Below are 223,500 nucleotides of genomic sequence, written 5' to 3'. Positions count from 1 at the left end.
GACTTATTGCTTTTTCCCAACAACTCTTTAAAAACACCAAATGTCATCTGCGTCTGAGGAGCCATCACTTTCATAAGCCAGGCAAGCAGGCAACTGTAGAATTTAAACCTCGGACCCAAGATCAATTACAAGAAGTAATTAAAGAGTTCCCTAAGCCCCAGCAGAGGATCAAATATGCACAGAAGAACTTGAAATTCTTTGACCAAGGAGCACCTCTCTGTGATAGTTTTTGCTGTCAACTCGATAGACTCTAGGCTCACCGAGGAGACTGGCTGTGGGGAATTTTCTTGATTACATTAACTGATTGTGAGATCTTTAGGGTGGGCAAGACCCTTCTCCCAATGTGGGCTCTGAAATGTTTCAAGGGAAGAGTGCGCTCAGCACTAGCATGCATTCATCTTTGCCTGCTTACTAATTGTGAATGTGGTGGGAACAACTGCTTCAAGCACCTGCTGCCTTGACTTCCGGCCATGATGGGCTGTGCCCTTGAACTGTGAGACAGAATGAGCCTTTGCTCTCTTAAACTGTTTTTGTCAGAGTATTTTTATCATGGCAACAGGGAAAGAAACTAGGCCGTCGACATTTATCGACTTGCACATATATTGCTTAGAGCCTCAGATGCCAATCCTGGGTGGCAAAGGTTTATTGGACAAATCCAGAGTGGAAGCTACAGGAATTTTCTTTCCACAGTTCAACCAAACTTCGCTCAAATAAAACATACAAAAACAAAAGTAGGTTAAAGTCCCAGAAAAGATATGCTGTGCACATTTCACTAAGAATTATTTGCATTTGGGATTGAAGAGATAGCTCAGACAGAGAGGGCGCCAACAGACCAAGAAAGGACTCAGTCTGTGCCTAGGTTGCTGAGCCAAAGAGTTTGGTTGGGTTACTTAGTGAAGCAGGGGTGACTCTATCCCTGGGAAGTCTCTCAGGTAACAGACAGGAAGCCACACCACTAAAGAATCCCTGTAATGTGGATAAAGCATGAGTAAAAGACCCCTGGGTGAGGATTGGCGACCACACTACATTCCAGTAAATTGTTTACCTCCTATAGAGCCTTGAAGAAGTAGGAACCTTGTGAGTATCCCTTGAAAGCTTCCACTAGAAGGGGAAGCTTGTAAATGTCTTTGCTTCATAGAGCACCCTTATTCAGGTTTCTTAGTAATTCCCATTGAGAATCTTTTTATCACTTGCCGATGAATCATACCTCACAGTTGAAATTGGAGATTGATGAGCTATCAAAAATGCTGTCACTACATGAGCTTTTGTTAAAATCTATTCCTGTAAATGAGGCAAACCCAGCCCAGATTGCAGAATTTATTACATTTTTAGAGTCTCCACCCCTGAAGACCATGGAGTAAATATGTAGCAGATAGTAGGTTTACTTCTGGAGTACTAGAGAAAAGTTTTTCTCACCTCTGCTAGGACTCCTATCAGAAATAAGCAAGAAGGTGGGTGTGCTGGCTCATAACTGTAATCCAAGCCCTTCTGAGGCTGAGTCATGAGAACCAAAAATTTGAGGGCAGCCTGGGCTAGATCACAAGACCAGCCAGCCAAAAATACATGCAGAGAAATGAACAAGTTAAGAACTTTTTAATTAAAAATTTTATTTTATTTTTCTTTATGTGTATGCTTGAGTGTGTGGAAGGGTATGATCTCATGAGTGTGGATACCCATGGAGGCCAGAAGAAGGCATCAGATCCCCTGGTGCTGGAGTTACAGGGAGTAAAGATGAGGCATGGTCAAGAGCTAGATTCTTGGGGAATCCTTTACCTCCTTTGGATTGGACTTAGCTATTTTTCAGAAGGGTATATTGAATGACTCCAGCCTGAAACTCTCTAGCTGCTTGAATTTGTGCCTCTAATTTGGGGTGTCCCAATTGTTATATGAGTGATTTATGGGTGTAATTTACCAGAAGTGCTATGAAAGAACTCTGTAAGGTGTTAATTCTTCCTGATAGTATGTAGCCATGACTCCAAAGGCTGGTTCTTATGTCCTTATGGTCCATCTCCTTGAGGACTCTGTATATCCTTGTATGAACATTTCTCCCTAATATTAGACTATGCTGCACGCAGATTAGGTTGTTCATAATTAACAGATATCAGATAAAACTGCTCTTGTCAGGAGAGCTAACCCTGCTCCCACTCATATGGTATTCCCTCTACAGCAATCAGGAGAAAGTGCCCTACACCTTGCCTAGGCAAAATAATCGAGCTGACCTGGTGATGTGAGTGAGAGGAACCAGGGTCTGAGGGCTGAGAGCAGGAGAGCTGGCCCTGCTCCTTGTTGTCGGCTGCACTGGGTGAGCTAGCCGAGGCAGTGCTGGAGATCTGGCCTGGTAGTGACAATGAGGGAAAGCTAGTGACTTGACCAACCCAGCTACCACCCAGGCCCAGAACCAAGGCTATGAATTTGTCCACTGCAAGATCCACAGAATCTGTGAACTGTTGGTGCATGTTACGGGGACGAACCTACAGATGAGCACAATCTCCACAACACAAGACAACAGCAGAATATCCAAGAGGAGCTCCAATGAGAGCTCATTATAGGTGGTGTAGCAGAAGCCAGATGCCTCGAGTCAGACCAATGACTCAAGGCAGTGAACACTTGTAAGTAAAAATGAATGGATTAAAGGGGCTTCCACAAGAATCTCTCTCTCTCTCTCTCTCTCTCTCTCTCTCTCTCTCTCTCTCTCTCTCTCTCTCTCTCTCTCTCCTTTTGTTGGTTTTGGTTTTTCTCTTTGATTTTGATTGGGGGGGTTTTCCAGAGCAGAGGGAAAATGTGAGGAGGCAGGGAGATAAGTGGGATCAGAATGCATGATGAGAAATCCACAAAGAATCAATAAAAGTCAAAACAAAAAAAAAAAGAAGAAAGAAAATCGGTAAGCTATGCCCAGTTTAAAATAAAACAAATGAACAAACAATACAAAACAAACACCCAAACTGTTCTTGTGCCTTGTTGGAAGAACTCTTACAAGGTACAGTCATCAATAAATGTAGCAATGAACCCAGAAAGCCATTATTGACTTGACTTCATGTTTCACAACTGCAGTTAGTTTTTTCCTTAATGAAATGCCTGAGATAACATACACATATTGGTTTTGTTCACAGTTTCAGAGGCTCCAGTTCAAGATCTGGCAGATCTTGAACCTTGGGCCTTTGGTAGCCGTAGCAGATGGTAATAGTGAAGATCACACAGCAAAGCAAATTGCATACCTTGTGACCAGGAAGAAAAAAGATGTTAAACTTCCACAATAAACGTCAAGGATGTGTTCTCGGTGACTCAAGAATTTTTTGCTCTTTATTTGAGAAAGCATTTCACTATGTAGCTCTGGCTGTCCTGGAATTCATTATGTAGACCAGGCTGGTCTCTAACTCAGAGATTTGACTGCTTCTGTCTCCCAAATGCTGGGATTAAAATTGTGTGCAACCACAACCGCACCAGGGCAGGGGCAGGGCAGATAACCAGCATCACAGACTACTCTAGCCAGGACTTTGAGACAAACCCTGCTCTTTCCCATTATGCTGCTTGCTAGCTGGCTTGAAGACTGGCTTATACTCATCTGTCTTTTTCATACAGTTCAGGGCCACCTGCCTAGGGATGGTGCTACCTACCCAGAGTGGGCTCGACCCTTCCACACCAATTAATAATCAAGGCAATACCCCACAGACTGCCAACAGGCTAATCTGATCTGGTGATTCCTAAACTGAGGTTCTGTTCTCAGGTGATGTTAGGTTGTGACAAGGTGACATTTAAAATTAACCAGCACAGATTACCAGTGCTCACCACCATGCCTGGCTTGGAGATGGAACTCAGGACTTCACTTTTAGGCAGTAGGTACTTTTCCAGCCGAACCATATCTTCAATCCTGTGATTATTTTTAAACTAATTTCTTGAATGTGGTAGATATAATGTTTAGTTCCATTTTTTTCATATGGGGATATAAAAATACCAGAAAGAATCATTTAAAAAAGCTACCCTTTCTCCACTGTGTTACCTTTGTGAAACTCTAATTTTCTACCTAGAGTTTGTTTTACTTCACTGAATGACTGTCTACCAATATCATAACATTAAGACTCTATAATAAATCTTAAAATCAGGAATCTTTAGAATCTAATTTTGTTCTTTTTATTTTGTTTTCATTTTGGCTCTTCTAGGTCTTTCTGTATTTTCCAAGAGTTTCAGGATCACTTTGTTACTTTTTTCAAGAAAATGTATTTTTCTTTAATATGTATAAAATATATAAAATCAAACAAGATAAAATTTACTATATACATGTACACACACACATATAACAGTAAAACTAAGGAGGAAGTAAATTGACCAACACATGTTTTTGTCCTACTGTCTAGTTTTGTTTCTAAAGAGAAATTGTATTATCTTTATTTTTGTTCTTGGGTGCATCTAGTTTTTAGATTTTTTCTCTATCACTGCTTTTGATCAATTTGATTATTATGTACTTTGTAGCTTTCTTTTTTTGTGTGTGTACACTCATGTTTCATTGGGCTTCTGAAACTGAAGGAAAAGATGAAGTCCGTGGTTCATTGATTGGAGGACTGAAGCAGGGATGGAAGCTGACAGAAGTTTTCTTAAAATTAATTCAGTGTTACCAATGAAACTGTTGTGCCCACATTCTGAATCCCCAAATCACCAAGAGGCCCATTTCGATGCAAAAGCAATGAGTCTTTTAGTGCATTTGTTTAGTTAGCTCGGGATTCTCATCCATCCACCATGGAGTATGGCTGGGAAAAGACCCTGAGAAGCCGCAGGACAGAGATCTTATAGGGCAGTGTAAGGGGAGTGTCTAAGGGTACTCACAGGCTCAGGATTGGTCTGCCTCCAGGCTTGGAGGACTTGCCCTATGTTGATTGGTCAACTAGTTGTTATGGACTATAGGCCCTCCCAGGAAGTATAACACTGTCACCTAAGGGAATGAGAGAATTAGTGAGTTAGGACCTGTAACAAAATGTTCAGTCAAATGGTGGGCGCTAACGTGACTGGTAACTTGTCAGGTGACTACAGTAAGTCGGAGACAAAGGGATGATTACATTGACTAACATGTCCACATCAAATCAGAGTGGAGACTCAGAAGGCCGTTCCTTGCACCTAGATGACTCTGAGCATACACCTGTTGATCATGTGTATGTAGTTCTTTCGTAACAACAGAAGGTCAGGGGCTACCGAGGAAGTTGCCAATAATAAGAAGCTCATTGTAAAGCCCTTATCATGACCAAGAAGTTATGCACATCCTGGCTCCAGTCAACCAAGCACAACCACCAAGTTCTCTCAACCTCTACTCATCCATTGCAATTTGACATACATCCTTGGGGAGACAATTCCCTCGGTAGAAATGCTAAAGAAAGCTTCTTTGATGGTCTTTGAATTTCTCCTTTGAATTTCTGCTTTCCCTGAGAAATTAAAATATTCCTGTAAGGGCACTAGCTAGTTTGTACTGTTCTTTCTTATTTTTTGCCACTATTTTCACCGTACCCACTTCTGTCATTAATGGCTTTCTGCTACGGTGCTGTACACTTCCTGCGGGCAGGTCTGTCTTTAGTTCCTAGCGAACCTAGCGTGTTTGGTACACAGGTAGGTGGTAAGAAGTATTTCTAAGTAAAGGAACAGAAGTGAAGACAAGTAAGCGCCGTATGCGGAGGCTGGTATGCAGAGCCACGTTTCTTTTGGAGACTTCTCGAGGCACGCGCGCGCGCGCGCGCCCTTCAGCCCTTTCAAGGGGTGAGACCCGCAGATCGCGCTCTGGACGGAAAAAGACAAGAGAACACACGATCCTAGCGGTCCACGGGGACGGGTTCCGGAACGCGTCCGAAGGGCTCGCAGGATATACGCAAAGGCGTGGGGGCGGGGCTCTGGTAACCCTGGCAACAGCCCGGAAGCCACTTTCCGCGGTCCCCCGTGGCGGGCTCTGGGACTCTGGAGGCTGAAGTTTTTTAGTCGGGGTGGAGGCGGCAGTCGGCCAGCGGCAAGGCAGGTTGGGTGAAGGGGGGCAGGCCTGAGGTCCGCGCAGCAGGCGGGAGAGGCGGCCGGGCCCGAGCGGGCGGCCCCTCCACTCAGGGCCGCACAGCCGCTCTCCTCGCAGCGCCAGAGCGCGTTTCCGGGTAGTGCCTAGGGCGCCCTCTGCGGGGCGGTCGTGCGCATGCGCGACCCGTTCAGGCGCCCTGCTGGCGGTAGAAACCCCGAGGCTGTCCGGTGTTCCAGGTGTTTATTATCTGTCCGGGGAGTGGCGGAGTATTCGGGGTGTTGGGACTGGGCGTGTCCTTGAAGTTGAGCGGTTAGGACAGGGTTTCTGAGGAAGGGCCGCTTGAGAGTTGGGCAGGTTTGGGATTGGGAGTCAAAAGGATGAAGTTTTTGCAAACGGTGCCCCGATTGGCATTGCATGTGAAAGTCGGAGCTTCGTCTTCGTGCGGGAGGGAAAGCTGGAAGGAAAATTCAGTCGGGCCACACGCAGAGATGCCTTTGAGGTTGGATTCTTCTCTACAGTGGGCTCCATTAGAAATCTTAGGAGGAAGGCAAATGAGATCTGTATCTGTAGCTGAGTAAGATTGACGGCAGGGACAGTGTTCTTGTTGCCCTCCAGTTTGTTTTCATACTAGGTAAGGTAAATCTGGTAGCATTCCACCCCCTTATAAGCCTGCAAGGGCTTCCCGTGGTCTTCAGGGCTCAAATTGCTGTGGCCCTCAGCTTTCTTCCAACACTTTCCTCCAGCCTGTCACCCTTTCAAGTCGGTGCTATTGATACTGAACACAAGTTCTGTAAACGCTCTCTCCCCCTTGCACAAGACATTTTCTTAGCGCTTCTCTGATATTCACGCTTAACCTTCAGCCCCAACTTTGTGGAGGGAATTGGGAGGAGGTAGCTTTTCTTCATGTGTATTGTAGATTATCCTTGACATAAAGAATCGACTTTCCAGGCTTGCCTTTTCTCTTTTTAACAAGTCGTTTGCTTGTGGGCCTTTGGGAAAGCCACCTCTGCGAGGGCATAGGCTGTTTCGCTCTTTTGTTTTATTTGGTGCCTGGTGGCTCCTAGCAAGTACTTTCAGAGTTATTTGATGAGTGGAGTGGATGAATGAGTGAAAAAGAAACCTTACAGGAAAATTAATAAAGTTGTTCCTAGTAGAGATGGAGAAGAGTAGACAGGTTTAGCTTATGAATAAATGTAATATTCTCAATATAATTTGAAGTAGCAATGCCTCCCCCCCTTTAAAGAGTTGCATGTGTCGAACCAAGTCGAGTCAATCTCTTTTTAGTGATTTCCAAGCATGTGCTTTATATATAGTGAGTCACACTTTGTCAGTTTTCTACTCTCCATTATTATTTATGTTACTTAGAGCAATGTGATTACATTCTCTAAGCCCTACTTAGCTCATTTGAGAAAATTAATAATTGTCACTGATGTCATCATCACTTTAAATGAGACTTAGTATGTGTGTGTGTGGGCGTTTCCAAGCAGCTTACATATTGAATCAGTCTCATTTTAGAGTCAGTGAGAAAGCTTAAGGGTGAGTCCTTACAGTCTGATTCCCGGCTGTATTCTTAGCCACCACACCATGTTGTCTTTAAGACAGTGGATGGGTCATGGAGTTGTGGGGTTGTGGTGAGGCTCTTCGTTAATGATGCATATGTGTTACCATCAGTGAGGCTCTTTGTGCAGTTATATAATCATTTCTTTACATTGCACTTTTTTTTTTTTGCAAATGTGTATACTATACATGCTTGTGGAGGTCAGAGATTAATATCGGGTATCTTTGTCAGTTTTTCTCTACCTTATATACTGAAGTAGGGTCTTTCCCTTGAATCCAGAATTGGCTGGATTTTGTCATGTAGCTAGCCAGTGTGGGGATTGCCTATCTCTTCCTCCAGAACCCCGAAATTACAGGGCTTCCATGCCTTCCTGGTGTTTACATGGGTACTGTGGATTGGAACTCAGGTCCTGTGCTTTAAGGAAAGAACTTCACCTGAGCCATCTTCTCAGCCCTACATTTAACCTTTTTTCTGTTGTTAAGTTTTCTTAATATAATTTTTTGGGGATTTGTCTACAGATTTACTACCACTTTGCATTTCTGCATAGTATATTGAAGATCTGAGTGGTTAAAATATACCAACTTCCTTTCTTTGAACAATGTTGTATTTTAGAAAAATACAACAGCTTTGAGATGTAATTAATGTGTCATAAAAATCCATCCTTTAAATCAGTACATTTACAATTTTACAGCCATCATCAGCTAATTCCAGAACATTTTCATCTCTCCTCCCTACCCCAGGAGAAAACAAACTATTCTCTCTTTTCTCAGGCAACCACTAGCATACTTCATATTACTGTGTATATGGCTATTATGGACTTAGATTAAATGGTATCATGTGATATGTGGCTTTTTGTGCTCATAGTTAATATACTCAGACTTCACCCACACTGTAGCATACATCAGGACTTCATTCCTTATTGCCAAATAATATATATTTTATACACTCATCAGTTATGGGCATTTTGAGATATTTCCGCCTTTGTCTATTAAATAGAACATTCTTATGGGCATTCACTTACAAATTTTTCTGTGGACTAATGTATTTAATTCTCTTGAGTCTTTATGTAGGGGAATTGCTAGGTCATGTGGTAATGGTGTTTACACTTTTGAGTAACTTCCTACTGGATTTCCAAAGTGCCTCTGCAAATTTACATCCCAATTGACAAATATATTAAGATTCCAGTTTTTCCATAGTCATATCAATACTGGTCCTTTATTTTTTTTTTTTTAATTAAAATCACCCTAGTGTGATTTTTGACTTGTATGTCATTCTGTTGGTCATGTTTTTAAAAAAGGTTTCTCTTACATGTCTGGATGTTTTGCCTGCATGTCTGTATGTGCACCATGTGCTGCCTGCTGCCTTTGGAGGTTAGGAGATGGTGTTTGATCCCTTGGAACTGGAATTGCAAGTGGTTGTGAGCCATCATGTAGGTGGTGGGAACTGAACTGGGATTCTCAGGAAGAGCAACAAGGATTCTTAACCATCTCACCACCCCCTATCTTGATGATCTTGTTATGTGCCTGGTGACCATCTGCAGTGTTTTATTTGGAGATGTCTATTCAAGACCTATGCTCATTTTAAAATTGGATTGTTTGAATAGTCTAGTTATGAAGTTTCTCTATATAGTCTAGATACAAGGTAAATGATTTGCAAATACCTTTTGCCACTGCACTAGTTACCTTTTCATTTTCTTGATTGTACCTTTGAGTACAATGTTTAAAAAGCATTGATGAACCACACCATCCTCCCCGCATCTTGGTTTCTTGTGCTTTTGTTGCTGTACTTCAGAAACTGTTGCTTTACCTGAGGGTCACAGTTATTTATACTCATATAGTTTCCTTCTAAGACTTCTATAGTTCTAGCTCTAAACATTTTAATATGTGACTAATTTTAAGCTAATTTTTACCCTACATGAGGTAGGAGCCTGACTTTTTCACAGGAGTATTGAAAACAATAATCTTTGAATTGAATTGTTTTGGCTCCCTTGTTGGAAAATAACTGTCTGTAAATGCAGTGGTTTATTTAGACTTTTGCCTGCTCCACGTCTTGTTAAGTACTGGTTATGTCTAATACAATTGACCGTCACAGTTGGATAAGTCTTTGCCCCTTAGTTTTCTCATCTGTAAAATGAGTCAAAGTATTAATCACTTCATGAAGTTCTTTGTTTTGTTTTCGTTTTGTTGTTGTTGTTGTTTTGAGACAGGGTTTGTTTGTGTAGGTAGCCCTGGCTGTCCTGGAACTAGTTCTGTAAACCAGATTGGGCTCGAACTCACAGAAATTCACCTGCCTCTGCTTCCTTAGTGCTGGGATTGAAGGTGTGAGCCACCACTGCCCTGGCTGGGCCTCTTTTATTAAAGAAACTAAGATGTGAGAAGAGCTTAGAACAGTAGCTAGCATATAGCAAGTACTTAGCCTGTCTTAGCTGATGCTTTCATTGCCTCCACTACAGCTGTTATTGCCATCACCATCATAAAATTTAATTGTTGATGACAGATGGTGCTGAGAAGATTGTGTTCATAAGTAGAAGACTGAAACCATATCCCCTTTTCAGTTTGTAAAACTTCAATTCAAAATGATCAGAGACCTTAATGAAAGACATGACCCTCCTAGAGGAAACCAGGGAAACAGGCAAAGGCTTTCTGTATAAGACTGTTGATAAATGGGGGCTGGTAAGATGGCTCAGCAGGTTAGAGACAAACCTAACACCCAACTTTATCCTTGAGACCCATATGGTAGAAGGAGTAAACCAACTCCTGCAAGTTGTTCTCTGGCCCTCATACATGTACTGTGGCATGCGCTCCTTTCTCTCCTTCAGAAGTCAGTAAATAATGCAATAAAAGAATTGACAAATGATGTTATGCCCTATTAAAAAGCTGCACAGTTGGAACACAGAGAGTGAAGAAACAACCTATAATATGGGTAGAAGTCTGTTTCCTTAGTGTATTTCAGTTATTTGACAGGGGAGTGAGACCCAGAATATAGAACTTAAACTGAGCAGACAGTTTTCAAAACAAGTACAAATGGCCAATAAATACATGAGAAAAATGTTGAGGAATTGGAGAGATGGCTAAGCCACTAGGAGTGTGTACTGTTCTTGTAGAGGATTGAGTTTGGTTCCCAGCACCCGTGTAGGGTGGTTCATGACCACCCATAACTCCAGTTTTGGGGATTCTGATAATTCTGGCCTCTGTGGGCATCCACATAGATACACACACACAACTTTTATGAAAATGTTCAACATCTTCAGCCATCAGCGAAATGCAAATCAAAGCTACATCGAGATTCTGTCTCACCAGAATGGCTCTTGTCATCAAGCAAAAGCAGCAAATATTAGTGTTGATATTGGGAGCTGGAGAGGAGCTCCTATGTGTTGTTGGGAATGTAATTAGTACAACCAGTATGGAAGTTCTTCAGAGTTAAAACATAGGAAGAATCACCTTGCGATCCAGTTGTACCATCACCCCTGGGTATATACCAAAGGAACCGAAGGATGCCACTGCTGTTCTCAGTAGTCAGGTTATAGATTCAGCCTAGATGCCCATCGACAGATAACTGGGTAATGATATACACAAGGGAGTATTATTCAGCCATCAAAAGATTGGGATCAAATCATATGTGCAGGAAAATAGAACTAGAAATTATGTTAAATGGAGATAAACCAGACCCGGAAAGGTAAATATTGCATGTTTTCTCTCTAGATTTAAAGAAAAAGACGCGAAAGTAGGAGGGGAGGTCATTTTTGTAAAGAGGAATGGAACCAGATGGAGGGGGAGAAGAGAGGGCAATCGGGGAGTGATAGAGTCAAGTACATTATGTATGTGAGTGAGAATGTTACAATATGCTAATAAAGTAAAAATAGGTAAATAAAAAGGGCCCAGTCATGGGAAAACAAGTCTTAGTTGTTGGACTGAGGATAGAACTCAGAGTGAGGGAACTTGCCTGGCATCTGTTACACCTGGGCGACAATCTTAGCTCAGCACCACCGGAAAAGACAAAATAACTTGTCCTTTTCTAAACATTTGTGACTTACCTCCTTTGCTGGATTGTAAGCTCTGAAATTAGACAACATGTTTAAAGAGTAAAATGGAATCAGAGAAAGACTAATATAGAGAGCAAGGGAGATTTAAAGAAACACCTAAAGAAGTCTAGGCATCTTTATTACAGTAGATTATTTTATTAAAAGTACTTAGTGAAAGGGCAAGGTGGTGTATCTTAAGGGTGAACACTTGCCTAGCATGTGAAAGTCCCTGTGTTTAATCTCTCTTGTGGTGGGGGAGATGTAGGGGAGGAATAAACACTGAAGGCTGGTTGGAAGTAAGAATATAAGCCCAAAAGTTCTGTAATTATTTTGGTAGGGTGTGTGGATTATATGTATTGGTGATTGACTTCAAGTCACCAATAATGCATGATCACATTAAGGAAAAAAAAATTTCTATTGGGATCATTAACCAAGTGTAAGTCCAAATTTGAATTCTCTACTTCATGCTCCCTGTGTCTTCTATCCAGTCTGTTGTATGAGTCTGAATTTGTGCCTGCCTGCTGTCTGGTAAGTCTGTGCCTGTGTCTGCATGATGTGTGTGTGTGTGTGTGTGTGTGTGTGTGTGTGTGTGTGTGTGTGTGCGCGCACATGCGCGCGCGTGTTGTGTAATCATTTGTGTCTGTCTGTATGTCTGTCTTTGCTCTGTATTTACTGAACAGCACAGAAAACATAACATGGGGGAAAGAGTGGGATACTTTATAGAAATCTTTAACAGATTTTTTTTTAACAAGGGATTAAGTCACTGACTCCAAATGATCCTAACTGATCCAGGCAACAAACTACTACAAACGCCATTGTCTATGAACCAGTATCCATAAGTAGATACTCATTTTAGATGGTTGCTTTCAACTTCTGTATTTGTTCCTTTCAGCAAAGGGTACACATGCATTGTTCTGGATCAGGGGCATGGAAAGAGTACATTATTTAAGATCATGGCTATGCCATTAGCTTTGGTTGCAAAAGTTGATTATATGGGAAATCCAAGGCAAGTAAGGTTGATTGTTCCATTGTTCTTTCTCTTAAAGACAGATTAAACAAACAGGGCAAGTATATCCTAAGATAGAAATCTTTTAAATGACTTTCACTTTGGCTGTGAGTTCAGCAAAAGTTCCAGTCTCTTAGAATGTGAGAGACATTTTCATATTGCATTGCCACAGTGGGTAAAGAAGTTGTGAAATAGAAGTCATGCATATTTTTGTTTTTGCACTCATATGTATGGATTGTAAAAACCTTGGTTTTCAAGGACTGTGGACTATGAATCTTTCCTGAACTTTTCATAATGTTTAGTCCTACATGGCAATTTTAATTGCTAGGCTAATGCTGGTAATTTACAAAATGTCCTCCATTCAGTGCTGTGTGAAGATTTATTAGAGGTGAAATCAGACCATAAGGTTCTCTGAGGTGAGCACATGTGTGCCTGGTAGGGATGAGTGTCAGCAAGCTTAGAAGTGCCCTTTCCTTCCTCATGATACCCAGTTACTGGCATTTTCTCTCTTAATTGTGAATTTTGTATCTGATGACAGATATAACCATTTTAGTTTTTTATTTTAGGTCATAATTTCTACATTTCAAAAGTTCTTTATTAAGCAAAAAGTTTTGTTATTTGAAACCTTTTTATTTTGCTGTTATTGGTTTCATTTTACTATTTGCAAAATGAGAAAACCAACTATAGCCTATTCCTTTCATCAGGGTTAAATTTCTGCTGATATTTTGAGAGTGATTTTGTTTGTGCTAGATGTCCTCTACCCTATGATGTATTATTATTTCTTGGCCTGTATTTAAAAAAAAAATGTTACTATTCTAGATGTCATTGATCAGAGTGAATCGCTTTGGTTCCCGGGGAGGTGGAAGAAAAACTCTGAAAGTAAAGAAGAAAGCTTCAGTGAGGCAAGAATGGGATGTAAGTTTGGGATAATAAATAACATGTTCTGGGGAATGGACATATGACTCTTGTCATGTGTTATGACGGAGCTCGGCTGTAATAGGGTTGGGTGGGTTTCTAGGCGTGTTTCTGGTCTTGGAAGGAAGAACAGGATATTGCCCGCCCCCCAGGTACATATACTAAGGGTAATAACTTGTAGTTCCTTCCAAGAATTAGAGTTTTAGTGAGATAGAAACTGTTCTCAAAAAAAGGTTTCTTCTGCAGCTTTCTGTAGTGACCACACTTTCTTTGCTAAAAAACTTTACGATTGCCTCATGAAATCCTAGTATGTGGGAATTATGGCTTCAGTTAAGTTTACTCATTTTGAATATTTATTGCCTGTTTTAAAATAATGGAGTGCTTTATTTCCTGTATAACACTTAAAATAGGCTATTGGCTAGAAGACATTTAGAAGTAATCTGTTTTAACATTATATTAACAATATTGGTTCCTAAAAAAAGGATTTTTTGGTCTTAGGACTTTCAATCAATTTTCAGCTACTAAAACTCAGTAACTGTTAATACATATTTTAAAAGCTCATTCTTTTTTCCTTTTAAAAGAATACTGTGAATGATCTAACAGTGCATCGGGCAACTCCTGAAGATCTGGTAAGTTTAACCCTGAAAGTTGAGTCCTGGACTATGTTTTAGTTAGTTCGGGTTTCTACCTTCAGAACAGAGACCGTTGTCCCGTCTGGGAATTGTTTGGCTTTATTTTATCTGTTTACATCTGTATATCTTAAGAAATTTCTGATTTTACGGAGGCTTATTAGCGACTGTTAGATTTTTACAGTCTTATTACTTATCTAGAATTGACCTATAATATAGGTCTCTGTTTGTCTTTCCTGTCTAGAAATATCTTCGGCATTTTGTTATTATTATTATTGTTATTTTAAAGACAGGCCTGTGCTGTGTAGCCCTAGCTAGCCTGTCCATGGTGGTGACTAATCATCTTTCTGTCTTTGTAGATGTGCCTAGCCTTGACTTCTCTTACAGATGGAATGCAGTATGTGGTTTCTTTTATGTAGCCTCTTTTTCTGGCATATTTTAAAGATTCATCCATATTATAGTATTTATCTCTACTTCATTCCTATCTGTATGAGTTTCAATGTTCCATTGAATGGTGATTCCAGATTTGATTTATCTGTTAGTCAGTTGTACATCTGGTTTATGCTTCTTTTCTATTATGAGTAATACCATTGTTGATATTCATGTACAAGTCTCTATGTGAACATATGTATATTCAGGCATTTGTGTATATCTGGAATAGAATAGCTAGGTCTTGTGTTCATATTGGACTTTATGAATAACTGCCAAACTGTTTCCAAAGTGCTTTCATGGTTTAAATTCCGCCAGAATGTGTGGAGCTTCCAGTTTATACACATCATTATTGTCACCTTTAAAAATGTTAATTCTCCTGGTTGGTATAAAGTACTGTCTCATTGTGATTCTGATTTGCATGTTCACAATTCTTGATTACCAGACTTTTTGGTAGTTTGCATGTTGCATGGGTAAAACTTCATTAGATGATCCAGTTTTGTTTGTATTTACAAGTCTGAGCACTAGAGTACTTGTAAAGGCAAATGTCTACTTTTATTCCTCAGTCACCCCAGTGAGCTCTTCCCTTCCCACTCTTTAGGAGCTCTGGCTTCTATCTCCTCTGCCTCAGGAGCTCTCCTTCCCTGGATATCTACATCATCTGTGACCTCACTTCCACGTGAATCTACTGCAGAGCTATACACACAGTGCACCATTGACTTGGAAGTAATGCAGTTATCATGAAAGGGCTGTGCTTTACCAAAGACGACTTTGGTGGATTTTGTACCCTTTATATCATGTGTAAAGTGTTAGTGTTGACCACTAACTGATATTTTAGTACTCGCTGTATGAGTTTCAATCTGTGAATTGAAGTACAGTAGGGTTTTGATAGTCTGTACAACTGTAGTAGAAGTTAATATTTTTATGTTTTTAGGCGAGACCTCCAGGTTCTTGATACTTCTCTTTTAGATCATTTTTGAAAACTTAGAAGACTATGAAAGTTTTTAGCTATGAATGTACACACATGCATGCATGCATGCATGCATGCACACACACATGCTGAACCAGAAAGAAATAAGACGTGGTGAACTAGTGTAAGTGGTCTTACATAGGAGCATACAACTTTGCTACTGAAAACATTCCTTTACAGTTTTTTCTTCTGTATAGGTCCGCCGTCATGAGATACACAAGTCAAAGAATAGAGCATTGGTGCACTGGGAGCTTCAAGAAAAAGCTTTGAAGAGAAAATGGAAGAAGCAGAAACCAGAAGCTGCAAGTCTTGAAAAAAGAAGATTGTCTATCATGAAGGAGGTACTGTGAATATTTATTGTCTTTCGAGTTCTCTTTTCCTCGGGTTGACTTCATTGGAGAGATTCTAGTGCTTATTACGTCTGTAACAGTGAGCTATGTGGTGGCTTTACAGAGAGCAACAAGATGCTGAGTGGAGTCTAGTGTGGACAGCACTAGGGTGGGCAGAGTCTAGTGCAGAGAGCAGCAGCACGATGGGCGGAGTCTTCTGTGGACAGCAGCAGGGTGGACAGAGTCTAGTGCAGAGTACAGCAGGATGGCTGGTGTCTAGTTTGCTGCATTAAGTGTTGTTTCCACAACTCTTTAGCTCTGTAGCCTAGATTATATAGCTCCTTGAATTTTCTTTTTTCCTTTTTCTCTTTCTCCCTTTCAAAAAGTAGCTTACAAAGTGGCATGTTCCTTCTGCCATTGTCATAATACTTAATTGTGGATGGTTGACTCCCACTCCATCTCCGCCATCTCCCCACCCTTCCTCCTGCCTGCCCCACTGATTCTTCTACCTCCAGCATTCCCCATTTCATTTCATATCACATGTATTCTCATCATCTTTTTTCCAGTTTCATGGTCCTGTAAGAAAGTTTTCTGACCTCTATACACAATTACTCCCACGTAAATATACATACTTTACAGCTATGTCCACATACTTTACTAGCGTCCACACATAAGAGAGGACATGCTGATCTCATCTATTTGGGTGTGGGTTGTCTAACTTAATATTTTTAGTTCTATTCATTTGCTTTTACAAACTTTGTAGCTTCATTTTCCCTACATTAGCTTGATATTTTTTTTTTAAATCTTTAAAATTCTTAGCTGTGTTTCCAGGCAGTGGTGGCATATACCTTTAATTTCAGCACTTGGTCAGGCAGATCTCTGTGAGTTCAAGGGCAGCCAGGTCTAAAGAATGAGTTCTAGGACAGCCAGGGCTGTTATACAGAGAAACCCTATCTCAAAACAACAACAACAATAAAAAAACAAACAAAAAATACCCCCCCCCCCAATTCTTGGCTGTGTTACAAGATTTTAATGGCATAATACTTAAATTTTTTTTTTGAAAAAAAATGTATGTGTATGATGTTTTCTCTTCATGTATGTCTGTGTACCATGTGCATGTCTGATGCCTATGGAGGCCAGAAGAAGGTATCAGATCCCTTAGAGGTGGAGTCACAGACAATTGTGAATTACCATATAGGAGCTAGAAATTGAATCCAGGTCCTCTGGAAGAACCACCAGTGTTCTTAGCCATTGAGCCATCTCTCTAGTCCTGGCATAATGATTTTAAAGAGATTACCACAGTCTTTGGCAAATAGTGCTCTATATCTGTAAACTTCTGTAATTATGTCTCAGTTCAACAGAATGAAATAAAATCAAATATTTTGTGTGCCTGTTGATCTAGGTCATCAGCCATTTACCTCTGACTTAACCTTTTTGCCTGCTCCAGTGTTTGAAGATGTAATCAGATTTGTAGGGTGGATAGTCTGGGAAGTCAGAAGGAACGATAGCAGAGCAACCTTTTTATCTGAGCTGAAGTCACAGTGAAAGAATGTGCTGTGTGTGTGCCTTCTTGACCAGGCTTAGCTTACAATGTGTGCTCTCTGTGTGACCTTTCATGGTGACTTTAAGTCACATGCTGCCTTTTGAAAAATTCCTTGGGTTCTTAAGAACAGTGGTTCTCAATCTCTTGGTCGTGACCCCTTTGGATCAAACAACTTTCACAGGGGTCACCTAAGACTATCAGGAAACACAGATATTTACAGTACAATTCATAACAGTAGCAAAATTACAGTTATGAAGTGGAAACAAAAATAATTTTATGGTTTAGGGGGGGGTCACTGTAGCATGATGACACAGCTGTATCAGCTGTATTAAAAGATTGCAGTGTTAGGAGGGTTAAGAACCACTGTCTCATAGAAATTTTATGCATTAGGAAGAATGGTTTCTCCCAAATAAATGTTTCCATGACTTGAAAAAAGAACAGTGGGTTCTGAGAATGCGACTTTACATCTTGTGATCTTGGGCCTGTCATTCACATTTGGTATATGCCAGTTCTCACTGAAAGGCCCCAAACCACAGATCTGACCTAGAAAACCAGATGATCTCTTTGGGAGGGATTGAACTCAGGACTGGTTTCTTTCTCTAGCTTTAATTTCCTTTTCTTTTTTATTTTGAGGTTTTATTTTAATTTTTTGTCTATGAGTATTTGCCTGCATGTATGCTTGTGTGTCTGGTGCCATTGGAGAGAAGAAGAGGGTGTCGATCCCCCCCCCTCCCCACGCCCCAGAACCAGGCCACAGAGTTGTGAGTTCAATGTGAAGGCTGGGACTTCAGCCTGCTTCCCCAGCAAGAGCCACGAGCTGTCTCTCCAGTCCTGCTAGCTTTTCATAGTAGATGTAGTGGGAGAAGAACAGTGAGAGAAGAGGGGTCTAAGGAATGCTGCTTCCTCCCTCTGTAGTGCAGTGACTCTCAGTCCTGACTGCACATGAGGGTTCATCATGGCTGACATGCTCCTCAGGAGGCTGGGGAGGCACTGTACCTGGACTAGTGAAGCTAGGTGTGGACAGTTTCCCAGGGTGTTTTCCTGTACTGCACGGCTTCAAAGCCACAGCTTTGGTGAGATTTAGATGTTTCCTTTTAGTAATGGCTCTGACTTAGTAAGGCTAGTGCAGTGATCTTTGGCCACAGGAACAACCTGCTCCAAGAAATGTTACAGAGACTTAGCAGAAGAGGGCAAATCAGTGGCCTTACTTGAGACCTGATTGTAACTAATACCCTGTATCAACATGATTAGTAAGATTATCCCTTTGTCAATTTCTTCTGAGCCATAGCTATGCCGATCCCATTATATATTACATATAATGTAAGTTATAATCCCCAAGATCTTCATTTCATGGACTTGGTCCACCAAAGATAGAAACTTGGTTCATAAGATAATGCAATTTGTATTGTAATAACATTCCAAGTACTGCTAGCATATACAGATTTTCAGTGGATACCATCCTTCTGCCACCCCTGTAGGGTCCAGGAGGTGCTTAGATCTCGGTTGACATGCCAGTATATCTTAGAAATCAATATGTAGAAATAAATTTACCTTTTAAAAAATGCCTAGGCTAAGTATAGATTTGCCATAATTTATTTATTGATTGTTTTATTTGTGGACACTGATATTGTGTATTAGAGTGCAGATTAAGCTTCTGGGAAGAAAAGGACTCAATATACAGAAATTTAAACAAAACACAAATTTGGCTCTCTTGTGGAAGGACTCAGAGGTAGCTGGTAGAGGGCCCTACAGTTCTTCAGCACATGACTTAATACAGGATGGCTGTTACAGTGTCCTTCAGTTGTTTGCAAGCAAACAGCAAGGGGAAATAGACAGTGTCTGCTATTGCTTTTATGCTAGCCAGAGTTTGAGTCAGTGTTAGAAATGGAGTTACTTTGATTTTTAACATTGCTTACGGCTTAAGAATGCCATCTGGTGGTGGTAGATAGAATTGACTCATCTTTGGCCTGTGTCTTTGCTTGTATGTATGTTAAAGGCCTTCAGTAGAAAGTACACGATTAGAGGCACGATTGTCGTGGTGCTTTTGTGTAACCATCTCTCCAGGGTAAAAACCTAACTTGTTTATAAATACCAAAGCATAACATTTTTTGTTTAATCCTAAAACCCACACCTTGTTTTTTAAGTCACAGACCGGGTATGACCAGTTAGTGGATTATCAGAAGACTTCAGTGGTAGGAACACCTTTGCGTTTATGGCTCAGATATTTTTTTTTTTAAATAGATTTCTTTTGAGAGATCCTCAAGCTTTTTCTTTTTAAAGTATTTTATTTATTTATTTATTTATTTATTTATTATACAGTGTTCTGTATTATGTATACATGTATGCCTGCAGGCCAGAAGAGGGCACCAGATCTCATTACAGATGTTTGTGAGCCACCATGTGGTTGCTGGGAATTGAACTCAGGACCTCTGGGAAGAGCAGCCAGTGCTCTTAACCACTGAGCCATCTCTCCAGCACCCTGGCTCAGATATTTTTATTCTGTGTTTTTAAACTATATTATTATTTACTAATGGGTTATGAAATCAAATAAATGGGCTATAGCCATCACTTAAAACTAGAATGGAATAAAACTTAAAAAGTCTTTCTCATGTGGAAATCCTATGTAAAAGTCTTATTTTAAAAAGTTTGTGCGTTTTGGGAGAGCAGGCCTTATTCCTCACGTGGACTGCACAGTAGAGCTGGCCCAGTTGGCAGAGGTGTGGGTGAGCTAGCCCCAAGTTGTGAGTGTGGAAGAGCTGTCTCTACTAATCATCTGTGAGGTAGTGGTGGGGCATGGGAGAGATGTCCCCCCTTACCCCTTGTCCTTGCTGCCTGTGACAGACGAGGGTGCTGACCCTCTCCCTTACCAGCCCTGCACCTCACCTGGACAGCAGAGCAGAGCTGACCCTACTGACAGGAGTGTGGGAGATCTGGCCTGCCTCTCATCTCATAGGGAGGTGTGGAGGTGGGGGAGACCTCCTCCATTCACTGCCTGTGGCAGGTGGGAGAGCTGACCCTGAGGTCATAAGAGTGGGAGAGCTGTCCCTGCCCCTCACCAATTATAGTACTTGAGAGGGTGGCCCCCATACCTCACCTGGTTAGCATAATAGAGCTGGCCCTGATGTCCAGGTATGGGAGAGCCGACCCTGAGAACTGCTGCAAGGGGTGAACTAGCCAGGGCAATGTTGGGGAGCTCATCCTGGTGATAAGGACAGGGGAGAGCTGGCAGGCTGACCAACCCTGCAACTACCTAGGGCCAGAACCAGCGTTATGAGTTGGCCCACCCCAAAATCTACACCATCTATGATCTGCTGGAGCACATGAAGGGGCTGGTCCTGTAGACCCAAAGCTGCAGGATCTCCATGACATGGGACAACAACAGGATATCCTAGAGGAGTCCCAGTGAGGGTCCAGCATCGATAGTGTAATAGAAACCAGAGGCCTAGAACCAGACCATTGACTCTCTGCAATCAATGAACACTTGCAAGTAAAGATATATGGACAAAGGGGTTTATTGTGTGACTCACTGTGTCCCACTACAGCTTCCATGGGGAGATCCCCGCCCCGTTTTTGTCTCTTAAATTTTGTTTTATGGGGGGGGGGTTGCAAGGGCAGAGGTCAGATAGAAAGGGATGGGGAAATGAGTAGGGTTGAGATGTATGATGTGCAAGATGCAAAGAGTAAAAAGAAAGTTAAAAAAGTATATGAGAGAGTGAGTGTATATGTGCATGTGAGTGTGTGTGTGTGCATATATACGTGTCTGTGTGCATGTGAGTGTGTGCATATATATGTGTCTATGTGCATGTGAGTGTGTGTGTGAATATATGTGTCTATGTGCATGTGAGTGTGTATTCATATATATGTGTCTATGTGCATGTGAGTGTGTGTGCATATATGTGTGTCTATGTGCATGTGTGTGTGTGTGTGCATATATGTGTCTATGTGCATGTGAGTGTGTGTGTGTGCATATATATGTGTCTATGTGCATGTGTGTGTGTGTGTGTGCATATATATGTGTCTATGTGCATGTGTGTGTGTGCATATATGTGTCTATGTGCATGTGTGTGTGTGTGCATATATGTGTCTATGTGCATGTGTGTGTGTGTGTGCATATATATGTGTCTATGTGCATGTGTGTGTGCATATATGTGTCTATGTGCATGTGAGTGTGTGTGCATATATATGTGTCTATGTGCATGTGAGTGTGTGTGTGTGCATATATGTGTGTCTATGTGCACGTGAGTGTGTGTGTGCATATATGTGTCTATGTGCATGTGAGTGTGTGTGTGTGTGCATATATATGTGTCATGTGCATGTGAGTGTGTGTGCATATATATGTGTCTATGTGCATGTGTGTGTGCATATATATGTGTCTATGTGCATGTAAGTGTGTGTGCATATATGTATGTCTATGTGCATGTGAGTGTGTGTGTGTGCATATATATGTGTCTATGTGCATGTGAGTGTGTGTGTGTGTGCATATATATGTGTCTATGTGCATGTGAGTGTGTGTGTGTGCATATATATGTGTCTATGTGCATGTGAGTGTGTGTGTGAATATATGTGTGTATATGTGCATGTGAGTGTGTGTATTCATATATATGTGTCTATGTGCATGTGAGTGTGTGTGTGTGCATATATGTGTGTCTCTGTGCGTGTGTGTGTGTGTGTGTGCATATATATGTGTCTATGTGCATGTGATGTGTGTCTATGTGCATGTGAGTGTGTGTGTGCATTTATGTGTGTCTATGTGCATGTGAGTGTGTGTGTGTGCATATATATGTGTCTATGTGCATGTGAGTGTGTGTGTGTGCATATATATGTGTCTATGTGCATGTGAGTGTGTGTGTGCATATATATGTGTCTATGTGCATGTGAATGTGTGTGTGCATATATGTGTCTATGTGCATGTGAGTGTGTGTGTGTGCATATATATGTGTCTATGTGCATGTGAGTGTGTGTGTGCATATATATGTGTCTATGTGCATGTGAATGTGTGTGTGCATTTATGTGTGTCTATGTGCATGTGAGTGTGTGTGTGTGCATATATATGTGTCTATGTGCATGTGAGTGTGTGTATTCATATATGTGTGTCTATGTGCATGTGAGTGTGTGTGCATATATATGTGTCTATGTGCATGTGTGTGTGTGAGTGTATGTGTGTGTGCATACATATGTGTCTATGTGCATGTGAGTGTGTGCATATATATGTGTATATGTGCATGTGACTGTGTGTGTGTACACATATCTGTATATGTGTCGTGTATGTTCCAGATCACAATGTAATATATTTTCTTCAAAGCTACAGATAACTGTAATTGCCCCACCTACTGTTATTTAATATTGCCGTTGGCGGGTTTTAGGATGGTCATGGCCCATGGTTAAAAGCAAATTCAGCAACCATAATCAATAAAGGTTGATATTTAAGCTTTTAAAGTGTTGTGTTTGGTGCCTTCCTTAGTCCTTTTCCTTAGTGATTTTAAGAACTGAATATATTCTCCTCTGAACAGTATTTGTTTTTTTCTTAATATGTGTGTAGATTCTTTCTGATCAGTACCAGACTCAGGATGTGCTAGAGAAGTCTGATCAGCTGATGGCTGCAGCCAAATGTCTGTTTGTTGATGTTCCTCGTAAGCGCACAGGTATGTGTTCAATCCACACAAAACCCACTCTTCTTGATTTTTTTTTTTTTTTTTTTTTTTTTTTTTTTTTTTTTTGAGACAGGGTTTCTCTGTAAACAGTCCTGGCTGTCCTAGAATTTGCTCTGTAGACCAGGCTGGCCTTGAACTCATAGAGATCCATCTGCCTCTGTCTCCTGAGTGCTGGGATTAAAGGTGTGTACCACCACTGCCCGGCTTTGTGCTTCTTTCTTAAACCCAGCTTGTAAGTAATTAGAATTCTAATTGGCTAGTATATGAAGATTACTGGGGCTAAGAGTCATAATTAGTTTGTTCTTTACTATGAATATGAAGTGTTATTATTCATCTAATGGAATTATTCATTTAAGGGAATTCATCTAAGGGAATTATTCATCTAAGGGAATTACCTACAAATGTATGATGTGAAGTGCAGTGTTTTGTACCTATAAAACGTGGCTTAATTTTTCTTTTTATTAAATTGCCACATAATTAAAATATGTATATTTATATATAGTTTGAATAAGCTTAACTTAAAATCTAAAGCAGCTTCAGTTTCCTGCCAAAAGAAACTTTGCTTATCTTTAGTTACATATGATTATTCTCACCCCCACCCACACCCCCAGGGTCCGAGTAGCCAAGACTGGCCTTGAACCCCTGAACTTCCTGCCTCTTAATTTGTGAGTGCTGACATTATAGACATGTATCACCATTCTTGGCTCCAACATTATTAATCCTAATCAGTATATAACTTGTTTAATCTTATAGAAACATGTGATTTATTTTTAGTAGAAACTTTGAATTCCAGGTCAGCCATTTATTAGAATAACTCTGGGCTAGTTACTTAATTTCTCCAAGTTTCAGCTTACTGATTTGTCAAATCATAGACTATATCTCATGGAATTGTGAAGGTAAGAATGAGTTTAGATATGTTTGATACATAGACATATGGGTAAGAGGAACTGTTTGAGATTTCCCTGAAGTAAAGGGAGCCTGTGACAGTGTAGAACTTTTGAAGCTGTTTAAGCAGATGAAAGAAATCATAATGACTTGGGTTCCTTCTGCAGGGTTTCCAAATGTAACAATGGCTCCAGATTCCTCTCAGAGTCCCATTGGAATAAATCAAGATCCTGGCACCCAGTCCACCCTTAATGAATCTCTCATAGAGCCTCAGGTAATGCATTGCGCTCACAACCAAATGCCTGTGTTAAAATGAAGTTCAACTTGACAGGGGCACTGTGGTAAACATTTAAAACGCTTAACTGTCAACCATTGTCCTGTCAGCTTTAAAGAGATGGTAGAAAAAGAAAACTGACTAAGGAGATTGGGAAAAGTCCACTAGAAAAAGAAGAGAACATCCAAGAGGATAGGAAGTTGCAGGATGGGTGTGTAATTGAGTGTGTGATGTGATGTGTGTGTGTGTGTGGAAGCCAGGACAACCTTGGTGTCATCCTGAGGAATACTGACCACCTCCTTTGAGACAGGATTTCTCATTGGTCTGGAATTCACCCACTAAGCCTAGACTGGCTGGCAAGGAGCCCTGTGGGATCTATCTCCCTGTCTCTGCCTCACAGTACTGAGATTAAAAGCATGCACTGCCATGCCTGGCCCTTTAGTGTGTTAGGTGTTGGACTAAATTCTTCATGCACATAAAACCCTTATTGATTGTAGGGGAAGAGAACTTGTAATGAGTAAGGTGTAATGAGTCAGAGAAGGAAAGGGAAAGATGGAATTGTCTGGTTAGGAATAAGTGTTCTAACACTGACCTTGTAGAAGCATTTTGAGTGGAGTGACCGGACAGAAGCAAAGTTGCAGAGCACAGATGGTTGCTGCAGAATGGGAAATGATTGTTTAAAGAGATTGTTGTGCCAGTAGTGATTGCTCAACCATGCAATACTAGCACTAGAAAGCTGAGAAAGACAAATTATGAATTTGGGGCCAGCCTCAGGAACATAACAAATTGAGTTAGCCTGGTCTAATCAAAAGCAAAAAATGAACAGAAGATAGTATCTCAGGGTGCACACAAGCTTAGTGTAAGAAGGGAAAGTTTTCTTATATTTAAATACCGAGAGCTGAAGAGAGCTCTAAAGATGCTAGAAGGATACTAGAGGAAGAGTTGAGAAGTTTCGGTGTTTGGCACACATGTGAAGGCAGGAGGAGAAATATCTGTTATGATAAAAAGAAACAATGAGTGAGCATGTAATCAGGTTGTGCTGTGGTTTTATTGTTGAGATAGACTCTTAATGAAGTAGACGATGAAGGAGAAGAGAGCACTGTGCACAGCCAGTCAGATGACAGCGAGAATGAACTGCCTAACTCCGTCAGCTCGCAGTCTAACAGGAACACAGAGAGGTATGTGTGTGTGTGTGTGTGTGTGTGTGTGTGTGTGTGTGTGTGTGTGTGTGTGCACATTTGACCATCACAGAAGAAACTGCGCATGCCATGAAAAGTCACTCCAAGTGTGCTGTGCCAGGATGTATTTTTGTTGTTGTTCATTTTTTTGTGACAAGGTCTCTCTATGTAGTCCTGACTGTCCTGGAACTCGCTTTGTAGACCAGGCTGACCTCCAGCTCTCAGAGATCCCAGGTACTGGGATTAAAGGCATGCACCACTGTTCTATATTCTAAAAGTTGTAGGAGTGCAGAAAGCTCTTTATTCCTCTTATACTCCTTTAGGTAAATATAAGTAAATGTATAGACATATATCTCCTGCCCTCTTCTTTCATATATAAAAGATAGCATTCTGTACTTGAATTTATCACCTGGCATGACCTGAAGTCACCCCCCAGCCTTCTGTAAGTTCTTAGGGATCACTTGCTTCAATTTTACATAACAGTGGAGCAGCTGCTGGACCGTAAATTGAGTGAATGTCAGATGGCCATTTGTAATATTTCCAGTACTTTGTTGTAACAAAAACACTATAATAAATATCTTATGATACGTATTTTTATATTATTTGAGATTCATATTTAGGAAAAATTGTTACAAGTGGAACTTGAAGTACTCAGGACTCATTTGAGGCCAGCCTGGTCTACAGAGTGAGTTCCAGGATAGGCTCCAAAGCAATACAGAGAAACCCTGTCTCAAACAACTACAACAAAAAAAAGAAAGAAAGAAGTAGAACTTGAAGTTTAAAATTTAAATGCTACAGTTTAGCTTTAAAATTGTCAAATTCTACTTTGTGAAGAACTGCACTCTGAAATTCCTTCCCAATCCCAGAGTACAGAGCGCTTCTCTTATTTTTTCTCGTGTGTGTGTGTGTGTGTGTGTGTGTGTGTGTGTGTGTGTGTGTGTGTGTGTGTGTGTGTGTTTATGTTTGAGATTCAGTCTCCTCAGGTTACAGTTTATTTTTGTATATGGGATGAGGTGCACAACTATTTCTCTTTTTAATGGCTTTCTGATAATCTTTAAACTACTAACGACCTCCTTCTCGTCCCACTGGTTTGAAAAGCTCCCGTCGTCACGAACTCAGTGTCTGTCTGAGTGTGGGCCCATTTCTGCACTTGCTGCTCTAGTGCTGTTGGCCTCTCTAGTCATTCTCTAGCACTGGAGAGTTGCTTAAGGAGGACTTGTAGTATTTATAGGCACCATAGCTTTTTTTTTCTATTTATTTTTTTATTTATTTTGAGACAAAGTCTCTTTATGTAGCCCTGGCTGTTCTAGAACTTGATATATAGACCAGGCTGGCCTTGTACTCACAGAGATCTGCCTGTCTCTGCCTCTTAAGTGCTGGGATTAAAGGTGTGCGCCGCCATGCCTGACTTTCCTACAGCTTTTCTTATATTTAGGGTGTTCTTGCTGGGCAGTGGTGTTGCACGCATTCAATCCCAGCACTCAGGAGGCAGAGGCAGCTGGATCTCTGTTGAGTTTGAGGCCAGCCTGGTTTACAGAGCTAGTTCTAGGACAGCCAAGGCTACACAAGCAAGCCCTGTCTTGAAAAACAAAAAACAAAAAACAAAAAACAAAAAACAAAATTAGGGTGTGTTCTTAGTAACATTAATCTATTTTTATATGAAAATTAATATCAACTTATTGAGCATCATAAAACAAAGCTTATTGATGTTTTGTGTTAGGACATTATTTTTCCCTTTTGTTAATAAGTGCTTTTTTTTGAGAAATGTTTTAACATTTTTCTTATGTTGGGTTTACTTATTTCTTGCTCAGTTTATCCCTTTGTTTAAGTGGAATTTTTTTTTCTTCCACTACATGTTGTTTTCCCTATGCAGTTGGGGAATTGAGGGCCTTGTGGGAGGCAGGTAACCACTCTTCATGAGCTTTGTCCTATGCACCCTTCCGTATATCTTCCAGCCTGTCATCATTTGTGTTTCAGTAGGCTCCTAATTTCTGCTTCTTACCTCAGTGTCCAGCTACATCACTGAGTCTTGTTAAGTGAGTTCTAGAAACAGTACTCCAGCTTCTGGGTTTAGCATCATGTCCCCTGCAAAGGACAGTTCTTGTTTCCTGTGTCTTACACCTCCTCTCTTCAGTGCATTACTTACAGAGCTATGTAAAACAATAGTGAAGTAGTAGGCATCTCTGCTGTGTTCTTTATCTTATAATAGTATGCTTGTTTTCTATTGGGGGAGTGTGTGGCCTTGTGCACCAGACCCTACCCATCATGATGTTTGGTTGTCCTCTCTTAAGATTGCATTGGTTAATAGTCCAGTTTCTTAATTTTTCAAAGAATTGGGCTCCTGGCTTATTAACTTGAGCTAATAGTTTTATTTCTCCCACCCCAGGTTTTTCCTCTTTACCTTGTTTCCTCTGTGCTTTCTTTTGTTGCTTCTTGACTTAGGAGTGTAGTATTTTTTTCAGTTGACAGAAATAAATGGATTATTTAAGAAAAAAGGTCATTTCAGTTGACTTTTCTGCTTTTCACTGAGAGTTGCCTATACATATATAACTAAAGGCAAAACAAAGCAAAACTGCTGAACCTCTCTGTCATTTCTAGTTTAATCACACTGTGTTCAGGCTGTGGTCTGTCATCTTTCTCCTTGTGGAACTTGGTGATGCTTTCTTTATGAGCTGTTTATGATCACATTTCTGTGAGTATTCCATGCACACGCTTGAGATGTGGCTGTGATTCTATTGGAAGGTATAACGTTCTGTGTGTACATCATAACACCTACCTTGCAGACTATGTTGTATTTCTTCTGTCTCTTTAGTTAATTTTGCCATATTATAGACCAAGAATGATGTATTAAAGACTCCTAGTTTTAACGTGCTTCTGTTTTTCTTTATCTTTCTTGTTTTAATATACTCAATTGAAGCTTAATACATCCTTTTTTTGTGAAGGTGAATGCTATACTTATAGGACATGTATATCTATAAATGCTATATCTTTACTTTGATCAATGGCTTTTAGCATCATAATCTCCATTGTCATAGTAAATATCTTTTGGTCCAATCTGTTTTGTCTGAGATTGGGAATAAAACCTCTACTTCTTGTTTCTGATTGACTGCATTATCTTTGCTTTTTACATATAGTCTTCTACATTTAGTCTTTTGCAGTTGTTTTATATTACTTGTGCTACATTTATTCAGTGGAGAGTGAGTATGGCCTTCTTAGTCAATTTGGAAATTCTGATTGGTGGAGTAAGATTGTAGTACTGGTTGATACAGTAGGTGTGTTAAATGTCAAATTTGCCATATTCACTAATAGTACCTCAAATTGTAGTTATTGTTTTTCCTTTCTGTTTTTGATTTGATCTCACTGAACCTCAGGCTGGCCTCAAACTGTCAGCTTCTGCCTTAGCCTCCTGAGTGCTAGGATTGCAGGCTCCCCCACTGTCTTTTTCTACATATGCATTGTTGCTCTTTAAAACATTTTGGTATTTGGCAAGATTGTAGTTCTGTTGTGATGGCTGCCTTTGTGTAGGAGCCTCTTGATAGGACTGTTAGTCCTGTTCTTAATCTTTGCTGTTAGCTGTGTGCTTTCTTGCTTTTCCTTTGCACATTGACTATTCAACTGAGCTCTTCTGCATTTCTCCCCTATTGTAGTTGCACCCTTAGTTTTGAATTGACAGAACATAAAGCATTTATACACTGTGCTTTCCTGTATGTCATGATTTTTTTAATCTGACAGCCGTGAAATTATTAAATGTTCATCCAGTCCTTTCATGTTCCTTGATTGTTTTGTAATTGAATCTTCATTAGCTAAAGCCCATGCTGTGGGGCCTGTGAATAGAATGTGCCTTGAATTCTTTAGACATTTTTCTTTTTTCCCTTTTATTGAAAATAGATTTTTTTTTTTCCTCATAGCCACTCTCTCTCTGTCTCTCATTAGAAAGCAAACAGGCTTCTAAGAGATAATAATAAAATTATCATAAATTATAATATACTATATTTTATTATAAATTATATATAACATATAATTTAAACATAAAATATATACTGAATAAAATATAATAAGATTTTAAAAAGCTGACACATCAGAATTTGACAAAGGAAGCAGAAAGAAGAGCCTAAGAGAATATACAAGAATCACTTGTTCCCACTTGTTCCCACACTCAAAAACTCCCATAAAAGCACTGAACTGGAAGCCATACTATATATACAGACTCATGCAGGCCCTGTGCATGCTGCCTCAGTCTTGTGACTTCATAGGAGCTTTACTCATGTGGATTTAGAGGGCCTTGTTTTCTTGGTGTCTTCCATCTCCTGACTCCTGCACTTTTCCCACCTGCTCTCTTACAGGTTCCCTGATCCCTGAAGGGAGGGATTTGATGGATGAATCCTGTTAGGTCTGAGTGTTCTAAGGTCTCTCATTCTTTAGCTTCTGTATTTGAAGTACTGCTGGCTTTTTTTTTTTTTTTTTTTTGGCAATGCTCTTCACTCTTGGTTAGCCTTATATGTTGCTTTTCTGAAGTCTAATACTATAGTAATTTTCTTGCTATAATAAATTTCTTCCTATAAAAGGAAATTTAGTGCATTTGTCCATTTAAAAATTTAAAAATTCCTCCTTTTGCCTGAAGAATAGACAGCTCATGTTTATAGCTGGGTAGGTTTATTAGCTTTGTCCTCTCTGTAGGGTTTTGGGTACAAATTCTTTACTCCGTCCTGTCAGTCCAAGCTGGCAATACTTCTGCTGTTAAAACTTTCTCAGGAGCTCTTGTTTTACCTGATAGGCTGTGTTTTACCTGATAGACAAGTGGTCCTCATGATCTTTCTTGGATAATCTCTCTTTTTGCCCTGGCTTCTGCTGAGATCACTGAGATGATCTGGACATTATATCTTGCCCTTCAAAACTAGCCAACACTTGGCAGCACACGTACCTTCCTCTCCAGAGCTTGCTTTCTTTCTTTCTTTCTTTCTTTTTTTTTTTTTTTTTGTTTCGTTTTTTTCGAGACAGGGTTTCTCTGTGTAGCTTTGGAGCCTATCCTGGCACTCGCTCTGGAGACCAGGCTGGCCTCAAACTCACAGAGATCTGCCTGCCTCTGCCTCCCAAGTGCTGAGATTAAAGGGGTGCGCCACCGATGCCTGGTTTACATTGTATTCTTTGTAGCACTTAGCTTTGCAATCTCCTCAGCGAAACTTCTTGATTTACCACTAATAAAATTCTGCTTTGTATACAGTTACACTAAAATTTCTATCACCCCAAACACTGGCTGGTCTCCAATTTCTAACAGCATGTTTTTTATGTTCTTTGGAACTTTAGAAGCTCCACTGGCAGTTGTATTCCTGTCAACTTTCTATTTATAGTATGTGAATTCTCTAAGGCAGTTTGGGATTTCTCTGCAGTGCCCCTCACCTCTTCCTGTGTCTTCAATGGAGGAATTACTAATATCCATTTCTACTGATAGTTCATTTAACACAATGTAGGCTACTTCTGTCATGGCTCTTTTTGCTTGGATACACTTTTAGCAAATGGAGTTCTAATGTGCTACATATAGTTTGTTTGAAATTGAGATTTATGGAGTGGCTTAATTAGATTATTTCTCCCTCTTTAATTTTGGAACAGTTTGATTTATAGTTCACAGATAAACAGCCTGTTCATTTACAACATAATTATTCAGTATTTTTTAAAGAATACATTAACAGTCATTTGGTCATCACTGCAATCAATTTTAGGTTATTTTTATCACTTCAGCAATAAAACACATTTCCTCCCAGCCAGCCCTTTCCACACTGGATAGCCACTAATATATTTTCTTTTTTTTTTCTGCATATTTTTTTATTTGAATTAGAAACATGATTGTTTTACATGACAATCCCAGTTGCCACTAATATATTTTCTGCTCTATAGATTTGCCTATTTAGAAATGTCATATACAGATCATGCAATGCACTGTTTTTGGTATTTGATGTCTTTCATGTTGTAATAGGTAACAATGTTTTATTCCTTTTTCTGGATGAGTAGTACTCCATTGAATAGCTAAACCACATTTTGTACATTCATTCATTATCCAGTAGATATTTAATTGTTTCTGGTTTCTATCTTCCCACTTCTTTTTTTTTTTTTTTTTTTTTTTTTTGAGACAGGGTTTCTCTGTGACTTTGGAGGCTGTCTTGGAACTAGTTCTTGTAGACCAGCTAGTGTGGAACTCACAGAGATCCGCCTGCCTCTGCCTCCCAAGTGCTGGGGCTAAAGGCATGTGCCACCACTGCCCGGCTTCTTCCCACTTCTTAAGTCTCAGTTCAAGTGAGAAATAAACTGTCAGCATTGTCAGTGCTGAGAATGTTTGTGGAAAAGGCTGAGGTCTGTTAGGCTTTCAGGCACTAAGGCCCTAAGCTCCTCTTCTGACTTCTGCCCCATCTCTGGTGCAAAGCATTCACTTCAATATGAGCAGACTGCTCTGCAGATGGGCTCTTTTAAAAGGGGAGACTATATGACAAAACTAGAAAGGCTAGCATTCCTGTGTAAGGGACCAGGGGACACAGAAACTGGAAGGCAGGTGGATTGATTTCTTCCCTAAGATGAGGGGCCTTTTGGCCTCCTACCTGTCTGTATCAGCTTTGTTCTGTTGCTATGATAAAATAACACGGAAAAAGGCAGCCTGAGGAAGAAAGAATTTTGGTTTAAAGTTGCAGAGGAGATCCAGTCCATTATGGCAGGAAGGTATGGCGACAGGAGCACCAGGCCAGTCTGTACCATTGTATTGGCAGTCTGGAAGCAGACAGTGGGAGGAGGGAGTGGGGCGCAGCTATAAATGCTTTACTCTCAAGCCTCACCGGAAGTGACAGACTTCCTCCAGCAAGGATACCTCTCCTAAGGTTCCATAACTTTCCCAAACAGTACCACTGACTGGGATCAAAGTGTTTGAACACAATATTGTCTTGTCAGCTAATGTCAATAGAATTGTTTCTTTAGTTGTGAATTGATGAAAACTCTTTCAAGCCAAGCATGTAAACAGTTGGACAGTTTAAATGATAACACCTATTAATTGCAGTTGTCCCACAATTTACAGGCTTCTTCACCAACTAAAGGAAGAGAATTCTGAGTTAATCAATCAATTGTGGACTGATATTCAGCAGAAAATAGCTACCCAGTCACAGAGAACCCCTCCAGGAACTCCATCCTCACTGCTCTCAGCAGAGGAACAGAAAGGCAAATTGCTCTTTTGTCATTATTTCCAGTAGTAAACTTTCTCAGGTTTTGTTTGTTCATTTTGAACACAATATTTTCAAATGCTACTTAACTTTTGGAGTCTTTATGCATTGACTAAAATCCTGATGAGTCTGTTCATGGGAGTGTTTTAGGGAAAAACATATTCCCTTAAAATGCTTTCTGCTGTGTTCTTCTTTCTCAGCGGCTTTGAATGCGACCGACGCTGTCAAGAGAATCCAGGCTGGGCTTCAGCCTGAGGAGTCTGCTGAGACTGCGGACTCCAGCTATGTGGTGGAGCAAGTGCTGAACTCAAGGAAGCAAAAGCAGCTGTTAAATAAAGGTCTGCACTTTCTCCCTTTACAAAGACAATTGTTAAACACATATCCTATTACAGCTTTATCAGTCATCCAGTAAATGTTTTTCCCTGACACTCATCCGATTGGTTGTATTTAAGTATGAGTTTGCTGAGGGAAAGATAAATCCTTTCTGTACACATAATATGAGAGAGTTATAATACGTTAGTTACAGATAATGTAAACTTGGTTTCAACACTGTAGGTTTTTAATTATAAAGACTGTGGTAACTTCTAACTTTTTGAAAGGTGGACAATTAAATGTTTTCTTGGTAATTTTGTATTTGTGGTTTTCCTGGTTTTCAAATAGAATTACTTTTGTCATTCTCAGTGAAAAAAAAAACAGATATGCGTGCTCCTTCCAAGCAGAAGAAAAACATGTTATCTGCCAGCACAACCTCCAAAGACTTACCAAGTAGCAACACCTGCAGCCTGGATATCCTCAAACACATGATAAATGCAGTGGAACATGAAATGGAGGAGTATGAGCGCTGGACGGGGCGTGAGGTCAAGGGGCTGCAGGGTGGCCAGGGCCTCACAGGCTTCACCCTGTCGCTGGTGAGCTCTCTCTGCCGCCTGGTTCGGTACCTTAAGGAGGTAAGAATGCAAGGTTATGTGACTCTTCAAGGTGTGAATATATGTGGATTGTTTTCTCCTTGCTTAATTTATTGCAACCTCCAAATAAGTAAAGTTAAATTTGAATAGTTTTATTTTACTCAGTTTTAGTTTGTCTGCAGTAAAAATCATGCTTGTAGTCCCCCTCTGTCATTTGACATCTACTTAGGTAAATAATTCTGATATTACTGTAAGCTTTAGAAAAATGCCATCAGTAAGAAAAAATGTGTAAGTAAATAAAGTAATATCTTATGCTAGTTGAAGTATTACTATTAGGGTATTTTGGTTTAGATAGCACTGTTAACTGGAGCTTCATTGTGTTGCTTTCCTCTGCTGGCTGCTCCCATAGCTCATTTTGGAGAGTTGCTTTGCCTGTAATCTGTAAGTTTCATAGGTGAGAAAACTGCTCATGATTTCTGTAGATTGGGAGTTGTCTAAGTGGAAGATGTCTTACTGTTGGGAAAGTAATTTGTACAATAAAGAATTGTTTGCTTATAAATTATAATTGGTCCTCAGGTGGTATAGAATTAGTAGGACATTTAATTTTCTATAAAATCTACTTAAGGAGCTGGGGTGATAACTCATTTGCTAAAGTGTTTGCTTTGATAGCACAAAGACTTGAGTTTAATTCCCAAAGCCTTTGTAAAGAAAACCCTGGCTGTGGTGTCCCAGCACAGGGGAAGTGAAGATTGCCATCCTTCACTTCATTAGCCAGCCAGTCTAGCCAGCCTAATTGGTGAACTCTAGGTCAGTGAGAGACACTGTATTTCTGAGAATGGCACTCGAGGTTTGCATGCTTGCACACCCTCATACACATGTACATGTGCACATTTAAAATCTACATATAGTTTATTTACTATGTATTTAAATCTGTTGAAAGATATGACAAAAACATTGAAGAAAATTTTACTTTAAGCAGTAGATACATCGCTGTAATTTACGTGTCATCTTCATGTGTTTTCCTAAAATTGCCTTGTAATAAAAGCTTTGTTATACTTCAGGCATGTGAAGGTCTTTTCAGTAGATCCTTATTCTGGGATTATTTCATTCTTTCCTTCAGAGTACTATTCATGTACCTTTCATGATGTGAACGGTATTGTAGTTAGTGGATTTCTTTCCCCCTTTTATCTTTATTCGATTTGTTTTTTGACAGTTCCATACACATACGTGGTATATTCTGATGGCTGTCACCCATCCTCTCTGTCTCCCTCCCACTCCTGTTATCCTCCTCCCACCTCTCAGCATCCTTTTCCCTTGAGCCCATAGTCCTGAAAAGTATGCGAGTGCTTAAAAAGCATTGCAGGCTTAGTAATGTGCCTTTCAGCTATTCACTTACTTCCAAAGCTGTGACATTTAATAGGAGAAATAGGTAATATAGTCGAATGTACTTGTTTTAAGTTATATTTAACAATCAGCTTTTGATTGGAGTATATCTCACAGCATGAAATTCAAAGATACAGAAGCACTAATTTTCATTCCTACTTGTAGCTAACCTGTTTGTTTCCTTGTAGCCCATGATTATGACCAGAGACAATAATAGGTCTTTTTAGAGATGGTCTGTGTATTCAAACAGTGTTTATGCACAGCCCTTCACTTTTTAAATGAAAAAAAAATGTAGCTCTTTAATTCTATATACCACTTATAAAAAGTGTTATATCTTTTTAAAGAAGGGACAAGGACAAAAAGGTGCATTTTTATTAATTAGATGTGCCTTCTAATGAAAATTTTAAATCTCATCATTGTCACGGTTCATGCTTTTCTGTAATTATCTTTGCTATCTTTGTAGAAATGAAGTTTTTAGTATGTGATCCTACTTTTGGGAATTTATTTTTGTTTTTGTGTTTGTAGAGTGAGATTCAACTGCGGAAAGAAGTAGAGACAAGGCAGCAGCTGGAACAGATGTTAGGTGATCACCGAGAGCTCATCGATGCTCTGACAGCTGAAATTCTTCTCCTCAGAGAAGAACATAGTACCACGCAGGTATTCACATGTTCTCCCAAAGGCTGCATGCTTAGTAGTGGAGCATGCCTATATGTATGTAGGGTTTTTAGGGAACATAATACCACACAAGTATTTACACGCTCTCCCAAAGGCTGCATGTTTAGTTCTGGAGTATTTCTGTATGCTTGCAGGTTTCTCCTGGAGCTGCCTCCGGCTTAGCTGCACTGTTGCCATTTCCCATCAGGCTTAGCAGCATCAGTGGGTTTGTTATGCCAGGGTCCTCTATTTGAAACTCAACTGCATATAATATATAGATAAGTTTCTAAGAAATATGCCATGGAGTGGAGATAGCAGGATCTACATTTAAATAGCTACCAATACTCTGTCCATTCATACAAAGTGTGAAGGAGTGTTCTGGTAGCCAGTTGTTATTTTAGAGCAGAGGAGAGCCTAGCCTTTAAGCCCTCCTGCAATGACGTCAGATGTTACTCATGGTTGTTTTCAGCGACTTCGTACTTGACTTGCTGCTTGACTAATTACTCTACAAAAAGACATACAATATCTTTTCTAGAAAACTGACTGCTTGCATGCTTCTTTAAGTGTGTGTGTGTGTGTGTGTGTGTGTGTGTGTGTTATGTGACAATATGTGTTCATGTGTGTGGAAGTATGTTGGAGGACAGAGGTTGATGTTGGGGTCAGCCTCAGTGACACTTTATCTTAGTTTTTGAGGTTGGTTTCTCATTGAAGGAAGAGATCACCAGTTTGGCTAGACTCTGGCCAGTGAGCGCCAAGAGTATTCCTGCCTCTGTGCTCCCAGCACTGGAGTTACAAACATGTGCTGGCATTATACATTGGTGCTGGGGATTTGAACTCAGGTTCTTATGTTTGTGTGGCAAGCACTTTACTGACTGAGCCATCTCCCTAGCCCCCTAAGCAGTCTTCCTCTGCATACTTTTGATGCATTTGGATATTGCATCATTGAATTTACTTGCTTGTGTTATTTGTATGTCAGTCGTCATCACTGACTATATGCTGCTTGAGAACATGTTTTATTCTATCTTTTTGTTGTGGGTAAATAATACTTGCAGATTGCTAGAAGAACAGGGCAGGCAGAGAAAAAGTAAGAGCAGATATCTTGAGGTATAAGTATAATTGGGGCTTCAGAGTCCTCACAAATGCAGTGTGGAAGAATTGCAAAGAGAGAGCAATCAGGATAGGGTTGGCTAAGATGCCTCACATAGGCAAATGAAATGGGGAACCACTGAAGAGAAGAGTCATGATGTGTCTTAAGTCTACTGTGTGTGCACTGTGCTCTGCTGTGCTAATTACCACACTAAGACTAAGACTTCCTCTTAGCACTGCTTTCAAAGTGTCCCATAAGCATATGGACCCCAGACTGATGTCTGGGAGGCCAGCACGGCCAGACCATGAACATGGACGTCAATGAGGAGGCCTTGGCACTCTGTGGGGCCCCTGGTAGTGGATCAGTATTTATCCCTGTTGTAAGAAGGGACTTTGAAAGCCCATCCCACATGGAGGGATCTCTCAGCCTGGACACATGGGGAAGGGTCTAGGCCCTGTCCAGGATGATATGACTGACTTTGGGGAACCCCCATGGAGGGCCTTACTCTCCCTGGGGAGCAGAGGGAGATGATGTGGGGGGCTGGTTGGGGCTTAGGGGAAGGGGAGGGAGAGGGAGAGGGAGAAGGGATTGACATGTGAAGCAAGCTTGTTTCTAATTTGAACTAATAAAAAATTTAAAAAAAAGATATGATGAGGCTATAATCGGCAGGGAAGGTTTGGAAATACAACAAGCTCAAGGTGATAAGCTTTATGATGATATTTTTATAATTTTGTTATTTCAAGAAACGGATTTTTTGTGTAGTCCTGGCTATCCTTGAAATAGCTATGTAGATAAGGCTGGCCTCTAACTCACAGAGATCTGCCTGCCTCTGCCTCCTGAGTGCTGGGATTAAAGGCATTCACCACCACTGCCCAGTCCTTATTGTGACTTTTTTTTGGGTGGGGGAGACAAGATTTCTCTGTGGCTTTGGAGGCTGTCCTGGAACTAGCTCTTGTAGACCAGGCTGGTCTCGAACTCACAGAGATCCTCTACCTCTGCCTCATGAGTGCTGGGATTAAAGGCGTGAGCCACCACCACCTGGCCATGAATTTTTAATGATCAAAATGGTACATAATTTACAAATTTCCAAATTGGTTAGAATATTTTAGTATCACATCTAAAATGTAGTTAAATTTGGACATGATCGTACATGCCTCTTATCTCAACATTATGGAGACAAGAGTAGATTGACCACTGTGAATTTATGGTCATTATTTATACAGTATCATTAAAAATAGAAAAAAAAAGAAAGAATGAAAGAAATGAAATAAAGAAGGAAGGAAGAAAGGAAGAAACAAAGAAAGCCAAGGAAGAATCATTGTAGTAGAGCGTTTGCTTCATTTAGGGCTCTTTGGCCAGTATATGCAATACTGAAAATAAAATAGCACCGATTATTGGAAAAAATAAAGCTCTTAACAATTTTGTTGCTTATAACTCTAATTCTCCTTTGTAATAACAAAAAGAGTAAAGACTGAGGATATACAGTTATTGTTTATTCAGGTAGCTTTTTCATTTAATATCATTTAATTCATTTCCTATTATACTAAATTCCGTGAGTAAGAGGAAACCATGATTTCATACTGTTAGAAATAACATGGGAAAGGAATTTGTATTTTGGTTTCCTACTCAAATGGACTGTGTTCTGATAATAAAGTATAAATTTGAATGTAGTGAGCCCATATTATAAAAAAGAGTATTCATAAGTTTACAAAGCAAAAATTTATTACTTTCTATCTTCTATCATTCAATAAAGGTTAAGAATTATATTTTGCCCATATTCAAAAAAAAAAAAAAAAGACTAAGACTTCACTGTGCTGTGTGACTACAGCAGAGAGTGCTGCTGCCTTATTGGGTAATTTAGTGTCTCTTAACTCAGGTTCTAACAACTGTTTGGATTGTTTGAACAATAATATGCTTAATGCTTATAAATAATGTATATATGTAGAAATAAAGAGTCATAAATATATTTTGTTCATAAATGGGTGCAATTTTTTTTGTTGCTTTTTGAGACAGGGTTTCTCTGTATTGTTTTGGAGCCTATGGCTCAGCTGTTAGGCTCACAGCCAAAAAATGGCTGCAATTATTTATCAGCAAGATATGTGTGCCTTTACAATACCATACAACTATCCTAAGCTCAGAGTTATATTGGACATCATTATTCTATAGTGTGTTTCTACCAAGAACTTACATTTTTAACATAGCTGCTTCCAGAAACCCAGCCATGAGCAGATTTGATTATTTTTTGGTTGGCTTTCTTATTATGTTTGAGAGTGAGCCTCACTATGTAGTGTAATGCGGCCTTGACCTTGTGATCCTTCTGTCTGAGCTTCTTGTGTGCTAGAATTGCAGATGTTTGCTGCCATGCTTGGCTAAGCAGATTTGATATTACCAAAAAGAGTATAACAAAATCCCGTTTTCAAACTCTGAACTGTTGCCACTTAATAGTTGCATAGACTAATTCTGCATAGAAGATGTCTTTACTGGTGTCTCCTTAGAGTTGAAGCTGTCCTCTTGTGCCCCTATAAAATCACTGTTGTCTCAGACTGCAGTTTGAGAGCAGAAGTAGAAAAGGTAGCAGGCCATTAAAGCAGAACATTGCATCTAGGAGCTGTCAGATTGATCCAGATGGGGCATAGCAGCCTGGTCTAGAGTGGAAATGGGAAACTGAAGATTGAGCAAATTCAAAGTGTATTTTGAAGGTCAACCAGTCCCTTTGGAAATGGGGTGAAGGAAAGGATGTGAGAGAAAAAGAGCCAAAGGTAATTGGGCAGTTTGGGTTTAGGCATTTAAAAGATGCAGCTGCTGTTTATGTTGTAGATGGCTTTAAGAGGAGCCTGGCTTTATATCCACAGAGTCCTCCATGGGGATACTTCAAAGACCACTGAATATATGAGTGTGAAATTTGGGGAGAACATGGCTGGTGATATAAAGTTGTCTCATACGCTTTATTCATCTACACTATTGGTAATAAGCATTTCTGACTTGTGTCATTCTTGGTTTCTCTTACTTTGTCTTTGTTACAAGGTCTTGGCAGTTCATATAACTCCCTTTTCTTCCCTTTTACCTCCCATTTTCTATACTTCTAAGAACCATATGCTAATATTTACAAAATACCTACAGCCAATATTTACAAAATACCTGCATTTTGTGGTTTTAAACAGATTTATAGATTTCACATGACCTATTTATGTCTACAGTATGGAAAAGACAAAGAAAAAAAAACCAAATCCATCTAAACTTCTGGGCATTAAGTTGACTTTTAATGTAAGAATGGAATTCTAAACATGTCCAACTATATGACTAGTGTGATGGTTTATTTTAAGTTTTAAAATTACATAATATTAATAGGTATATGTAACGATACCTTTGCTTTAGGACCCCCAAATAAAACACAGAAACATATTAATTACAGTGCTGCTGGCCAATGACTAGGATTTCTTATTTGCTAGCTCAGTCTTAATTATCAACCATAACTACTAATCTATATATTTTTATAAGGACTTATCTTACTGAGAACGCCAGCCTTATGCGTCCTCTCTTCCCGGGATAACGTGGCGACTCTCTCCCTTTACTACATTTCCCAGAATCCTCCTCAACTCCTAGTCCCACCTATCTTGCTTCCTATTGGCCAACAGTGCTTCATTTGTAAACCAAAAGACAAACATACACACAGAAGGACTTCCCCCATCAGGTATATGCATGTTCATAGACAAATCTGAGTATACATAAAATAGTCATTGCTCATATGAAGATAAAATATAAAATTGTAATAGTACTACATATAAAATGCTGTGCTTTTCTTTTGCCCATAATATTATTTCATCTAAATAATGTTATGTCTTTTAATTTATCCACTTAAATGCCCATGGAATATTTTATTGAGTTTCCCCTACCTAATGTCTGACTCTATATTGTAGTCAGTCAATAGAGATAATCTATATGAAAAGATTTTGTAAATTAAAAGCTCTATAAAAAGGCTAGTTTTAATTTTATAGCAGAGTATTTAGTAACTAGTAGTTTGTGATTTAATCATTTCACTAGCATGATACCTTTAGAATATTTGTAATTATGAATAACATTGCTTTAGAGTGGGTATTTAAAATGATGATCTCTCTCTCTCTCTCTCTCTCTCTCTCTCTCTCTTTCTCACACACACACACACACACACACACACACACACACTCACATCTCTGTAGGACTTACTCTTTAGATAATGGCTTGATGTCTGTTATGCCAGTGATGTGTGCTTTTCTTTAGGCGAGACTTCAGCAGTACATGGTCACTACAGATGAGCAGCTTATATCGCTCACACATGCCATTAAGAACTGTCCTGTGATAAATAACTCCAGACAAGAGAGTCAAGCATCAGAACGGGCAGCTATGGGTAGAAGACTTATCGATAATGTAGGTAGGTGGAGTCTTATTATTCACAGACTGTCATTAATATCCTAATGGCCTTAGAGTAGTAATAAGCAAAGAAGCTAGAGCTGATGGATTTGAAGAAGCAGCAGACTAAAATATATCTTATACTTGGTTGCTGCCTTTTGGTGGTCTTTGCTATTAATATCTCATTAATATAATGTTGATGAGTTAAGCTTTGCTACTGAGAAACATTTAGTTACCCAAGGGTGAGAAACTCAGGGGTTATGGTACCTTAAAAGTTCTTGTGAATTCTCATCATTGCCTGTGGGAAAGTCAGAAATGGCCATGTGGATGAAAACTGGTTTGCATTTTCTTATGTCTTAGCCTTACAACCCTGTTAGAAAGTATGGAATACACCACACTGTTAATGATGATTTACCAAGTTACCTAGTTTTGCAACAACTCTTGTATATAGAAATCAGTATATTAAAAAGTTTTGTTCTTGCCTTATTTGTCATGATTATTAGGAAGGCTGAGGATGGGTGGTGGGGTCTGTAAGAGGCTTTCTTTATATAGATTTGTGGCTTTCAGAGCTCTTCCTACACAAAACAAGAGCCTGCCTGTGACTTACTGGTAAACGAGGATATAGCTGAGCAATTGAGGACTCTGGGACCTTTCATACTACTTAAATGCATTTAAGAATAAATACCTGGGGGCTGGAGAGTTGGCTTAGTGGTTAAGAGCACTTACTACTCTTGCAGAAGACCAGGTTCAGTTCTCAGCATCCCTGAGTGTCTCATAACCGCCTGTAACTTCAGTTTCAGGGGATCTAAAGCCCTCTCCTAGCCTCTGAGCCCCTGAAAGTGTATGGTGTACATTCAAACTTGCATGCACACACACACACACACACACACACACACACACAAATAAAAAACAAATTGATAAAAGGAATTTAAAATAGACTAAATACTTAAAAGGTGTCCGTGATTCCTTTTTGTTCCTTTCAAATTAATGTCCTCTTACCTTTCTCAGAGGTTCCTGTTGTAAGCAGTAATGTCTCCATGCCATTGATGTTCCGAGGGGAAGAAGCCGTTGAATTTCCACAGGAAGAGTTGCCTGTTAAACTATCTCAGGGGCCGGCCCCCACAGAGAACTTGAATCTGGCCAATAATTTCCCAGCACATATTTTTGAGCCAGCTGTGATGTTAACACCACCCAGGCAGAAGAGCAACTCGGAATTCTCTCCTCTACAGGATGGTAAGCATGGCTCTTCTGCATTTCCATAGAAGCAGTGATTTTTGCCCTTCACTCACACACACACAAACACACACATATGTGTATTTTAGGGTAGTATCGTCCATGTCATGTGTATCCGTATCCCTCTCCTTTCCCCTCCCCCACCATCACTGTGAAATCACTAGATAACTTACATTTATGCATGGGTTCAGTGATCCATGGTCAGCTGGCTCTTTTTTCTGAGCAGTGGTAGAACAAGACACAGAAGAGGAAGGCTGCTCACTTCATGATATCTTGGAGACAGAGAGAATGAGGAGGATCTTGAAAAACATAACACTCTTTAAAAGCATGAAGCTGGTGACCAACTCTGTGTGTGTGTGTGTGTGTGTGTGTGTGTGTGTGTGTGTGTGTGTGTGTGTATGCACGTGTACCGTGGCACACAGAGGAAACTTGTGGTAGTGGATTCTTACCTTCCACCATGTGGGTCTTAGGCATGAAATTCAGGTCATCAGGCTTGGTGGCAAATGCTTGTACCCACTGAGCTGTGTGTTAGTGGTTCTTGAAAAAATATTTTTAATTATTTTTTCTTTATTTGTTTATTTTGTGTATGTGTGTTGGGAGCTTCACTCACCCATGTGTGCCTGTGAGTAGGCCAACACTTGACAGTATTAAGTATGTTCCTTTGTCGTTCTCCACCTCTTTTGTTAATTTTATTGATTGATAGAAAGAGGAGTGGGGGAGAGCGTGTGTTGGTGTATGGATGCAGTGGCTTGTATGTGGAGGTCAGAGGACAACACTTTGGGGAGTTAGTTATCTTCTGTGGCATCTCAGAATGGAACTCCAGTCTGTGTACAAGTGACTCTAACAGCTGAGACAACTTCCCAGTTCCTTCTTTGAAGATATTTTTCCATCCCTATTTTGCATGGATTTTTATTTCTTTAAAAGTTACTAATATTTTCTTGGAGAGCAGTAGAACCTAGCTTTTATTATTGGAACTCAAAGTTTCACAGATTTTCTGTACTTTGGCATGTTTTTGGTAAAGGAACGGAAGAGGGTCCAGTGGTTGGAGAAAATGGCAAATCCTTGCTACTAGAATTGTACTTTGCTGTTTGTAAGGCAAATAGGGTGTTGTTAGATCAGTGCTGTGAAAATGGAGACAGTGCTGGGCTGAGAATAAAGTGCTTGCCCATTCCTCGTGGACTGGGTGGGGGCGTGGTTTGGGCTAAGATTCCTTTTCTGGACCCCAGCTTTCTTATTCTAGCATGTGAGAACATTTTACTTTGATGCTTTCTAATTATGTAGTTTAATATCTCTTTCTCAGGGGCCTGAGGAGTTACTAATTATGTCTACAATAAGGAAGTATGCTTTGAGTTATGATTACTGTTCAGATTGGATTTTTATTTCTTATAGTAATTATTCAGTTTTTTTTTTCTTTTTTTTCCCCAAGTGTCTCACTGTTTAGCCCCGGGTGTCCTCAAACTCAAGATCATTCCTCCTCATTTGTGACTACAGTCATGCATCACTATTCCTGGATAGGAGTTAGATGTGTTAAAATGTATTGTGACACACAATTTTTCCCATGAATGCTAATTAATAGTCTCAGGAAGATGAAAGATTTTGTACTTGATTGTACACATTCCTTTTTGAAAATAATTTAGGCACTCAGAAGCCAAGCCTGTCTATTGAAGTACTTCTCTGACTACCGTGACAGAGTCATGTGCTGACTATAGTACCACTCTAATGGATGCTTATGATTGTCTTACAATTCTGTCTGCAGTATTGAGGAGAACTGTTCAGACTCGTCCTGCTCCACGAATCCCTCCCACTGTGGAAGTCATAGAGAAAGAACAGAACTGGGAAAAGAAGACCTTGCCTGTTGAACCGGACACTCAGAACCCAAGTGAGGAAAATCGCCTCTTCACTCAGAGATGGAGAGTTTCTCACATGGGAGAAGATCTAGAGAACAAAACCCAGACACAGTTTGTTAACTTATCACAGCCCCCTTGCAGTTCCCTTCCTACCCCTCAGCAATCAAGAACACCTGTGTTCTCAGAAGAGCCCCCAGTGCTTGGAGATGGGCAGCAGCTTAGAACAAATGAGGCAATAGTACAAAGGAAGGACATAATGACACGGATTGCTGAGTTGACATTGCAGAATTCAGCCATCAAGGCACACCTGAATAATATTGTCGGGTCAGTGGGAGAACAAGGGGATGGACTTCGGGAGCCAAGCAAACAGGGAAGTGCCCGTGACCTGGCTGCTGTAAGTACCAGCTAACACTAAAGACACAGCAGGAGTTAAGGTTGGACACTGTTAGACCTTCCACTGTTGTGACAAATTAAACTAAGGGACTAAAGATTTGTTTTCACTCATGATTTCAGAGGGTTTACTCCAGAATCTATTGCTCCGGACTTGAGGTTAGACAGAGTGTCATGGTAGTAGGAACCCATGGCAGAGGCTACTATCTCTTGGTGGCTCAGAGGGTCAGAGGACGAGGTACATCCCTTTAAGATGTGTCTCAGGTTAAGATGTGTTCCAGCTAAGCCCTACCTGCTCTTCATCCCCTTAATACTATTATGTTATGATTCCTTAAGTGGCTCAGTCCATTAATTAAAGCCCTCAGGAGCCAGTCACTTCCCAAAGCCCACCAGCTAGCAAACAAACCCCAAGTGTGTGAGTTGGTGGTGCATTTCATATTTAAGCCATAACAGGCATCCAAAGAGATTTCCTTTCAGAAGTGACTCTATAGCTTTGACATGCCTTTCTCACAAGATAGGTAAAACTTATCTGTTAATTTGTATTGCACTACAGTAATAAGACAACATGAAAAAACAAAATGAAACATGTGAATGCAGAAAATAGAATTAAGGTAAAATGTGTAGGAGGACTAAGGATAAACTAGAAATGAATGATATGGAATTAGGAGGACATAGAATGCTTGCTGTACAACCAGATTTTAATTAAAAGTAATTTTACCCTTCACGTGGCCTATTAAAAAGTAATTGGCCTTAAGTCATGAATAACTTTTTCTAGGACACAGAATGGATTTTCCTATAGAAACTATATTTAAAGAATCAGTTAAACCTTAATGTGCATATGAACCATCTGAGGAGCTTGCTTAAATGTGGTGCCTGAATAGGTCTGGGGTGGGACCTGTGCCTTTCTAATATGTCTCTTGATGATGCCAGGACTGCTGGTCTGGTCACATTCTGAGGAGCATCATTCTTACCTATTGTAGAGTAGGATTGTTTTTTTCTTCCCTGTGTAATTGTAGTGCCAAGCATGGTAGCACAACGCCTGTGATCCTCAAGAGACTGAGGCAGGGTTGCCATGGGTTTGAAGACAGTCAGGGCTACTTTAGTGAGTTTTGGGATATAGTTTTAGATGTCTTAAAAACAACAACAAATCCCAGCCAACGCCATCTAACTGTTCTTAGTCCCCACTAGCAAGCTTCCCTGCCCTAACTTACTGTCTTCCTCCAGCTCTGGTAACTACTAATCCAATCTCAGCTTCTGTGAGCTCAGCTTTTGCAAATTTTCTACATGAGTAATATCATGTGGATTTGTCTTCTTGTCAACAAAGAAATTTTATAAGCATAATAAACTCTATGGACTAATCTGGTAACTTAAACCTTTATTTCAGTGTTGTGGAGAAAAAAGTGAATCCAACTCCCAGATAGGAGTGTCCATGGCACATTCTGGTCATGGGGGATATTTTATTTGACCCCATTTGAGCAAAGGTGACTCCTGTGGGCTCTGACAGTGGGTAGGAGTGAGCAGCCTCAGGAACTAGGGGGTTTCTGAGCTCCTAAGAGCTTTGAAATTCTGATTGAAGGCTTCAGTGAGGAAGTGGGAGGTGGGAGTTGGAGCGGCCTCTGTTACTATTCATTCAAGAGGGCAAGCCAGGAAGGGGCGTGGCCATTGGGCAGCAGCATCAGTGCAGGTCTATGTGTGTTTGCACATTATGTTGTGTGTTTGCAGAGTTTTGAAGATCATTTGAAACAGATCACTGTTGCTTTTAAAAAGGTAATGGTTAAATGCTGAGCCTATGTCCTTTCTAAATAGTACACGTGCCAGCCTGGAAAAGGAAGTCTAATACTGCTGCCCTTACTAGCCCCCTTCCTTTTAATTGGAAATAAAAAATATACTGTGATCTTTACTGGTTTACTTACCTTTTTCTAGAAAACAAACAAACAAAAAGCCCGCAGGACTAATAGGTATTAGTTTCAAATTAGTCATTTCTCTCAGGGGTTGGTTTTCTCCCACAAATGAATATATTTAGCTAAATGAAATTCTTATGAATGATGAAAGTACATTTCTCTTGGAGGCTTTCACACTAAACTTTATATCCCTGGAGTAGCTTTTTGTTTTGTATTGTTTGACCTTTACTCTCTGTATCTTAGCTCCTTTCTAATCATGGATATTCTTAAATCAGATCTCTGAAGTGGCCTGGAGGGGCTGACACATGGGCAGAGTACTGGTAGGATTTTTATAGTCTCTGCCAGATAATTCATGAAGTTTGTTTGAAGACTGAACTTATGAAACATCCTTTTCAGATTCAGTAGGGGTTTGGCATTAGGCTCACGGGTGGGCGTCTTTCCTCACGTGAGGCAGGTAGTAAGATGCAGCAGACACTGTCCCATTAGACTGTGTGCATGTGGCAGTAGCAACAGAAGAATTTGTGTATGCCTTTATTTTAGTCCTAATTCTTCAATTAAATGATTTATAAGCTGTTTTACCCCATCATTCATATGCGGATATAGCAAGGCTTGTAAATACCAAATTTCTGTACTTAGAATCAAACTCAGGATTGGGTGTTTTTTAAAATAATGAATTTATGCCTTTTTCCCCCTGAAGGCTTTTCCAGTAGTTCAATCTCCAGCACCAAGTAGCATGGAGGAACGGATTGCAGAGTTGAACCGACAGAGCATGGAGGCTCGCAGCAAACTGCTCCAGCTGATAGAGCAGCAGAAACTTGTTGGTTTGAACCTTTCCTCTTCACCAGTGTCACCTGTTCAGTCCCCTCTCAGAGCATGGGCCGGTGGGTCACAGATTCACAACTTACAAATAGAAATACTTTTCACTCCCTCAGCTTTGAAAGTTCATACTTTCAAAGTATGAGTAAAAAGAACCTCAGTGCACACTGTGTTCCAGTACTCCCAGTTGTGGACCAGAGGAAACTGGCGTGGGTCAGAGAATAAGTGTGGGAATAGTGGTGGAAAGCTGTCTCTTGTTCTATAGCCAGTCTTTGGCATCCAGGGTGATACCATCCAAGCGAAATATTATTACAGTATATGTCTCACTTGGGATATGTGCTGCCAAAAGTATAAGGGGCAAAATTAGACTATACATTTTATCTCCATCAGATTACAAATTATTGTTCTCTTAAAACCAGGAAAACATTTCTTCTCAATTTTTTTTCCGGTTATTTTGTTACGTTTAGGAGTATAAAAAACTAGAGGGACCTTGTAAATAATTGAATTGTGTCTGAAGAATTTGTTTTATAGTAGTCCCATTCAAGGGGTGCTGATTAAATGAAGTAGCTCAGGTCAGCTGTTCAGAAATGAACTTATGCCTACAATGATGGCGCTACTGTGAGGGTATTGATTGGAGCCCCATCTGAGGCCTGGATTGTGAGGAACTGAAAGGCTCTATTAGTGATGTCCCTGAGATGTTCAAGCCTTGTTGCTTACAGGGATTCATGTGTCCTGTGTGGTTAGGTGAAGTTGGGTACACCAGGAAGAGTTTTCATCACTGTTGGGAATTACTTAGTTTTTGAAATTGCAAACAAGAAAGCAGATGCTTGGAAATTACCTTTATTTCTGTTATCCCATCTAATAATCAACATACCCAAAATAGAACTCTTGGTTTTATAGGAACCTCTGTGGGGTATAGTAAAAATAAGAATAAACAATATGTCATGAAAACAAACCTTTTGTCTTAAAGGATAACTGAGCAATTTAAAAAATCAATTGCCTTTGTTCTTTTACAATTTCATAGATATATATAATAGTGGGGGTTCATCTCACTCTCCGCTTTTCTCTGTCACACCTATAAGCCTGCTGCCTACCGGTCCCTTTCCCATACGCATAACTTTTGTTATGTGACCCACCAATTTTAAGGGTGGTCTGAATAGCCATGGATATGACACTGTCCCACAGGGCCTGAGATAGTGTTCATAACTAAAGATAGTGACACTCCCTCCTAGCGCCTCCCTCCTCCCCCTCCCGCCCCCCAGTCCAGCATTAGTCAGTAGTTCAACAGACAGGAGTACGGCTCCACAAGTCCCTTCCCACTCCATGTCAGACTGTTGACAAGCCCACCTTTGTGCAGGCCCAGGATAGGCAACCACAGCTGCTGTGAGTTCATGATGTCAGTGACTGGGTCACGCCCAGAAGATAGCCCTGCTTCCCATCTTCCTGCTATACATTCATTCTGCCTCTTTTCCATGATGTTCCCCAGCCTTTGAGGAGGGTGTAACTGTCCTGTTGAGAGTTGAGTGCTCTTCCATCTCTTATTCTCAGCACTGTGACCAGCCAAGAGTCTGCGTTCACCACCGCCCACTGCGGAGCCAAGCTGTTTTGAATAAGGCGAGAGTGGCATCACTCTGAGGCTGTAAATAGAGATATTTAGAAGGCAGCTTGACATAACAGTTCAGCCAGACAACAGTAGTAGGCCTTTCTGCCGATTGCCTGTGACCTTCCCAGCCATGATGCTTTGATCAGAGGTATAGTACCAGGCATGGATTCTCATATGGCCGAAGCAAAGTCTAATCTCAGTGAAATCTCAGGGTTTCATAAGTAGGCAAACATTTACTACTTTATATCCATCTTATTCATAGAGGATCCTGTAAATCCTTCTTAAAATGTAGAGATTTCATGGCTATCAGGGGAAATGAAATCCTAGTTAATCAAATTGAAAAATCAAACTTTTGGGCTAGCTCTTTTTAGTTTTTTAATTTCTTTTATTCTTTGACAATTCACAAAAACATGTATCTTAATCATGTTTACCCCCACTCATTCCTTCCCTCCACCCACCTTCCTGCTCCCCGATATATCTTAGGGCTCACTGTTTCTCACTTCTTGCTCTGTGTGACAGTACTTGTCAGAAGATTCTGACATGCTGCCAAGTTGACAGAAATAGCTGAAGTTTCTTGTCCTAATAGTTTATTTTTAATAATCATCTCTCAAGTGTTTCTATGAACCATCGTGGTAAAAATATAAAACACCTAAATTTGTAGTGTATAATTTCCAATGATATTGAAATTGAGCAAAATTGTTACTTTTATTGGTGAAAAGTAATAAAACTAACATTTTTATATTTTAGAAGAAGGAAAGCGAACCATCGAGGTATCTGTTCCAGCAATGGAGGCTTCAGAGAATTCGAAATGCAATACCATCTCTCCTGTCAGCGGGATCAGTTCAAGAAGGTAGGGCAACTGTTATTAAAGCATCAAGAGTGTCTGTGTGCTGTTCTCTCTGTATCCAGCATCTGTTAAGTTCAGACAGATTCACTCACGAAGAAAGTAACTGGGGGAGAATAATGTGAATAAGCTTAGCCAAGTAAGGTTGCCTGCTTAAAACAAAAGTGAGCTAATCTTTATGTATTTATGGCTACAAAATTAGGAGATGCTGTATCCTAGGGTAGGTACATTGACTGACTAGTAGCATTTCACCCATGGCAATAAGTGAACACAGCTGATTGGCCTAGATGAGCCACCTGAGTGGTGAGTGGGTCAGGAAGGGGTTCGTACCCCAGCTTTTCTGTCTCACCCAGCATCCTTGTATTATACCACATTGTTCCAGTTCTCATTGTACCAAGGCTACCCTGACCACCTTCCCCACTATTGCCCAGCCTTTAAATCTTACCCGAATGATATTATATGGAAGTCATGTGCAGTTATCTGTCAAAATCCATAGAATGTGTCTGTCACACAAAGAGAACCCTGAAGGAAATTGGACTTCTGTCAATAGCAAGTCAGCATTGTGTGGTCAATTGTAATGTGTCCCATCAAGATGTTAGTAATAGGAGAAACTGTGTTAGAGATGGAGATGAGGGTACCCAAGAACACTGTACTGTCCACTGTGTACAGTAGTTTAAAGCTAAACTACTCTAATTAGAAAACTACTAGTTTTAAGTTTTATGTTGGTGAAGTGTTATGAGTGATTTACCTCATTTGGACCTCTCACCAAACCTTTTGAAGCTCTTGCCAGTATTGAGAGCTGTTCCCATAGTTGTTGATGGCTACTGGTAATAACCTCACTCTCTGACTGTTCATTTCTCATGGATAGGTCTTCAGGGGCTACTAGCAATTCTTGTTCTCCACTAAATGCCACCTCGGGAAGTGGACGATTCACGCCTGTTAATCCAAGAACAAAGGTACGTTATAAAATATAGTTGCTGAGAGGCCAGCATGGGACTGATCCAGACCCCCTGAACATGGGTGTCAGTGAGGAGGCCTCAGCAATCTATGGGGCCTTGGGTAGTAGATCAGTATTTATCTACTACCTGGTGCATGAATGGACTTTGGGAGCCCATTCCACATGGAGGGATGCACTCTCAGCCTGGACACATGGGGGAAGGTCTAGGCCCTGCTTGGGATGATATGACAGACTTTGGAGATCCCCTATGGAGGGCTTCAGTGTCTCTGGGGCGTGGAGGGGAAATGGGGTAGGGGTTGGGGGGCGGGATTGACATGTGAAGCAAGCTTGTTACTAATTTAAATATATAAAAATGGAAAAAATATATAGTCACTATGTAGGGTCAAGAGTGTTAGGGTAGAGGGTGACTAACTTCCATTCTTAGTTACTATTCTTGTTGTCTTTAACATGACATAAAATTCCACAAAGAAAAGAAATACTATAATTTATCTCAATTTGAAAAGCAATACATTTATTTTGTCTTCTAGGGTAACTAAGTAATAAGTTAAAATTTGATAGGATCCCAAGTGTCTTTTGAGACTAGGAAATACAGTTTCAGGCTTGCCATGGTCTTGAGTGGCTTATAGATATGAGTTGTTGGTCCTGCTGGTGGTGGTGTGACTGGGCAGAGTATGGGATTGCCAGAGACCTGGTCTGGTACTTTTATCCCAGTGTGCCATGTCTGAGGGTGCCTCTGTTAAATAGGTGATAACACAGAGGGTAAATGAATGCCTTGTACATTTTCATATATTCTGGTTTGCTCCAGAACTGTCTGGAAGTTAAACATATTCACAATTTGTTCAGATTTTTCACAGAAAGCATTTTTATGTGTGTTGATATTACAGAAAAATAGTTTCTCTCTATGTTTATCATAGAAAATTGTAGGAATATCTTTAGAATTATAAAAGTTGTTTGCCAGAGGTAAGCCAGTAACAGAGATGGGGAAATCATCAGATCATGGAGTGGAGACACACAGCCCAAATGAAACTAACTGCCTTAGTTAGCTACCCCAGTTGCCTAGAATTAAAAGTTTGTCTTTTCTGATTCTTAAATTCTGAAAAGCTTAAAGTTATCTTTTGATATAGTTACAGCTCCAGTAACCTTCCCTTCATCATGTTTAAAACCATACCTACGGCTTGCATGATGTTGGATTTCTCCCTTTGAAGGGTAGGGCTCTTTCTAGAATGCCTGCTGAGTATCTCCGTGGGGTCCTGCCAGGAGAGGTGACACTCCAGTGCCACTTAACACACATGGTGAATTTGTTAATGTACTTGGTCTGAATGTCTGAGAATCTCTCTCTAGTGGCTCATGTCTCACTCCTGTCTGTGTCTCTGCTCGACAGACTGAAAAGCAAAATGAAGAAGGCTGGTTTGCGCTTTCTACCCACATGTCATAGGAGAAGTTAAATCGGAGTGTGTCCTCGGTGACTTATTCCCACATTCCTTCCCTCTTTGTGGATCCTCTTTTCAAATTGTGACATTTTTCTTCTGATAAAACCTACAAAGGTATCCTGTATTAATGGAAACAAGGAAAAGAACAATTATTTTAATATTTTACCTTTTCAAATACGTTTTTCAGCAAAGCACCTAACATATGAATTCCCTGTGAATAAAACTTTGACTGTAGGAAAATTTAAGTTTTATATTTGATTAACCTTGTTAAACTTTTTAGTAATACATTGTTACCCTTGTCATTGCTGTTGAGGGTTTTATTTTTGTTATTGTCTACTGCATCTTAAATGTGGATCGACTTCGCAGAAGAACTAAATTGCTTTATGTATGACTTAGAATAAAATTTTTCTGGCTTTTAGAAACATGTGGTGCTTCATTTTCTGCTATTCATCACTCCAAATTGAATGTATTGAAAAACAAAGGCTGAGGCTATGGTGTGTCTACCTATAATCCCAATACTCAGAAACTTGAGACAAGAGGCTCTTTAGTAAATAATGAGTTCCACACCAGGCTGAGCTGTGTAGAGAACCCTGTCTCAACAAAAGAACAGGAGATGGGCATAAGAATGTTTCTTATTTTTCTTAAGCAAGTAAAAGTGGCTATATGTTTAATAAAAATTTTAATGTAGTTTCTAAGTGTGAAAATATCAAAATGATCATGTACATCTAATAAATAATATCAACCACAATGTTCAAATGTCTAAATGCAGTATGTTGATTTAATGATAATGTTAGAAAAAGAAACATAAAAGTTGTTCACAATTTCCCCTGCCCTAAATCACCCCAAATGGATTTTCTTTCATGAACTGACTGGTTTTCAGTGTTGGCTTCTGTTTCCAGCATATTTCGGGCAGTGATGTCTGCCATGCTGTGATGGGAATTTCTAACTTCAGTGAGTTGGAGTTGGGGGAGAGTTCACCCATGAGTACATTCTTTGTTACATATTTCCCTTTATGTTTTCTAGTTTTAATCCCCCCATATGCACATACATTTAAACCTTAAAAGCCATTATTCTCAATTTGAATACTTCAGATTTTTATTCCTCTTAATGTTGCGTGCTCATACACACATGTGTACACCCATGCATGAGTGGAAGAAAGTTATTTAACAAGTTAAATCATGAAAAAAATAATTCTGTCACTAGTTTAGTCCTTTTTGTTTTCATCTAATCCTTTGAGTTGGAATTATACATAGGACCCTCCTTAGAACAGAGTTGATCTTTGGACAGTTTATTTCCAAAATCTTTGTCCTAACAAATAGGGGTGCTAGTTAGGCACATTTCCAGGGAGGACCTAGATACATAGAAAAGGCTGTCCTCAAAGCATATAGGCAAGTACAGAAAGCAAACAACTCTGCCTTCTAGGCCCTCCACAGTTTTAGCTTGCTTGGCTCATTGTCTCCCAGCTGTAGTCCCGCTCATATAGCCCCAAAGGTCTCATCCACATTGGAAATAGTAGTGTGGCCAGTGTCTATTTCCTTTTCATTAGTGAAGAAAAACCTTCCCTAAGAAGTCTCTAAACTGTAAGGAAGTCGGGGATGGGGTGTGGGTGGTAAGTAAATCTAGAATCCTAGAGACAAAAGAGAGAATGGATTGATGCCTCATTTAGCTAGATGACTGGCAACGACAATGAATCACGGGTAGGAAGCATGTTCCTGCATGGAGGCAAGTGAGGGTTCCTGCACAGCCACGCTTGGTGGGATACGAACTTGAAGGCATGCTGCTGAGGGATATTCATCCTCCAAGGTCAGAGCTTGTGAATGGTGTCATGTAGGATTGCAGCCAGCTCCATGTTCTGTGAACTTGGGACATAAATTGGAGACTCTTCTGGGTCATTGGGGGCAATCGTCACTGAGTAAGGACAGGGGAGATATGTCTGAGCCCAGAGCATTGTCTCCGCACCAAAGGGGAAGATAATAGAGAATAATATTTGCTCTTAAGTAGAGGTCAAGCAATTAATATTTTATCAAAAGATGTCAAAAGAGTATATGTTAGAATGTAAATTAAAATATTGCCCTGTTAGAATCCTGGTGCTTTTTTCTTGTGAGTTAATGGCTCCTCTTCAATCTTAATGTTAAAATTAGCATTATCTATTTGAAAACTGTGTCTGGATTTTAAAATTACATGGGTTACTTTTTCCCTTTAAATGCTGTAATTAACATACTGCTTATGTACAGCAGAATAGGTAGACGTTAATCAATCTTAGGATGTGTATGAAGGCACAGGAAGTTGTACCAATCCTTTGTATCCAGCTGACCTTTGTATCCATCTCTGTTAGTCGTCCCCCTGTACGCCAACAGAAAACACTACAGGCTTGGCTCCTATCACCAAAGGTTATTTTAGAATTTCATTAAATGGAGTCATTCAGAACATACCTTTATTTGGCTTCTCACATTCAGCATGATTTTGAGTTTGATCCATGCTATGTGTGTCAATAGCTAACCCTTTTATTGCTTATTAGTATTTGATTGTATGACTGTGTCATAGTTTCTGCACTTGGTGTCCAGACACCAAATGCCTGCTTTTGTTTCCAGCTTTAAGCTGTTACAGAGAAGCCAACCATGAAGGAGGAGCAGCTATTTTATTTTTCTTGGATACAAATACTAGGAATGAAATTGTTTCTTTACACGATAATGTGTTTGAATTCTAAGAAATTGTTGTGATTTTCTGACATTCCATTTTACACTCTCACTAGCAACATGCACATTCTCTTGTTACTCATAATCTTACCCAATATCCAATCATCCCTTTTACTTTTTCTGTGGCTGAGTTATGATATCTTAATTTGTGTTTTCACCCATGATGGTGATGCGTCATTTCCTGGGGTCTATTCATTGGTATTTGTATGCATCCTTTCATAGAGACTTCAAAAGTTTTTATTACATTTTTGTTAGATTATTTACCTTTTTATTAAAGGCAGGAGCTCTTTATATATTTTGTATATAACTTCTTTGTCGGATATATGCAATGCAGATTTTAAAAAACAAACAAACCCTGAGGGTTGAACCTTACAGCATAAAACCTTATTTACTCTTTGAAAGCCGACAGCTGTGTAGCTTTAGAAAATGCTCCTCGCCCCCTGGTTTATCTGGCTTCGACATCTATGCAGCTGGCAAGCTGCCTTCCCTCATTTAAACCACCCGCACTTAAGTTTTATTTTTGCCAGGCATTGGTGGTGCACGCCTTTAATCCCAGAACTCGGGAGGCAGAGGCAGGTGGATCTCTGTGAGTTCGAGGCTAGCCTGGTCTACAGAGCGAATCCCAGGATTGGCTCCAAAGCTACACAGAGAAACCCTGTCTCGAAAAACAAACAAACAAACAAAAAAAAGTTTTATTTTTAAATGGCAAGTAGTTGGCTCAGGACCCTGTGGTCAGTTTGGAAAGTTGGCCAGGTACCTTTGAAAGTGTTCAGTCATTTGGGTCACAAACTATTAGAATGCTGGGCTTCTGTTTCCTAGAGAAGTGGGCTGCAGTAGCCTCCCCAGGCTAAACAGGACTCTGCGAGCAACACCCCTGTTTAGGAAAAGCCCGGGGCATGTCGCGCATGCGCTTAATAGCCTGTTGGTCCCCTCCCCCCACAGCACCAGTCTGGTTGAGTGACGTTGCTGTGGCAACCGCAGTAAACGGAGTCCTTGGGCAGGTGTGACTAGAAACCAGCTGCGTGTGGTGAGCACCTCTGGTAAGTGGGCTCCAGCAGCTGGGCTGTCCCCGCGAGGCCCCCTTAAATCTGGTAGCGTCCCAGAGAGCAGTGAGCCCTTCCTGAACTTCTCTTGGGTGGAACTAGTGTGCTCCAGTTTCCCTGGAGCACTTTCCTGGTCCTCCTATGGCAGTTCAACGCAAACCTTTGAAGCAACCAGTGCAGGTTAGACAAGTGCACAGCTCCTGCCTGCAAGGGACTGGCAATGCGGGGCCAGAGGCAGCCAGGCAGCGGAGAGGTTAGATCACCACAGCGGGGGAGCCTGCTGGAATGTGCCTGGGGTCAAGAAAGCCACCCCTACCCACCCTTACCTGTGATCTTGTTAAGGGTGCACTAGTTTCCTTATTTCTGAAAAAAAAAAAAAAAGAAAGAAAGAAAGAAAGAAAAAGATAAAGAAAGAAAAGAAAAGAAAAAAAAATAGCCGTGTTTACCTCCTGGAGTTCTTGTTAGGACTAGAGGCCAATGCAGGCCAAGTGATCAGTCTCTAGGGAGTGCAGCTAAATGCTGGTAATAGACAAAGGCGGTAGGAAGCGAGTGTGCTCTGTTAGCTTAGCCATGAGTTGTCTTACTTGCCTACGTAGTAAGATACTCGAGAAAAGGGGGTAAAGAGGGAGTAGGAACAGAGTGGGGTAGGAGGTGATGCAATGATCTAGAACCCCACAGCGAAGGGCCTTTATGTCATGCTGAGTGTTTGTACAAGAACTCAGACTTCTTGCATTCTCCTGTGATGGCAACAGAATCACTCAATGCTTTAAACCAGAGTGGCGGCACACTGAGAGCTCTTTCAGGGATAGAAGGGATTAGAAGGCTGGCAACATGGCTCAGTGGGTTAAGGCACTTGCCACCAAGCCTGACCTGAGTCCCTTGTGCCCTTGAAGGAGAGAACCAACTTCCACAAAGTTGTCTTGTGACCTCCACAATACACCCACCCACGCACAAATAAAATACAAATGTAACAAAAGGTTAAATTTTAAAGTTTTATCTATTTTATTTGTATGAGTCTTTGTCTGAATGTGTGTGTACCACGTGTACACAGTGCTCATGGAAGGCATAAGAAGGCATTGGATTCCTGGGGCTGGCGTACAGATGGTTGTGAGCAGCCACGTGGGTGCTGGGAATTGAACCCTGGTACTTTGGAGTAACAGTCAGGGCTCTTTTAACTGCTGGGCCATCTCTCCTCTCCAACCCCCACGAGAAAAAGTTACAGATAAAATGGAATAGAAAATAAAGAAGCTGTATGAGGCTGTCCGTGGTAATGGAGCGGCGAGGCAGCTACAGCAGCAATGGGGCTAGGGGAGGGCAAAGTCAAAAGTCGTCATAGCTGCACATCTGGTAACAGGTCTTGGAAATGGATTGCGTGAGAACATATTTTGATCATCTTCCCCCTGCCCAACTCTTCCCAGGTCCATCTCTATCTCCCTATTCACCCATCTCTTTGTTGTCTTCTTATTTTACTTTCAAACCCCCTGAGTCCAATCGATGCTGTTCACATACTCTCAGATGTGTGGCCTTCTGCTGGAGCCACATACTGTCCTCAAAGCTTTGCTGCTTGTCTCACTAGATGTATTGTACTGATTCCTGTCTACGATGTAGGGACCACATTTCCCAGATGGGAACATGGAGTACAGAGATATTAAATACTTTACATTTCCCAACTTAAACCCAGTTAGACTGAATCAGAAGCCAATATTCCTAGCCCGGCCAACACCTTAGACTACTTTTCTAATACTGCTGGACCAGATGTGAATGTGTTCCCTTTACTGGATAGGATGCCACACTAGGTAAAACTTCCTTCTGGACCAGTGAGATGGCTCAGCAGGTAAAAGCACTTGCCACCAGATGGACAATGCAAGCCAGATGACCTGGGCTCCATCCCTGTAACCCAGTAGGTGTGAGAACTGTCTATATTATAAGTTATCCTTTGATCCTATTGTTTAGAGTTGACGCTCATTGTGTGGCAGAGGCTGGCGTTGAAATTTGGGACTCAGGAAATATTCCTCCCTCAGCCTAGGGGGTGGGGCTGGTGCATGGAAGCATGCCTACCTTCTGATCATACTTACTGAGTTTCACTGGTGTTAAAGAAGAGCTGTAGTATAGCTAGTGAAACCAACTACCACATGTGAGAAACCTATGCATTTCATACAAACCCCTCACTGTTAGCCTTAGTTACCTGCCTGCACAAAATCTTGCCAGAAGTGAGACTGTTATTTTTATGTTTTTTCCAGGTAACTTATGAAGTTCAGTCAGAGTTGGACTATAGACATTATACAACATATACATCCACATACATAGACATATACAGCAACAAATAGTAACTATAGACATTATATATCTGCATGTACATATCAAGGACAAAAAGATTCAGGGCCCTACCTATTGCCCAAGCTGGAATGTGAACCCAGTTCTCTTTGACTTCAAAACCTCATGAGGTTAAAAATGTAATTTCCCAATCAGTTTGTTCTAAAAAAGCAAAGTAAAACAAATAAAAACCCTAAATACCACTTTGCTCCCTGTCAGCAATCCTCCTAATGTTAATATACATCTTATAAATCCTCTATCACCCTGTGTTACCCAGGAAAGATAGAATGATCCTAGGTTGGGTCCCCCCTCCCCCCCCCTGCCCCACTCTTGGTAGTTCAGATTACCAGGTGAAGTCCTTGGGTTCTAGAATTTTCTTTCATGCTCTACAAAACCTGACATTGACTGGATTTGTGATGCTAATCTTTATTTCATGGTAGTATTGGCTATGTGAGAAATACATTATTCATGACAGCACAGAAAGCAGTGTTACTCTTTTGTCCTTGTATCTGTTTACCTTTTTCATAGTGGGTTCAATTTGTTTACAGTGTCCCACTTGCCATCACTGGTTTTGTTTTTTAACTTAATAATTATGAGTAAAGTCACTAGGGCTATGGGCTATTCTTTTCTTTTCTTTCCTTCCTCCCTTCCTTTTTTTTTTTTTTTTTTTTTTTTTTCTGGGACAGGGTTTCTCTGTACTGCTTTGGAGGCTGTCCTGGAACTTGCTCTGTAGCCCAGGCTGGCCTCAAACTCACAGAGATCTGCCTGCCTCGGCCTCCCGAGTGCTGGGATTAAAAGCGTGTGCCACCAACATCCTGCCTATGGTTTATTATTTTCAAGAATTATCTAGTTTATATTCAATTACAGTAGTGTTTCTCAACCTGTGGGTCTCAATCCCATTTTGTGTTGAACAGCCCTTTCACAGGGGTCATCTGAGACCATCAGAAAAAACTATAAATATTTACATTAGAATTCATAGCAGTCACAAAATTACAGTTATGAAGTAGCAACGAAATAATTTTACAATTAGAGGCGGAGGTGTCACCACAACACAAGGAACTGTATTAAAGGATCGAAGCATTAGGAAGGTTGAGAACCACTGAGTTACAGCATATTAAAAATATATGTAGGAAAAGAAAGGCAGCAGGTAAAAAGTGACCTCATGAACCTTTCGGTTAGCAGGGAGCAGAAAAGAAAGCTGTGCTTCAAATCCCTGGGAGGTACACACACCACCCAACTCCTGGAGTCCCAGAAAGCCATGTGCCCTGGAATGCAAATGGCCCTTGGAAGCAAACTATCTTGTTTCACCAGCTTAGACACTGCATCATGACAGCCTGGAGAACAGGTTGACTTTCCTTCCAACACCTTGAATGTTGATTTTTTTTTTTTTACAAAGAAATTATTTATTACCATCTTTCCCCAGTTAGAAAGACTGTTAGAAAAAAAATCAAAACAAAACTGCTAGCAAGGGTATAGAGGAAGGGGGACTGTTTTATGCAGGTGATTGGAATTATATTCCTACAGCCACTGTCGAGAAAAGTATGGATATCCTCAGAGAACAGTATGAAACGCCCATGTGATTCAGCAATCTGCCTCCTCCTCACATACGTCACCCTCTTTCGATGGTTATTTTTGATGGTCAACTTGACAGCCTTTAGAGTCTCCAGGAAACAAACTTTTGGACATGACTGCAAGGGATTTTTCTGTATCAGCTTTGCTGAGGTGGGAAGACCCACCCTCAGTGTGGATGGCACCATTCCATGGAATGGGGTCATAGACTAAACAAAAAGAACTCAAGCCCTCTGCTTCTGGGCAATGGCTGCAATGTGATCAGCTGTTCCAAGTTCCTGCCGCAGTGACTTGCTGCCATGATAGACTGTACCCTTGAGCTGTGAGCCAGAATCAAGCCATCATTCCTGAAGTTGGTTGTGTTAGGTATTTTGTCCCAGCAATTTGTAAACTAATACATGGCTCCTGCTCTGAATAATGGGCTAGCTTCAGTTCTTCAGAGGTATTCTCTGCCTCACATGTTTTTGTTTTTGTTTTTGTTTTTGTCTTTGTTTTTGTTTTGTTTTGTCAGCCTGTGCCAAGCCATCAACATCATTTCTGTCTCAAATGCCCCTTCCCTAAGCCTCAAACACAGTTGAACTTTCTTGTTACACATTCCCAGAGTACCTTGATCTTTCATTTTCATTTCTGGTAACACTCATTGTATTTCCACTGCTGCTTAATGCCTGTGTTTCTAAACAGTAAGCTTCCTGAAGTCCAAGACTACTCATATTTCCCCCCTGTACCTTGGTAATTTTGTGCCTTGTATAAGACTTGAGACATAGCAGGTGTGCTCAAAAAGTCGATTTGAAATGCAACTGAGTAGTAATCTGAGGGAGATAGATAACAGGAAGGGGGAAAGGAGACAAAAAAATGGGCCAAAAGAAGGGTGGTGGCAGAGTGTTAGTTTTAATGTGGGGATGGGGGTTGGGGGATGGGGAGGAGAGGTGGGGGTGGGAGGGTGGAGGTTGTGGGGGAGTGCATTTGGACGAAAGGTAGGCTTGGGCATTGTGTTTCATCATGGAAAACCAGGGCACCAAGTATGCCTGGAGAATGAAAACCTGCGAGCAGTCTCCACTCGCATCAAGGTATCTGATGTCTGTCACAGACTCCCACTCTATGTCATCTTGGATGCAATGGACACCGGAGTGCCAGCACACACGGGCTTTGGTACTTGGGGAATTCATTGTTGGGAACGATCTGTTAATTTCTGTGTTCTGGCATGATGCCTTTCTCTCTGATTTTGTACCTACAGAAGACATGAAGGAGCCAGATGACCAGGACACTGACGAGGGAAGATCAGGGTCAAGGAGTGATGGCAGGCAGTCTTCTAGATCCGATTCAAAACGTACGTAGGGACGCTAATGTACTCTTTTTCTGTTATTAAATTTAGGTATAGACAGAAATGGTTTGCCTGTTTAATTTCTTACAAACTCTCCTGTTCCTTAGCAGTAACATCTATGCTTTAATTAATTAATTAATTAATTATCTCCAGCTCCTAGATTGTCTCTCTGGATTTAGCTCAGTGGATAGAGGGCTGGCCTAGCATACCTGAGACCTTGAGTTTGACTCCCTATCATTGCCTAAAATGGAAGTGTAATCCCAACCAGTCCAGAGGTGGGAGCAAGAGGATCGGGACTTCAGGCTCATTCTCAGCCTCAGTAGCTGCCACCTTGAGACCCGCTGGGCTACCTTAGAGTCTGTCTTAGAATAGGGAAAGAAATGGCAGCTGTCTATGTTAATAGCAATCTGCCTGAATATCCACTCTAGATTTCCTCCATGAGATCTGTGTCTTTAGTGGGCTTGTGGGTACAGCATAGTGGAAAGAGAACGGGAGTTTGGTTTTAAGCCCTGAGTCGACCACTTGGAGATGCTTGACATTGGAGAAAAAAAAAAATTACACCTTTCAGAGCCTCCACTGTCTAGCCCACTTATTTATTTTTATTTTATGTCTGTGGCTCTTTGCCTACATGCATGTCTGCACCACATATGTACTGTGCCTGTATAGGCCAGAAGACGGTATTGAATCCCTTGGAACTGTAGTTGCAGTTACAATTTTTAGCCACTGTGTGGGTGCTGGGAATCAAACCCTGGTCCTCTAGAAGAGCAGCTAGTGTTCTCAACTATCAAGCCATCTCTTCAGCTTCTTCTAAGCCATTTGAATGAGGTATTTGGAAATTAAATTGGGTGAGATATGGAGGATTTCATAGGCTGCAAATGGGAGATGTGAGGAAGTGAGCTCGGGTGTTTGTAGGGAGTAGTTCTCCAGAGCCTCCAGGAGTGTAGCTGAGTCTTTGACCTGTCAGCTACCTTCTTTCCATCCCAATGCATGCATCCTATGGATTCTGCCTTGTGGCCCAGCTAATTGATTTGGCCCAGACTTTTGCTCTCGTTTATATTAGTTTTGAGCTTTGTCTCTAGTCTCAAGTCATGCTTGTCTCTGTTCTTTTGCTTCTAAAATCCCTTTTTAAGCTTTTGTGAAGATTTTATGTGGAAGTTCATAAAACCACGTGGGCACCATTTTGTAAGGATAAATCTTGCTGCCAGCCGCCTGAGTTCCGTTAAGGTCCCAAGTAACTTATATTAGGTACAATTCTGCTGGCCAATGACTAGGATTTCCTATCTGCTATCTCTATCTTAAGTATCAACCATAATCATTAATATATATATATATATTTAATAAACGTATTTTATTGAGGATGCTGGTGGCAATTGTCCTGTCTTCCCTGGCTCACATGGCGACTTTCCCTCTACTACATTTCCCAGAATTCTCCTCGACCCCTAGTCCCACCTATCTTGCTTTCCTATTGGCCAACAGTGCTTTATTCATCAACCAATAAAACAAACATATATACAGAAGGACGTGCCCCATCATCCAGCTTCATCTCAGATCTACTAGGTATTTAGGGGTACACTTGCTGTTTCTTCCTTGTTCTTCTGAAAGTCCCCCAATCCAGTCTTTCATGTGATTGACACTGTGTATTTTAAGCATGTCTGTGTTTGGACTTGAACTGAATGTCACTTCTGTTCTTGATTCTCCTTCTTCATTAGTTTATTCAGAAGCCAATATTGTAGCGACTTCAGAAAGAAATGATCATACTTAGCGGTTACTCTTAAATAGCATTATGGCTCTCCACCATAGCAGACAGAAGTTAGTTGGAATTATGATAGCAACATTCATCTGGCTTGATGTTTCTCTTTTCTTGTTAGTGTGTCAGAAGAGACAGCAACTGGAAATGGAGTGAAAATGGAGATGAACTAACAGAAAAGGCTTTTGAGTTTTGTACAAGTTTAAGACTGATCAAATAAAGGAATTCTAGGAAATTTAGAATATAAAATTGCATTACATTTAAGGCATCAATAAATAAGAGGTTTTAGTTCCTTTGGATATAAGAATGTTTAACTAAAATTGTGTGAAATTGCTAAAACAAATTTCTTTAATATCTACAAAAGAAGCCGCAGAAGACACCACAGATGATCTGATTACCGATGAAGAAGAATCGTATTTAGATGATGACTTGGACTTTGGAGACTTGGGACCAAGTTCAACTTCATTTCCAGACTTTCCTTACACAACTAGTTGTAAGTGTGATTAGCTTTCTCTCAGTAATTGTCACTGTTTTAAAGGCAAGTTGCTCGGACAAACTAAACGGCTATTTATATATCTACGAAACAGAAAATATGCAGGATGTGGACATGTGTTATGAACAGAAAGAAAAGAAATACTCAAACCATGGTAGGGTAATTTAGCTACATTCTATTTCTGAGGACCAAGCCTTGTGCTTGTGATGGGGATAAAGTGACCAAGAGAGTGCTGTGCCCCAGGTTATTTAAGAGCTCCCCAAGTCTCTCTGTGGAAAGCATGGGAAGAGCTCAGCATCTTCTAGATGTGCACAGCCTTTTGCGTCTTCCTCCTAAGTTTGGCAGCGTGAAGCACTCTTCAGGACAGGGCTTGTTCTTATTTCTAGGACAGCCAGCACAGTCCCCCTGACTTTGTGAAATACAATTTTAAGGTTCAATCCATACTCTCCTTAGCTAAAGTATCTTCATGTTTTAGTAACCCAGGAACCTCCTGTTGAAATTGTGGAAGAGCCAGAAGAGATTGTAAAGAAGATATCGGAGAACTTCTTCTACAATTACGAGGAGCTTGTTGCCAAACCCTATGTGTCTCAAGATGCAAACATCCCACTGGATTTTCTTACCCTTGAGTATCCACATTTATAATGAGGGAGGGTTTCATTTCAATCTAACAATGATGGCCATTTATAATTTGGGAGGGTTTCATTTCAATCTAGCAATGATGGCCTCTGGAGCAAATATGGCCTCCAGCCTGTTTGTGTAAATAAAGTTTTATTGCAGCACAGACACACTCAGTTACACTCTGTCTATGGCTGCTTAAGTACTTGTGATCAAGACCATTTGGTCTAGAAGGCCTTACAAAGAAAAAATTTATTAGCCTTTGTCTTAGGAAACTGTAAAAAAAATGCAGGGGTGGTGGTGGGAGGGTGGGAGGTAGGGAGGTTGGAAGGGGGGATGGGGGTGTGGAGTGGGTGGGTGGTAGGTGTGGGGTGGGAGAGCAGGGAATTTTAATTTAAACTGAACTTTTTGTTTCATGCCGGCCATAGGGAGCAAGGATATTTTGAGGATGCTTTTTGCACAGGTGGACCAGGCAGCTCATTAGATGTGGTTTGAAGGAGTCTGTGAAGCTTCTCACTGCCATGCTCTTCTTGTCCCAGCCTGACCTTTCTGGCCAATGCTTGTCTAGTGACATCATTGCTTTCTTATCTCAAAGCATTGATGGGGCCATTGTCCAGGCTGATACTTTCCCATCATGCTTCAGAAGACTTACTGGAGTCAATTCTGAGCAGACAGGCCATGACACAACAAGTTTGGGTGGGTTTGTGAAGGCAGGTAAACATGGAGGGGACTGACAAGAGTTTGTTGTGTTTGTTGTCAGTATGCTAGGTCTGTGAGAAGGTCATTAGAGGACGATTGCCATGGTGACTTCAGTTTGCCTTCACATGAACAAAGGCTGCCACCACATGGTCCATACTGTGACTGTCCCTTTTGGAAAGCTGTAGCTTGGAGATGGGGTGCATGCTTTCTGGATACAGCTCTGAACTCAGGGTTCAATTCTAGGTGTGACTTATTGGGGTTCAATCCTAGGTGTGACTAACTAACTCAGGTTCAATCCTAGGTGTGACTAACTAACTCAGGTTCAATCCTAGGTGTGACTAACTAACTCAGGTTCAATCCTAGGTGTGACTAACTGGGGTTCAATTCTAGGGGTGACTAGCTGGGTTTCAATCCTAGGTGTGACTAACTCTGGTTCAATTCTAGGTGTGACTAAGGTAATTTGCTCCAAATTACCTTCCAATCTGGACTTTCCTCTTTAGTTTTTCTTTTCTGTCTTTTGGACATGATATATTTTCTTACAAATAAGTGAATCCTCTAAAATCAACCTTTTCCCAAGCAAGTTCTCAAGAAATAGATGTTCTTCCCTTGGTCCTTAAACCTTGGTGTTGAACAAGGTCTTATAAAGAATCTGTCTGCTTAAGCAATACTTCGATACTAAAGGTTTTCATAGATTGCTCTTATTTAGTTTCTTTGTTATTTTCTGTCTTGTGGTCTTTTAATTCGAGGTTAAATATACTAAAAATGTAAATTACAAGGTCTTAATGTAGCCTAGATTTTTTTAAACTTCTATTTTGAATAAACAATTTTTTCCTTTTTTAAATTTGAATTAGAAACAAGATTTTTTACATGTCAATCCCAGTTCCCTCTCCCTCCTCTCCTCCCCTATCACCTCCCCCCCACTAACACCCTACCTATCCCATATCCTTTCTGCTCCCCAGGGAGGGTGAGGCCTTCCATAGGGGGCCATCAGAGTTTGTCATATCCTTTGGGATAGGGCCTAGGCCCACCCCCGTGTGCCTTGGTTCAGGGAGTATCCCTCTATGTGGATTGGACTCCCAAGCTCCACACCTATGCTAGGGATAAGTACTGATTTAATACAGAAGGTCCCGTAGATTTCCGAGGTTTCCTCACTGAAACCCATGTTCCTGGGGTCTGGATCAGTCCTATGCTGGTATCTCAGCTATCAATCTGGGAACCAAGAGCTCCCTGATGTTCAGGTCAGCTGTTTCTGTGGGTTTCACCAGCTTGGTCTGGACCCCTTTGCCTATTACTCATTCTTCTCTGCAACTGGATTCCAGTTCAGTTCAGTGATTAGTTGTGGGTGTCTGCTTCTACTTCTACCAGCTGCTGGATGAGGGCTGTTGGGTGGAATATAAGTCAGTCATCATTCTTATTTTCTGGGGAGGGCATTTAAGGTGGCCTCTCCTCTGTTGCTTAGATTGTTAGCTGGTGTCATCTTTGTAGATGTCCAGACATTTCCCTAGTGCCTGATTTCTCTGTAAACCAAAAATGTCTCCCTCTATTATGGTATCTCCATTCTTGTTATCTTTTATTCTTCCCCTGACTCAATCTTTCTGCTCCCTCATGTCCTCTGCATCCCTCCTCTTCTTCCCTTCTCATTCTCTTAGCTCCCTCCCGCCTCTTCCCATGCTCTCAATTTGCTCAGGGGATGGGGACCCTTTCCTCTTCTCCAGGGGACAATGTTTGTCTCTTTTAGGGTCGTCCTTTTTTTCTAGTTTCTCTGGCAGTGTGTATTGTAGGCTGGTAATCCTTTTCTCTATGTCTAAAATCCACATATGAGTGAGTACATATCATATTTGTCTTTTTGTGATTGAGTTACCTTGCTCAGAATGGTTTCTTCTAGTTCCATCCATTTTCCTGCAAATTTCAAGATTCCATTGTTTTTTTCCGCTGAGTAGTACTCCATTGTGTAAATGTACCACATTTTCGCTATCCATTCTTCGGTTGAGGGGCATCTAGGCTGCTTCCAGTTTCCGGCTAATACAAATAATGCTGCTATGAACCTCATCGAACAGATGTCTTTGTTGTATGAATGTGCTTCTTTTGGATATATGCCTAGGAGTGGAATTGCTGGATCTTGTTGTAGACTGATTCCCATTTTCTTGAGGAGTCGCCATACTAATTTCCAAAGTGGCTGTACAAATTGGCACTCCCACCAGCAGTGGAGGAGTGTTCCCCTTTCTCCACATCCTCTCCAGCTTAAACTCTTATTGGTGTTTTTTATTTTAGCCATTCTAACAGGAGTAAGATGGTATCTCAGAGTTGTTTTGATTTGCATTTCCCTGATGGCTAAGGATGTTGAACACTTTCTTACATTTCAGCCATTTTAGATTCCTCTATTGAGGATTGTCTATTTAGTTCTATACCCCACTTTTTAATTGGATTGTTTGGTATAAACAAAATTTTTCTCTATGACATAAACACTAACATATATACATACATTCACTTATACAGAAATGTTATCAAAAACCTTGGAAAATTCTGTATATTTTTGTGTGTCATGTATTAGTGGATTGAAATAACTTGTTTATATTGTTTTAATTATAACAGTCAGTATCAAAATTTGTATTAGATTTCCCCAGATGTCATAATTTTAAAAAATTTGCTTTTTACATTTTGTGTGTGTGTGTGTGTGTGTGTGTGTGTGTGTGTGTTCCCATGTGTGTCAGGGCATGTACACAGATGTCAAAGGACATCTTTCAGGAGCCTGCCCTTTCCTCCCACTACCTTAGTTCAAGGGATGAGAATCAGGTCATCAGTCTTGGCAGCCAGTGCCTCTACCCAATAAACTATCCAGCAGCTCCAACAGGCCAGAATTTTAAGTTCCTTTCAACATCAATGAAGAGGCCCATAAAATATTTTCAGTGGATGGATCAGTGAGTAGAGACAGTTGCCACACAAGCCTGATGACCTGAATTCAGTCCCTGGAACCCTAGGTAGAAGAAGAGAAAAACACATATATGTACACACACCACATAAATAATAATAAAAAATAAGTTTTTACTATGAATTCAACAAACTTGACTGGCTGGTAATAAGGTGAAGATGTGGACTTGGTTCCACGTTAATGGTGTGGTTCTGTTTCTGTGGTACTCCGAGAGGAAAAAGATACCTATGTATAAAGGCTATCTGCTTATTCCTAAATCTCAGGATTTCTTCTAAAAAATAAAGTAGAAACTAAATCACTGTATGGGTATTTTTACTTACCTGAAAAATAAAATTGTGCTTGTGACCCATAGAAAAATTCCAAGTATCAGAGTACATTTCAGCTACATTGATTTCAAACCTTTATTTAAATACAATATTGATTTTAAAAATAGACTCCATTGTTTTAATCACTCCTCTTATTCCTAGATGGATATTTTGCTTCACTTATTTTCCTTAGCAGCCTAACCTCAGGCATTCTTTTGGCTATGACTGCAAAAGACGTGCCAATCTACATCTTGTGGACTACTATACTGTGTTGTACATTGCAGGGAACCAACTGGTCCTGCTGGATTTAAAAACCAAGGAGCAAATATACCTGCAAAGTTTCAGTGGCCAAGGAATTGGTGCCATTGGGGTATGCTAACGTTTAGTGAGCTTGGGGGTCCCTATTTTAGTTTTTCTGTGGCTGCCACAGTGGCAGTTAGGCACCAGTGGCATGCAGGGTGTAATGGGGGGCATCACATGAGATGTACAGCCATCTTCATTCTAATCCCTTTTCTTTTCTTCTTTCTCTTTCTTTCTTTTTATGATAGGGTTTTGATGTGTAACCTGAGCTGGCCTTGGAGTCAATATATATAGCTCAGGCTGGCCTTGAAATAAGTATATGGCCCAGGCTGACCCTGAAGTCAGAATATAGCCCAGACTGGCTTTAAACTTTTCATCCTCCTGCCTTAGCTTCTTGAAGAGAAAGTAATATTATGAGTATATACATATACACATATATGTACATATTATGTATATATAATGTGTGTATATATTATGTATGTATATGTACATGTTAGTTTTTCAGTAGCTGAAAGTAAATAATCGTGGAGGAGTTTGACCAAGAATTATCCCAAATTTGGATTCTCTTCTTCTCTCCCAGTGTCTTCCCTATCTCTGTAGCTATGGTCACTGGTCTATCTGTAACTTCCTGTATGAGTCTCAGTCTTTGTTTCTGTCCCTGCCTGATGTCTGCTTTATCTGTCCCTAACAAAGGGCTTTGCTCTCTCTTTCATTGAATGGAACAGAAAGTATCACATAAGGACGGAATGAGGGCTTCTTTACAGAAATCTTTAGTAGAGTTTTACAAGGGGTGAACTTTATCAACTCCCAAATAATCCAGATTCGGAGCAAACACCACTCACTGCCCAGAGACCATGTCCATATATCCATGCTGCTTTCAAGGGTTATGGTGAGAATTTATTGTAACACAGCCACTTTAGACTTGTTTGCTATTTTTAGTAAATTACCACCATAACACACACACACACACACACACACACACACACACACACACACACATACACACACACACACACACACACCACATGCACCCCTTAGCTCTCCCCTCTCTTGCCCTCCCAGCTTCTACCATGGGATGATGCATACAAAGGCCCTGGGTAGATAGTGTCCCTCAGTTCTGGATTTGCAACTTTTCAGAACAGCTGGGCAAATAAATTCTGTCTGTCGTAAGCCCCCTCTCAGGTAGTAAATGGACTGAAACACACACTCTGTGACTGTTTCTGGGTACAATTCAGAGTGACTTGTACAGGGGTTTGGCACCCGACCCTGCTTAGCTCGTCTCACGCAGCCATCAGGCCAGCAGCAGTAGTGAAGCACTTGCTGAAAATATGTGGGGGACTGGAGATCTGTGCTTTTGATGAACCTTTCAAGAGATTCTGGCCCACACTAAAGATTTAAGCCTTCCATCTCACTATGAATTTAGTACTTGTAGCATTAAAATTGATTGCCTTAATAAAGGTCAGTCTTCATTTTTTCTTACTTTCTTTTAGTTTTCAGTTCAAATCATATCCACCAAGTGTTTATAAGATGTGCATTTTTTAAAATTTTAGATTGAAGTAGAGTCTAATTAGCCAATTACTTGATAACAGCCACTAATTACTGCATGGATAGGATTATCAATGTGAAAATTTCCTTTTAATATTTCAGTGGGATTCTGTTTTTCTAGGTTCATCCAGATAAAACTTACTTCACAGTCGCTGAAAAAGGAAGTTTTCCAAATATTATCATCTATGAATATCCTTCTCTGAAGCCCTACAGAATCCTGAGAGGTGAGTCTAGGGGGATCTGTGGAACGGTCCACATGAAGGTTAACACCAGGAACATGGCTGAGTTAGCCAAGGTTCAGCAGAGAAACAAAGACAAAAGGTAGGAAGGAAATCTATTGGATGAAATTGGCTTATAGTTGTTGAGGCTAGTAAGTCTGAAAATTGTGGGTCAGCCCCACAGGCTGGAGATCCATGGGAAGGACTTCATAGGCAGTCTCCAGGCACAATGTCTCCTTCTTCAAGACCTTTCAACACATTGAATAAAGTTCACCTAGATCTACAAGGATATACAATTCATAAACTTACCTGATCAGAAATACCAGTTATGTTGGTGTTGCCTGCACAACAACATCTACACTGCTGTTTAATTGAATAACTGGCTATTACAAGCTAGTGAAGCTGGCATGTAACATTAGCCATCTGTTATCTTAGTATTGGTTCTGTTTTCTCTGTAATTAATTTCAGGAGTCAGTTTTCTTTTTTTATTCTTTTTTCTTTTTATAATTTTTTAAATTAGAAACAATCTTATTTTACATGTCAATCCCCCTGTTCCCTCTCCCTCTCATCTTCCCTGACCTTCCCCCAACCCCCCCCCCCACGCCAAGGATAGTGAGGCCTTCCACGGGGGATAATCAAAGTCTGTCACATCATTTGGAGGAGGGCCTAGGCCCTCCTCAGTGTATCTGGGCTAAAATAGTATCCCTCCATAGGGAATGGGTTCCTAAAGTCCATTTGTGCTTTAGAGTTAAAGACTGGCTCCACTGTTAGAGATCCCATAGACTGCCCAGACCTCCTAACTGGCACCCACTTTCAGAGGGCTTGTTTCAGTCCAACGCTGATTCCCCAGCTCTACAGCTGGGGTCCTTGTGCTCTCACTAGGTCAGGTCAGCTGTTTCTGTAGGTTTCTCCTGCGTGGTCTTGACTTATAACTCCTAATGAAATAGAAACAGTCATCAAATGTCTCTCAACCAAATAAAGCCCAGGACCAGATGGTTTCACTGCAGAGTTCTACCAGAAATTCAAAGAATAGTTAATACCAATACTCCTCAAAGTGTTCCACACAATAGAAGCAGAAGGATCATTGCCAAACTATTTTTATGAGGCTACAATTACCTTGGTACCCAAGCCACACTAAAGACACAACTAAGAAAGATAACTACAGACCAATATCCCTCATGAACATTGATGAAAAAATACTCAATAAAATACTGGAAAACTGAATCCAAGAACACATCAGAAAAATCATCCACCATGATCAAGCAGGCACCATCCCAGGGATGCAGGGATGGTTCAACACTTGGAAATCTGACAATGTAATCCATCATATAAACAAACTGGAAAAGAAAAACCACGTGATCATCTCACTAGATGCAGAAAAAGCCTTTGATAAAATCCAGCACCTCTTCATGATAAAGGTCATGGAGAGATCAGGGATAACAGGAACATACCTAAATATAGTGAAAGCAATATACAGCAGACCAACAGCCAACATCAAACTAAATGGAGAGAAACTCCACGTGATTGCTCTAAAATCAGGAACAAGACAAGGCTGTACACTATCTCCGTATTTCTTCAATATTGTGCTTGAAGTTCTAGCTAGAGCAATAAGATAAGAAAAGGATATCAAGGGGATACAAATTGGAAAGGAAGAAGTTAAACTTTCACTATTTGCAGATGATATGATAGTTACATAAGTTACCTGAAAAACTCTACCAGGGAACTCCTACAGCTGATAAACACCTTCAGCAAAGTGGCAGGATATAAGATTAACTAAAACAAAAATCAGTAGCCTTACTATATACAGATGATAAATGGGCTGCGAAAGAAATCAGAGAAACATCAAACAACATAAAATATCTTGGGGTAACACTAACCAAACAAGTGAAAGACATGTATAGCAAGAACTTTGAATCTTTAAAGAAAGAAATTAATGAAGATACCAGAAAATGGAAAGACCACCCATGCTCTTGGGTAGGTAGGATCAACATAGTAAAAATGTCAATCTTTTCAAAAGCAATCTACAGATTCAACGCAATCCCCATCAAAATACCGGCACAATTCTTCACAGACCTTGAAAGAATAATATTGAATAATATTCAACTTTATATGGAAAAACAAAAAATCCAGGATAGCCAAAACAACTCTGTACAATAAAGGAACTTCAGGAGGCATCACCATCCCTGACTTCAAGCTCTATTATAGAGCTGTAGTCCTGTAAACAGCTTGGTATTGGCACAAAAATAGACAGGTAGACCAATGGAATTGAATTGAAGATCCAGATATTAACCCATACACCTACGAACACCTGATTTTTGACAAAGAAGCTAAAATTATACAATGGAAAAAAGAAAGGATCTTCAACAAATGGTGCTGGCATAACTGGATGCTGATAGATCCTTATCAATCCCCATGCACAAAACTTAAGTCCAAAACTTGAGTCAAAGACATCAACATAAATCCAGCCACACTGAACCTCTTAGAAGAGAAAGTTCCACTTTCCAAGTACCCTTGAACGAATTGGTACAGGAGATGGCTTCCTGAATATAGTACCAGTATCACAGACACTGAGATCAAAAATTAATAAATGGGACCTCCTGAAACTGAGAAGTTTCTGTCAGGCAAAGACAAAAGTCACAAGTCAGCAAGACAAAACGGCAGCCCACAGACTGGAAAAGATATTCACCAACCCCACATCTGACAGAGGGTTGATTTCTAAAATATACAAAAAACTCAAGAAGCTAGTCACCAAAACACCAAACAATCCAATTAAAAGTGGGATACAGAACTAAATAGAGAATTCTCAATAGAGGAATCTAAAATGGCTGAAAGACACTTAAGAAAGTGCTCAGCATCCTTAGCCATCAGGGAAATGCAAATCAAAACAACTCTGAGATAACCATCTTACTCCTGTCAGAATGGCTAAAATAAAAACCACCAAGGACAGTTTATGCTGGAGAGGATGTGGAGAAAGGGGAACACTCCTCCACTCCTGGTGGGAGTGCAAACTCATACAGTCACTTTGGAAATAAGTATGGTGGTTTCTCAGGAAAATGGGAATGAGTCTACCACAAGATCCAGCAATTCCACTCCTAGGCACATACTCAAAAGATGCACATTCATATAACAAGGACATCTGTTCAACCATGTTCATAGCAGCATTATTTGTAATAGCCAGAATCTGAAAGCAACCTAGATGCCCTTCAACAGAAGAATAGATAAAGAAAATGTGGTACATTTACACAATGGAGTACTACTCAGTGGAAAAGAAAATGGAATCTTGAAATTTGCAGGCAAATGGATGGAACTAGAAGAAACCATCCTGAGTGAGGTAACCCAGTCACAAAAAGACAAACATGGTATGCACTCACTCATATATGGATTTTAGACATAGAGAAAAGGATTACCAGCCTACAGTCCACTCTGCCAGAGAAATTAGGAAACAAAGAGGACCTTAAGAGAGACATACATAGTCCCCTGGAAAGGGACAAGATCTCCTGAGCAAATTGGGAGCATGGGAGGAGGGGAGAGGGAGTTAGGAGAAAGAGAAGGGGAGAAGAGAAGGGAGGAGGATGACATGAACGAGCAGGAAGATTGATTTGGGGGAAGAATAGAGGGAGCCATTATGGGTTTAAAGAGAAATATGGCTTTAGGGAAATGTCCAGAGATCTACAAGGATGACCCCCACTAACAATCTAAGCAATAGTGGAGAGGCTACCTTCAGTGCTCTTCTCCGATAGTGAGGCTGATGACTACCTTAATTGCCATCCTAGAGCCTTCATCCAGTAGCTGATGGAAGCAGAAGCAGACACTCACAGCTGAACTGAACTCTGGAATCCAGTTGCAGAGAGGGAAAAGTGATGAGCAAAGGGGTCAAGAACAGACTGGTGAAACCCATAGAAACAGTTGACCTGAACAAGGGGAGCTCATGGACCACAGACTGATAGCAGGGAAACCAGCACAGGACTGACTCAGACCCCCGAATGTGGGTGTCAGTTAGGAGGCCTGGGCAATCTATGAGGCCTCCGGCAGTGGATCAGTATTTATTCCTAGTATATGAATGAACTAGGGATACTCTCTCAGCCTAGACACTTGGGGGAGGACGTAGGCCCAGTTCCAAATGCTATGACAGACTTTAAGGATCCCCCATGGAAGGCCTCACACCCCCTGGGGAGCAGAAAGGGGATGGGATAGGGGGCTTGTGGGGGCAGGGGAGGAGGGGAGGGAGAGGGAACTGGGATTGGCATGCAAAACCAGTTTGTTTCTAATTTAAATAATAAAAAGAGAAAGAAAAGAATTACATTTATAATGTCCTGCCCATTTGTATTTGGCAATTTTGGAGAAATTACCTTATTATCTATCCTATCTTGATGAGTCAAAAAGTTTTGTACCTAAATACTATTGTAGATTGAGTTCCGTCTGCTTTCTGTGCTTGGTTTTCTTTGTTCCACAGGATGAAATACACAATAGGTTTTTCTTTGGGAAAATATGATTATAATTTCTTCACCTTCCTTTTATAATCTTACAATGCATTCTACAACCAAGTGTCTTAGTTAGGTTTTTATTGCTGTTAAGAGACACCATGACCACAGACACTCCTATAAAGAAAACACTAAGTTGAATGTGGCTCACTTACAGTTTCAGAGGTTCAGTGCACTATGGTCTTGAAGGGGAGCAGGGCAGCACGCAGGCAGACGTGGAGCTGCTGGAGCTGAGTGTGCTACAGCTTGCAGGCAACAGGAAGTCAACTGACTGTCACAGTGAGAGAAGCTTGAGAAAAGAGAGCTCAAAGCCTGGCCCCACAGTGACACACTTCCTCCAACAAGGCCACACCTCCTAATATTGTTATTCCATCTGAGGGCCGTTTTCTTTCAAACCACCACACCAAGTGTGATGAAATATTTTAGAACTACTCCTTTAGGAGATTTATGTGTGTGTGCACACCCCCATACATGCAGCATGTGTGAGGGGTGCTCTTGTCTGCTCATGCATTTGTGGAGGCCAGGGGTTGATGTCAACCATTTTCCTCTATTGCTCTCTATCTTATTTTTGAAGTTGAAGCTTTCACGGCACCTGGAACTTGCCATTTCTGCTAGGCTGGCTGGCTGGGAAGCCCTTGGCATACCCCTGTCTCTGCCCACTTCGCTTCACCTTCTACCATTGGAGTGACACCTCAACCTGGGAACTGGGATCTGAACTCGGGAAGCCATGCTTGCATGCTGGGCACTTCACCTATTAGACCATCTCCCCAGAACACTTAGATTCTTGACATTTTTACATTAACACAGATCACAAGGGCACTCTCCTCCTCCTCCTCCTCCTCCTCCTCCTCCTCCTCCTCCTCCTCCTCCTCCTTCTCCTTCTCCTCTCTCCTCCTCCTCCCTCTCTGTTTTTGTTTTGAGACAGAAGATTTGAAGCATAGGGTGGGCTTGATCTTGTTATTTTCCAGCCAGGACCTTCAGTGCTAGGATGACAAGTGTGTCCCCTGTGGACTCAGCTTTCTTTCTTATTTATCATACTTCCATTCATCCTTGCAGACGGGACAGAGAAGGCCTATGCTTATGTAGACTTTAATAATGAAGGGAACTTGTTGGCCTCTGTTGGGAGTCACCCTGATTACACAATAACCATCTGGAACTGGATAGACGAGCAACCTACACTGAGGACAAAAGCATTTTCTCAGGACGTGTTTAAGGTCACTTTCAATCCTGAAGATGATGAGCAGCTAACCACATCAGGATCAGGCCATATCAAGTAAGTCTTGTGCCCAACAAAGAAGCCAATGGATAGTGTAAAGGTAGCCTCTAAGAGGAACAAAGGCTTGGGGATATTTTTTGCCATAGCCAAGGCTACACAGAAGAAACCCTGTCTTGAAAAACAAACACGCAAAAACCCCAAAGAATTGTTTTTAAAATTAGGAGATTTCACATATATTTTTTAAAATATTTATTTTTATTTTATGTTGTCTTAAGGTTTTTATTGCTGCAACAAAATATCATGACCAAAAAAAACAAGTTCGGAAGAAAAGGGTTTATTTAGCTTACATTTCTACATTGTAGGTTATTACTGGAGAAAGTCAGGACAGAAACTCAAGCAGGGCTGGAATATGGATGCAGGAGCTGATGCAGAATCCATGGAGGGGTGCCACTTACTGGCTTGCTTCCCACGGCTTGCTCAACCTGCTTTCTTATAGAACCCAATACCACCCACCATGGACTGGGCCCTTTGTCATTGATCACTAAATGAGAAAATGCCTTTCAGCTGGATCTCATGGAGGCATTTCCTCAATGGAGGCTCCTTCCTCTCTAATGACTCTAGCTTGGGTCAAGTTGCCATGCAAAACCAGTCAGTACATATGTTTATGAATGTTTTGCCTGTGTTTATGTATGTGTATCACATGTGTATAGTATATGTGGATTCCTGAAGAGGGGAACCTTATATCCCCTGGAACTGGGGAATAGGTGCTTGTGAGCTGCCATGTGTGTGCTGGGAACCAAACCCAGCTCTTTCTGTGGAAGAGCCGAGAATGCTTTTGGACTGCTAAGTCATCTCTCTAGCTTCATATATGTTCCTCTCTCTCTCTCTCTCTCTCTCTCTCTCTCTCTCTCTCTCTGTGTGTGTGTGTGTGTCTGTCTCTCTCTCTCTTTCTTCTCTTCTTCCTTCCTTCCTTCCTTCCTTCCTTCCTTCCTTTATTTTTTTAAGACAGGGTTTCTCTGTGTCTCTTTGGCTATCCTGGAACAATGTAGACCAGGCTGGCCTCGAACTCACAGAGATCCACCTGTCTCTGCCTCCTGAGTGCTGGGATTAAAGGTGCACACCTGCCACCATGCCCAGCATGTGTTCTTTTTCAAATTCGCCAATAGTTCACCTTTTCTCCCTCCCTCCCCCTCCTCTTTTCTTTTAGTGTACTTTTAAAATTTTGATACAGGGGATTGGTCTCCAAAAACAGCCTAGATAAAAGTACCACATCCCTATGAGGCTCTTACTTGTAGCAGAACCCCTGTCTTCATGGTGGAATAAGAATTCTCACAGCCATTCCCCACAAGCAGTGTCTACTCCTGATCTCAACTCTGTGGCTCCAAATTCCACGTCACCTTTGTTCTGCTTCCTGGATGGAATAATATAGACCATCCCTATCCATGTTCCTCTCATTCAGCATCAATTACTTCCGATCCGGTGGAAATTTTCACTCATGACTGGTGACTGCTGCAGCAAAGAGCACAACTCAAACAGGTCTTGCAAAGACAAAGGACTTCCCCTCCAGCGATGAATCTATGGTGCCTGACAGGGAGTAGATACTACATATTAGTCAGATAAATCAATGAAGTTATGGGTACTTATGAAATATGATTTGGGGTCAGATGGAAGTAAAAAGGAGCCACACTGACTGGTCCATCTGACCTTTTCCTCTCTTGTTGTCAGGTTCTGGGAGATGGCCTTTACATTCACTGGTCTCAAGCTGCAAGGATCACTGGGGCGATTTGGCAAAACATCCACTAGTGACATAGAGGGTTACACTGAGTTTCCGGACGGGAAGGTGAGTGTGGCTGTAGCTCCTCAGTAATTAGACTGTGTACAAATGAAAGCTTGCTTACCAGATCAACCGCATGTTCTAAGATTGCCAATGATAACAGATACTGTACCTTTCAAAGTAGTGGAAACCTCATTTTACTCCCCCACCGACTATGAATTGAAATGAAAACATTTTCCCTAAAATTTTGGCAATCCATATGTAATCACCATTTCCTGGTTTTGCTAAATCTTCTGTGCATATGAAGTATGAAGCATTTTCCTGTATTAACCTAGTGACATGCTTGCTACTTTTAAATGATGTCATGAAATTATAATGATTTATACTCTTTCCTTTTTTTGGCATGATGTTCCAAAGGACTTACAGGGTCAAGGTTTTATCAATCTTGTGTCTTTTGCTTTGCTGTCAGATTGTCATTCAGGAAGATGGAATCATTTTATAGAGATATGTACAGTACTGTAGAATTGTAAAACAATTTGTCAGTTGATTTTTATGACATTATGAGTTCACTTTTCTCATGATCTTACAGGTCTTATGGCCTTTTTGTCTAAAAATGATAGGCACCCAGGAACTATTCTCCTTTAATATCGTACTGGATCTCCTGTTAGAATGAGTTACACTGTGTTACCTGCAATCACTTCTCTTATAAGAACATGCCAGCACACAAATATTAAGTGATCACTTAAGTGATGGAGTAGTGTCAATTAAAAGTACCATGTATAGGAGGAAATAAAAGTCCCTGGGCCAGCCAGTCTAGCAGGCTTGGAGTGTGACTATGGTAGAATCACAATAATAAGAAGGTGGGAAGGAAGACGCTGGTGTTGAACAGTTATGTTCATACAGGTTGAGGTACAAGTTGTGGTCCCTGGAGGTTAACAAAGGGAAGGGGGACAGAGGGAGATTGGACAATGGATGTCAAAGTACAAATACACAGAACTCCATTCTAATATTTACAGTTGGTGTCTGATTCACAACCATCTCTTGAATATTTAGTGAAGAACTAGAGACAGGCAATCAAAGCTTCCCAGCACAAACATATGCTGAATGTTGGAGGAGAGGGAAATTCTAATGACCCTGATTTGGCCATCAGACATTGTATATACAGATCAAGTTCTCACACGGCACCATATAAATGTGCACAATTGGTATTTGTCAAAGAAAACACTTCTATTAAAAAAAAAAAAACAAGTTAAAGGCTCTACTAATGTGAGCTAAGGCCTAATAATGGGTCACACAGGCAAGCGAGGTGAAATCAGTGAGAAAGACTGAGGTAAAGTCATCAGTTCCCACAGATGAGAAGGAAAGAGTTTCCCACTGTGCATTGGTCCACACTAAAGGTCTGTGGAAATAAGGCTCTCCTAGTCAAAGATTCAAAGGGATCCCAGAGAAAAGATATGTGTTTGCCAGTTTCCTTAGCCTCCCGATTGAGATAGTGTGGTCAGAGTAGGGACTTATGAGTCATAGCTCTTGAACCAGAATTTGGGCTCCTCTGGGAACTAAGGTGGCAAGCGGACTAAGTGTTTGTATGTTGTCTCCAATTTGCTTTCTTGTGTAAAACAGTGAGATAATAGTCAGAGTCATCACTGGCTCACGTTATTCCTTTATGAAAGTGAGAACAAAACTATAGCTAGGAAAATAAAGCGCCCACATGCCCAACTGCATATGGTATTTCTGGTAAGTGTACCTAGCACATGGGGCTTTGAGCATTAAATACCAGTATAAATGCAGTATTCATGCAATGCTGACCAAAGGCCATACACTATTAAATATTACTTACTATTGTATTCATTAAAGGTTCTGAGAACCAGTGTTTGATGGCATGCTCTTATCTGTTGAATTAGACCGATTAATTTGGGTGCAGTCCCAAATGTTATCCTTGTTTGAAACTGAACTATAATCTGCTCAGCTCAGTAGTGGCCTACAACTTAGCTCTGCACTTGGAGATAGAGTCTCATCTGGGAAAGACTTTAAATACCGGCCTTTGAACCACTCCAGAATCTCACCCTTAAGAGGTCTATAAAGAAATCTTCTATGAGCAATTGTGAACAAATTGCCACTCACATGCATCCTAGTCACAGGGTTCTAGAAGGAAAGAAACACATCAAAATATAATTGGAGGTGGAATCTGTAGTGCTTGGTTTTTATTTCTGTGTTTTCTTTACTTCCGTACTCAAGCTTTATAGAAAAAAAAAATCTAAAAGCAACTCTTACCCGTTTGAGGTCCACATACACGTCTTTAACTTTTATGCACATTTCTGTCTTCACACCCACCAGGTACTCTCAGGGTCGGAGTGGGGCAACATGTTGCTTTGGGAAGCCAGCCTCATCAAGGTGGAGCTCTGTCGAAGTGGCATGAAGCCTTGTCACCAGGGTCCCATTAACCAGATAATGCTGGATGAGGGGGAAATTATTACTGCCGGTGCCGATGGCTGTGTAAGGGTAAGGCAACAGCGCTCCACTGAAGACTTGCTGATCACCTAGGCTGCCTCACGAAGAGGGGGGGGTGCTCAATGGTTACTTATTTCCAAGACCAACTCATTTTAAATAATGTTTCTCAAATGATAAATATTCATATTCTTGTCAAAATGAATGGAAACATTATGAAGGGATATCTTGTTCTTGCGTTTCAGGTGTTGACATAGGAGCTTCAGAAAATGAAAGCTCACATTAGCACCAGATAAACAGTGGGCTTACATCCTTTCAAAATGCCCACTATGGGCGGGCATTTTCTAAGGAATGAAAATGCTGAACTTTTTTTTTTTCTTTTGGAAACAGGGTCTCACTATGTAGCCCTTACTAGCCTGGAACTCACTATATAAACCAGGCTGTCCTTGAAACTCTCAGAGATCTGCCTGCCTCTGCTTCCTGAGAGCTGGGATCAAAGATGTTCATCACCAAGCTGATGGGGAGAATGCCGACTGGAAATAGTCTCAGAGATGTGTGGGTGGAGGTTGCAGCCCTTCTCCATGTCCTTGTGCTAGGGCACTCAATGGTTTCTCTGTGAACACTGCGCTATCTAAAGCCTGGTGGAAGCTGGAAGATTGCTTCAGAAACTAAGTCTCCAGAATTGCTGTCTGTCCTATGTTCGCCATTTACCCTGCATGGCACTTTCTGTGAATACCACTGTTCCTAACAAACCTGTACTAGTGTGATTTGCCTTGTCCTCTTGGTACATGATTTTGTGGCTCTGTCTAACCCTTCAATTCCTTGAGACCAATTTGCACTGTCCATATATTCTTGGACATATGGGCTTCCACTGGAGGGTGGTCAACTTACCGGGGGCTATACTCTCAGAGAAAACTGTCTCTCCCTCTCCCAAAAGCTAACAACTGCTAATAGCTCTTGGGGTGGAATTGTGTGCCTAACTCCCCTCCCCATGTTGGGATTGGGTCTGGCTAGGGCTCGCATGGGTTCTGTACATGTTGCCACCACTGCTGTGAATTCCCATGTGCAGCTGCACTTCTGCCCAGAAGATAATGTTTCCTTATAGTCACCCATCACTCCAGGCTCTTACTCTCTTCCTGCCTCATCTTCTGAAATGATCCCTGAACCTTTTGTGGCAGGGGAATACAGGTATAATATGTTCCATTTAGGGATAAGCTTTGTACAGTCTCTAACTCTCTATGCCTTGGCCAGTTGTAGGTCATTGTGTTAGCCACCAGGTTAATCAAAATAAATAGGAAAGAAAAGCATTTCAGACAAGGGTTGAGAGACACATTGTTCCATGAGTATAAGAATAAGTCATTGGGAGTCGGTTTAATACTATGTCTATTTAATTTCATAATAGTAGTTGGTCCTCTTGTAGAGCCTATAACCTGTCTAGCCATAGATTCTTTGTCAGATAATGGTGTCAGGTATGGGTTTCATCTTGTGGAGTGGGGCTTAACTCTAGTCTGAAAGTTGGTTAGCCCAACAATGTATATGCCACTTCTGCACCAATGGACATGTCTATAGCATGAGTTCTTAATAATAAAAGCCTGGACTCAGGTATAGGGAAAAAAGAGATCAGGGAGATGAAGGAGCAAACCACAGACACCTTACCTACTCAACTTCCCAGCTAAAAAGAGAGTGAGTTCCTGTTTCCTCCAGCCTTGTCATTTTCTCTCTCCACGCAGTCATATTACTTCCTGTCTGTCTGTACAGGCCTCTATGGTTAACTAGTGGCTAGCTTTGCCCTCTGATCTTCAAGCAAGCTTTATTTGTTGGAGTATAAACAAGATATGTCTTCCTGGGCCAGTCATTGGCTGTAGCTCTCAGGGCCTATAGCTGGGTGTGACTGAGGATTGCTTTTCTCCTCCAAGAGCATGTATAGCACTTTCCAGCACTATGGAAGCTAATCAGTAGGGCTGAAACTCCCAGGCCTGTACCAACTCTGTTATGTGACTCAAGCATAAGGTATCTTCAGCAACAGGGACTCACCATCCAATTTTGGAAGCATCATCAATGGCAATAGCCTGTAATGTTTGGTGGCCTATGGGACCTCACTGGCCAACAATTTCAAAAGAAGTCACTCATACCTGATCTCTTTTGTTTTTAGCCTTTGGTGTCTAGTTGGGGTATTGTTGCTGTGTGGTAAAATACTTTCTTAATTGCTTTTGTAAGATTTGGGACTTTGAGACAATAGATACTGCTGACGTTATAGATGAAACCGGATTGTTGGAGATTGAGCCTATTAATGAACTTCAAGTGGACAAGAATGTCAACCTCTTCTCAATGATAAAGATGGATGAAATTGGGAATAACTTTTGGCTGGCTCAGGTATGTTACATTCTTCTGTTTTGGCTTTTTGACTGTACCAGGACATAAACTTAAAATAGAAATAAAATTGATTGTTTAGACTAGAACTACTCCATGTTATAGCGTTATGTGATTGCTTTGCTTATTATATGTTTATAATTGTATACAAAAGATATTTTTAATATATTTCAATGACACTTTATAATATACATAAGCACTAGATGTTATTGTTGGTCCTCATTTTAATGAATCACAGGAATAAAATTTTAATTTGGTGAACATTAAAACTGATAAAATATTATTAGCTATTTAATTTTTTAGGATGCCAGTGGAGCCATATGGAAGGTCGACCTTAGCTTTTCAAATATTGTAAGTGCCTATTTTCTTTATTTTCTCCTAAATGTTATAGTAGAAATTCTTTGACATCTTTAAAACATCTGCAATTAGATCATTGTTCCTATCAAATAAAAAAGGGACTATGTCATTATTCCTTGCACGTTTCCTAAACACACAGAGTCTTCATTTATATTACCTCATGTGATCCTTACAGCTGCTCAGCTGGGTGGTCAGGAAGACCTGGGAGGTGGAATGTGATGGAATCAGTGTAAAATTAGTCACTAACTTCAGAGCCAAAACTCCATCTGGTTTTCCTAATGTCCAAGTCCAGTGCTCTTTCTAATCTATCATACTTTTGAAAGTTCTCTTAGAGTAACATGGCACATTATGTTATGTTCTATTTACACTTCTTTAAAGTTGACTTTACTTTTCTATTTCTCTGTTTTTCATATCTGGTATGCTTTTTGTTTGTTCTCAGACCCAGGACCCAGAATGCCTCTTCTCTTTCCACTCTGGAGCCATTGAAGCCTTGGCTGTTTCTCCTCTCACTTATCTCATGGCCACAACTTCCTTGGACTGTAAGTATGAATTATCCTCCAAGCGTGTGTGTGTGTGTGTGTGTGTGTGTGTGTGTGTGTGCGTGTTATGTGCATGTTCATGTATATGTACGTGTTCTGGTGTGTGTGTATGTGGTAGCCAGAGGGTGACATCAGGTGTCTTCCTCTGTTGCTCTCCAACCTATGTTTTGAGACAGGGTCTCTCACTGAACCTCGAGTTCAGCAAATGGCTAGACTAGCCAACCAATAACCTCCAGGGATTCTCCTGTCTCTGCCTCCCCAGCTCTAGGGTTAAAAGCATGTTCCATCATGCCTGGCTTTTTTTATGGATGCTGGGGATCCCAGTTAAAGTCCTCATGTTTGTATGTAAATTTAAAATATGTGGTAGTAAGAGTATTTGAATATTCTTACAAAAAAGAAACCCGTTGAATACAAACAAGATGAATTTTGGAGTGGGAAGAGCACAGACAGCAGCAGACACAATTATAGATTAGAACAAAGACATAATTATAAATTATGAAAATGCTACTCATTTTTTTTAGTAACCATGGATATGTCCTTTTTATTCTCATCACCTTTCTTTTCTCTTGACTTTGGGTATTTATAATCTTGTAGACTGTGCAAAGGACCACTTTTTGTCGGTCAACCACAACTCGTGCCTCTTATCAAACTGTCAGAGGGCCCATGGGTAGGAGAAAAAGAGGCTCCAAGGGAAGGGATGGAGAGGGTAACAGAGCACATGTGATGTGGAAGTGAAGGGGCCAATGCTGGGGACAGGTGGAGACAGTGGGGATGGCCTAAGAGATGGAGGAGAGCAGATGATGTCTGTGATGTGGCCAAAAGCAACTAAAACTAAGTATGCATAAGCATGCCACAAGGAAATCTGTTACTGTTAGTGTTCATTTCAAATTAATTAAAAAGAAAAAAGTAAACACGGATTTAAAAGGCTGTTAGGCTATCAGTTGATCTGAGTTATGGCATTTAATCCTGTAATATTTACTATGTAAAAAGTGAGCCAAGATTGTTTAAAGAAATAGTATTTTGTAATTTGTTTCTTTTGAAACTGTTTCTTTTTTCTCCCGTAGGTTCTGTTCGTGTCTATGATTTTGCTAGCAAAACTCCTTTGGTTCACACGAAATTCAAACAAGGAGGTACTTCCCTTATTTGGGTACCCCGAACAGTAAGTCTGATGTTTTAATCAACTGCTACCAGAAACACTGTAAAATGTACTGTATCAGAGATACTTTGTAGAGATGTAGTTATTTCCTAGCTCAGAATTTTAGAAGTATAAATATTTCAAGTTAATTTCTTTTACCTAGAACATTGCAGACATCCTCTCATGATTTCACTGTTAAAGGTTCATTTTTTAATGAAAATCTACTTTTATGCCACCTGTGGCATAGTAATAGCTCTGTTTTGCAGAGTAACCATACAAATGAACTTAAGATATCTTCTGTCCATGCAACCATGCTTCTTTTTTCTTTTCCATTTTTTTTTAAAAATTTGGATTAGAAACAAGATTGTTTTACATGACAATTCCAGTTCCCTCTCCCCTCCTCCCCTGCTACCCCCCCAACTAAAACCCTACCTATCACATACCCTTTCTGCTCCCCAGGGAGGGTGAGGCCTTCCATAGGGGGTCTTCAGAGTCTGTCATATCCTTTGGGATAGGGCCTAGGCCCACCCCCGTATGTCTAGGCTGAGGGAGTATCCCTCTATGTGAAATGGGCTCCCAGAGTCCATATCTATGCTAGGGATAAGTACTGATCTACTATAAGAGGCCCCATACATTTCCAAGGTCTCCTCACTGACACCCACGTTCAGGATGTCTAGATCAGTCCCATGCTGGTTTCCCAGCTATCAGTCTGGAGACGAAGAGCTCTCCCTTGTTCAGATCAGCTGTTTCTGTGGGTTTCACCAACCTGGTCTGGACCCCTTTGCTCATCACTTCTCCTTCTCTGCAGCTGGATTCCAGTTCAGTTCAATGTTTAGCTGTGGGTGTCTGCTTCTACTCCCACCAGCTGCTGGATGAAGGCTATAGGATGGCATATAAGTCAGTCATCAATCTCATTTTCAAGGGAGGGCATTTAAGGTATCCTCTCCTCTGTTGCTTAGATTGTTAGTTGGTGTCATCTTTCTAGATCTCCAGACATTTCCCCAGTGCCTGATTTCTCTTTAAATCTATAACGTCTCCCTCTATTATGATATCTAAGTTGCCCTCCTCTATTCTTCCCCCAACTCAAGCTTCCTGCTCCCTCATGTCCTCCTCACCCCTCCTCTTCTCCCCTTCTCATTCTCCTATCACCCTCTCCCCTCCCAATATGCTCCCAATTTGCTCAGGAGATCTTGTCCCTTTCCAGGGGACTATGTGTGTCTTTCTTAAGGTCCTCCTTGTGTTCTAGCTTCTATAGAGGTGTGGATTGTAGACTGGTAATCCTTTGCTCTATGTGAAAAATCCATATATGAGTGAGTTCATACCATGTTTGTCTTTTTGTGACTGGGTTACCTCGCTCAGAATGGTTTCTTCTAGTTCCATCCATTTGCCTGTGAATTTCAAGATTCCATTGCAACCATGATTTTTAAACATTGTGGGACTATTTGCCAAGTGACTCATTGTTTGGGGATGAAATCACAGAGAAAGTGGTTCAGGCGTGCCGCAGGCCTGACTTTTCGTTATCATGTGGGATAAAGACTACTACTTTTGGTGTATCCTGTAAGATATTCTGTGTCAACTGTTTCTGTGGGTCTCTCCAGCCTAGTCTTGACCCTTCTACTCATCACTCCTCCCTTTCAGCAACTGCATTCCAGGAGTTCAGCTCAGTGTTTAGCTGTGGGTGTCTGCTTCTGCTTCCAACAGCTACTGGATGAAGGCTATAGGATGGCATATAAGGTAGTCATCAATCTCATTATCAGAGAAGGGCATTTAAGGTAGCCTCTCAGCTATTGCTTAGATTGTTAGTTGGGGCCAGATTTCTCTTCAAACCGATAATGGTTCCCTCTATTACGGTATCTCTTTTCTTGCTCTCCTCTATTCTTTCCCTGATTGAATCTTCCTGCTCCTTCATGTCCTCCTCCTCCCTCCTCTTCTCCCCTTCTCTTTCTCCAAACTCCCTCTCCCCTCCTTGCACGCTCCCAATTAGTTCAGGAGATCTTGGTCCCTTTCTCCTTCTCCAGGGGACCATTCAAGACCAGGCTGGAGAGACCCACAGAAACAGCTGACCTGAACAAGGGGTCACTCATGGACTCCAGACTAATAGCTGAGAAACCAGCATAGGACTGAGCCAGACCCCCTGAACATGGATGTCAGTTAGGAGGTCTGGGCAATCTCTGGGGCCTCTGGTAGTGGATCAGTATTTACCCCTAGTACACGAATGGACTTTGGGGGCCCACTCCACATAGAGGGATACTCTCTTAGCCTACACACAATAAGTCCATATCTTGTTTCCAAGGGGAGGGTCTAGGCCCTGCTCCAAATGATATGACAGACCTTGAAGATCCCCATGGAAGGCCTCACCCTCCCTGTAGAGCAGAAAGGGGATGAGATAGGGCCTTGGTGGGAGGCAGGGGAGGAGGGGAGGGAGAGGGAACTTGGATTGACATGTAAAACAAGCTTGTTTCTAATTTAAATAAAAAATATATTCTGTGTCCTGGTGTCATCTACCTCTAGTTCTTATGGTAACATGACTTCTTCACTCTAGTTTGCTCTCATCAGGCTGAATTTTCCTTGAATTCCACTTTATCCTGACACTGGGCCTTTGCACAGGCTCTGTCCAGTCTAAAGGGTTCTTGTTCTGTCTTCTTGTATCTAGTTCTTGACCAAGCACCTGTCGGATCTTGGCTCCACCACTTTTGCCTTAGGGGAGTCCTCAATCTAGGTTGGCTTTATGTGATAAATGCCCTAAGTGGCTATGTTTCTGTGCTTTGGCACCTATGTTAGCTTGTATTTTATATTTTATATTCATCTACATGCTACTGGGGGATGTTCAGTCTATTTGTGTTCACCCCGAACCTGGTGGTGACCAGGTGCATCTTACACAGGAGGCAGGCACACTGTTGTGTTGCTCATTGGAATCTTGAGTTGCCATAGATTACCCTGCTTGTGGTCATAATACATAAATGCACTGGAATTGATGGAGGTTGCTATAACATGGAACCAAGGGTTGAAAAGGGAAGCCAGTGCTAAGTTACCCAAATGGAAACAAGATATGGAATTATTGTGTGTGTGCGAACTGAGAATTCCTTAACTAAATCCAGGCCCCCCCCACATTTGATTGTTTCCCAAGGTGAGTGTCACTGCAGCACAGATTATAGTAGGATTCCAAGATGGTGTCGTCCGGATTCTCGAACTTTTTGATCCCAAAGGACTTACACTTTTTGCAGGACGGAAGAAAAACTTAGAGGCTGAGTTACATTTGAAATATGTCTTCAAACCCCATACTGCTGAAGTCACAGCTTTAGCTTATGAACGTGGTGGGGAGATCCTAGTCACTGGGGTAAGTTCGAGCTCCTCTCTCATTTCCTTCCACGACTGGAGTTCCACGCCTAGCTTCCCTTGTAAGTCCACCTATTCCATTGTGTCTTATTGACCAAAATTAATCCACATTTTGCTTTCTTATGTTTCCAGTGCAGTCTGTATTATAATACATGAAAATAGTCTTATAAGTTAAAGTTTTAATGCTTATTTTTAAATGAGTAGAAAAATTCAATTGAGAGTTGCATTGGCTGAATTAGTTATAATCACTAGTTTATAACATAGGTGTGTTCTGAAGGAGGCCTGCCTTAGGTGAGGTTTATAAAGTTCAGTGAGAGAGCTCTTACGTAGCACCTAGAGGGCTCTGCTTTCATCCTCCATACCCCCCCCTCAAGTGCAAACCACAGCAAAAGGCTGCTTCAGATAAAGGAAATAGCTCGATAATGTATAGGAACTAAAAGGTGAGTAGATGCACTGTGGAATAATTTTAGGAATTAAATATGTATATGAAATATATAGATACACACATATGTATTAGTAAACATATATATATACATATATATACATATGTATATGATAATTCCATTTCTAGAAGTGAATCAAAATTTGAAATCATATATATATATGTATATATATATATCATAATAATCTGGAATGTACAACCATTGGGTCTATAAGTGTACATTAGACAGACTATATGATAATGAATCTTTGTGCTCTATGAGCCTGATGTCATAGTAATATATGTTGGGTGTGTGTGTCTTTTTTTTTTCTAGAGTAAAGATAATACTGTCTTCCTTTTTGAGGTGGAAAAGGATTACAGGCCGATTGGTTATTTTAATACTCCTGGGCCCGTTTGCCAGCTGACGTGGTCCCCAGCCAGTCATGTAAGTCATTAGTACTTGTCCTCAAGATTCGATTTCAGTGTCTTGCAGCCAGACACTGCTGCCCCCACCCCTGCCCCTTTGGGCTGCATTTTCTTCATTCCTATATGGCAAAAGCCTATCCCCGAGTTGCCTCAACTAATTTGCCTAATTTGCCACCAGTGTCATCTGAAGGCTGCAGGAGATAATCATACGTCAAGGAGGATCACTATCTTCCCCAGAATATAGGGATTTAAATAAGTTCTCCACAGCCCTTTAGATGACTCTTACCAGTGCCTTCTCCCACACCTTGAAACCCCAAAGCTTCATTTCTCCCACTCTTGCACTCAGCACCACTTTCCAGAGAGGCCAGGGCCTTCTCACCTCCAAATGGAGTCTGTCTTGCTTCTGTCTCCCTCTTCTTCCTCTTACAATAGAGGAGCTGCCCCACTTCCTACTTAGTGGCCGTTCTGCCTCTTGTCCTTTGGAGTAAATTCCCCCATGCTTTTCTTGGATCTTTTACACTATTTTTTCCTCTCACTTTTTGCCCTGGACAGCTGGGCACACCCGGATGTGCTGCCCTCACTAAAGAACCTGGAATGAGAGGGGGTCGGGCGGTCACAAATAACCAGTCAGCAAGACAGGTTTCTGCTCAAGCTGCAAATTTTTATTTTTCATCGAGGCCTTATATAGGGTTGCCAAGTGGGAAGTTTGGCAGGCACGGAGAGGCCATTTGAGGCCATTTGCCTGATAACCAAACCTTCGAATGTCCCTGAGTGTGAGTCCTTGAAGGCAAGCGGAGAGTGCAGGATGCTGGCAAGTTGGGAGAGTGCAGGTGTTAGATAAATTAGAAGGCTAGTTAGGTTAAAGAATGCATGGGGAGGGGGGAGCATTGCCAGGTAACCTGACCCTGAAATGTTTCTTTCTTTCTATTAGCTACTTCTGTGAGCCTAAATGCTATTTGGGGAGGGAAGAACTGAAGGCAGCTATTCTTCTAACATAATGGGTTATTCTTAAAATGCTGGCAACTTTCTCTAAAGCAGCCCAAATATCTTATAGGTCTAAGGTTATTTTTGCCATGGTCCCCGATAACTTTTCTGGCATATAAGTTTACCCTTAGCTGCTGCTCACTAGGCAATTTTCAATGGTAGTCTCTACCACTTAACAGAAAGTATATAGGGCTGGAGAGATGGCTCAGAGGTTAAGAGCACTGACTGCTCTTCCAGAGGTCCTGAGTTCTATTCCCAGCAACCACATAGTGGCTCACAACCATCTACAATTCAATGTGGTGCCCTCTTCTGGCATGTAGGTAGAACAGTGTATATGTAATAAATAAATAAATCTTAAAAAAAAAAAAACCAGAAAGTAAATACACTGATCTGTCCTACACCTATTGCCCCTCCCATCTCCCTTCTCAGCACCTCTTAGGAGGACTGACTGTCCCCAGGACACATTGCCTTCCACACCAACTCTATCTTTTTGTGGATCCTGCCTGCCTTCCAGTTCCCGGATCCCACCAGGCAGCTCTGCTGAAGGCACTACTAATACCTACCTGATACCTGATTCTTATCTAACTTGATACTCCAGCATCCTTTGACATCATTGACCTTTCTTTCCCTTTTGAAACATCCTCTTCCTCCAATGTTAGTACTTTTCTGCTCCCAGCTCTTGCATCTGGCCAGTCCTTCCAGCCAGACAGCTAGTGTTAAATCCCTAAATGCTTTTCCCTGTCTCTCTTTCCTCTTGCGATTTTGCTCTAGGTGATACTTTCAGAGCTTGCTGTTGTCCTAAAGCTGAAATGTGCCACAGGACACTTGCCATAGTGCTCACATGCACTATGTGTGTATGCACATACACACAGTGCTCACATGCACCTCAACTCATCTTTTATTTTATTCATCTACTCCTTCAAGCCAGATGCCACTTTCTCAGGAAATCATGCACAATCGGGCAGTTCTTGTGGTCTCTTGGCAGGACTTTTGCAATTGCAATTTATATTAATCTATGAGAATTGATCTCTGACAGGCTCTCCCTTTGGAATCAAATGCCATAATGGGAGTGAGAATAGCAGCTTTTTTTTAAAAAAAAACAATTCCATGTTTAGCATGTCACAGAATGCTGAGTATGTGGTAGATAAATAGCAAACTATACCAAGATAGGGATTTCCCAGATGTGGTTTGGGGCAAAAGAAAGTTCTATGCTAGACAGATAAATCTGGGATCCATTTTATGTGAGCGGAAGTCACTGTTTAAGACTTCTGGAAGCACACTTATGGAGAAAGAAGAGAATTGGAAAGAAGACAAAGACTTTGAGAGCATCCACATTTAAATCAACTTAGGAAGACAGAGGATGGGTTGTCAAGGGCCAAGAAGTCATTCACACCACAGACTTCCTCAGAATTTCTAATTAGAACTTTCTGCCTTTAAGCTAACAGATTTCACAACCATGTGTTGGGCTAAGGAAATAAGTTATGGTACCTTTTTGTTGTTGTTGTTGTTTGAGACAGAGTTTCTCTGTAGGTTTGGAGACTGTCCTGGAACTATCTTTGAAGACCAGGCTGGTCTCGAACTCACAGAAATCCTCCTGCCTCTGCCTCCAGAGTGCTGTGACTAAAGGCATGCGCCACCACCGTCCGGCAAGTTATGGTCCTTTAAAGGAAACAAATATAAAACTAACTTTAGTAATTAGGTTAGTGATTCAAAATTAAATAATAATTAATACTAATGATATGGTAGTCATTTGTAACCAGGATCATTACTAATAATTACAATGGTGTATTGCCTTTTAAAAAGATCACTATATTTTCCCCTGGCCTGTTATTTCTTTGAACTTGTAAAAATATGCCTCCATGTAAATGATATGCATAATATTTCTTTTCTAGCCTGAGAGCACCTTAATGACTGTCTGTGAGAATGGTTATATTCTTGAATCTCCGATTCCAGTCACTAAGAAAGTTGATGATCATGACATTGTCTCCTATGAAATCCAAGACATGCTCCTCAGATGTTTCCACTTCTCAAGTGTCAAGTCTAAGATTCTGGTATGAGACAGTCTTGAAACATTATCTCTTTTCTTTTCTTTCATTTGAATATGTGATACTCCATATGGGATTCTGGGAGAATACAAACGAAACAAAGTAAAACAGATCCTGGCCTGAAGGAGTTTATACACTAGGAGGAAGGTGGCCAACTGTAGTAGAAGACAGTTGTGGATAGATAACTAGAACCCAAGTACAAAAAAAGGAACCTCTGGTTGTGGAAGGAGTGATGTTGCTGATGAAGGGATGAGGGGGTTAAAAAAATGGCTAACTGGAAGTGATAATCAGTGCTCAACCTGGAAGTGATAGTTCTCAGAGGATGGGAAGAAGTTTGAGAGAATGAGAGGGAGAGGAAACAATGCTGGGAGAACCCTAGTGGACAGTTCTCAGCATTTTCAGGAGGAGAAGAATGGCATCTTTAGATGCCAACCAAGCTACACCAGTTTTGAGCCACTGTGATGCTTTGTGAAGAGAGGATTAGTGTGAAGAAAGCATATGAATTAGGAAGCTAGTTCTGAGGGGTAAATATGAGGTGGGGCTACTGGTGTTGGGGGACTTTACATTGGACAGTTGTTGAGATTGAGTGCCTACATCACAAGTTTCCTCATTGCCTATTTTAGTCCACATAGTTCCTGTGTTGACAGTGACAGGCTTTGAGAAAACACAGCACTTTCCTTCTCTTATCGGAAGAATGGTCAAAGTGATTTCAATAAAATGGGTATTGAGAGATTAAGAGGAAATGATGTGGGGCTGGAGAGATGGCTCAGAGTTAGTTAAGAGCACTGACTGCTCTTCCAGACGTCCTGAGTTCAATTCCCAGCAACCACATGGTGGCTCACAACCATCCGTTATGAGATCTGGTGCCCTCTTCTGGTGAGCAGATATACATGGAAGCAGAATGTTGTGTACATAATAAATAAATAAAATCTTTAAAAAAAAAAGAAGTGATGCTCATCACAAAGATTTGAATTTTAATGATGAAAATATATCCCCAAAGGGTAGTTATGTGTAAATAGTGTTGTATCCAAGCTGTGGATGTTTCTAGAAACAACAGCTTCCTTCTTCCTTCTATAATTTTCACCATGCTCAGTCATAGAATAACACATTTCTAAAATGCCTATTATCTTTTTAAAAAGAGATTACTAGAAATTAAAAGGAGAGAAAGACTGAAGGAGTTGAAGGAGAGAGAGAAGGAAGCAAGGAGGAGGAAGCTAGCAGAACAGAGGGAAGCATTTGGAGAATTACTGGAGGAGGAGGAGGAGGAGGAGAGCAGTGAAGAGGAAGAAGAGGAAGAAGAACCACTGCCTGAGATCTTCATCCCACCAACCCCCTCTCCCATCCTTTGTGCCTTTTACTCTGGGCCAGGGAAGTTCTGGGTGTCATTGGTGAGTAAAAATTCAAGACTTTACCTCAGCACTTGTCCAGTCCAGTTTATGGTCACTATCTTTCACCACATTTGTTCTTATGCATGTTTAGAATTTAATTTTCAACTATTGATGTAGCTGTGAGTTTTAATATGAGTTACAGTTTTTGTTGTATCATCTTGGCATTTCTTTTTAATATGTCTACCTTTTGTATCTGAACTCCAAACTTACCTGCTCAGGAATAACAAAGTGGCGGAAAATTCAAGAATAGATAGTCAAAGGGCAAAGAAGTCCTCCACCTGAATCTGTTTTTTGTTGTTATTTTTTGTTTGTTTGTTTGTTTGAAAAAAAAAACAGCTTCTGTGGCATGTCTGTACAGTGTCACTCTGCTAACGTGTATGCTGTGTGTGGCCTATGAAAGACTAGGAATCTGTGTTTTCAAGTGGCCTCATTCCACTCCAATCAAAATAAGGGAGAATAATGGTTGTTACAAAGACTGATACAAGAATGTGTCACAATGTGTATGGAAGGTTATATGTCATCTACTTACATACCATATAGACTTACCATGGAACATTTTCTCAATATACTTCAAAGCAAGATTTTCTCCATTATAGATGTTACAGTTTTCACTTCTGAATGTGTGTGTGTGTGTGTGTGTGTGTGTGTGTGTGCGTGCGCGCGTGCGTGCGTGCGTGCGCGTGCACACACACACATACACGCACACACACACACACACACACACACACACACACACACACACACACACACATTCATGCTTTTCCCCTCCCAAAGTAACTGGCTTAAAATTATATAGAAAGAATATTAGTAATTCATACTTGGTCCTAGTTTCTTGAAACCTAAGCGTGGAGCTCTTAACTGATACCCCAACATCAGTTAAGCAATACAAAGTGGAACTAGCACTTCTGATATAGTCCATGCTCTGAGGCTCCAAGCCCCATCATGAGGTAAAGCACAGATCACAAAGGTAGTGTTCACCTTGTTTGATCCAGCCACTTCCTGACTCCACCTGTAACCAAGCAGATGCCTTAGAAAAGCTGGCTTCACTGGGAAGTCATGACTCCAGTCCTTAAATCAGGCCTCACATTGTTGGCCAATTCTGCTGCCCAGTTGTGTTTACTTTACAAATTATTATTTCAATTTCCTCTCCCCACATACATTTTGCAACTTGCCTGTCTCTCCAGACACTCATATTTTACAGTGAAAATAAAGGGAGTCAGATGAAATTTCTCCATCTTTTCCCATCTCTAGCACCCTGCAGAGATCTGTGTTCTGCTCTGCCTATTATAATTGGTGGGTGTTGCTTGGCAGCTTGCCCAGGGCAGCAGTGTTCCACACAGCCTCTTGGGTCTATTCCTTCTCCCTCGTGCTCTATGTGACTTCATTTTTTTGGCTTTCATTCTTTTAAATTTTTTTAATTAAATTCATTTTTCAATTTCATTTTACATTCCAATCAAAGTTCTCCTTTCCACCCCTCCTCCCACCACCACCCCATACATGATTTTGCTTCTGAAGCAAACTACTTAATATGTATCATCACCTCCTGTCTTTTAAAGTTCAATTCTTACCACCAGCACACGAAGTTCCTGTGATTTCTGAGCCCTCCTCCACTGTTCCTTTAGAAGAAAACCTGAAAACATTGTCTGGAGCCATCGAGTCCTCTTCACCTCTTAGTTGATCTTCAGCCAATTCCACATGGGGGTTTTATTACCATTTCTTCATTTCTCCAATGACTTCTCCATTGTCAGGCTTAGTGGCCACTTCTCTGTGCATTTGACCTGTTCACCTGTTGACTCTTCCTCCTCTTTAAAATGTGTTGCTTTCTTCTCTTGGCTTCCAACACATCATCATGGCCACCATTGTTACTTTGTGGTGCTGGGGTTGAACCCAAAACACACTAGGTATGCACTCTACCACCAAGCTGCATTCCCACCTCCTTTTGGCTTCCAGAATCACACACACACACACACACACACACACACACACACACACACACACACACTTAAAATGGAGGAGTTCTGGGGGAATGGATATGAACAGAATACACTACATAAGTGTGTATCAATATGTCTTTCTGCCAAGCCACCCGAGCCCTGCTGCCATGTGGGCGCTTTCCGCCAGGCCACCCATGTTCCACCCACCACCACGTTAATGTCCCCAAGTAACACACAGAGACTTATATTAGGTACAAATGCTACTTGATCAATGACTAGGATTTCTCATCTGCTAGATGAATCTTAAGTATCATAAATCTATATATTTTATAAGACTTATCGAGGATGCCTTTGTGGATCGCATGGCAACTCCAGAGCAGAGACCAGGAGGAAGAGCAAGAGAAAAGGAATGATTTCCTTCTTGTCCTTGCTTATATATGAGTCTGCCTGCTATGTCACTTCCTGCCTGGATCGCAAGACTTCTTTACTACATTTCCCAGAATCCTCCTTGACTCCTAGTCCCACCTATTTTGCTTTCCTATTGGCCAACAGTACTTTATTTATCAACCAATAAGACAAACATATACACAGAAGGAATTCCCCCTTCATAAGTGCATGAAGTTTTCAGAGAATATACTTAAATTTTTAAAAAGAAAACCTGGGATGAGCAAACTGGCTTCCTTGGGTATCTACCCACATGGAGAATACATTCCTGCAGATACCCAAACATGAACATATAAATTATAGAAATACAAATTAAAAACTTTTGAAAATAAAAGGAATCAAAATTTGATAGAGTGACTTAACAGAAACTAAACACAATGAGAATTAAAAGCTAGTGCAAAACCATTTCAAACACAGAGGAAAGACTTTAATAGATTATTCTCCAAAGGAAAAAAATACAAATGTCCAAGGACCATTTGAAAAGACATTCCACACCACCAGTCAAAGGCCATAAACCCCCAAATCCCTCTAGTGCTGCCCATTTCCACATGGATGTGGGGCCATGGGCAACCGACCATCAACAAAGTCCACAAAGGAGAGTCACTCTCCATCCCTCAGCAGCTACCCATTGCCCATAGCTTCTCTGCCAAGGGTGAGTCCTTGGTGACCCTTCATCCATCCATGATGGAATCTTAACTGGCTTGGTCTTGTGCGGGTTTTGTGTAGGTTACTTAGGCACAATTGCTGTGAGCTGATGTCACATCCAGAAGTCAACATTTCACAACTCTTCTTATCTGCAGCTCTTACATCGTCTCTGCCACCTCTTCCACAATGTCCCCTGAGGCTTGACTCTAGAGGAGGTTGCTACAGATGAGTTGTCCACAGCTGAGCACACATAGTTGCTTGAGCGCATCTACTACCCATTGCAAAAACAGCTTCTCTGAGCAAAGTAGAAAGTAGTTCAAATCTTAAGGGTATAAACAAATATCTAGAAAGCAGTTTGACAACTTGACCATGTAACAAATTAACAGCAGTCCCCTACTGCCCCCACACCATCCCTGCCATCCCTATATCCGTGGCACTCTAGAATTTTAATGGAGTCCAGTGGAAAGTGTACTTATAATATCCCCTTTTCTTTGGAATGGAAAGAGCTGGCCTTGCAACACACTCAAGGAACCATAGTTACATCTGTCCAGCTTGGTTACCTCTGATCTTCCACTTGATCCCACTGTGTGCCTGGCTTACTCTTGAGTGTCTCTCCACTTTAGGTCTTACAGCTTGAGTGGTTCCAAATGCTTTCAAACATGGTTGTGTTATTTTTTTTTTCTGGTTATCCCCAGTGGGCAAGAATAACTGAAACAATCCAGTCTGCTATTGGCCAGAGTGAAAACGTAGTTTCCTGATTTTTCAGGCTGATCATTTTGTTACTTTTTCTTTGTTTTTTACTCATTTATCTCAGACGTTGATGTCTAAAACATTTAATTCACTTCCTGTACTAAGAGTCCCATCCACATAGAGAAAGAAAACAGGTTAGAACTATGTCACTGCTACAAATACTTAGTACTCTTCTCCTTGAGTAGTGACATGTATTTTTCCCTAAATTGCCTTTCCTGGAAAATTAATAGTGTTTAAAGTTACCCCAAACTGAAAAGTAATTGTAAGAACAAGGATCTACAAAGCCTATTGTTTTTAAATACTGTTCATGCAGAATACCACTTCAAGTCATAAAATACAGTTCATTAGATACTCAGAGGTGAAATCTCTCCTGTGCTGACTTCTGAGTAGAAACTAATCATCATCATGATCATCATCATGATCATCATAATTGCATATTAGTGGGCAATGGGGACACTTATAGAAATAAGTGTAAGAATATAAGAATAACCTGCCTTTAACCATCCAAATCATGTAGCATCATTTTGTGTTTTAAATTTGAAATGATCTGAAACTCCTCAGGGAATTGGCTGTGTACCATGTTCACAAACAACCTTTGCGCTTTCTGTCTTCCAGGGCAAGTATGATTCTGGTTTTCTCTATCACTGTCAGTTTCCCCCGTTTGTCAGTAACAGTGATTTCCAAGCACAGGAAGATGAACCGTTTGATTTCCGCTCTCTTGAGGACACAGAAGACAACCCTATCCAAACAATCGCTTTCAGGTGAAGAGAACTTTTGGTTTTTTTTTTATCATTTTTTTTAATTTGAATTAGAAACAAGATTGAATTACATGACAATCCCAGTTTCCTTCCTCCCTTCCTCCCCTACCACCCCCAACAACTAAAACCCTACCTATCACATATCCTTTCTTTAATCTACACCTGACTCAAACTTTCTGCTCCCTCATGACCTCTGAATCTTTCCTCTTCTTCCCTTCTCATTCTCATAGCTCCCTCCCCCCTCTTCAGGTGAAGAGAACTTAAAAAAAAAAAAAAAAAGGATTTTAGTGTCTGTATCTTTGTGGATCCTGAATGTCTTGGTTTCTTTTCCAACTGCTGTAATAAAACACCCAGACAAAACACCCCAGGAGAAAGGGTCTATTTTAGGTCACATCATCCCAGGTACAGTCCATCATGGCTGGGATGTCAGACAGCAGGGTCACATTATGCATCAGGTCAGAAGGAGAGAGCCATGTATACATGGCTTTATTAAGCCTACTTTATTCATACACTCCAGAATTCCCTTAGCCATTAAAATAATTGAGGCAATCCCTCTCAGGTTTTCCTTGAAGACCATCTCACCGAAGATCCTAGATCCTTTCAAACAGACAACAGGAACCATCGTAAATGGAATTGTCACTTTTTAAAGATCTATTCACATGAAGGGAGACACACATGGTACCTGGTGAAATTAATCAAATGAGCAAATAGAGTTAAAGCTAGGCCTCGTCTTGAAATTGTATTTAAACCCTGCAGGCTTTGTGCCTGGTGTTGTATCACAGTTTCTGTTTATCACATGGATCTGTCTTCATTTATGTAGGAAGACATGATTGCGTGGTAAGCTAACAAAGGACCAGGTTTGCAGTGATTCTGAAGCAACGATAAATTGGATTGATCTCCATTTAATAAGCACAACTGCCCTTCATTGTTCCCAGGCCTGGAGACTTGCTCCAATTTTCAGATTGGCTCTCCCTCCCTATCTTTTTATTTTTTATTTTTGTCAGCTCACTACAGCTAATGTGATGAAACCACCTCATATTATGTGGTTTAAACAGTAGAAATTTATATTCTCACCACAGTCTGGGGCCTAGAGTTCTAAGTTCAAGGTGTTGACAAATGCAATTTCTCATGAAGTCCGTCTGTGGCTTTCTCATATCTTCCTTGTTGTTGTGCCCTCACCCTGCCTTTCCTATGTGCAAGGCATCCCTAGTGTCACTCTGTGACATTGTTTACAAGGACACCAGCCAGACTGCATTAGAATTTATCCTTATGCTCTCATTTTAGCTTAATTATCTCTTTAGAAGTCCTTAACTTGTAATATAGTTACACTCTGGAGTATTGGATCTAAGCATATGCATTTCGATGGTACACAAATTAATTTTTAACATCATTGTTATTTAAAATTAAACATTATTTGGCTGGTGGTATGGCTCAGTAGGTAAAGGTACCAGAGGCCAAGCTTGATGACCAGAGTCCAATCCCTAGAACCCACATTTGTAAAGAGAAAACCAACTCCCATTAGTTGTCCTCTGACCTTCACAAACTAACTAATTATCTAAATATGCGGTGTCCTGTTTGGCTTGAGTCTTAGAACCCTGGCAGGGGATCGTAAGGGAATGAAGAAAGGACAAACACATAGATACACACACAATGAAGATGGGGTCAGGTGAGGTTCTCTAATGTTCTCACTACTCAGCAAACTTGGGACGTCAGCATGTTTACTAGGTATAACACAGGAATAGGGCTCAGCTCACCTTGGTAGGAGGTCTCTATTGGCCAGCAGTCTCTAGCTGTAAACACCTGGGGAAAGGAGCCACGGTACTAGTTTTTTGAACACACCAATCATCTCTTCATACACGCTCACGTTCAAACCCCAAGGAAAGTTTTGGCATTCATCTTGAGCCTAGCCAATGTGGATAAGGGCTTTGCCAATTTCCCATGGGTCAGTTGGCCTTGTAGTCCTCAATAGGTCATGCCCATGCCAAAATACACATCCTCTCAGAACCAAACTCATTCAGGACTTACTCTGCTCCCTACATAAACAGGAAACAATTACAAGTTATTTTTCAGCTTATGAGAATAATCCTTTACATATTTTTTGTCTCATAGTTCTAAACAGACTATGATGTTCTGTGGAATGAGAAATGGAGCAATTCGAGTGTATGTCCTCCAGCAGAATGATCTCTCCCTGACCAGTTTGAAGGACTACTGGCATTTCAACGTGCACGACAATGATTACGGATGTGTTAAAAACATCTGTCTTAGTTTTGATGACCAGTACTTTGTGACTTCTGGGGCAGATGGCAATATTTTTGTTTTTAATATTTTTTCTGAATTTATAGTCGAGAGAGAAATCAAAGCCCAAGTACCACCTCCCAGGGTATGTAAATAGTTAGCCAAGTAATTAACTAATAATAATAGCTGACTTTAAAATCAAGTGGCGATGTGGTGTTAAAGTCTTTAAGTATTTAGAATAATTTAGACATATTAATTTTATAATATAATCTTATTGGAAATAATCCATAATATTTGTAACCTATACCTTATAATGTAGTATTTCTACAGTGTTGTAATTCTGACTTTCTGTTGCTTCTGTAGCAAATACTAATGGTATTGAATTATTGTTATTATTAAAGTTATAAACTCACTACTGTATCAGGTTTTCTTTATCAAACACTTTCTTAGCCAACACTTCTTCTTTTTTTTCTTCAAAATAGGCAATATTTCTTAGGTTTATATTTCTTACTTCTTAATATACTCTGATAGACTTCTAAAATTTTCCATAGTGTCTTCATCTTTCTTTAACATATTAGAGTTGTTCTGAAGTACATTTTGAAGACTTTCCTATTGATACCTCTTGTCATTCTGTTTCATTGGTCTCCCTTCTGATTTTTTAAATCAAATCTTGTCATTCCTACACACCTGGTTAGTTTTCTTTTATTGAGCCCTACATACTTGATGTGAAAAACTCCAAGAGTTACCTTGATTCTGGGCATATTACTATTGCCTCCTAAAGCTTTATGTTTGCTTTAGAAAGCAAGTAACAAGCCTAGACCACTCTATCCAGTCAATAGTGAGATATGATTTGCAATCAGGCTTTGTTTCCTGAGAAGACCATCTTATTTCCAGTTTCTTCATACACCTAGAACACATCATTTCAGTTCTTTTTGGAAAATTTAAGTTTATTCTTTGAAAACTTCATGCACTTCTATGACATATTCTGTTCATATCCATTCACTGCTACCTCCCTGAAACTCCTCCGTTGTCCCCCACTCCATCCCCCTTGCCATGTCATGTCCTTTCAAAAAAAATTGTTATTAATCCAACCCCTAAAGCTACCCAGTGCTGCCCATATCCACATGGATATGAGGCCATCCACTGGGGCATGGGCAACCTACCATCAACCAAGTCCACAAAGGAGAATCAGTCAACCCTACCCTCCGCCCCGCCCTGTCAGTAGCTCTTCTGCTCCATCAATGATGGGATTTTGACTGGCTTGGCCTTGTGCAGGTGACCTAACCACAGTTGTTGCAAGCTGATGTTTTGCCTCTACCTACAGATTGGGATTGAATCGGAGGCCGCTCCAGAAGACATTGAAGATCCCAAAGCCTACAGGTATGAAACATTTTAATAACTACTGATCAGGCCTGGGATTTTAGCAAACTGACACTTTGCATCAGCTGACCAAGGCAAATGTACTTCCAAGGTGTTGAGTACTAATTGTACCTTATGGCATTTCTGTCCCTGAGATGATCATCATTTTACATTTTTGCTTTCAGTATTGAGAATGCCAGGAGGAAAAGGGAGTATGACAGATTAATGAAGGAAGTAGAAGAAATAAAAGCTGAAAAGAGAGAGCAAATCAAAACTTTGAGGAATGAATTTTGGAAACTGTTAGCAATGAATAAAGAATTACCAGCGCATATGCAGTTTCAACGGAAAGTGAGTCTAAATGATTGGTTTTTATTTGATTGGTGTTATTTCTGGATTAAGGACTACTGTTTTGTTGGCAACAATGAATGCAGAGAAATCCCTTGTCCTAGCTAGCTTCCATTGCCAACTTAACACAGCCTGGAGATATCTGAAGGAGTTTCAATTGAGGAATTTCCCAGATCAGACTGGCTTGTGCTGCGCGTGTCAGGGGCATTGTTTTGATGTAGATTGATGTAAGAGAATCTGGCCCACTGTGGCCAGGCACCACCATCCCTAAGCAGGTGATCTTAGAGAAAGCTGGCTGAGTGTGAGGTAGAGAGCCAGCAGTAATCAACATTCCCCTGTGGTTCCTGCTTTGCCTCCTGCTTGAGTTCCTGCCCTGACTAAGCACCTGTGACCTGGCAGTGTAAGCCATATAATCCCATTATTCCTCCCTCAACTTGCTTTTGGTTGTGGTGTTTGTCAGAGAGACAGGAAAGAAATTAGGACATCATCATTAAATCTTCTTTTACCTGCCCAGTCAATGTATTTACTTCACCTCAAGGGCTATAAAACTTGACACAGTCGGGATGGAAGCCAATGAACCTCTGCTACACAAAGTTGATTGCTGGATTTGGCTACTTCTATGATGTACTTGTTTTTTTGTATTCAATAATATGATAAAATAAAAACACAGGTTGGAATCTGACTTATCTTTTGGGAAGGTACATGCAGAATTTGATTCCTTCATTTCATTTCTAATAGTTCATCAGCTCCATGGTAAAATAGTGCCTGGGTTGAGCCACAAAGCATCTAAAAGGCAACAGTATACTGCAGTTACAAGGACAATCACAGAGGTGTTCAAGCCAATTTTATATTATTTGTTTTGTGAATTTACTGTAAAACTCAATATACATGCTAATGATTGGGCTATGCTTTTTTCATGTTTCAAACGTTTTATTTTACACACACACACACACACACACACACACACACACACACACATATATATATATATATATGTACATCATGTGCATGCCTAGTGTCCATGGAGGCTGTAAGAGGGTTTCAGCTCCCTAGAACTGGAGTTACACATGCTTATGAGTCCAGATGTGAATGCTGGAACCAAACCCTGGTTCTCTGCAAGAGCAGCAAGTGCTCTTAACCACTGAGCAATCTCTCCAGCCCCTTTTATTTCATTTTCAACTGTTTCCTAAACAGAATGATTGTTAAGAGTCTAATCAAGGGGCTAAAGAGATGTCTTAGTCCAATGAGAATTTGAGTTCAAACCCCAGTAGTCTCATAAAAAAACAGGCGTGGTGGAGGTGGTGGAGCAAGCTTATAATGCCAGCACTTGGTGGACAGAGACTGACAAACCTGGGGCTTGCTGGCTAGTCAGCCTAGCCTCACTGGCAAGCTCTAGGTCCCAGTGAGAAACTGTCTCAAGAAATAAAGTGGATAACTTTTGTGGAATGACCCCTGGCTTCCACAGGCACACATAAGTACATGAATACACACACACACACACACACACTCACACACACACACACACACACACACACACACACACACACACACACACACACACACACACACACCTGTAATTTAAAGACAAAATAAGAATGTTTTTGATAAACAAATCAACTTCTCTGTAGGATTTCAACATTGATGCCACAATTCATGCTGATATCAGTAAGAAAACAATTTCCAAAATTCAGGAAGTGGAGAATGAATTAGCTTGGGAAAAACAGAAATATGAGCTGGGCCTGAAGAAGCTCCAGAACAGGTATGTCTTTCCTGCAAGTTAAGATTTTACAAAGCACACTTTTGAACAGATGCCTGCGAGGTGCCCAGGTGAACCATCTTACGAAGTACCCAGTGAGAGAGTCGACATGTCAAACAGCCCTCCTGTGGCACCTGGGTCTTCCTGGGCTGAAGGCTCACTCCTTCGAGTTACATGTTGGGAATTTGGGTGATAATTATATTTTAAAAACTTACGTAATGACTACATAGTTTCTATTTTGGCCAAGTATTTGTTTTATGGCAAATTAAACCATGAACATGAAGGCATACATGTTTTATAGTCAGAAATCAAACATGGTTAGAAAACTTAGAGTAAAAGATAGCAGGCTCTTGTGTGATCACCTCCACGCGCCAGCTCAACTTCCCAGAAGAAACAGCTCTTTTGCTTTTTATTGAAATTTAATTTGTAGATAGTTAAGAGCATACATCTTAATTGAACAGCCTAATATTTTCTTTACCACACACACACACACACACACACACACACACACACACACACACACACACACACACACACATATATATATATGTATCTCTGTGATTTCCATTGAGATAGGGAACATTTATATCACTCCAGGCCCCTCATGGCTTCTTTCAGCTAATTCCTTTTCTCTGATAAAGAATCTTTATTGCCATAGATCACTTTTATCTGTGAACTCTAAATAAATGCAGTGCTAAGTATGATGTTTTTTGTACCTAGCTTCTCTCATGTATTTATGTCTAAGGTTATCCGTAATAATGTTCTTGTAGCTGTCTTTCTTCTTCTTATAGATTTATTTTAGTTGTGTGTGTGTGTGTGTGTGTGTGTGTGTGTGTGTGTGTGTGTGTGTGTGTGCGCACGTGTGCGCACATGCACGCGCACACCAGTCAAGGGCAGTCCCATGCAGTTGGTAATTATGAGAGTTTGTAAGCTGCCTAACATGGGTGTTGAGAGCACAGCTCCAGGTCTCTGCAAGAGTAGCAAGTATTTTTAGCCACTCTCTGGCCACAAAATTCAGCCATTCTGTTAACAGACATTTAAGAACTACCCTGATCGTCAGTTTCCCATAGTCTGCTCAACTCATAGTGACTATGTACAAACAAATCTCATTAGCATGTGTGTATTAGCAAACAAAATGTGTTTTTTTCCAACTTTTTAAATTTGAATTAGAAACAGGATTGTTTTACATGACAATCCCAGTTCCCTTCACCCACCCGTCCTCCCCTACCCTCTCAAACTAAAACCTTATCTGTCACATATCTTTTCTGCTCTCCCTGGATGGTGAGGCCTTCCATAGGGTGTCATCGGTGTCTATTGTTTCCTTTGGGATAGGGCCTAGGCCCACCCCCGTGTGTCTTGGCTCAGGGAGTATTCATCTATGTGGAATGGGCTCCCAAGGTCCACACCTATGGTAGGGATAAATATTGGGCTTCTACAGGAGGTCCCATAGATTTCTGAGGTTTCCTCACAGAAACCCATGTTCCTGGGGTCTGGATCCATCCCATGCTGTTGTTCCAGCTATCAGACTGGGGAGCAAGAGTTTCCGGATGTTCAGGTCAGCTGTTTCTGTGTGTTTCACCAGCCTGGTCTGGACCTCTGTGCTCTTCACTGGTCCTTCTCTGCATCTGGGTTCCAGTTCAGTTCGGTGATTAATTATGGGTGTCTGCTTCTACTTCCACCAGCTGCTGGATGAAGGCTATAGGATGGCATATAAGTCAGTCATCAATCTCATAATCAGGGGAGGTCATTTAAGGTAGCCTCTCCTCCGTTGCTGAGATGGTTAGCTGGTGTCATCTTTGTAGATGTCCAGACATTTCCCTAGTGCCTGATTTCTCTGTAAACCAAAGATGTCTCCCTCTATTATGATATCTCCATTCTTGTTATCATGTATTCTTCCCCTGACTCAAACTTTCTGCTCCCTCATGTTCTCGGCATCCCTCTTATTCTCCCTTTTTCATTCTCCTAGTTCCCTTCCCCCTCTTCCCGTGCTCCCAATTTGCTCAGCAGATCTTGAACCTCTCCCCTTCTCCAGGGGACCATGTATGTGTCTCTTAGGGAGCTCCTCGTTTATTAGCTTCTTTGGCAGTGTGGATTGTAAGCTGGTAATCCTTACTCTATGTCTAAAATCCGCATATGAGTGAGTGCATACCATGTTTGTCATTTTGCGATTGGGTTACCTCGCTCAGAATGGTTTCTTCTAGATCCATCCATTTTCCTGCAAATTTCAAGATTCCATTGTTTTTTTCCGCTGAGTAGTACTCCATTGTGTAAATGTACCACATTTTCTCTATCCATTCTTCGGTTGAGGGGCATGTAGGCTGCTTCCAGTTTCTGGCTAATACAAATAGTGCTGCTATGAACATCGTTGAACATATGTCCTGGTTGTATGAATGTGCTTCTTTTGGGTATATGCCTAGGAGTGGAATTGCTGGATCTTGTGGTAGACTCATTCCCATTTTCTTGAGGAGTATCCACCAGCAGTGGAGGAGTGTTCCCCTTTCTCCGCATCCTCTCCAGCATAAACTGTCATTGGTGTTTTTGATTTTGGCCATTCTGACAGGAGTAAGATGGTATCTCAGAGTTGTTTTGATTTGCATTTCCCTGATGGCTAGGATATTGAACACTTTCTTATGTGCCTTTCAGTTGTTTTATATTCCCCTATTGAGAATTGTCTATTTAGTTCTGTACCCCACTTTTTAATAGGGTTGTTAGCAAACAAAATGTGTTGGAAATATCTCAAAGAAGTAAAATTTATCACATCTTTGATAAATAAATGTTAGGTTTTTTCTACTTTTGAGCTTAAAAATCCCTTACCAGCACACAGATATTTACATTTTATATAATTTATATATTCCTATTCAATTGATTCCTACATAATGCATATAACTTGTTATCCAGAATGCATATGGCAGTAATTACAGATATTCATTTTGTTACGATCTGCTTTCCAGCCAGTTGGAACCTACCAATAAATTTTACCACATATTAGCAAAAGTTGATGTTGTATTGATTAATGATGGAATGTTTAGTACTTTCACTAGAAGTATTTTTAAATTGTGCTTTAATCAAGTCCAGCCCAACTTTCATAGCACCCTAATGGCATAGGCATGGTTAAATTTTGAGCACGGCATAAACATATTAGTGTAATATGTGATCATGGCAGAATGATCAAAATAATAGCTATTGCAAATACCCATTCTACTTTTTTTTCTTCAGATTTCGTGATCCACTGGAAAGTGATATTGTTGTGGTACATGCCATCCAGAGTAAACACCAGATAGCATCCTACAGACTGGTGAAGCCCTCTAAGTATTCCAAATTAAAACGAGCAAGTCAGGCGGAGAGAAGAATGAGCAAAATGGAGAGGTTTGAAAAGGAAGGTCCGGGAAGGAAGGAGAGCCTGAAAGATACAAGTGGGTGTCCAGATGACAAGAGGCTTTAAATCCATATTGCAAAGATTTCAAAGCAGACTTGACTTTTCATAGGAAGGGACTTTGACCTTGCGTTGGTGACTGGAGCTCAATTTGTCTTCACTCTTCCTTGATCATCTGCCTTGCAATATGTAATCTTGCGAGTCAGGTTTCCGTGGCACGGATAAGACTAGCCACAGGCGCCCTCCGCCAGTGCACAGTACTTGGGCTTGTTATTGAGTATGCGCTGCTAAAGCAAACCCACCCTGGCAGTATTACTCTGACCATGTGTTGAGAACATGGGATGCTGCAGCTTTCTTGCTTCAGATACCCAAGTAGCCTCAAATGTAGACTTTCCCCAGAGTCAGTCCTCCTTCCCCCATATTCCTGGTTCCCACCTCGAAAAAAGTAGAGCTAAAGCACTGTATTTCAAAGTGTTTCTCCATAAACATAGTTTGAACACAACACAGGTGTGAAAATAGTATGTGTTTGCCCCTCACTACCCAATCCATGTAGCCTATTTCCTGCAGAAGGCTAAAGGTGCTGGGGAGAAAAATACCTGAGACTGACTGAATTCACTTAACATAGTTACATTCATTTTTTCCAAACAGCATAATTTCATTCTTTAGAGCTGAAAAAAATTCAGCGTGTATTTATAGCACAGTTTGTTTGACTTCTATTTTTTTGAGTCAGGGTATTTTGTAGCTTGGGCTGGCCTCAAACTCACTCATAGCTGAGGCTAGCCTTGGACACTTGTTCCTTCTGCCTCCCCCCCCCCCCAAGCGCAGGGATGATAGGTGTGTGGCATTACACCACACCTGGATTGTTATTTATTTTAATGTAACCTATATGTGTGTATCTGTATGTGTGTTGGTCATGGAGAGTAATTCTTCGTTAGATACTTGTTCGTTAGTAGAGTCAATTGTTTTTAAAATTATAGTTCTCATTTTAAGTGCTTCTGACTAATTTTTAATTTTTTCTTTTATTCTTGAGAGTTTCATACATGACTATAATGAACTATGATCCCTCACCCAGTCATGCCTTAAAAATAACGTACTAAGTCCATTTTAGTGTTGCCCATACGTGTTTGGATATGGGGCTATCCTACCAGAACATGAGAATTCTATAGCAGCTGTGTCCTCCTGAATGAAGAGAGAGCTCTGTTTAATTAGCCACAGAGCATGTCACTTAGTCATACTTCACATTTCATGTCAAATTAAGACTCACTTAGTCCCCTGTCCCTAATGCAATATCATGGACACCACTCTGCAGTTTCCTCAATCTGCCCGTGGTCCATCATTACTTTTGCCATTCTGTAAGTGGTTGACATTGGTTTTATTTTTTGTATTCGACTCTGAAATGTACTCAGCTGACATTTAATATTTTAAAAAATTAAATCAGAGGATATTTTGTTGTAATTACATTTTTAAATTCATTTTATTTTTAAGAGTATAACATAATTACATCATTTCTCCCTTCCCTTTCCTGTCTCAAAACCCTCCCCAATACCCCTCCTTGTTAGATTTCAAACTCATGGCCTCCTTTTTCATCAATTGTTACATATGTATATGTTCATATCTACATAAGTGCAACCTTCTCAGTCAGTGTAAGGTTATTTGTATGTATGTTTCCAGGGCTGGCCATTTGGAACTGACCAGCCGATTGGTGTGCTCTTCCCTGGGGAGGAGCATTTCTCCCACTCTCAGCCTTCCTTAGTTGTCTGTAGTTCCTATGTTGACTTGAGGGCACGGTTTTTCTCCACTCACCTAGTCTATTGTTGTGCTTGTGCAGCCTGCTTAGGCAGTCATGATGATGAGATTCTATGGGTGTAGCTTCCGACACTCTTGGGAGAAACAGCCTCAGAGCAAACTCCCTGATCTCTGGCACTCACAGTCTTTCACCCCCTCTTGGGAGTTGTACTGTTATCTTGCCGACTTTTTAAAGAAAAATGCTTAAGAGCAAAATTTGTGACTTAGATCTCTATTCTGACTTCACAGTAGGAATAGTAGACCACTTAATGATTGCTCAACTTCAACATTTTTCAACTCTGTAATGGTGTGAAAGTATACCCACCCAGCCATTCATTCTATTTTCCACTGTCAATACAAAATTTTAAGAATTACATGAGCTACTCAACATCTTACTGTAGACTAGGCTTTGGCTGTTGTGTAAGGTAATGCAGGCATTCTGAGCATGATTAAGGTATGATATTCTATGGACTAGATATAATAAATGCAAATCAGCCACTTTCAGTTTACAGTGGTTTTATCAGGATGTGACCCCGGGTCAAAGGTCAAGAAGCACCTATGCTTGGGGGTTGAGTTCATAATAAGTTGCTTCCATATTTGCTCTTGATCTGTTTTGTGTGTGTGTGTATAAGTTGAAAACAACAGTTGAGAGTTATTTTTCTTTCTCAGAAGTATTGAAAAAAATGATTCTTTGTACAGGCATGAGTACTATCCTACAAGAAGAATTAATAATAGAAAAAGAGAAGAAACTTGGACCTAGAACCCTAAGTGAAATTATGGTAGGAAATCAAGTTGAGAAAACACAGAAACTTATAGTGAAAGCTGAACGGGCCCAACTTAAGATTCTGCAGCGTAAAAAGGAGTGGGAGGAACTGTGAGTTATGTTTAACCTATACTCTTACACTTCTAATACATGGTCCACAATGTAACTTTGTGAATTTTGTCTTTATTGATACGGTGATTACTTGCAAATCATAAGTAGAATATACAAATGGGACAGAGATGTTAAGGAGCAGTCGGCATCACTCTGAAGTGGTCATGCCAACACGTTTTGTTGGCATTCCTATAATCTTTAGTTTCTGCTTCATATTTTGTTAATATAGTCAGAAGGTCTTTTAAAGATTAACAAATTCTTACAGGGTGTTGGCTGTGCATGCCTTTAATCCCAGCACTCTGGAGGCAAGGGCAGGTAGATCTCTGAGTTCCAGGCCAGTCTGGTGTACTGAGCGAGTTCCAGAACAGCCTCCAAAACAATACAGAGAATCCCGGTCTCAAACAAAACAAAAATTAATAAATTCTTTTATGTCCCAATATCATAGAGAATGTGATGTCAATCATACCCAGATATAAGGTTGGCGAGTCTTATAATAGTTGTAGTTTTCATTTCTTTTTTAAATTAATTTTTATTTAAATTAAAAACATTCTTATTTTACATACCAATCCCAGTGCGTGCGTGCGTGCGTGCGTGCGTGCGTGCGTGTGTGTGTGTGTGTGTGTGTGTGTGTGTTTATGAATGAATGATTATCTATGAATATGTGGATTTCATGTTCTTCCCCTGCTAGTCCACCCTGTGTGTTCCCGAAGGGCTTTGCTCTTCAAGGAAATTGCCGACTGTGGGCCAAGAATACATGCCTGTCCGGGCTGGCACACTCCACTTTCAAGAATTGTGGGGAAATGTTGAAAATTCCCAATTAAAGACCTTGCAAGGGATACCCAATGATACCTTAGATCTCCCTAAGCAGGAGTTCCGTTTCTTTAGAGAGGAGTTCTTCATTTTTGTCTTGGCCTGAAAGCTGCTGCTGATTGGTTTGTCTGGAGATGGGAAAGCTGAGTTGCATCCATTAGTGAATTTGATCAAATGTGTCTAGCATTCCATTGCATTCTCTCCACCTGCTCTCTGGAGGCTCTACTGAGAAAACAATATATAAAATTTTTTGTAGCCCCCTCCAGAGGAGCATATCCTCCAGAATGAGGCATTCTGGGCTATAGATTTTTATATGTGTTCCCAAACTGTATCACTATAACTGGTTTGCTGATAGTTTTTCACCCTAATTATAACTTCTCTGATGATTTAGCATTGGTTTTTGTACCTCCCTGCAGTAATTTTTATGGAATTCTGGGAGGAGGCAGCAAGTACCCACTTAGAGTCCATTGTTACATTTATGTCTTAAGTTATCCATTTTTCTGATAGTTACAAGAGCAAACCTGATGATGACTATGAGGATCCCAGAGATGTCCAGGCCATCAAAGAAGCCCAAACATACATGGGGGATTTCAATCTGAAGACAGCCTCAGACTACAAGATACCTGAGCACATGAGGATAAATGCCGCCAAGAAAGAAGAGGAACTGGGCCTCCTTGACACAATGGTACTTAACCCTCAGGCTCTGTGACCATGAAAAGTGCCCTGGTGTTATCTAGACTCTGCTCAACCACCCACTTGTCTCATTGATCCAGAGATTTAGAGCTGAAAATGATTTTTATAGGAGTCTAGATTATATCCTCTTTTTATAAATGATGAGACAGGGACCCAGAGAGGACAGGAGATTTGTCTATGAGTGTATCAGCTCACATGGTGGAACCAACTTTCACATTAATTATATGGCTTGATACATTTTTTTCGGGGGGGGAGATATACTGTACTGCTTCATGTACATTGAACTCCTGAAATTCAGTGAAATCCTTGGTAGATTTGTTTACTGCATGTCAGGGACTACTAGACAGTTAAGAAGAATGTCATCATCTAATCTTTTCTTTTCAGTACTTTCATCTTTTGTCAGAAACTAAATACCAATCAACACATTCCTTTTGAGTTTTTAAAGTGTGGCTGATCATACGAGCTCTGATTCTCATTTTTCTTATTAAATGCTTTTCCTTCCTCACTCATTTCTTCCTTTCTGAGGGATTCTAATTTCTCAGGCATGATTTAACCCAAAAGGCGATTGGTTCTTCCCACCTATAGGCTCAGAAAGCATCAAGCTACTTTTTTATTTTAAAGGAGGATTAGCTAGTTGGCCATCTACTGTGTTGTACAGGCTACACAGTTCAGGGTGTCACACCAGCAAATGTGACGACAGTTCTGTATCTGTCGATAGCATATTTGAATGTTTTTTTTAAAAAAAGGATTTATTTACTTGTTTTTATTTATTATATATACAGTGTTCTGCCTGCATGTGCTTGCACTCCAGAAGAGGGTACCAGATCTCATTACACATGGTTTGTGGGCCACCGTGTGGTTGCTGGGAATTGAACTCAGGACCTCTGGAAGAGCAGCCATTGGTCTTAACCTCTGAGCCATCTTTCCAGCCCTTGAATGTTTTAACTATTTCTGTGAAATGGAGATAAAATATACTGAAGATTTGTCATTTTCTTTTTCACAAAAGATGTTATTTATGCCACTGGCATGGATATCTTGACATGCTAGCTGATACCCACACACGAAGGATCATAGACCATAGCTTCATCCTTCTGGTCAACATTTCAGACATCTTATTGTGATCATTTAGATGATTTTCTAGCTATTTTTGGCCTAAGGTAACTTAGTAGTATTCATTTATTTTTTACAGATGTATATTCTTCTGAGCACATTGTTTATTTCCTGTGTAAGGGTGCTTTACCCGCATGTATGTCTGTGTACCATGTGGCTGCATGGTGCCCACAGAGGCCAAATGTGGTCATTGGGTCCTATGAAACTGGAGTGACAGATGGTTGTGAGCTGCCATGTGGGTGCTGGGAATCAAACCTGGATCCTCTGTAGGAGCCACTCATGCTCTTAACTGCTGAACCATCTCTTCAGCCCTGACCACACATTTTTTAATGAGATCTCTGTGCCCTCTTTTTTAAAAAATCGGTTTATTTTTATGTTATAGGCATGTATACCATGTGCATGCTTAGTGCCTGTGGAAGTCAGAAGAGGCCATTAGATCCCCAGGAACTGGAGTTGGTGATGTTTGTGAGCCCCCATGTAGGTTCTGGGAACTGAAACTGGGTCCTCGGCAAGTGCAGCAAATGATCTTAGCTGCTGATCCATCTTTCCTGTCCCTTGACCACATTTTATTTTTTCCGAGACAGAGTTTCTTTGTGTAACAGTCCTGGCTATCCTCTGTAGACCAGACTGGCCTCAAGCTCAGAGATGAGATTCACCTGTCTCTGCCTCCCAAGTGCAGGGATTAAACGGGGGCACCACCACAACCTGGCCACAATTTTTATTCTAAGTCCACCTGAAGTTGCTTAACTAGCTATTGCCTATATTTTCATATCTCATAATCTATATTTTAAACCTCTATAACTTACTAGTCATCTAAGCCAGAATTTATCTCTCTCCTTCATTCTTCCTTTCCTTTCCTCATTTAAAAACTTTTTTGCATTGCTGGGACACCTGAAAGCTAGAGGAAGGCAAAATGGAGCATTGGGCAGGGATGTCCATGGTTCCCTAGGACCACCAGTCCAAAGATAAAGGGTAAATGGCATCCAGACTGTCCTTAGTGAGAGAGCTGTGATATTGCTTCCTTTCCCTCGTTTCAGTCCCATGCTAAGAAGAGGTACATGAACAAGTGCATCCTTTCCCTTCGAGATCTTAAGCTGGCTGTCATTGAGGAAATCCAGTGTCTGGTTCAAGAACTGAAGAATATTCAGTTGTCCATCCCCTCGTCCAAGCATGCCCCAATTCCTCAAGTCCCGCAGATATATCCAGAAGAAGTCCCAGAAAGGAGATTTCAATACGACGAGGAAACACTCTTGAGATTTAAGAGACAGCAAAAGAAACGCCAGCGTGACAAGGAAGATAGCAAACAGATTGGATCCGGTAGCATCAGCGGAGGAGGGTTAGGGTTCCTCAAACAGTCTTACGGAAAGGAAGGAGATTTGACAACGCGAGACTCCCTGTCTAGGTCATCCAAGGCATCAGCATTCGTCACGGACCTTCCTAGGTCATCAGAGTTTGAAAAGGCAGAACCCAGTGAGGTGGAGGTGGAGATCACGAAGAGAGAGGAGGTCAAACATTTGTACATGCAACAGTATTTGTGCAACAGGGTAAGAGGCAAAGACATCCCTCTACTTAAAACCAAAAGAATGAATAGTGGGAAAATTCGGTCTGGTGTATGATTATTGATTTCAAATTTCTGTGACATTAACCTTACCCCGGATGCTCATTAGTCACTGGTGGCTTGGTTTTCTCCCATCGTTAGTCCCCTAACAAATCTTTGTGCTTTCTGTAGAATGTTGGAGCTTTTTATCTTTTTCCTATAGGTCAATACATTAGAAGACACTTGCAACTAAGTGAAGTCACAGTAAAGGGAACTGGAGGACCAGTCTTGAGGAGACAAATAGAATGCACTTAAAGGGGAGACCCTCTGCTTTTCACACCATCCTCTCTGCCTGCTGCTTGTGTGTGTGTGTGTGTGTGTGTGTGTGTTGTGTGTGTGTGTGTGTGTGTGTGTGTTGTGTGTGGTGTGTGTGTGTGTGTGTGTGTGTGGTGTGTGTGTGTTGTGTGTGTTGTGTGTGTGTGTGTGTTGTGTGTGTTGTGTGTGTGTTGTGTGTGTGTGTGTGTGTGTGTGTGTGTCTGTCTGTCTGTCTGTCTGTCTGTCTGTCTGTCTCTTCTTTCCACCCCACCCTTGCTCGCTAGTCTCATTTTGTAGCTCAGGTTAGCCTAAAACTCACTATGTAGCCTAAAACTGGCCTCAAAGTTATGGCTAATCCTGCCTCAGCCTCTCTGGTGCTGGGAATACAGATGTGAACCTATAATCACCCCCCTTTCTTTAATGCATGCTTTGCTTACAGTAGGTGGGAGTGTTTGTGACGATGACAAGGTTTGAAAGTGTTCTAGAAATGACTGGCACTGCTATTCCCAGGAAAACCAGAACCAGGATCAGACCAGAAGTGTGGGACACAGTTGGACTGCAGAAGAGAACCTTTCTTCCTTAGAGAGCGCCCTGCTACCAGACCTATAGAAGGAGGCCCTTCCTCAGCAGTTTTCAGCCCTACCCTGCATCAGTGCTCCCTTAAGCTTTCCAGCCTTCTTCTTCTTCATCATTCCTACTCCATCCAGGCTGACTCTCCCACGGTCCCTGCCTCCTGGGCTCTCCTTTCACTACCATTTCATATCGGAGCTTTTTCCTTTACTGCTTCCTTGTTACTGCAATAACAGCCTTCGAGAACTGGGCTATCATTCGAAGTACGGAGCAGTCCATACCCTCTCCAGCATCTTCCTCACACACCCTGTTCTTGTTTGTGAACCCTGTCACACTGTAGTTAGCTGTTTATGTCTTACACTTGTCTTTCCTGATGCTTCACATGTGTTAGTTTTATCTTACAAAGTTGATGGGACAGTTGTTCAGAAAAGGACCACATCCCCTCTTCTGTTTCCCCGGGATGCCTAGACACAGGGCATGCCAGACATGTAGTAGTAGATATTCATTTGCAAGTTTTGCTATAATCACACTAATTTATTGATTTTAGCAATTAAACAAATGTTTGTTGGCCATACCATGTGCAGAGGCACACTAACCGGGTAGAGGAACACAGCAATGCTCAAGGAAAACACTCTCTATTATCCATAAAACTTGCAAACTATCAGCTATGAGAGACAACAGAATAGTTATAACCCTTACAGACTTGGAGATCCATGCAGTCCAGTTTCAGCATTTTTTTTTTTAAAGAAAATGTCCTCCTGTCTCCAGAGAAGTTAGGAAGAATTCAACTTTATTGAATAAACATAAAGGGAAGCCCAAATATACATTCTATAACCACACTTACTTAAAAGCTTGATTCTTTTTTCCTTGTTTTGGGTCAAATTCTGTATTTTAGCACTCTAAAATTCTCTAGCAATTTCACCACCACAAACCCACAGACCTCATCTTGTCCATTGCTGTCTAGTAGAGAACTTCACATACATTAAGTTTTTGACAGCCAAGACTTCCTGTAATGTTCAACCTAACAAATAACATTCAGTGGTTTTCCCCTTCCCACTGTGTGAGTTTCCTCAGGAGCATCAACCCTCAGGGCCCCCTCTTAGGCTCTTCACAAACTCTGAGATGAGTATATAGAGCTATGTCCAATCAGAGCACACATGAGGACTTACAGTCACTTTGGCCAGAGTAGACAGAGTAAGGTCCAGCTCAGGAACTGGGACTTAGATATCGACCCTACTGCTGTAGTGAGGGAGCCTTGATTACAGGGAAATCCCCTTTAATCTCATTTCTTCACTTGTAAAATGTGATGGCCGAGCAGCTTTTTGTGACTCTATGATTATATTTATCTATGTAAAAATACCTTCCATTCTGCTTTCTTTAACTTTTATTCTTCTCTCAGACATTACATCCTGACTGCAGTTTCCCCTCCCTGCACTCTTCCCAGTCCCTGCCTTTCAACTCCTCCTCTGTTTCCCTTAAAAAAAAAAAAGATAAAAAAGAGCAGGCCTCCCAGGGATGCCCACAAAACATGGCCTAAAAAGCTGGGCACAAACCCCTATATTGTGTCTGGATATGGTATCCCAGTAGGAGGTAAAGGGTCCCAAGCACAGGCAAAAGAGTCAGAGACATCCCCCTCTCATTGTTAGGAGTCCCACAAGAACACTAAGCTACGCAATCATAAGGCATATGCAGAGGACCTACGTCAGAGCCATGCAGGGTCCATGTTTGTCATGACCTGTGAGTCTCTGTGAGCCCCTATGAGTCCTGCTTAGCTGATTCTGTGGGCTGTGTTCTCATGGTGTCCTTGACCCATCTGACCCCTACAATCCTTCTTCCCCCTCTTCTGCAGGGTTCTCCTGGCTCTGCCCAATGTTAGGCTATGGGTCCCTCTGTCTGTTCCCATCAGTTTCTGGATCATACCCCTCTGATGACAATTGGGTTAGGCACCGATCTTCCATTCTATATTTTTGAATTTTTTTCAAAATGTATAAGAAGTTAAGGGTTAGAATTACCGTGAGAAAGCACTGAAAGTGTGGTAGATAAAGAGGACACAGACATAAAGGATGTCACTGCTTAGTCAATGTTGATAGTGTGGCTGAGAGGACTATAGTTGCAGAATTCCCACCACTAAACTCTAGAGTTAATGCCACTTACAGATGAGTTTATAATGAGCATATAATTATATCTTTATTCAAAATAATTGCTTAAAATGAAAAAATATTATAGACACATTAGTACTGTTGGATAGTTTGAAAAAAGAAAATTTGCATTTTAACTTATACATCTTCAAATCTCTTTTTCTGTCTCAGATCAAAGAACTGACTGTCACGTTTGATGCAGAACTCCATCTTCTGAGACACCGGAAGCTGAAGCTAGACACTAAGATGAAACTATCAGACCTACACCATGTCACATTATTTCAAGAAATGCTTCTCCTCAAGAATTTTGAAAAACAGGAAAATATTCTTCAAGAGCGTGTTAATTCTTTGGACAAAGAGGAGCAAGACATGCAAGTAAGAGCAGGCTGAACCCTGGCTGGCTGTTCCCTTAAATTAGGGAGTATGACTATAAAGTCCTTACCATACACACCTGGGGACCCATATAAAAACCTAGGCACAGCAGCCCATGTCTGTAATCCAAATCCGAGGAGGCCAAGATAGGAGGGTATCTGGACCTTATCGGTCAGCCAATCTAGCCAAATTGCAAGATGTCACAGAGAAGGCTAGAAAGATACCTTGGTGGGTAAAGGCACTTGCCAGCAAGTCTGATGACCTGAGTTCAGTCCTTTAACCCATATGCTAGAAGGAGAGAACCAACTCTCAAAAGTTGTTTTCTGACCACACATGCACTGTGGTACATGTACACACACAGACGCACACACACACACACACACACACACACACACACACACACACACACACACACACACACCTGCATGCACACCCACACATGTGAGAGAGATGCTTAAAAACAATAACATAAAATAAGATAGAGAATGATTTAAAAAGACACAACATCCATCTCTACCTTTTTACACATGTGTGAATACATGTATCCTTACACATATATGAACATACACAAAATCTTGGAACCACATATGAGAGAAAAATATTTGCCTTTTTGATACTGGCTTAATTTGCTTAATATAATTACCTCCAGTTACAACCACTTTTCTGTAAATGATATACATCTTTTACATGAACATTTCTATTTATTCATTGACAATTTCACACCTGTACACATGTATCCTGACAGTTTCCAACTTATGGCTCCCTCCTTCCAGCTCCCTAGATCCCCCCAACTAATTTTATTCCTCCTCCTCCTCCTCCTCCTCCTTCTACTCCTCCTTCTCCTCCTCCTCTCTTTCTCCTTCTTCTATGGGGGCACAGGGTCTAATTTCTGGCTATAGCTTCCCCTTCCTTGGCAGTCCTTCTGGGACTTTCAGATGCCTGTCAGGGCCCTGGGTGTAGGCAGGTCCCAAGTGCTGGTTTTAGTCCCAGGTCTGATTTCAAATGCTGTCTTCACTCTGGGCAGTCCTTTATGAGGCTCATGTCTGGTCAGAGATACTGGTCATATCAGTAGGCAATCCTAGGATTGAATTGGAGATGCTGGTCAATCTTCTGTGATGGTCCTTCAGGAATCCAGCTGTAAACGCTTGGCCAATGGCTCAGGCTTATTACTAATGAACTCTTACACTTAAATTAACCCACATTTCTTATCTATGCTTTGCTACATGGTTTGTGGTTTGTTACCTCATATTCTATATGCCTTGCTTCTTCGGTGGCTGGCTGGCGTCTCCCAGATTCTGCCCTTCTTCTCCTATATCTCTGCTTGGATTTCCTGCATGACTCTACCCTGCATTGCTCTAGGCCAAAGCAGCTTTACTTATAAACCAATGAGAGCAACACATATTCACAGTATTCAGAAAGACATCCCACAATGCACACCTTTAATCCCAGCACTTGGGAGGCAGAGGCAACTGTATCTCTGTGAGTTTGAGGCCAGCCTGGTCTATAGTGCAAGGTCCAGGACAGCCAGGGCTGTTACACAGAGAAACTCTGAGTCAAACAAAACAAAACAAGTCAAACAAAAAAATCCCAAAGAAAACAAAATTTCAGTTTGTTTAATTTGGATTTTTTAAGTGAGCATTTGGAAGATGCCGAACTTGAATGGTGTTTTAATTAATGTACGTTTAATCAAATAAACAGTTCTACAAACATCAGAAATTTAAATTTCTATAAAGAAGCTTAAAAATGTCTGTGGGCTAGTTTTTGCAATGGAAAGTGCATTGCCCTCAAAAGCCAGCTTTTTAGAAGTGTTACATATAGTATGTTCTCCCCCCCCCCTTCCCTTAGTGGAAAATAAATGAAACTCAGAAAGAGATGGAAGAGAAAAAGAATGAGATCACCAAGCTCCAGGAGCAGGAAAAAGCTCTCTATTCTGGGTTCCAATCAGCGCTTGGAGAAAATAATAAATTTGCAAACTTCCTCATGAAAGTCCTGAAGAAGAAGATCAAGCGGGCAAAGAAAAAGGAAGTTGAAGGCGATGCTGGTTGGTGTTCCTCCCTCACGTGCTAGTCTGTTTCTTTTCATTAACACCAAAAAGAGAAGTAACTGGGCTTTCTGACTGGTGCCACTTTCACACACTACCACACAGGCAGTGTAGATGTGCTGTAGGAATCAAAGAGCAGGGGCTATAAGCTGTTACGTTGGGTTTGAACCCCTGGAGTGTGAGTGCATTCGTAGTGTGTGTGTGTGTGTGTGTGTGTGTGTGTGTGTGTGTGTGTGTGTGTGTGTGTGTTATGAATTAATACAGGATAGTTTGCTGTCTTTGGTGAAGTGCCTCTCCTCATTTTTTTGTACACGTTTTGAGTAACATTTGTATCTGTAGCCTTTGTTGAGAAGGTTGTCTTGTTCCTTTGAATTGTTTTTGACCTTTTGAATTGTGTGTCACAATTGTCTGGACCTCTGTGCATGTGCTTCTGGGTCTTCTATTTTGTTGCAGTGACCCTTTGTCGTTGTAACTACATACTAAATCCTGAAATCAGGTAGACCAGTTTCTTCCACTCTGGTCTTATATTTCAAAACGACTTTAGCTATTCTAGGTCTTTAATATTTCCATATTTTAGAATAACATTGTTTATATCTACAGATAAATCTTTTTGGGGTTTTTGCCACTGTTGTGTTAAACCTATTTATCAACTTAGCTTCGCATGTCTCTAGGCAGACCCTGCATGTTTGTCTCTTAATCTGCATGTTACATTCTAACACACAGCTCCTGCTCCTGTTTTGTTAGATTTATACCTGTGTAGTTCCCTCTTTGGGGTGATTGTAAGTGAATTTTTACTTTTGCTCTTGGTGTTTCCATGCTTATTGCTAGCATACACAAGTATGATTGTTTTGTTTTGTTTATGTGTTGTAGTTGTTATTTTCTTCCTCTGTTTTTTTTTTTCAAGACAGGGTTTCTCTTTATAGCCCTGGCTGTCCTGGAACTTGCTCTGCAGACCAAGCTGGCCTAGAACTCAGAGATCTACCTGCCATTGCTGGGATTAAAGTTCTGTACCACTGCCACCACTTGGTGACATATGATTGGTACATGTTTGCCTCATGTTTTGGACTTACTTATTAGTTCTAGGAGGTTTGGGTAGATTCTTTGGGAATTTCTGGTTAGAGATCATTTCATCTGCAAACATGAACCACTCTACTTCTGGTCTGTATCCATATTTTCCTATTTTTGTCCTTTGTCTATTGAATGGATTAAACATCCAGAATTAGACATGAAATGGAGTGGCAGACTGAGGTCCCTGCTGTGTTTTCAACCTTACAGGAAAAGCATTGAGTCTTCTGCCATTAAGTATCTTGTCACCTGCTGGAGTGGATTGAGGGGATTCCTGTGTTTTGTGAATTCTCATGAGTGGGTACTGGATTCTGTCCGGTGTTTTTCTGCAATGATTGATGACTGTATGACTTTTTTCTCCTTTCGCCAAATATCATGGGAGAGTTCATCAATTGATTGTCCATTATTGAACAAGACTTCTCCCTTGAAATAAACCATCATTGGTAGAGTATAAATTATCTTGTATACTGCTGAATTTTATCTGCTATGTTTTTAAAAAGAAGCCTTTCCCTTTATATTTGTTGTAGTATGCTTATGGTTTGAATGTGTGAAAGAATAAAAAAAAAAACCAGGAAGGCAAAGTGGGTACCTTTTAGTGGGCCCTGCCAAGGTATGCCACTAAGCAACCACACCATGCACAATAGAGTTAATGCAAAAGGTTTGTTGGGGAAGGTGGAGTGGGGAGTGAAAGGCCATGTTGGAGTGGGGACATGAGAGAGGCAGGCAGACAGACAGACAGACAGACAGACAGGCAAAACAGGGAAGAGGAGCAAGAGGCAAGAAAGGTAAGAGGAGCCAGAAAGGAGCAGGAGGCAAGAGAGCCAGCTGTGCCTGGCAGGCACTTTTAATGGGTGCACATGTCACACAGGGTGGAAAGGCACCTAGTGACAGGTGATGATATAACTTAACTGCTTTGGTGGCTAAGGCAGGCTGCTACTAAGGAAACTAACAATGTGTTCCTTACCTGGATGCTCGTTAGGACTTAATGCAAGATGCTTAGGTGAGTTGGGGAGGAGTGCTGCCTTTGGAAGGGATTAACATAGTTCTCACCCCAATTCATTAATAGAAGGATTAAACAGGTTGTATTAACATAGCAAGATTAGCCCCTTCCTCAGGGTGCCTCTTGATTCAGTCATGTGATCCCTCCCCCATGTGCTTCCACCATGACACCATCCACTGGAAGCCCTTCATCAGAAGCCTGACACATGGTGTTGCTGATCTTGAATTTTTAGCTTCTGAATCTGTGAGCTAAACAGCAAACTTTTCTTTTTGCATTATTAAGTCTCAGGTATTCTGTCATAACAACGCGAAATGTGCTAATGTAATATTCATGTGGGTCATTGGTCAGTCGCTCTAGCCTCCTTACCTCCCTTCTCTTCCTCCCTTCCCTCCCACCCTCCCTCCTCTCCCACCCTCCCTTCCTCCTTATTCCTTTTCTTCCTTCTCTTCCCTCTCTTCATCTTTTCCTCCTTCTTCCTCTTTGTCTAATTTAAATATGAGGGTAATGCTAGTCCCATGTGACTGGGGAAATCAGAATTCTGTCTAGGGATTCTTAGTCTCATTAACAACAGAATTTAGTAATAGGTTTTGAAGGAAACTTATGGACAATTTCGTTAAAAATTTGAGAGAAAAAAAACAGGACAAGGAATCTATAAATTGCAGAGGTTTCTGGAAGGGAGGGAGATAAGGAAAAGACATATAGCCTGTCTTAGTTTGGGTCTCAATTGCTGTAAAGAGACACCATGACAATGGCAGCTCTTATAAAGAAAATGTTTAATTGGGTAGCTTATAGTTTCAGAAAACGTTTAATTGGATAGCTTAGTCCATTACCATCATAGTAGGACATGGTGGCATGCAGGCAGCCATGGTGCTAGAGAAAGAGCTAAGAGTTCTACATCTTGATCTATAGGCAGCAGGAAGTGAACTGTGTCACTGGGTGTAGCTTGAGCATAAGAGACCTCAAAACTCATGCCCACAGAGATACACTTCCTCCAACAAAACCAAACCTACTCCAACAAAGACACACCTCCTAATAGTGCCACTCCATCTGGGGACCATTTTCTTTCAAACCACCACATAGCCCTTAAGGAAGAAGCAAAGTTAAGTGCTGGAGGTCTGCAAGCAGCCACATGGCAGACAAACAACTGTATGCAGAAGGAGACCAGGGTCTTCAGATGAAAAGAAGAATGAGGAAGCCTTGACCAGTATCTGAAAGAAAAAGAGAAGAAAAAGCTTAATCAGGGTGGCCATAGTGCTATGCAATCAATAGGAGCCCTTAGGGGCAGGGTTTCTGGGGAGGAAGGTACATTACCTCATTAAAGGAATAATGATTTCTCCCATCACCTTAGCATGGCTATAGGTAAATCAGCTTTCCAGGGTGGATGGATTCTTGGCCAGGTGATTGATAGACCCCATAGTGTATAATGTTCTAATGTTTGGAGCAGATCAGCGTGTCATATGTCTACCCAGGGTAGGAGGTACTCCATTGCTTTGACCAGGAGGAAATAGCTTTCTGTTAATGGACCACAACAGAGTCCTTATGTCCATCCTTAGTGGCCTCCAAGATTACTTTTCCCCGCTCAAGAATGGAAACCCTAAAATCATTTAGGGGATGGACTGAAATTGGAGAGGTATAGTGATAGAATTTTATGGAACTATCTCTTTACCCACAAAATATGAACTTCCGGCAGACCTCACAGCAAAGTTAACAATTCCTTGGGATCACTACAGACTGCTGCCCTACTATGTAGTCAGCGTGTTTAACTTGCCTTTAAGAGAACAATTTAACCAACTGTTCTCAGATCCTTGAGTTTCTCATGCCACCAGCATTTACAACCTAGAGAACACCTTTAGTGTAATCTTATGAACCCTTCATGAACCTGCCACAGAGTAATGCATGAATGTACATGTGTGTGGCCATAATCATTTGCTGAAAGCAGAAAACAGGTTGGAAGCAACAAATACCTGCCATAAATGTTGGAGGTAGCACATAGGTATAGCTTGATACTGTGTTTGCAGTGTTATTTGTGTGTCTGAGTTAGATGGGATTTCCTCCCTCATAAACACTGTTGAATAATTCTGTAAAGAATCCCAAATCTCTTTCCCATGCCATGTTTTCTGTACTGTCCAATAACCAGAGTAAAGCTTTTTCTTAGAGATAGAAGTAATAGGGCTCTCTCTCTCTCTCTCTCTCTCTGTGTGTGTCTGTCTCTGTCTCTGTCTCTGTTCTCTCTCTCTCTCTCTCTCTCTCTCTCTCTCTCTCTCTCTCTCACACACACACACACACACACACACACACACACACACACCAGACATCAGACAGACTACAGATAAAGTAGAAAATACAGACTGCAGAAGGAAGTCATAGGGACAGAAGTGGAGAACTGGAGTGTGGGCCTGCTCTTGGTCAAACTCCTCTGAGAGGAAGTGCATTGTTTTTGCTCCTTCATAAGACATCAACACAGCTTGGTTATTTCTAATGCCTTAACTGACACAGGGAGCAGATATAACCCATTTCCACTAAGAAAATCCAGTGATGCAATTCCACAAGTGTTCACCAAAACAGATGAGTGTCTGGACAGGAATGGCAGTTATACCCTCAGATAGGGCCTCTAGGCAGGGGTCTCCTTTAGGGGAAGGGAGATAACTAGAAACCAGACCAGGATCCAGAATGTTTTCAGACGTCAGAATCCCAGACATTTCCAGCTTCTGGCTAAGGACTGGAATTGAGTTCTCATCAATGCTGTGGATTAGGAAGTCTTTCTTCATCTTTGGTTTTTCCAGAAGATGCTGATTCTTCTTTCAACATTTAGTGGGATTTGTCTGTGAAACTGTTTGGAACTGAAGACTTGGTGGTGGGGGGTTAAATTATAAAGTAAAATTTCTTAATAGCTCAGTGATATTCAATCTCCTGTTTTATAATAGATGAGCTTGGGTAGCGAGTACTATTTTCTTAAGAAATCATCCTATTTTTCTAGCAAAGTTCTTGATTGTAAAGTTGTTCACTGTTTCCTTGTTATCATTTAGTAACTGCAGGGCATGGTAATATAACCCATCACATTTTAGGATAATTATTAACACATGTCAGTTGTACAAATTGATGTGATTTATTGTACTATTTCCATAAACACATAGACTGTGCGCTGGTCCTTCTGCCTCTCATCTACATCATTTTTCCTTCCCTGGGTCCCTTCCCATTCCTCAGTAGTCCTACTCATAGGATGTTTTTTCTCTTCTTTACAATTCTCATATATGGCAGAAAATATGTGACACTTGTTTTTCTGTGTCTGGCTTATTTTATGCAACATGTCTACTTGCTACACTCGCCCTTTTTTCAAATGACAAGATTCCATTCTTTATGACTGAGTAATAACACTCCATTGTATATAAATACCCTCTTTTTTATCTGTTTGTCTGTTGACAGACTGATTCTGTATCTTGGCAATAGAAAATAGGGACACAATAAACATGAGTCCACAGACATTTTTGTATGCTGACTTCATTTCCTTTGTATATATACCCAGGAGTGGGATATCGGGTCACATGATGGTTTTGTTTGTAGTTTTTGAGGAAGGTAATTACAGCTCCACACGACCCCCAAGTTTCTGTGCTAATGCACATTCCTGTGATTGGTATATATGTATTTCTTGGTCTCTACATCTTCACTGTGTGTGTGTGTGTGTGTGTGTGTGTGTGTGTGTGTGTGTGTGTGTGTGTGTACACACCATTCTATTGGAATAAGATAAAATCTCATTGTATGTATAAACATCAGAGCATGTGGGGTGCACTCTATTTTATTCATGTATGGTGGGAGCAGTACCCCATCAGGTAGTGAGGATTTCCATGGACACTGTTGACACTGCCTCTGGTTTAGTTCTTTTCTCATTACTGTGATACGATATCTGACAAAAACAACTTAAGGAATAAAGAGTTTATTTGAAAGACACAGTACATAATGGCAGGGAAGACACCATAGGATTTCGAGGTAGGAAGTCACATCATGTCCCCAGGGGAGAGAGAGGTAGAGAGAGGGGGGCAGAGAGAGAGGGGTGTGTAGAGAGAGAGAGAGAGAGAGAGAGAGAGAGAGAGAGAGAGAGAGAGAGAGAGAGAGAACAGGTCTCTTTCTCTTCTTTTTTGTTCAGCCTGGGACGCCAGGCCATGGGATGGTGCTGCCCACATTCAGGTGAGTCTTCCTCAGCTAAACCTCTCTGGAGATATACTCAGACACTCTCAGAGGTATAAGTCTTAGGTGAGTTCAAATCCACTCAAGTTGATAATGAAGATTAACTAACCATCACAACTTCCCAACTGACAGTGATGCTGATGCTGCTTGCTCTAATCATGGTGAAAAGCCTACAATTCTTGTCCTCTGATGGGACACTGGTGGGTATCTAGACACTTCACAGGGAAAGGCAGAGGTTAGAATCACAGCCTCCCCTTGGCAATGGTTAGTTTTAATTGTCAACTTGATTCAATTAGAGTCACCTGGGAAGGCTCTCTCAGTGAAGGATTGTCTAAATTAGCCTGGTCTATGAGCATGTCTCTGGGGACTTATCTTGATTATGTTAACTGAGTATGTTTCTGGGGACTTATTTTGATTATGTTAACTGACATTTACTGGGAGAAATAGGGAAAATCGAGTCTACTTCCTTTTCAGAAAACAGTCTATGTAAAGATATCTAACGTTTAAATGTTTCTGATTCATCTTATATGGCGGTAGAGGGTACTTAAAGTAATTTTCATAGAGATTTTAGATGTTAGAAATGCACAAAGCCTGGAATAGAGATATAGGCTTGTAATGCTGGCTACCCAGAAAGTTAAAACAGGTACAAGTTTGGTTCACTTGGGCTATGTTAGTTCAAGCCCAGCCTAGGAAATTTAGCAATTCCGTGTTGCAAAAAAACCTCATTATAATGAAATTTAAATTAAAAGAGGACTAGAGTTAAAGCTTAGTGGTATAGTGCTTGCCTAGCATATAGGAGGCTCTGGATAAAAAGAAATGAATAAGCCAGGTGGTGGTGGCACATGCCTTTAATCCCAGCACTTGGGAGGCAGAGGCAAGCTCACTCTCTGTGAGTTTGTGGCCAGCCTAGTCTATAGGGAGAGCTCTAGGACAGCCAGGACACACAGAGAAATCCTGTCACAAAAAAAAAAAAAAATCAAGCAAGCAAGCAAGCAAACAAAAAAGAAAAATGAATGAATGAATGAATGAATAAGTAAAATTGAAAAGTATGAGGTCCATCTCTTATGTCTAATTTGAAATTTCATAAGACCACAATTGCACAATTGGTGGTGTGTGGTTCATAGATGTTCCCAAGGTATTTTAAGAGCAAAATGGGACATGCTAAAGGAGTCTATACTCACTTATCTTGGGGATGATACGTTTTACTTTTCAGACATGTGGACATTTCATAAAGATGCTAGGAAATAATATTGAAAAGTTACTCGTGACCCTTAGTAAAGAACAGTTATGCAGACTATCCAGGTGGCTGTTAAAATAGGGTTTTGAGGTAGGAAAAATACAGACTTCAACTCTAGATGCAAGAGCAAATGATAACCTATAGCAGAGGAGCAAGGGAGCCGCCAATGGATAGAAAACTAATGAGCAGGGTAATTCTTTGCTAAAAATCAGAATTTTCACTGAAGGCAGTCCAGAGTGACAAGCTATTAGGAGAAGGGAAGATTTGAGGATTTTGTTGGCTGGCAAGGGTGAGGGTTCTTAAAGCCAGTGTAACAGCCTTCTTGCTGTGACTCGATTCAGCAAGCTGAGGACAGAATGTGTGGTCTGCTTTCAATGGTGTTAAGCTCTTTGCACTGTCTGTTCCCTAGTAATGGACTGTTGGGAAGCCCTGCATTTGGTGCTGTAGTATCTGCTCTGCTGATAAGGCCCTCTTCTCTCCTTAGATGAGGATGAAGAGAGCGAGGAATCCAGCGAAGAGGAGTCCAGCCTCGAGAGCGATGAAGATGCATCCGGATCCGAAGATGAAGTTTTTGATGACTCCATCTGCCCAAACAGTGAGTTAGGCAGAGCCATGTGCTCACTGTATAGTGGGGGACATGGGCTACCAATGCAGAGAAGTTCCCTCCCTATTTATCAGCTCTCTGATAATGAAGTTTAAGAAATGAATGGGTTCAAACACATGAAGTTAAAGCCTCCAGCTCTTTGGGAGGGCTCTCTGGAAGGATTATTATCCAATCCTTTGATAGGTTTTTATTAGTAACAAAATAATCTGTGGTAACCAACTGCTGGCTCAAAGGTATTATGAGTTATGTAACAAACTAATTGTATAGGTAGATGCCAGCTTGTATTTTACACACACACACACACACACACACACACACACACAAACACACACACACACACCACACACACACACACACACACACACACACACACACACACACACCACACACACACACACACACACACACACACACACACACACACACACACACACACACACACACTTGATTTTTAAGACCAGGAAAACAATTCCTCCCTTGCAGGGTCTAAGGTGGGTCTGTGAATAGTTGATATTGATTCTGAACCTCCAAGCTCTGTGCTCCTAGTGTCACCACATTTCCCGTCAAACAGGGCTGCCTTCTTATTTTAACTCTCTTTTCAGACTGTGATCCAAGCCTTTTCGAACTGGCCCTCCAACTTCGAGAGAAAAGGCTAGACATAGAGGAAGCCTTAGTTGAAGAAAAGAAAATTGTTGACAACCTGAAAAAAGAATACGATACATTGTCCAAAAAAGTATGGGGTCTCCCTACTTGTTTGTCTTCTATCATGCTCCCTGCCCTCCTCTGTCATAGGCATGGCTAGGGCTTCTCAGAGAAGAAACGCATATCCAGCTTCCCCTCCATATCGAAAGTCTGTAGTATGGCAGGACCGTTGCTCTTTGGATGCTTGCTTTTTCTTCACGTCACTCATTTGTCTCTTAACTTTTTTTATTTTTTTTATTTGAATTAGAAACAAGATTGTTTTACATGTCAATCCCAGTTCCCATTCCCTCCCCTCCTCCTCTATCCCCCCCCCACTAAAACCCTACCTAACACATATCCTTTCTGCTCCCCAGGGAGGGTGAAGCCTTCATGGGGGGTCATCAGAGTCTATCATATCCTTTGGAATAGGGCTTAGGCCCTCCCCCATGTGTCTTGGCTCAGGGAATATCCCTGTAGTAGATTGGGCTCCCAAAGTCAACACCTATGCTAGGGACAAGTACTGAACTACTACAGGAGGTCCCGGAGATTTCTGAGGTCTCATCTCTTAACTTTTTTGATGACATAATTCTATGAGCAATAGATAACATAGCACATATTACATAATAAACGTGTGAGGATTTATAAATAACACTCAGGAAATTTGATTTCAGATATTGGTTATGAAGCATTCTTAGAAATGAGGTGAAGCTAAGTAGGATTAGAGAAGCTCTGGTAGTTTCTCTCTGGACTCTCTCTCCTGGGGCCGATGCATCTTGTGTTGGAGGTCCTAAAGCTAAGCTTCCGGAACTTCAATCCCTCCCCTTTCCTTTTGACTTTATTTCTTAGGTACTCTTATTTAGAACAATGTCACTCAACTTGATTCACCATTTAGATTTTTTTAATGTTTTTTTTTTTGAAAATGAAAATATTCAGGAACACTGTTGGATTCTTAGGAGATGACTATGCTTTGGGGATGCTGTAGCTTCATGCTTTAAAACACTTTTTTATTAAATTTCTTTGGGCCATTGTAACAACAACAACAATGAAAGTCTTCTACCATTTTGACAAAGGTATCATGCTGCTTTTCAGTTCTTGGACTTAGGGATGACTCAATAGGGAATATGCATCCTAACCTGGCAGAAAGCAAATAATATACATTTCTGAGCTGCAGTGTAGAATCAGGCCCTGGGTCATGGTTCCCCAAACACGCCCTTTAACCGTTGTACTTCCTCCTACTGTGCCTTCCTTTACCACCTTGGATATATATATACTGTCACTGAATCATGTCAATATCTCTCACATTGCTCTGTTCAGGTAAAAGTTGTGGCAGCAAATCTGAATGCAGCCGAAGAGGCCCTCGAGGCCTATCAACGAGAGAAGCAGCAGAGACTGAACGAACTGCTGGTTGTCATCCCTCTGAAACTCCACCAGGTGACCCAGCATCACTGGGGCAGGAACGGTGTCACACCTAAACTTTTCCAGAGACAGATTCATGGCTCACCAGTGCTGTACATGTCACTCGGTGGGAGGATTCTGCCTGCCTGCAGAGTGACATCCCTAACTCTTCCTACACATTCAGACTACTAACTAAAGAAAAACAGCAAAAACACCCATGCTTTGTTGGCCCATAATTACTTCACCAATCTAGTTGTCTCAGTTCTGGAGAAATGATGGGAGAATGAAAGGGCTGGAGGTTGAGATGTTGGGTCTTGTACACAGTCACTGTCCATCCATCTTTAGTCAGCTGTGAAGGAAGGAAGGAAGGAAGGAAGGAAGGAAGCCTTATCTTCATGTCATTATTAAGGGAGGTCAGAACAAGACACAAATTTTCTTTGTAAAATTTTTCCCATTACATTAAACAGTGGAAATTCATATCAGTGAGAAGAAAAAGGCTTGCTGTAGATTCTTGCCATGTTAAGAGAAAAAGCCATTCTTAAGGGGCAAGAAATGCTCCAAAAATCAGTTTATTAGTATTTTTTGTGACCTTGCTCAATGTCATCCTTGAAATGTTTCCCCCACTGTTACTAAGTAGATACCAGGCAAGATCTGTTCCAGAAACTTTGTTGTCCCCAGAAAGACCCAATGTGGCTTATTCTCTGATGGCAACTTTCTGTTCACTCAGTCATTGTCACCAGGGATGAGAAAGAGAAAAGCCCCAGTGGGAGGGATTTTAAGCAACAGTCTGGCCTTTGTTTGCTTTGGTTCTGATTTCTCTTTGCTTTGCTTTGTATTTATAGATAGAGTATATGGTATTTGGAGAGATTCCTACTGACCTTTCTGGAACCTTGGTATTCTCTAACCACTCCCTGGGGCGGCTACAAGAGCGAATCGTACAGCTCCAGGAGGAAAACTCCAGGCAGCAAAAACTTAACAGAGAATGCAGGGAGAGGCGGAAGATACTCATCCGGGAGAAGAGAGAGATGGCGAAAACCATCCACCGTGAGTAGCTCAGCTGTGGACCGCTGGTAATACTCACTGGGAGAAAAGGGAACTAACAGGTGACTGGTTTCCCAGCTTGGAAAACAATAACCACCGGCCCAGCACCACTGAGTGGAAACTAAACACCCTTCGCTTCCTATTTGAAAGGGAAAAGATGTTGGCATGCAGTCTCTTTCTCTTTGTGTATGAGAAAAATATAGAATAATGTGGTCATCTCTGCTGTACCCAAAACCATGCCTCAGATATAGCCAATCCTCTCCTCTTCCTGGTACTGTGTGCTTCTCCTCCAGGGCAGACCACCCCCTACAGATGCACACATGCCAATGTATTCTCACACAGTATGGAAAGCTACCCAGCATGCTGCCGTGATGGTACTCAGAGTCTGTGGACTTTTCACGACCCTGTTTCATTATTCACATTGCTTTAGGTAACTTGATAGTGTAGTATCCCATTGTATGACGAGTAACGGATTTACTTCCTCGGTCACCTCTTGATGAGCACTTAGGGTATTTCTAGCTTTTCACTATCCCAGTAAGAGCATGATTCCTTATGCACGCATGCATCAAGGGTCTCCCATGTCTAAGAGCATGTGTGTGTTTTTCAGTTCTCCAGAATGTCATCAAAACTGCTCCCCAGAGCAACTGAGCTCGGGTGTCCTCCCCAAAGCAGTGTGTAAGAGCCGCCTGGGTCTTAATTTGTTTCTTTCAGCTTCCAATATCTTTTTTCATAGTCTCGTGGATGTTCAAATAGACTTCATTGTGTTTTTAGTCACATTTCTTTTTGTGAGATTGAACATCTTCACATACACTCATTTGCCATTCTTGTGTTCCTTTCTGTAATGTCTGTTATATTCTCTGCTCATTTTCCATTTGCTTTTTTATTGATTTTAGGGAACTCTAAAGATTTTAGTTCATTATGTGTTCTCATTGGGTCAGCCTTTTTTTTAACTTTATATTAAAGTGAAAAGGGAGTATTTTAAATCTTAATATGGTGAATCTACCTATTAATGGTATGCACTTTTTATGTGTCTTTTTAAGAAATCCTTTTTTTGAAGATAAGTTTTGGCTGGGAGTAGTAATCTCAGCACTCAGGAGGCAGAGGCAGACAGATTCTCTGTGAGTTCAAGGCTAGCCTGGTCTACATAATGAGTTCCAGGACAGCCAGGGCTACACAGTGAGACCCTGTTTTGAAAAAATAAAAAACAAAAACAAAATAAAGATAAGTTTTGATTCAGCAATCCCTCTATTCAGCTATGGGATGAATATTCAAGAGAAATGAAATCAGTATGTCAATGAGCTGCCTGCACACCTGTGCTCAATGCATCACTATTTGCAAGAGCCAAGATATGGAAATAACCCCAGAGTTTCATCAGCAGATAAGTAGATAAGGAAAATGTGCTACCAATCAATAAAAATTAGTAGCTTTAAAAAAAGACCAAGATACCACCATTTTACAACAGTATAGATTAATCTGGAGGGCATTGTGCTAAGCCAAATAAACCAGGCTCTGAAAAATAAAGCACCATATGATTTCACTAATAAGCAGTTTATTAAAAAATGCTGAACTAATCAAGAGTGGTGGAACACACCTGTCACGTCAACTTTCAGAAAACTGCCACAAATTTGATGGCAGCCTGGGCTACATAATGAGGCCCTGCCACAAAACACATAAATAAAACTCATAAGCATATGATAGAGTTTGATGGTTAGTAGGGTTGGTGTTGGGTGGGGTGGGGGTGGTGGATGTGGATTCAGTGCTACAAAATCTCAGGGAAACAAGAGAAATGGATCCAGGGGTGTTCTTTCATAAACCACATGGCTACTCATTGCTAACAATGGATTGTATTTCTTCAAATTGCTAAGAGAATAGATTTTAGGGTCTGGAGAGATGGTTGAGAGGCTAAAAGCACTGGCTGCTCTTCCAGAGGACCTGGGTTCATTTCCCAGCACCTACATGGCAGCTCAAAACTGTCTGTAACTTCCATTTCAGGGGATCTGACACCATCACACAGACATACATGCAGGCAAAACACCAGCACACATAAAATAAAGTTAAATAAACCATTAAAAAGAGAATATATTTTAAGTGCTCTGGACACCACACACACACACACACACACACACACACACACACAAACACACACACACACACACACACACACACACACACACACATATGGGGCAGAGTTGGGGGGGTAAACTTGTGAAGTAATGTATCTGAATACCTCAGTTTGACCCTTCCACAAGTCACATTTCAGAATGGCCTGTTATACATGATAAATGTGTATAATTTTTTGTCAGGGTCTTAAAAACAGTGTCATTTTAGTTTCCTCTATTATTAATGTTACAATGTGCTTGCAATCTACCTAGGACTAAGGTGGTGTGTAATGTAACATGCATAATAGGAGGATAATCATCTTTTGGGAACAGATTTTCAAGACAGGGTGTCTCTATGTAACAGCCCTATGTATGTAATCGACCAAGCTGACCTTGAACTCACAGAGATCCGCCTGCCTCTGCCTCCCAAGTGCTGGAAGTAAAGGTGTGCACCACCATGCCCAGGTGATAATCATCTTTTAAAGATACTTTTTTATAATGTTTGGTATGTGGAATTCATGTGTAAGTATCAAGTATCAAAAGAAAATGAATCCAATAAATGTATCTCCCAACTCAATGTTGCCATTATTGTAGCACCTGCCTTTAGAGGTGCATTCTCTTGTTTTCCCTTACCTGGGAGAACCACTCTTGCCAATTGTGCATTTAGAATTCCATTTTTTTAAAAAAATAAACAATATACATATCTATATGTATTCCTAGCTGCTATGTTACTTTGGAGCCCTGCAAAGCTATTGTATCCTATATAGCCTTTGGAAAAGACTCATTTAGAATTATTTTCCAAGATTAGACGTGGAGTGGAGCAAAGGAGAAGCAGTGTGGGAAAAAAATGGGTGTGGCAAAGGGGTGGGACAGAGCAGACCGGGTGTGTCTTGAGAATACCACAAAGATTTACTGTCATGTTTGCTGGGAGTGAGATGGAAAGTTCCACAAAGCTCCTGCCCTGTTCTTAATATTAGATGCCATAGATATCCATCAGAACAGTCAGATCACTTAATAATCTAGTGGGAACCCACCAGTAGTTGAGGAGGTACAAGCCACTCAGGGAAAAAGGAGTCCATTTTACAGTGGGTTTTGACGATGAAGAAGGCTGTCGGTGACCCGGCATTTTAGGGAAACAGCAAGCAAACATCCACAGGGGGAAGTCTCTTGGTAACAAAAATCTTCCCGGTCTTGCAAAAGCTGTTCCTTGGCGTTGTCTTGTATCTGCTCTGCTCATGTACTAACGGTTGGAGACTGAGACAGTGACCGTCTTTCAGAAATGGAAGATACGGTCCGTGATTTGATGATCAGCAAGTTTGGCCGAGTGATCGATCTGGAAGCCCTCCAGACACTTTCTGTGAACACAACACTTGAAGAACTGAAGATCAGAAAACTTCGAAAGGAGCTATCGAATGCAAAGGAATTAAGGATGTGGGAGGTGAGGATGGAAGGGGCGTCTCCTTTGGTGAGGCCTACATGGCTCCTGTGAACTGTCTGGGCAGCACCCAAAGCAAAGAGCCAGTCTCCTCCCCCCGACCCCTTTTTTTCTTTTTGGTATCCCTGGCTGTTCTGGAACTCACTCTGCAGACCAGGCTGGCCTTGAACTCTCAGAGATCCCGCCTGACCCTGCTTCTTCTTCTTTTTTTTTTTTCCCTTTATTTATTTTTTATATGCTTTTTTTAAAACTTTTTTTATTTGAATTACAAAGTAGATTGAATTACATGACAATCCCAGTTCCCTTCTCCCTCCCTTCCTCCCCTACCATACCCCCAACTAAAACCCTACCTATCACATGTCCTTTCTTCTAATCTACACCTGACTCAAACTTTCTGCTCCCTCATGACCTCTGCATCCTTCCTCTTCTTCCCTTCTCATTCTTGTAGCTCCCTCCCCCTTCTTCCCATGTTCTCAATTTGCTCAGGGAATGGTGACCCTTTCCCTTTCTCCAGGGGACAAAGTTTGTCTCTTTTAGGGTCCTCCTTGTTTACTAGTTTCTCTGGCAGTGTGGATTGTTGGCTGGTAATCCCTTATTCTATGTCTAAAATCCACATATGAGTGAGTACATATCATGTTTGTCTTTTTGTGATTGGGTTACCTTGCTCAGAATGGTTTCTTCTAATTCCATACATTTTCCTGCAAATTTCAAGATTCCATTGTTTTTTGTTTTTTGTTTTTTGTTTTTTGTTTTCTGCTGAGTAGTACTCCATTGTGTAAATGTACCACAATTTCTCTATCCATTCTTCAGTTGAGGGGCATCTAGGCTGCTTCCAGTTTCTGGCTATTACAAATAGTGCTGCTATGAACATCGTTGAACAGATGTCCTTGTTGTATGAATGTGCTTCTTTTGGGTATATGCCTAAGAGTGGAATTGCTGGATCTTGTGGTAGACTGATTCCCATTTTCTTGAGGAGTCGCCATACTGATTTCCAAAGTGGCTGTACAAATTGGCACTCCCACCAGCAGTAGAGAAGTGTTCCCCTTTCTCCACATCCTCTCCAGCATAAACTGTCATTGGTGTTTTTGATTTTAGTCATTCTGACAGGAGTAAGATGGTATCTCAGAGTTGTTTTGATTTGCATTTCCCTGATGGCTAAGGATGTTGAACACTTTCTTATGTGTCTTTCAGCCATTTTAGATTCCTCTATTGAGAATTGTCTATTTAGTTCTGTACCCCACTTTTTAATTGGATTGTTTGGTGTTTTGGAGACTAGCTTCTTGAGTTCTTTGTATATTTTGGAGATCAGCCCTCTGTCAGATGTGGGGTTGGTGAATATCTTTTCCCAGTCTGTGGGCTGCTGTTTTGTCTTGTTGACTGTTTCCTTTGCCTTACAGAAGCTTCTCAGTTTCAGGAGGTCCCATTTATTAATTGTTGATCTCAGTGTCTGTGCTACTAGTGTTATGTTCAGGAAGCAGTCTCCTGTACCAATTAATTCAAGGGTATTTCCCACTTTACCTTCTAATAGGTTCAGTGTGGCTGGGTTTATGTTGAGGTCTTGGATCCATTTTGACTTAAGTTTTGTGCAAGGCGATAGGCTTGGGTCTAACTGCAGTCTTCTACATGTTTGCATCCAATTATGCTAGCACCATTTGTTGAAGATGTTCTCTTTGTTCCATTGTATATATTTGGATTGTTTGTCAAAAAATCAGGTGTTCGTAGGTGTGTGGGTTAATATCAGGGTTTTCAACTCTATTCCATTGGTCTACCTGTCTATTTTTGTACCAATACCAAGCTGTTTTCAGGACTATAGCTCTATAATAGAGCTTGAAGTCAGGGATGGTGATGCCTTCAGAAGTTCCTTTATTGTATAGGGTTGATTTGGCTATCTTGGATTTTTTGTTTTTCCATATAAAGTTGAATATTATTCAATATTATTCTTTCAAGGTCTGTAAAGAATTGTGCCGGTATTTTGATGGGGATTGCATTGAATCTGTAGGTTGCTTTTGGCAAGATTGCCATTTTTACTATGTTGATCCTACCTATCCAAGAACATGGGAGATCTTTCCATTTTCTGGTATCTTCTTTAATTTCAATCTTTAGAGACTGAAAATTCTTATGGTACAGGTCTTTCACTTTTTTTGGTTAGTGTTACCCCAAGATATTTTATGTTCTTTGTGGCAATTGTAAAGGGTGATGTTTCTCTGATTTCTTTCTCCACCAATGTGTCATCTGTATATAGTAGGGCTACAGATTTTTTTGAGTTAATCTTGTATACTGCCACCTTGCTGAAGGTGTTTATCAGCTGTAGGAGTTCCCTGGTAGTTTTTCAGGTCACTTATGTAGACTATCATATCATCTGCAAATAGTGAAAGTTTGACTTCTTCCTTTCCGATTTGTATTCCCTTGATCTCCTTTTGTTGTCTTATTGCTCTAGCTAGAACTTCAAGGGCAATATTGAAGAGGTAGGGAGAGAGTGGACATCCTTGTCTTGTTCCTGATTTTAGAGGAATTGCATTGAGTTTCTCTCCATTTAATTTGATGTTGGTGTAGGCTTGCTTTACATTGCTTTTATTATGTTGAGGTATGTTCCTGTTATCTCTGATTTCTCCAAGACCTTTATCATGAAGGGGTGTTGGATTTTGTCAAAGGCTTTTTCAGCATCTAGTGAGATGATCATGTGGGTTTTTTCTTCAGTCTGTTTATATGGTGGATTACATTGATGGATTTTAGTATGTTGAACCATCCTTGCATCCCTAGGATGAAGCCTACTTGATTGTGATGGATGATTTCTCTGATGTGTTCTTGGATTCGATTTGCCAGTATTTTATTGAGAATTTTTGCATCAATGTTCATGAGGGATATTGGTCTGTAGTTCTCTTTCTTAGTTGTGTTTTTGTGTGGCTTGGGTATCAAGGTTATTGAAGCCTCATAAAAAGAGTTTGGCAATGACCCTTCTGCTTCTATTGTGTGGAATACTTTGAGGAGAATTGGTATTAGTTGTACTTTGAATTTCTAGTAGAATTCTACACTGAAGCCATCTGGCCCTGGGCTTTTTTTGGTTCGGAGACTTCTGACGACTGCTTCAATTTCATTAGGGGTTATAGGTCTATTTAACTTGCTTATCTGTACATGATTTAATTTTGGTAAGTGAAATCTGTCCAGAAAACTGTCCATTTTCTTTAGATTTTCAAATTTTGAGGAATAGAAGTTTTCGAAGTATGACCTGATGATTCTCTGGATTTCCTCTGTGTCTTGTTGATTTTCTCGAAGAACCAACTCTTTGTTATATTGATTCTTTGTACTGTTCTCCTAGTTTCCATTTTATTGATTTCAGCCGTCAGTTTGATTATTTCCTGGTGTCTGCTCCTCCGGGGTGTAATGGCTTCTTTGTTTTCTAAAGCTTTCCGTTGTGCTGTTAATTCTCTAGTGTGATTATTCTCCTGTTTTCTTCATGTGGGCATTTAGCGCTATGAACTTTCCCCTTAGCACTGCTTTCAAAGTATTCCATAGGTTTGGATATGTTGTGTCTGCATTCTCATTGAATTCTAGGAAATCTTTAATTTCTTTTTTTATTTCTTCCTGGACCCCTGAATTGTGCAATTGGGTGTTACTTAATTTCCATGAGTTTTTAGGTTTTCTGTAGTTCGTGTTGTTGTTGAATTCTAATTTTAAAGTGTGGTGCTGACCCTGCTTCTTGAGTGCTGGGACTGAAGGTGTGTGCCACCCCTCTGCAGCTCCTGTCTCACTTCTTCCCAGATAGTTTTCGGAGACAGCACCTGAACTGGGTTTTAGAGTCCAGGTTGCATACACAATGTATGCTGCATTAAAGTGTATACGCTATATGCTCTCACAGTTTTGGACATGGCACTACTGTTCTCTGGGAATCCTGTTGCTCTACTTAATAGCTTTGGCCTACTATTCCAATTTGGGAACTAGAAAACACATTTAGGGTTTGGGGTTGCAGCTCAATGACGACAGTACTTGCATATCCTGTGCACAATGAATAGATTACACTTACATAGTTATTTATGTGTGCACACACCAGCATCATAGTGCATCTGTGGAAGTCAACTTGCAGGAGTCAGCTCTCTCCTTCCACCAAGTGGGTCCTGGTGATGGAATTAAAGTCATTAGGCACGGCAGCAAGTGTTTCACAGCTCTCTTTAACCAAACCAGACTCAATGCACTGACTTCCAATTATATTTTCATGTACACATAGTGCTCCCTTTGCATGATTGGTTTTAAATTTAATTTTTTTCTAGTCTTAAATATTGAACCCAAGGCCTGATACATGCTTGGCAAACACTCTACAGTAGAGCTATGTCCCCAGTGGTGGTTTTAATTGAACTGAACACTCATTTTTTCTTTATTTCCTCTCCTATTCATGTCGTCCATTTCCCACCTTCTTTCCCCGGTAGGATAAGATTGCTCAAGTGAGGTGGGAACTGATGATGAAAACGAAAGAGCACACCAAAAAGCTTCACCAGATGAACGATCTGTACATCGAGAAGAAGAAACTCGATTCCAGGTTGAACACACTCCAGAACCAGAAGGTGTGTTCCTTTCCAACCGGCCCTTTGCAGAATCCAATATCCTCCAAAGCACTGGCATTTAAATAGACCTTGAGCCTGGACCACTTCCAGGCCATCCATCCCTGGATACTGACTAAGTACTAGCTAGTCATGTTAGAGTGGCTTCCTGGCGGGGCGGGGGGGAGGGATTGGGCTTTATTCAAATACCTCTTGCATGCCATGAACTCATATGAGTGCTCATCTGTAGGCTTTACCTTGATCTAGGAGAGGTTAGGCTATTTAAGCATAAACAACAATACCAATGTGCTCCCTGAAATTGGCTGGTGTCAAGGTTCATTTTCAGTATGTTTATTTGACTTGACATGAAGTAGGCATCTTGAACTTCGGAACTATACATGTCACCTGATGAAATGCTTGCTAATTTATTTTTGAGTGTTTCAACTTGTCATTATGGAATCCATACTGAACCTAAGAACATACTTACTACAGAGTATGTGATAGGTAATACCTATATAATGTTCACCAGGCCGAGCCTTCTCCTCTAGTAGCCCAGCATCTTCTTTCTATAGGATCTGCAAAAACATCAGTTGTCTTTCTTAGTTTTCCCTGCTTTCTCTTTTCTTCAAGCATCCTGGAAATAATTTAAACCAGGTATTTTCAAATTACAGTCCCATAAGGAACAGCATCTATATCAGTTGGAAACTTGTTCAAAATGTAAAATTACAGAAAGTTGCGTGTTCTCAGTTAGAGAAGAAGAAAGGCCATGCCTTATGGTCATATGAGCCTCCACTTTATGCATAGTTCATTGCTATTTTAACATTTTTATTTGAATTATCTATAAAAGTAATGTTTCCCTACCCAGGCAGCCTTCACAACAGATTGTAATTGCGCTAGAATTCTTGACTTTCAGCTGGGGAGAGGCTTCAACTAGACTCCAGTGTGACAGGCTCCTCTCCCATCTCAGGTCCCTTTAATCTGTCTTTGTGTCTTGCCTCAGTCCCTGTGAGGAGCTCTCCACATCATGGAGGACTGATAAGTTAGTTTAAAGTACTTCCAAAGCAGGGTTGAATTTTAAAAGCTGTCCAAAAGCACACAATTAAGGGCAGAGATTTTAGTGGAGAAGTGAAAGTCTCCTTTTACTGAAGAGGCAGTCACTGTTTAAACGGACTATAAGAGAGGTATTTTTTTCTCCCCAAAACAGGGGAATGCCTTCCAGGGTCCTCGGAAGGCAGAAACAGTGGCAAGACAGAAGATGGCCCAGCTGGTCCAGACCCAGTCAGAGAAGATCTTGGCCTTGAAGGAGGAGATTGCCCTTCTGCGGAGGAAAGGAGGGCTCATCCTCCCTCCCATAGTATCCGCACAAGAGAACGAAATGAAGGCCATGGACACCTAAGTTTGCTGTCTTCTCATTTCCCACCCACAGCTCTGGCAGACCTCACCACGTCTACTTCCCGCCACCCACAACAACCCTCTGGCTTTAAAGTGAACCATAGCAAGAGCATAAAAAGCACCCTACCATGTGAATCAACAATGTCTCTCCACATTAGAGATAACCGCAACGTTTGACGTATAATTATGGCTGTGCTAAGACAGGTTAGATGTTTCCAGCCTAAGTTGAATATGAAGAAGGTTGACTCTCATAACTTAAGAAAGCAGCTGATATATATATATATATATATATATATATATATATATATATATATATATCGTGTGTTCTCAGAAACATATGTTTTTTCTGGCATCCTGAGTATTTAGCCATTGGCAAGAAAAACTATTATTCATCAATCGGTAAGAGACCTTCCTTTTCTTAGTCCTTGGATCTTTAGAAAATAAACTGTTTGTGTTAAATAGTCTGTGAAAGGACCTAAGAGAAAAAGGCAAACCATCTTGCCAATAATAACTTAGAATAAGAAATGCAAATGTGAATGTTGTTATTGTTGACTTCATAGAGCAGTTATTTGAGGGCTCAGGATTGAGGAAATGCAGACAGACACAGCAAAACAACTCTTTTGGGTTGGCGGAGGTGGCTTTCTGAGTCACCCACCGATTCTGCAAACTCCTCAATTCTGTGGTTCATGTTTTTCCAAAAAAAAAAAAAAATAAGTCATGGAAACCTTTCTCTAGACTCTCTGCAACTCCAGCAGAATTGTACCTAACTCTCCTCTTTCCTGTGCCCTGTGCCTTTTGCCAGGGCTCACTTGCACTGTTACTGGCTTGGATCCAGATGAGGAAAGGATGAAATAGATTTTCATCTCTTAGGCACTAACAGCAGCAGCCGCTTTTGACTATGTGTGACATTTTAAACTTAAGAGTGTACTTTCAGGCTCACGAAGGTCTGATTGAAATTGGTGGCTGCGCCCCTGGCAGAATGATCTCCCTACCACGTGGGTGTCCTTCCAGGAGTGACACTTTGGACCCCCAGCTGTATTGTTTGTACCTGTGCCATAAATCTCTGCTGGTAGGGGGTGTACTGGAGAGCCTTTCCCAGTTTCTGTACTGCACATCTGTGAGTACAATCACCAGCATTGCAGACAGACACGCCTGTGCCTTTCCGCAGGGTCACTATATGTTGAACACTAATACATTCACAAGGTGCATCCATTTTATGGACTGCAGTTTACTGCGTAGTCCCAATTTCACTCCCTAGCTGGCTGTTGACATTTGTAGACTTTGATGATACTCTTCTGTACTGATATTAGCCCTCAGATCACAGGTTACATTTCATACAGTGATGCCTACAGATGGCTCCAAGGAAGTTAGAGGCCAGAGGGGCCTTCCCCACAGGCAGCAAGGGAGCTGACACCGATGCAGAGTCACTGTAGGTGGTTAGATATAGAGGCCAGTTGGAAGCCAAGCCCAGATGAACCAAGCCACTAGATCCAGCCCAGTATGCTATCTAGTAGCAACTTTGGGTTCTGACCTTAGCACAGTGGTTCTCAGCCAGTGGGTCGTGACTCCTCTGGCAAACCTCTATCTCCAAAAATATTTACTTTACAGTTTAAAACAGTAGCAAAATTACAGTTATGAAGTAGCGATGAGAATAATCGTATGGGGGGTGTCCCCACAACATGAGGAGCTGTATTAAAGGGCTACAGCCTTAGGAAGATTGAGAACCACTGCCCTAGAAGCAGAAATGTCGGATCTTTGATGCAAGAATCAGGCCTGGGTCTAGATGAACCAATGGCAGCCATCTAGAAGGGTCTGCCTCTACAACAGAAGCCTCTAGGATGCTTTGTATGTCAATAGCCCCTGGCACACTTTCTGGGAGACCAGATGACTGGGCAAAGCCTGCTGACATCAGAGTGTCAGCAATCCTTCTTTTTAGGGTGATCACATGAGGATTGAGCTGAATCCAGCAAGTTCTCGGTTCTGGTTTTCTGACATAATTTTAACACATCCATGTGTCTACCTACATGCTCACTGAATACTCCGGAAAGCTGGTAGGTATTACCATTTTACTTGAAAGGGTAAATTACTTACCAGTCTGTCCCTCATGGTTCACATTGGACATGGTAGTCTGTGTGTCCAAGCAAAGCATGACATCATTCTGCCTCTGGAGTTCTACTGTTGTTGTAAAAGGACAAGGCTACCCAGAAGCTATTGCTTCACACATATGGAGTAGCTTGAAGCAACCTGATCTCCACACTCACCTATGTGTTTTTATTAATTAAAGCAAGCAAGCTCTAATCATAGCATTCATTGCCTTTTAATGTGTAAAAAATCTGCCTCAAAACTTAGCGTTAGCTAGGCAGTGATGGTGCACGCCTTTAATCTCAGCACGCGGGAGGTAGAGGCAGTCAGATCTCTGTGAGTTTGAGGCCAGCCTGGTTTACAGGGTGAGTTCCAGGACAGGCTCCAAATGTATCATCATACCCAGAGGTGAGAGGGTTTGTGCCGCTCAAGAACCTGGTAGCAGATCATCTGGGTGTTTCTGGGAAGGCTCTGGAAGTTTGATAAACAGGATCATAGGAAGCCTAGGGAACTCCTGCAGATTCTGAAGGGATGGATACAAGAAGCAGGTTGCCATATGTTGCTTTTAGTGGAGTTCACCAGAACCCACTTTGACAATTAGTTTAGATCACAAAGAAGTAAAAGCAAAATGGGATTAAAAAAAAAAAAAAAAAAAACTTCCAACAGTCTGAGGTGAACTACAGCTCAAATTGGAGCTGGATTAGCCAAGACTGTGAACATCAGCTCTGCCCACTACTCTCCTTCAGGGACTGGGAAGGCTCCTTTGCCTGCATCAGTACTTCTGGCCAGCAGATGGTGCACTCATCCCAAACAATCAGACTGAAGGCGGTGTCCCCGCGCCCCCCCCCCAGCTTTATCTCAATTTCCATTTAGATCCAGTTCCACTCCACACATGGAGGTTTTAAGTACACACACACACACACACACACACACACACACACACACACACACACCTACCTTAAATGCTGGTTTGAAATGAGTCAACTCCTCCAGCAAATGGTAACTTTAGAATGAAGGGAAGGGAATCTATTAGAGACCACATGTTCATGTGTAGCATTGCACTAAACTAAATGGTGTTTTGCAGGCAATATTTGGTCTTTTACACACAGACAGACACACACAGACAGACAGACAGACAGACAGACAGACAGACAGACACACACACACACACACACACACACACACACACACACACACACACCTAGGCCCAGTTCCACACATAAAAGTTTTAAGTTTACACACACACACACACACACACACACACACACACACACACACACACACCTCTACAAAAGAAGGATTAGCTTCATTCCTGCAATAGGCAGACACCTCCAGTCTAGTAAGAGAGCAGTGAACCTGCTTCTCCGTGTCTGTGTGTTGCCTCTTGCAGCAAACAGTTACAAATGTCATTTTACATGAATCCAAACACAATGTTCATTGCTTAAAAAGACAAAAACATGAAAAATATCTGCTACTGTTTCCAGATTGTATCACTTGATGGGTTAGAGATGTCATGAGCTGTTATTTTCTCCTGGTATTCCAAGATAGGACTCCCAATGTCTAAAGAAAACGCTGACTCATCCATGACTAAGTTGAAGGTTACAGAGAAGACTAAACATTTATTTAGAAGTTACAGTGTTTGTTTTTACAGAGATATGTTGCCACAAATTATTGACTCTGGATGGTCGTTAATGCTTAGAGTGCTGTACACATCTGGGGCTTTTCTCATGGCATCTTGGAAATGTGTACTGTGCCACCAAGTCCGAGTGGCTTCTGGGTGGCTCCAGTCTATAGCAGCATGGCCTTTGCTGTTTGCCTCATGTGTGCTCTTCATAAACAGTGAGCTTAGAGTCCTTCTGCCACCTTGCCCGAGGGCCTCCTGCAGCCCCAGGCAGCTGCAGGTTCCATGGGCCATCTGAAGCCTGCCAACCTGTGCTAATCATTCCTACTGAACTCTGTTACCTTGCTGCTTATTTTCCTCCTTGTGCCATAAAGGGGAGGATTCCCTGTCTCTCCAGAACTATAGAAACACATATACATTTATTTACAAGTGCATAAATATATAAATATGGCTATAATAGAAAAATAAATACCAATTTTCTCTGTCTCTTTGAAAACAAAAACAATATATAGTCTTTCTGGGATATTGGCTTTAGCCTAAATTGTGGGAGGTGGTGTTTCAAAGGAAACGTGAACTGATGGGCTTGGAGAGAGTTGCACCCCTAGTTCCTGTCCTGTGTAGGCCAGGTGCTGAGGACACCAGTCTTCTCCACCCACTTGGCAGGAGTCAAAACTGTCTACTTCTTCAACTGGTACAAGGCCCAAACAGCACCGGGGCCCTGTGGAGAGAAAAGGGTAGGCAGCATTAAAATCCAGACTGACCAAACAATCTTGAGCAAATGTCTATCTGTGGCTAGCCACACTGGTCACCCTGATCACCCTGGTCCAGGAAGGGGAGGACCACTTACTAACCCCTTATATTGGGACCAGAGACCTGAGAGCGTAAAGCACTCAGCTCATGGCCATCAGCTATACACGAGACACAAAGGGAGGCCCAGCTCTTTCTAGATTCAGGCTGTGGTTCTACAATCCATTTCCCTTGTCCAGCCGAATCTTGTTTTTGTGATGGTTGGTCTGGTTCTGGGAGCTGACGGTCTTTTTGAATTTAATGTCCTAGAGATGGTCCAGGATAGACTGCACATACACACCCTGGAAGCTAAGAGCCACCAGCTAACCCTCTGGAGTACCAAGTGTCCCCAACCAAGTCCTAGCAGATTGGCTTGAAGTATGGTACCCAGGGAGCCATGGTGGGGGGAGGGGTGGCCAAGGAAGAACAAGTTCTATGGCAGCACACAGTTGCAAGGATGACGTGTGTACAAACATGGCTCCCTGATGATTGATGAGATTCGCTCCCTAATTAAGACATGACTCAACACAGCAAAGGTTTAGAGAGGCCTCTGTGTGATGAGAGGCAGAATCTGCCAATGGCCCTGAATCTGAAATGGAGAAACCAAACCAGCTTCTTCCTTTGGAATACAAAATGCCTTTCTTCTCAGCCTTTGGTGACCACAGTGACAATGGAATCAGACTGGTCTAACAAGTCCCCATGGCCCTCCAGGTCTTTAGTAGCAAAGGAGAGTGACCATTGACCCCCAACTCCCAAATGCTTCCTTGAAGACAGTTGTCCCTTCTCCTCAAATCCATTCTGGATTACAGGTGACCCCATCAGATAATTTCTCCTTGTTGCCCCTGGCTGACCTGAGTGATATGGAGGATCCCATGAAGCTTCCGGCCCGGGACCCTCAGGTGCCCTCCTCGTTGCTGTCTGGCATGTGGTGACAGGTTGCTTCTGGAGGTGACAGCAATCTTGAGTTTGGAGCAGCTGGTGAGTTGAGTCATCAGACAGTGTGTATAAGAAAGAGCCTTCCTCCGAGCTAGACTTGGGACCTCTGCATTGTGCAAGACCAGATAGGATGGGTAAGGCAGGGCAGAATGGGCCTGGTCCCCCGTGCTCTGGCTCCTTTCCTACCATCTAAAGGCATCAGAGCAGGTCAGAGCTGAGAACACACACCATTCCCCAGGGAACATCAGGAGGTACCACACTTAATTCAGCCAGTGATAGTTTACTCTTACTGGGGGAGGTGGCAAACTGGTTGTTCAGGGGCCTGCAAACAAAATCGGTTATGAACCAACAAGCAACAGATGCTGAGAATCAACTGAAGCCCCAAGCAGGAAGAGAGTAACTGTGCACACAGCACTTGCCCATGGGGTAACTGAGCAGGCAGGGCATCATAACTGTGCACACAGCACTTGCTCATGGCATAGGAGCTTCAGGGATCACAAATGGCCAACTTGGAGATCCTTGCATGAAGCACCGCTCAATTCTGAGCGACAGACTTTGGACATGAGGAGCTAAAGAGAATGGGAAGCTCTGGGACTTAGGACTAAAAGCAGGGATGGGAAGGGTCTGGTTACCTGGCAACCTGCTGGCTCTGGGGGTCATATCCATTGCCAACCATGGTCTGCCTCAGTGGGCTGTTGGTGTCTTCCTGCTGCTTGAAGGAAAGAAGAATGAAAGGTCATGCCACGAGTTCAAGGAACTTCCCAGTGCTTGCCATTAAGCAGGGTGAGCTGTGGTTGGCTACAGGGTGCCCAGCCCAGCATCCCTGGATGAACAATGGGAATGACCAAGAGGTAGCTCATCGTCCCTCCATATGTGCACCTGGGGCCCACACTCATGAGCCCATTACCTGTGCAAGCTCCCCTAGGCAGTGCTGTTGAGGTTTCCTGCCTGGGCAGCCCACTGCAGCTGCGGAACATGCCCTGCTTCCGAGCAGTTGGCTGGCACAGGCCCGCCCATTGATGCCACTGAGGTAGGGCTGACCATTGGCCTGGTGACCCGGAAGTCCTCCCAATGGCACCATCGTGTATTGGCAGGAGGAAGACAAAATGGCACTTCGAGGAAAACCCAGATCTGTCGTATGTTCTGGAAGAACAGAAGACAGAGGTATACTTAACCTCCTAAAGTTGGAAAAAGCCCCACACTCGTGTCAGAGGATAGAGGCAGGCTCAAGAGCCTGAGAATGCTTTTTCTAAGTCGTCCAATCACCCATTTCTTCTTTTAAATGAGAAAGATAGAAAGACAATGGGGCAATGGCTTAGGGAATGACGATGAGTGAAAAGGGCCATTGTGCAGTGGGGGAGTCAGCTGAGACCATTGCTATTTGAAGCAGAAATCAGTGGGCAAGTCAGGTTAGCCCATGAGGAAGGGAAAGCTCAAGGCAACCCCTGCTGGACAGAATGGGAAGAGGTGGGGCAGTTTGAATACGAATATCTGTTCCAGAATCAGCTTCAGACATTAGAAAACTATGGAGCTGATAGATTCCAAGACCAGAGATATAAAAGGACACTTGTTCATGATAGAGGCCTGCATGTCAAGAGGGAAAGGCTTGCCTCAGATATTAACTGTTTCTGTGGGACCTCTGGGGTCACCTGGTAGCTTGAGCTATCGGGGAGGTAGAACTGGACCATCTGGCCCTGCCTGGGCACTGGCCTGCTTGTTGGGCTGAGAGAACTTCTCCCTCCTTGAGATCCTTCCAGTCTGTGCTCAAGTGCGGTACTCACTCTGTTTCGACCAGGCCCTCCATAGGCAGAAGGGGATGAAGGTGACGATGATGAGGACAATAGAGCCCAGAACAACTCCCACAATCAGATAGGGCAGGTCACTGGCACGTGCCACCATGGCCCCAGTGCCCACCGGCCGCTCCATGGTTTCCAGGGGTGGAGGCTGTGGTGGGGCCAGAGTTAACGGTGGGGGGCGACCAGGCTGACCAGAAATTTTCCGAGCTGCAAATGAAGACACAATTCACATATCTGTTTCTCTGTCATTTTCTTTACAACAAATAGAAAAACAAAGTACCCCTCAATTCAATGGATATAGGAAATGGGGCCAAGCTCCCAAGATGGGAGTCTCAATAGTCCTGATTTGGATCATGTCCGTAACTTTCATGACACTGGTACCTAACATGAAATGTGTTGTTGGGGTGGCCTGAAGCCTATTTCAACATACATGTTTGTGAGCCAAGCACTGAGCCAGAGTGGACAGAGGTGGTCGTGTTGTCTGAAAGAAACAACTAAAATGCATGAGAGCTGTGAGGGAACTCAGGTGAGAGAGCCTTCCCACAGCTTTGCTATTTCTGGGTGGATTAAGGAATGTGAAGTGCTAGGTATTAGCTTGGGCTTCAGAAGAGAAAGACATTTGGGCACATCAAGGGGCAGATGGTAATTGGTAAATACGAATCAAAGGCGGAACAGTCAACCATATGTTCCTTATTGGGGTTTGCTACTGCAGGCGAGCCTGCATGAACTCTGCCATGCGCTTTTCTCTCAGCTTTCTGACGTCACAGCCTCCTGGTCTACCTCCACTCATCGTTTTTCTGCCTCCTCCGATTCTGGGAGATGGTCCCAGTTCCTCTTTGTAATCTTCCTTCCCATGATCATCCTGTGTCCCAAGGCCTGTGGAGGCAGGCAACCTACTGCTTTTATCAGATACTTTCAGCATCCCCAAAGAATCAGCCACTCAGAAACTTCCCCAGTCTTCCCTCCTTCCATTTCCATGTGGTCCATTTCTCATTTTGCCCTCTCCCGTTCCAATAGATGGCAGCCACCTGAGCAGTGCTTCAAGCGAAAACCTCAAGCTTGCCTTTAAATACTTTTCTAGCTCCCAACCCAGCGTACAATTGGCCCGGGTCCTGCCCCAAAGCAATGACAAAAACAATTCTCTTCACCTTTATTTCAGAGTCCCAGTTCTCTCCCCTCAGCCCACCATGACCCTTCTTACAAAGAAGCCCAACAAGGACCTCTTCACCTCCCAGCCCCTGCGAACTGCACTAGCTCCTCCTCTGGTGTCCTCCAGTGACCCAATGCTGTCAGTGTCTCTGGTCTCTCTCCTCTGAGCTGCCCCTTCTCCTCCTCCCATCTGGAGCCACTTTTTAGGCTTGGCATATCCTCCAGAACACTCCCTCCCCATTCCAGCCTAAAGAGTCAGTCTGAAGAGACCTAAGAAGGGCTTATGAAGCCTCTTGGTCTCCCTTGAGTATTCTATGTTCAAAATGATGCAAGAGTTAGGGCTGGGTGCACATGTGTCCCTCTCTTTGGAGGACATGGCACCAAGGCCATGTGCACATGGGAGGTGCCAAGTGAGTGTTGGTGAAGTGACCGAAGGGGACAGAGAACACTGTTGCCTCAGCCACAGGAGGGTGCTGTTTCTTCTGGATTCCTTTGTGATCTTCTGATTATGACCTTGGCAATATGTGGCTTTATCTCATTTTGAGTATTTAAAAACTGGACATAACAACACCTCCTCACCTGAGCAATGCACACATATTAACAAGTGCATATGCATGTTTAATATGTTTTAGTGCAGAGAAGGAGCCTGGGCTTGTAACTATACGGAGCTCTCTGAAGCAGGTTCTACCACATCGTGGCTATATAACTTTGGCCAAGATGCATATATATTAAGTTTCCTGAGGTTCAGCTCTCCTTCCCATCTCACCAGGCTGCAGCAGCAGAATTAAATAAACCAATATACAAATACCAAATACCAAGAAATATAGTGGGTATAGAATATTTTCATCTTAAGACAGGTTCTATTCATAATGAGTTCATAGGTCAGTTAATTCTCAAGTCCCTGAAGCCATCATGATGGTAACCTACTTGTGTTAACACAAAGCACAAGCAAATAGGAAGGGTGGCAACTGATGAGGTCTGGGATGCTTGGAAAACAAGGGTCTTCTTGGAAAGGAGTACTGGGGTGGGTAGAAGCAAGACTCTGCCCCACCTCACGGGAATTCCCAGGACAGGAGAGGACCCCAGGAGAATCACCTTTGGTCTCGCAGATCATGACGTTGCTGAACTCACTCTCCCCTCCTTCATTGAAACACTGCATCTTTATGTCGTAGGAGGTCTCTGGCTGCAGGTGGCTGATGGAGTGCCAGTACCTGTCCCCTGGGAAGGAGAGGGAGAGTCAAAGTCACCATGGTGGCATATATGCTGCTTGCTTAGCCTTGCTCACACAGTCAGACAAAGGTGTTTGTTTAAGTGAGTGCCACTGACCAACATAAGAGACACTAGAGAACTGTCTGGTGACCATCCATGTTTCTATTTTGCTGTGGTTTTTAAAAAAAGAAGCATGTTGAGTCTTTTAACTGGATGGCTCCATGCGTGTCATAAATGACTCGATGACACAGAGCATAGATGAGGTTTTTTTCCAATACTCAGACCCCTCTGCCATTGAAAGAAACACTTATCTTCTTACCTTCTACCATGTCCTTCTTGTAATCACTGTCATTGTCACTGTCTGTGGGTCGGTAGTAGATATAAAAACCATGGATTGGGGTGTTGTTGTTACTGGCTGGAATATACTGCACGGGATGGAGAGCAGACATGTTCACAGTGCATCAGAGCAATCACCAAAGTAAAATCACAAGGCTATGGAATCCTCTCCCTAGGGTTTGAACTTTGTGGGGGCCCCAGCAAACATTCCTGAGTAAGTCCCTCAGGCTCTCTGGAAAGGGCTGCACAGATCACACATTATTTTTATTTTGCTGATAGGCCTTGGAGCTTTTAGAAGCAAGAAACAGATTGTACTTCTTCAAAGACTTTGGTTCCTACTGAGCCTCTCCAAAACCACAAAGGGACCGTGGACAAGTGTCCCTATGGTATCAGGTGAAAGGCAGGAAGGACAGTGGGATGCAACAGAAAGAGGGAACTAGCTTACAAGAGACAGATAACAGCAGCTCCAGTTACCATCACTCTCCCAGGTTCCCCAAGAGGACCTTCAGGCGTACTAAATGGGGAGCCAAGCTTACAGGCAAGTAGGAGCAAGAACATTGTTGGTGACCAGGTCACTTACCATCCACTTGAGCATAATGGTGGTCTCATTGACTGCATCGGTGAAGGTGATGTAAGGGCCTGCCACAGGCCTCTCATACACACGGCCACTGTATCCTGACACCACATAGGGCCGGGAGGGAGCACTGGGTTCACTCTCCCCTAGCATGTTCAAAGCACGGACTCGGAACTTGTAGGAAATGCCTGTGTGAGAGAGACCCTCCCTGAGCCTGGGAAATCCCCACTGCCCACTGAGGCCCAGCCCAGGGAGATCTGGTCAGCTCTTCCCGAGAGATGTCCACACAGAACCCATAAGAATACTAATCCTCCCCAAGCCACACAGGAAGTGGATCTGAACCCTTCAACGGGGACAGGAAAGAGGAGGGGCTGAGGCAGAGCCACAGATTCCATACCCATGAGTACTATGGGTGGGGGGTGGGGGGAGAAGGGAGGCACTGGATTCAAAAAGACCCTTCATTGTTCTTCCTCTTCTCTGAGATCCTAGGGCAGAGAGGAGCAGGGAGAGAAAGAGAGAAGCCAGGCCCCTACCTTTCTCCAGTCCTGTGATCTCCACAGACAGCCTCGAGGGAGGGATGGCACTGGTAGCCAGAATCCAATCTCCCACTTTTTTTAGCTTCTTGTACTCCACACGGAAAGACTGGATGGGGAAACCTCCGTTGCCTCGGGGAATCCAGGTCACATACACGGAGGTCTCTGAGGCCATGGAGATGGTGGGTCTGTCTGGAGCTTCTGGGGCTGCGGTGGCCATGCACAGAGGAAAGATGCAGAAAGACAGAGACGCCATGGGATGATGCTCTGGACTGACTAGACCCAGCCCGACCCTGAGAGGGCCTCTTCCTCCCCACAGCCCTCTGCCTGCTGTTACTTGCATCATATCCCTCTGTGTGGGGAAGGCCTGGAGATTAACCTTCTTCTAATCTTCTGCAAAAAACAGAGGATAGGGAACTGCTGCTCTCCGGACCCACAGACAGAGTAATTCTAGTATTTTCTCCGAAAGACTCCAATCTGTATTTTTTTTTAATTGTGGTTACTAAGAAGCTGCTAAGAATATGTCTTCGGGATTCCTGGACTATGGAACCCTAACCTCATATAATGTGCAGCAACAAGCCCTCTGTGGAAGTTTGTCCCCATTGCCCATTGCCTGCCCACCACCACTGCTGGGCTTACGGGAGAGGCGGCCGTGATCAGGCTGGCTGCTGCTTTGGGGGCTGGTACCAGGGTCATCTCTCTGGATCTGCTGCTCCTTGCTGGCCACGATCTCAGGTTTGGGCCGCCTTCCTGGATGAGAAGGAATTAAGAATAGCAAGTGAGAGAGCATATGAGCCCTCCCTTATTGCCTAAGAATCTACCAAGGGCTATGATGAAGTGATACAAATATGATTTCAGGGTACTGAAAGAGTGGTGTAATTCCCAGCTTTGGCCAACTCTACAATAGTGTTGCTGCTGGCCCCTGTCCTTGGCAGGGATGGTGGGATGCCAAAGGGCTGGCTCATCAGTCTCATAAAGAAAGGTAAGCACTTTAACCCAGGCATTTAAGTTCACAGAGGCAGCCATTGGACAAGGGCAGAACTGTGGGTGAAGAGCTGTACACAAAGTAAACAGGGTTTGCACCTGCGCCTCCTATAACTTGCTTGGGCCTTCGGAATGCTGAGCCAGGCACCACGTTTGACCTTACCTGTTCGGAAGGTGACCATGGCTGTCTGGCCCTCGCCAGCACAGTTGTAGGCTGCCATCTCCACTTCATATAAGCTTCCAGGATCAAGACTGGTCAGGGTGAGGTGGTGCTGGTTGGCTGGGATGCCAGAAATGGTCCAGTCATCAGAGGCATTTGTGACCTGCTGAAGAAGGTGACTGGGGTAAGGACCAGCCTCTCCTCTAGTGTCCAAGAGGACTTCAGCCTGAGCCCATGTGGGCAGAAAGAAGGGAAGGACCATGGGCCAGGTTGAGGTCATTGTAGGTCCCATCTCCTGGTCTCTCAGGTAATAATGGCCTAAGGGAAGCTGGCAAGGATAGTTAGAAAGCCAGGCTGAAACTGCTGGAACTGCCCCTAAGGCTACCCCTTGCCCCATCTCTTGCAACATCCTCGTCTAATATTCTCTCTGTTTGCATACTGAGCCAAACACAGGTCCTTCTGCCCATATTCTAACAAAAGACACTGATGAGAATGATGGCAATAGCTGTAGCAATGGGCAGGGCACCAGAGAGTTCCCGCTGTGACACACTACCTCACCTGTCTCAAGTCCCAGCAATCAGTCTTCATTCTGTTCCTACATCACAAGCAAGGGGCCTGAGCTTAGAGAGCTGAGGAATTTGCTCAAGGCTGCAGAGCTGGTGTGCACAGAAACCCTCACTGGAGTCCAAAAGAATATGCTTACAATGTTACCTGTTCTAGAGAGAGGAGTCTGGGAGTAGAAAACTCCAAGTTCTGGTTGAGCAAACCCCCTCACTCTTGAGCCCTGAGCAAATGATTCCTAAAATAAGGCAAATGCAATCTCTTGGGGAGTATTCTGATGTCAAATTTGGTGGCATAGGTAAGGTTCCCAACAAATCAACGGCTGGCTCGTCTCCTCCCTTTCTGAACATATCACCCTCTGAGAGTTCTCACTTTAATTCTTTCTGTTTCTGTTCTCCGTCATGCTTTGAAAGCTTAAAAGTAGGATGCATACTCAGGATTAGAAATGAATTTTTAATAGCTAGCTCTCTAAAAAAATTTTGAGAGGGCTCGAGGCAGCCTGAAGGCAATAGTGAGAGACTATTTCATACAACCCTGTATCTTTCAAGAACGGCCAGCGTCATGCATCTCAGAGAGTCTTCCGGAATAGAAAGCTGGGGCGTGATGAAGAAAGCAAACAGCTGGTGGGGAGAGCTCTTACCCCCAAGCAGAGTAATCCAGAGTAGAACAAAACCTCCCATTCAAGGCAAGAGGATGCTCTATGCTCATTAACATCGGGCTTCTAGGATTTGTTCCAAGGGGAAAGGTTTTCACAAACTGAGAATCCCCAGTGTTGCTGGAAACCCAAACACAGTAGCCCGGGTCTACAGTGGACTAGGAGGTGAAACTTGCTTCATGGATGTGAAAATCAGCTGACTAATTCCCAATGTCCTGCAAAAGACAGGACACGGAAAACAAAACAAAACAAAACACCCCCAAAACAAAAACAAACAAAAAACCCACAACCCAATGCTGACTTCTGATTCCAGCATTCTTTCTCTGGTGGCGACCATTAAGCTACATTACTTCCACACGCAAGAAAGGCTTCCAAGACGTACTTTCCCCTTGGTGAGTCCACCTAAAAGCTCCAACTGTTCCACAGGGCAGTGCCTAATGGAAGCCAGACTCGGGGCCTGTCCTGACTGTTACTTCCCTGTACCCCCTCCTCCCTCTGCCCTCCCAGCACTGGCCGGGCCGCACACTTCCACTGGGACCCAGAAATGAAAATAAAAAATGCAAGGGTAATTAGTCACTGTCACACACACTGGGAGGGTGAATGCCGCATTGGCCTGGCATTTCCGGATTACCCCAGTGCGGTCTTTGCCTGCCTGCCTGTTGTGGGAGACAGCTTCAGGGCCACCTATTGGCCTGAAAAATATTATTCTTACTCTCACACTGGTTTTTGTCTCTTGGGTACCATGTTTGGCTTTCCCCAATCCTGGCCTACAACTCACAGGGAGGTGTCTAATTACACAGGAAAATAAAGATGATAAAGATGGAGACCAGCTCTGTCCTGAACACAGGCTGGCTAAACAAGGCTGTTTCTTTTACCAAATTCTTCACACCTTTTGCTGGTGGGGGTGGGGGATGGGTGGAGGCACGGATGGTGGTGTCTCCGATGCCTACACGGGGAACTACATGGCAGTACAGGACATCGCTCTGTCCTGACTTTTTCTGACCCTCTGAGGTCTCTGGTGACTTCTTTGGCTCCCAGGTCTTCTGGGAGGACAGACTATGAGAGGCCATTGGTGTGTGTAGTAGGGACCTGGTTTGCATAGACCCAGAACACTTCACTGTAGTCTTGTTTTCCTGTTTGCTTTTTGGAATAGGAAAAAGTGGGTAAATATTTCCAGTTCCAGTTCACATTTCACATTTTCTTCCAAGTGCACAAAACATTTTTATAAGCAAACAAAACAAAACAAAAATAAAAACAAACAAAACCCAACTAAATGAATACAAACTCCTAATTTTGAGTAGGCTGCTGGTGATAAAAATTTTAATCCATTTAAAAAAACAGCACTTTTCTATCTGATGGCAGTAGAAAGAAACAGCACAAATTTGTGGTAAACAGAAATGTTGTTTTATGAAGAATTTCATTTCACCTTCCTTCTATAGCTAAGAAGGAGAATGGCAGCCTGAACGCCTTTGGTCCTCCTCATCAAAGTGTCCAGGACCATGGGACCAGCATAGCTCTGCTTCTGCATCCTGCCACAATCTCAGAGGCTCTCCCTGACAGCTCCTACAATAGCCCCTGGCCAGATTCCATCTGTTGAGGGGACATAGCTATGGCCCCAACATCGTGACACCCGGAGCACTTGTGCCGGCTGGTTAAACTGTAGCTACCACAATAGCTGAGAACTGGAGGGTGTTTCATGGCCTACTTGTTTCCTAATATTTGTTTTCCTGGCTGGACAGACTGTTTGCCCTGCTAAAGTCCCTGCAGGTATGTGTAAAAAAGAGCTTGCTTTGGTTGGAAAGCAAATTGAAACAGCATCGCCAAACTATGATGGGGGTAAGGGGGAAGAATTGTGATGGAGATAGTCACGGAGCGGGGGTGAGTTATCCTGGCCTTTGAGCTGGCATTGGCATGCAGGTAAAGACGCACAAAGCTTATACCGTGTGGTCAGAAGCTCTGTGGGGGCCTCAGAGACATCACCTGCCTGTATTGCCACTAGCATTCCAGGAGGTGGGAGCAGTGGTGGGCATTTGAGGAGGTGGAAGGGCACAGCTGTGGTGTGTGCTGGGGTCTGGCTTCAGGTCAGGAGAGGGACTCACTTCAGCCTCACTGAGAGGAGGCTTGCAGGAAGAGGGTGGCACATGCCAGGGTCATACCTTACGATGTTTCACCACGTAGTACAGGATGGGTGCCTGGCTGCTGCCCTCATGTCGAGGTCGCCAGACCAGCTCATATGAGTCAGTCTTGGAGGTCCGGGGTGAACTGAGGATGATGGGGGCCTCTGCAGGGGTGACTTGCTCCTCTCCCAGGCACTTCTGGGAAGTAGGCTGTATTGAGGTTGGAGGCTTAACAAGCCCTAGTTGCTCCTGCAGCATCTGGTCAGGTCTGCTGGGTCTGGAGGGTGGCAGGGGAGGTGTGGCAGCAATCGGCTTAGCATCCCTCCCGGGTCTCAGGGTCGTGTCTGAGGACCAAGCAGGAAAGAGAAGGGAAGGAGGAAGGTGTTAGTGGCCCTGATCACCTGCCAGGGAGAAAACAGAAGAAAATCAGAGAAGACCTGAGACCCCATAAGCCCACCTGTGACACACAAGCAGGATCTGCACAAGAGAAGACCGGTGCCCCTGTGCTGTCAGAAGAAAAGGAAGGCTATCCACTTGGGTCTGGCCTCTTGCTGTAGTTTGGAGGCAGAAGACAGGCAGAGTCTGTGAAACCTGCAGCCTGTGTCTTCAGGATGTATATTTGAGTGATACTGAGGTTTATATTTAAATCTTTATTATATTTTAGTGTGTGTGTGTGTGTGTGTGTGTGTGTGTGCGCGCGCGCGCGCGTGCGCACGCGTTGCTGTGGAGTGATTGTGGCAGTCAGAAGACAACTTTGGGGAGCTGGTTGTCCACGTGGGTCCTTGGGGCTTGAACTCAGATCTTCAGGCTTGGTAGGAAGCGCCTTTACCTGCTGAGCCATCTCATTGGCATTGATGTGATTGTTTAAATGTCAAATGTTTCCTACAGGCTCCTGTGTCACAAGATTGGTTCTCAGCTGATAGTGCAATTTGGGGGAGCTTCTCTGGAGGAAGTAGGTCACTGTGGCATACTTTTGAAGGTTACCCTTCCCCCCCAGCCCCTTCCTCTCCATTTACTATCTGCCATAAAGTTTCTGTCACAGAAACTGACATGAAGCTCTGCCTCACTATGGGCCCAGACTCAGTAGAGCTAAGAGCTCTGCATTAAACCAGGAACCAAAACAAATGACTCTTGCCCTCTCAGCTGTTTTCTCCTTTGAAGTTATTTGTTACATTGCTAGAAAAGAGGGTGAGCACAGAACGTTGGCACCAAAGAAGTGGGATTGGGGCTGCAACTAAATCTGCCTCACGGTTCTTGTGCCTTTTGGTGCTGATTTATTGGAGGGATGTGAGCGCTAAGGAAGCTCTAGGGTACTGTCAGCAGAAGTTAATGGGGTTCTGGTGGAAGCCCAGAAGAGCAAGATGCTGATGGGAATGGCGGGAGAGACCATACTTAAGATGATAGACAAGATAGACTTAAGATAGACATGACAGAACAAGAATTCCACTAGGAATTGGCCTGGAAGCCATGTATGTGACACAGTGGCAAAGACTTCTCGGAAAGCTAAGTTTGAAAGCGACAGACTAGAGTAAATTACAAGGTAGTTCAGCATCCAGGCCCTGGCATGATTATTGCTAGCTGGTTTTATAAGGCCTGTAGCGAGAGTTCCAGGAAGGACTGTGAAAATGATTTGAAAAATATACGTTTGGCCGTGGAGGTGGTTAAAGTCACCAGACCATTCAGAGGAAGCCACATTCTTTTCACCAAGATGGTACAAAAGGCATCTTGAGAGCATGCCAGGAAATGGCTGGACCCCACTCAGGGCAGCCTCAAGTGTGTAAAGGTTTTAAACCATTTGAAAACTTTGCTTTGGGATGAGAACTCTGGGACAACCTATTCATACAGGGTCACTTAGGGAAGTGCCTCCTCTTCATTTAGCCATCCAGGCATTCATTGACCATTGTGTTGTAGGAGTTATCCAAATGGGATAGATTACTCCTTGAGCAAACAAAAGCCCTGAGTGCCATCCACAAGGCACTAGCTGTATAGACATGCAGAATAGTCGTGAGGTCATAGGAGCTTCTTCCAGGATTTTAAGAGAAGGCCTGAGAGACCAAGTAATGCATAGCAAGAGCCCAATCCCTTTGGGGAGCCCTTGAGTCAGTGAAGCATGCAGCTGTCGGTGTAACACAGTCCCAGGGATGTTGGAGATACCCTCAAACATGGGATGCTTGTCACAGAGAGCAGCAGGTAATGTATGGAGCTAACCCAAGAGAGGCCAGGCAGGCTGCAAATGCCTAAGACAGCCACCACATCCATGTCATCCTAGACACTGGGTACAGAGCTGTGTGACTTAAGGCTTGGTCCTGCTGGGCTTTGGTCTTTCTTTATTCCCATCTTTCCTTTCTATGCCAACCATCTTTTTGAGATGGGTGTTTTTACTATGTGCTATTGAGCACTGGAAGCATACAGCTGGTCCTTTGCTCACTAGTGACTCACAGCACAGTTTGTCATCAGTCTCAGAAGAGACTTTGAACTTGGGCTTTGTTTTAGGATTTATTTTTTATTTGTGTGTGTATGTGTATGAATTTATGCACACTACAGGAGTGCAAAAGCCTTTGGAGGCCAGAAGAGGGCGTCAGAGGACCCGAATCAGAGTTACAGGCTGTTGTGAGCTACTTGGCATTGTCTCTGGGAACTGAACTCAGATCCTCCGGCTGACAGAGGGCAGATGTGACGGTTAATCTTGACTGTCATCTTGGCTTCGTTGAGAAGCACCAGGGAGCTTAGGACCCCATAAGGTGTCTCCTGAAAGGACTAACAAAAGGGAAAGACCCCCACACCTCTAACATAGGCACTGCCATCTTAGAGGCCAAGGGCCCAGGGGAATAAAATGGCTGAAAAGATAAAGCCAGTTAGTGTAACAGGCATCTCTCTTGGTGTCTCCTGATTGCGAGTGGCTCTGGCCCACCATATCCTCCTTGTCATGAGAGACTGATACTACAAGCCAAAACTTCCTTCCTCCTTTAAAGTTGTTCCCCTAGGGTATCCGTTACAGCAATGAACAACAAACATACATAGTTTATCTCAATTTGTTCTGGAAGCACCAGGAACTTAGCTCCCCTTTCTATTTTGGACTGGGGACATGTCCTTTTACCATGAAACTTTAACACTAACACACAATGACAGTCTTTTCCTTTTCCACTATGGTGACTGCAGACATGAATTAATTTGGGAATGCTCTCTGAGAATTTAGGAGCCAAGAACAGCATGGCAACAGTTCAGTCCACAGGCTTTTCCAGCTTCGGTCTCAGCCCACTTGGACCCCTGATATCGACACCTGATAATGATGACTGTTAGGATAAATCAGAGGGGGACCTTGGTGAATTCCATGGCAGGCGAAGGTGAGGGGGATGCAAACATGCCAGGCAGACAAAGCTTACTAAGAAGTTTTATTAGAAAGGGGAAGGGGGGCAAAAAAAGAGGTAAAGAGAAACACAGAGAGAAGAGGGAGACAGGATAAGTTCTGTCTGCCCCAGGGGAACAGCGGGAAAGAGAGACCAGAAAGACAGGAGCAGGAAAAAGAAGAGAGCAGAAAGACACCATAAGTGGGCAGAGGTCTTTCTTTTAATGGGGTCCTTTGCACCTGGGCTGACCAGGGTACTGCCTGAGTGTATTCTGCCAGGTGACAGGGGCAGGCCAGCATAATGCCTGAATCCTTACAATGACACCACACTGTATCATCTATTATAGTTTTCTCTCAAATTCTTTCTACGGCTTCACCTCCTTTGTGGGAACCTTTTCCAATAGAAGGGTTCTTTCTCATGTTCTGCCTTCTCCACCTCACCTGATCCATGCTGAGCCCAATAAGCACCCAGTCAAGTGACAACTGAAAAGACTCCAGATAAAGAGAAAGGCCTTACTTTTCCTTGTTCTAAAGCCCTGCTTTTAAGTCTGATTCTACATAATCACCGAAGCCCACAGAGCTGAAAAGCTAATCCATTTTTTTAAATTCCCACCACATAGGTCCCATTCACCAATGAAAATTGATGCACACTTGATTCATTAATAAGTGAGTGCAATTTTGAACTTGCAACTAAAAGTCGCTAAGTTCGATTTAATTTGAGAAAGTGACTGTATGCCTGCTCAGCTGGGCTGCGTGCACTCACCTGGCCGTGCAGTTCTCAGCTGAACCACAGCGTGGGCACTCCCAACTTCATTCTCAGCCATGCACTGGTACACGCCCTCGTCCTCAGGCCCCACACTGACCACACGTAGGGCTCTGCGAGACAGCCGGAGGCGCTGGCTGGAGGTGAGGGGCACGGCATTCCTCAGCCATAGCACAGAGGGTGGAGGGTTTCCACGAACCTCACAGGTGAGCTTTGCGCTCTCACCCCACGGGATGACCAGCTGGGACAGCTCCACAGTGACCTCAGGGGGCTCTGTGGAGAAAGCAGAACAGAATGAGGAGAGAGGGCTGTATTTTCCCATCCCCAGGACCACATAGACCAGAATAAGACACTGCCTTTGGGTGGCTTCTTCCTCCTTGGCCGTTGGACTCTTCTATGAGAGGAGTTGGGGTGGGATTGTCTGGGTGACTAAAGAGCACACCGGGGATCCAGGACCCTAGCACTGAGATCTAAGAACCTCTGTCTCTCCTGTGTGCTTCCCCACTTACCAGCTCTGTGGCCTTTCACAGTGTAACCCTCTCTGAACTGGGTTATGTACTTCTACAACAGCCAGGAATGTCACAGGGAAGAGTAAAGAGGAGCAAGTCCAGGGAGATGCTCACCAAAGACCTGGACATTGTAGAGAATGACAGCTGCACCGGGTTCCCCAACCCCATTGCTGGCCATACAGCGATAGGTGCCTGAGTCCTCTTCACTGGTAGTGTCAATAAGCAAGTTGCTTAGCAGGAAGCGGGTCTTGTTGTAGCCGGCGATGCTGGACCCATCCTTAGCCCATGTGACTTGAGGTGGCGGTATTCCACTGGCCACACATTCCAGTATGAGACTCTGGCCTTTAGTGACAATGACAGTCTGGGCTTCCAGCGGGTAAATGATGCGGGCAGCTTCAGCTGTGGACCCTGGGGAAGGGAGGAGGGACAGGACACACAGTAAGACTTGACCTTCCTCTAGCCTGTCTCTGATGGTCCAATCCCAGAAGGGTTCCAGAGAGCATGGACTTGAGATGAAACAACCCCTCTGAGGCTCACAGACTAGCTAATGCCATGCCACTTGTTGGGGTCAAGGTCTTCCTCCTACAAAGAACATAACCTATTAACTATATATAGGTGGTTACAGAGAAACAAGAGTGCAAGGAGGAAAACTGTCTGAATGGCACAGGTGTATTTCCTGCCTGCCTTCAGGCAGTGTACCCTGAATCTGAGTACGAAGTGAGAGACAGGTGTCTACTAGGCACTACCTAGACTTCAGCATCCAAGTCGGTGTGTTCCTAACAGGGTGAGCAGGAGCCACTATTGAAAGTCATACATTTCTTATGCTGCAAGGTCCCCAAACACAAAACAGTGACTTTGTCAGGTGCTCCAAAGGGAAAGCAGCCATCTTTCTTAATGTTGTGGGGAAAGTGCACAGACTGGCAGAAAGGCAGGATACTGGTGGTGGTGGTGGGGTGCCCCTGAAGAGCCTGCCCTGTGACTTCACACTTTGGGTCAGCCAGCCCAGCCATCAGCAGCTCCAGTTTTTATGGACCCTGAAGCACGCAGTTTTGGAGACTCTTTTTCTCAGTAGGGAGAAGAAGAGAAAAAAAATGTAGCTCCATTAGCTTTGGGAGAAACCCCCATCTGGTGCAGTGTACCAGTTCATGGAGAACTTGTGGACCTTAAGAGGACGCTCAAGAGGAGGGGAGAGTGTTCATACCGGAGAGGAGGAGCCTGTGGGGCTTCCTTGGATTTTCAACAGAGACACACACGGGGCACAGTTTAGGAGCAGAAGGCAGGCTCAGAGCCCATCTACGAGAGTGTCACGTGCATGAAGCCTCTGTGCTCGACATTCCCACCCAGCAAACCCATCCCTCTTAAAAAGTAACATGATAAAGGAGTTGCCCTCTACAGCAAGGAGCCGTGATGGCGAGCAAGGCTGGGGAGCTGCCACCCCACTACATCTAGGCTCACCGACCCTGAACTTGGTCTGTGGACCTTACCCACAATACCCCACCATTGACAAGTCACTGGTCCTTACGGCGCACGCGCAGCCTGTCACTGGAGCCGGAGGTTTTCACTTCCTGCGTCACCGGGTTGTAAGCAGCACACTTGTACATGCCCTCATCCTCCTGGCTGGCATTGACGATTTGGAGATTCCCTGATGGCATGATCAGGTAGTTGTCTGTGGAGAGGTTAGGGAAGAAGGAAGATGAGTTGAGTATGGGCCCAGAATCTTACAGACTGAAAGTCCCCTGGAGCAGAGGGGTCCTAGAGAGAATCAAACAAAGCCGGAAATGCTGTTCTTCACATAAAACTTAGTACTGTGTGGGCAGGATGCTAGCATAAGGAACGAACTCGTCTCCAGGCTCCTGAACTGCTTGGCTGAATGCCCTTGGGTTAGAGTTTGTGAGGATCATCTGACACTCTCAAGGGAGCTAGGGGAGGGGAGAAAGGATGCAGGGCTGGCTGGGCATCAACCTGGGCTTGAGCTGGGAATCTACAGGATACAGAGTGATCTTGAAAAGTCAATCAACGTGTTAGATCCACTTATAAAAAAGCAGAATGTAACGGGGCAGTGGTGATGCACGTCTTTAATCCCAGCATCCCAGGAGGCAGAGGTAGGCAGACCTCTGAGTTCGAGGCCAGCCTGCTCTACAGAGTGAATTTTAGGGTAACCAGGGCTACATAGAGAAACCCTGTCTTGAAGGGGAGAAAAAAAAGGCAGAATGCATGATGCTAAAATGCTAATAAGATTGAGGCTCATGCCACACAAATAGGGGAAAGATGAGTTTATGGAATTGACTTTGGCTCTTCTTACCCATTTGTGTCACGGTCACCACTTGAAGCCACCTCACTATTGAAATTCTACTGGAGAGGAATATTCTGACCCCTAGCCATTGCCCTCTCTGCGACAGCCACCAAAACCCCATATGGTGCATCACTGGCCGGTAGGCTCTGTCTGCTCCTGGTCCAAGAGTGTCGTGGGTGGAGCCTGAAGCATGTGTTCAGGTTTGTTGGGCAGGGAGCAGACTCAACTTCTGGACAGCACAGCAACGGGGGTGGCCCTCAGTTTCCTGGCAGGCAGAGCACTGGCCATCAGTCAGCTCTGAGCTTTGTCCTAGTGGCCCCTCCTGGGAGTCAGGGTGTCACCAAGCTTGGTGCCTGCCTGCTGCTGGGCCACCCAGGTGTGAGCTGCTTAGGCAAATTCCAGATGGAGTGAGTCTTGCTCAGGGCTGCTGCCAAGCCTCTGCCTGGGGAACTGGGATTAGAACTCCTGCCATCTCTTCTCCCCTCTCCAGTATTTGTGAGTGGTTGGACCAGGGTGCTTATGTTTCAAAAGCAGCATTCTGTTCTCTCTGAGTTTCTTTTTCCCTCCTATTATTTCAATCACAATCATATATTTCTTTCATAAGCAAAGAAAGTCTATAATATGAAAGTATGCATTTTGAGTAACAAGCTCAGGGCAAGCTAAGTCAACTTGGCCTTACATGTAAGTTTGTTGTCGGAGTGGCTGACTTCATCTTAATGGACATATGCCTCCCTGTTGGCACTGTGGACCAAACTGTGGCCTCCCCTAGGCCAGCCATCATGTCCATTATGTCTGAGAAGAAAGCTTTGAGAGCTGAGATTACTACAGTCCTCAGGAAATGGGGCAGCTGTGAGGTCCCCCCAAAAGACCATGTGGGGGAAAATTCCCTCCCACCAGGGACTGCTGAACCTCTGGGGACTCTGGGCTTGTCAGGCAGCTTTTCTCTACACGCCTGGTGGCAGAGGCTTGAAGAGAGAGCATCTGGAGCCGGCCATGTGCTGAGTGCCTGATGAGATGGCAGCAGGGTGGCAACACCTCCCAGGGCCCCACAAGATGAGTTAAAGTCTGCAAGACAGGACAGAGGAACTCCATCATGGAAACTGCCCCCTTGGCATCTTTTAGAGCCAAGCGTCAGAGTAAAGGACAGCTGGCTAGCCTGAGGTTGGTGCTGTCAACATGACCGTGGGGAATCAGGGAGGTAGCAACAGCTGACACAAATGAAAGCCATCAGAAGCCAGCAAGCATTCCTGGGCTTTGCCTTGGGGTTCCCGCCCATTCCTTACCTCTAGAGGCCTCCAGCCACTCCTGTTTGACACTGTACCGGACCTGGGCTTTTGGGTGGCTCTCAGGCAGGTGGCAGGCAATGACAGCTGTGTTCCCCTCGTCCACTTCAATCACATGCTGCACATCTAACTTAAAGTCCTGGAGATCTGTGGAGAGGGAGGAAGGTTCCAGTGAGACCTGGGTGGAGAGTGACAGTGTGGCATTCCAGGGTGGGCTGGTGCTGGAAATATAATAGGCAGCTTCCGAATCCAGTCTGGGCCATAAGTGAATGGTGAGACGTTTCATGGCTTCTGATGGTATATAAAGGTTTATAAGGATGGAATGCAAGGGGTATCTATGTACATAAGTTGTGAGGGGCAGGGGAGGGAGCACAGAGAATCCTGCTAGAAGGTGACCAGAATTGTTTTTTCTGTGACACTAAGCCCTAAGAGTAAGTTGGTCCTACTCAGCTGTCCTAGATATGGATCACGGTTAGGTCACAAATGTCCAAGTACAGCTGTTAACAAGTTCTGAGAATGGAGACTGAAGAGAACAATGAAAAGAAATGTTTATGTTTCATCCAGTTCAATTGAAAACAGCCCTCCAGGTTCTCACACATTCACAGTGAAAAGTGACTCCGTTACCAACCATGGTTATAGCCAAGATGCTGCTGCTGCCCAAGATCTATGGTCTCTAATGACTAATCCTCTCTGATAGGTGGTACGTGGGGCTACGGATGCCCTAATGATACCCCCTAGGTGACGAGGGGTCTCTCAGGGCTCTAGGACACCCCCATGTGGAATCTGAGAGAACCCAAGGATCCTGACAGAAGGTTTCAAACATCCTCTGGCATCCCACGGCCATTTCTTCTGTGAGAGGACTGAGTCTACACTGGGAGAGAATGGAGACCCATTTGGAGCAAGAGCAAAATATTTCCCAAACAATTCATGTGTCTAAAAAACAAATCTCTTTGCACAGGCCAAGTCACTGATGCTGTTGAAAAGCTGAGCCATTTCTCCAACAAAACCACATTCTGAGCAGGAAGCTGGGTTCTCGGTATTGTAGCCGGATCTATTTTAAGAGAAGGAATAAAGCTAATAGAACACAAAGAAAGGGCTAAAATATTTTACCCAGACACTTTTTTCAATGTGGTACCAAGGAAGATGTGCAGGCCCACTCTGAGAATACAGACCCTTCCCAATTCTGCTCAGTCTCTAAGCCTTTGGCTTCCTGAAATTTCACTGCCGGACTCTACCTGTTTGCAGTGTTGTTTCCACGGGCCACTCAGAAAGGCAAGCAGGGTAACAGAAATAAGGTTTCTCACAAAACATGAGAAATAACTGTCCCGAAGAAACTATAGTCACCACTGGGGGACCTGATGATCAAGTTACTGGCAAGTTCAAGGAGGCTGCCTACTTAATAGAACTTTCTAGAAGTTGTCAGTCAGGCCATGTTAGGGAAGAAAGCTCATTGTTAGTTTGTTTGGTTATGGGATTTTGTAGTTGTTATTGTTGTTGCTCTTTATGAAAATATTATTATCCCTTTCATTTCAGTGTTACACCATTCGCTCTCTAAGGTCAGGAGCCGAGACTTATTCATATACGTCCTCTGAGCCTAACTTGGGTCTTGGCCTCCTTTGACAGTCGATGGTCAATGAATTAATATCATGAGAACCAAGCTTCACAAATTAGATGTCCATTTACATGGCCGATGAACCAAAATTCTTTCACAAAGCTTGTTTTACATGGCGAGCTCAAGGACAAGGTCCTAACACAAATGTTTCTTGAGCATTTTAAGTGTGACCAAGGGTGGTTATTTTAGGAGAAGAATGTTTGGTACCCGGGACCTCAGAAGAGGGCATCCAGTCCCCTTCAATTGGAGTTTCAGATAGTTGTGAGCTGCTATTCAGGGGCCAGGAATTGAACCCCGGTTCTCCAGAAGGGCAACCAATGCTCTTAACTGCTGAGCCAGTCTAAATCCTTAACCCCTTCTGAACAAAGGATCCTACATTCTCAGTTTGCACTGGGGCCTGCAAATTATGTAGTCCAGACCTGGCTGAGCCACTTGGTTAAGACGATGAATGAGTTTCCATCTGAACACTGGTAATGCCACTCCTTTAAAAGCATTTCACTGGAAACATGCAGAGGCCCTAATCCTCCTTCAGGGTAGAGAGGCTCATACCTGCCAAGTCAGGAAGCTCCCCACAAAGTGAGTGTGAGCAACTGTACTTCAGAGGCCCCTGGAAAGTTCCCCAGGCACTGAGAAGCACTCTCCTCCATGGTCTAATAAATCTAAAGCTACCCCACCAAGAATTGACCCCCCTCCTTCCTTTACATCATTCCAAGGAAAATTGCCTCAAGCAAGAATATACTTAAACCTTGCAGATCATTTTGCAAGAAAGATGTGAGCAACTGAAAGGAGCTTGGCACCAGAAAGCCATCTCCATCATAATGGCCCCAGGCTTCTGCCTACAACTGAAGGCTCATCCAGGCAAGGAGTATTTGTTCCATCAGGCATCCACCTCACCAACCCAATGCTAGAGCACTGGGGCCTCCTTAAGCCCCTCTTGGCTCTCACTGCACCCTCTGACAGCTGCTAGAGTAGAAACAGAAGGCTTTGCATTGGGGGAGGCATGAAGCTGGGCACTGGTCAGCCAGGCAGCCCAACTTTGCCTTTGTTGCGATGCCAACATGTGCACAACAGCCCGTGTGGGCAGGGCCCTGGACACCCCATCTGGGTACCCCACTCCTCACAAGGGCTGACTGGCAGGCAAGGCTTCTTGGCTTCAAAACAAATAAGCAGCCCTCTGGTCTTTGCTGCTGCCCCCTCCTTGTGCCTCCTAAGCTTAAGTCTTAGCTGCCACTTCCATCACTCCCAGTTTGGCTGCTGCGGTAAAATTCAGGTTTCACTAAGGGATCAAAGACAGAGTAATGAAATGATGAATGATGTCAAAATCAGGGCCCCTATTCCTTGTGTTTCTAGGCAGGAAGGAGGCCAGAGATGGAGGAGACGCTGCGATCAATAACACACCAGTCAGCTATCAGTAGGCAGATGCAGAAGCATCCAGTTGGCTTCATATGAAGGGAGCAGCCTGTTCCCAGACCAAGGCTCTGCAAAGCAGTTTCCTGACCCTCAACAATGCCTCACTGGGAATAAGGGGCAGGCCCTTCAGTTACAGTTAACAGGCCTCTGTTGGCAGAAGGGTGGGTCAAGTTTCATGGGAAATAGCTTGAGAGGACACCTGTCCTTGCCTGTTGCCTGCGTGCTTGAGAAACACGTTGCAGGGATGTTTTCTCAGGGTTAGTCTTTTACCTTCCTTCACACACTCCTTCTGCACTCTCTCTCTCCGCACGTTCTTCCAGCCACTTCATTAAACTGTCCAGCAGAACTACTCATTTCTCGCATCTTCACGGGCCAAAAGCCCTGGTCTTTGGGGCCACCTCTGAGGGTACCAACATGCCTTACCGCCACAGTACCCTCTCTTTTATGAGAAAGCTCATCGCATGTTGGGCTCTGTGCGGAGCCCTGCCTGGTTCTGTCCCCTGAAAAGCTCAGATTCCAAAGGGAAGCTGCATATTCCAACATGTTGATTCTGCAAGATGCCCAGATGCACTGTCTCCAGGGATTTCTTCAAACACACACCATGTGTTGTGTTCGACACTTCCTTCTTCCACTTAAAGGGAATGTCAGACCCAAATTCTCTTGGCCATGGGAAAAAAACGAGAAAACATATGAAAGAGATTTGCATGTACTTCCTCACTGTTGAGGTGTGTGTGTGGAGCACGTATGGGCACATTTTATCTTGAGTCCGTTTGAACTTTTTAATCACTTTCTGGTCTCCATCGCTCTGACCGTAATAAGAAGCTCTTGATTATAAGTAGAAGAAGCCAGGGGGTGGTGGCACCTACGTTTGATCCCAGAACTCAGGAGGCAGAGGCAGGCGGATCTCTGTGAGTTCGAGGCCAGCCTGGTCTACAGAATGAGTTCCAAGATGGCCAGGGCTACACAGAGAAGCCCTGTCTCAAAAAACCAAAATAATAATAATAAGAAGAAGAACTATGAATTAAATTATAAAACTTGGAGGAATATGACTACATACACTCAATATGAACTGTCAAATCTTAACTGAAGGCTTACTTCATTTTCAGAGTGTTCACGGGGTGCCTGCGGTCTCAGCTCCATGTTCCTAGTATAACCCAAACCCTAACTTTCCAAGAGGTTCTTTACTCCATCTGCTCCCTCAACATCCCCCTCCATGTTGGTAAATCAAAGCCCTAGCACTAGGCTCAGGACCTAAACAGTTGTGGTGTTCTGGCCATGTCGGTATTTTATCACACACCGTCCTTTCCTATCCACCTCCCGTGTTCCCAGAGATCAGAGTGCAAGCCTGTACATATCTGCTCAGGCCTGGATGGGATCCACCAGATTGTGGGCACTGCATGGGGCTCACTTGGCAAAGCTGCTGGGATATTTAGCAGCCTTGGGGCCATGGGCAACTTTTGGGGCTCACTGTTAATTCTATTCCCCAACTCTCATGGCCTCCAAGCTTCAACTTGTCCTTGTGGCAGCCCATGGTGTCTATGGCTGAGGTTAGAGAGCTGGGGAAAAGCCTGTGCCAACGGCGCCACTACTCAGTGACAGACTGACCCCGTGGTCTTTCCCTGCACCTCAGTCACTTTGGACAAGGAAGTAAAGGTACTGAGTGCTTCCTCTGGCTGAATCTTTGGTTCACAACTTCATAGAAGGACTTGGGTGTGGCAGTGAAGAAAGCAGAGGGTCCATCGCATTGCCTCAGTAAGTGGCCTCTGGCAGAGTGGTGCTTGCCTATACTGCTCTATCGATGGGCACAGAGTCACACATTCCATTCAGTCCTTCGGTCATCTAAGATACCATAGCTTAGCTTCATCCACGAATTAGCCTTGACATAAAGTACTTTGCAAGTGGAAAACCACAAAAGCCATCGACTAAGGACAGGGAACCAAGTAAAGCTGACATTGATAGTGCCCATGATGTCAGGGAGCCTGGTGACTGGAAAGTGACTGGGCTTACCAGGGCTTGGGCAGGCTTCTCAGAAGCTGAGCATTTTAGGAAATGACTAAGCACTTACCAGTGGGTAGCCAGGGCACACAGACCACTAAAGCCAAACAATTGTAACTCACAAGGTTGGCCCAAACTAGTGTTTTCTATACCAGGCATTTAGTGCAGTGCCATCCCTTCAAGTGTCATGGATGCTGCCACTCAGCCATCCTGGTACTTAGGATTATACCAGGGACCACATAAAATACAAAGGAAATAGATAGGTCCTGGTCAGTGGGGGCTTATGACAGATTCGATAGGTAAGGTCAGCATAAAAGTGGTATCTCCAGCATGGTCCTCACCTCTTCCACCAACAGCCTAAGCCAGGCTGCCACAAGCTGCATATAATTTAGGGGGGAAGTTGGAGAAGCAAGCTTTGTGTCTCACTTGGCAGACTAGGGCAGTGGATAAATATGTTTGCTCTCTTTGGTTTTTTTCCCCCCTGCCAATCCAATTGTACAAATAATTTTGGCTCCAAACAAAACTCTTTCCCGACAGCCATGGAAACATGACATGAAATTTCTCAAACACAGTTTCTGATGAAAGCAAGGCATGCTATGCTGTCTTCTACTTAAATAAAAAACAGTTTCTATGGGTGGGGGGAAGTTTTGCATCTGCCAAACAGATTAGCTGTCAAATCTTTGTTTTGTTTTCCCTCAGTTGAGGTGGGGCTCCCCATGTTTCAAAGGTGGAAGGCTAAGAATGGAGGAGAGATAAAAGAGGCTGGGGCAATGAGCCAAAGGCAGAGAAAAGTTATAGACAGAAAATATCAGAATCAAGACAAGAGAAAGAAAATTAGGGGTGAGGAGAAGAGAGAAGGCATACAGAGGCAGGCGTGTGAGCGGAAGGAAAGAAAGAAAAAAAGAATCTATTTTGCAATGTTATTAAATGATTTGCAATAAACTGGCTCAAGGCTTTAGAATTTTTTTTTGGCTTGAACCAATTAAAAATATTTTTGAAAGGCATAAGAGAACATGAAATGTGATTAATCCTCAGACAAGCCAAAGATGGAGCCATGTCTCCACCGAGTCTGGCAGCCAGATGCACCATGAGCCATCTGCAGCCGTCCTCATTTACCTGGTCTCAGTGCTTCTGTGGGGTGGGGCTGGCTCACAAAGCTGCAGTTTCTTTTGGACCCGATGAAATAGTTTGGAAAAATACATTGAAGAGAGAGGGGGAAAAAAAGACTTACTTGCCAACAGCCCACATCACACATACTTCTCTGATCATCCAAATATAAATATAAATATAAATTTAGCAATGGGAAAATTCATGTGAATCTTGGTGGTCTGGACTCATCAGAGGCAGAGCTGGATCACAGCACAGCCTTCGTCAGGGCTGGTGGCCAGCACAGGGAGAGAGGAGTATGAAGACTGGAGCCAAGCAGCTCCTAAGGGAGTGGAGTCTGCAGCACGGCCCTTGGAAATAGAATTCCAGGCTGGAGAGACAGGACCGCTGGGCAGAGGGGCAGATATGGCCCTCCTGTCTTTCCCCACACCTATGGGGCCTGTTGCTCTCGACAGCACTGGCTGCTTTCCCCTGAAGCTTCCAAGGAACAATCTCTTCTAATTTATTCATGTATTCAGTATGTGTGTACGTGTGCTAGGGTGACAACTCTTAGGAGTCAGTTGTTCTACCAGCTGGTAGGAAGCTGGTAGCATCTGGGGGTTGAATTCAAGTGTCAGGCCTGCACAAAAGTGAGGCTACCCACTGAGCCATCTTGCCAGCCCTCCATTTCGTTAAAACACTTTTAGCTTCCAATATTTCTTCTTCTAAAAGCTCTTCTGTATTATCAACCTGTTTTTATACAATTTCCTTCTTCATTCCTTCTATTTCTGTCATAATCCCCCATTAAAAATATTTTTGGTGTATTTTTTTAATTATACAATCTTTTTGTTTAATTTTTATTAAACAATGGAGAGATTTACTGCACCAAAGACTATAAGATTTATTTATAAAACGCTCGGGACCAGCAAACTTCACTTTCAGAGTAATGAGACCAACTCTGTGAGTTAGGATTAGCCAGAATTAACCCAAACGTGTAAGAGAGTCACCCATTCCAGTCTAGGGGAAGCACAGAAATCACAGGACTTGTCATACTATAATAATAAAAAAAACCCACGAAACATGAAGCTGTAGGAAGCAGCGCGTAGGCATGCAAACTGCAGAAGAATGAACGAATGAACTGCCCACTTAACATGTAAAAACACTTCAGGGGGAGAAGAGCTCTGTGTGGAGGTTTTAGTTCTTTTTGTATTAAGGGATACTTTTGCCCACAAAAACTAATCTTTTTTTTTTGTTATTGCTGCTTTCCTAAAGAACCTGATCACTTGCTTAACTGGGAGTCTATGCTACTGTTAATTAATACCTGGACCATGACACAAATGGCTGGATGTCACATGCCCAAAGCTTCCAAATGAACTGGACAATCATTTTAAAGGAAGTATATCAAGCCTCACTCACATTCCCACTGACTTCTTTCTTTCTTTCCTCCCTCCCTCCCTCCCTCCCTCCCTCCCTCCCTCCCTCCCTCCCTCCCTCCCTCCCTCCCTCCCTCTCTCCCTCCCTCTCTCTTTCTTTCTTTCTCGTTTTTAAATTTGAGACAGGGTCTCACTATGCAGCCATGGCTGGCCTGGAACTCAACATGTAGAGCAAGCTGACAGTGAACGCACAGAGATCCGCCTGCCTCTGCCTCTGTCTCTGGAGTCCTGAGATTAAAGATGTGTGCCACCATGCCCACGTTGATTTTAAATACATTTCATGGGGACGTATGTTAGGACTATCCATTTGATCGATAAGAAAGAAGAGTTAAAAATCTGGGGTTGCACCACTAGCTGAGATTTGATGGCTGCTGGGAGAGGGAGAGGTAGTTTTCTTTAATTTTGTGACCCAAGAGTAGCCGGGAAACACAAATGGGGTTTGAGAGGAGGAAGAAATAGAGGAGAGAAGGAGGAGGAGGAGAGGAAGCAAGATGACAACTTGTAATTGGGTGGATAGGGAGAGTCAGGTGACCATGATCAAAATTCATTGCATGGAACTCTCAAAATAATTAATTAACATGTAGCTGGGTTTTTGTTTTGTTTTGTTGCTTTGTTTGTTTTAATCTGGAGCTAGAAAGTTAGCTTGGTGGCTAAGCATGACTACTGCTTTTGCAGAGGACCCAAGTTCAGGATGCTTACAACCACCTGTGACTCTAGCTCTAGGGATTCAAAGCTTCTAGTGTACATGCATGCCCAAGCACACACACATACACACACACACACACACACACACACACACACACACACACACACACACACACCGAATCTTTTAAAAAGACAGTTAATGAGGCTGGAGAAATGGCTCAGTGGTTAAGAGTACCAGCTGCTCTTCCAGAGGACCAGGTTCCATTCCCAGCACCCACATGGCAGCTAACATCTATCTGTAATTTTCATTGGTGGTGGTGGTGAGGTGTGTATATGTGTCAGGGTCTAGTGCCCTCTTCTGGCCTCTGTGGGTACTTCATGCATATAGTGCACAGACATACATGCTGGTAAAATATTTATACATGCAAGCAAGCAAGAGTTAACAATCTAAGTCTTAACAATCTAAGCCTTGACATTTTGGTGTATCTACAGTAATTGCTTCACAACCTACTTTTCTATTACAAACAAAAACCATTAAGTTTCTCTTTTTTTGTTGTTTTTGTTTTTGTTATTTTTGAGACAAGGTTTTACTATGTAGTCCTGGAACTCACTCTGTAGACCAGGCTGGCCTAGAACTCACAGAGATCTGCCTGCCTCTGCCTCTGCCTCCCGAGTGCTGGGATTAAAGGTATGTGCCACCACTGCCCCACTTAGGACCATTTTCTTTATAGGAAAAATTGCTATTTGCCCCAGAAGATTGTTGGGTTTTGTTTGTTTTGCTTACATTTTCTGTCACTGTTAAGTGGCAGTACTTTAATTCAGATATGTTTTCTAATTCTCAAACTGGTCACCAGATCCCAAAATGGCTGGAATTCTAAAAGTAAGACCAAAGTGGAAATTTCTAAATGTTCCACATATACCAATATGGAATATGAAGGGACTCATCAACTCACTCATCAACCGAATTGTCTCATTTGTCTTACAGGAGACATCTTGCATCCTTCCACCAAGCTGCCCAGTGGTTTCAAGCCAAACTAGTCAATCCTTCTCCCATCTTTAGCACAATAAACTTCTGATGGCCCTCCCTTTTTCTCTTGGCTTAGACAATGGGCCTACGATTGGGGTAAGTGTGTAAATAGGTGGCTGAGTACACAAAGAATTGGGGGGCTGGTCATGAGTCTGTTGTGGGATAATCTTTTTGTACACTGTGAAGATGTGTTTCTGCAAAGGCACCTTCTGATTGGTTTAATAAAAAGATGAGTGGCCAATGGATAGGCAGGACTTCTGGGAAGACAGAGGACCTGGGAAACAACCAGAGAGTTGGGGATTGGCCAGCAAGATTCAGAGTAACTGGGACATACAGTGTGAAAGAGAGGTAATAAGCCACGTGGCAGAACGTAGATTAATATAAACAGGTTAATTTAAATTATAAGAGCTAGTTGGGAGAAAGCCTAAGCTAAGGCCAACTTTCATACTTAATAAGAAGTCTCTGTGTCATTATTTGAGAGCTGGCAGTTCAAAGAAAGTCCCATCTACAACTCTTAAAATGTGTTCTTTTGGGGGTGAGGCAGCACTGGAGAAATGACACAGCAGTTAAGAACACTAGCTGCTCTTCCAGAGGACTCAGGTTCAATTCCCAGCATCCACATGGTAGCTCACAACTGTCTGTATAATTTCAGTTCCAGGGGATCTGACACCCTCACACAGAAAAATAAATCTTTTTTAAAAATAAAAAAAAAATGTGTTCTTAGTAAAAGCACCATAGATTTGAGTTCAGTTTGGTAAATAGTGGCTGCTGTAAAATTGACTCCTGACTATCTTGGGCAGATATCTGCTGCCAAGTAAGATGCTCTGCATACAGTTCACAGCATAGGTCTGTCTAGATGCTTGTAACAAATTACTGGCACCATTTGAACATTCTACCAGAATATCAGCAAATTCTTATAAGATAAATTCATGCCTTATTTACCTGAAAATAGAAGAAATTAGTTATGACTTTGACCTAGAGCTTCAGGCATTTTTTATTCTTGTTTGTTTGCTTGTTTTTCTAACATATTCAGCTCCTTGGCACCTTCTGGGTCTGAGGATCTTTGGGTGCTTTTCTTGCTCACCTGGCCAAGTCAAACACATTATTTACCACTAAAAGCAGTAAATTTCAAACTAAGCCAGTTCTCTCTTTCCTAGCTTTGGCTGCCATGGAGCTGTCCTGGCCTGGCTTCAGCAGCAGTCTGCTTTCCTCTCCTGGGGCAGCTCAGGAAGCCACCTGTGTTTTCTTTTCTCCCCCAGCTCTTCTTTCCTCTGCCATCCCTTCATCCCAAAGCAGAGGGCATGCACAGATTCCCCCAAGTCAGCCAGGCTGCTCCATGATGGTTTTTTTTTTTTTTTCCAATTTGGAGCAAATGGCTCCTTCTGGTTTTCTCTGGGAATCAAGTACAACTTGTGCCAGACAAGTGTGTGTTGGCGGTTGGGGGTGCAGCTGAAGGAAAAACCCATGTAAGGACCCCTTTCTGAATCACAATATTTACACTCCCCAAAGGTAAAGAGATTAAAAAGAAAAAAAAAAACAGTGAGAAAAATTGAGTGGAGAATGGTATGGACTAATAAGAGACAGTTAACTAATTTGACTAACTTAAGTTAAATTAAGAAATTGGTTGTAGAGTAGTGGGAGAGTGGAGAGCTGGCTTAGTGATTTCTTAATCACTACTGGCTACTCTTCCAAAGGACCTCGGTTCAGTTCCCAGTACCCACACAAGCATCTATAATTCTAGTTGCAGGGGATCCCATGCCCTCTTCTGGTCTCCTTGGGCACCAGGCAGGCACATGGTATGCAGACATACATGCAGACCATACACAGAAAACTAAAAACTAAAAATAATTTGGCAGTATTCATTGTGGAAGAACCCGTGTCATTCCAGAAGCTGTCCCTAGGTCTGTCTACTATGTGTTAAAGGCTCGAGGATGGACTGCAAAGACCCACACACATTCTTCAAGATTCAATCCTGAGTCTTTCTCAGTAATCCTGCCCCCAAATGTAAATGTACAAGTGCTAGTCCCTCAGCTCTCGTTAAAATCTGTTCACACCTCTGTCGGACACCTTAGGGGGCTGCCATATGGAAGGTCATTTTCTCCTTTAGACAGAGATGTTCTCAAGACCTGGAACCAGATCTTAGTGTGACATACTGGAAATTCTAAATACATCCCAGTTGTTAAGACACCAGTCTCCAAAACATTCAAATAGAGAAGTCAGAACTGGGGATGTCACAATTTGCAGTTTCCCAAGATGTACTCATTGACTTTGGTTTGGCTTTACTGAAGCCTTTGAGGAAAGACTAAGCAGTTAGTAGGCAGTGAGTGGTTGAGGAAGAACCTAAATTCAAAGGGACTAGATAATGAATCAAGGCAACAGAATTTGTTTTAGGAAGAGCATCATAGTGACGTCTTGAAATGAAAGGAAGTTCTGGGGATTGACTGGTTAGACTATGTACCTCCTTTTCTTTTAGCCTCTCTACTTCCGTATTCCAGAAAAGGGTTGAAGGAGGCTAGTAAGCACAGCAGAAATGCAAAACATAATTTAAAGTAAAAAATCAATATATAATGTATATAATACAAATAAAATATCAGCAAATTAAATTTCATAAACAAAATCCTTAACAAAATTGTCACATGTGCCCAGTGCCACTCCTGACAACATGCAGGTGCCAAGCCAAGAAGACTGCATGAAGCTGTGGTCTTTATCCTCTGGGAGGGTGTGATGGGTATTCTTGGTTGTCAACTTGGCTACATCTGGAATTCACTAAAACCCAAGTGGCTGGGCACACCTGTGAGGGATTGCCTCTTAATTAGATCATTTGAAGTTGGAAGACCCACTCTTATCCAGATCTTTGAGGTGGAAATGTTTGCCTTTAATCTGGATTACACTTTCTGCAGGCAGCCCATATAAAGGATATGGACGAAGGAAGCTTGCTCTCTCTTTGCCTGCTCATTCCCACTCTCCCTAGCTTCGCTGGCATAAGAGCCTACCTCTTCAAGATTTTGACGTATACCTGAAGACCAGCTGAGACATCCAGCCTCATGAACTGAACAACTACTGAATTCTTCGACCTTCTTTTGGTGGACAACTACTGTTGGACTAGCTGGACCACAACCTGTAGGCCATTCTAACAAATCCCCTTTCTATATACACAGAGATACAGTCTACACATTCTGTTCTTCCAGAGAACCCTCACTAACACAAAGGGATTGGAACAATGAAGTCTCTGAGTCCTTGTCCCCAGTGGGCAACTCCATCTGTTCTGAAATCCAGGACATTGTGAGGGCTCAATGGAGTTTATGGGCCATAAAGATTGAGAAATAATCAAAGCTAGCTATTCTTTGCAGTAAGATAAATGTCCTAGCCTGGCAGTGGTGGTAGATACTAATCCCAACACTCAGGAGGCAGAGACAGGTAGATCTCTGAGTATGAAGCTACCCTGGTCTACAGAGAGAGAGAGAGTTCTAAGACAGCCAGGTTATGTAGAGAGACCCTGTCTAAGTAGATCTTAGAGACAGCTGCTTAAGTAGATGCTTAGCTTTCCTGTTGGCTTCTGAAGCCACAGCCGGGACTATTCAGTGGTCTGCTGGGACTTCACATTCACAGGCTCTAAAGAAAGCTACAGACCCCAGTTATCTGGGCTTCAACTTAAGACCTCTTGTTCTCTTGAACACTAAGTCCCACCCGCTCCCTATGCACCAGCTGGCAGCTAGCTACTCAGTCGTCACATGTTCAATTCCTAACTATACTGTGGCTGTTGAATGATGGAAGAACTGCCATTTAAAAAGTGGTAGAGAGGAAGGAATTTGTGCAGATTACTAGAGGTAGAGGACAGAGAGGAGCCTTCGTGTTTCATGTCTGTTCCACAAAGCCACCATGACTACTTGCTGTGCTGTGTGCCAAGAGCCTCACCGGTGGAACTGGGGGCCATGAAGGGGCCTGGAGTTCCCTAGTTGCTATCTGCTGCTGATTCTGGAGCAGGGTGGGAAAGTTGCTGGTTGAGCCACATACAGTTGTAGTCACCTAGTAAAAAAATTGTAGGAAGGAGCTCAAACAGCATTTCAAATATCGAGTTGGACCAGGGGACCGGAAGTGAGACATTAACTGTGGGAGAGTGTAACTAAAAAGCAAGGTGAGGTTAAACAACAAAAATAATTCTCCACAGGGCCCAGTGCCAGTGAATGGTTCCTACCCGCACAGCAAGGCAGACAGGGAAGACATGGGCGAGACTCTTAGGGTGATTCTCAGCCTAGGTCCATTTTTACCCAAATCAAGAAGCCAGTACTATCTGGTCAGGAAGAAATTCATCTCCAGCCCCAACACAGGAGAATCAGAGTCCTGGGCAGGACAGTTCTCTAGGGGCCTCTTTATCCCCAAATCCTCAAGCCAGATCCTCAATTCTCCTGTGAAAAACTCCTAGTGGTCTCTATACTGAAGCCAGGGGGTGGCATGCTGCCAGGTAGGCCAAACAGCACTTTGCTTTGTGCGAAGATGAATGCATGAAGGACAGTCTCAAAACAGGACTCAAATGTTGAGTGTGGTGTTTACACGTGTGAGCACTAGCACTCCCCTGCCCTGCCTTCCTCTAAACCCAGAGGATGCCCTTGGTAACCCCATCTGTAGAGCAGTCTCCTTATAAACCAGCCAATCAGCAAAACACAGCTCCATTCTGTTCAGGAATGTGTTCTCAGAAACTTAATCTAATGGCCGGCCAAGTCTGGGCCAAACCTCCCAGTGGCATTAACCCAAAAACAGCACCCCTTTCTTTGGCCCCCACCAGCCTTCTTGCCAGCTTAGTGATGCCTCCCTGCGGCGTGGAAGGCTGCATCTCCACTCTCCCCACTACATCCTCTGTAGGATACCCACCCTAACCCTTTCAACCCCATCTCTCCAACTTCTCCTTCTTTCCAGTCAGACCCAAACATTTCACTTTGGATGCATGTCTGAATGACAAGCCAATAGCTCTTGGCTTTCAAATGAGAGCAGCCCCACTTCAGCACACGCCTTTCTCTTCCAACCACACAGCCCTTCAAGCACCCAAGAAAGCAGGAGCCAGGGTTTGTTTTGTTTTGTTTTAAATAAAGACTATAAATCGAACCTCCTTACACAGATACTCTTTGAATCAAACAGAGAGGTCCAAACCAAACCACCTCTTCTCCAACTCCCTCTTCTCCAAACAGTAAGAGGTTCAAACGGTCTCCTTGTTAGTCTGGATAGACAATTTTAGAGTGTCTTGAGCTTCTGAGGACACATGCTGACCATTTGCTGATAGCATCTCTCTTCTAGATGCCCTGTCAAGGCACAGATGTTGAAAGGCACGTCTTATTGGGAATAATGAACAACTGGGAAAGAGTGAACTGCCCAGCCATGGGAAATATTTCCACTATACAAGAATTCCATTGGAGGGAGGTTGAGTGAGCTGGCTAAGGACACAATGGGGCCATGTGGCAAGAAGTACTGAGTCCACCAGAATCGTGTATATGAGTGTGTGTGTGTGTGTGTGTGTGTGTGTGTGTGTGTGTGTAGTGGGCAGGTGTGTGTGAGGTTGGAGACCACTTAGCCCTTGGCTTTCATATTTTGGCTTGAGGACATATGTTCTTTTATGGTAATAATCACAGACAATACAGATAACATTAATTCAACCTAATTCAACATCACAAGCTGAATGCCTACAGACAACGATTTCAATCAACTCCCTTACATTGAGAGTGGCAATATAAAATGAGCAAATCTCTAAAAAAAAGGAAAGAAAGACAAAAGGAAAGAATGCAGGCTGTGAGAGGGTGTCACTTCCTTCTTATTTCTTTCCTCTTTATCCATTTACTAAGCAGTTTCCTTTGCATTTGTTAAGGAATTTATATTTAGGTCTGGTTAGATGGCTCAGTGGGTAAATGCACCTACCATTGAGCCTGTGTTCTGTCCTCCTAGGACACTTGTGGTGGAAGAAGATAACCAACTCCCACAAGTTATCCTCTGGCCTTCAACTGTACTCAGTGACAACACACACACACACACACACACACACACACACACACACACACAACACGCACACACACACACACACACACAGAGTAATAATAATAATAATAATAATAATAATAATAATAATAATAAATTTTAAATAATTTATCCTAGGCATTAGGAATATGCTGAGGCCAAGATTGGAGCACACAGGCTTTCTCCATAGCCTTGCAAAATAAACCCTAACTGAAACCACTGTGATGATGGGGTATGAGGTAAAAAGGAATGCCCAGAGAACAGCTGTCCTATCCTCCTAAAACAATTGACCAAGTGGAGAGGTGGTATCAATTCTGAGCCCCTAGAACAATGTACTCCCTGTAAATGCTCTACATATCTCCCTGCTCAGAGGGAAAACTTCTCCACAACACCACATACCCCAAGACAGTTGAGCAGTCACCACTTGACTATGAAAAGTTTTAGCAGTTGTGGTCCCTTATTGTTGTGGTTAACAACAGGGGGTGGGCTACAAGAAAAGAGAGAGTGAGGAAAAGGGATGTGTGGGAAAGAAGTAGACTCACTGGCTAGTGTCACTGTGGCTGGCACACTGGCCACAGCTCCTGCAGGAATCCGAGCCACACATTGGTACCGTCCCACAGTGTGGTTGTTGAGCGAAGCAATGACGAGGGTCCTTCGGGTGACGAGGACACCCAGAGCATTGTCCGAGCCATTAAGCTCCTTCCCGTTGAAGCGCCAAGTTACATTCACCCATGGTGGTTCCACCACACAGCCCAGGATGACAGTTCCTCCTAGCTTCTGGACAGTGGACATGGGCTGGACAGTGACCTGGGGAACCTCACCTGGAAAAAGAACATCAAGCAGCAATGAGCAGAGTTCCCTAGAAACCGCTGCCACCACCACCTTTGGAGAAGTCACCTAGGATTCAGCACCCAGGCAAGCTGCTCTTCTCTTGAATAAGCCAGCTCTCCTTGCCCATTCCTCACCCCGTTTCCAGAAAGTCCCCTTGCATGTGGCAGCTTAAAGAGAAAAGAGAAACCTTGGCTGAGTCCAGTGTCACTGCTTCTGAGCCGTGCCATTCTGATCTTTCTGCAAATCCTGGCTATTAATGCTTAACTCAGCATTGTCCTAAGGCTCACAGAGTATGCAAATGGCCTACTCTAGGCTCTTACAATAAATGCACACTACAGGAAGCTATTATTGGTACTCTTTTTCTATGAGTAGTATATCTTTGAAATTACTACAATACAAATGTATAACCAATACAGCATTGTCCCAATCATGTTTCACCTTGTATTCTCAAGTATACCACAGCCAGGAGCTCAGCAGAGATATATTACTCTAAGCACACGTCAGGCTCCCATCTGACATCAAGGCTAAGCATTCTTGCAGGAGGGGCAGGCTGAGAATGGAAGGGAAACACTCACCCAAATCAGCAAGGCAGCTTGCTGCTGCCCAGAGAAGCCCAACCAGTGCAACCGTAGGGGGCTTTCCTCTGCACGTTGTCATCTTCCCATACGGTATGGTGTGTCACAGAGGGTTCCAAGCCAAAGTCCCATAAGCCACGTGTGACCCTTGTAGAGCTATGGCAGTCCTCTGTAACCCTGTTGTGAGAGAAATGCAGAGAATGGCCATGGTGAGACTATCTAGGGCTTGGCCCACCCCTCAACCTCACTCTATCACACTTGCAAGCCGTGTTCAAAGTGTCTGTGCTGCTGGAGGACTAAAGAGGCTCTTCATGACATTTCTTATCTGAAGGATGTGTCTCATCAGGATCCCTCCTGCATCAGGAGGTAATGTCATCATGGAAGCAGTGCTTGCTCAAGTCTTGTCTGGGACTAACAGTGAGGACAGGAGAGCCCCGGGTATAGAGGGGCTGGGAACTATAGAAGGGTCAGGTAGGGCCAGTGAGTATGTATGTTGGCGAGTGCAAACACTAGAACAGACAAAAACCATTCTTCTCATTCCCTATCAGAAGCTATATATCCATGGCTACGTGGCACGTCAAGCCACCGTGCAGAACACTGTTGGACAATGCTGTTAGGTTTAAACTGAACTCCACTCTGGGGGATGTTCCTCATCAATGAATCCCAGTAGCTCAGGGACTCCTGAAAGCTTTACTCCTCCCCTATGCCTCACCTATATTCTTAGGAACTCTTTTACTCCCAAAACAGACCTGCCTCCTAAGACTGTCAATAGCCTCTATTTCCCCAAACGCAAAACAGACACAGGTCACAGCGGTTGGCCAGGACTCTGAACCTCCTCTGCTCACACAGCCTTATTTCAGCTTTGTCTTCCTCCTTCCACTCTTCTCTGCCATTAGTGCTGGAATTCTGGGGCGTCCACCTTCATAGTTCACAAGGTTGCATCTCTGTCTGGGGATTCTAACCGCACTGCCTCACCAGCTGCCTGATACACTATCAGCCACCCTTTACTGCCTGCCTACAGTCTTCATCTCTCCTCTTCCACAGTTATTATTATCCCCATAGCTGAAGTTCTTGAAGAGATTCTCCAAAAGTCCAAAGGCAACTACATATCCTGATACACTCTCCTGCTACTGCCAAAAACAAGACATTTTCCACTAACGTATCTGTAGTGTTACCAAATAGGGAAGATGGACCAACACCTTTACTAGACAAAGACATCAAAATGAGTGCCAGGAACAAAGAGGCAATATTTCAAATGACCAGACAGTGGTGGAGCACCACCCCCAATCGTGTGCATTTTTATATTTTTATAATGAAGTAGAGTATTTTTTTACTTATTATTTGTGTAAAGGGATTGGGGGTGCCCACACACATGCATGTGGAGGCTAGAAACCAACATCAAATGTCCTCAGTTGCTCTCCATCTCATTTTTTTCACAAGGTTTCACATTAAACCTGGAGCTCAGGCAGGCATGGTGGTGCATGCCTTTAATTCCAGTACTTGGGGTGCAGAGGCAGGTGGATTTCTGATCTACAGAGAATTCTAGGACAGCCAGGGTGACACAGAAAAACCCAATCTCAAAACAAAAAACAAAGCAACAATGCCCTACTATTGTGGAATATTAGCTTAAGATGGGTTACATTCATCTATACTGTGGAATATTTGTTTAATGATGCAAAGATGTGTTATATATTTTTATGTGTTGCATTTATTTCACTCTATAAGGCTGTGTTATTTTGCCTGCCTAAAACACCTGATTGGTATAATAAAGAGATGAATAGCCATAGGCAGGCAGAAAAAATGATAGGTAGGGCTAGCATGCAGAGAGAATAAATAGGAGAAATCTAGGGGAGAGTGAGGAGGAAGAAAAGGAGGATGCCAGGGGCCAGAAACCCAGCCATACAGCCAGTCATGGAATAAGAAGGAAAGAAAGATATATAGAATAAAGAAAGGTAAAAAGCCCACAGGCAAAACATATTTAAAGAGAAATGGAGTAATTTAAGTTAGAAAAGCTGGCTCACAACCAACCAGGCTAAGGCTGGGCATTCATAAGTAAGAATAAGTTTCCGTGTATTTATTTGGGAACTTGGTGGTAGGCCCCCAAAGAGTAAAAACAAAAATAGGCACAAAACAAAACAAAAACCAACTACACCCTAAAGCTCACCAATAGGTAGAGCAGCTGGCAGCAAGACCCTAGGGATCCTCCTGTCTCTACTTCCCAAGAATTGGGGTTGTAGATGGCACTCGCTGATTTGTGTGGCTTCCAGGGATCCAAATTCAGGTCTTCATGCTTGTGTAGCAGCAAATATTTTATTGACTGGGCACCCCCAAGCCCCATTCCCTGTGGCTTATAAGAAAGGGTTTAATATAGATTTAAGTGTGGACATCAGAATATTGCAGGAGAGATGATGAGTGGAGGAAAATGTTATACACTCAAGACATGAGTGTGAGCCTCTTAAGAGAGAAGAGTGTTCAAGCATATTGCCAATAGCCCTTTATACAATTTTGTAGCTTCTGACGTTACACTGTTCAAAGAGTTCCTTCCTTCCTTTCTTCCTTCCTTCTCCTGTGTGTGTGTGTGTGTGTGTGTGTGTGTGTGTGTGTGTGTGTGTGTGTGTTTACCAAGGCAAGATCTCTTGCTGATCCGGTTTGGTAAATCTAGTGAACCTAGTCAGTCAGTTTGCCCACAGGCGTGTCTTAAGGGTGGGCATTTCAGTTCTTCCCACCAAACTAAGCCCCAGCCTCTTGTCCTGTGCTTAGGATCTGCCTAGAACCCTTGCTTTCCTGAGACCCTTTGGCTCTGGGCATGGGCCAGCCTGGATTCTGTGAGGGTGTGGAGGACCACATAGGCTCCACCCAATGTGCAACCTCTACACACACAATGTAGATGCCCCAACCCACCATGAGGGAGGCTCATGGCGTGTTCCAAGATAGAGTTCTTGCCCATTGATGTTCACTGCCACCTACCCTTTGCAAGATCCTCCAAGCCCTCTCAATAGTCCTAGGGCAGAAAGGGATATTTTCTGTTTGATAGGAAAATCTTAAGGAAGGTTCAGAAAGTCCTGACATTCTCAATAATTTCCCACCGTGCAGAATCTTTCTGCTCCTGTTTTAATAATCTGATAAATCAAAGCAAAACTCATGGAGCATGCAAAGCTCATTCATAGGATGTGAGTGACGCTGGAAACAGCAGGAGGGTGAGAGAGTGCCTGCCTGCTACTGCTCCAGCGACCAGCCAAACTCTACACAAGATGAGTCCTCTCATCAGCACACCAGTCCCGTGAGGTGGGGGCCATTATCTCTACAGGTGAAGAAATCGAGTATCAGAAACATAATTATTCATGGTTGTGAAACTGTATGCCATGGCTAAAAGCCACGTGGGCTGCCTCCAGGGCTCTGGTCTTTCCTATCAGGGCTGTGGACCCATTGCTTTTACTATTATTTTTTAAACAGATTCGGAATAAGAACATGTCCAGACAGTGATTGTTAGAGGAAACATCTTGCCAAAAAGGATAACTTTCTGGGTCCTTTCAATTGTCCGGATCATTGTTTTTTTCTGTTCTCAATTGACTTTTTCCCGATGAGATGGTGTGTTAAAGTAGAACCTCGCCTGAATTCCTAGTTCCAGGATTTCTTTTTATAAGGGAACTAACTCATTCATGACATGCCCCAGTTTCCCCATCCCCTTAAGGAGACTGGCACCAACTTTCTTCCCAGCCTAGGAAGGACAGACAGGGGAGGGGGCGGGGAAAGGGCAAAGGGAGAGAGAATGTGGACATGAAGCAATAAACAGCCAAGAGGGAGCAAGCAGACAAAGTAGGCCAAGGGCTGTTTCTCATCTAGGCAAGCACAGGGTGCAGAGAGGTGTTTGGGTTGTAAAATGGACAAAGGTTTTACTGAGGAAACTCAGCCCAAGCCCCCCACTGCTTTAGGAGGGCAGGCCAAACAGTTCCCATTACTTCTGCACCCTTGGTAATTTATACAGTTCAAAATGGAAACAGCCCTCACTACTGTCGCCAGCCAGGAAAAAAGGAGAAGAGAAAAGGACCATGCTAGTGAAGTGAGAGAGGGAAGAGGAAGCACGAATTAGCTGACCTCAAGGAGGAACTCTGGGGTCTCATTTTGTAAAAGTAGAATTTTGAAGGGGGGTGGGCAGCAACAAACAGTTGTGTGGCACTGAAGTTTTCTTTCTATTTTTTTTTTTTTCTGGCTGGCTAGGGAAGCTGAGTTTCAAGTTATTTTTTTAGAGACAGGGTCTCACAGTGCAGCTCAAGTTGGCCTGGGGCTTACTACGAAACACAGGCTGGTCTGGAACTTAAAGCAGCCTTGACTTCTCCATACTTTACAGGGTTTTATAGGTAGGAGCCACCATATCTGGCTTAGATTTATCTCACTTTGTCTTTTAATTTTCTTTTTAATTTGTAGAGCTAGGTATTGAACCCAGGGTCTTGACACATGACAGGCATGATCTCTACCATGGAACTATAGCCCCTAAATTCTTTGCTTTTGTCTGCTTGGTTTGGAAAGTACTGGTGACAGAGCACAGAACCTCACATATTGTGTATTGTGCACATTCACTGACACTTTCTAGACTAAAGTGCCTACTACACTTGATCACATAACAGTTCCAAAGGTATGGGTATTAGCGTCTTATTTAATTAGGCACTAGGGAAATGTCTGGAGATCTACAAAGATGACACCAGCTAACAATCTAAGCAACAGAGGAGAGGCTACCTTAAATGCCCTCCGCTGATAATGAGATTGATGACTGACTTATATGCTACCTGATAGCCCTCATCCAGCAGCTGGTGGAAGTAGAAGCAGACACCCACAACTAATCACCGAACTGAACTGGAATCCAGTTGCAGAGAAGGATGAGTAAAGAGCAAAGGGGTCCAGGCTGGTGAAACCCACAGAAACAGCTGACCTGAAAGAGGGGAGCTCTTGGTCCCCAGACTGATAGCTGGGATACCAGCATGGGACTGAACCAGACCCCAGGAATATTGGTTTCAGTGAGGAAACCTTGGAAATCTACAGGACCTCCTGTAGTAGTTCAGTACTTATCCCTAGCATAGGTGTGGACTTTGGGAGCCCATTCCACATAGAGGAATATTCCCTGAGCCAAGACACATGGGGGTGAGCCTAGGTCCTATCCCAAAGGATATGATAGACTCTGATGACACCCTATGGAAGGCCTCACCATCCAGGGGGAGCAGAAAGGATATGTGATAGGTAGGGTTTTAGTTGGGGGGGGGGTGGAAGGGGAGGAGGGGAGGGAGAGGGAACTGGGATTGTCATGTAAAACAATCTTGTTTCTAATTCAAATAAAAAGTCTCCAGGAAAAGAAAAGAATCTTATTTAAAATACATATGCACGCATGTCTATATCTATTGTATATACGGTAGGAATATATATATATATATATGGCTTGAGATGGAAAACCTGACTGCAGTGTGACTTTGCCTCATTGTAAAATAAGTGAGATGTTTTCAAAGTTGGAGGAAGACACCAGCAAGGCCTGTTATTTTTCTTGGCAATATAAAAATATGTCCGGATCCACCTATTTTCTTACATACTTTCTCAGAAAAAGAAGAGATTTTTAAAATGCCTAAAGCAGACAAACAGGAAAATGAATTCTTGCGATGAATTCTAGTCCATGAGGACTAGTGACTTGCCATTTTAAAGGACAATCTTCACATAAATGTTTGTCTGAGCAGCTTCACTCCTGACAGACAAGTTTCCCACTGAAATAATTGACTCCCTACAGCCATTGCTGATGTCGTCCAAAAGCAAGAGCAAAATACACATTTCTGGGGTTGAGGCCATGCATAAGAAATTGTGGCCTTGGAATATTTATTTACCTTTATTTTTGAGAAAATTACAAACAACAGAGAATCTCTCATCAGGAGGCAGCCTGTCCCACTACTTCTCATGAGGGTGGCTGAGCACATGGAAGAGAGACCCTCCACGGGGCTGCCTCTCTTTCCACCTCACCTGCTCAGACCCAGGTCCTCAGCAGGGCCTGGGGCCTGCACCAGTGACAGGATAGGGTAGTCAAGCAGACCACATGAGACTCCTGGAGAACAAGTGACTGGCAAGAATGAGAGCTGACAGAGTCTTTTGTTCTGCTGGCTGAGAAAGGCTAGACAATTAAGTATATCTGCCAATGTACATGTTTTGACAGGCTTCTCATTTTATAGAGTAAGATTCCCCATTCCCAGTGGTCTGTGAAGGCAGAGCTAAGCTTTCTTTACCCCTGGGTGGAGACAAGAAGTAAGTGGGTGCAAGTGTTGGTAGCCTCAGGTCTCGAGAGTAGAACCCCTATACAAAAGATCACGCTGCAGGAGGCATTAGGAAATCACAAACATTCATTTCTTGGAGGGTTAAAATGCAAACTGGAGAGAGATTTAGGAGAAGGAATTTCAAAAAGACTACCAAAACACCACGTACACACCCTTGAAAATATATAGTAAAAAAAAGTTTATTTTTACTTAAAATGTTGTGCTTTACCCACAGACCTAATTAAAAGGAAACTTTTTGTTAAATTGGAAGGGCCTCAGGAAAAATGCAATATGGCTTAGAATAACATCTCGTGTGTTTCCAGGCAACTGAATCTCCCAGTTAATTAAGCCAGGAGACTGGAGCTACAAGTCGTTTCAGAATCACAATCCAGTGCACATCTCTCAGTACCCAGCATCACCCCCTGCAGGGTTCAGAACTGGTTATAACTGTTTCTGCATCTGGTTCCTTATGCATAAAGATATTGCCTGTATTGCCATCTGCCGCAGTGACTTGTGTGTGTGTGTGTGTGTGTGTGTGTGTGTGTGTGTGTGTGTGTGTGTGAGAGAGAGAGAGAGAGAGAGAGAGAGAGAGAGAGAGAGCTGTATAGATCAGGCTAGCTTTGAACTTGAGATCCTCACACCTCAGCTTTCCTAGTACTGGGGTTACAAGCATGTCTACTATGCCTAACTCCATTCTGTTGCCAAATAGGGGATAATTATAATGGCCAGATGTCCTCACATAATGTGCCAGGTGTTAGCCAGCTTCTAATATATTTGTCCTTTAGTCTTTATTCAGATTTTATGTGTGAGCCTATTAAAAATCTACATGTACTATGATACACACTGGGGGAAAGCACTGGTGTAATCTACCTCATCAACACAGTATAGAGACATTGTTAACTGTAACACATGGTTTCATTTCTTAGGAACTTACAGCCAAATTGAGATATAAATTTACTAGTACCCAGCAAATACACTTGAGCTCTTCTCCATTTCTCAAGTTCCTCTGAAGCTAATTGAAGGTCATGTGACTAGTGATGGTCAGTAAAATATGAGTAGATCATGATGTTACTTCTAGACTGGGCTAGTCATGGGCTAGAGAGCCAAGCCTGCCTTTTCTGGTGTGGTGACCATAAATTACACATTTCAGAGCCCACAAATGGAAGAAAGCAACTCAAGGTGTGATACTGGAAGAAATAAACCAGCCTCCTTTATCCTAAAAGCTTGGCTGGTGATGGAATCAGTCACAAACGGAAGATAGTGAATGAGAGCCTTTTCAGGAAAAGCTTGCTGGATGTGGTGATGCTTGGACTGAGCCTGTGAAGGGTGTCCATGCCAGGAAGAGGAGGACATCTCCATTAGAAGTCAAAGCTGAGTGGTGGGAAAGCAGTGCTCTGTGTGAAGACTGCAGCATCAAGCAATCAGTCACTGCAAAGACTTTTCTGGAATAGTGGTCTCCTGCCATTTCCTAATTTATTTCCTTATGATACTATGGGCAAGTATCCCTAATACATGCCCATTCACCAGTTAAATACATATAGGAAAGAACTTAAAAAAAAAACTAAGTCTAATAATATTTGAATGACTCCTTAACCCTGATTGTTTTATAATCTTTAGCTAATAACGTATGACACGGTTTGTTTGGGAGTAGGATTGCTGCTGTAATCTCTTTCAAACAGCCCGCTTGAACGTTAATTATTTTGTTGACTTCTCATCAGATGTGATTGCCTTACCAAAGCTTTCACCTCCTCCCATGGCCACCGAAAGGTCAGCTCCACTGTTTTCTGTTTGCCTGCACTTAGATGATCAGTCCTCTCTTCAAACAAGTTTCTGTGCAGCCACCTCCTTAAGCCTCTCACCCTTTTGTGAGAATTAATTTAATTAAAACTAAATAATATAATCTGAAAATCCACTTACGAGAGAACAAGAAAACTGAGGAGAGAATGAATGAGTGGTTAGGGTCCCCATGGACAAGCCCCTGTGTTATCTTGGATCCTGTGTAGGATCCAACTTGTAACACCATTCCACAGTCCAGAGCCTCACTGTCAGTTCCTGGATTAAATATTAGTGACTGACTTATGCCCTACTTCTCTTGTAGACGGAAGTTAATGCTGGATGAGTTGCTATTTTCAGGGCCACAGTGGGATCACTCACTCAGATTCACCTTTATATCCCACTTTGGAGACCAAGAATAAAAGGTGACAGATGGGACACCGTGACAGAGTCATGCTGTGAAGACCAGGGTAAGAGAGCTTGAAATTAACACAAAGACAGGGAATTCGTAACCTGTGACATTTGGGGCAGAGCAGTGTGCCTGGGCTCCATGCTCTGAATTCACTATAACAAGCTGATAAAGTTTGTCCCGTCCCCCCCCCCCCCCGCAGGCAGGTGGAAAACCCTCATCTTCAAGGCAAAGACACCTGGGACTTGTCTGAAGAGAATTCCCAGGGAGAAGACCCTCTGTCATCCTAGTGAAGGACAAGACTCCCTTTGGACTTGCACAGGCCTCTCGGTAGAACGCATCTAAATAGCTCCAGCAGAGGAGGAAGACATAAGGGAGTCTCACTTCTCTGTGACTTGTACCCCAAAGATGGCTAAGTTTCTATAAAGAGATTGAGTGTGTGTGTGTGTGTGTGTGTGTGTGTGTGTGTGTAGATGGACAGACCGACACGAGAAAAGGAAAATCACCGTTTTTTTCTTCCACACTCCCATCTCAATCCCCTCACCCTTATTCCATATAAATTCAATTTGACAACCCTGCTAATTGGATAAGAACTCCTACGCTCCTAGAAGGCTGCTCCCTTTTCTTTTCTTTTACTTTTTCTTTCTTTCTTTTTGTTTTTGGAGGGCTCAAAACAGGGTGATTGTGCCGTTCTTTAACACGAATTCCATCTGCTTTATTTCTCTCTCTCCATTCAGCGCTCCTCCTGAATATTTATGAAGCCTTCCCTCCTGCCTCACTCCTTACAGCCCCACCTCCACCCTCCTACCTCTCTCCCCTCTCCCCACAGGCTCCAGCCTCCTCCCCTTCTCTAGAGCTGGGACAAAAACCTTCCAATGCCCCCCCACCCTCCTTGCTTTAGATAAACACAGGCAGTGTCAAGTGTGAGGAGAAGGGGGAGGAGGGAGGGGGTTCAACTGCCAGTCAAGCCCCTGGCCTTCCATGCGGCCTGGGGGCCTACCCTAATCTGCTGCATGCTTGCCATATGGGGGCTGTGTTGCCCTGGGAGACACTAACAGGCAGAACCGAGCTTAATAGAGTCCATATTCATTGTGATGCAGTGAGGTAGCTCAAGGCACCACTGCCCCTTCGCTGGTTTCATTCTCCTGTTTCTCACTTTCTCTCTGGTTTTCTTCCCTTTTTCTTCTTTTCTTCCTTTCAAAAGGGGCTGGTCCCCAGAGAGCTCTAATCTGGAGGGTCCTGGCTTCTGGAAACACTGGACCTAAGGAGGTTGGGAGTGAGGTAGAGGACGGAAGGGAGGGCAGCTGAGAGGTACAGCGTGGAGCACATGTTGCATACGCCTGAGACTGCACACAGGAAGGACAGGGAGGGGGGCAGTATTTCATATTTATTCATTTTGACACCAATGCCTATGTAATCCCATCATTCCGTTCTCCTGGTCAGCTCAATCCCTCCTAAATATACTCATTAAAACCAATGGCACCACTTCTCCAGGGTTCCAGGTCTGTGACCAATTCCAAGCTCTTCATGGTTCCTTTGAAACGTTCTAGGTGTGGAAGGGTCAGAGGTCCCATTTAATAATGTTGTTTAACAATATATCCAAAACATTGCCATTTCAACAAATGATGCTTATTCAGGCTGACAAGTGGCCACTGCATTGGACTGGTCCCTGGTTCTTTCTTCTCATCATTTTTTTTTTTTAGCTAGCATTTCCTTATAGAGCCAAGGTTGGTTTCAACCAAGTGGTCCTCCTGCCTCAGCTTCCTGGGAGCTGAGATTACAAGCATGTGCTACCACCACTCTGCATTGTCTTCTCCCTACCTGCCTTCTAGGATATCTAGCTCACTCAAACAGGTACAGATTGTGGTAACAGTTGAGCAAAGTGGTGCATTCCTTTAATGCCAGCACTTAGATGGCAGAGGCAGACTGATCTCTGTGAGTTTGAGGCCAGCCTAGTCTATAGAGCTACTAAGTGAGATCCTGTCACAAAACAAAACAAAACAAAATCACAGTTACAGGGCAGCTACTGTTTGGGTATCTTCTAATACTCAGAACTGGGTCCCTTTGACATTCCACAATGTCTTGTGAGGTCAGTGTGTGATCAGCCCCTTGAGGATTTATGAGTGGTGATTAGATATCTTGTCTGTGATCACAAGATAAATCTCAGGGTCAGGGTTGAACCCTTAGTTCTTTTCAGTCTTCTGTGGATTCATGTAAGAAGTTCAGCCATAATAACTCAGATGACTCTGGTGCGAATTTAGCAATTAATATCATAATTACAAGGATCAAGTAGCCACACGAAGATAATTATTTCTAAGAGGAGAAAATACAGACCCCATTTGGTAAAAGGAAAATGAGCAGCATCTGTGTGAGGCCATGGAAAGTGCATAGAAAAATATCAGGTGACTTGGATATGAAGAATGATAAGTGATGTTTTAACTCTTTGAGTTCAGTTTCAAAAAGATTTTAGAAAAGAAAAGAAAAGAAAAGAGGGAATGGGTGAGCACACCTACTTTTGATATCTCCCCTGCTGAGAATGAGTAAGTGAAGTTCAAAGGCTGCAGACAGCCTTCCAGGTTCTTTACACTTGGCCTGAAGTTGGCCTTTCTTGTGACTTTTTCCTATTTGCTCTAATCTCAGCAAATTGCATTTTTACTTTCTGATCCTTCAGCCTGAACCACTGTCCCCTTTTCACTTCACTCCAGAGGAACGAATTACCCTCAGGCACCTCTTCCTTCCCTTAAATAAAGCCTCTTACAACTGTCCCCCATTCTGTCTTCTGGAGCGCTTTGTGCATCTCTTATACTCCATGGCGATTTATAAGTTTTGATGAGTGTGTCTGTAACCCTTGACATAGACTATAAACTCCTCAAGGCCAGGATGGTCAAATGCATTTTAGTGTTCCTTGGCACTTCCCTTGCCATACTCGTTTGCTGAATGGAACGGTTTGGTCCAATTAGAAGACTGAGGTGGAGGAGGAACACTGAAAGAGATTCAGGGACTTGGGGGTTTTCTTAAGAAGAGACATCAAAAGGTCCCAGCCAGTGTAGCCACAGCTGAGTGCTAGGGAGGCTGTGTGCTCCATAAGGTTGAGGCTGCATGCAAGCAGGTTGTCCTGTGGCTTGTACCCCTCGAGGAGCTTCTTTTACCACCCTTTGCCTCTCTTCTCCTTTAGGCTTGCTGCAGAACTGGGCACAATCTGATCTGGGATGGTACCTGCCTATGCTACTTAAGTGTGCCCTTAGCTTCAGGCTGAAAGAGGCTTGCAGAGAGCGAAGCCGTTGAGTCAGAGAGGGAAAGACAGGTCCGGGCCTGAGGAGTTCAAGAAAAGAGCATGGGGAGGGGAGGAAAGATGAGAACTGAGACGTGGGAAAGTCAGCTAAATACACGGAGCTCTTAGGGTGTACTTAGCCCAGTACTGGGTGCTTCATAACCACCATCACTTTCATCTCCACTACCCAGGAATGTTCTTGTCGCCAGTGGATGCCTTACCCAACCATTCATGACAATTTATGGCATAAGGACTTTAGAGCTCATCTTAAATCTGTACTGTAGACAGAAGCATCTCTACTTGTGACAATGTTGGAACTTAGGGTCAACGCTTAAGAATGTTCCAGCCGAGGTTCAGGTATGGGCATTACTGTTTCTACCCTTGAAGTGCCCTAGATAAGATAACCTTAGGTTATTTAGGTTATTTAATCTCTTCGAGCCTTGGATTACTCTCTGTGAAAATCAGACTGAGGACTTTGATGAGCTACTAAAACCCATTAATGGGATAATGTGCACAAGGCAGCCTGGCACAGCAGTCCCACAGTCAGTTTGGAGAGCAGGGGTCATGAACTTTCTGCTGAAATCAGTCACTGGAGATCTGATTTCATGCAGTGGCATTGCCACCTGGTGGGCTTTTCAACTAATGTCATTTCAGACCAAAGACGTGTTGCATTTTTCACAACGCCAGACACATGGCTTTTGCTCTTTGCTTGTAGGCTATATGCAGTTATGCGATGGATAGCATCGTTGCTCTTCACACATGCGGCTGAAGGTCAAGGAGTGAATGGTATGGGAAGAGCAATGCATTCTGCATGATTTACAGAACCTCACAAAAGGCCTATTTTGTCCCTTGTGTGTGTGTGCCTGTGTGTGTGTGTGTGTGTGTGTGTGTGTGTGTGTGTGTGTGTGTGTGTGTGTGTGTGTCTGTAGAGGAAAGGAATCCTTGGACAAGTTCTCATTAGTTCCTAATGCTCCGTCTCCACCCAGACCTCATCAACATTTGCTATAACATAAGCTAGTATCCTTCCCCCTCCCGCATCTGCCCTTCTTCACACTCTTGATAACGATAATGGCATTAATGATCATAATTTCTCCATAAAGTGTCTCTACTTGTTTAGAGAGAACGGAGAAGATATCCCTACCTGACAGTAGGCCACTTGGCACCAGAAATTCTGAGGTCGTGTTTACAGAGGGGGAAAACATAACTGGAGTTTCTCTACAGTACCTATTCAGGTCCAGAAAGGATCTTGCTTCGGACATCACTTAGTGAATGCACATAGCACAGGGAAAGGCACACTGGCACGGAGAAAAACACACAATCTTTCCCATCTATGTGTTTCTAAATACTGGTGGTGGCCAGGGAGATCCTCCACAATACATCACTCAGTCAATTCAAGCACTGTAGTCCTTGGAGAGGAAACAGGTACATGACATGAACTTCAAAATTTCCTGACACTTAGAGTGGACAAAACAACAAAGGAAAAGCTATTATTTTATAGCCTGGATAAATAGTTTTTTGTTTGTTTGTTTGTTTGTTTTCTTTCTTTAAGGTGAAAGAAAACTCTTCCCAGGACCTGCACTTAAAGCAGACTTCAAAATCTTAAAGTCCCATCTCCCAGGGCAAAGGAATGGGTGTGTGAGCACACAGGCTCGGAGAAAGCCCAGCAGAATTTCCAGCTGCAACAACCCAAGGAAAACGAGGAGGCCCTGAGGACAGGGTGCTATTATCCCAGCGAATTCTCCTAGCAGCATGCTAGTGCTCAGCCACACGCAGGACCTCAAGGAAAATGCTTCCTCCAAACCATGCAGAAGGGCAACAGGACTTGGTTCCTAAGTGGAGTAAGAAAAGCAAGAGCATCCTGTTTAATGATCACAGTGAGAAGAGGTGACCGAGCCACTGCTGGTAACCATGAGTCACTCCTGTTGAGGACGGTAGGGCCCTGGGGTGGATCCTGGGCATGACTGAGTGCGGTCCAGCCAACCTGCAGGAAGCTGCATGCATGGTGTAGAGGCCTGCGGGGGATATGGAGAAAAACAAGGCAAGCCTGTGCTCTTGCATAGTTTGGTTATGCCCAAATTAAAATGCAGCACAGATGGCCTCAAGAAAGATGAGTCACAAGGTAAACTGGATTTCACAAATCCCTAAATGCAGGCAGCAGCAGCAGCAAAGGCATCAGAAGAATGGTGAAAGAAATATGTGCATGTGTGCCTATGTGTGTTCGGGTACGCACTTGTGTGCCACAGAGCTTGGAAAGCCAGCCCTCCAACACAGCCCTTTTCATAAATCCCAAAAGAAACCTTCCTTCTATCATTCATATTCATCCCTTACCCAGTTCCAGGAAAGTCAAAGTCTGACAGTCCCAGGACAAAGACCGGGACAGAACAGAAGGCAGTGTCGTGATCTCTCCTGGGTCTCATCTTTATCACATACACAGCTTGCTTTCCTCCTTGACACACAGTAAGCAGGTGCTCACCAGTGTCTGCTAAGCTGTGCAAGCCTCACATCCCAGGTTCTCCCATAGTCTACAAAGTTCAATCTGGTGAACTCCCAACAGAGGGCTTCCACTGCAAAAGCAGACCTGGAACAGGACATGGGGAATTTCTACCGCTGTCTTCCCCAGGGATTTGGTTCCTGAGCTCCAGATCGCTGTAGCCCTTTTCCAGTCTGGAAGCCAGGCTGTTCCCAAGCCTTCCCCCTGTTCCTTGCAAGCTTAGAGTGGATGGAGTGCGTGCATGAGAAAGGAAGTGGAGAAGGAGGAGAACAAAAGGGAAGCAGATGCTTGAGGAAGCTCGTTTTCATTCCATAGGCATGTCAGGTACTCCCAGCCAGTGGTTAGGCTCCTGGCTCTTCTTTCCTGTGGAACTCTTCACACAATTAATTCTTTATGTTCTCCTGCCTGCTAGAGCAAAGGCTCAACAGTGGTGATGCTCTTATCCACACCTGCCATGATACGTTTCTAGGTGTTTACAAAACCCCGGTTGAACCAGCCAATAGTGACTTACTTAAGATGGAAGATTATGGCTAGAGAGAACTGTAATCGCCTGAAGCATACGGAGGACATGGGGAGATTGGGAGATTGAAAAAGTGTGGACTTGGTGTTGGTCAGGCAATGGAATCAGCACACTGTGGCTTGCAGCCATTTCCTAGGCCCTCTCCTCATGGTGATCAGTTAACCAGTGCATCAGGCCCACACAGAAACCAAAAGCTCTCAAGTTCTGAGACCCAGACGGAAAGAGATTCAGGCATGCCAGGCAGAACCTGCCCTGGACACTCACACCCTGATGCTCACAAGTCTCTGCATGCTTGGAGGGCATCTGAAGGACTCAAGTGGAGAGCTAAGCCTGAGGGTGAAATGGCCCAGCTGAGAATGCACCGTATCTTGAACTTTACAGCACTGACAGAGAAATAGATGGTGTTCCTCTCTCTTGTCCCGAACTTGTAGAGGAACTGGTTTGGTATAGAACCATAAGACCTATTATCTCACCCTGAGATGGTGAATACAGGCTGTGTTAGTAAAGCTTCTAACGCAAAGGAAGTACAAAGTACAGATTTGGTAACGGACAGTGAATTCTGCAATTTGATTATTTTCATTAGTATCATTAATACCCACCCACCCAATATTCTATTTGTGTGCATCCTCTACCCTAAAGACAGAAAGAGACGGACAGATGGACGGACGGACGGACAGACGGACGGGAACGGACACACACACACACACACACACACACACACACACACACACACACACACACACACACAGCGGAGCTGCAGCTCTGGCTGGTAGCTACGATTTAGAATCATGACAGTTTACTTTCCCATCTGACCTTATTAAAACCCACTTTCTTCACCGCCTCCCTGGACCCTCCCCCCCTCCGCCCCCAAAGCATACACACGGAGTCCCTTGTCCCACCTCCCATCTTTCCTTTCTCAATTATCAAGCTCTTTTAAACTGCCTACAATTTAAATAAATACCAGTGTGGAAATGTGAAGCAGGCTGCAGTCCATCTGCCAGTAAGTCAGTCCCTGCCTTCTGCTGGAAGCCCCCACTTCACCCCTGCCAGCTCTCCGCAACTCGTGAAGCCCTGAGACCTTAGTGCAAGGCTGGCACATGTAGGGAAAATAAACACGCGGAGTCTCACAGCTGGACCAGGGGCCACTGTTTATGCACGAGCAAGTGCGGTGGGGGACTGGGGAGGGGTGGCGGGATGGAGGGAGGGGACACATGACTGCCGCAAGGCGCAAGGTGTTGATGGGAAGAGCAAAGGGAGCGGGCTAATTCTAGTCTCCAGCCTATCACCTTCAGGGCGGGTTCCCGGCGCAGGGTCTACCATTCCCAGGTACAGGGCTTCTAGAACAGCCACCCTTTGTGGCTGTGATTAACGTTGGGACATCAGTCAAAGTCTTGAAGGCAGACACCCAGCCATCTTGCCCGTTGTTAGACAGGGCTCATGACAGGAACACAGTGGCTTTTTGTCAATTACACAAACAGACGAGCTGTTTCCTTCCCTGTACCATAGGTTACAGAAGTGTGGGCAGTGGAGGACAGTGGTGTCGAGGAGATGTCTGAGTACAGCCTAAGACAATGCGAAACCTTACCAAAAGTGAAATGATGTTACAGACTCATAACAAAAATAATTTATGGAAATGCTATGTATGAAAATCCAGTCAGATTGCTTTACTGCAGGCATTTTGGAACCTTTAATTTGCTGTTACACGGCATGAATCACCAACAGAGTGCACACTGGGTCTGTAACCACAAGCTTGGACTTACATGACCCCTAGCCCGGGAATTATTTGAGAGTGCCATTCTTTCTTAGAGTACCATTAATAATGAGGGTTTTTTTTCTTTTTTTACCAAACACACTTTTGCACATGCTGACCTAACCTAAGAGGTTCTTGGAGATCCCATTTTGAAAACAAAAACAAAAACAAAACAAAACAAACATATGAATGTGTGGCATGTAGTTGTTTGGGGTGTCATAGGAAAATGTCCAGAGACAATTTTAATTTTGATTATGTCTGAAGATTAGGAGATTTGTGCTTTTCACTTGAAACATCGGAAATAGTCAAAGCAGGTTTGACAAAACCCTTCGTTTTAATGCCCGATATTTTTTAATATTAGCAATGCTTCAACAATTACCGTTTGGTGCATAGACTCTAAAACTGAACCCGTATCACCTTTAGCTCACTTATTTGTGTAATTATACAAAGGAGTATATGACTGCCCTTAAAACTGTCACTATAATTTCCCCCCAGCAATAACTGGCTATGTAATATATCTGAAATGCTTATATCATCGTCTTCATTCACATGGTGTATACAATGGAAAGTATAATTTAATTTAGGCTTACTGATTATTAAAAAGATAATAACTGGGAAAGCGTGTTAGGTGTATAGAATACACATAGTAATTTAGAAAAACTGACAGGAGGCAGGCAGGTCATAAGATTAAGGTCATTTCCACCTACACAGTCAATTCAAAGCCTCTCTGTGTTATGAGAAATTCTGTTTCCAAAAATAAATAAATAAATAAATAAATAAATAAATAAATAAATAAATCTACTGCCTTTTGTGACAGATCACTGATTTCTTACTGATTTGTAACATGAGTGTCATTGAGATTTAGTGGATGTAATAAACTGGGTTTTCATGATAAGCAGGATATGATTAAAGCACATATTTAGGATAAAAATAATTTACCAGTCTTACCATACAACCAAGACAATTATCTAACTCTTGAATTAACAAACCAACTCAAACACACGTGTGACCTTATCTCACTTCTAAACAACTCCTGGGGGTGGACAGTGTTCCCAGCCCCATGTTTACAGACCAGAGCTTGCTCAGGCAGAGGGTTCACAGCTACAACAATGCCAGGCAGCACCTCAGGCAAAGGATGGGGGTTGCAGAGGGCATGGGTATCAGGCTTTTCAACTCTGCTATTGATTGCATCATCCAGCCAGCTTTGAGAACCCTCTGTGGAAGTCTCTAGCACAGAACACATCATTTTAGGCAGAATGTTTTCAAGAAAAGTTCTGGCACGGAGCCGAGGTGGCACACGCCTTTAATAAACTAGCACTCAGGAGGCAGAGGCAAGTGGATTTCTGTGAGTTCAAGGCCAGCCTGGTCTACAGAGAGAATTCTAGGACAGCCTCCCAAGCTACAGAGAAACCCTGTCTTGGAAAAACAAAAGAAAGAAAGAAAGAAAGAAAAAAAGAAAAGAAAAGAAAAAAAGCTTTGGCATGTGATGAAATGTCCAGAATAAGGGGTTTTGCACACAGGTGATGTTACTATAATATTTTAAGGAAACTTTTGCAGTTTTAAAACTAAAATTAATTTTCCCATCTTGTAAGTTGATTTATGTATTTTTATCATGTGTATGTATATCTGTACATATGTGTGTAGGTGCCAGTAGAGACCAGAGGAAAGTGTTGGGTCCCCTGGAGCTGGAACTATGGGAGGTTGGTTGTGAGCCACCTGACAAGAGGGCTGGGAATGAGACTCTGATTTTGAGGACGAGCAGGAAGTGCTCTGAAAGCCCCTGTCTTTCCAGCCCCTATTTGAATTCCTTTATGACACAGAATGTGTGTTTGGGTACATGTGTCCATGTGGAGACTAGAGGACAACCTCATGTCATCCTTAAAATACCATCTCTTCCTATGATGAGATCTTTCATAGGCCTAGCGTTCACCAATTAGCCTCAACAGTAGAGCTGGCAAACCCCAGAAACCTTCCTGACTCTGCTTCTCCGGGGCTGAAGTTACAGGCACACACACCACCAGGCCTGGCATTTTCCCTGGGCATCGAGCTCATGTCCTCATGCTCGCACTGCACTTCTCAGTCACTGCCAGATGCTTTTAGACTCCTACTTACTTTTTTATCACCTAGAAATAAATATCTGAGACGATGGCCCTGCTGTGAAAATCGTCTATACTGGGAGTCAAGATGGAGACCCTCAAGTTCGTCTCTGAACCTAATGGAGCTGTTTGCTTCCTGCTAGGAGCATGGAGGCTTGGAACCAAAATGAAGATGTTAGTAGTGAAAAGAAGTTTCCCAAGCATCCTTAAAATTGAATGCTTGCACTTCAACGCCCAAGAAGTCAGAGGGATTTCCCTAACAAAGGCAAAGGGGAGAAATCCAGGGGTTTGCAGATCCCTAAGAAGTCTATCTGAGGGTTTCATGTCTTTTGGGCCCCACTGGGACACTGTTTGACAACCCAAAAGGTTAACAGCCTCATTTCAGCCCCAGGCCTTCCTGGTCCCCACAGGAGGAGGGGACAACTTCCACCCCCACATTAGAGTCCATCCCACTCCACGAATGAAGCTGCCTGCTGCCCAGCTTATACCCAGACTGGTTTCATCTGCTTCCAAATCCATTTTGTGTCTTAACTTCTGCCAAGAATAAAAATTCAAACACACGCTCACATCGTGCGTGCATGGGAGGGGAGAATCAGACCAGGACTTTAAACTGAAAAACACCAAATATAGAGGGGAGGGGCAGGCCGGCTGCTGAAAGTCAGGACCTGAAGACTGCCCTGGAGCCCGCACACCCTTCCTAAAGTCTCTGTGTGCTATGGACATGTCAGGATCGAATAACTTTGAAGTGTGACCTCCCCTGACTCTCCAACACCCAACTGTGTTCACTTTAACTGCCCAACCCACTTAGCCCTGTCCCCCAGAGCAGCTCAGATGGCCTGGCTGCCTGCAGGAAGCAGATCTCTGTCGCTAACACTTCCAGGGCCCAAAGCTAGATGCTTGAATTTGGGGGCCAGAGAAACAGCTCTGCTCCCGAAACCACAAGGGTCTATGAGGCTCCATCAGTCCTGCCCAGTGTGTCCCCTAGAGTTGGAACAATGGTCCACCCCCACCTCTATTAGCATTGTATATTACGTCTTCAAAACATGGAGGATTCACACTGCTTATACCTACCCAGTGGAATCCTGCGATGTCCTGGAATTAACTTGCCTCCCAAGTCACTCAGCACAGAACACCAGCTAAATCCTGGGCCCTTCAAAAATGACATTCAAGCTCTTAAGCCAGAATTCAGCTTCTGGAAAAGGGACACAGACTGAATGCATAGCACAGATCGCTGGCGAATCCAACCTGAGTGCCCTGCCATGGCCAGGAGGAGAGAAGGTGATCCCAGCCTGCTTTGGGGTAAGAAGCCTCGTGGCATCCATCTCTGTCCCACTCACAAAGAGCACACTAATGGCAGGGGGGTAAGGTGTGGAAAGAAAAGAAAAACTTCCTCCAGGTGGTGGTGGTGCACACTTTTAATCCCAGCACTCAGAAGGGAGGGAGAGGCAGGTGGATCTCCGAGTTCGAAGCCAATCTGGTCTAGTTCTAGGACAGCCAAAGCTAAAGAGAGAAACCTTGTCTCAAAAAACAAACAACAACCAAAAAAAAGGAAGGAAGAAAGATAAAAGAAAAGAAAAACTCCTAGCTGGATAGTTGCTGAATCCGTATGAAGAGTAGGAGAGAAAAAATTTCCAACTCCAAAACAGATGTCTTTGGCATATTTCAGGTTAGGTATTCAGAGAAACTACAGACCTCCACAGTGACAGGAATGCCTCCCAAAAGCTGTTCTGATTTTTGTTTTGCTTTTGCTTTTGTTTTCCTCTGTAGCCTAGGATAGCTTGGAATACTTGACCATCCTGCCTCAGGCTCCGGAGTTCTGGGGTTACAGGGATGCACAGCCATGCATGGCTTCTGCAAAAAGGAAATGCTCATGTGTTTGCATTAGTAGCCAGATACAGGCAAGGCCTTTTTCTTCTTGGTGAAGCCACCACTACCGGGTGCTTTCACAAGACTGAGCTGAGGGGCTGGCATCTGCTCAGGCACATGTGAGCACAGGTGGCTGTGACCTGGGAGACTTTATCTGCAATAGACAGTCCCTGTCCCATCTGTTCATCCTCCCCCCAATCTTCCATAGGTTGGGCCATCTCCTTCCTCCAGAAGTCAAACCCCTCTCTCCTTTATCAAGTTCTAATAAGTTCAGCATCCACCTTGCCTTCAGCGAGCCTCATCTCCAGTACTTTTAGGCACATAATAAAATCTGTCTGCTCTTTTTTCATGTTTCTGTTCATTGCTTTTAGCTTCATAGATGATAGCTATCAAACCTTCAGAGGGAAAATAAATTTAAAATGTCCCTCTAAGTCAGTGGTTCTCAACTTTCCTTGCTGCAGCCCTTTAATACAGTTTCTCCTGTTGTGGTGACCCCAACCATAAAATTGTTTTTGTTGGTACTTCATAACTGTATTTTTCCTACTGTTATGAATCATAATGTAAATATCTGATATACAAGGTATCTGTATGCAACCCCTGTGAAAGGGACACATGACCCCCATGTTGAGAACCACTGCATAAGGTTTGTAATACTATTTTTCTGCCTTTATGTTTGTTTGAGGTTTTAAATTAGAAAACAATGATTTTTAAATGTTTCATTAACAATAGGATAACTATGGCAAGATATTCTCAAGCCTTCCCCAACTTTGAGGAATTCCTACTCACCTAAAGTCCTGTCAGTTAAGACAAACAGCTCTGCCAAGCTGGCTTTAGTAGATTCTCAGGTCTGGTTGAAAAGGTGTGTAGCCTTGGAACCTTCTGGATCTCTCAGGCCAAGAGGCAGTCCAATCCTTCATTTACTATTGCTGCAGCTGACAGGGTTTTAGTCTTCACTATAGTTGCATGCGTGTGTGTGTGTGTGTGTGTGTGTGTGTGTGTGTGTGTGTGTGTGTGTGTGTTCCATATTTCTTTATCTATTCATCTGTGAATAGACTACTAGGCTGACCCCCATACCTTAACTATTGTGGACAGTGTCAGTTATCCTCTCCGACCCATAGACTGTCTCTTCATTTTGTTGGTTGTTTCTTTTACTATGACATTTGTTGGATATATTAGTTTGATGTAATTCCAACTTTCAATTAACAAAACTCTCCAAATAGTCAAATGTTCCAAAATATGAGCTCTTGTAGATAATTTAAAGTCAGCCAATCAGGCAAGGCTCCCAGTATTAATGATAGAATGAGGAGGAAGACATTGACTATGACAACAGTGGCCATCTAAGTAACTGTTTAGTTTTGCATCAGACCCTCCCATTGGCCCATATGTTAAAGGTTTAACAACAGTCTGTGGAGCTATTGGAAGGGGGTGAAACCTTAGAAGATGGGATCTCATAGAAGGACATTGGGCCATTAGACACATTCCCTTACAGTGGATAATGGGAGCCTCACTTCTTCCCTTCTCTCTTTTTGCTGGTGTGCCATGAAGTGAGGAACATTCATTCCTTCATGATGCACTCCCCACCATGATACACTGCCTTGTCAGAGGTCCAAAGTGATGGAGACATTTGATCATGATCTAAAACCCAGGAACCTATGATCAAATAAGCAAACAGAGCACAAACGATACCCCCAGTCTTTGCTCCTTTTGTCACAGTCATGAAAAACTAATAGAGCATGTCGCTGGAGTCAAGATGTCTTCAGAAGAGAGAAACATATGTCACAGTGCAGTGTGAAACGAAATCTTGTTTTGATTTGGAAATCTCTAGAAGCTGAGATGTAAGTGTACTGAGGGAAAGAGACACAGTGCTCAATAAATATCTGGCCATGTAAAAGGCTACTCTGATGGCTGCTGTGGTGACTGCTTGAAGAGACATGTCCTGTGCTGTTGGGAGTCACCTGGGACACCAGGGTAAGGGGTCAGAGCTCAGAGTGAAACCTTGTTGCTATGGAGTGAGGCCGTAATGGGCATCATGAGTTTTAGTGGGTGGCATCCATCCTTCACACAAGAAAGCCAGGTGCAAGCCCCACCACCACCACCACAGGGACTTCCATGGGGACACATGCTTCTTCTTGGCTGAAATACAGAGATCCAGGTCTCTCTGCCTCCCCCTTCCATTCCAGGGACATTAACACTGGCATTTGGGTTAATTTCAAGTGTGGGAAAGATTAGTTCTGCCTGCCTAAGATTCCGTTTCAATTGGCCACGCATGTCTTTTTCACTTCCTGATTTTCAAAGCCTACAGGACTTAATTATTAAGGAACCTCCCTATTCCACTTGCCCTGGAGGCTCAATTTTTTTTTCTGGAAGGGGTGGGGGGTGGGGAGTAAACTGGGAACTTTGCCCCAATTCTACAATTGCTCTAGAGACAACATATTTGGAGAAGACCCAGACCACGCCAGAGCTGTCCTTCCACCAACACCCCCACATGAAGCAAGACCCACCCTGTGCCTCCTTGCACCTCTGATCACAGACTACCATCAGGAGGTCAGGATCAGCCCCACTGTGCCTTATACTAAAGACAAATTTTAAGAGGATTAGCATAGGATATTTATAATCAGATTCTCCAACCCACCAACGTTAGAATAAAAAACATATGCTCTGTCAGATCACATATTCCTTTTTTTGGTTCAGAGAAGGCAGTCCCTTCTTGCAGACACACACCCCTTGGCATACCTGTTGAAGCTGTGCCCAGTTCTTGCTCAGGGTTTTCACTGCCTAGCCTCTTCGGAGAAGAGATAGAGTGTGGACAAGGTGACTTGGGATTGAAGATTGCATTCTATAGAGAACACAGGCCCCACATTCACCCATGCCAGAAGACCTCCTCTGCCTGCCCAGGCAAACTGAGGCAAGGGCCAAGATTCCTTCTGCATGGTCAGTTGTTACTGGGATAGCCTTACAAGTTCCAGATGGCAAAGACAAACCAGGAAGCTCCACTCAGAGGATGTTATTACAGTAAGGGCAGCTTGACTGAGGAGTGCTGTGCATACATTGTATTGCATTAGTTCCTACAGTCTCAGGAGCAAACGTGGGCCAGGTATATCATTAGTGTGCATTCCGAGGGAGTCAGGACAACAGAGTGGCAGCTCAAAGCCATTTAAAGGTGTTCACTGGTCAGGTTATAGATTGCAGAGTGAGCTGCATGGAGAAAGACAGTGGAGGGGTGGATGGATTTAGATCATCAGCATGGAACTTCCCACCTAAAAGCTGACTTCTCCAGGCATCTGGTGAAGTTTATTCCTCTTTTGTTCTGAATCTGATACATCTGGCTGGCATCTTGTAATGTGAAAAGACACTACCTTGTTCCAGTTCTCTGTTCTGTCAGAACAGGAATAGAAGCTGGAGTCTGAATTCCAATTCTCGTTCCCATCCTTGGAGCTCAGTCTGCTGAATACATCTCCTCACTCTTTAATGAGTTTAGATGATGGTGTGACCTCCCATTCACATGTCCTTTCTTTCCTTTCAATGTGGTCCAGAGCAAGAGTGGAGTCAGAGGAGCCCAGCATCAAATCTATCTTCATCATCTGCTCCCTAGAGAGCCCCTGTGTTTCCAGTGCATACTTAGTACCTTAAAAAATACTGGGGCTCTGCTTCTGAACTCCTTGAGAAACCCAGTTTTCAAGGCTAGCAAGAGCCAAGTACCTTTTGGCAGAAAAATGTTTCTCAATTTCTTTGAATCTTTTTGTGCCTTAGTTGGGCTTCCTCTTTAATGACCATAAAACAAGCCCCAGGCTCCAGCATTCTTAGGGCTGAGCACAGACACCACTGAGGCTGGGGATCCTGTGGCCTGCCACCGGATGCTGATATGCAAGGGCACTGGGACTTGCACTTACGCACACTTGCCCACAGCTCCAAAGTAAGCAAAAACAAACAGCCCCCTGTGTGCCTCCTGCTTGTATGTTTACAAACGTACAGGAAGATTGGCCTAGATGAAACTTCCAGATATGGAACCCAAAGACAGGCAGCTCCTAATAGTACACCAGGCTGGGCTAAACTCCAGTAGCACCACAGTCAGGCAAGGGGGCCTGCACTGTACAACCATGGGGCTTTGGGAGGTGGGAGTCAACAAAGGGCTTGAAGCCCCTGCTTTGCCAGCCTCCACTTCCCTAACTGGATATGCACATGAAATGCGAGGAGAGAAGGCCATGTTTAAAACAGAACACTGGCAAGTGAATGAAGCCCACCTGGGTGATCCCAGCCACCTGCTGGGTGACACTACCCACGGTGACAAGATCAGTGTCATCAGGCATCTGGAGGAAGGAGAGAGAGATGAGCAGGTGCACATGAAGTCTTTTTAGGCAGCAGAGAATGAGTCTGTGTGATTTTGTAATGGTAGACACGGGGCACCTTATATTTGTCAAGACCCAGGAAGTATGGCACACAGTTTCTCTGCACCTCCCAGGGAGGCTGTGCAACACAAAAAGTAGATGCTCAATGAACTCTGCTGAAGTGTGTGAGGAAGAAAGGGCAGAGAGGACAGCGGACGGAGCAACTGCCTCACCTATGAATGTTTCAGAAATCGGCACCTTGAAAAGACATCACTCCTTTGTGGTCTTGTCCACTATTTCCAGGCTTGTCTAAAAGAGGCACACTAACTCATTCCTTCATTAGAACTCTACAGCACCTCCCTACTGTGTGCTCCCGTAGACTCGTGTCCCAGAATGCACCGCCTGTACAAGTCCATGGATAATTACAATCGTCTCTTAACATCTGTGGGGATTGGCTCCAGGATCTACCTAAGCCTGCCCGAATCAGTGGGTGTTCAAGTCCTTCACATAAAATAGTGTGCAGAGAATTTGCATCTAATTTAATTCTCCCATATACATATAGATCATGTCTAGATCACTTAAAATAATATGCTGTAAATTGTTGACATATTGGGTTGTTTTGGGAAGAATAATAAGAAAAGGCAGTACATGTTTAGTAGAGACAATTAAAATTTTTTTCAATCTGATGTTGATTGAATTCATAGTTGTAGACTTTGTAACTACCAAGGGCTGACTATATTTCATTGTTAGAAACTCTCTCTCTCTCTCTCTCTCTCTCTCTCTCTCTCTCTCTCTCTCTAAGACAGGAGTATAGCCCTGGCTGTCCTGGAATTTATTCTGTAGACCAGGCTAGCCTCCAACTCAGAGATCTGCCTGCCTCTGCCTCCTGAGTAATGGGCTCAAAGTTGTGCGCCACCACGGCCCGGCTCATCATTAGAAATTCTTATTACATGCTTTTTGAGATTGAAGGGAGTCTGGCAGATGAGGCAGGGGAAAGTACCCGACCCTATTCTAGACATAGCGGGCTCCGATGGACAAAACAAAGTCTTTATCTCATGGATCTCTTTAGTTGCAGAGAAGGAGATGACATACAAATAGGCAATTAAGTATATGTCAGGAAGTGACAGCAGTAAGGAAGAATGAATTAGTCTGAAAAGAGAGAGAATGGTGGTGGCAGTGCTGCTTGATAAAGGGATCCGGGCTGAGGTAACAGGGGATCAGAGACTCTCATGACATGAGGGAAGGCTGTGGGGAAGAGCTTTCCAGACAGAGAACCAAGGCAGGAAGCCTGAGCAGGAAGGCTGCCCAGCGAGCTTGAGGAGCCAGGAAGGCCTGTGTAGCTGTGGAGGTGGGCAGGCTGGCCAGGTAAGGTAAGACTAGGAAAGCATGGAGACAGTGGTGGTGTTTGGATGTTTTCTGAATGAGCCAGGAGAAACTGAGAAGGTTCAGTGTAGCATGAAAAATAAAAGACACAGACACAGACATTGAGATTCAAGGTTCAAGCTGAAGATCAGGGAAGCAAAGCAGCCAAGCCACTAGATCTTACCTCTACCCAGCCAAAATGGCAATCCTGTCTCCATGAATCCTCAGAGGCAAAAGTTCTCAGTTCCTGTCTCCTCCTACCTTTCATTCCTTTCTCCACCCAAGCCATATCTTCCTGGGTCCACTTCCCTAGTCCTGGGACTAAAAGCATGTGATCCGAGGTTCTGAGATTACCTTTGTGTGAGCTGTTTCTTTTAGGACTGGATCAATGTTGTGTAGTCAGTGTGGCCTTGAACTAACAGAGATCTGTCTACCTCTTAATCCTGAGTCCTGGGAGTAAAGGTGTGTATCACCATTGCCTGACCTCTATAGCTTGTGGCTGACTTTGCTTTCTGCATCCTCAGGCAAGCTTTAATAAATCATAAATAATGTACCATCACAGTTCATCAGAAAACAAGCTGATGTCCACTGTGCAGTTTAGAACTGTGGCCAGAAGACTATGTGGTAAAGAGTCAAGAATTGTACAAACATTTGAAAGTAAAGCCTTAAACCTGTCGACTTTGAGAAGGATATTGGGACTGACAGTGTGGCTCAATGGTGGAGTGTTTGCCAAGATGTGGGAGGCTCTAGGTTCTGTCCCCAGAATTGCAATAAATAAACAACAAGGTAGAGTAGGAGATGAGGAGCCAAGTAGAGAATGATGCTAGGATTTCTGGCATCCTAGCTGAGATGTAGGGTAGGCTGAGATGTACCACCCTGGAGAAAGCGTGGGCGGGTGGGAGGCTGCTAAGATGCATCTGGCTGATGACTAGGCCTGGCCCTACCAGGTACCTCTCCTTCCTCTTGGGAGGCCTGGAGCCAATGGGGATCCCATGAGCAAAGCCTCTCATCTGTGCATCCCCCTCACTTCCAAGAATGGTCCTTTCACTCTATTCCCCTGTACACACAAGCTGCTGCCTATTAATTGCTCACAATGCATTCCACATGCTTTAGGTGCATCTCCTTGTCTTCCCTTTAACAACTTTAAGAAACTGGGATCCCAGACTGGGAGGTGGTGGCTCGCGCCTTTAATCCTAGCACTTGGGAGGCAGAGGCAGGATGATCTCCGTGAGTTTGAGGCCAGCCTGGTCTACAGAGTAAGTTCCAGGAAAGCCAGGAGTACAGAAAAGGAAAAGAAAAGAAACCAGGATCCTAATGTCCAGGTGACTTGGACAGGGCTGCACAGCAGAGATTGGTGAGGGGAGGTTGAACCTAGACCAGTTCCCCTGAGTCAGGATGATACACATCTTAGCACCTGACCCTCCTGCAGAGTATTTTCTCCAGCATCGCACCTCCTAATGAGATTCCCTACAGATCTGCCTGTTCAGAAGACACCCCATAAATATTCTAGACACCTATCCCTTCCTTTTGCAAAGAAAGATGCTACCTAGAATTCTGTTGCAAGGGTTCTTTTCCAATCCAACTCCTAGGGACCCTAAGACTCCCAAAGGGAGGGACAGAGTGGTGGTGTGGAAGGACCCAAGAGAGTTTCTGATACATTGATCAAATGGCCTTCTATTCAGAATCTTGCAAAGGAAAGCAAACACACCCACACAGGCAGACCTCTTGAGTCCTGCCAAACCTCTAGCTAATGCCCTGGAATTTCTTATCTTTGAACTTAAAGTGGGTGAGCATGGATGTGACAGCTTGGACTTTTCAGTTTCCAGGAGACTGTTTTCAACCTGTGTCCCCTGTGACAGTTCACTGCATACACAAGCATGGAAAGGGGGCATTTTGTGATACCAAACACGCCATCACTCCATCCCATTGCTGTATTGTAAACCCAGGCACACCACTTCTCTCACAACCAGAATATCATGGCTTCAGGCTTACCCTGTTTGTTTCAGAACAGAGAACATGGGCAGCAACTACTGGCATTGGGAGGGAGCTCATTAAGCAAGCTGCTCGCTACACAAGTATAAAAACCTGAATTGGGATCACAAAAGTCCAGGTAAAGCTGAGTGTGGTAGCATGGCCTAGTGTATATAGCAGAGGACAACAAAAATATCCTGCTTTTAACAAGGTAAAAGACGAATGCCAGCATCCAAAGTTGTCCTCTGCCCTTCCCACTCACACAGTAACACCCAAATGCCCACATTCACGCAAACACCTAAGCACACATACACATAGATCTCACACCTCTACTCCCCCACCAAAAAAAATGGGGGGAAAGGAGCATCTAACTACACATTCTTTGTACCAAAACTTCCAGCACACTGCTAAGCCTGTAGGGAGTGGAGTGTTAGGGCTCCTGCAGGTAACTGCCTGTTGAATCCTTTCTGCTGGCTGCCTTCTGAATATTTGCCTGCAAGGAAGCATCTCCCGTCAGTTACCTGTCTGTCAAGGCTGCTACTTCCTTCCCCGGGGTATTTTTCTATACAAGCTGCCACTTTTCCTGACCAGTCAAAGTGTCTTCCAGGCCAAACAGCTCTCCCCCTCACCCCACTGAGGGAATGGAGGACCTGCTTGATTAGACTTGCAAAGATCCTAGGTGCAAATGGATTCATCTGGCAGCTACAGCGGAGCTGAGATCCAGGAGATTCAGACAATGTCCCAGGGGAGGGGCAAGTCTCAAGAAACATGTTCTGATATGAAGCCCAGTGCGGCTATGACTCCCACCTCTGCCTACAAAATACATCGGCTGTGCTGCAGAACCCTGCATCCCTAGTGCTGATGTATTCTCCAGTTGTGACTCTTGTTTTATACCAATGGCATTTAAGGCAAGTCGCATAAAGGATCCCACCTGCCCCGTATTTGCAGCTAGTTACAAAAGAAATAGTTCCCCTAAGTCAAGGGACTTTGCTTGTGGGAAGAGCATGTCTACTGTTTTACTTGTTTTAGAATGAGAGTTTGGGAGTTAGTGGACTGTAATGAAATCTTGGCTCTGCCGCTTACCAGCTAAGAGACCAAAACAAGTCACTTATTTAGGCTTCCACTGCCTTATCTGCAGAGTACAGTGATGAGGTCTATCTTCACCGGGCTGCTGGAGGGTTGCATGGATAATGGAGTGCTGGGCTGGAGGCCTGGCACACAGTAGGTGCTCTGTAAACAACTGTAAGTCTGTTCATCTTTGGAAAAGGCAGTCACTGCTGCCTCTTGGCACAGAGCAGGCTGATCTCCTTCCCCTTGTCCATGGCTGCCTCCCTGAGTGGTGGAGTTAGAAGCTGTGTGGGGTTTGCTTCTCTGAGAAGTAAGATTGAAATCTTTCCCTTGTTTCCTGAAGGGTACCTGCTGCTCATGTGTGCTCATGCACTTGTACCTAAACACAAGGCTTCGTTTGTAAAATCAGGGGAACAAAAACCACACACCATACAATACCACCTTCAGACAAGCCTCTCAATTCTTTTCTCCCACATTCAAGACCTGAGTGGTGTGTTTGTGACAAGGGGATTGGCCGCCCATGTAAAGCCCACCTATAGAAAGCCACCTTGTTGTTCCCCTTTGGGGAGGAGAGCTAAGCTCCCCCAACCCCCTTCTTTTATTGTCAAAGACCACCCACTGGAACTAGCTGGCAAGTTGCCACAGTCCAGCAGGGTGAGAGCCAGGCTACTGTCCCAGCCTCTATGTCTGCAACAGAAGCCTATAGAAGAAAAATCACCTGACTGGGTTGTCACCTGGCCCAACTCAATCTTACAGATGGCAGATCACCAGGGGTCTTAAGGGCTGAAGGAAGGGTTGCAGACCTGCCTATGCAGCCATACACTGGACTCTAACACCAAACTGTAAGACAACAAATGAGTATACAAGTATACTTGTCTGCTACAAAACATCCTTTCATAATGACAGAGGTAAACAGCTGCGAGCAGCCATGACTTTATGCAGCTGCATTTGCAAAAGGAGGCACTGTGCTAACTGTCACGTTAACACAGCACCCTCCCTTGAGCGCACTTAGGGAAAAAGGAAGATCTACTACAATCGCTGGAAGATGACAGTCTCTTCAGAAAGAGCATCACGTGGGAGAGGTGATTTGTGAGATAATTAAGGGCAGCCTTTGCTTTCATGGAAAACCAATAAACCCAGAACCCCCCAATTTTCCTCTCCAATTAACTGTGACCCATACCTAATAAACCTGCTGGGATTATAATGTTAGGTAAACCAGGATTAGTAGAGGCACTTGGCTTAGTCTAATCTGGGAAAGTATTGGCAGAGCCAGGGAAAGTGGTGGTGGTAGGACTTTTTTCTGAGTCCACGTCTAGTGTTTCTGGATGGAGTCTTCCAGAGACCAGCCATCTTTACCTCCATTTCTCGAAACTTCTGGAGATTTGGGAGCAACTGGGAAGCTCAGTGACTTGGTTGCCCCTAAAATACATCTCTCTTCACCTGCTACTCTGTGACAGACTTCACAGTCATCTAAACCTGCTGTAGATGTTTATATATCCAGAGATATGTGAGGGAGCAAATGTAACCGATAAGCAAAATGCTAAATTCAAGCACATCTCTCTCTCTCTCTCTCTCTCTCTCTCTCTCTCTCTCTCTCTCTCTCAACTCAGGGTCTCTCTATGTAGTACTGACTAGCCTTAAACTCACATTGATTCTCCTATCTCTACTTGCCTAGTGCTGGGATTAAAGATGTACACCACCACACTGGACATTTCTCTAATTGCCAAGAGAAATCTGATGTGTTGAGAGAGAAACAAAATCATCTACTTATCTCTTTTCCCCTGAAAAGGGGACTGATCTTAGAAACATGCCCAAGACCCAGACTAAAGAGAGTCTGCTTTCAATTCAGAATCTCTTCTAAAAAAATGCAAACAGAAATACTTTGACTTTGCTATCTGATGTCTCCAGCATGATTAATCACCCACAGAGGGGAAAAAAATGAATTTTCAGGAAGAAACTAGGGAACAATTCATACAGGCAGATATGCAAAAGAACATTCTGGACTGCTGAATTGCTGGCCCCATCTTTGGCTTTGACTCAATCTGAGCTTTTGTCTCCCTTGGTTCAGGAAGTACTTCTTAGCTGATGAATTGACATTAGGGTTTGCTCTGCTTTTCTCTTCTGGCCAGCAATGGACTGCCAGATGCTATGGACTCTCCTAGCAAACATTAGAAACAGATTCTTGAAGAAAGCTGGCAAAGCTCATGGCGTGAAACCAGGGACATAGCATGTATAGAGTAAAGGCCAGGGAGAGGACGGAGGCTCCAGCCTGGCCACTCTTCCTCTTGCCTAACATCATTCAAACTCATTTCATAAGAATAATGCTCTTTTCCATACTTCTCAGCGCTTGGCTTCTTTGGGGTTATTTTTCGTCAGGACTGCTTACCCTGCACTCTTGGTTACTTTCTCAACATGTTCTCTGGCAACTGCAATGAATTCAATGTGCATTCCTGCTATGATTTCTTCTTTCTGCCCAATAATCCTGTCCCAAACATCAAAGGCCTCCTTTGAAGATAAGGCCAAATTTGTCATTAGGAAAAGAGAAGTTATTCCCTAGCTATATTTTAGAAGACAGTAAGAAGCAGAATCCCTCTGAGTTTTGTGAGATAAACAATGACTGGTACATCAGCCCACAAGGCATTCACTGTGATACCACTGACAGAGGCATAAACACTTGGCATTCCTCACCCAAACCTCCGCAGCACTTTTTCACAACAAGCTTAGACTCCAAATCTCTTAGTTAATGATCTGTCTCCAACATATCTGACAGGGTTTGCCTTGGGAGAAGGGGTTCCCATGGCCACCACAAGCTTTGCCTACAAGAGTATATGAGCTGCTAGGAGCAACTTGAACTCTACCTTCCATTCAAAGCTGGACTCTTCCAGAACTAATGGATGAGAAACACTGGCATCTTGGTGGCAACAGAACATGAAGAAACAACTGACTCAGCAGAGAGAGAGAGAGAGAGAGAGAGAGAGAGAGAGAGAGAGAGAGAGAGGAAGAAAAGGAGGGAAGGAGAGAGAGAGAAGACAAATAGCAGAAAACCTCACCTATGTCTTCTACTTCTTCCCTGCTACCCTCGGGTGGATGTTGACAAGACTTCATGGGTCATGGAGTCCACGAAGCCTGTTTCCAGACTGAAGACAAAAAGAGCTGTTTCACCCTGCGAACAATGAGGATAAACAGAGTTCTGAAGTCCTTGCTATTTATACGTGTGGTGCTGTAAACCACAGCAGCCCCTTATTAATCCATTTTATGGATAAGAAAAGAGAAGAAAAACATTTTTTCTAAGATCACAGGCCTCTTTAATTTTCCAGTGACTACCTCCTTGCTAGAACTGATGAGCAATAAATAACAATGATTATTATTTTACAAAACCATTATCTTTGAATCCAGCAAGACACTTTCATTAACATTCATAAAGTACTTCTTAAGAATACATAAGCAGGCCTCGTACTTAATAAGGATGGGGCCCTGGATGGCAGGGTACAGGTAATAAACTCATCAGAAATCAATGGTCAGCTATTGGTGATCAACTCAGAGAAGAAGGTATTAGCACCACAAAGTGGGGTGGAGAACATATGAAAGATGAGAGATTTTGAGTCCTAAAGCCACTGCACGTGAGGAGTACACGGTAGATGATGGTGAGGTGGTGACAGGTGGGCAGCAGGAATTGTCAAGCATGGTGGCAGTGGGGATGAAGAGGGGATGGCAGTGTAATGAAAGAAAGATGGGAGATGGGACAAGAGTGGAGAAGAAGGCTAAGGGTGAAAGGTTCAGGGACAGATGAGGACAGCAGCTGGAGGTAGTGTGCCTGGAGGATCAGGGCTGGTGCTTGGAATACCATCTGAGACCTCCTTAGAGCCTCTTCCCACCTCCCCTCTCTAACCAGCCCTAAGTGATCTAGAGGCAAAATTCTTCCCAACGAAAGCTTTTGTAAGCATGGATTTCTAGATGCAAAACAAACACGTTCTGCCAGCTCACCTACTCCAAATATTTGATTCAAGCTCACCGGTTATAAAAATATCACATGCTTGGGAGAGCATAGCTAGGATTTGATTTATTCCACCAACAGTTATTCGTTTATCTGTTTATGCCATCAACAGCAATGTGATAGGAAGTATGTGCTTTCTGTGAGTCTTCGATCAAATTACGAAGCCACTTCAGAGGTGTCTGATGACAGTGGTCTTCACTTTCATCACAGCCACAGAAAGTACATATGCACAACTGAAAAGCGAGAAGTTGATTATAGAATGGGATTATGGGTAATCATCAAAACATTTTTTGTAAGTAGTAGTAGATGTTTATATAATCAATAAAAGCCTAGGGGACCTACTCTTTGATGAGAAAAGCTGACTGTCCTGGGAGAAAGAAGCTCCCATCCTGCTGTCTGGTGCACCATAAATATTGGTTGAGCGTAGAAGTGACAAGAAATTGCATATGTTAAAGTAAATGTGTTTTTCAAAAGGGAAGCATATCGCTCTTTCTCCCTCTCCCATTTCCATTACCTTCCCCAAAAGACAGGGGAGCTTAGAGTGTGAAGGAAAGAAATCAAACTTTCCCAATGTATAATGACAACTTTGAAGCTTGGTTAACTTTTTCTTATTCAGACACCAGAAAATTCTAGACAGTAATTACCTAGTGCAGTTGGGTCTTCAGCTGTTGCTGGAAAGACACAGAGACAAAACCCTAAGTCATTAAGCATATCAGTGACTGCTGATATTTGAACCCAGACCCCCTAGGGCCCTTGGAATACTATGATCCTCACTTCTTGCCCTCTTTTCTTAAATCCCAGGAGCCCCTGAGGAAGTCAACAGAATTACTTCATGAATAATCTCCTATTCATGTCAGGCCATGGAAACCACAGAGAGGCCTCTAAGAGAGCAGGGATCTCATGCCACTGAAGAAAAACACTTCAAAGACAGTAAAATCTCTGGACCCATTTGGAGGATGGAAAGGGACATAAATTACACCCTTTATCCTGAACTGGCCAACCAGCTAGCAGCTAAGCATGTTCCTCTCAAGGTTTTCCCCTAGATTCCTCCTCCCCAGCTGTGGTCATAGAACTTGCCCATCCTGGACTCTGTCAACATCCACTTCCAACTGCCCATGATTTGGCCTCTTCCCCTGAGTGAGTCTCTTGGAGTGTTGTGTTTCTGAGGTATCATAAAAGTAGGTCAAAGGGGCAGTGTCTGACATCTCAGTCCTTGGATTTCATAGGTATAGGCAGCCTCTAGCCAACTCCTGAAGGCACAAATCCTCAGTCTCCACAAGGGCTGGCAGCGTCAGCCAAGAGGCACAAGGAGAGAACTATAACTTCTTTTATTTTTCTTCCTCTTTGCATAAACTCAATCCGAAGACTCATCTAGCTGGGAAATCATAACTCTACTGCCATTTCCAACTCAACTCTGTCTCGCTGAGCCCAGAGTGCTTCAAGATTACCATGGGAACCTCCTGGGTCTCAATTATGAGACCATTAAAAAGGGCCAATTATAAGACCTCAGAGTGCTCCTGGGAAACCTGTTACACACCTCAAAATGTCCAGGCTCTTGCCTAGAGTCACTTTAAAGAGCCAGAAACAGACCATCCAGATGTATGGGCATCCCAGCCCTCACGTTGATCCAACAGGATCTTTTTAATGTTTTCCACACTATTCTTGAGGAAATGGAGACAGACTTACTGGTCAAACCAAAGATGTGAAAAAAGAAAGAAAAAGAAAATTGTCGTGGTGTTGGGCTACTTGCTTACAATTATCATCCAGTGGTAGAATAAATCAAATGTGTTTACATATTCAAGAGTTCTTAAAGCTACATTCATTAAAGATCTGAGCTTACAAAATTCTGTACAACAAAGAGCTAGGTGACAAATGTGCGGGCAATGCGGGCCTGAAACAGAATATTCTTGTCACTTAATCCAGTAAGAGGTAACTCCAGTTCAAAAGCTTATAGGAAGGGAGCTTGCAGGAAGGGCTAAGGGAGCCCAGAACACCTCACCACACCCAGAAAGCTCCTGTTTGGGACTGCTGGTGTGTGGTTTGCATATTCTTAGGCGCAAATGCCACATCTCTGGAGGAGCAGAACGCTTGTGTCAAGGGATGGGGCCTGGGTCATCTCCACATGTCAACAAAACCACCTCCAAGGCTCCTTTAGGCTCCCCAGTTTTGCCTGCCAAACACCTCTCACAGCTTTTCCACACGGAAAACTAACAGACAGGCCCTTCCAACCCCAGGTACTTCCCCACCTTCTGATAGCTATCAGAAACAAAATCCCCAGAACACAATTCCATTGGGATACTATACACACACACACACACACACACACACACACACACACACACACACACACACACACACACACACACACACACACCCAGCCCCACAAAAATCTCCGGATGCCAATTCAGTATCTCCCATCCATCGTCCAGCCAAGGGGATTCTTTGGGGACAGTTTAACTTTTGGTCTCCTTCGGTCCCTTATTTAGGATTTTCCTTTCAAAACGCCGGTGGTAACTTTTTTCCCAAAGAGGCAAATGGATTTTGAGTGTAGGCTTGTTCCCCACTCCTGCCTGGGCAGCCGGGGCACAGTGTCAGCCTTCGGGGAAAGTTTGGGAAGATGTCCGCGCCCTCCTACCGCAGGAGCAGCTTCCGGGAACCACGGGAGCGAAACCATCCAGACCGGGCTAGAGAGGGAGGCGCGGCGGCCCTGAGCCGTGCACGACCAGCAGCGGCCCCGGGAACTTCGTGCAGCGTCGGGCCCTGACACTAGCCAGAGCCAGTCGAGCGGTCAGAGCCCCAGGTCTGTCCCAGATCAGTGATCGGAGCTCAAACGCGAACCTAGCCTAGCGATCGGAGCTCAAACACGAGCCCAGCTCAGCGCTCTGAGCCCCAACTAGAGCCCCAGCTCAGAGCTCGAGCCCCAGACCGGGGATCCAAACCCCATCTGAGCCCTAGAAGAACACTTGGAACCCCAACTGAGTTCCAAACCCGAATCCCAGTTAAACACTAGGAGCCCCTTCCCGGGCCGGCCCTAGCCCAGCGCTCGGAGCCCCAGTGGGAGCCGCAGCCCAGCGCTCAGAGCCCGCGCCCGGCAGCTCTGCTCGCAGGAGCCGTCGGCTTCACGGGGCGGGCGGCCGCCTCCCACACGCCTCCTAGCCCCAAACCAACAAATAAACACAACTTTTTATGAAAAGAAAACAAACTTCAGTGACATGACTCACCTCTCCTGCAGCCAGATCCTGGGAAGAGGGGGCCGGGGCTCCGGGTCCCGCGTGGTGGCGCGGAGAGGGCCACACGGCCCCGTGCAGCACAGACACCCCCGCACAGCGTGGTGACACACGGGGACACACGCCACGGGAGAGTGGCCGCAGCCGGAGCAACAAAGGAGCCTGGGACCCAGAAGTTGCGGGCCGAGAAGGAAGGGCTTGTGTGGCCACGGCGGGTACGAGGTGCGAGAGTGTGTGAGCGCGGCCGGAGCTGACACCAGCGAAAGCCAGCTCAGGGTCCCCGCTGCAGGAAGCGGGAGCCGTGGTGGCAGCAGCGGCAGCAGGAGGACCAGGCAGGAGACGCCGCGCCCAGCTCACCCAATCCCTCCATATGGAAGACGCTTTTTTGGATGACTGAACTTGCAAACAATTCCTTCTTTTGCTTCTCCTGCCTAGGAGCCTCCCATTACCGCTCGAGGAGGGGAGGGGAGCCGAGGAGGCGGGGAGGAGGGGGAGGAGCGAAAGGGAGCAAAGAAAAAGTATTGGAAAGGAAACTGGGGGAAAACACACTCACACACACGGTCCCCCAAACTCTAGGACAATTTCCCCCTTAACGCTTTAACTTTCTTTGCGCCGCGTGAGACTCACTCAGTCCTTCCAACTTCGTTCTCTTGCCCACACCAAAAGTGCTTTCTCCCACTCGCGGGGTGCCCTCCACCCTGCTTAGCTTCACCTTGGACCCTTCCTCTTGTCAGGACTACCCTTCCTATGGCCTGTCTATCCTCCCCCAGCATTTTTTCTAGCACCCACCTCTGAATTCCTCTTTCATTCTGGAAAAAAAAAAACCCTACCAGATAAACCAGTAAAAACAAAATCATAATTATTAAAGCAGGGCACCCCTCAAAAAAAAAAGTGGGATGGAGCAATAAGTAAAACGACAAGAAAACTCATGATGGCAAAGCCATAAGGCAGCCTTCCCAGACTCACTCGGTTAGCCGGGAAGGGTTTGCCAGGTCCTTGGCTTGACCTCCATTCGTCATCCTAGGAAGGGGAGGGGGTCACAGAGTTAGTGTGTTACCTGTGTTGGTTGGACAGAAAATATCCATAACAGTAACTTTCAAACCCTTTCTAGCAGAACTTCTTGGGACAAATTGTTACAACCTAGATGGATAGGCTCTGCCTCCAATTTTTGATTCAGTAGGTCTGGTCTGAGCAAGAATTACTCTAATTTTTAGGCCATCTGACATTGATGGTTCCTCGGGTCCACATTTCAAAACAGTCTTTTACCCAAGCCCAAAGTGGAGTTAAGTTGGCAACACCGAATTAAGAGCCTTTTCCTAAGGATGAGGTAGACTCTGTGAGTCTTCCTTATGCCCCATGCTTCAGGTGTTAAGACATTTGTCAAAGCCATGTTGCAAGGTGGAGGGGAGGCAGCCCTTGGAGTGGGTCTGCCAGGCAAGAGCACGTTGAATAGAGGTGCTGTCTTCCCTGAATGGTAGACAGTGGCTTTGGGACTCAGTCACTATGTGACAGAAAACGTTGCTTAATTTTTTTAGGCCATGATTTTGTTTTCTGTTGTTTTGGGTTCTCATGAGGAAAAAAAAAAGTTTGTGTTCAGCAAATGATTCTAATTGAATCGGGGGGGAGGGGAGGGGGGGAAAGAGTCCACATTTTACACTACTCTTTCTTCCTGTGTCTGTTAATTAAAGGAGAAGCCAGTTTATGCATCGATTTATCTGGTACTTCTGGCTTTATCTACTTGCCTAGATTGTTGGGCATATTCCCTGGGGCAAAATAGATCAAGTGGATGAAACATTTTTAATAAGACAATGAAAAGGTTTTGAAATACATCTTTGAGCCTCCCACCTATACGCCCCCACATATACACATACATGCACACATACATACATACACACACATGCACACACATACACACACACACACACACACACACGCACACTTCCTTCTCTAAATTTTCATCAGTCTTGGAGACTATGCTTTTTTTTTTTTTTTTTTTTCCCTGTTCAATGTCCTTTCACTGTCCTTCTGCGGCACAGTGAGGCCAGCCATGCCTGAGAACCACCCTGGGAACAGAACTCAGATTTCCCAAAGGAAATGAATGGATCAGCTGACAGGCAGTGTTCTACTAGTGTGCCAAGTAGGGTAATTGTCTGTTTTATCTAAGTTTGTAACATTTTTAATTTAATTTCCTTATGTGTTTGGGTGTTTTGCCTGCATGTATGTCTATCTGGATACCACATGCATGTCTGGTATCTGTGGAGGCCAGAAGAGGGCAGTGGACTTCCTGGAACTGGTGTTATAGACAGTTGTTAGTTGCGGTGTGGGTGCTGGGAATTGAACCTGAATCTTCTGGAAGAGCAGCCAATCAATGCCCTTAGCCACTGAGCTTTTCTCCAGTCTCAGATTTCTGCTTTTTGAAGATAGTTTCCAAGTACCATCCCCATTAGTGATTGTAGGATCCAGTAAGAACAAGGTGCTTGACGTTCTTAGATTCCCATATCTCTACATAGATGATCCATTATGGCTTCACACCTCAAAGACTCTGCCTACCCCTCCCACTTATTCTTCTCTTAGGACTCTCCATCATTTCCACTCTGGCCTTCACAGTTTTTGTATTCCAAGTCAAAGCATTCATTCTTGCCAACACTATTTAGCCAGGAGAGGGATCCACTGCCTTGTGCCTTCCTCAGGCAGGCTGATCACCATGCCATGCCCACTGGCCTACACTACAATTTAGGTAGAACATATATCGGAGCTTAATGGAGAGGATCTGGTTTTGCCAGCAGCACCAGGTCCACCGCTGGCACCTCAGATGTGTTTATTGTTTTCATGGATCTTTGTATTAATGTAATTGTGTTTATTTTTTATAGCTTCTGTGACAATACTGTATCTCCTCACTCTCTCTGCCTGAGCATATTGCCTGTCCTCCCTTTCTCAAATTGTTTCTCTCTCTCTCTCTCTCTCTCTCTCTCTCTCTCTCTCTCTCCCTCCCTCCCTCTCCTTCCCTCTCTCTCTCTCTCCTCTCTCTCTCTCTCTCCCTCCCTCTCTCCCTCCCTCCCTCTCTCTCTCTCTCTCTCTCTCTCTCTCTCTCTCTCTGTGTGTGTGTGTGTGTGTGTGTGTTTCTCTCTTTCTTTTTGTTGTTTTTGCTTTTCCTGAGACAGGGTTTAATGGGGCTGGAGAGATAGCTCAGTAGTTAAGAGCACTGACTGAAGTTCCAGAGGTCCTGAGTTCAATCCCAGCAACACAATCATCTGTAATGAGACAGAGTTTCTCTGTATAGCCCTGACTGTCTTGGGACACACTCTATAGACCAGGCTGGTGTCGAACTCAGACATCTGCCTCTGAAACAAACGTGTGCACCATCACACCTGGCTCTGACTGTAGTTTATTGACCCCCCCCCACCTCACCTTAGCACACCAGCTGCTGTAACTGTTAGATGAACTGTGAGCTCAATGAGTTGCTCGGCTATATGTTCTGTCAGTGGTAACTTACCACTGGCTTCCTGCTTTGGTGGGACTTTATGGTCACCAAGAAGGAAGCATTTAGTTCTATGTAATAATAAGCTATTAATTTATTCTGTTGGGAAGTGGAAGGATAGTCAGGGACTGCAAGTCTCCATTGGTCACTGATATTATTAGGCTATGCAGAATAAACCAAGAGTCCACTGACTAGTGCTGCTCCCCTTACGGTGGGCTGCAGACACTCCCTCAGGTCATACAAGCTGAGGACTCCTTAGTCAAAAAGAGTTCCTATAGGAGCTTGTGCTGAGAGAACTACTATGGTAGAGGCAAGAAGTGACTGGGAATTTACTGGTTATTCCCTTTGATTTCATATTTTTCTTGATTTTATTTGTTTTTGTTCTTGATTTTATTGTCTTCTTGATTATGAATTATGTGTACTGAAGGAAATACAGACTACAGAAAAACCCAGCAGGGTGTTATCACGGTAAACCTATCATCCAAGGACAACATTGTTAACATGGTAGAGTGGATTTGGTTTTAGCCACTCTTTTCTTTCTTGTTTTGTTTCTCATCAGCATGTATTTTACACCGAGTATATGATTTTCATTGAATAAAAATCAGAATATATTTAAAGGACAATTATCAGTCAGAGACATTCATTCAAAATTTGTATTACCCCTTTTCTTATGCACTTGACAATGCAGGTAGGAGCCAGTTTCTTCACTGGTTTATCTATAGTTGAACATCTTCCCAAATCAATTTGTTGCTTTTTTTGTTTATTTGTTTTCATTTTGGTTTTTCGAGACAGGGCTTCTCTGTATAGCCCTGGCTGTTCTGGAACTCATTCTTTAGACCAGGCTGGTCTTGAATTCAGAGATCTACCTACCTCTGTTTCCCGAGTGCTAGGATTAAAAGCGTGCTCCACCACCTCCTGGCTGCATTTGTTGCTTTTTAAGTTAACAATCTAACATGATTATTTTCCTCATGATTTCAAAGTTTGATTTCAACAGTTGATATGCTATTGCATCAAAAAGATTATTTTTTCAGTCATTCTATTTTTATGCATTTCAGAGGCTTCATTTATATTGTTCTCCTATTTTACAGTTGACTAAACATCTTACCACAAATATTTATGATTCTGATTATTTCTTGAACATGAATTTCTAGAAGAAGAATTTGCATCACTGGATAGCAAACACCTAAATGCTAAATGTCACTAAATGTCACTAAAGTGACCTAAATGTCACTTTTTGTCAGTATTCTAACATTGAACTCCCCAAGGCCAGAATCCATTTCCAACTGTCTGGCTATTTGAATCAAAAACAACAATGACATCATTAAACACAAGGCCCCAAGTGGAGACTTGACTGAATCACCCAGTTTAGAGATTGCACTCACCAGATAAGGGAAAAAAAAACTGCCTAGCATACACACAGAAGACAACACTCAAGTTTGAGAATTGAACAATGGTTGCTTACTACATCGTGGAACCTGCTTGTATTTATTATCTTTTTTTTTTCCTATTTTTGATTTCTTGAGACAGGGTTTTTCTGTGTAGCCTTGGCTGTCCTGGAACTCCCTCTGTAGACCAGGCTGGCTTCAAACTCACAGAGATTTGCCTGCTTCTGCCTCCTGAGTGCTGAGATTAAAGGTGTGTGCCACCACTGCCTGGCCTATATTTATTATTTTGTCTCTTCAACATCCTTCTATGAAATAAGCTAATAAGAATAACCCCTGAGCACTTTCCTCTCCCAGTCTCTGGGATGGATTTTGTGTAGAAACCCCATAAGAGCCTATTTGTGTAGAATTACCTTCTTTTTGCAGATAAGAAACCTTACCTAATTAACCTATGATGGACAACAATGAAGTGTGGTACTCCTCTCAAACCATGCAGCTGCCACTTTTTAGAATAAGAATGGTACATTTGGGACTAGAGAGATGGTTAAGAGCACTGGCTTCTCTTCCAGAGGACCCAGGTCTGATATTCAGTATCCACATGGCAGCTCACAACCTATCCACATGGCAGCTTGTAGCCATCTGTAACTCCAGTTCCAGGGGATTTGATAAACTGTCCCCCCAGCCTGGCCTCCAAGGGCACTGAGCATACAGGTGGTGCACAGACATACATGCAGTCAAAACACTTACATAGCATAACAACAAATAAATCTAATAAGTAGTTTTTAAAAGATACATTTAAGTTGGGTGTGATAATTTGTGTTTATAATTCCAGAACTCTGGAGGCTGAGGTAGGGGGCTTAAGAATTTTAGACCTGGGCTGGAGAGATGGCTCAGTGGTTAAGAGCACTAACTGTCCTTCCAGAGGACCTTGGTTCAATTCCCAGCACCCACATGACAGCTAACAACTGTCTGTAACTCCAATATCTGACACCCTCACACAGACATATATGCAGGCAAAATGCCAATGTTCATAAAATAAGAATAACTAAATTATTTCTTTTAAAAAAGAGAGAGTTTTAGATCCAAACTGGCCTACTGGGTGAGGCCATGTCCAAAAAGAAAAACACATTTAATAATGCCTGGAATTTGGCAAGCCATTAAGGAATCTTTAATGGGTTTTCCAAGGAAAATGCATCACAGTACATTCAAAGAACCAAAGTGACCAAGTGTTAATAACTTAGGAGTCTACCAGTTAGAGTTGGAAAGATGGCTCAGTGGTTAAGAACACTGACTGCTCTTCCAAAGGGTTTGGGTTCAATTCCCAGCACCCACACGGCAGCTCACAACTGTCTGTAATTCCAATTCCAGGGGATCTGACACACAAACATTCAGTCAAAACACCAATGCACATAAAATAAAAAGAAATAAATCAAACAAAAGAAATGCCAGGTAGTGGTGACACACATCTTTAATCCCAGCACTCAGGAGGCAGAGGCTGGTAGATCTCTGTAAGTTCCAGAACAGCAAGGACTATTACACAGTCTCAAAAAACCAAAATAAATGAATAATAGGAGAAACAAAAGCAAGCAACAACAACAAAAAGAGTATAGGAGTTATACACCATAAGAGACTAAGGTCTGATGTTCGATCTTAGACTAGAAACTAGATACCAAAATTCAGTTCTAACAAGTAGCATGTAGGAAGTTGTAAGTGGTAAACTGGTTGTGCCTACATTCATATTCTCAAAGCTAACATTTAGATAAAATGCTTTGCCTTGGTAGGAGGTGTTAGAAATGAATTACTCCTGAATTCAACTCTCTAGTTAAAACTTCTGGCTGCTGTTGATTATTATTTTATTTGTTTATTGCTTACTTCTTCCATTTGTTCAGATACCACCCAAATATATTTCAAAATAGATGCATAACTTGATCCATCAATTTAGAATCCAAAATTCCACTTTCGCTTGCTCATTAGCAGGTCCTTCATCAACCATCTGAGTTGGCTTCCTATCCACACTGGGTAAAACAGGGGCTTCTGGACAAGCTCTGCACTGCTTGTCTGACAACATAAGGAATGATGAATGAATGTGTAAGGTTGACCTATGCAACAATTAGCAAGCAGTGCATGACAGCATGTAATTAGAGCCTAAATTGCATGGTTCAGGCAAAATTGCAGGTGAGCCTGGCGCAGTGCCACTGATTCCTCGTACAAGTTGAACTGACTAGGGCTGACATCTCTAGCCCGAGGCTGTCATTTCAGGGATCCTATGGCTATGTGTTCTGTTGACTTTAAGTGGCTAGTCACCAGATTCCCCTGATGCAGCTATGGAGAAGTGTACCCTAGGGAAGGGTGACATACGGTAAGATGGGAGATATCATAAACACAAAACAAATTGAGATTTGGATTTTGTCTTCAATAAGCCTAGTGAGCAAAGACACATTGCCTCTTTTAAACCCTCCCCATATCTTCATCTGTGAAAGTTAGACATAATTTGTATGGAGTCTCTATCTTAGGATATAACTCTAAATGTGTCATCTATTATAGCTATACCAGCTATTTATGGCTAATGCTTATTCTGACTATTGAGTTCTCATGTTACGCCCATTGTAACACTTTATTTAATCAAAACCTTTGGTGGCCTTGTAATAAGGAGCTGTTATATTATTGAAAATCTGAGTATGAGCTAAACAAATGAAAAAGAGGGTAGTTAG

At 42.9% G+C, this 223,500-nt stretch overlaps 3 protein-coding genes across 12 annotated transcripts; 2 read left to right on the top strand and 1 right to left on the bottom strand.

The window, feature by feature from the left end:
- Nucleotides 1–5,881: 5,881 nt before the first annotated feature.
- Spice1 (spindle and centriole associated protein 1) lies at nucleotides 5,882–52,757 on the top strand. 5 transcript variants are annotated; one of them, XM_027412628.2, is made up of 18 exons: nucleotides 5,882–5,985; nucleotides 13,385–13,480; nucleotides 14,062–14,109; nucleotides 15,706–15,849; nucleotides 22,920–23,022; nucleotides 24,084–24,190; nucleotides 25,253–25,368; nucleotides 32,423–32,562; nucleotides 32,765–32,902; nucleotides 33,246–33,511; nucleotides 35,378–35,509; nucleotides 40,851–41,001; nucleotides 41,988–42,212; nucleotides 43,969–44,453; nucleotides 47,048–47,231; nucleotides 49,517–49,619; nucleotides 50,482–50,569; nucleotides 51,953–52,757. In XM_027412628.2, exons 2-18 carry the CDS (start codon nucleotides 13,385–13,387, stop codon nucleotides 52,004–52,006), a joined length of 2,580 nt encoding a protein of 859 aa, XP_027268429.1. In that variant the 5' UTR covers nucleotides 5,882–5,985; the 3' UTR covers nucleotides 52,007–52,757. The 5 variants fall into 5 exon arrangements, with proteins under 5 accessions (XP_027268429.1, XP_027268430.1, XP_027268431.1 ...); XM_027412629.2 differs by lacking the exon at nucleotides 5,882–5,985 and adding an exon at nucleotides 6,143–6,216; XM_027412630.2 differs by lacking the exon at nucleotides 5,882–5,985 and adding an exon at nucleotides 6,285–6,479.
- Nucleotides 52,758–60,861: 8,104 nt separating this feature from the next.
- Cfap44 (cilia and flagella associated protein 44) lies at nucleotides 60,862–139,452 on the top strand. Its single transcript, XM_035444119.1, has 33 exons — nucleotides 60,862–60,949; nucleotides 63,659–63,809; nucleotides 67,939–68,101; nucleotides 69,698–69,800; nucleotides 75,332–75,548; nucleotides 77,217–77,331; nucleotides 79,600–79,764; nucleotides 81,928–82,083; nucleotides 82,384–82,431; nucleotides 82,877–82,976; nucleotides 84,041–84,135; nucleotides 87,239–87,448; nucleotides 88,203–88,313; nucleotides 91,171–91,329; nucleotides 92,463–92,711; nucleotides 97,100–97,245; nucleotides 99,352–99,622; nucleotides 100,802–100,857; nucleotides 101,022–101,184; nucleotides 102,810–102,940; nucleotides 106,154–106,350; nucleotides 108,795–108,969; nucleotides 110,287–110,464; nucleotides 112,620–113,126; nucleotides 116,314–116,517; nucleotides 118,360–118,555; nucleotides 126,524–126,634; nucleotides 127,246–127,376; nucleotides 128,639–128,755; nucleotides 129,562–129,763; nucleotides 133,137–133,297; nucleotides 137,716–137,850; nucleotides 139,031–139,452. Exons 1-33 carry the CDS (start codon nucleotides 60,862–60,864, stop codon nucleotides 139,220–139,222), a joined length of 5,403 nt encoding a protein of 1,800 aa, XP_035300010.1. The 3' UTR covers nucleotides 139,223–139,452.
- A 3,436-nt stretch (nucleotides 139,453–142,888) lies between these two features.
- Nucleotides 142,889–216,397, bottom strand: Boc (BOC cell adhesion associated, oncogene regulated). 6 transcript variants are annotated; one of them, XM_027412620.2, is made up of 20 exons: nucleotides 215,924–216,397; nucleotides 211,759–211,871; nucleotides 179,526–179,702; nucleotides 178,662–178,940; nucleotides 162,912–163,058; nucleotides 160,858–161,001; nucleotides 159,450–159,743; nucleotides 158,827–159,099; nucleotides 154,757–155,061; nucleotides 151,388–151,550; nucleotides 150,880–150,990; nucleotides 150,241–150,447; nucleotides 149,714–149,895; nucleotides 149,117–149,222; nucleotides 148,684–148,806; nucleotides 146,425–146,646; nucleotides 145,551–145,786; nucleotides 145,276–145,355; nucleotides 144,559–144,749; nucleotides 142,889–143,639 (listed from the first exon to the last, which is right to left on the bottom strand). In XM_027412620.2, exons 3-20 carry the CDS (start codon nucleotides 179,605–179,607, stop codon nucleotides 143,458–143,460), a joined length of 3,327 nt encoding a protein of 1,108 aa, XP_027268421.1. In that variant the 5' UTR covers nucleotides 179,608–179,702; nucleotides 211,759–211,871; nucleotides 215,924–216,397; the 3' UTR covers nucleotides 142,889–143,457. The 6 variants fall into 6 exon arrangements, with proteins under 6 accessions (XP_027268421.1, XP_027268424.1, XP_027268425.1 ...); XM_027412623.1 differs by having other exon boundaries at nucleotides 145,276–145,352; XM_027412624.2 differs by having other exon boundaries at nucleotides 151,388–151,547.
- Between the last annotated feature and the right edge of the window lie 7,103 nt (nucleotides 216,398–223,500).

This window comes from Cricetulus griseus, chromosome 4, assembly GCF_003668045.3.
Source record: "Cricetulus griseus strain 17A/GY chromosome 4, alternate assembly CriGri-PICRH-1.0, whole genome shotgun sequence".
Classification (NCBI taxonomy): domain Eukaryota; kingdom Metazoa; phylum Chordata; class Mammalia; order Rodentia; family Cricetidae; genus Cricetulus; species Cricetulus griseus.
This window is presented reverse-complemented; position numbering and strand designations above follow the sequence as displayed.

Coding starts and splice junctions, on each gene's coding strand:
- Spice1 (XM_027412628.2), top strand. CDS start 13,385: ATGTCATTGATCAGAGTGAATCGCTTTGGTTCCCGGGGAGGTGGAAGA. Junction 42,213..43,968: donor ATTCTCTCCTCTACAGGATG/GTAAGCATGGCT, acceptor TTCTGTCTGCAG/TATTGAGGAGAACTGTTCAG. Junction 49,620..50,481: donor AGCGGGATCAGTTCAAGAAG/GTAGGGCAACTG, acceptor TCTCATGGATAG/GTCTTCAGGGGCTACTAGCA.
- Cfap44 (XM_035444119.1), top strand. CDS start 60,862: ATGAAGGAGCCAGATGACCAGGACACTGACGAGGGAAGATCAGGGTCA. Junction 60,950..63,658: donor TTCTAGATCCGATTCAAAAC/GTACGTAGGGAC, acceptor TTCATGTTTTAG/TAACCCAGGAACCTCCTGTT. Junction 69,801..75,331: donor GCCCTACAGAATCCTGAGAG/GTGAGTCTAGGG, acceptor TCATCCTTGCAG/ACGGGACAGAGAAGGCCTAT.
- Boc (XM_027412620.2), bottom strand. CDS start 179,607: ATGACAACGTGCAGAGGAAAGCCCCCTACGGTTGCACTGGTTGGGCTT. Junction 159,100..159,449: donor CTACAATGTCCAGGTCTTTG/GTGAGCATCTCC, acceptor CTTTCTCCACAG/AGCCCCCTGAGGTCACTGTG. Junction 143,640..144,558: donor GGATCCTCCATATCACTCAG/GTCAGCCAGGGG, acceptor TTCTCTCCACAG/GGCCCCGGTGCTGTTTGGGC.